Source organism: Pelodiscus sinensis, chromosome 2 (assembly GCF_049634645.1).
Source record: "Pelodiscus sinensis isolate JC-2024 chromosome 2, ASM4963464v1, whole genome shotgun sequence".
In the NCBI taxonomy this organism is placed as follows: domain Eukaryota; kingdom Metazoa; phylum Chordata; order Testudines; family Trionychidae; genus Pelodiscus; species Pelodiscus sinensis.
This window is the reverse complement of record NC_134712.1, coordinates 29,280,670-29,569,027: the sequence shown is the minus strand read 5'-3', so window position 1 is coordinate 29,569,027 and position 288,358 is coordinate 29,280,670. Positions and strand designations below refer to the sequence as shown.

The following is a 288,358-nucleotide window of genomic DNA, read 5'->3' as shown; positions in this document are numbered from 1 at the left end:
CAAACGCTTACAGTGCTTTAAGTGATAAGAGGAAGTAGCATACCGAATTTGGTGGTCCTAGCTCTTATCCTTTAGGAGGAGTTCTTGTACAAATAGACTTGCTCACTCACAAACAGACACTTTCAAATATATAGTAGATAAAAGGAACCAGATTCACAAAAATTCCTCATGTGGTATAAATCGGCACAACATCATTTACTTCGATGAGAGTACATTAATTTATACTAGCTGTGGCCATGTGAAATTCTGTGAAGTTGTATAAAAAGAATCACAAACCTATTAGTACCTGAATATAGCAGAAAAAATAGAATACTTTACTACAATCCTTTACCTTTCAGAACTATTTTGAATGCTCTTTTTGAAGACTTAACAAAAATTCACATTAAAAGTTGTGAAACATGCAAGTATTTTGTAGTCCAAAATTGTGTGACTGTATCATTAATAGCTTCCTCAACTGCTCTCTCATTTTTTGAGGTCTTTTTCATGAATTTTTCAGCTGTTTGATGCATTTCACAAATTTGTTTTCAGATATGATGAAATATCCTCTTCTTTAGTTATCTGATGAAAATTGCCTGTGCTAAGAGTTGGAATTTTTTTGGTTTTGGTGCTATTTTCCACAAAAACAAAAACTGTCAAGTTGTCACAACACAGTTTAGATGCAAATTTTGGACAGTTCTGCTGCAATTGCCAATTATGTACAAAATATCTGCAAGTGAATAGACACTGTCTTTATACCTTTGACACCTGTCGAGTCTCTTTAAAAAATGGAAATCAGACTGGTGTGCAAATAAAAGGGAAGTGTTTCTTGTTCTCAGAAGCATAAGGTGCTGTGCTTTCAAAGTGCTGGACTTACCCGAATGACAGCATTGGGTAAGTGGGAATCAAATCACCTTCTCCCTACCAAATGAACTGGAGTGAAATTGTGCTGCTCGGTCAGTAGAAGAGCCTAGTCATGTAGGCTACTGAGCTACCTCAGTTCTCATGATAGAATGCAGGTATCAGAGTTCAAGGCACTCAGCTTCTCATAGGAAGTGCTCACCATCTTTTGGGATCCATCTCCCCCCTCCTTCCCCCGCGGCTGCTGCTTCTGGCCCCACAGAAGGCTGCCAATTCCCAGCCTGCACAGCTTGAGTGGATCTGCTCCTGGGGAATGGGTAACCATTATCATTAACTGGCAGCTCAGCATGAGGCTGGAAGCAACTAGGCTAGAGTAGCCCCTGCCAGTGACATGTGTGCGGCTCTAGCCCAGAGGGCTGAAGCAACCCTCCACTTCTCCCATTTAACCAGTTAATTCATTAAACAGGATTTTACATCCCTAGTTCAGCTCTCCTGCTTGAAAGCGGTGTGGCACTCTCTTGTGTGCCCACTATGCGACCACCTACACACCATCTCAACACACACCTGTGACTAAATACCACAATCTAGAGGTAAACTATTTTTTTCTCATCTATTATACCTAGCACAACTCAGGAGTTGCAAATTTCCCAGATGTCCATATAAAATTGAGCTGTATGAATAATTGATTTGGTTCACTGACAATTCTGAACCATACAGTTAAGTATCCTTTTGGTACAACCCAAAAACAACATTTTTCAAAATTTTCAGTGAATCAAAGTTAAAAAAAAGTTTTGAGTCAAATGAAACATTGACCCAACTGAAACATTTCAATTTGATTTCAAGTTGTCTTTTACTTAAAAAAAAATAAAATGGAAGGACATTTCTAAATTAAAAGTAATTTTGAATTAAAATAACTATCAGAACATTTCATTTAAAAAATGTCAAAAGAAACATTTTGGTTTATTTGGATTTTTGTTTGCCTTCTTTCAATATAAGATTTGGAGAATTCAACTTAAATTAGAGAAACATTTTGGTGTCACTTAAGTTACATTGTTTGCTGACAAGACGTTTTGGCCAAAAATTTGCTTGACTCTAATGATGAGTAATGTTTCTGGTTTTCTGATGATTTTTCATGCAGTATAACTGAAATATTGCCGTGTACCTGTTTACTCCTCTGAGCTCAAAAAAGAGTTGATCAGCTTAGTATAACTATTTTTATGTCCTTTTACAGGTGATGGGAGAATGAAGATAGATACTTCTATTTCCATTCTACTTCAGCTCTCTTCATTTCAGACCTAAGGCTTACATCATTCTGGATCACTCTAGTCTTTATTAACATTTAGATGCAATATTTATGACAGCCTACATTAAACCAAGAGTTGTTCTGCTCACAGAATCCAGGAACGACTATACATCTCTGCCCATCTGTACTCCTACTTTAAGCAAAAGCAGACTCCCAGGATGGGAGTAAACATGCTAAGCAAAATATCTAAGTGTGTGTGTGTATATATAGATATATAACTCGAGCATAAGAGTTGACTTCGGTGGGATGACACAAATATTTAGTGTTATATATATGATGAATTGTGGCTTAAGTTCTTATACTCTTAAGGCTAGACATACTTCATCGCTGATCCTGCAATCATTACTTGGGCAAATCTCCCATCTGACATCATGAATCATTGATTTAAACTTCAGTGGAGGTTTTGCCTGAGCAAAGAGTTAAGAATCAGGTTCTGTTTGTGCTGGTCTATCCAATACAGTAGGCAGTTTGCAAACTAGTCAAACTAAACATGATATCCTTCTGATAAGACAAGGCTGATCTGCCTAACACTTTTAAAAGTGCAATGTCTCCCTGCTCAAACCTGCAAGGTAATGAATGCCTCATGAAAGGTCCTGCAATGAGAACACTCATCACATTTCCTAAAGTGCACAATCAGAATATTACAGGCTATTAGAATAATACTGAAAAAGAAATGTAATTATTTTATACAGGAACAACCTCACGTCAAAAGTGAGAGAATAGCCAAAACCATTTCTTGTTGCAGTTATTATCTAGCATAAACTCCCTAATTTCAGATTAGAGTGTATCTAATTGTAAGCATTATGACACACTATAATGAATAGATTTCTGATGATAAAGAGCATGAAATCCATTTTCTTACTTTCCAGAGCATGAAATAGGAAAAACATTCAATAAGTTGACAGGTGGGAATAAACAAAATCTGTTCACAGCCTTTCAAAGTCTTATATTTTAAGAAGGCAGTATTAGACACACTACTTGACAAATAAGTGTCTACTCATAGCAAATATACATTGTATTGAGCATGTGCTGAAAAGAACCAGAGCAGACTTACACATTTAGTAACTTGGCTCAACAGCAAGCCTCCCTCAGACAGTTACAAGTGGATTCAAGCTTCGATATTGATAATGCCAGGTATTGGTTGGGGAAAAGGAGGAAAAAATGATTTGTTCTCAAAATTTAAAGTTTGAAATTTCAAAATATTTCATGATTTCCCCCAAATAATGTTTTAAAAGATCTGCAGTATTGTGGTTCTTCTTAGGCTTAGAAGAACTGATTTTTTCAAATCAGTAAATATTCTAAACATTGATTTCACAAGAGACTGCAAACAGAAGAGCTTGAGCAAGAGTTTGTGGGAGGGATACTAGATATAATTGCTATGGTTAGGAAGGATTACACCAACAGTGACAATACTTCTCCTTTCTCTCTCACCTGCGCCTATATCCAGACAGAGAACCTAACTATGGATGCCTCTACCCAGGTCCTGGGATGGATTTGCAGAGACTGTGACCTGCAATTCCCACTCATAGAAAACCAGGGTGTGGTGCTCATCTAGTATGAAAGGTGTCTACTGGTGGAATCTCTCAGGAAGAAGGTAGAGAGCTACAGGAGGAGGTGGCTAGGCTGAGGAGCATCTGAGCCCATGCAGAAGTCCTTGAAAATATTGACATGGACACATCCAAAGCTGAGGAAGCCATCCAGTTACAGAGGGATTCTGTCACATCCCTGGGGGAGGTGGATATGGCTCTGTCACAGGAAGACACTGATGGCTTCTGGGAGCAAGTAGTGTTCCATCCCTGGTCCCAACCCACCCACTATTGGGATGGAGAACCATTATGCTGCCATTGCAATGAGAAATCACTCCCAAAGGCGGAGGAAGAAAAGCCATGAAAACCTACCCACAAGGCTGGCAGAATCACAGCCACCACTCCCAGAAGGAAATGTAAAGTAGTGGTGGTTGGTGACTCTAGTCTGAAGAGGATGGAGGTACCCATCTGTTGCCCTAATATGGCATCCCAGGAAGTATGTTGCCTACCAAGAAGTTATGGAAGGATTGTCAAGGATCATGCAGTCCTCTGAGTACTACTCCATGCTACTTAGCCATGTGGGCACTAATGATACCGTAAGGTATGACCCTTAGCAAATGAGAAGTGACTACTGGGCTATAGGTGAAGGGTGAGGGATATGGGAGTGCAGATGGTATCAAGGGTAGGGGTCCAAGCAGAAACAGATGCATCCCTGGAAGTAAATGCCTGTTTGTGAGGACAGTGTCACCAGGAGGGCTTCGGCTGTTCCAGAAGAAGGATTGCTAAGCAGAGATGGAATCCACCTACTTATGAAGGGAAAGAGCATATTTGGATACAGACTGGGCTAATCTTGTTAGGAGAGCTTTAATGGTCCATCAAAGCCAATATCTTGTCTTCCAAATGTTAGCTTTTTTTTAAGTACAATTTTAGATTGCTTACAGTAATTAGAAGTGTTATGGGGCAGATCTTTCTCTCTCATTCTTCAACAATTATGGAAATCCCTGAAGTCTATAAGAATTATCACAATAGTAGCTTCTCTGCATAGTAGAAAATATGTGCAGGATCAGCCCTAAAGTCTTGCTGTCTTTGCTCGAAACATGTAGCAATTTACTGAGCTATTAAAAATAAATTATATGATTTTGACAGTAATAAACATGAATTCCCACCTGTTTATAGACTTTTAAGTGGTTCTATAAAGATCCAACAATTAAATGTTGACTTTGAACCTTATTAGCCTTATTGTATTTCTAACAATATCTTTAAAAGACTTCCTTATACAATGCCTTCCCTATTAGATGGGAAATTATATTACAGGTCATAGTGATACAAGCATTGGCATGACTGATCAGTGTTATAGACCAGTCAGTCTAATTGATATCTGGAAAGACACTAGGACAAATTATTAAACAATCAATTTATAAGCATCTACAGGATAATAGGGTTATAGAAATAATCAGCACAGATTTGTCAGGAGGAAATCATGCCCAACAGCCCTAATTTCCTTCTATAGCTATATATCTTCATGTTAGTAAGGCTTTTGATAATATCCCACATGACATTCTTATAAGCAAACTACGGAAATCTAGTCAAGATTAAGTTATCATAAGGTGGGTATACAACTGGTTGAAAAACCATACTCAGAGTTGTTATCAATGGTTCACAGTCAAACTGAGAGGGCATTTCTAGTGGGATCCTGCAGAGGTCAATCCTGGGTTTGGTACCATTCAAATTTTGATTTATGACCTGGATAATGGAGTGGAGATTATGCTTATCAATTGATTGGTGATCCAAGCCAGAAGGGGTTGCAAGCTCTTTAGAGGATGGGTTTAGAATTCAAAATTACTTTAATCTTTCAAAGACCTGGTCTGAAATCAACACGAATTAAGAAGTTAAAATTAAAGGCATAGCTGCAAACATAACCCTCAGATCCTTATCAGCAGTATTATCCCCTAATTGGCTAGCATCTGGGGGCTATAGTGGATCACAAATTGAATATTAGCCAACAATGTGATGTAGTTGGTAAAAAGGCTAATGTTATTCTGAGGTGTATTAACAGGAGTGCTACATGTAAGACTTAGGCAGTAACTGTCCCGATCCACTCAGCACTGGTGAGGCCTATGCTGGAATACTGTGTCCAGTTCTGGGCACCTTTCTTTAGGAAAGATCTGGATAAATTGGAAAGTCCTGAGGAGAGCAAGAAAAATTATAAGACTTCAATAAACCTGTCCTATGAGGGAAAGTTGAAAAAATTAGGCATGTTTCATCTTGGCAAAAGAAGACTGAGTAAGGACATGATCATTGTGTATAAATATGTTAAGGGCTGTAATGAAGAGGACTGTGATCAATTGTTGAACAGGTCCCATAAAGGTAGAACAAGAAGTAAAGGGCTTAATCTGCAGCAAGAGAGATTTAGGTTAGAGATTAGAAAGAGTTTCCTATCTATAAGGTTAGTTAAACTCTGGAACAGACTTCCAAGGGAGGTTGTGGAATCCCCCTCAGTGGAGGTTTCTAAGAACAAGTTAGACAAACGCCCATCAAAAATGAACTCTCAGGGCAGGGGGCTGAATTTGAAGCTCTTCCAAGGTCATTCCAGTGGTACATTTCCATTGTTTTGTGATTATGCTGAACAAGGATGGTGCAGAAGTCACAGGGACAGAGAAATTGAATGAATGGATAATTAAGACAAGGAACAAAGAGGAAGATTTGTATTCTTTCAACATGGTGTTGGGGGGGGGGTCAAAGTAAATATATTAGAAATCTGCTAACTCTGTGGAACACTCAGCATTTGAGGATATAGGGATAGATTTGATTTATTTTTCCCTGATTTAAACACTAGTGAAACCAATGTTACACCTGTGATGAATTTAACTATTAGTATTGGCCATACTGCATCAGGCATTTGGCATATCAACTTCCAATACCCTGCCACTGGTCTTGATCAATACATTACTTTATTTAGAGGAAACTGGGATGGGAGGAGACAAACAAACCTGCAGTACAGATAGATATTTGTGCAGTGCTTTCCACTGGGAGACATTTTCCTTTGTGACCCACGCAATTACAAGGTTATGGTCTTCTGAAGCAGAATATTTTACTTCTTATTGCAATATGTATACCTGAAAATACTGTTGTTAGTCTGAAATATATCCAGTTCCTTAAGTCCTCCCTGCCAGGAGTTACAATGAGAGCTAGAACTGGGTACATTTCCACATTTCTGTTTTACATAATTTTTGTTGTAATTACATATAGATATGTATGCATTTTTCATGAACGGTATTTTAATGGAATATGCATCACAATTAATGTATTAATTCTGTCCCATCTTGTTCTAAATATTGTGACAATTTATTTCTTTGCAATTTTGTTTATAACACTGATCTGCTTTTTTCATTCTTGTATAGATTATACAGAAGAACAGATTAGAGCCAACATACTACAGGCTGCAGATTTCAAAACCAGCACTCTCTGGTCCAACATCCGTGGTCTGGCAGGACCACAGATACTCCTGGACCAGACAGCCTGCAAGCCTAAGGGCAGAAGAGTCAGCAGCCCCACAGCAGTGTTGAGTCGGGGGCTGGGGAACCCCAGGCGCCTATGGCAGCATGAGGGCTGGGGACCATTGAAGCCCAGATGCCCATGAAAGCATGGGGCCATAGAAGCTTGGCTGCCCATGGCAGCACAGAGCCAAAGAACCCCGACAGCACGTGGCAGTGCAGGGCTAGGGGCTGGAGAAGCCTAGTCACCCGCAGCAGCAAGGGGCTGGGGAAATTTGGCCACATGAAGCAGCTTGGGCCAGGACTGGAGAACCCCTGATGCCCATTTCTGCTGCTGGCTCCAGCCCCAGGCTGCCAAGTATGCAGCCCAGCTGGGGAGGAGATAAAAGGGGCCAGAGGCAGGGGTCTCGCAGTCTCGGGCCTTGGCAGGGTACACCTCCCCTGGTCCAGCAAATTGTCGTTTGAGACCAGTCAGGTCTCCACGGTGCCGGACCAGGGAGGTCCAACCTGTATCTATTTCATTTATACAGTTGTTTGAAAAAATACTACCACATCAAAACTTGTCAGCTTGAACGGAACGAGACAGGATGTTGTAAACAAATGGAATAGTTAACTATTTATGTTCAAATATTACTGCTCAGCAAGTTACTTACCTTATGTTTACAAGACTCAGTGTGGAGATGTCATTTTAAATGATAGTTTATGTTGCAATATCTCTCTCAGTGAATGAAATTCATATAAAAAAGATGCAAAGTGAAAGTCTTATAAAAGTTCCTGTACAGATTTTAGTGAAGAGCAAATATAATACCTTGCAATTTAGCACATGTTTTTAAACACACACACACACACACACACACACACACACATACAAACACACATACACACACACGCACACTCCTACCAGCGCTTTCAGATAAGACTTAAGATTAGCGCAAAGCAATTCCAATTTATTCTAAGAGGGGCCAATCAAGCTCTTATTAAAATAAATAGCATAACTTCCATTGACTTCAGCCATGCAGATTCAAAACTTAATACAACAACTGAGAGACTGGTTCTGAGAGGCACCAAGCACCAGTAATTCCTATTGCACAGCAATTTTTAGGATCAGTCCTTTAGCCTTACAAGCATAAAAGAGATCCTGTTTGTTTAAAAACAACAGCCAACACCACTCTCTCTCTCTCTCTCTCTCTCTCTCTCTCACTCATACAAACAGGCCTGAATCATAGAATACTAGACTTGAAGGGACCTTAAGAGATCACCAAGTCCAGTCCCCTGCCCTCACGGCAAGACCAAGCACCATCTAGACCATCCCTGATAGATGTCGGTCTAATGTTAATACAGGTTGAACCTCCCTGGTTCGGTACCCTCAGGACCTGACTGATCCTGGATAAGGGATATTGCCAGACGAGGGGAGGTCATTTGTGGACCCTGCCCAGTCCCCTGGCCTCCCAAACATCTCCTCACCTCCTGCTGGCCCCAGTAGGCAGCCATCGCTGCCCTGACTCTGGGACCCACTGGGCAGCCATGTGCACTGTGCTGGGGCTCCGGGGACCCCCCGGAAAGTGCAGCCATATGCCATACTGTGGCTCCAGAGACCTGCTGGACACGGCAGCTGCAGATCCCTGCCCCACCGAACTACCACATCTCCCAGCCCCACAGGGATCCTTGCCACTGGCCCTCCACTAGGACTCTCAGGTCCTGCAACATCCGTGCCAGACCATGGATGTTGCCAGACCAGAGAATCCCAGTTAGGAGAGCTTCAACCTGTATCATGGAACAAACTAATTATTTCAACAGCACAAATAGAGCTGAAGTAAATGTTGCTGTGAATTTTAACAATACTGTGTGTGCTTCAGTTTCTGAAAAATGTATCAATCCTATTATGTATTTGTATTTGTTATAAATTGTGATGAAACTGCAAAATGAGCGTCAATTGTTTTGTCATGTCCTCAAAAAACAAAAATGTTGTGTTATATTCTTTTTTCATAGCTTACCATTTCCTAGGGTGGCCTTGAACTAGCTCTGGTAATTCTAATGCATCAAACTAAGCTGATCTGAGAGAGCCAGTTTGCATGGTCTGAGACTGGATTTTTGGAAACCTACATATTTATTTGGACGATTCAAGGACTTGCGCTGTGGAAAGACTCTGATTTCATCTCCCACACAGCTTAGTATTGATTTCATTCTATTACTACAAGAGGGTCATAAGGAAGTTATTAAAAAAAATCCAGAAATTCTTCAGTGCTGATGTGGAAAAAATGTTCTGCTCATTTGTGTTGTCATTCTAATGAATTTGTTCAAAAGAAATCTTCTATTCTTCAGAATGTGCCATTGTAATGATTCCTTGTGACAGGAATTTTTTGTTGGGACTCTAATAAAGTGTCAAAATAACTAATTACTCTGCAGTTTTAATTTGTAAAATATAAATGAAATCATATGTTTTGTTTATTTACTCTTCGATAGCATAGAATGATAGTTCATCTACACTCATCACATATGAGAATTGTGAAGAAAAGAAAGGTGATTCCCAGCTTGCTACAGGGGTACCAGGTGATTTTAAACAGATGCAAGATTTAGAAGCAGTGATATCTGTGATACGAAACCCTGGAAAAGTTCAATGCAGAAAACAAGCCACACATTGATATGCATATATAAATTTTATATTTTTAGAATCATTCATTACAACTGATTAAATACCAGAAAAAATGGATCAGTAGAATATACGATTCCATAAAATGCTAAATGTGTCTAGTAACATGTTCAATTAATAGTTTTCAACCAGCTTTACTGATTATGCAGCACAGCTGGGGTGCCTGGAACTGTACAGACATATAGAAAAGTCAGCTGCCTATCAAAAGAAGTTAAGACTACTAGCAGCACAGAAAGCTATGCACACATTCTAAACCTTAACATAACAGGGGCCTATTGGTGCCAATGATACAAATAGTCATGTGAATAGTCCCATTCAACTGACTACAGTAAAGTTACTCTTGTTCATTAATGTTTCCTGGGTCAAACCCTGAATTAGAAATAATATTATTCTTTGTGTTGAGTATTGATGATGGATTTGTGCTAAGTATAGAGCAAGACACAACTTCTGCCTTCAGATGTATTTTGCTAGAACAGAAGAACAGCCACACTATATCAGCTTACCTCCTTCATAGGGTTCCTGCCCATCATCTCTTCTGTGCCCACTATCTTGCTTACTAGATGGATCCATTTTGTTTTCCTTGGCCACCTCTTTATATTTGTCTGCCGGTACCAGATTCATCTTCTCAAGGTCTGCTGTTCCTTGCTTGATCTGTCCCACATTTTCAGCCAGTTCTTTCACCCCCTGCAAACATGCCTTTTTTATTCCCTGGAACTCAGAAGCCTTCAGTCTGTTATTTATCCCATGCCAACACTCATCTGATTCTGCAGGTTGTAGGGTTGCCTGATGTCCTGGCCAATGGCTGTTCTCTGAGCTCCCAAGTCCTTTCAATCAAGTTTCTCTCCATCTCAAATACTTCCCATCAAGGAACCCCACAGTCCCTCACCAGGATCTTCTTCACTGAAGTCCTGACTCAGTTCCTGAAGCATCTGAGATGCAACCCCCATGTTCTCTTCCCTCAGGACAGAGACTGGAGGTTGAATTTGAGGGATTTAAAGCCCTATGATTGCCTTCTCATTGATATTTCATGGGTCTCAGTTCTACTTTCTTATCTAGTCTAGGTTTGCCAATGACTAGGAAATCTGGGTCTATAATAGTACCTGTACTGCCTTCCCGAGTTTAAAGTTTTTTTATCAGGGCAATACCATATTATGTGGCCCATTTTCCCACAATGGAAACAAATGATCTTTGGGGTAGCCTTCCAGGCCCTAAACTGAGTCCCAGCAGTTCTCTGTTCTGCGATCTCTATAGCCTGGACCTCAGCCACTCATGGCCAGGTGTCTCAGTCAGCTTGGCCTTTTACTGGTCTTGGTGAGGCCCAAAGCAACAGGTCTGGCCTTACAGCCCTGGCTTGTCTCAGAGTAAATTCATCTCACCTGCCCCACTTGCTTGCAGCTCCACAGTAGGGTCTTCACACTCTTTCCTTTGCGCCATTTGGGTGGATGCTGTCACGATTAATTTTTTTAAGTATTCAACAGCTCTATTTTTAGACAATCTTTCTATTAAGCGGCCACTGTTCTTGTCTGTCTGTCATGGGATTTTCAACTTGCCACTCCTGAAAGCGCACCAAAAGACTCAAAAATAATTTTAAAACTGCACCAAAACGTCAAAAATAAAGTTTAAAGCTAGCAATTTAGGAGAAAGATTGAATGGCTAAGTATGATTCAAGCTAGTTGCTAACTGTTAGCCATCCAATTTTTCTCCTAAATTGCTAGCTTTACACTTTATTTTTGAATTTTTAGTCTTTTGGTGTGCTTTTAGAAAGATTGTTTTTAAAAAGTTTTAAAATTTGTTATTATTTATTTATTAAAATGCAGTTTTAAAAAGTATCGATACCAACCATGCTATCACAAAATAGTGGCCATATGTGGTACAGGGAAAAGGATAAAGCTTTCAGTTCTCATATTCCTTTCAAGCCTCTCAAATGGACTGGGACACCCTGTAGTTTAACAAGCTAACATCTTAACTTGCATGTTTCAAGACATGCTGCATCAAGACATGATAATGAAGCAACTAGCTGTTACAGAGCAATGCCATTGCTGGACTTCGAGAGAAATTTCCAACTGGAATGACCTTTTGGGTTTCCTCAGTCAACTTACAGCCCTGTGTCACACTTCTGTGAGATTCTTGCTGGGGTGAAGTGAAACTGGTGAAAATATATCCAGAGATAACCAGCCTGATTTTTTGTCTAGTTCACTGTGCGTACCTGCAGAGCCCATAAAATTCAAATTTTTCATTTGACACTGAAGGAGATTGAAATTTTGCAGTGAAGATGCTTTGAAGTTTTTTTTTCTTGTTGCTCTGTGAAAAATTTCAGTGAGGAAGAGAAGGTGAATTTTCATGGAGGATTGCTAAAATTTAAGGATGGAAGAAGATGCTTCCCAAAAACCACATGGATGGTGAACAAAGTCCAGTTTTTGTTGACTGGAGAGAAGAAATGTATCTTCATCTATTGCTTTATAATTTTAGGAGGTGCTCACGTAATACAGCCAGAAGCACAATAAGAACCTAAAGATCCTACAGACTTAAAGATGGGGCTGGAAATCAGGAAACCGGAAAATCTTAATCCCATCCTGCCACTGACTAGTACCATTTCATTTATCAAGCACTTAACAAACAATTTTTTAATGAGCCCTCATACCCCAGTATGAAATATATCAGTTATTTGCCTGCTTCAGGCGTGTCCAAAACAAGGTTTGGAGAGGTTATAGGCCTCATCCTGCTCTGTCTGAGGTCAATAGCAAAACTCTGACCAATTTAATTTGTTAGTTCCAGGTTGAGTCATTGTCAGACCTAGGTTTATACCCAGATCTCTTGATAGGTGGATCCAAAAAAGTACTGTACCTGACTGAAACTGCCAAAGGGATCTAGGGAAGCTAAACAAAGTTACCAAAACTGGAATTTTACTGGACTTGATTTGCCACTCCATTATCCTGGTTTTATGCTAGAGTAATTTCATTTGCCAGACCAGATCTAGGTGATCTAATGGTCCCTTCTGGCCTTACAATCAATGCATTTATGAAAAAAGCACAGGTCCAGGTTGTAGGACTGCAAGCATTTTAAAATGATGGGAAATATCTGCCTAATGTCATTTGAAATATGCATTTATTGTTTTACAGATTATTTTACAAATACAAAGTAACTAATGAACTGTAATTAACCAGACTTGAATATATGTTCACTAATCATTACAGATAGCAGGTTGAACAATTATGCTGCACTTCACTTATGGAAAAAATGGATATGTCGAACTGTCATATTGCCTTGGGAAAACTTATGCAATATATAGTTTTGTTGTAGAAATACTTCTGCAAGAATTTACAATAAATGCAAGCATGATAAAAATAACAAAAGTGGCAATAATGATTGAGAACTGATATAAGCAGATAATACTATCTAGTTAATCACATTTTTCACTTCATATTTTGTATTCTGCATCTCAGGCTAGTCCTTTCTTTACATCTCTCTGCTACAATAGTTGAGATAGTTGACTATCCTCTCAACTCTTAAAGCATACTGGAATCTGGGGGAGGGGAGGAGGAATCACAAAAAGGAATTAATAGTCACTACTAAGTCTATACCGGCCCATTTGGGAACAACAATCAGCCTTTGGGATATCCAAAAGAGAAGACTAATAGCTACAGCCATATCCTAAAGCTGCCTATGTGGTAGCAATACCTAGGTAGGATAGGTATGACATTGCTAATGGAATTTCATCTGCTGTTATGTCCAAAATTACAGGGGAACTATTCAGGGGAAAAAAAGCCATCTGGAAAAAGAAAATCTCAGCACGGAGTTATTACAGAGTGTTATTACTAAGCCCCCAGTGATTACTAGCCAATAAGGAACAAATGTATTTCTTGTTGGCCTGAAATTAGGTTTTGTATTTTTTTAACTCAACTAACAACTCATAAACAACTCACAGCTAGAAGAAATAATAGGAAAAAAATTGGCTTATTCATTTAGCATCTTTGAAAAAGATCTGTTTCAAAGGGAAAGATCACTTTGAGGATTTTCAATTGCATGGGATTTTAAAGGTGGCTATTTAAAGAGCTGAAAGTTGATATGTTAATGGGAAATATGGTCTAGTGGTGAGAGCAAGAGTTTTCTATTGCATGCTTTGCAACTAACTCATTGTGTTACTTTGGGCAAGTGAGTTCATTATGCTGCGCTTCATTTAACTACCACCTAGGGATGGTGAGGAGTTTAATTAATACATGAAAAGTGTTTTGAGGGATGCAGACATTTACCAGTATTTCGTGGCAATGTAAATTATTTCATGTAATGGAAAAATTTGCAAACAATCATGAAAGAAAAATGCTCATCACTTTTCTCCTACTTCTGACAACAGAAATAGTTTTCATTCATCAGTCAGACTGATCATATCTGTTAACAAATCTGAAACAAAAAACAGGACTGTGTAGCACTTTAAAGACTAACAAGATGGTTTAATACCACTGACAGAGACCAGAAATTTCAGGATCTCTACCAAGCAGTTATAAACCTCAACTACCCACCCAGAGAAATAAGAAAGCAAATTGAAAGAGCCACGAATACCTAGAAACCAACTACTTCAAGACAGACCCAAGAAAACCAACAATAGAACACCACTTGTCATCACCTACAGCCCCCAACTTAAACCTGTCCAACACATTATCAATAAACTACAGCCTATACTGGAACAGGATACTAAACTCCGAGAGGCTCTGAGAGACAGACCCATAGTCTCCTATAGACAACCACCTAACCTCAAGATGATTCTTACCAACAACCACAGGACATACCACACTAATACCAACCCTGGTACCTTCCCTTGCAACAAACCCCGTTGCTAGCTTTGTCCACATATTCACTCTGCTGATACCATTATTGGACGCAACCAAGTGAGTTATAAGATCAAGAACACATATTCCTGTTCATCCAGAAATATAATTTACGCAATCATGTGCCGAAAGTGTCCGTCCGCTATGTACATTGGACAAACGTCTCAGACACTTCACCAAAGGATCAATGCCCACAAAACAGATATTAGACAGGACCACAAAGAAAAAACAGTTTCTTGCCATTTCAACCAGAAAGGACATTGTCTCAACAACTTGATTACCTGCATCCTGCTTCAAAGACCTTTTAAGACTTTCCTTCAAAGACAATCCTCTGAACTGTCATTCATGCTTAAATTTGACACTTTACACTCAAATTTGAATAAAGACGCTAATTATCTTACCCATTACAAAGATAGCTTCCCCAATTATCACCTCTAATATCATTAGCTCACAGACATTTGCCTCCTCTCCTTCCCCCCCCCTCTTTCATCCCCCTTCTGTTCTGAAATTTGATTTGTCCTTTTTATATGTGTTCATTTTTTTAAATTGTATCCTTTGGTATATATGGTTGTGACAATTTTCTTCCACTATTTGATCTGAGGAAGTGGGTCTGGCCCACGATAGCTCATCACCTATTAAACCATCTTGTTAGTCTTTAAAGTGTTGCACAGTCCTGTTTTTTGTTTCAGCTGCACCAGACTAACACGGCTACATTTCTACCACTATGTTAACAAATCTGTGATTGAAAAGCAGCAGTGCACCATAATGTTGTGCCAAAGTGTCATTGCAAATTTTACTCTGAATGAAGGTACAGGTGTATTCAACAACACAAGGCAGCTCTGCACACTATTTATATCCCACAGTGCAGCTGTGAATGGAATGGTTTCATAGATGCAGAAATGAGCACATCTGTGCGCCATGCCAGAACCCAGGCAGTTAGTGCAGAGGAAATTAATGGAGTTGGCTCAGGCCTAAATAAAGAGGGTAGAAGGGCCACCAATTCTGTAGGCTAGAATAAGAAATGAAAATAAGAGGTCAGGAATAAAAAGGAAAACAAAAGAAAAATTGTCACATTTTTTACATTCTCAGAGCTGCCTCTGAATGGCTCACACCTAAAAGAGGAGTAAAAACATTTTGTACCTAACAATTTAAGTATTTACATTTAAAATACTTAAAAATTTAACTTGACTATAAGGAGGTATGCATAAGTGCATGAAGAATCTAGGCTTATTAATGGACTATTTAATCGTAGCCTGCGCCTTTGTTGATCTATATACAATTATCAATGTACATTTAATATGGTAAATACTAACACATGTTTAAATAGTATAGCTACTTTTTCCACTAAAGATTTCAAAGCACTTTACAAATTCTTTCTTCATAATGAGCATTAAGTAAAATACCTAGCTAATTATGACATGACATATATACACTGAGGTCAGGTTAAATAATCTGATGAAACCTGTAGACTTAGACTGTATTAATAAAATAAACATATGAATATCTGCATATTACTTCCATACATTATGAAAAGTCTGACCAATTATCAGGAGCTTTTAAAGATAATAACAATGTTTGAAAAAATAAGATGGGTTAAAACAATAAAAATGAAATTGCTTATTTAATAAATATCTCCCAAGTCTGACATAACTAAAAACTCCTTCCTAAAGTAAGGTGTTGTTTCCAGGCACTGCCATGCTCCCCATTTCAAAATGCCCTGTGTCGCCTAAGTCCACCTTCCCATCCAACAGCACAACGCACCTCCCATATGGCACCTGGGACTCTTTGTGATTGTACACCTGTACCAGCACCACAGATTGTAAGAAAGCACACAAAGGGCAGAGGCAGCTGGTCACTGCTTTTCAGAAAGGACATGAAAGCAGCTTTTTGCAGTCTGTGCTCGAGTGTTGCAAAAAAGGGTTGAGACACAGAAGAGGGACAGTTTATATATACACAGACCCCAGATGCATTTGTCTGAAATAAAGAGAGCCTACAAACTTCTGACACATCTGAGCCTGCAGGGTGCCAGGACTGGCATCTCCAGAAACCCAAGTAAATTGTTATTCCTTCTCGATCTTGAATCTTGGTAAGGGAAAGGAATGCATATAGAGGCTGGTGTGCAAAGCTGAGACAGCCAGAGACCTATCCTGGTGAGCAACAGGAAATCTCATAAGCAAATCAGACTCTTGAATTTTCAAGAGTCCCCCCCAGGAGAACCTCGGCTGAATGTCTACCTCAGTTGTGAGACTTACCCTGGAGACATTGAAAAGAATAATTCCTGATGATATCAAGGGTCAGTTTAAAGCCATTCAGACAGTGACAGCAACTGAATGCACTTTGGAAAGAGATGTAATAGGAAGTGATGCCGCAGATCCACTAGGTTGTGCTTAAATGCAAGGCCTAAGCGCCCCCCTCTAATGGCCTGCTTCTTTTGGCTTTTGTGTTTGAAAGGGTCTGAGCCAGGAATTGATGTCTCGAGAAAGGAAGGCCACAACATAGGGAATGAAAATGCCCAATGCCGGGTGGTATAATTCCCCATGCGTGTTCATTTTTACAATATAGAACAGGCCTGGGATTTGAGGTTTGAATGGCCTCATAACAAATTTATGGAATCTTTTTGTTTTCATGTTTTCAGATTGTCATTTGGGAAAAATCAAATGGCCAAGCTGGACTGGCTTTGTAAAAACTGGGAGTGCAAACCTTTCCTCTCAGCAACCTGTCACTAGTCTGACTGTGTGTGGTAGCACAGCCCAGAACCTCCACAGGGCTACGTGCTAGACTGCTGCACCTGACAAACTCCTAGGGTACGTCTAGACTACATGGCTCCGTCGATGGAGCCATGTAGATTTGTTTGTTCGACAAAGGGAAATGAAGCTGCGATTTAAATAATCGCGGCTTCATTTAAATTTACATGGCTGCCCCGCTGACCCGACGAACAGCTGATCAGCTGTTTGTTGGCTCAGTGTGCTAGTCTGGACGCTCCCCTGTTGACACGAAAGCCCTTTATCGACCTCCCCGGTAAACCTCATCCTACGAGGCATAACGGGGAGGTCGATAAAGGGCTTTCAGGTCGGCACGGGAGCATCCAGACTAGCACGCTGAGCCGACAAACAGCTGATCAGCTGTTTGTTGGCTCAGCGCGGCAGCCATTTAAATTTAAATGAAGCCGCGATTATTTAAATCACGGCTTCATTTCCCTCTGCCAATCAGATTTTAGTGAACTCAGAGATCTAGTAGGTAAGGTCCCATGAGAAGCAAGACTCAGAGAAAAACAACTGAAGAGAGTTGGCAGTTTTTCAAAGGGACATTATTAAGGGCTCAAAGCAAACTATTCCATTGCATAGGAAAGAGAGAAAATATGGCAAAATATCACCTTGGCTTAACCAGGAGATCTTGCATGATCTACGAATCAAAAAAAGAGTAAAAAAAAGTGGAAGCTAGTTCAAATTACAAAGGATTAATATAAGCAAACAAGACAGGTATGCAGGAATAAGATTAGAAAGGCAAAAGGCACAAAACAAGCTCAGTCTAGCTAGAGACAGAAAGGGTAACAAGACAACATTCTATAAATACATTAGAAGCAAGAGGAAGACCAAAGACATGGGAGGCCCATTGCTCAGTGAAAAGGGAGAAACAACAACAGGAAACTTGGAAATGGCAGAAATGCCTAATGACTTCTTTGTTTCAGTCTTCACCAAAAAGTTTCATGTAAAGAGATGCCTAACACAGTGAATGCTAATGGAAATGGGGTAGGTTTAGAAGGTAAAATAATTTTAAAAAAACAAGGTTAAAAATTACTTAGAAAAGTTAGATGTCTTCAAGTCTTCAGGGCCTGATGAAATGCATGCTAGATTACTCAAGGAGCTGATAGAGGAGGTATCTGAGCCTTTAGCTATCATCTTTGAAAAATCATGGAAGTCGGGAGAGATCCCAGAAGACTGGAAAAGGGCAAAAAAGTGCCCATCTATAAAAAGGGAAATAAGAACAGCCCAAGAAACTACAGACCAATCAGTTTAACTTCTGTGCCAGGGAAGATAATGGAGCAGGTAATTAAGGAATTAATCTGCAAAAATATGAAAGAAAATAAGATGATAGGTAACTGTTAGCATGGATTTGTAAAGAACAAATCTTGTCAAAACAATCTGATAGTTTTCTTTGGGTATGTCTACACTTGCAGCTTAATTCGAACTAGGGCTGCAAACGTAGGCATTCGGAATTGCAAATCAAGCACGGGATTTAAATATCCCGTGCTTGATATGCATGTTCCCGGCTGGGCACCATTTTTGAAATTCACAAGCCCGGACTAACTGCCTGCATCTACACACACAGCAGGGAAATGGGTGTGCAAAATAAAGCCCTATTTCGAACACCCGTTTCCCTGCCGCGTATAGACGTGGGTAGTTAGTCCAGGCTTGTAAATTTAAAAAATGGCGCCTGGCCGGGAACATGCAAATCAAGCACGGGATATTTAAATCCCAGGCTTGATTTGCAATTCTGAATGCCTACATTTGCAGCCCTAGTTCGAATTAGGCTGCAAGTGTAGACATACCCTTTGATAGGATAACAAGTCTTGTGGATAAGGGAGAAGTGATGGACGTGGTTTACTTAGACCTTAGTAAGGTATTTGATACGGGCTCGCATGACCTTTTTATTAATAAACTAGTGAACATAACTTAGATGGGGCTACTATAAAGTGGGTGCTTAACTGGCTGGATAACCGGTCTCAGAGAGTAGTTATTAATGGTTCACAGTCATGCTGGAAGGCATAACAAGTGGGGTTATGTTTTGGGACTGGTACTGTTCAATATCTTCATCAACAATTTACACATTGGTATAGAGAGTACAATTATTAGGTTTGCAGATGATACCAAGCTGGGAGAGGTTGCAACTGTTTTGGAGGATAGGGTCAAAATTCAAAATGATTTGGACAAACTGGAAAAATGTTCTAAGGTAAATAGCATGAAATTTAATAAGGACAAATGCAACTTACTCCACTTAGGAAGGAACAATCCATTTCACACACACAGAATAGGAAGTGACTGTCTAGGAAGGAGTTCTGCAGAAAGAGATCTAGAGGTCGTAGTGGACTACAAGCTAAATAGGAGTTAACAGTGTGATGGCTGTTGCAAAAAAACCAAATATGATTCTGTGATGCATTAACAGGAGTGTTGTAAGCAAGACACAAGCAGTCATTCTTCCACTCTACTCTGGGATGATTAGGCCTCAGTTGGAGTATTGTGTTCAGTTAGGGACACCACATTTCAAGAAAGATGTGGAGAAATTGGAGAAGGTCCAGGGAAGAGCAACAAGAATGATTAAAGGTCTAGAAAACATGAGGTATGAGGGAAGGCAGAAGGAAGTGGGCTTGTTTAGTTTGGAAAAGAGAAGACCGAGCGGGACATGATTGCAGTTTTCAGGTATCTGAAAAGGAGGATGGAGAAAATTGTTCTCCTTGGCCTCTGATGATAGGATAAGAAGCAGTGGGCTTAAACTGTAGCAAAGGAAGTTTAGCTTGGAGATTTCTGTCAGAGTAGTTAAAACACTGGAATAAATTGCCTAGGGAGGTTGTAGAATCTCCATCACTGGAGATATTTAAGAGCAGGTTAGAGAGACATCTGTCAGGAATCATCTGGACGGTGCTTGATCCTGCCATGAGGGCAGGGGACTGGACTTGATGATCTCGCAAGGTCCCTTCCAATTCTAGTGTTCTCTGATTTAATCACTTTCGATTTGGTTCAGTTTTCTGGGACAGAAAATGGGACAAAGGAAAGTCTGTCAATTTATGTTTATGATCAGGGCTCGACAAATAATAAAATCTACTCACCACGGGCAAGTAGATTGTAACCCGGAAGAGCCAGGTTTGGGCGATCTGCCGTGGTTTGGTGAGCCCTGTTTATGATCATGGCTGCAAAATATATTGTCTCTAGTTCCTGTTCTTTTTGCCTTTTTAAATAGTGATACCAGCCTAATCTGGAAACCTGAGAAGGGATCTTTTTTATTCATTATGTTTTTTAAGAGTCACAGTGGAGAACACTCATGTTGGGAAGCCCACATAATGGCCTTGGAGCCTGAGTACAGGTCTGCCTTGTACTTTTCCTCATTGTCGTTTATGTCTAACTGCTTAGCTGATTCCCTTGGTTATTTTCCCCTCTCAATGAAAGTAAAAATATTTTTGCCTTCTGTTCTCCAGGGTTCCTTGGAGAGTATGGAATCTAGGTCAGACACCCCAGAAGCATAAATTGGAAATTATTCACTGGCACTTTATCAAGCCAGCTCTGTGGCAGACCCACAAGCTAGGCGAATGTAGATTTTCTCTTCCAGTTATTTCTGTGTGAACATTAGGAGCCATGGAGTCAGATTGTGCCTACACTACATAAAAAGGTTGAAGTAAGATTCACAACTCCACCTATGTAAATTACATAGCTGGAGTCAACTTAACTTAAATCCCCATCTACACAGTGGGAGGTTGACAGAAGCAAACACTCCAGTTGCCTTCCCTTACTCTTCATGAGGAGTAAGAGTACCGGCACCGATCAGGGAGCCCTTTGAGTTCAACCTCCTTGATCTATACTACAGCAACGAAACTGAACCCTGGAAAATTGACCACAGCAGTGTCGATTTTCCATGTAGTGTGAACATACCTCTACACATATTTATAAAGAATGTTTTTCCTCTAAAAGGATTTTATTTTTCTTACTGAATTACTAACCTTTTATCATTTTATAAAAGGCCTGAAACTCCTTGTAGTCTTTTATGTAACATCCAGATCTATTTTTTAAAAAATCCAGAAATAATTTTTTAACTCACCCATGTGCTTGCATTTCTTTTCCCTCTGCTATTCCAAACTAGACCTTTTCAGTGCCGTGATTGTCCCAAATTGGGTTCAGAATAAGAGCATCAAAGTTGCAAACCTGTCTTGCTTTTAGTTCTGATCTTTAATGGTATGTCTACACTGCGGGATAAGGCTGAATTAAGATACACAACTTCAGCTACATTAATTGCCTCGCTGAAGTCAAAGTACCTTAACTCGAATTTGGGAGCTATCTATCCTGCAGGAAGTTGAAGGGAGAACATTCTCCCTTCAACTTCCCTTATTCTTTGTGGAAGCAGGACTACCAGCATTGACCCGAGCGCTCCTTTCAATTCAAATTAGCATGTCTTCACTAGAGCTGCTAATTCGAACCCTGGAAGATCAACAGTGACAGCTTCAATCTTCTCTGTAGTGTAGACATACCCCAACAGACAAAAAAGTCTGCCCTGTTTACCCCCTGTGCAGCTCTATTTTGGTAAAGTGCCAGTATTTCATTTTAACGAGTGATTGTGTTAACATCCCATTGACTTAATGCGGCTGTCTGGTCTAGCTTCAGAACTGAGCACAACCATGATGATCAGAGAAATATCTAAACATTGCCTTGGATCTGCTCAAGATAGGAGTTCTTTGGGTTTCTCCATGCTGGACATCATTAAACCCAAAAGAAGGAGACACTCATACCAGATAATTCAAGAAAAATCCCTCCTTTTCCATCACTGCATGAGCTGGGTTTTTTTTTTTTTTCCTTTTCAACTGAGACTGTGTCATGTTAAATTATTTATTTTGAACTAAGATTAAATTGATAGCTGCATTCCACAAAGTGTCTCTTTACTGCTCAAAATGTATCCTCACAAGTTTGATCTTTGCTCCTATCAATCATGGCTTTCCCTCCATCATTGCTTATAAAATATACTGGGCTTGCTTTATCTGAGCTTTTCCCCTCCCCACACAGAAACTTTGAAAACTATTCCATTTAATACTATGAAAGCAAAATCTAAAGGAAAAGTAGATGGGTTTCCCTCCTGACAGACTAGTCATTCAGTTCTGGTATGTGCCAGATTTCCCTGGGGAATAGAAGTGAATTCATTAGCATAGGAGCTTGACGTCACACACATACTGGATTAAAAACTAAATGCCTATGTTCAAGAAGTAGAGTACTTATACTGTAAAGGAAATGTCTACGGTATGATCACAAGACTGGGACCTGGATATTTCTAACTCTATTTTTGACACAGTTTGTTTTACTCACACTTGTGGAATCCACTGTCAGCAAAAAGAAAGGACTCAGAAAGCTGCAGACTAATTCTTTTGGTTAATATTTGGACAATACTTTACAAACATGAAACATTAGGTGCTAATTTAGTATCTCAATATAAGTGGCCCTTTTCTTTGCACTTTCCTTTTTATCAGTGAAGTATTTTAATGTTGAATGTTTCATTAATTCATTCTTTTAAAATACAAATAGCTTATTAAGACCTTTTATAGTGAGTCACAAGACAGAGAGAGAACTCTACACCCATTTAGCACTAGCTCTTACACAGAGGGGAAAAAACATATGATGTATGCGACTGAAATTAAAGCTGGGAATTATTATTGTTGAAGTTGAGATTCAGGCATAGGCCTGGTCTATACTACAACCCACCCTTTCGATCTGAGATATAAAAGTTCAGCTATACAAATAGCATAGCTGAAGTTGATGGACTTAGGACCTACTTACTGCAGTGCCTTCTATGCAAAAAGGTCAGCAGTTGATGCTTTCCTGTTGATTCCACCTACGCTTTTCACCTGCGTCAAGCACTGACGTTGATGGGAGAGCTCTTGGGGGTTGATTTATCACATCAAAGCAGATGCCATAAACTGATCACTGGTGAATCGATTGCTGCAACATCGATCAACCATGTCATGGAGACAAGCCCACAGTTAAGACGACATTGTCTAATCATGTCACTTTGGCATTAAGCTCAAAGTCCTTGTGGGATTCCCAGGCTTGCATATATCAAATAGAAGGTCAATACATATTCTTCCTGAAGAATATTAAGGTTCTTCTAATCTGATGGTTAAATCTGGAACAAGAAATATTCACCAAATCCCTGGTTTCCTAAAGGGATTATCTTCTCATCCAGGTGGAGTAACGGAGTTGATAGGAGAGCATTTGGAGGTTTATTTATTGAGTAGAAGCAGACATATAAAATGAACTGCCAGTGGACTGATTATCTTTGATTCAATCTGAAATTTGATTATAGCGCAACAGCAATTGCAAACCATAAGAAACAGAAACAAAGACAATCACTGTTGCTAGCACTGGACTAGACTCTACCACCATATTTATGCTGATTAGACATTTATTATATTCTTAGGTTCCTTTGAATTATAGCTGGTTGAAATGGCCATATTTTCCCCAACAAAAATGTAACACAAAGACAGATTTGACACACTCAGAAAAGTCCAATGGGAAGGCTTCTGGGCTCCTGCATGAAATTTGAGAGACAACCTCAGTGGGCTGAGACACTGAGTCTGGAACAAGGGAGATTCACAATCAGTGACCTGAACCTGGATCTCCTTGATGGCTTAACCACCAAGCAAAGTGTCAGTCTCTCTGTTTAGCTTCTGTTTTAGCTGTTCTACTTTGGTTAACTCAATAAATATTCATTGGGCCAGCAAATACAAAACTGGTTCTATAGCCTGATGATCAGGGCACTGGCTTAGGACATGAAAGACCCGTGTTTAAGTCCCTGTTCCCAATCAGCCAAAGAACGGACTTGAATCCAGGATGGTCCTAGGGCTTTAAAAAAAAACACCCTGAAAATTCTCATTTTCATTCTACATTGAAACCAGATTTCAAAACCTCCAAATTTTTCATGAAAGAAAATTTTCTCACCAGCCATACTTTGATTACACCAGAATTAAACTCTGAAATAAAAGGGGCTGATTTTCAGAACTGCTGAGAACCTACAAAAATAAGACCTTCCTCAATAAATTACTTTATGTTGTGCAGATAAGTACATAAAAATGGCCATACTGTGTTGGATCAAAGGCCTATCTACCCCAGTATCCTGTCTTCCAACATTGGCCATTGCCAGGTCCCTCTGGGGATGGAACAGAACAGTTAACCAACAAGTGATCCATTTGATGGATCCCATATTGCCCATTCCCAGATTCTAGCAACCAAGGGCTAGAGGCACCAACCCTGCCCATCCTTACTAATAGCCAGTGAGGGACCTACATATTAATTATTATTAGATTTTATGTTCTTTTCCTAGCTCTGTGAATGACTTTCTCTGTTCCTTTGGGCTAATCAGTTCACTTCTCTCTGCTTACGCCCTTAATATGTGCCTGTGTCACAACACACCTTTTAGGATTAATTGATATTTATAAAGGGCTTTCAAGTGCTCAGATGAAAGACTCTAAAGAAGAATAAATTGTTACTATCATTCCATTGGCAGCTCAATCAACATTTTCCCCTGCTTTGTCTTGATACTTCAGATTTCTCTCACCCAATCAAGGGAAACAAAAATCACATTTGGAACTAACTCACCATCAAGTTTTCTAGATCACTGCAGGTTTAATCATCTATAAGGATCCCATCCAACAGGCATATCCAACAGGATCAGTTTATGGAGGAACTAAGAGGAAAGAGTTGGTATTGTTGTCCTTTCTGTCTCCCTTTTTTTTTTTAAGAGGCAAACAGGCATGAGATTGGAGGGGCTTGCCTGCCAGAGTTAGAATCCCTTGCAAACAGCTTGCTACAACTTTCATAATGAACACAATCTTTTTCTCTTACAAGAAATCCACTTTAAAGGCAGAAAGAAAAGCTGCAGGGAAATTATTCATAGTCACTGTGATCAGAGAACATTACAAAGAAAATTAACACTGCAGGAAACAGCAAAATTGGTTAACTTTGTCATGCATATAATACTTTGCTTTCTTCTTTTGAATCCCTCTGATGAAAAATTCATTATAAATTGGCATAATTTTTGTATATTTGTAGTAGTGATAGACATATAATAAACTGTAGAACTGTGTAGTTAGTGAATTGTTGTGCATTTTGACCACATCATTGCTTTCTGCACACTAATTTATCTTCACACAACTTATTCTAACATTCAGGCCCTAAAGGACGTTCAAACAATCACTATTTTTAAAAAAAAACATCCTGCCAGCACTTTTTTCTCCAAATGCAGCATTTCTCTCTGAATATTACACTTGTTTGAGGTCCAGGCCACGCATTACAGAACCTGAAGACTATTCCATATGCAGCAGAGGAAGAATGGTCTTATGGTTAAGATCTTGAACTAGAACTCAGATTATGTGGATTGAATTTCCAGGTCTCCCACAGATTTCCTGTGTGATCTTGTCTGACTTACTTGGGCTCTCTGGATACGTCTAAACTTGCTCCTTAATTCATACTCGGGATGCAAATGAATAATTATTATTATTTTCCTGTAGCCAGGAGGCTTTCAAACCAATGAAATCCTTTCCATTACTTATAAATATCTAAGAAATTACTCCTAGTCTGCCAGGAGTCAATGTCAGCAACAAAGACCAGGTTCAAAGCTAAACAAGATGTATAGCTCAGTCTCACACACAAAGCTGTACTCCCAGTTTCTGTTCTAGGAAACCAAAGCATAAACCTCCCTGTTTTTCAGATATTTATTTTCCAATCATAAGTACTTCAGAGTCCTTGGGAATACAGAACCACAAAAACCTTTTAGAGATGGGAAAACAACTGCTCTATATTCACATAAAATAAAATGAACAAAACCTAGCTGATGGGTATGGAGAACTCCACAGTCTTCGTTTGCCTTTTTACTTGGAAGCTCAATCCCCCTCCAGTTACAGATCACATATGAACTTGATTAAAACCCATGGTGCACCAATGCATTCACAACAAACATTACTGCAATGATCTTTGTACAGGTTGGATTTCTCTGGTCTGGCATCATCGGAACCTGACTGGTCCCCGACAAGAGAGTTTGCTAGACCAGGGAAGGTCTGTGGGGGGTGGGCACCAGCATCTCTGATGGGCTCCTCTCCCCAGCCACCTGGCACCGCTGCTCCCAGCCCCTTGAGCTCTGGCATTCCTCCAGCCCTATAAGCGCTGAAAAAGTGGCAGCCATTTTTATGCTAATGAAGCGGGGGAGATTTAAATCCCCGCTTCATTAGCAATTGCGATATGTCTAATTTGCATCCCTTTTACGAAAAAAGGATGCAATCTAGATGTAGCCACAGAGCCTACAATCAATATCCTAATCCCTGTGTATTCAACCAGGTAGGCTCCTGTTTCTCTCTGCCATGGCCATTTAGAGAGAGAAAATTAGAACATTAGGCAATAGCCTTCATTGTCTGTATAAATTTTTAACTGGAAAATGAGGTTCTTGTGTTGAGCCTAAATACATTGCTAGGCACATCCACTTACTTTAATGACAACTATCATTCTCTTTGGAGCCAAGTCATTCCTTCTCCCCTGCCACAGAATACAAGAATCTGGGAAATCAGTTGTATCTTTTATAACAGCTTTGCATGCCTTGGAAAAAAATTGTGACTTGGGGGAGTAAAATATGAGAATGTCAGAAACAGACTGGTTATTGGGCTTACTAACCAAAGCCTCTCCTAGCAGCTGCAATTAAAGACAGATTTAACTTTCCACTGCCATCCAAAGCAGATTGAACTAGTGGAGTCATAAAACAAAAGGCTGGAGCAACTTGAAAAACCTGAGGAATCTGAAAGTAGCTTAGAAGGTACAGAGTCACTGCATGACTGCTAAAAGTAAGGATCATAAAATACCTAAGGGAGAAGTACTACTGCCATTCTGACTACCCATACAAGAAATGTTCATAGCCAAGAGATATGTTTCCAGCTAGCAGTGCAAGATGTAATAAATGCACAAAACATGAAGGCATTCAGGCAACAGGCTACTACCGACAGCAGCCTTTGTTTCAGGGCTCCATCACATGTGATGACACAGAGCTTGCCCGGAAAGCGAACTGAATATTCACAGATATACTGTTGACATTAAAATTTGACTTCAAAACAGATCTGAATCATTTGAGAAGGGATATATACTCACTGGGGGGAAACGAGGAGTAACGGTAGTTCAGAATAGGAAGCGTAGTCCGAACTACCTAGTCCGTGCCGTGTGTAGCCGCGCGGCACGGAGTCCGCACTAGCGGACATTTAAAAATGGCGGAGCCTGGCAAGATGCAAATGAAGCCCGGGAAATTCAAATCCCGGGCTTCATTTGCAACTCCGGTTGCCTACATTACCACCCTAGTTCGAACTAGTGTGGTAGTGTAGACATACCCTAACAGACAGAAACTGGAAGAGATGAGTTGAAGCTTTTATGCAAATTTAGAAGACAACATTAACTGGTTATAGTGCACTATTTTCATATATCAGTGTTATCAAGCAATGAAGTGCATTTTATCTCACTTTGGTATTCCATATCAGCTAGCAATAGACAATGGATCACAATTCATCATAACAGAATTTAAGTCATTTCAAACAAGCATTTGATCATATAATTAGCAATCCTCATGTTCCACCTGTGAATGGAAAGCCTGAAAGAGCTGTATAGGCAGCCAAGAAATCCTGCAGCAGGACAATCCATTCCTTGCTCTTCTGAGCTAAAGATCAACAACAATAACAGTTACTAGATATAATCCACCAAACTGCTGATAGGAAGACAACTCAGAACTATTGTTCTGACTTTGCAAATAGATTCATTCCCAAAGTGGCCAGACATGAAGAGAGTAGTTAAATCAATTAAAATAGCAAAAGAAACTTATAAAAGTATTTGTAACTGATATCACCCAGTTAGCGAACAGCCAGACCTAGAGCCTTGTGTCAAACTGGAGGGACAAAAAGGTGTAGAACTTCAGATGTTGTAAACAAAACAGTTCATCAACCAGATCATAAGTGCTCAAGACCAGCAGTAAAAAGCTCAACAGAATCCATTGACATCTTTGAGTTTTTCGTCAGAGAAAATTGTACAGCTGGCAGATGCAGGAAAAAAAAAAGAAGATGACTCAAAGTTTCCACACCAACCACAGTCATAGCAAGGACAAGTAAAGACCACATTATTATGCACTGGAGTCACATAATTACAAAACCAGTTTGATTCAGAGATGCTTAACAGACTGATGCACAATGAACTTTACAAATTTTACACTAGCATGCAATTTTTAAATGGTGGGATAGTATAATTAATAGGGAGAGGATAGAATGCTAATATTGCATTACATTATTCAGCCACTAGGTGGAACCAGATGTGGTATAGTTTGCCTGAGCTGATAATAGCCATAGTAGCAGTGCTTTGAAATGTTTTAAACACAGCTGTTGTCTTTCTCTCCATTAAGGAAGCGCTGCAGACAGTACATATCTGATGCAGAAGCCTGGCCTGCTAGTGGCAGCCCTGAAACCTACCATGTACAAGGAGCACAAAACACTCTGATCACCTTCACTACCCTTTTGCCTCTTACAGTTTGTTCCATCTTGGGTTTTTTTCAAGCCAGTCAAGTAAAACTTTTACAGTGGAGTGGAATTTTTCAGTGGGTTCAAACTCTTGGTTTCTGGTCAAACTTGCTTCTTTATCCAGTATATTAGCTGAGTGATTTTCAATATCTACCTGAAAATATTCTCTCAGTGACTTGTTACTCTTTATCTATGGTCAATTTTTGCTCCGTGTTAACCTGTAGATAACACAAATCAAGAATTTCAAGTTGTATTTTTTTATTCAATTGGCTTTCCCAATAAGCGTATAGGTAAGCAAATTATGTTCAGCTTAGACTATAAACTAGTATATTGCCAGTTTACTACCAGTTGCAGCTTTCCTAGCTGCTAGCAAAGTTACAATTTTAAGAATTTCACTGGACTTTATACAAGTCTTTCCTTATGCAAGGCACAGCATCAACAGACAGAAGCAGGATTCATGCCGCCTAGTGGATCGGATGCAATCTCCGTTTTCTAGAGAGATGCCTGGACCAAAACCCCAGCTCCAACCCTGCTACACTTTTGAGAAATTTGGATCAAGATTTCGGGTCTGATCTCCAAGGCCCATGTCTCCTTAATAAAGTTGAAACAAAAAGCTACAGTTCCCCACAACACTTTGGGAAAGCACATCATAGAATCATAGGACAGGAAAAGACCTCAGGAGATCATTGAGTCCAACCCTCTGCCCAAAGCAGGACCAATCCCAACTAAATCATCCCATTCCGGACTTTGTCAAGCTGGGACTTAAAAACCTGTAGGGAGGGAGATTCTACCTCCTCCCTAGGTAACCCATTAGAGGGCCTCACCACCCTCCTAGTAAAATAGTTTTTCCTAATATCCAACCTAGACCTCCCGCACTGCAACGTAAGACCATTGCTCCTTGTTCTGCCATCTGTCACTATTGAGAACAGCCTCTCTCCATCCTCTGTGGTACCTCCCTTCAGGTAGTTAAGAGTTGCTATCAAATCCCCCCTCACTTTTCTCCTCTGAAAACTAAACAAGCCCAAATCTCTCAGTCTCTCCTCATAGGTCATGTGCCCCAGCTCCCTAATAATTTTGGTTGCCTTCCAATGAACCCTCTCTAGTGCGTCCACATCCTTTCTGTAGTGGGCGGCCCAGAATGGGACACAATACTTCTGATGTGGCCTCACCAGTGCTGAATAAAGGGGAATAATCCCTTCTCTAGATCTGCTGGCAATGCCCCTCCTAATGCACCCTAATATACCATTAGCCTTCTTGGCTACAAGGCCACACTGTTGACTCATATCCAGGTTCTCATGCACTGTAATCCCTAGGGGTATGTCTACACTACCCTCCTAGTTCGAACTAGGAGGGTAATGTAGGCATACCGCACTTGCAAATGAAGCCCGGGATTTGAATTTCCCGGGCTTCATTTGCAAGTGCGGTATGCCTACATTACCCCACTAGTTCGAACTAGCGGGGTAGTGTAGACATACCCCAGGTCTTTTTCTGCCAAACTGTTGCTTAGCCAGTCAGTCCCCAGCCTGTAACAATGCTTGGGATTCTTCCATCCCAAGTGCAGGCACTTGTCCTTGTTGAACCTCATCAGATTTCTTTTAGCCCAGTCCTCCAATTTTTCTACACCAGTTTTTCCCAACCATGGTTCTGGGGAACCCTGGGGTCCTGCAGACCATCATCAAGGGTTCCGCCAGAAATCATGGAATACATAAATAAAATTTTTGAAATACTGCAAACAATTACAAATATCCCTCAAAATATCACGGGAATTTTTGTCCTGCAATTGGCAATACAGGCAGTCCCCGGGTTACATGGATCTGATTTACATCGGATCCCTACTTACAAATGGGGTGAGGCAACCCCTCACTAGCTGCCTTCCCCCAGCAGACCAGAGAGACGCGAAGCTAGCGCCCCCGCCCCCCCAGCAGACCAGGGAGATGCGGAGCGGCTTTTCTCAGCAGACACCTCAGCTTGAGAATAAAGGACTGAGGGAAGTGAGGTGTGGGAGAATAAAACTGGGCTCTGGAGAAATGTTTGGCTAGAGTTTCCCCTACAATATGTACCAGTTCCGACTTACATACAAATTCAACTTAAGAACAAACCTACAGTCCCTATCTTGTACGTAACCCGGGGACTGCCTGTACTGGAGTAATCTTCGTACGCTACCAACTGCCTCTTTGTTTTATTTTAGTCAGTTCGTATCTAAGGTTATATTTAGTTGTATTGTGTCTGCCCTTCTTCTTCCCAGAATTCTCCGCGTTCCTAGTCTTTTCTAGTGCACCTTACGGTTGTTCGCTATTTTGTAGATATGTAGTCTTTGCTCAGTTTTGTAATTTACGTTTTTACGGAAACTGTGGTTGTTTTCGTGTATCTAAAATCTTATTTGGAATCCTGTGATTTGTCAAGGAGCCAGTGTATTGGAATTTGCACTGATAGTGCCCCCTCAATGATCGGCTCAATAAAAGGCTTTGTTACACTCGTCAAAGAAAAAAACTGATGTCATAACAACCCACTGCTTCCTCCACCGGGAAGTTCTTGTTTCAAAAACTATTGGGGAGGATTTAAAACAAGTCCTTGATGTAACTGTAAACATGGTCAATTTTATAAACAGTGCCCTCTTAAGTCACACATGCTCGCAAAGCTGTGTGAAAATATGCAAAAAGACCATGTGACTCTCCTCCTACACACCAATGTTAGATGGCTTTCAAGAGGGAAAGTTTTAAGGAGGGTATTTGAACTGCAAGAGGAACTACTGCTTTTCTTCACAGATAATAAAGCCAGTTTTTCAGAATGTCTGCTGAAACTAGCCTACTTAGCAGATATTTATCAGCACTTAAACAGCTCGAACACCACCATGTAGGGCCCAAAAGAAAACATTCTAATTTCCACAGTCAATCTTCTTGCATTCCAGAATAAACTCAAGGTTTGGAAAAGACACCTTTCAAGTGGAAATATTGAAGTGTTTCCACTCCTACTTCAGTTTCAGAGTTAGATTATAAAGAAGTCATCCCATTAATTACCAGTCATTTGGAATCACTGACAGAAAAGCTTGACCAATACTTTCCTTCTTTGACATCAGAAATGTATGACTGGGTTAGGAACCCTTCTGTTGAATTCTCACAAAATTTACTCAGTCTGCAAGAAGAAGAAGAACTGACTGAACTACAGTGTGATAGAACTTTGAAGATAAAATTCAATGAAGTGCCTCTTGATGTGTTTTGGATTTCAATGAGAAGAGTGTATCCTGTGATCTCAGCAAAAGCAGTGAGCATCTTACTCCAGTTTTTAATTTCTTACCTCTGCGAACAAGCTCTCTCAAATCTTACAAACATTAAAAGCAAAGAAAGAAATCGTCTGCTGCCTGTCGAGGAAGAACTGTGAGTGTGTTTGTCAAAAATTCGGCCAAGAATTCAACATTTGTGCAAAAAGAAACAAGTCCAAGTGTCACACTGAAAGTAAACTTTATATTGACTTTGTATGTGAACTTTATTTTGATTTGATATTTTGATATTTGAAAAAAAAAGATTAGATAATACAAAAAAAGACAGGAAAAATGTTCCAATTTTTTTTCTTACAATGTAAGCTGACATATATATAAAACAGCTCTTTACAAATACATTTTCTTGACAATAATTTAGCAGTAATTGAATTGCGCTCCCTGCTGTCAAATTTCCTGGCCAAGCAAAAGTTTTCATAAGTAAGGGTTCCTTGGGATATGAAAAATTATTTTAGGGGTTCCTCCATGGGAGAAAGGTTGGCAATCACTGGTCTACACCATCCTCCACATCAGTGCTATTGTTATTCAACATGACCCTCAAATATGGAGCACATTAATTTCCTAAGGGATTTCTTGAAGTCAGAAAATTTGGCGTGTGTATTGTTAGCAGAGAAATGTCTCCTTTGCCTCTCCTCCCCCCTTCCTAGGGTGACACTATTTCCCTATGCTGAATACGAGACGCCTGGTAAAATTACTCGTTCACAAGTGAGTTCAATGGCAATCAATCAATCAAAACTATGAAGTAGAAACCTTCAAATTAAGTTGTCTGAGCCCCTGTTAAAAAGAAATACTGTTTAGCTGGAATCTTTTTAAGGTTTGCATGTGGAGAATTGACACACACACACTCCCATTCACCTCTCACATGTGGGTGGGGGGTGGCTGATCAACCTGACCCAACTTTCCCTGCCCAGTGCTCCCACCCTCCATGCCTGGCTGGACCCCTGGGACAAACCTGCCTCTCCTGGTACCTGGTGCTGCATCTTCTCAGGACAATATGTGGTGTCAGGCAAGGCAAACAGGCTGAAAATAGCTTCCTGCCCACCACTCCTGAGCTTAGCTAAGGGGCAGAGAAGCTTTCCCATGCCAGGGGTGTGTGGGACTTTGGCACATGCAGGGCTTGGCTCCTCCTGGCCCGTGCCCTGGGCAGAGGGCTTGAGGGGCCAGCCCAGCCAAAGTCAGTGGGGGATGGAAAGAGCCTGCCAGTCAGGGTGCTGGTGAGCTGAACGAGCCAACCAGGGGCTGGTTCTCTGCACAGCGCTGGGAGTGGGATGCACCCTGCCGGGGAGAATTTGGAGGAGCAGTGGAGCTGGTGGGGAAGGTCTATAGGCAAAGCAGGGAGAGGACAGTGAGAGGGGAAGCATGTAATGAGCTGATGAGTGGGCAGCAGATATGACATATAACCAGCTGTCGCCTGTCCACACTCAACAGCCACCACAGCGAAACGGGGTGGGGTGGGGGCCGAGTGTGGGCACACAGCAGGGACTGCACTGATAGATCAGCAGAGGGAGCCGCTGGTCCTGAATACACAGCTTTGCCCGACCAACAGCTTTGTATACTCACTCCCATTGTCAGTCACTGAATGCCCCCTCCATTCACCACTGCTGGGTGGACAGCTGGTGAGCAAGGATCCAGCCTGCAGTAGGAGCCATCAGTACTGATGGAAGGGAAGAGACAGAAAATATGGCCAAAGGAATTCACTCACTAACATGGTCTGCCTTCAGGAGAGCCCCTGATGGTTTAAGTCCTTTGGACGGTTTCCTTGCTGAGTGGAGAGAACCACAGAGCATCATACCAGTCATAGGGAGCATAAGCCCGACCAAATAGGTCCCATAATTGTCCTGCCCCATGTAAGGACCGTAGCCTCTCCCAAGCACACCTTCCTCACAGCTCTGCCCCAGCTGTGAGCAGCACATTTCAGACAAGCTGAGGGCTGGCGCCGAGTGCCAGGTGCAATAAGCCAAGGTAGAAAATGCTGTGCACAATGGGGAGAGCAGAGGAATCCAGTCCTGACTTCACCCTCCTAGTAAAATAGTTTTCCCTAATATCCAACCTAGACCTCCCCCACGGTAACGTGAGAAGCCTGCAGGTCACTCCTACCTAGCATGGAGCTAGCATACTCATTAGTACCAGGAGGCCCATGCTTAAACCCCAGCCATGTCAGACACACCCATTTGCCCTTCCCACCCTGCTCATGTTTTACCCCACCTTCCCATGAGTGAAGTGGAGGGCTTGACAGGAGGCTGCACCTAGCGATTACCATCTTCACACACACACATGCAGCCTGAGCATGCAGGCTCTGCCAGCACAAAGCAGCTGCAGCCCCCGTTTGACTGGCTGGTTGAACTGGGTTTTTGGTGTATCTTTTAGTTAAAAAGAAACCAGCACATCAAGGAAGTGACACAAAGCAAAGATACCTCTTCCAGCCACAGCCTGCGACACAACCCAGCTCTTTCCAAACTAAACTCGCCAGGGTAGGACCAGGCTGTCACAGGTCCCCTCTCCTCAGTGTCCCAAACAGAGCCCAAGTTGTTCTCCCACAGCAGTTGCCCTCTTCCCTCATCATTCTCAGCAAACAGTCACCCCTGTTGTTACTTGCCTGTCTGATAGGCCCCACCTGGCCTCTGGCAGGCAATTGTGCTGCAGCTGACTGTTCTCCCCATCCATGAGCCTTTGCCTAATAATCCAGGGCCCTACCGCCATGAGCTTCTTGCCCCAGCCTCCTCCTGGACTATCTCAGGGCCCCAGAAGGTTGCAGGGCCAGTCACAGGCTGCTGTGCAGGGCTGGAGCAGTACAAAGCAACCACAGCAAAAGGGTGAATCCAGTCCATCACTTCAGTCTTCAAAAAGAAACCCATTAATCTCCTGTGGCTCTAAAGCAGCCAACTTGCCTCCATCTCTCCTCTCCTGCCATCCCTGCCTGCTGCATCCCTGGCTGTCTCTTCCTTACTTCTTTGCATGCAGCTATACCCTCTTCTGCCTCACCAGGGTGGCATGTCAGCTACCAGAGTGACTGTGAAGTGAGGCAGTTCTCCAATAACACAGGCTGGAGCACTCAGGGAGGGTTGGAGTGTCAGCCACTGGTGAAATTGAAACTCCACTTCCAGAGAAACAAAACTCCCCTTCAGTCACTGAATTGTTGGTGTGAAAGCGTCCTTCTTAAATGATCCATCTGTTCACAGCCTGGATGGCATCCAAACTGCATGTGAGGGATATGAGGGGTGTAGTTCAAGTGAGAGATATTCCTTAATTAGCTGAAGTCACGCCCCATCCAGCCTGGGCCAGAACAGCTCATCTGCTACCCACTGCACTTCACCTACTGCTGAGGCTGCTTAATAGGGACACGTATAGCATCTCCCAGGATCCTCCATGGCTGGTCAGGACCTTGGATTTCATAACTCTTCTGGGAGAGAGCACCTACTGCCCCTCTCCCTCTGCCACCCTGCTACTGCATTGCCTGAACACACTAGCTCAGAGAAAGTCATGCCATTAGAACCATCAGCACCTTGGTTTTCCCTCCTCCAGGAGAAAGTACTGCTCAGCTTGTGGGAAATGACCAGATCACCAACCCCATGCCATAAGGCTTGGGCACAGTGTAGTGCTGTCTATGCCTTGTCGGTGAATTTCTCCCCTGAAAGAACAGGAAATGGACCTTTCCCCAGGGGACAGCACGGCCAAGGAGACCTGCTATGTCTAAAGCAGACTGTGAAGAGCTACAAAGGGATCTAACAAACCAGGGTGGCTGGACTATTAAATGGCAGATGAAATTCAACTTGAGAAATGCAAAGTAATGCTCATTGAGGAAGATCTTCCCATCTACACATAATATAATGTTGAGTTCTAAATTAGCTGTTACCAAGCCAGTATGGGTATGTCTACACTACCCTCCTAATTCGAAATAGGAGGGTAATGTAGTCATACCGCAATTGCAAATGAAGCCCGGGATTTGAATTTCCCAGGCTTCATTTGCATAAAGCCGGCCGGCGCCATTTTTAAATGCCGGCAGTTCGAACCCCGTGCCGCGCGGCTACACGCGGCACGGAGTAGCTAGTTCGGATTAGGCTTCCTAATCCGAACTAGCTGTACTCCTCATTCCACGAGGAGTACAGCTAGTTCGGATTAGGAAGCCTAATCCAAACTAGCTACTCCGTGCCGCGTGTAGCCACGCGGCACGGGGTTCGAACTGCCGGCATTTAAAAATGGCTCCGGCCGGCTTTATGCAAATGAAGCCCGGGAAATTCAAATCCCGGGCTTCATTTGCAATTGCGGTATGACTACATTACCCTCCTATTTCGAATTAGGAGGGTAGTGTAGACATACCCTATGAGATCTTGGCATCGCCATGGGTAATTCGCTGAACACTCCGACTCCTTGTGCAGCAGCAGTCACAAAGGCTATAGGTATGTTATGGATTGTTGGGAAAGGGATAGAAAATAAGACAGAAAATCCCATCATGCCACTATATAAGTACACGCAACGCCTGCCCCTTGAATACTCTCAAAAAGCAGACAGTGGAACTGGAAAGATTCAGAGAAGGGCAGGTATCGGTACTAGGGCTCTGAAGAGGCTCGCATGAATTAACTGTTTAAATAAATGTTATCAGTGAACTGGAAGGAAATATGAAATCCCTGTTGATAATGTGTGGGTGACAAAGTATGAGCAGAGTGGTAAATAAGGCCGAGGCCTGTCAATGATATAGAACAATCTGGATCCCTTGGGAAGCTGAAGCCATGTGAGCAAAACAGGATTTCACAGAGCCAAATGCAAGGTCCAAAGCATTCAGGCCACACCCCTGGAATGGGGAAGGGTGCCCAGACAAGTAGTGACTCAAGGATTTGGGGGTGATGCTGGGCAAGGAGCTCCCAGGGCGATGCTGCGGTGAATATGGCCAAAGCCATTATTGACACATGAGCAAAGGAGCAAGGCAGGGTGGTGACACAGCATCAGTGGGACTGAGATTGTATAGTGCAGCCTGGTTTAGGGAGCACATTTTAAAAGTGTTGGAACATTGGGGATGGGGCAGCATGGAGCCCAGTGTTTTGAGGGCTGAAGAAAAACACCTTCTTGTGAGCTATTAAAAGAAGCCTGATCTGTTTAGCTTCTGCAAAGGAAGGCTGAGAGGGGACTTCACTGACGTGTCTAAGTGCCATCCTGGAGAGAAATGTCAGGTATCAGTGGGCTGTTTAATGTTGCAGAAAAAGGTAGAACAAGACCACTGGTTGGAAGGTGAAAACAGACAAATTCCGATTAGAAACAAGGCATAAATATTTCATGGTGAAGATGATTCAGCATTGGACTAAACTGCAAAAACAAGTGATGGAGTCTGCATTTCTAATGAAGACTAGATGCCTTTCTAATGCGGTTGGGTCAAAACTTAGCTATTGTGATATACAGGACAGCTGGGATGTGCATGGGTCAGGTTTAATGTTCTAATTATCCCTTCTGGCCTTAAAGTCTACTAATTAATGTGCAGCAGAGTTAGCAACGTCTGGGGCTTTACTGAGCAGCCAGTTTGATCCCCAGACTCAGTTGTCATTAAATGGGATGATCTAACTGAAGTCCTCAAATGATGACTTAAAGACGTCGAGTTATGAAGAATCCATCATTTGCACTGGTTGAAACCAGCAAGTGACCCATGCCCCATGCTACAGAGGAAGGCACATTGCCCACCCAACCCCAAAAGTCTCTGCACATTTGGTCTATTTAAAATTCCTCCCCAACCCCAAACATGGGGTCAGTCTTCCCAAGAGAATTTGGGCAAAACCCACCAGCCAAACACCTTGGAAAGAATTGTCTGTAGTAACTCAGATTTAGGGTGACCATATTTCCCTATGCTGAATACGGCACCTGGCAAAATTTCTCATATTCAAGCAAGTTCAATGGCAGTCAGTCAGAACTATGCAGTAACATGTTCAAATTAGCCTCAAGTTGACTGAGCCCCTGTTAAAAAGAAATATTGTGTATCCGGAGTCTTTTTATTTACCTTCTTAAAGTTTACACAGGGAGAAGTGACACACACACTCCCGTACACCCCCTCTCTAACATGGGGGTGAAGGTGACTGACTGACCTGACCCAACTTTCTCTGCCCAATGCTCTCCACCCTCCATGCTAAGCTGGACCCCTGGGACAAACCCGCCTCTCCTGATACCCAGTGCTGCATCTTCTTGAGACAATATGTGGGAGACATACAGGGTCTTAGGCCCCATCTACAGATTTCTGTCAGGGTTCACACCAGAGCATGGCCAGCAGCAACCTTTCAGCCCTGCATAAGAGGGAAGGGGTAGGGGCTGCTTGCAGCCGCAGGGAGGTGGGGGTGAGAGGTAGAGATGACCTGGCCTGTATATTAGAGAGGTCGTCTCTTCCCTCCTGCCCTCCCTTCCTGCTCCCTTGTGGCTGGAAGCAGCTTGTCCCTTCCTGCCTACACAGTGTAGAAAGGCAATTGACATCTCCAGACTGCTGCTGCCACCGACCTAATCCAGCCACCTCCTGTTCCCTGGCTAACACATGGGCTAGAAGGGGTTACAGTCGAAGGACACATTGTGCTCCAGGGGCTTCAGCGCAGCGGCGGATTTAGGGCAGGGCGAGTGGGGCGGCTGCCCTGGGCCCTGCGCTTCCCGAGGTCCCGCACATGTGCCATGGCGCCACAGTGCATGCGTCGTGTCAAAGGAGGGGCCCCGTGGCACTCTCATCTGCCTCTGCTTCAGTGGACCTGGCCAGAGAAGTGGCTCAACAGGGCAGGGTTTCTAGAGAATGGAGCAGTCCCGCATGCCCTGGGACAGGACCTAGGGTGCCTTGGCGGCAGAGTGGAAAGGGGGTGCTATGTTCTTGCCTGGGGGGGCTGTTGTGGAACCTGCAGGATCAGGGTGCAAACAGGCTGGAAATAGCTTCCTCCCTGTCACTGCAGAGATTAGCAGAGGGGCAGAGAAGCTTCCCCAGGCCAGCGCTGTGTGAGACTTTGGCACATACAGGGATTGGCTCCTCCTGGCCTGTGCCCTGGGCCAGGGGGCCTTGCGGTTTCCCTGGGTTCCAGCCCAGCCAGAGGCAGTGAGAGGAGGAAGGAAGCAGCCAGCCAGGCTGTGAGTGAGCTGAATGATGCAACCAGGGGCTGGTTCTCCGCCAGTGCCAGGAGAGGGATGCCCCTGCTGGGAGGGGTGTTATATGGAGGAGCAGCAGGGCTGGGGCGGAGGTGAACATGAACAGCAGCGATAGGACAGTGAGAGGGGAAGCATGTAAGGAGCTGGTGGGTGGGCAACAGGTGACATTACCAGCCACTGCCAGCCCACACTCACCAGCCACTGCAGCAAGCAGCCTTTGCTGGCTGGATACAGGACAGGGAGTGAAGGGAGCCTGCTGGCTAAGGGGAGGCACCACAGCAGGGACTGCACTAATGGACCAGCAGGGGAATGGCTGGTCCTGCACAGTACAGCTGTGCCCAACCACCAGCCTTGCACGCCCAAGCTCATCATCAGCTGCTAGATCCCCCCATCCCACAACACTTACCACTGGTGGATGGGCAGCTGGTGAGCAAGGATCTGGCTAGCAGCAGGACTCACCAGTACTGATGGGATGGGAGAGACAGACAATACAGGACAATTGGCTCATTCTTTTAAAAAGTAGGGACACCTGCAGAAGGGCTTAAATTTGGGACTGTCTCCTTAAAAATGGGACAGCTGGTCACCCTACCTTCCATATCCAACACAAGAGGTGAAAGTCTGCTCCTTCAGCCCCCAACCCAGGCCTGAGGAAGGGGTGAAGACGAAGAAGCCCAGCAGCAGCAAGAGGAGCAGAGGTTAGGCTGGCAGAAGCAGAATCAGGGGTGCCTGCAACCCTACACATTTTGGCTGTGTCTACACTGGGCCACTTATTCCGGAAAATCAGCTGCTTTTCCGGAATAAGCTGCGAGCTGTCTACACTGGCCCTTGAATTTCCGGAAAAGCAACGATGCTCTACTATACAAAATCAGCCGCTATTCTGGAAAAACTATTCTGCTCCCGCTCGGGCATAAGTCCTTATTCCGGAACACTGTTCTGGAAAAGGGCCAGTGTGGACAGCCCAGTAGTCTTTTCCGGAAAAATGCCCCGATCGTGAAAATGGTGATTGGGGCTCTTTTCCGGAAAAGCGCATCTACATTGGCCACAGACGCTTTTCCAGAAAAAGGGATTTTCTGGAAAAGCAGCCTGCCAATGTAGACGCTCCTTTTCCGGAAAAACTGAAAACGGAATAATATTCCGTTTTAACCATTTCCGGAAATTCATGCCAGTGTAGACACAGCCCTTATGTATGGAGTGTGTCTCTGGCTGCACCAAGGAGCAGCCATGGTGGCTACCCTGCTGCCTGCTCAGGTTTGGACCCACCAGGCCTCTGTGAGTTGGCAACAAGGCCAAACTTAATGAGAGTAACTGCAACATGATGCATAGGGGTGGCAGCGCCACTCACGTTTGCCTGCATGGATTCCCATTTGCTGCTCACAGGGCAGAACCCACTTCACAGTGGGTCATTGTATTCCCTGGGACAGCAGGGGGTTCTCTCTTCTGGGATGTAGTGGTCAAAGGATATTACATGAGGGGTCTTTCCATTTGTAGAGCAATGGATCATTTTGGAGTCAAATTATGATAAGTAGCTGGGTATCTGGTGTATATATATATATATATATAATCTTGTTTCCAACAATTTTCTTATGCTTGACCTGAGATCATAATATGAACTAAATGAAGGTTTTTGTTATTTCAAGGTCACAAAATAGATTTGGTGTAGCTTTGCCATGGCTCCTTCCCCACTCTGGCATGATAAGTGCAGAAGTGGGGGCCTGCAAAAGTACCCCAAAACCATCTTTCCAAGTTTAGAAAAACTTCCCCCAAAATCTTACCAACCTAGATTTTGGGGATAAAAACTCCACTGCCACCACCCAAGTAATGATAAGAAAATCAGGGGAGAACTCACTTGGGAAATCTCACCCCTAAAGTAAAAACCAGGACACAAAAATTAACCAATATCAGGTTAAGAAAAAGAAAAGAGAAAGAACTTTTATTATCACCACAATATTCCTGTTGCAAGCATCGTGACTAGATGGAAAAGTCACAAAGTAATACTCGTGGTGGGGGAACCCCACTATGGGCCTAAAACTTAGTTACAAAAGAGAGCAAAGCCCATTTTTAAATGCACAGACATCAGATCCCATTCCCAAACCATAAAAAAATAAAACCTAACAGATTTATCTAAACTTTACCCTTCTTACAGAAGAGTGAAGAGTCTATTCTTGGAGGGACACATTCTCTCTGACTCCCTCAGTAGCTGGAAAGAAACTGCTCAGGACAAAGGGGAGAAAAACCGAAAATTCCTTTGTCCCGGTTTGAAATTTCTACCTACATTCCTATTGGCTGAATCTACCTGACTTAGTTCCCAGGCTGCTGGCTAACCCTCATGATCATGACAAGCTCTTTGCTGAGGGTTTGGAGGCAGAGCAGGAAAAGGGTGAAGTGACACATGGTTAGCAGAAGCTAAATACCATAATCATATATAACAAAAAAGGAAATTTAAAAAATTCTAAAACATCAAAAGCACAAACCCCATCCTCTAGTTTTTACCCCAGTAAAGTAGTGCCAAAGATACCATGAAGTCAGATAGGGACTTTGCTAGTGCTATCACTGTATGTGGAAGGCACTCTGATGCTGTAGTGATGGATAGTGGAAGGAAGGAAGGAAGGAAGGAAGGAAGGAAGGAAGGAAGGAAGTTTTAAAAATTTTCAGAGAGAGAGAATCCACTATGACCATTGGCAAATTGTTCCAATGGTTAATTGCTCACACCATTTAAAATATACACCTTATTTCTGCTCTGAATTTTTCTAGATTCAAGTTCTACCAATTGGATCATGTTATCTCTAAGGGTACGTCTACACTGCATCCCTAGTTCAGACTAGGGATGCAGTGTAGATGTATCCTAATATACTGAAAAGCCCACAATTAAATATTTGTTCTTCATATAGACCCTTATAGACTGTGATCAAGTTACCCCTTAACCTTTGTTAAGCTACATTGTTCGAGCTCTTTGAGTCCATCATTAAAAGGCAGGTTTTCTAATCCTTTAATCATTCTCCAACTTATCATCACTCTTCTTCAATTGCAGGCACCAAAACTGGGCATGGGATTCCAGCAGCAGTCACAGCAGTGCCAAATATGGAGGCAAAATAACCTCTCTGCTCTTATACAAGACTCTCCTGTTTATGCATCTCGGGCTCACATTGGCACTAACACTTTCAGTATCGCAATACTCTCCACCCTCATCTTCCTTAGATTTCCACAGTGTCTAAAGATGCCTGCTCAGACTCCTAGCAGTGTACATGCATCATTCCTTTTGAAAATCAGTCTGCTCACCTGTCTGGGTTCTGTCCTGGCCATCTGCAAAATAGGATGATGAGAGCTAAGCCTTGTTGTTCTGACTCCTGTGAAATTCCCTTTGAAATCACTGTAATCAACAGGGTCATGTCTACACTGGCGGGTTCTTGCACCAGAAATATGCAAATGAGGCTAAGCATGGAATATCGCCGAGCCTCATTTGCATACCTAATGAGCCATCATTTTTTGCAGAAGAGGCTCTTGCACCAGAAGGAGCGTCTACACTGCCCCTTCTTGTGCAAGAAAAACCCTCTTGAGCATTGCTGTAATTCCTGAAAATAATCAGCGTAATGGCATTGCGCAAGAGGGTTTTTCTTGCACAAGAAGGGGCAGTGTAGACAGCTCCTTCTGGTGCAAGAGCCTCTTCTGCAAAAAATGGCGGCTCATTAAGTATGCAAATGAGGCTCAGCAATATTCCACGCTTCGCCTCATTTGCATATTTAGGGCGCAAGAACTTGCCAGTGTAGACATAGCCCAGGAGTTTTGCCTGAGCAGGAACTATATAATTATGCTGTTATGTGGCTTCAGAAATAAAGTTTATAGAAGCCTTTGAGAAAGGGGCTATATAAGTGCTTCCTTCTCATCAATTAGTGATAGAGAGGTAGCCGTGTTAGTCTGAACTTCATTTAAAAAAAGGAAAGAATATGTAGCTTTAAAGTGCTACTTTTTTTCCTTTTGTTTTATCAATTAGTGAGTCTGTAAAGAGGAACAAGGAGGGGGCTGGGGATAATTTTCTCTGTAATTAAACTGTAAAACATTGTAAAGATCAAAGCACTGTCTTTTGCAGAATGATTAGGGAATTTAAAACCTAATTTTTGTGACAAAGATAGTAATAAGAAGAGAAAATGTCACATGAATCATTCCCTGCCATGATGACTAGGAACTGTGCAAACCTAATCAGCATTATTACAATCCACACGTGTAACTCTGCACAGTCGCGCTCTTCAGGCTGAGGTCATGTCTACAGTGACACATTTTATTGCTTCATGGTGACAAAACCACAGTAGTGTTCATGCTGCAAGGCAACAAGAGTCATGAGAAATGCTCAATTTTGGCAACAAAAAACCGTACTTTCACAAGGAACTTATTTCTCCCCCTCCCCTTACTGCCAACAATCATGCAGTGTGTACCTCAGGAGGCTTTTTTTTTTTTTTTTTTTTGCCATTATTGAAATCCAAGATGTTTCCCACAATGCCAAAGTAGCCCTTCTGGGCAGCACTTTGAACTCCACTGCTCTACAGCCAGGTCAACAGCAATTCGCTCCTCCCACTTAAAAGCCCCTGGTACTTTAAATTGCATTTCTTGGTGGCTGGCTGGCATCTTCTCAGCTGATCATGGCTATATCACTACAAACACTCTCCTGCTTGGACTACCATGAAGATACTGGATCTTATCAGTATGCAGGGAGAAGAGTCAATTCAGTCACAGCTGTGAGTGACCCATAGGTATTGGGACATGTATGCCCATATTTCTTGATCGTTGGGTGAGAAGAGGTATGATTGGGACATGCTGCAGTGCAGAGCAAAGATAAAGGAACTTCCATACCATAAGTGAGGAAGGCAAATCGACGTTCTGGTGCTGCACCCAAGATATGCCATTTTTCTAAAACATTGGATGCAGTCCTGGGATGGGGAGCGGGGATCCCACTCCACCACTAAGAACCTTGCGGATACTTCTGAAAGTACTGAGTCAGCAGAAAGAGGACTTAACCAGGGGGGTTAAATTATAAATGAAGAGGCAGAGCTAGACGAGGACATGGGGCTCACAGAGGGGACACCGGGTGCGGCAGGCAGCCAGGAACTGCTCTCACGTTCCAAAGCTAAAGGTGAGTCTCAGCAGCAGCTCGATGTGGAGCAGGAAGCAAGGGAAGAAATGTTGGCTAAGTAGTCCTGCCTTCAGGAGTGCAGCAGAGGGTGAGGGGTAAGTCACAGAAACAAAGGAGGATGTCTATGCTTCTGTGAGCTGGCTTAGCCCCACATAGCTAGAAGTTATGTCCAAGCAGGTTATTGATGCACGCTGACACGTCAATAATATCCTGCAGAGAGATGCTCTGGGAACTTTGTCTGAGGTTCTTGAAGTGCCCGGGGGGCTGGGAACATTTCTCACCTTTCCAAGATGTGATGCACTCCATTCCATATTCCTGCAGTGCCTACCAAAAGAAAGTGGGTTGCATACCCACAATGCATTGCTCAGTCTGTCCAGGAAGAGCTAAAAATGTGGCCATAATCTGTCAATTGACGGAGGCCGTGTAAACATGCTTTGGCGGCTTTTGTGTGTGTGTGTGACTTCTGCATGTTAACATTAATTTCAGTGTTAAAACTTTGCAGTATAGGTATACTCTATGTCAGAGCCCTTTGCCAAAAATCAGAGAAAGGTTTTAAGCAGGGGGAAAGCAAAACATACTTCTACTCAGAAGGGACCAAATTCTGCCATCAAAGTTACATGGGCATAGCCAGGGAAAAATCACTGGCTCAAGGTTTTCTGGAGATACAAAGACAAATTTAGGGTCAAATGGCAATGTCACAACTCTCATATTCACATGCATAATCCTAGTGAAGTCAATAGGATTATTCATGTGGGCAAGTTCTCATCACTCTGAGTGGTTGCACTGGCCATAAGAAAACAGCTGAGACTCAGCAGCACCAAGGACGGCGATGTAAGAATAGGACCTCCTCTTTCACAGAACTGTGCTTCATGAAAAATGTCTGTGCAGCTACGGCCTTTCTTCACATCAATCTTTTTCATGTATCTCAATAACATCAGTGAAATCAATATACAGGCAGTCCCCGGGTTACGTACAAGATAGGGACTGTAGGTTTGTTCTTAAGTTGAATTTGTATGTAAGTCGGAATTGGTATATATCGTAGGGGAAACTCTAGCCAAACATTTCTCCAGAGCTCAGTTTTATTCTCCCACACCTCACTTCCCTCAGTCCTTTATTCTCAAGCTGAGGTGTCTGCTGAGAAAAGCCGCTCCGCGTCTCCCTGGTCTGCTGGGGGGGGGGGGGGGCGGCGCTAGCTTCGTGTCTCCCTGATCTGCTGGGGGGAAGCAGCTAGTGCAGGATTGCCTCACCCCGTTTGTAAGTAGGGATCCGATGTAAGTCGGATCCATGTAACCCGGGGACTGCCTGTACATTGGAATTATATAGTAATAATTCCTATTTGGAAGGCCAAGTCTTGCAAACAACTTACTACCCAAGTTCAGTGGCATCTGTGGTGAGCACACCCATAGAAATCAGTGAATATACTCTAAAAGAAAGCGTTAGGTCCCATAATATTTGTTTCAGGGTATGGCCCTAAAAGCACTATCCAAAGTTAGGAAACTGTTGCTATAGAATAAAGATAATATTTCATTAGCAGTTGAAGCCATGGCATAGTATTATGTGATATCACTGTATATTGTGTAATACTGAAGCCTACTGTAGCTCCCCATATTTTTCCTCTTATACAAATTATTGTATCTCATAAAACCTCCCACTTGGTTGAAAATAAGGCATATTGAGTCAGACTGCTTGTCTGATCCTTTGAAATGCTCCTAATACCCACTGAAGCTTATGGATGTTGAAGGCGCTGAACACTTCACTGAGTGTTTATTTCTTATAGGGAAGAAAGAATGTGGGTCATACTTACAGGATGGGAGAAACCTTGGCCTGGGAAGCAGTGATTCTGGAAATCATTTGTGGATTGTGGTTGAGAATCAATTCAGCATGAGCTCCCAGCTTGACTCTGTGGCCAAAAGAGCTAATGAGTTCTGGCCTATATGAATAGCAAAATCCTGAGGAGGAACAGAAAAGCTATTTTACCTCCGTATTTATCACTGCTCTGCTGCCTACAATTCAAGAAGGATGTTGATATATTGGAGAAGGTGTTACCTGAGGTTTTCTCAGCCCAAAGCTCTTGGTAACTTTACTCTGTGCAAAGGGGTATCGTCCACCAATAGATGGGAGGCACAAACAGTACAAGAGTGCTCTCAATTAAAGCTAATACTTTATTTACTCTCAAGCATTTACACATGTCCACAACATGTTCATAAAACACCCTCAGTCCTGGATAATTACCAGTGTTTGGTGTGACTCTCAAGTGGTACAAGTGGCAGCTATCGATGGCCATTTTTCTGTCTGTCAGTAGGGGCCTTAAGATTTGTCCATGAAGAGACCTAGCTAGTTTGAACTTTTCCCTCTGTATTTAGCCTTCTTAGTAGACAATGACATGCCAATCAAAAATGTGTTAAATGTACTAATCAAGCAATTTCAAAAGCTAAACAAGAGATCTCTGCAGATGACTAATGAGCCTGATGTGTTCTTGCAGAGTCTGCATGCTTTGAGGCCCAGACAAACAGGTTCCAGAAGGAAAATATAGACAAGCTTCTTGGTTTTCTCTGAAAACAGAATCTAGCACCTTCAACAGAGACGTCATCAGGGAGGGACACAGGGTCAGGCAAAGTGTGAGCAAGAGGCTCCCTTCCTTTTGTCACCCAAACTACCTCCCCTCCTGGCTTTGTCATGCTAAGACAAAGGCCGCTGCACAGGCCTGCAGAAAGGTCCAGCAGTTTGACTACTGTTAGCAACAAGTATGATAATCCATATGGGTATGTCTACACTACCCCGCTAGTTCGAACTAGCGGGGTAATGTATGCATACCGCACTTGCTAATGAAGCCCGGGATTTGAATTTCCCGGGCTTCATTAGCATAAGCGGGGAGCCGCCATTTTTAAATCCCCGCTGCTTCGAACCCCGTGTAGCGCGGCTACACGGGGCTCGAACTAGGTAGTTCGGACTAGGGTCCTATTCCGAACTACCGGTACTCCTCGTGAAACGAGGTGTACCGGTAGTTCGGAATAGGCACCCTAGTCCGAACTACCTAGTTCGAGCCCCGTGTAGCCGCGCTACACGGGGTTCGAAGCAGCGGGGATTTAAAAATGGCGGCTCCCCGCTTATGCTAATGAAGCCCGGGAAATTCAAATCCCGGGCTTCATTAGCAAGTGCGGTATGCATACATTACCCTCCTAGTTCGAACTAGGAGGGTAGTGTAGACATACCCTATTATATTATTGGAAGTCATCCCTGACGTGGCACTGGTCCATCAAAATCTCCCCATGCAAGGGTTCAGAAAAGAGCCATGAGAATCATTAAATGATGAGAAAACATGTCTTAGGGCACGTCTTAACTACATTCCTCTTTCAAAAGAGGAATGTAAATTAGGCAAATCGAAAGTGCAAAGGAAGCGCAGATTTAAATATCCTGCGCTTCATTTGCATATTTGCATCTGAGCGCTTTTCCAAAAAAGGATTTTTCAAACGTGAAAGCACAGTCTGGACACAGTTCTTTCCAAAAAAACACCTTTTTTGAAAGAACCTGTACTCCTCATTTTTTCAGGAGTACGGGTTCTTTCAAAAAAGGTTTTTTTTTAAAAAAGAACTGTGTCTCGGCTGCACTTTCACTTTCGAAAAACCCTTTTTCAAAAAAGCACTCAGACGTGAATATGCAAATGAAGCAAGGGATATTTAAATCCACGCTTCATTTGCACTTTTGATTTGCCTAATTTACATTCCTCTTTCGAAAGAGGAATGTAGTCTAGACATAGCCTTAGAGTGATAGAGTCAAGGAGTCCAGCCTATTCATCTTAACAAAGAATAGATTAAAGGGTAACTTAACTGCAGTTTATAAATACCAGCATGGGGAACAAATACTCAATAAAGGACTCTTCAGTTCAGCAGAGAGAGGTATAATGTGATCCAATGACTGGAAATTGAAGCAAGTCAAATTCAGACTGGAAATAAAGTGTACATTTTTAATGGGGAGAATAATTCACCACTGCCAAGGATTGTGGTGGATCGTCCATCACTGACAATTTTTCAGTCAAGATTGGATGTTTCTTCTAAAAGATCTACTTTGGGGGAAGTTCTATGGTTTAACATACCCAGGAGTTTAGATCTGAAAATCACAGTGATACCTTCTGGCCTTAGAATCTGTGGATTATGTTGTGGGTAAAAAGCAAAAGAAAGGAGGTGAAATCAAACTACAGACCTTCCCTTGTGGTGTGTATTACTCAACCCAAGAAAACCTCGTTGTATAATTATGTCTGAAGGCACTGAGGATACAATGCAATGGCAAACAAAATGCCTCCCAAACTTCTGGCTATTAAAAGCTGTAAAGAATGTTTTAATTTTATTAACTTGCTAGGAACCCTCAAGGAGGTTCTCACATCAGCATTTTCCAAGGTGTAGGTGTGGGAGGGTGCCTGACCGCTGGTGAGAGAGACTAGCAAAAAGGCATGGACAGGCTTCCATTGCTCTCCAGCACGTCAACTTTTGTTTTTTAAAAATATCACCAGCTGTTGTGGTTGTGAAGAAACTACTCAAACGGCCTCTTGAGTGTAATTACCAGCTGCAAGGATGGGCTGAAGACCTTGAAGCCACAGTTCTGAGGTGAAATGGCCTCATGCATTTCAATTGGTACTAACTCAGATACCACTGACAACACTTTAAATGTAACTCTTGTTAACTATTTCGTTGCCCATCCCAGTTCGTGAGAAAAGCAACAAGGTTGTTTTGTCATGGAAAATTAGACAACCGGCCATAAGTGACAGCTGACTCTGAGTAGGCTTTGAACAATACATGGTGAGATTGAAGGGGGATGGAATTTAATTCCTTTTTCCTGAAAGGGGACTTGGCATTTTAAGCTTGGAGACATGCTACTAGCAACCATCAGCAATTCACAGGTTGTGTATAGCAGAGGGGTCCTTATCAAGTGAAGTTTCTACTCTCAGCAAAACTGTTGTACCTTTTTTTTACCACGGCTTTAATACATTTAATTCTCTGTGACAATGGCTGACAGATCATAGCACATTAGCTCCCCTGTTCGTGAGATACAATTCACAGTCACTCTAATTCTTAAATCAGAATGGAATCCTAACTTTGCAGCAAAATATAGGTTTTTTTGCAGGGGGTGGGAGCATTGTTACTTTTGTTTTTATTAGAGCCAAAAGCTCTTTCCCCTACTGCATGAACAATCAAAGCTGCAGGATGCTTATGCTTGGGCGGCTAATCAGTGCTGCAGACTGTCTGGTTGCTTAGAGCTAGGCACGCTTTCATGTTTGGCTAAATAATTAGAAGTGAATGTTTTCCTGTGAAACATGAGATACTTGGGGGCTAATTTAACAAAACATAGAAAGATTGGAAGCTTGAAGGTACTGTCAATCTCTGGAGGAAGCAGAACTAAACAGCCCCATCAGTACCTCGGCTTTGAATTCCCCCTACTCCGCCATTGCTGAAGTTTAACCTTTTAAATTAATCAATCTTGTGGGACGATGTTTCTTACATGCTGTCTGTGTTCCACAGAGAGCCCATCTGTTTCAGCCAGGAAGATTAAAAACAAAGCCATAAGCTCAGGTGCACCTGCTTCAATCATAATAGCTAGAGGAAGGAAGGACATTAGCTGCTCAAAGAAATCCAGCCTTATCATGACAATGTAGGACTTGTGTAATGTATTGTATCTTCAAAGCACTTAGAAAGTAGTAGCTAATTTGTCCTTACTCCTCTGAAGAGGAAGGGAATAGCAGCACATTCTAGGTGGACCTCAAAAAATAGCACGTATGTCATCTAAACCCTGCCTCAGTTTCTCTAAAGCAGGCAGAGTTTGATCTAGGCCAAGGAAAGAATCCATTGGAGAGTTATGATTAAAAGACAGATATGCCAGACTTTTGGCCTGCACAGGCCACGCCTCTTGTTTTACGGATGGGGTCGGTATAACTTTTTTGATGATCGCGCTCTCTGTAGGAGGTACATTTTTGGTAATCTAATCTATCCGCCCACCAACCATATGTACCAGTGGGGCTTTTATGACTCTGCTATCTAGGCTTCCAATTAAATAATACAAACGTTGCAGGTTTCAGAGACTAAGACAACCTTGTGATGTAAACAACAGAAGCTGCCACCAGAGTGCTAGCACATGGACTTGCATACTTTCCCCAGGCTGAATTCCTTACAGCCATGTTGCAACTCTGGCATGCTGTGAGTCTCAGAATTTTCAAGTCATGTTCTGGAGGCAGTTGAAGCCAAATCTATAATCACCCCCTGAGGAATTCGCATCCGAGACAGAAGGGCCATGCGATCAAAGAGTGCTTGTGAAAGCCAGACAGACCTGACTTGGGACTTAAGTCCCATCACGTCTAAGTGAGAAGTTTAAAAAACCGGGATGTATTTAGATACTGAATGTGTCTTTATAAAACAGAAGGGGGCACAATCCTAGCTGCACTGAAGTAAATGGAAATACTCCCCTGGATGTCAGTAGGGCTGGGATTTCACACATGGGCTACGTCTACACTGGCCCCTTTTCCGGAAGGGGCATGTAAATTTCACTAGTCGTCGTAGGGAAATGCGCGGGGGATTTAAATATCCCCCGCGGCATTTAAATAAAAATGTCCGCCGCTTTTTTCCGGCTTTTAAAAAAGCCGGAAAAGAGCGTCTAGACTGGCCCCGATCCTCCGGAAAAAGTGCCCTTTTCCGGAGGCTCTTATTCTTACTTCAAAGGGCACTTTTTCCGGAGGATCGGGGCCAGTCTAGACGCTCTTTTCCGGCTTTTTTAAAAGCCGGAAAAAAGCGGCGGACATTTTTATTTAAATGCCGCGGGGGATATTTAAATCCCCCGCGCATTTCCCTACGACGACTAGTGAAATTTACATGCCCCTTCCGGAAAAGGGGCCAGTGTAGACGTAGCCATGATGTTTAATTCTGCTCTCAGTGAAGTCACTGCAGGGTAACAGAGTGCAGCATTTGATGCATGGGCTCTATATATGAACATGAAGGTAATGGATTTGTGATGATGGATGAAAATTTGCACTGCTGACACTGTTTGAGAGTCCTGTATCATCAACCGTGACATAGTTTTTAAAGAAGTTCAACCTTTAAATTACAAAAAATATCTTTACTACTCTCTTTACGTTTTTACTTGCAGCATCCCCGTCTATTCCAATCCTGGGCCCCTTGTCATTGGGAATGATGTGTTCCAATTAGTGTGATGTATTTGTGTTATAGAAAAACATATGCTTCAGATTAATTTAAAAGCAAAGTAATTAACCCTATTGTACGTTACATTTTGATCAAGGTCTCTAAGGGTCTGTCTACACTACAGAGAAGATCAAAGCTGATGCTGTCCATCTTCCAGGGTTTGAATTAGCGGGTCTAGTGAAGACATACTAATTCAAACTCAGAGGGGCAATCCAGTCAATTCCAGTAGTCCTGCTTCCACAAGGAGTAAGGGAAGTCAAAAGGAGAATATTCTCCCTTCAACTTCCTGCAGTGTGGACAACACCAAACGTTGAGTTAAGGTACTTTAACTTCAGCTACGCAATTAACATAGCTGAAGTTGCGTATCTTAATTCGATCTTATCCCATAATATAGACTTACCCTTAGGGTGCAAGGCTAGTACTTGTAACTCATTTCAGGTGTGTTTTTCCAAGGGATCCGCTCTACTTCCTTTCCTCTCATTAGTTAATGACATGACTACTGTAATTTCAAGGAGAAAATTCAAGTGATATCCAAACTACCAACAGGAATCTAAACTATCTGTAAGTAAACAGGTGATCACTCAAGGGAACTTTATTCCTCCCTTATTTCTTCAGTATCAAAATTCCAGTGGCAAAAAAAAAATATTTGATCACCTCAGACAGAAAATAAGTTTAACATGAAAGCTTTTATTGTGGATAAATATGGTTCTGAATCAAACAATTTCTACCCATTACTCACACTGGAAAGAGATAAAGAAAAGCACAAATGCCAGGCTCTTTAAATTTAGGTACCAAATCAGGTATCTTAATCCACAGGTAAGTATCTAACCTCAAAATCTGATTTTCATAAGTGCTGACAGCATCCTCAGTTCTGGGTGAAAGTTGGATTATTCATCACTTCTGAAAATAAGGCTACTAATTTAGATTTGGTTGCCTAAAGTTTGCAAATTTTGGCCAGAGTCTACAGAGAACATCTCAATTTCATGATATGACAAGCAAACACTGATACAGTAAATGACATTTGATTTTATTATTTCCTATGCAGGACTTTTCAATACAATTGATAGCTGATAGTTGATGCTCTAAGCAAAATGTACATCAGGCTACCTGTTAATATGCAGATTAGATCAGACCCGTATGAAGTACAGCAAATTAATTTGAAACTGCATTTGAAAAAGTATGAGTTTTCAGCTCTCTGCTGTTTCACTAAGGTTTCAATATACTGCAGTGGCAAAAGATTGGAAGAATACTGTATGGCAGGGGTTCTCAAACTTGTGATACTGCAACCCCCCTCTCAGTTGCTCGCAACCCCCCTCTAATTTGTTTGCGATCCCCCTCTAAGTTGCTTGCGACGCCCTGGGGGGTCGGAACCCACAGTTTGAGAAACACTGCTGTATGGCATTGAATGTCAGATCAGCCAACATCCAGTGGCATATAGTATTATCACAAAATGCTACATTATTGCAATATACTATAGCTCTGAGCTTCGGGAATGGTGCCTTCATTTTGTAGCAATCCTTTTCTTGCTTTAAGGAATCATTCAAGGTTAGCAGTGAAGCAATATTAGCTGTTAGACCAGAACAAGCCTCTGGCTTCTATATACATACCAAACAAAATGTCTATCTATTCTGCTCTGCCAACAATACCAAATAAGAAATTTCTTGTTTAGACTTTTATTTCTGTGGTGTCAAAACTAACATGTGTGTAACTTTTACCCATGAGTACTTGTTTTCTGGGTTGATCCTCTTAAAGTGATCTTCCCTGCTATTATGGCAGCTGCCATTTTCTGTTAGATTCAACCAGAGCTCACACAGGCATTGCTTGTACATGCACACACACAATATCTTGAGAAAGAAATAACCCCAACAGTGTGTATGCACATCAAATAATTGCATCATCCTTTGTGTCATGAGCAGGCTGTGAATTGTCAGACCCAGAGTCTGCACTCATGACGAGGCAGGAGTGACAGTCCACTGGGCCAGAATACCTGGACGTCAGAGGCAGGTGACAAACCGGAGATCAGATGAGTCAGATGTCAGGATAGCAAGTCACAGGACCACGAAGCAGAGTGGAGCCCAGTCATTCAGCAAGCTTCCCATTCCTGTTGCTGGCTTCAATAGGGCCTGTGGACTGACATGCCACACTTAGACTTTGCCACTTGGACCTGATGGGTTCTAGGTAAGCAATTGTCAGCAGGTTGTCAGATGGAAGACTGGAGTATGGCTGTGCCCTTGAACCTTGCAGCTGAGGGTCATGATACTTTGCTTTATAAACCTTGTGCTAAGGCAGCCCCATTGAGTTTTAGTCCCACTATGCAAAATTATTATCTCTCTAGCAGATTCCACACAAACTACACCAGTTTTATTCAGACTTGGCCTGTAAAATTGGTTGTACTTCAGTAGAATACAAGGGGTCTCATATTCCTGCATCCGTCCTTGCTTCAGAGTTGGCAAGTATATTTTAGCAATGGATTAATTTCTCCTTGGGAGTGAAATAACTGAAGAATGATAGGCTGTGTCTACAACAGAGGCTATGCCAGCTTAATTCATGGTAGATTCAGCCTGTCCCAATGGAAGGGATTTTCCATTGGTGCAGAAACATTACCTCCCCAAACAAAGTTATCTGCATTATGGAAGCATTCTTATATCAACATAGTTATGTCTGCACTGGGGTTTAGGATGGCAATGTGGTGTCCATCAGGGGAGTGGTTTTTCAGAGCCCATGGCCTGGTGTGGAGAATGGGGGACAACAGTATGAGGTGCATGAGGACATGGGGGACACAGATCCCCTGACATGGTGGAGAAGGTGGAAATGGGGTCCTTGAACAGGGAGAAGTGAGGCACACAGAGGCCCTTGCAGGACATGGAGAATGGGGGACATTGGTATGGGTGGAAGGAAGAAACGTGGAGAGCCTCCCTGGTCATGTCCCTCCACCCCGTTTGCTGCTCCAGTCCCTTCTGGTTCCGCTGAGCTGAGAGTTGTCAACCCTCCTTTTGGTCGCCCTAACAATCACCCGAGCGGGGAGGCGAGGGGGGTCCGGGCCTTCCCTCTCTCCAGACCCCAGCCCAGGGCCCTAAGGCAGGGGAGAATAACCTCTCTCCCCTCACCTGGCTGATGGGGCTAGGTGCCTCAACGCATCAGGCCGCGGGCTCCTGTCTGCACCCGCCCTGGGCTGCTTCCTCACCCCCCGCTCACCCGCGGGCTTGTCCCGGTGCTTCTTCGAGGCTCTCAGCCCCTTCATCCGCCTTCTCCCTCCTTCTTCCCCAGCCCTAATGCCCCTGCCGGCTTTATCCCGGGGAGGGTGCTGCCCCTCCCCTCCAGGATGCCTGGCCTGATGTCACACAAGCAGCTCCTCTCCCTCTCCTCCGACTGCCCCCGCCCCCTCTTAGTGTCCTCCTCCCACCGACGTTGCTGGACACCGGGGCTGCCCGTGGGGTATCGGCAGGGGCACCAGCCCCGAGGCTTCCGGGGTGGCACGTCTCCGCCGCTGCCACTGTCTCCCCCAACGCGGGAGAAGCTCCCCCCGTGGCATCCAGGGAAACGCCGATTAAGCTGCCTGCTGGGTGACGCGTCTCTGCTGCCCCCCCCCCAGCCACTTCCCTCGCGGTGGGGAAAGCCGCTCCGCGTCCCCCTGGCCCTCTGGGTGGGGCGCGGTTAGTGCGGGTTGCGCCACCCTGTCACACCCTGCTTGTGCTATTTATTTGGCCTACAGAAGCAACAAGATGTAGGACCTTCTAGGCTTTTTTTCCAACATGCCCCTACCAATCTCCATGGAAGCTGTGGATGCTGAACTCTCTATAGCAGAAGTCCATAATTCCAATTAACGCTTTGAAAAAGAAATAGCACTTTCAGCACTCCAGCAAGAAACACCTCTTTCTAAATTCCAGACTGCTTCTTGTATCTGTTGTGAATTGAACAGAAAAATCAATACATGCAATACAAACAAGAATACTAGAGGGAGCTTGGGAAGTGTTCTAGGGAGAGAAAGGAGAATGACAAGATGGTGGATAATCTCTATCCTGAGTTAAATGAAATGAATCCAGCATGATCCTACTGACTCTTGACTTGCTCACTTCAGCAAATTCTGCTTCCACACAAAATCTGACCCCAACTGCTGTGCAAAACGTTTCTCTCCCAAGAGCATGCTTTGGCCCTATTGTTTGGGGTGTGGTTCTGTGTTTCCTTTATTTCTCTGCTCTGCAATGCACAAAAACAAAACTCTCTTAAAGTTAATGAGCACAAGAACTGACATGTCATCTCATAAGCTACTCATTACAATTGCTCTTAAGAGGACACAGAGGTTCTTTGAGAGTTATTAAACCTACTCTCAGAAAGACAAGGGTATTTCAAATCAAGTGGGCTGCAATTCATTTATTCTTTTCACATTGTTTTTGCCTTTGTTTCTCTTATAACATGTTTCAAAATAAAGCCCTTCTTCATGTACACATATATATATATATGCACAGATGTGTGTGTGTGTGTGTGTGTGTGTGTGTGTGTATAGAGACAGACAGAAATCAATTTTCAATTTGGACGCCCTGTGTGGTACTTTCACTAGCTTTTCACTATTCATTTACATATCCAGGTGCCAACTAGATTGTCTGAGGATGGGATTCGGAGATCCTTTAAGGCATCCTTTTGAAAGTAGGGCCATCGTAAGAGTCAAATTGTCATAGTGGACAAAAATTCATTTCTGGCATGGGGGAAGCAGCTCCTCCTGGCGTAGGAGGAAGGAGCAAAAAGTTGCTCTATTTCAAAACTAACTGTGCATTTGAATCTGTACCACTAAATGTTTGCAATAGTGTTGTTATGTGGAAAAAGGAAATATCTCTCTAGAGTTCTAAATACTCTCTAATGTTTTGTATTTGAAAATAAATGATTTAGCCTAGTTGAGGTATTCGGAGAACTAGAACATTTCCTTTCTTGAAACAGTCAAACATTGTGGTGAATCTGCTTATTTTGTTTTAAGATAGATTACTAACTTTGCAGAATTTCAGACACCTGCAGTTATAAACACAATTTTCATTTCTCTCTTGGATAAGATATACTTTACTGTCTGCTTGCTCTAGTGTTAATTCTCTCTCTCTCTCAGCCTCTCTAAAGTATTAGCACTCCCTTCACATTGTTACTTTGCCTGATAAAACTCTCTCTGATAAATTTGCGATCAAGCCATTTTACTTTCTCTGAGATAGGCAATATTATGACATGACATTAGAAGAGATAGCATTCACTTAAAATAAATGTGTATTATTAAAATACATTTTGTTATGAAGACTGTTTTTTAGGAAATGTTTTTCATTGTAGCTTTCCTTTTTACGATTATATTTCTGTTATTAGAAATTGTCTTCTCTCTGCCTTCTCCTTGAAGACCTTACATTTTTATTGTACTTTGGCTTTTATCCCACTATTTAAAAAAAATGGAAAAGTAGAAACATAAGCTGGGAAAACAAAATTAATTTTAAGAGTTCACAGTGTTAATGACTTTACGCCATACAAATGGAAAGTTCTGCTTAAAAACTGACACTACACTTTAGCTCTTTGACCTTAAGCCAAATAGTGCCTTCACTTGGACAGACCCCAAATGTGATATAATGCACTTGTTACAGTATATATGAATCAGTTCACCTACCAGCGAAACGTAGCCACCCTTGGGGAGGACAATAGAAAACATTCAACAGTGTACAGCAATACTGTTCATCAGTGTGGGACAAGTGAAGACTATTGTTTTCAAATTAAACTAAAGAGGATATTGTACATCAATTAGGCAAACAGGAATCTGTCCAGAACAACAAAATAACATCTTCAGTCTTGCTAAAAGTGCAGCGAGATGTTTATAAGAACCACAAGTCATCAAGACTAAAGTTTTACATTACCTTCAAAAGACAGCCCTTTTAGTGGTACAGGCTTCCTAGCACAATTCTGAGATGCTAATTCACTGATTCAGAAAGAAGAGAGTACTCTGCTTTGACCTCTTTCTACAGCATCCATTATTTCCCACGAGGTTAACCCCTTAAAAAACAGACCCAAGCCAATCCTCTGTAGTTTATGAGTCCAAAGGGGATCAAATCTTTCAGTAATATGGCTGTGTTCTGCCTAATCATATCATTCAGGCCATCAATTATGAGGTTGGTGAGTTTATTATTCCTTCTGGTAATAATGTTGCTGAAACTGTATCCAGTTTCTGATACCAATCTTAGAGTTCCTCTGGAAAGCCATGCTCTTAGTGCTTCAAATAAAACTGTCTATAGGGAAATACTTAAAAAGCATCACACACTCTATCTTTATGTTCAGAGCCACATTCTCCTACTATTGCCACTTAAGACACTACATTACCTGTGAATACTCCAGTTTAATAAAATGTAAGAATTGTATAACTGAATGCATCAAGGCTGTATTTTGTGGTACAATATCTGTGTTGATTTCATTACTGGATTTCTCCAGGAGGTCAGAATCAGTAAGAATAAAACGTAGAGTATTGATGTTCTCCAGACATCCAAAATGTTGACTTTCTCCTAATCTTTATGAGCATGAGGCTCTGTGAAGCAAGAAGGTACTTGCATTGCCTACATGGCAATGAGACACCACTTTTGTGAGAAACTTTGGATGTGGATGCATAGAAACTTTAGCCTTAAAGAAGACTACATACAGAGGTCCAGACATTAGACCACATAGTTAACCTTCTCTCTTTGCTGAAGTAGTTGCTATTGAAAGCTACTCTATAAGATATAGCAAGGAATGGTAGCTAGAGGTTCAAAGGGAGGCCCCCTTGGTTTTGACAACTCTAGGTTAAAGTCCCATGGAAGAATAGGATCCTCTTTGTGGAGCCATCCCTTCTATGGGATGGTTTGGAGCAGCTGCCATAGGCCCTGCTCTTTAGTGGACCCCACAGGGGCCACCTCAACCATCCTCTGGATGGGATCCACAGGGCCCAGGGAATTACCTCAGGGGCCTGGCTCTGGGTGGCAGCAGGGGTCAGTGGCCCTGCACTCACCATGGCAACAAGAGCCAAAGCAACTCAGCAGGCTGCTCTGTTCCACCACCATCTCCCAGTCCACTGCGCTCTGCTTCATCATTTGTTTACATTTGCAAAAGATAATGCTACCTGCTTCTTGCTCACAATATCACTTGAAAGTGAGAACAGGTATTTGCATATCTATTGTAGCCAGTCTCACTGCATATTTACATGCCAGATGCACTAAAGATTCATGTCTCTTCATGCTTCAATCTCCTTTCCTCCTTTCCAGAGGACATGCATCCATGCTCATGATTGGTTTAGCATATCTGACTCATAAATATCTTGCAATGTCACCTACAAAAGTCCCATGCAAAGACCTGATCTCCTTTTCTAGGGGCATTTTAAATAAGAAGTGGTCAGCATTATCTCCAGTAAATGTATATAAACTTGAGTTAGCAATTGGCTGAACCAGAAGCAGGACTGAGTGGACTTGTAGGCTATAACACTTTACATTGTTTCGTTTTTGAATGCAGTTATGTAGCAAAAAAAATCTACATTTGTAAGTTGCACTTTCATGATAAAGAGGTTGCACTATAGTACTTGTATGAGGCGAATTGAAAAATATTAGTTCTTTTGTTTATCATTTTTACAGAAAAAATATGTAATTAAAAATAATGTTAAGTGAGAAGTATACACTACGGCTACATCTACACTGGCATGATTTTCCGGAAATGCTTTTAACGGAAAAGTTTTCCGTTAAAAGCATTTGCGGAAAAGCGCGTCTAGATTAGCAGGACGCTTTTCTGCAAAAGCACTTTTTGAGGAAAAGCGTCCATGGCCAATCTAGACGCTCTTTTCCACAAAAAAAGCCCCGATTGCCATTTTTGCGATCGGGGCTTTTTTGCGGAAAACAAATCTCTGCTGTCTACACTGGCCCTTTTGCGCAAATGTTTTTCAGAAAAAGACTTTTGCCAGAACGGGAGCAGCATAGTATTTCCGCAAAAGCACTGACAATCTTACATGAGATCACCAGTGCTTTTACGGAAATTCAAGTGGCCAGTGTAGACAGCTGGCAAGTTTTTCCACAAAAGCAGATGATTTTTGGAAAAACTTGCCAGTTTAGACACAGCCTATATATTCTGTGTTGTAATGGAAATCAATCTATTTGAAAATGTAGAATATCATCCAAAATATTTAATACATTTTAACTGGCACACTATTGTTTAATAATGCAATTAAAATTCCAATTAATTAGAATTACTGTTTTTAATCTCAAAAACTTTGAGTAAATTGCATGAGTTATCTGTGATTAATTGCCAGCCCTACTTTCTACTTTTTAAAATTACATTTTGAACTCCCCTTGAACAAAACTCTTCCTGAGTGTTAGTCTCAGAGCATCAAAGCTGTGAGGTGGAGAGTCTGCAGCCTGGGGTGGAGGAGATGACTTGTGGTCCTGAGCGATTTGCCCTGGTTCTAGTAGCAGTGGTCGGGGAGCTCTATCCAAGAGGGATAGCACAGTGGAAACCCAATGTTGTTGATACTAGGCTAAGGCTATGTGTATAACTCAAACATAATTCTGCCTGATTTTCAACAGCACTCTAGATAGGGAAGCAGAACTGGAGGAATTCAGTACTGGCGCTTTTCTGGCCCAGGAAACAGAAAAGAACCCATGAGAGACCATGGCTGTGACCTGCTTGAGAACAAAACTAATCATAGAATCATAGAATCATAGGACTGGAAGGGACCTCGAGAGGTCATCGAGTCCAGCCCCCCGCCCTCAAGGCAGGATCAAGCTCCGTCTACACCATCCCTGACAGATGTCTATCTAACCTGTTCTTAAATATCTCCAGAGAGGGAGATTCCACCACCTCCCTTGGCAATTTATTCCAATATTTGACCACCCTGACAGTTAGGAATTTTTTCCTAATGTCCAATCTAAACCTCCCCTGCTGCACTTTAAGCCCATTACTCCTTGTCCTGTCCTCAGAAACCAAGAGGAACAAATTTTCGCCTTCCTCCTTGTGACACCCTTTTAGATATTTGAAAACCGCTATCATGTCCCCCCTTAATCTTCTTTTTTCCAAACTAAACAAGCCCAGTTCATGAAGCCTGGCTTCATAGGTCATGTTCTCTAGACCTTTAATCATTCTTGTCGCTCTTCTCTGTACCCTTTCCAATTTCTCCACATCTTTCTTGAAATGTGGCGCCCAGAACTGGACACAGTACTCCAGCTGAGGCCTAACTAGTGCAGAGTAGAGCGGCAGAATGACTTCACGAGTTTTGCTTACAACACACCTGTTGATACAACCTAGAATCATAACAACACATAATAATCATAATAACACATCCTGTTGTATTTTATTGCCTATAGGTCTACATGGGGAGGCCTCCTAGTCGGAAACTGAATCTGCCAAAGAGACCACTCACATAACCAGTGAACAATCTGCTTAACTAGTCTTCCAGATTGTTCTGCATGCGTGGAAGACAAAAGACTTTGATGCTGACTGAATTTACAAAATAAATGCCCCCTAGTCCGACTGCCTCTTGACAAAGACAACAGAGCTGGTCCTTGCCAGTTTACATAAAATATGGCTGCTATGTTATAAGCACAAGTAGATTTCTTCCTTTGACATGGGAAAGAAAGGCTTGACAAGCCAGTCAAATGACCCTCATACCATTGCCATTTCTATGCACAGTTAATGCTGTAGGGAAAAGAGAGAGCCTGGAGCACTGAGGCTAGGGCAAAATCTAAGGCATGAGCTAGAGATGGAAAACCCAAATTAGGCCGTGTATGAAAGCAGATGTTTACAAACTCACTATATGGCCTTGGGAAAACTATTGCCAATATGGCTAAAGCACAGGCACTAAGAAGCAACAGATACTAGGAATGTGTGAGAAAGATCAGACCAAGAATATCTTGGCCTAACCCTAGATAAGAGGGCCTGCTAAATGTAATGAATAGGGATGTTGTGCCCAAGACACCTGGCTTATGACACAAGGAAAAGTAAGAAGCAGATGTCATGAAACTCATAAAATGGTCTGAGAATTCTTTGTCAGTCTATAAATATTGGGTTTAACTTTAACTCTTTGTGCAGCTTTGTGGACAGCAGAAATTCCCACTGACTCAGCCTCACTCATGTGTTAGCCTACCTGTAGCACCTATGGGGAGCTAGGACTGTGTCCTGAAGGCAATGAACCTGGCTGAGTGCCTTTGTCACCAAGTCATGGTGATGGTTCTTCTTTCTGAGTAATAATATTGACATCTGCTGACCCAACTATCTGCCCAGGGCTGGGTCAATATAGGCTCTTACCAGACAAATGCCAGTGTAGACCATAAACCTTGCATCTGTAGAGAATCCAGATGAGTTCCCCAACTTAAGGCAGAAGCATCTGTACCTAAGCTTAGAGCTGGCTGAGAAGAAGAAAATGAACCTCCATCCCCACATTGGTTCCCCCACACACATTTGAAGGGTTTTGCCCATCAGTCTAGGGAAGCCAAGATCTGAAAGTACACTGAAGCTAGCCATTCTTGCAACTTCCTCAGATGGAGCCTCATGTACCAGACTGTAAAAGTACATGAGTCCATGGAAGTACATGCCATGGAAGCTGAAGGCAATTTTAACTACCATGGTAGCAGGCCCACTGATGGGTGAAGCAAAAGGAGCAGTTGTCCTGGAGCCCAGCAATTCATAAGGGCCTGGAGCTCGCACCCACAGCTACTGCAGGAGAAGCTGGAGCCTTTTAAATTGCTGCTGGAGCACTTCATAGCATGCTCTAAGCAGTGCTAACGGTTGGCCAGAGGGGAGGGGAGGGGTGCACCGAGCACTCCAGGTGGCACTGAAGGCTGGCTGCCGTCCCTTCTTCAAAAGGCCCCGTCCCTTCCAGGTGCATGGAACCTGCTCACCAACCTTGCTCAGGGGCCCAGCAACTCTGTCGGCCCCCCGGCACGGCAGGGTAATCCTTGAGATCTAAAGCAGTGTCGAGCATCATCCATCCTTGACTGGAGAAGAAAAGTGTTGGCTTCCATAATGTCCAGGACCACACCTATAAATTCCATCTTTGGCACAGGAGGCAGGATAGACTTTGCTGGTGGATGGTAGATTTAGGAGAGGCATGCTGGGTAGCACTTCTGTAGAGAAGCTTTTTAACAGCCAGTTGTCCAGGTAGGGAAAGACTTGTACTCCTGACTTCCTCAGCAAAGCTGCCACCATTGTCATGCTCTTTGTGAAAAGCTGTGGAATGGAAGATGAGCCAGATGGCAGCACTCTGAACTGACAGTGGGCTTGGGTGGCCAGGAACGTGAAGAATTTCCTGTGGCATTGATGAATTGCCACATGGAAATGCACAGCTTTCAGCACACCAGTCTCCATGATCAGAGAGATATAGTGGAAGACAACATTTCCATATGAGACTTTATTTTCTTCAGATGTGTGTTGAGCTGTTGCAAGTCTATATAGGTCGGAGACCTTCCTTTGTTTTGGGTATTAAGAAATAGTGGAAGTAAAATCTCCTTCCCTTTGTATAACTGAGGAACCCCCTCTATGGGTCACAACAAAAGGAAAGATTGTACCTGTTGAAGAATCTCCTTGTGAAAGTGGTCCCCAAAGAGGGATGGAAAAGGGATCTGGGAAGGCGGATAGAAATAAATTGAAGGGTGCATGCCAATACCACGGTGCTTAGGACCCACTGGTGTGAAGATAATAGGATAACTGGTCAGCAAAGAGAGGAGCTAGAGAGGCTGGCATTGCAAAAGCTGGCATGCTGTCACTGACACACATGTTAAAGGATTTGCTTAGCACTACCAGATCGTTGAGATGAACTAGGAGCTAAAGCGAAGGAGGATGATTTCTTTTATAATCTTTTCCTCACTAGGCCCTGGTGGCAAGACATGAAAACGGGACAGCAGTCTGGCTTGCAGAGAACAAAACTGTTTTTCCTTTGAGCCAAGTGTTACATGCCATTCTGGATTCCTTCTGGCTGTGCCATTTGTCACCAGTCTGCGCAGAGACCTCTCAAAGGGCAGGCCTCATATGGGCTGTTTGATCTCTGGAGGGAGATCTAATGAGTGGAGCCATGAACATCTGTGTAGTATAATGGCTGATGCTATGGCTCTAGCTGCAGAACTGACAACATTCAAACCCACTTGAAAAGAGATTCTTACTACTAATTTACTTTCATTCACCACCATGAGAAACTGATTTCTTGTATCATCTGGCAGTGTCTTTAAATGTTAATGCACTGTCCCAAAGGCTAAAGTCATAGTGGCCAGCAATGCCTGCTGGTTAGCAATCCTGAGCTCCAGGCCAGCATCTGAAAAAGTTTTTAGCATCCTTTAGTTTCAGGTTAAATGCCTGCTACCACTGGCATCCGCTTTCTCTGGCAGCTTAGACCATCAGTATCCCCAGAGGAGAGTGGGTGTAAAAATGCTTGAACCCCTGAGATCACACATAGTACCTACTCTCAGACTGCTTTGGTGTGAGAGGAAGGGAGGACAGAGCCTACCACAATAATTGGTGGGTTCCAGGATAGCTTTATTAATTGAATGCACTACTGAGAAGGTCTTATAGCAGCTGAAATGTCAAGAAACCAATGGGATGACTCCTGAACCTCTTCCACCTGGATATCCAAGGCAGAAGCAACACTTTTTGAAAGGTCCCGATGGGCTTGTCTTCATCAGTCAGTAGCAAGTAATCTTCTGACATCAGTGCCTCATCAGGTGAAGAAGAGGATGAAGCCAAAATCAGCTGTGGTGGTGCCTCCTCTGCTACTTCAAAGAGGAGATTTACTGGAGCAATATCCTTTTGTTTGGTACTTATCCTAGTATCAGACCTGGTCTCCTACTGCACTTGGCCAGGTGGGAATTAATGCCTCCTCAGTGAATTAGATGTGGAAGATGCAGAGACAACCTGGAGGCGGACAGTAAGCCCTAAAGACTCCAAAATGGCCACTGGTAAGGTTCCAGAGTCAGCGACAGCTGATGTAAGCAAAGCAGGCTTGGTCTATTCTACAGAGTTAGGACTACGTAAATCAACTTATATCACTCTAACTCTGTATACTTTCAAATATAGCTCCCACCAAAGTTACTCACCCACTGTACTGAATTAATAACTTCACCGCCACAAGAGGTGTAGTGCTTAGAGCAGTGTAGTTAGGTTCCTGCAACATGAATGTAGAAACTGCATTGTTTCTTACATCGATAGTTGCTGACTTTCAGAAGCTGTCTCACAGTGCTGCACACTGACAGTTAAGTCAATACAAACATTCCTGGTGAAGCACACCATGGAAAAGCGTTCTGTCAACATAAATCTACTTGCAATATAAACTTACCTGCAGTGTTTACGCTGACACTGCATCAATCAGTCTATGCTTCTTGCAGAGGTGGAATTATTAAATCTGTCAAACTGGTGAGTTATATCAATGGAATGACATTTTAATGAAGATACTTACATAGTTATGTTGACACAACACAGCTTGCATCCACCTAACTCTGTAATGTAGACGAGCGCTTACTGGAAAAGACGGGAGCAATTCCAGTATAAGCAATTTGTACTGACATAACTGAGTGCACACAAGGACTTATAGGGTATGTCTACACTACAAAGTTAGTTCGAACTAACGGACGTTAGTTCGAACTAACTTTCATAGGCGCTACACTAGCGCTCCGTTAGTTCGAATTTAATTCGAACTAATGGAGCACTTAGTTCGAACTAGGTAATCCTCATTCCACGAGGATAAAGCCTAGCTCGAACTTACTAGTTCGAATTAAGGGCTGTGTAGACCCTTAATTCGAACTAGTGGGAGGCTAGCCCTCCCCAGGTTTCCCTGGTGGCCACTCTGGCCAGCACCAGGGAAACTCGTCTGCCCCCCTCCCGGCCCCGGACGCCTTAAAGGGGCACGGGCTGGCTACGGTGCCCGTGCCAGGTGCAAGCCTGCCAGCACCCAGCCAGCAGACCCTGCACCTGGCACAGATCGAGCCACCCACCCGATGCCCCCCAGCGCTCCCCCTCTTCCCGGGACCAGGCTGGCAGCTCCCAGAGCTTGCCCGGGACCGCAAGAGGTGGGCACCCGCCTGGGCTAGTGCGGACATCGTGGACCCCGTCCACGATCTCCGCACTAGGCACAAGAAAGTGGCCGGCTAGGGCAGGAGAGCTGCCAGCCTGGCCACCCAGGAGCAAGTGTGCAAGAGAATCAAGGGGGTCCACTGAGACCCCCGACCCTGAGCCCTGAGCTTACAATGGCCGTCTTGGGTCAGACAAAAGGTCCATCTAGCCCAGTAGCCTGTCTGCCGACAGTGGCCAACCCTAGGGACCCTGGAGGTGATGGACCGAAGACAGTGACCAAGCCATTTGTCTCGTGCCATCCCTCTCCAGCCTTCCACAAACCTTGGCCAGGGACACCACTCCTACCCCCTGGCTAATACCACTCCATGGACCCAACCTCCATGACTTGATCTCACTTCCCTTTAAACTCTGTTCTAGTTCTAGCCTTCACAGCCTCCTGCAGCAAGGAGTTCCACAGGTTGACTCTTTGCTTTGTGAAGAACAACTTTCTGTTACTAGTTTGAAGCCTGCTACCCATTCCTTTCCTTTGGTGTCCTCTAGTCCTTCTTTATGGGAACTAATGAAGAACTTTTCTGTATGCACCCTCCCCACCCCACTCCTGCTTTTAGAGACCTCTATCCTGTCCCCCCTCAGTCTCCTCTTTTCTAAGCTGAAAAGTCCCAGTCTCTTTAGCTTCTCTTCATATGGGACCTGTTCCAAACGCCTGATCATTTTAGTTGCCCTCCCCTCTCCCAGCCTCTCTCTTCCCCTCTCCCACCTCCTTTTGCCAGTCTCCCCCAGTTTTGTTCAATAAAGACAGATTCCATTTTGGAAGACACGTTATCTTTATTTTGTACATCATGAAGAGGGGCTAGGGAAGGATAAGTGGAAGGAGGTGAGGGAGGAATGGGGTACGAGCCCCCGATGGGGAGGACTGGGCTGGCTCTGCGGGCTTTTGGGGTGGAAGCTTTCCTGCAGCCCCCCAATTACCCCCTCTCCCCAGATGGCAGCCTGCGGCAAGTGCAGCCGGGCTGATGGCCAAGTGGTGTGATGTGCCCAGTGTGGGTACTCCGGGCACTCCAAGCCAGGACTGCTTTGCAAGCGGGGACCCCTGAGAACTGTCTGTCCGGGGTGGGGGTCGGGTCCCTTTAAGCGCAGCCCTCGGCTAGCCTGAGACAGCATCTCCACGCTCTAAGTCCTCCTCTGATGCCCTGCTGGCACTGCTTCCGGCCATCCTTAACCTCTGTTCAGGGTCCACTCAATGTGGACATGCTAGTTCGAATTAGCAAAACGCTAATTCGAACTAGTTTTTTAGTCTAGATCCGTTAGTTTGAATTAGCTTAGTTCGAATTAACTAATTCGAACTAAGTTAGTTCGAATTAACGTTGTAGTGTAGACGTACCCATACAGATATAATTATATTGGTTGAAAAAAATCTCCTAACTGACATAATTACACTGCTATAACTACAGCGTATACAAAAGATCTCAGATGACATTTTAAAAATTTTAAGTAATTGTTAATTTTAAAATGTGTCACATTTTATACACATTGAATCGCCTTATAGCTGGATTATATTTCTGTGTTTCTAACATCCTCATTATAAAATTTCCTCCCAAATCCTAATGGTCCTCATTCACTAGCTCAACATCTTTTCTACTTTCTTATATCTTCAAACGTCTTCTGCCATTTACTCATGCTTGAGATGCTGGAAACAAATACCATATTCCTTCCCTTTTCAAATCCCAATCACCATTCAATCCCTCCAAAAAAATGTATTTGTTCTGTCACGATCAATATGTGTTAATTTTAGCTTAAGAGGTCATCACGTTACCACTATACATTTTGAAAAACATTTGCTAAGAATTGAATTTAGAGTAATATCAATTCTTCTCTAAAGCTATTTTGTACTGGAAAACAAAAGGTTTATTTCACAAAAATGAAGGGCTAAAGTAGAACACTCCTGCTATAGCCTTTGGATCAGAACACATACCATAGAAATCAATTTTCTTTTCCTTTCATTGCTACAGAACACAAAAGCTAAGGCTCAATTTCCCCTTTTCTTTTTTAACAAATGGAAAAGAGTCAACAAGGACCTTTATTAGAGCTACAAAAAGATGATTAGTATATTCTGTTCCTACAGATTTGATGCTCCTAGGAGATGAAAGATTTTTGCTCACAAAGCTCTCTCCTTTGTGCTTCCACTCGAGTCTAGAATGGATCTTCTTCTGCCTATGCCCTTATGTTTTTTTGGCATGCCATACCAGGAACAAAAAGTTTCCCAAAGCAAATGAAATAATTTATGATCAGAAAGAGAAGACGCCTTCAGCCTTACAAAAGAAAATCATAGTTTGGTTTACTGCCAGTAAATGGACAAAAAAGATATCCTCCAATGTAGATCTTCCTTAAACTTGTTGTGATATAATAGGAGAAAGGCAAAATTTTGTCTTAACTCTGAGATTTTGTTCTAGAACTCTCCATCTCAAACAGGCTTCACAATGGGCTCCTCATTTCTGTGGCAACGGGGGACAAGCCAGTTCTTTTTTCTGTGGCTAGAGGAAGAGCTCTCCACAATAACAGTTTCCAAAGAGGAAAAATGCCAATTATTTAAATGAGTCTCAGTTTTAGTCAACTCAGATCATTTGCTTTAGAACTTAGGTCTAATATTTAGAGATTTCCTGAAGGATTACCCTTTTCCCTTCCAAATTATTTAACAAGTCAAGAATAAACCCCCTGAAAAACTGGGCATAATGCAATCCTCTGAGGAAGGATTGACTCTTTGATATGGAGAGTCCTAGAATGAAAATTCAGAGGACATATAGTCCTCTCCATCTCAGAAAGTCTTCAGAGTGGGGTGTTGAAAGCAGTAAAACCTGCCTGGAGGAAGGATTCCAAACATCCTAATTTTTTCAGGAAGAACAGCTCTTGCGCGAGAGAGGGTTTTTGTGCAAAAAGGAGCCGTCTACATAGCTCCTTTTTGCACAAAAGCCTCTTGCGCAAAAATGGCTGCTAATTAATTATGCAAATGAAGTGTGGCAATATTGTACTCATTTGCATAACCTTATGTGGAAGAAGGCAGCAGTATAGATGTAGCCTGAGGGAGGGTTGACTCTTTGATGTGGAGAATCCTAGAATGAAAATTCAGATGACGGACAGTCCTATACATCTCAGTTTTTAGACTGGGATGTGCTGGATAAGGGTGTATTAGCCCCGCAGGGACTACTGTTAGGGTTGCCAGACGGTCTCCCAAAAAATACCAGACACCCGGTATTTTTTGGTTGAGCAAAAAAAAAAAACCAGGAAAGAACACAGGATAAGCGGCGATCGCGGCCCCGCCTCCCAGCTGGAACTCACAGGCTCGGAGTTGTGGGAGCCTGTGATTGTGCAGAAGCCTGGTAGGGGCGGGGGGAGTGGCTGGGACTCGCCCCAGCCAGGCTTCTGCGCAAACACAGGCTTCTAGCATCGATCATGGCCCCGCCTTTCAGCCCCCCCCCCCCCCCCGCCCATGCCAGGATTCCGTCTGGTGTGCAGCCCGAAAAATCAGAGAATACCAGACATTGCACATGTCCGGTATTCTCTGATTTTTTTTTTTACCGGACAAAGAGTGCAAATACCAGAGTGTCCGATAGAATACCGGACACCTGGCCACCCTAGCTACTGTCCTGTTGAGTGGTGGATTTGGCCAAGCATTCCTTTTTTTGCCCAGGTCCCATGTCATGGTCCATTCTATAAGGGGTGCTTAATAATTCTCCCACAGGCACTAGGAGGTTTCTATGCACCTTCTCTATTTTCCCTGATTCCGTCTCAGATTTAATCTTGTAGACCAGCAGATCTCCTAGCTTTTCCAGCACCAGGTAAGGTATGGATTTCCAGGGCTTGCCGAACCGCAGCGAGCCCCACTCGCCAGCTGCGCTGACCGGTGATCTGCGCATGCACAGATCACCCGAACCCAGCTCTTCCGGGTTACAATCTACTCGCCATGGGCAAGTAGGTTGTATTATTTGTCGAGCCCTGTGGATTTCCATCTGGCAGCAATCTTGTGCTTGACAACAACACCAAAACTTCATAGCAGCATTCTGTCCCCTGACTGGAGCTGCTACAGATGTATCCTTGCATCATACCAGTGCTTATTACTATCTGTGTTCTTGAGGGTGTCAGCTATAGCCAAGTGATAGGCATGTTGCAGCTTTTCTCTTAGGCAGTTATTCCGAAATAACTTTGATATGTAGACACACCCTAAGAGATGAACAAATATGGATTTATATTATCATGAGCTTTCGTGGGCTATATATACATACATAGTAGCAGTAGCAGAAGAATTGTCCTTTGCACCTTTACCTGGGTGAGATGGTGACTTGTCCATTGCCACAGCCTGAGGCTCCATATTCCTGGGAGTTTTAGCGCAGTGCGTGGTACTTTCCAGCTCAGCTATCTGTTCTGTCAAGGCCTGCACTGATTGGGCAAGTTCCTCTCTGTTGCTCACTATCAGTACACTTGCTAATTACAGGAGTGCTGTGCTGGCTGGCTCAGATGCTTGGACTTCCCAAAACTCACTGGCAGCCTGCCTTTCTTCCCCCTCTCTGACCTCTTTTATCAGCTGGGAGTAAGTTGGGGAATGTTCCTCATTCTCTTATCCGGAGATGAAGTAGAACTGAATTCTTATATGGACTTCCTCTCACAATTTGAACCGGTCTGGTCTGATCCATCTGCTTAGCAGTCACTGTTCCCCTCATGACAGCTCTCTGAAGCAGTCTCTTCAGCCTCTGTATATAGGCTGAAACCTTCTCACCCCTTTGCAATTGGGAATTAAGGGACTTCAGGGCCCTATACGCACTAAAGATGTTACTATGCAGTCCTTCACACTCACCTCAGCACTAGTGAACTTCAGGATACAAATCATTGGTACAGTGTGTACAATATTTCTCAGATTACAGGTTATAGTTAATTAATTGTTGATTTTTAAATGTATCACATTTTACACACACTGAATCCACTTATAGCTGGATATATATCTGTGTTCCTAGCATCCTCACTATAAAATCTCTTCCCAAATCCTGATGGTCCTTATTCACTAGCTCAACATCCTTTCTACTTTCTCATATCTTCAAACATCTTCTGCCATTTACTCATGCTTGAGATGCTGGAAAGAAATACCATATTCCTTCCCTTTTTGGATCCCAACAACTATTCAACCCCACCTAAAAAGTGTCTCTCTTCTGTCACTATCTATCTGTGTTAACGTTAGCTTAGGGGATCATCACATTACCACTATTCATTTTGAAAAAAACTCCCTAAAATTGAATTCACAGTAATATTAGTTTGCTCTAAAGCCATCTAGTATCTAAATACAAAAGGTTTCTTTCACATAATTGAAGGGTTGCAGTACAACACTCCAGCTATAGCCTTTGGATCAGAACATGTATAATAGAAATCATTTCTGTTTTCCTTTCATTGCTACAGAACACAAAAGCTAAGGCTCAGTTTCCCCTTTTCCTTTTCAACAAAGGGAAAACAGTCAACAAGGACCTTTGTTAGAGCTACACAAGGATGATTTGTATATTCTGTTCCGACAGATTTGATGCTCCTAGGAGATGAAAGACTTTCGCTGAAAAAGCTCTCTCCTTTGAGCTTCCTCTCGAGTCTAGAATGATCTCCTTCTGCCTATGCCTTTAGGGTTTTTTGGCACTCCATACCAGGAACAAAAAGTCTCCCAAGGCAAATTAAATGATTTATTACCAAAAAGAGAAGACTCTCTTCCAAAAAAAAAAAAAAAAAAAAAAAAATCTACAAATGTTTCCGTAGTTTGGTTTATTGCCAGTAAAAGGACAAAAAAATATATTCTCCAATTTTGACCTTCCTTAAACTTTTTGTTTAACTGTGAGATTTTGATCTAGAACTCTCCATCTCAAACAGGCTTCCCAATGGGCTCCTTATCTCTGTGACAATGGGGAACGGGCCAGTTCTTTTTATTGTGCCTAAACTTAGGACTGTCCCTTTAGGAAGAGCTATTCAGAATCATATTTCCAAATAGGAAAAGTAGCAATTATATAAATGTTTTTAAGTGCTATTCAACTCAGACCATTTGCACTAAACTCTGAGTCTGATATTTAAATATTTCCTGAAGGACTACCTTCTTCCCTTCCAAATTATTTAACAAGTAAGCAACAGTCAAGAAAAACCCTCCTGAAAAACTGGGCATAATGCAATCCTCTGAGGAAGGATTGACTCTTTGATATGGAGAGTCCTAGAATGAAAATTCAGAGGACAGATAGTCCTCTCCATCTCAGAAAGTCTTCAGAGTGGGGTGTTGAAAGCAGTAAAACCTTGCTGGAGGAAGGATTCCAAACATCCATGTAGGACTGAAATTGAACTAACGAGTTATTTGGGCACTGTGTTTCATAACATATTTCTTTCAAATGCAGATCAGCAAAGATGAAGATATTGGTACTCATCAGTAGTTTGAGAATGTGTGCATGGAAGGCTCTATGTAATCGCCACCTCATCAAAGGTGAGCAATCTCTCAACACAAAAAATGCTACTCTTTTCATGGGGTGTGTACTAATGAGAAGAGCTGTACTTGAGGTTTTGAATGTCTCTGCTATATTCACCTGCATTCTTCTGAATGTTCTGCTTCTATTTCCTTAGGATGTTTGGATCCAGTGAAGAACTGGTTGTAAATCCGAAAGTTGAAGGCAACTTCTGTAAAAGCAATCATGAAATAATAGATTTCATGATTCTAAGGAAAATAAGGTGTTAGAGCAGCAGAATCAGGACAATGGACTTCAAAAAAATCAAATGCTAACAAAGTCAGAAAGCTGGTTGCTAAGTTTCTGCTAGGGGAAGAAAATCCAAGGGATTTGGATCAGAACAGCTGGCAGTTTCTCTAGGGGACAATATTAAAGGCACAACAGCATGTTATCCCAATGTGAAGGATAAATAAAACAAACAGTAGCAGGGCAATATTATTCCATCAGGAGCTCTTTAATAACCTAAAAATAAAAAAGAAATTTACAGACAATGGAAACATGGACAAATGGCTATGGATAACTACAAAGAATAGCTCAAGCACATAGGGACAACAAAAGAAAGGCTAAGACACAAGGTTCCTTCCAGCCCTACTTTTTATGATTTTATCATATTATGCTCCTTCCTGCTGGGTCCAGGCTAAGCAGGGATCAACTGCTCAGAATGAATAGGCTGGAGCCATTCAACACATGTGATTCATTGATATCAGAGATGTCATGGGACCTGCCACCTTCCATGTCTGCTGAAATCTTATAGGGAAAAAAGCCTGGGATAAGAAGGTGGTTTGGGGCCTCCTCCAACCATCTCGGCACATGCCTTGCTTCCTTAGTGACAGGCTATAGCTAAACCACAATTCTTTTTCAGAAAAAGGTACGCAAATTGAGAACTGCAATTTGCGTACCTTTTTCCGATTCTTTTTTTGGAAGAGGCTTTTCCAAATTTGGCCTGTCTACACGGGGCCAAAGTGGGAAAAAACGTCCTCTTTCAGAAGAGCCCTCATTCCTCATAAAATAAGGAATACAGGGCTTCTGAAAGAAAGCGCCCACTTTTTTGGAAAAGGATCCAAAAAAGCACACATTCCCTGGACGCAGCAGAGTTTTTCCAGGATACCTCCAGTATGCCAGAAAAACTCTGTAGTGTAGACATAGCCACAGAGAGCAAAACAGCCTAATTTCTTCTTCCCCAATGCTTTGGGGGACAATGCACTGCCCAGAAATTCGAAAGGCTCCACTAAAACTTTCCTGTTTGCTCTGGAAGCTGTTGGAACAAGGATCTAATGCTTAGGAGATGGCTAGGAGGGGGAGTTTACAAACTTGCTCCTTGCATCTGTTCTGTGCTGCTCTCAGGGAAAGGAGCTTCTGTGTTGGGTGTACAGGTATAATGGGGCAGGGGAACAATGAGGCAATATTATGCATAAGTGTTACATTCTTCTTCTTCTTTAATAGTTTGCTGAAGCGCATGCCAGAGTTCTATCTTTTCAGAGCTTTTTAGAAGCATTACACAGAGTTAAACTTCAGAGTTATTACATGTGAAGCCCTGGTAAATAGATATCAATAGCTCCAAATTAATTTCAAAGAGAGAGAGAGCCATACACTTTCTTAGCAAAACAAACATTTAATGCATACAGAAAATATTCCAAGTTGTAACAAATATTGTAAATTGTATTTAGAATATTATGAATCACTTTTAAATAAGAGTTATTAGACAGTAAATCTGCTAGTGTTTGTCATACAGATTTCCCCATTTTATTGCTATCCACTACATATTTGAGTCAGTTTGTCTGTGAACAAGCGAGTGAGTTTGTCCATTCCTTTGTTTATTCATGAATTCCTTCTAAATAGTAAGAGCTAGAACCACGAAATTTAGAATTATAGAATCATAAGGTTGGAAGAGACCTCAGGAGGTCATCCAGTCCAACCCCCTATCCAAAGCAGGACCAATCCCAACTAAATCATCCCAGCCACGGCTTTGTCAAGCTGGGACTTAAAAGCCTCTAAGGATGGAGATTCCACCAACTCTGTACGTAACCCATTCCAGTGTTTCACCACCCTCCTAGTAAAACGGTTTTTCCTAATATCCAACCTAGACCTCCCCCACTGCAACTGGAGACCATTGCTTCTCATTGTCACCTGTCACCACTGAGAACAGCCTTTCTCCATCCTCTTTGGAATCCCCTTTCAGGTAATTAAAGGCTGCTATTAAATCCCTCCTCACTTTTCTCTTCTGTAAACTAAATAAGCCCAAATCCTTCAGCCTCTCTTTGTAAGTCATATGCTTCAGCCCCCTAATAATTGTGTTGCCCTCCGCTGGACTTTCTCCAATGCATCCACATTCTGTAAAGGGGGGGTGGGATGGGCAGAACTGGATGCAATACTCCAGATGTGGCCTCACCAGTGCAGAATTTGGTATACAGCTTCCTCTTATCATAACTTAAAGCAAGGTAAGGGTTTGGTTGTGGAGGAAAAGGGGACTGAAGCTCCTCCTGTTCCCAATTCATACAGGGACACATAAAAAGAACTCCTCCTAAAAAGTAAAAGCTAGGACAATCACATTTGGAAGGCAGCTTGCTCTTATCAGAACTTAGAACAAGGTAAAAGTTTAGTTCTGCAGGGGGGTTAATGCCCCCACATGCATACAGGCATGCATAGAACCATACAGAAAAAAAGATAGAATCATCAGGCAGTGAAAGGGGCTGGCTGGGGGATATATCTCCCTTGCCATCTGGGACTGCCCCAGTCCTGCGTCTTCCATCCTCCAACTGCACATTAGAGAAGGCAGAGGGGCTGCAGCCCCCCTTCCCCTCCCCATTCATAACATTGCTGGCTATTCCCCTTTGTCAGTGAGCAAGGGGAAAGTTCACAGTTTGCTGCACTCCTCACTCTGGCTGGGGTACATGGGGGCAGATGAACCTGGACCTACTTGGATGAACCTTAAACTGCAGTGGCTATGGACAGGCACTTCTCACCAGGCGCCAAGCTGCTGCAGTGAGAAAGGGCTGGAGTAGTCCTCTCTCAATGGGGAACCCTGCATACTGAACCCCTCATCCTCAGTCCTACCCCAGAGCAATGATTTAAATGAAGAAAAATAAAAACTAATTGAGTTAAGGACCTGAGCAACACCAGGTAAATCTTCTAGTTATAAATATGCACACGTAAGTGTTCAACATAGCACACGCATGTAGACATATTCCTTTCTGATCTCCTTTCCAAAATGATTTCTCAGGGCCTATATGCACAAATAGGTTAGTCCACAACAAGCTGGAATGTGAAATTAACCCCACACTAGCTTGCTGTGAGCTAACTGTCCACATGGACCCTCTGATGTGCATTAACAGTTATTGAGAATTAGATCAAAGCACATTAATGAATTGTTACTGTGCATCAGTAGGCTCTCTTTGCAGACACTTTGCAGCAGGCGAGTACAGGGTAGATTGACACCCCAGTTTGCCCCAAACTAGACTTTTGTGTAGAGAATCTTTGTAGCGTGGTTATGATATGTAGCCTGTATCACATGGACTCTTCAGAGCCTGAGGAGAATGGCAGCATCTCAGGCCTTTCAAACACTTCAGAACCCTGTCCACAAACAGTCTGGGGATCTCCCCAGGCAGCTAGCCACATACCAGCCACACTGACCAACATTTTCCAGTTAATCTACAGGAGATTTATGGTAGTGCTTAAATTGCCAATAAGGAAGGAAAGTCCCGGCTGCATCCTGGACTTCCTTATGGAGTTGGAAAATTAGATAGGAACCTCTTTAATAATCTGAAGAAGAAAACACACACACATACACACTCGGGCTGTGTCTAGACTGGCATGATTTTCCGGAAATGCTTTTAATGGAAAAGTTTTCCATTAAAAGCATTTTCGGAACAGAGCGTCTAGATTGGCACGGACGCTTTTCCACAAAAGCACTTCCACAAAAGGATTTTTGCCCGAACGGGAGCAGCATAGTATTTCCGCAAGAACACTGACAATCTTACATAAGATAGTCAGTGCTTTTGTGGAAATTCAAGCAGCCAGTGTAGACAGCTAGCAAGTTTTTCCGGAAAAGCGGCTGATTTTCCGGAAAAACTGGCCAGTCTAGACACAGCCACACAGTGTTGTAATAGCTGGGGAAAACAACCTACAGGGTTTATATCAAAATTTTGAATAGGGTGGCAGCCCTCTCTCCCTCTCCATATGTGTCTGGCTCAGAGACCACATGGCTGTTCCACCCTAGGATTCATAGAATCATAGAATACTAGGACTGGAAGGGACCTCAAGAGGTCAAATCCAGTCTCCTGCCCTCATGGCAGGACCAAATACTGTCTAGACCATCCCTGATAGACATTTATCTAACATTCTTAAATATCTCCAGAGATGGGGATTCCACAACCTCCCTGGGCAATTTATTCCAGTGTTTGACCACCCTGACAGTTAGGAACTTATTCCTAATGTCCAACCTAAACCTCCCTTGCTGCACTTTAAGCCCATTGCTTCTTGTTCTATCCTCAGAGGCCAAGATGAACAAGTTTTCACCCTCCTCCTTTTGACACCCTTTTAGATATCTGAAAACTGCTATCATGTCCCCCCTCAATCTTCTTTTTTCTAAACTAAACAAACCCAATTCCTTCAGCCTTCCTTCATAGGTCATGTTCTCTAGACCTTTAAACATTCTCGTTACACTTCTCTGGACCCTCTCCAATTTTTCCACATCTTTCTTGAAATGCAGTACCCAGAACTGGACACAATACTCCAATTGAGGCCTAACCAGTGCAGAATAGAGTGGAAGAATGACTTCTCGTGTCTTGCTCACAACACACCTGTTGTTACATCCCAGAATCATGTTTGCTGTCTTTGCAACAGCATCACACTGCTGACTCATATTCATATTGTGGTCCACTATAACCCCTAGATCCTTTTCTGTAATACTCCTTCCCAAACCGTCGCTTCCCAGTCTGTATGTGTGAAACTGATTGTTCCTTCCTAAGTAGAGCACTTTGCATTTGTCTTTATTAAACTTCATCCTATTTATCTCAGACCATTTCTCCAATTTGTCCAGGTCATTTTGAATTATGACCCTATCCTCCAGATTAGTCGCAACCCCTCCCAGCTTGGTATCATCTGCAAACTTAACAAGCGTACTTTCTATACCAATATCTAAATCGTTGATGAAGATATTGAACAGAGCCGGTCCCAAAACAGACCCTTGCAGAACCCCACTTGTTATGCTTTTCTAGCAGGATTGTGAACCATTAATAACTACTCTCTGAGTACGGTTATCCAGCCAGTTATGCACCCATCTTATAGTAGCCCCATCTAAGTTGTATTTACCTAGTTTATTGATAAGAATATCATGCAAGACCGTATCAAATGCCTTACTAAAGTCTAGGTAAACCACATCCACCACTTCTCCCTTATCCACAAGACTCGTTATCCTATTAAAGAAAGCTATTGTATTGGTTTGACAAGATTTGTTATTTAAATCCCCGCTTCATTTGCACTTTCAAAGTGCTTCATTTACATCTCTCTGCCGACAAAGGGGGGGAGTTTAGACGTAGCCTTTAAGTTGGTAGATTTTGCTCATAAACCAGAATCTCCCTGACATAGTGGAAGACTGAGTCAGTCTGATTCCAGCCCTTTGGCTAACAGCTAACCTTGCTCTGCAGTTTCACCAAGAACTGAGTTATGTAATCAGAACCCTAGGTAGTGTAGAACTGGGACTCAGCACTTTCTGCTGCATAGATTAACTGCTGAGTCCACAGGGTTGTCTAATGCCTATATTTATTACCCTCTTCCCCCACCACCATGCTCTGATTGGCTCAGCTCTTAGAGCAACTGGGAGTGATCACCCCTTCTGAAAACTTTCTCTACAGCTTCAGAAACAGCTATTGGGCATGTCCAGTAACTACTACAGCCTTGTTCTGGATGCTTCTAGGCCATCCTAACTAAATTGCCTATCTTGAGCATGGGCAGAGAGAGTATTCCAGCTAAAATCCATGTCCACTCTTCTTTTTCTTTCTCTGAGTTAGACAAAGTCAGATGCTGCAGTACAGTCTACACTAGAGCACATGGTTACATCTACTCAACCATCTCAGCATGGAGTTTGATTGGTTGAGAGCTGAGCTCCTGTAATTTGCTGCCCCGTGTGCCATTTCTGAAAGGTATGGAGAGAAGTTGCTTTCCTTCACATGCACCTCAAAAAGTCTATTTTTCAAAGCTATTGAACTATACAACTATAGATCTATAGTTCAATAGCTTTGAAAAATCTCAAAGCGAATGAAGAAACAGTTAAAAATATTTAGTGAAAAATCTTTTTAGAACTCAGTGAAAACTCTGCTGACTTGTAAGTAGGATGTGTAGCAGCAGAATTTGAGGTGTTTCACAAAAGAGGTTACTGTCATTATCAAAGGGAAACTGCCAGGATTCTGTCATGGGAGTCATGCAGAAGCTGAGAATTCTGGGCAGTCCTAAGTCCAGGCTTACAGCAAAGATGTGTGCACTTCCAGTTGCCATGGAGATGGGAAATGCCCCACTGTGAAGACAGTCAGACATGGAGGAGACAGAGAAATGCTTGAGATTCTAAGTACCTTTTTCTTTTTAAATCAATCACTCAGAAGGCAGTCCTGTTGCTACTTTCTGTGGGATCTGCAAAGTAATGCTTTCTGCTCTTTCACCTACAGAGGCAATGATTAATTCTACAGTTTTAATGACATCAATTAATGCTGCTTGTGTACCACGTTAATGAGCTGAACTGTTAGTTCCAATTCTGTCCCTTTTGTTTCCTCTGAGCAGTGCAAAGAGGGCAGAGTCTGAATGCAACTGAATAGTTCAGAATTTTCCCACAGAAGGGGATTCTCAACAGGTGCAAAGTTGCATAGCTGGATCTTAGGCCAAGTTTGCTCCCATAGGTGACATGGCGGCGAAGAAAGAAGCATGGCAGAACTTCACAACACTATACCAATTTTCATCTAACATATTGTCCCATAGTGACTGAAACTTGTAGCACTAAGACAGGGATGGTCATCCCATGTCTTGCAAGCCGCATGCAGTTCTTCTCCCCCAAAAGTGTGGCTTGCAAAGCTGCTCCTGCATCCCTCCAAACGGCTCCCTCCCCCAACTCCTTCCCAGTCCCTGGCTCCCCTGTACTCACCGGGGCAGTGATTCAAAATGGTGCCCAAGATGGCAGCCATGGATGGGAGTCTGATATGGCCAAAAAGCCCAATCTTATTTCTTAAAGGGGCAGCCTCCTTTTTTTTTGGTTCAACAATTCTGGTGCGGCGCTTCGCATTGTTTCTGCTGCTGTTTCGGCTCTCTTTGTTAAATGGGTTGGCCACCCCTGCACTAGGAGGATGGTGAAGCACTGGAATGGGTTCCCTAGGGAGGTGATGGAATCTCCATCCCTAGAGGTTTTAAGTCTCGGCTGGACAAAACCCTGGCTGGGATGATTTAGTTGGGATTGACCCTGCTTTTAGCTGGGGGGGTTAGACTCGATGACCTCCTGAGGTCTCGTCCAGCCCTATGATTCTAAGCTGTCAGAAATCAGAACAGCCTAAAGAAAGCTCTAACCGAAATCATGCAGGAAGCAGTTTGAGAATCTGTGAACCATCATTTGCTATCTGAAGACTATTCCCCATTTTACATCAAAGATATTTTTGGCAGAGGAGAGAATATGGTCAAATTTGAGGTAGCAAGAAATGTGTGTCCAAATTGTTACACAAAATACACCATATCAAAGTCACCATTATTCAGAACCTAACACAAATTTATACACTTGCCATGTGTCTTTTTTATTTGTAAAATAGCACACACTTGTGGATGAAATTACAGTAATAAGAAACTAGTAAAAATTCAAATTCCTATAATGTATAAGTTGGTGAAGCTAGTATACAGTTACATTCCTATATCTTATTTCTCATATATCAATTTGCTATTACTCAATATTTACATTTAGCGCCATAGCCAAACATAGCTCTTTACAAAGAAAATGAAGACATAAGCCCTGCTCCAAGAATCTTAGGATCTGACCCTGCAAACACTCGTGTCTGGGTGTGGAGTTTTGTACCACTGAAGTTAGTAGTTAGTTACCATTTTGTAAGTCTTGAAGTTAGTAGTGGCTCTTTGAGGCACGGGCTAACTCAGTTCTATCTGAGTAGCACCAATAATGGAGTCGTGATTCACGACCTAGGTGCAAGCATAATACCAATAAATAATAGGTATTTTCAGGATCAAGCTGTGGGTCAGATATGACTAGAGCTCATCATTTCAATCAAACTTGTTTTCATTGGAAAATACCAGTTCATTAAAACCAGGCATTTTAATGGAAATGTATCAGTTTCAATAAAACATTTGTGAGGAAAGTTTGCTCGGATGCAAGATAAAACATCTGGGGACAGTGCACAAGACCCACCAATGGTGCACTCACATGGAACAGAGACCCAGGTTTGAGTCTCTGCTTTACTTTTCTCTGTGTGTTGCTATCTTTTCCATAAAACAATTGTAACATCTCAGTTTCATTCTGATACGGAATGAAGCCAAATTTCAAAAGCAAAATAGTTTTCTTAGTAGGGAATTTTCATCTCACTGGCTGCTCAGCTTCTACTCACCTCTAGGAATTGAGTCTGGTTGTTTTGCTCTATTTGTGTTCAGCCCTTCTGGACACTCCTAGGCTATGTCTACACTGCAGAGTTTTTGCGCAAAAACTTGCAGAGCGTCCACACTACAAGCACGTTTTTGCGCAAGAAAAAGTACAGTAGATTGTCAGAAGACAGGACTTTTTGCACAAGAGTTATTCCTCTTTCTACAAGGAAAGTGCCTTTTTGCACAAGAGCTATTGTGCAAAAAGGTGTGTGTAGATGGACAACAGGGGTTTATTGCACAAGAAACCCCTATGGGAAAAAGCACAGGTGCTCTAATAGCCATTCTGTGAATGGCCATCAGAGCTTTCTTGCACAAGAGCATCCATGGCAGTGTGGACACTCTCTTGCGCAAAAGTACATGGCAGTGTGGACGTGCTCTTGCACAAGAACTTTTTGCGGAAGATCTCTTCCATAAAAAGTTCTTGTGCAAGAAGCTTGCAGTGTAGACGTAGCCCCAGATATGACTTTATGTGATGCAGGGAGAGATGGCATTAGGAAAAGTGGAGAGAAGGATAACTATTGTGTTGAAGTGCAGCATAACCTTCTCTTTGTATCCTGCTGCTTGTGTGCCGTCTTGTATAGGCCAGCACTGAGATGCAAGCTCTGCATGTAGGGCAGAGTTGGGTTCTACACATAGGTCAGATATGGAGTTGGATTCTTCAGCTATGTGTTATTTATATTACAAAAGAACCCAACAGGCTGATGCCTGTTACAAAAGACTCCTTTTGTTCAGAAGCTAAGATCAAGTAGTCGTGCTCTTTGAGCAGACAGCCAAACTTCCTGCTGCCAGGTAAGGGCATGAGGGAAGGCACTGAGCAAGCCAAGAGCCAGCAAGCCCAGGAACACTGAGCCCCACTCAGAAAGGAGAGTGACCAGAAAGGCTGAACGTAAATAGAGCAAAAGGACCCATGTCAGTTCCTAGGGGTGAGTAGAGTCTGAGCAGCCAGGTGAGACCTGAGTTGCTCTGCCAATTGGACGACCCCATAGGAGGAAGACTGAACAATAGCCCAGCACAGACAGTTAAGCACCAGGCTGATGTTAGGTGGGAGAATGACATGGGAACAGAAAAAACAGGTATTGCTGAATATGCCCAAGATTGGGCCCCTATTTCAGTGTATTATTCTGAGTACTATGAGCAGAGGTCTCGAGTTATTTGGAATCAGGGGAGCCAAAAAGCTTTGCCAAGCCCCTGGGCAAGGTGTGTATGTGTGTGTGTGTGTTGGGGGGAAGGCAGTTTCTGTGATCCCAGAAGGGGAGGGGCCTCAGGCAAAAGGGGTGGGGGCAGGTAAGCCAATCCTCAGCACTGCTGGGACCATGGTACACACTTCTCATTGCTGCTTGGAGTACGCCACCTGGTGCCTTCTAAGAGCTGCCCAGAGCACACCATGTGGTGCTCCAGCAGTGATTTAAAGGGTTTGGGGCTTCAGGCACTGCCACAATAGCAGTGGTAGCAGCCAGGAGTTCTGGGCCCTTTTGAATAACCAGGCCCCAAGGCAACTGCCCCCATTGCCACCATCTTGTTGTTCAGAGTCACGTTGGGCAAAGCTTTAAACCGCCAGGCCATCTGCCTTCCAGGATATATTGCTCATGGTGGAAATATTGTTCTTATTGTCCTATAGCAGTAAAGGGGTAAGGCACGTTTTCTATAATAACAACCAAAAGAAATCCATGCACGCAAATGTACAGTAAAGCACAAGGAGGGATGAGGGGGCTTGGTGTGTGTATGAATGAATATCCCAAGGTCAAGTGCTCTCTCTAACCCATTAGGTTATTCCATCCTGGTCTGAAAGGAGGACCAGGAACATTACATAATAATGAACACACTCTCAATCTGAGCTCAGTGGCAACAGCCCATAGGACTAGCAGGGCCCAGTACTGATCTATATGAGCTGAACTGGATTTCAGACCAAATGGTGATTACCCACAATACCACTGAGGCAATGGAGTTCTTATTTTTAAATGGAAATCTCAGTTGTAATTCACAATCAGACTAGTAATGCCCATGGCACTTTAATTAATTTTAAAACAAGACTCTTACACATATAAGAGAAATGGAAAGTCTGACACTCAAGGCAAGAGAATACAAATGAGAATACACATAGAAAAGCTGAGACATTCCTGTAGACAACCACAGCAGCAATTACTTGAGAGGAAAGACCAGAGTACCAAACATGGGACAAGCACATTTGCTTGTCAGACAGGAACATTTTGTCTTATCTGCACTAGTCGGACCTAGGAAACACACAAAGGGAACAATTTTGACCCATTTGAAGGTGGGGATTGTTCTAAATCTGTAGTTGCCTCAGTTTATTTCCCATTATGATTTTACTGATTTCCCTTTGCCTAGCAACAAGTATTTCAAGTCACTAAAATATCCATTAACACAGAGAGCAATTGTTTGCCTCAATTCCTGTCACAATCTCTGAAGAATGGTAAATATAATTATAGATTTTCCCCCACTGTCTTCTCATTTTTTTTCCCTGTTTTTCTTCTTTGTATTTTTTCCCCTGTGTGATTGTACTGTGATAGGCACTTTCTAACTTCATGCTTGGGTTATTTCTGTTCTCTCTATGCTGTCTTACAAAAGAGAACATCAGCTATAAAAGAATGTATATTTTTTTAAAATCTACTACTTCTAACACTTACTTGTATCATCTTACTGAAACTAAAACTAATTTAAAAATCTAGATTATTTTAACTGTTGATGCTGGTTTTTACCTTTTACATTTTTCTCAGTTTGGACTAAGAAACTAAACTAGTCGATTTTGCTTTTGTTTACAGTGACTTTTTTGAATGGTTGATTTTTGTTATTACAAACAATCATGCAATATTTGGGGTACAAACACGGTAGTCAGGTTGGTAATGTTTATTTGTATTAACATTTTAAAAATGGTCAAAGGGTTTGCATTTAATTATTTGAGAAGATTTTACCAAATAAAAAAGCATAATAGAAGGTGGTTGTTAAAGCCTCCTTTTGTAATACCTGAGCAAGGAATTGGGAACAGGCATTCTGAAGATGGTTGAGCAAAACCATTAGGCCCACCTGTTCAAACATAGTTCTCTTGTGGCATAGAGTCTGTATCTCACTGATGTCCAAGTCCCATATGAGTGCCCTGGGGCACTGCAATTATTTCCCCCTGCAGGTGGTGTATGTTGCTGGGTAATGCTGCATTTGAACTATTGCCTCCTGAGTGGCAGCAGCTGGGTTAGTTATGTAAAATAATTGCCAACCGTGTTTTTTGCTTTAATTTCTAATCTGTACGTAGTTAACTTAATTTTAATTTTCCAGCCTACACACTCTGACATGAGCCCTGTTACTTACATTATTGGTAGGTGTCCTGTTTCACTTAACTAGGTTTCTTGAATGGAAGTGAATACACTGACTCACAACTCTATAGAATCAGAGAAAAAGGAAATAATTATTTTATAATTGCATAGCGTCCAAGTTCAACAGGACAGAGGAAGGTTAGTGAATGAATGTGCCTTGGTGCAACAACTTTTGATACAGTACTAAGGGAGGGAAAAAAGTATACAGATTTTTGCATAGGAGATGAAAGATTAAGTAACCTGAACAAAACAGGAAGAGGAAAGAAAAAAAAAATCAATACAGGATTATTATTAATTATTATTATTATTAAGATCAGAGGTTTTAAAATGCCCAGGACCTTTCAAAAGAGATACATTTTAGCTGTACATTATTTTTCATCATGGACACAGGTGTTCAGACGCTTTTCCTGCTGCCTTGCTCCTGCCAAAGCCATTTCCTGCAGTGGGGAAAGGCTCCAGCTGTGGGACACTACACAGAGTGAAACAAGGAAGCATGGCTTGGGTAAGTAAAATGCTGGGTAGGGCATGTACCCTTCAAGTCTAGGCAGCTACTTATATCCATGCTAGGGGGGCTACCTATGAATATACTCTACATGCTGCCCAAAAAACTATGCAGCGCAGACATACCCTAATTCACACCAGTTCAGGATTTGTGCTGAACATTTTGCACAAAAACCTATTTGCTGTTTATTCACTGGGCACCATGAAAAACTGGATGCCCATCTCTCACAGAAGTTCAAGTCACAGCAGTGTGTGTGTGTGTGTGGGGGGGGGGTCATTCTCAGAACAGGGTAAGAACCACAGTGGCAGTAAACACCACAATATGCAAATGCCCACATTTTAGTGTGAACTCATCCTCATGCTTCAGAGTCAAACTCCAGGGCATCTTCACTATTTGGGGCAGCGTTTATTCTTATTTTCACAGTATCCATACACCTGTTGGATGATTTATGGTGGAAATAGAACAAAATCCCTACCCCAACGTCTTATACATTTATATACCATGAAGTGAGCAAAATTGAAACATAGGGGGAAAAGCTGTGGTGAGGTAAAACAAGTGTTAGAGCACCAAGATCACAGTTACTAATGTATAGCATATCAGTGTTAGAGTGCTGCTGCCCAACTGTAGTATGCATCATGATGATTCAATTACAAGTGATATATTTATATTTATATATAAAATCTGGTATTTTAATTGACTCATCAGAATTAAATATGTAAGCTTTAAGAAGGATTAGAATAAAAAGATAGGAGAGGATCAGAAGAATCTGGGGAGGGGGGGGGCGGCATTCTGAGAGAAATCATAAGCCCTCAGAATAGCAAGTTTCTGGTAGGTTTAGGGGTTTTACTGGACTTTTTTCATTGAAGCCAACATAAAGACTCCCATTGATTTCAATGGGATTTAAATCAGGCTGTTAAAAGTTACACTGCACAGACAATTGAAACAAGGAAAGTTGTAGGCAAAAAGCTGGTCCTTTTGCAAAAAATTCTATAACAAGCAGAACACCATGTTTTTCATTTCTTTTACTGTGAGATATTTACAGTCCTAATGATGGATGTCAAAAAGGAAAAGCACAGATTACAATTTCCAAGTGTAATTTCACTTTCAGAACTGCAGCACCTGCTGCAGCATTTGAACCTTTCCAACCAACCAGCAGCAGCAACTCTCCACTTTTTGTGGCTTTTCCCAGTACTGCTGTGTCATGTGTGTTTGCCTTTTAACACTGCAGACAGCATCAGTCTAGTAACATGGCCTAGGGCCAGCTGAAATCAACTCAGTCTCAGAGTCTGTTTGTGGCTACCTGTACATCCATACTCACTACACCTAAAAAGAAATTTAGGTGGTAGCACCCACTACTAATACTTGCTTGGGCATAGCTGCTAGAGATCTCGATGCCTGCTAATCCCAGTGTAGTTATTTTATCTTGTTATAGCAGGGGGTTTTAACCTTTTTTCATTTGTGAACTCCTAAAAAATGTCACATGACGGTACAGATCTCTTTGAAAATCTTAGGAATAACTTGTGTATCCTTCATGGTCTGTGGACCACAAGATGAAACCCACCTTTCTATGGCAAAGAAAACTTTTTGAAGAGCTCAATCTACTGTTTTCTCTCATAACGACAAGTAACAAAGGGAAGGGAGGAATCTTGTCTAAATATTCATTGTGCTTTTTTGAAGAGAAATCATTTCTTTAGAAATCACTGTGATGGAGATGCTAGTTTCAAAGTGATCTTTTGATGTTGCTGCCTAGAAAATTAAAGAATGAAATTCTAAGAGAGAAGGGCAATTAAAAAAATATGTAGTAGTTAACATTACATTTAACACATTTGAGAAAGGCTGTAGCTATTTGACAATGAACACTGATTACTGAACAAAAATTCAGAAAAAAACAAAAAACAAAAATTCAGAAACAAACAAGCTGCATGAGGTCCTATTTGAACTTCCAACAAGGAGTCCGTATATAGAGATTTGTGTGTGTGTGTGTGATCGAATCGCTTTCATACTGGTGATTAAGGACTTATTTTCCATGTTCCTACGCTGGACAGGGAACACAATTTTGTTTCTATATGCTTACTTTGTGATATGTCTAGTTGCTTGAGGCACAAGCAAATGAACATCTGAATGCCAGCAGACTTGCATATATTAGTAATCTGGGCTGTGATTTTCTTTAAACTACACAGCCATTTGTAGCTACTTAGCCATGGCTTGCTTTTTTCTGTTCTTGCTCTGTACACATTTATGTCATCAGACATGGTACTTAATTAAAAATAAAACAACTTGCCACATTCTTTGCTTTTGATAAAAAAAATTGCAGTAAAACAGAACCCTGCCAATATGCAGCTATCCACTTCATATCCACAGGTATCCACATCAGTGGATGCAGATATCCGCAGCTCATTTTTGAAGATACAGAGGTGGCTACAGATTGTGCATCTAAATTCTTACAAATTTGCAGAGCTTTTTATCTGTGGTATCTGCATGCACGGATGTGGATGCAGATGCCCACATATTATTTTTCAGATGTAGATGTGGATCCAGATACCAATTTTGAATCCAGGCAGGACTCTAGTAATGTTTATCCTACAATTATCTCATTCATTTTCTGGAGAAATATAAGATAACTCATATTTAAGATTTTACACACACACACACACACACACACACACACACACACACACACACACCCACCCACCCACCCACCCACCCACCCACCAAGATATCTTCCATTATTTGACACTGGCCTACAGCTCCGGATTGCTAACCTGTAGGCATTGGTGGGCACTATGACTTTAGCCTCTGCAATACTATATTACAATTTTAAAGAGAGACTGCCAGATAACATGAAAGATGAATTTCTCATGAGAGTAGGCCAGTGATGAGAATCTCTCTTCAGGTCAGTTTGGATGCCTCTGCAGCTAGAGCCATGGCATCGGCCATTAGATATTCAGGGCTCCACTCAATAGGTCTCCTTCCAGAGCTCCAAAAGGCCATACAGAATCTGCCCCTTGAGAGGTCATCAATTGTCTTTGAACAGACTGATGACAGACTGCACAGCTTGAGAGAATCTGGAGCAACACAGAATTCTTGGGGCATGTATACACAGCTCCCCCCAAAAAGCAGTTTTGTCCTCTGCAACCACACTGCTATCTTGCTTTCGTGACTTGCCAGCATGATCTACTAAGAAAAAAAGAGGAAGTGTTATAGAGTCCCCCTTTTTCTGTGGTAGTTCTTAGTTAATCTAGACTAAGGATTTGCAAATATCACCTATACCACGATCCTCCACCTCACCTTCTGACAATATTAATGCATGAACCTGGGGAGGAGGCCTGCCACACTGTTTGTGAGGAAAGGGGACCAGCCCAAGGCCCTGTTGTCCCAAAGTGGGGGGTGAAGAAGCTTCAGTCGGAGCCTCACTGCCCCAGGGGCTTGACACACAGTTTGAGAACTGCTCTAGACAATCTGGAAGTGCTATGCAAATTTGATGCATGTCAGTGACAGCATGCCATCTTGTAATTACATTTCTTGTAATTAGCACAGGGCCCAAAGATGGCATATCTAGTAAGTGCAGACAGCTTTATGTGGATGAAAACGCACATAGGTGATGTTTTCTAGTTGTCATGACTGGCATTATAATGCACCTATTTCCATGTCACTAAGAGCACAGAAGCATATCTAATTTTGTTAAAAAAAATTAAAAGTAGCAAAGATTTTTTTTCATTTTGAAAGACTACAAAGGACAATTATGAGGTACAAACAAGTAAAAGGAAAAAGAGAACCGAAAACCAAAGCAGTAAAATGTGTACATTCGTAGAAGTCACTGAGCTAATAGTCTCAAGTCTTTTTCATATCTAGGTACTCACTTCTACGTCCAAGTCCAGATTTTCACCTACAGTGAAAGATTTTCATTCAAAAATTGGGTAGACTCTTGGCTCCATAACTTGTGTTCTCCAGTGGTTTAAAGTCCTTTAGACACATTGGCAGTCCCTGAATGCTTAGAGAATCGTCCAGTTAATAGGGGTTTGATGCATTGCCATCAGCAATGTTAAATGAAGATGCTTCTTTTTATAAATCCATTGTGACATTCTACATAATCCATGACAAACACAATTAACATCGAGATGAAATTTCTATGTGTAATAAATTGTGTACCTTTCTGTTTATGACTATGTCTCCAACTGAGACATGTCAAGAATGCAAGTAAAAGCACCAACAGGAGTGGACAGCTCATGGTCTCTATGGAGAACATCTTCTATATGACACTAAACTATGCATGGAAATTTATACCTTGTGTAGCAAAGATGACACTTATGTAACATTTACTTATTTTGCTACATCAAGTATTTTCCATTGCTCCTGATCATTCCCCAGAACCATTAATTTCAATATTTTTACTATCTGTTTGAAAGGGTTATACAGTGTGTTACCTCTCCTCTCTATATAAAAACAAGTTTCCTGTGGAACGACAGAATGACATCATCATGTCATCAGCATGCCACTGCCCGCCTCCATCTCCATCCTCATCCACCTGCTGTGGCCAGCCTTGGCACCATCCCCTCTGGGCATGGACCACTCTAGCTCCCGCTTCATGCCACTGGGGAGGAGCTGCTGGGGCCAGGTCCCTTCCACCATACGAGCCCGTTCCCGATTCCACGAGGCTGTGCCGAGTCCACTCCACCATCTGAGCCCAAACCCCCCTTGGGCTGCCCCATGTCCCCTCTGCCAATCAAGTGTGCCTCCCCCCCCGGCTGCCCCATATCCCCGCCACCATCCGAGCCCAACCCCCCCAGCCTTTTCACCCCTTCTGTCAAGACCCCACTCTTCCAGCCAGACATCTGCTCCCAGCCTACTCCTGCCCCCTCCCCTGCTCCTGCCCTCTGCCCCCTGGCCAGATTCCTACCTTCAGCCCACTCCTACTCCCTCCCCCTGGCCAAACTCCTACCCTCACAGAGACAGAGAGAGACAGAGACAGAGACAGAGACAGAGACAGAGACAGAGAGAGAGGTTGACAAGCATAGCAAGCAGCGCCCCTCATACCAATAAAGATTGGGAAAAGTCTTTTCCAGGTTTCACTATCACATTTCTAACCCCATTATGAAAGACATCACATTAATAGTAAAGATATTCAATATTTGCAAAGAGAGTCAGATTGTTTTGAAATTGTTTAGATTGATTAAAAGCACCCCATCAAATAAATCATTAATCAGAGTACCATTTAGCTTTGATTTTGAAATAGTACACAAAACATGACTGAACTGGAAAATCTTTGTTTATACATAGTTCTTTATATTTAAGATTTTTCAAATGTTAAATATACATACAGAATTTGACCTTTTCTACCTCTTACACATACAAGGTACATTGTATGTATTTATTTGTATGTAAAAAATAACAGGTTTCAGAAAGCAGTTACCAATTACAAAGGCAAAACACCTGCACATACTTCAAAAATATTAGAACAGTTTGTAACACAGAAATACCATTTACCTAAAGTGCAGTTGTTAGTGTCTAAAAGTACAGATGTAGTTATTTATACTCCCCAATAGATATATAATTATAAAAAGGCTGGTTTCAAAAAAATCAGACTCCAAAATTCAAATTTGAATTTAACTGCAAGTCTGCTTGATTTAACAGGTTGGAGTACATTAGAGTTCCTGAAAAAATGAACGGTAAATTGTAGTTGGGCCACAATATAATAAAAAAATGGAAATGCTAGGTAGACATTCTATAGGTAAATGTTTCTACCTATATCTATACTATCAATTAGATTGCCCACAGAAGTAAGGCAAGATAAATGAGAACTAAGAAGAAGGAATTTGATTAGTTTCATTGTATTGTAATTACATTAATCTAGCACACAAATGAGGCAATCTGCTCCTGATTCTCTAAATATTAGACTTTGGGATAATAAAAATTCATGGTTTTACTTAAAAAGCTGTTCAAAATCTTTACTTATATGATGGAATCAGAAAACAAATGTTTGTATATAAATGTTAATATATACTAATGCACAATTGACTGCAGCCTTTATTTCCTCCTAATACAAACTTTAGATCTTCATAATGTGAAGAGCAAGACACAAATTTACAAAGCCAGAAAAATTCAAAGTTATAGCTCTAATTATGTCCCTTATTTGCACCAGGCACAGGAGGAGTCAAAAAAAGTTTTTGCTTCAACTATTTATCTTTTTGCATTTGTCATTTTACAAACCAAAATCCATATTCTGGCTGGTACAGTGTATACATACAGGCTAGAAAAACAAACACAAACATCCATTCCCCCCGCCCCTCCCCAAAAAACAAACCAAAAAACCCAGCCAGCAGCACTGTCCGGTGGGACAATGCTGATCACTCCAGTTCTTCTTCCCAGAAAAAGTGAGAAACTGCTCTGCAGGTCCTCTGTGCCTAATAGAGCAGAGAGCTGAGAAATATTTGACCCCCTGACTATACAATGACCACTTTATTAATTGCACTCCTGCAAATTATTCCCATTGCTTCCTGAAAGAGGCTATCCAAGGGGAAGTGCATGCATGGAGTATTATAACAAGGAACTGGGAGCCTTCCTTTAGCTAAAACCATAATAAACCATTCAATTTTTTTCTGAAGGTTATAAAACAAATATCAAACAATATTCAATATTTGGGCCAAATTCTGGTTGATGTTCCACTGTAGCATAATGACTTCTGACAAAAGGTACTGTGGCGTGGATTTGAAATGATAAACTGAAGGGATTAAAAAGTCACTTTGAACACAGGTTTTTTTTTAAAGTTTTATTTATGAATTTAATATTTTAATTATTTTAACTTGCAGAATAATACATGTTGCAGTCACACAGCAAGGCAGAGAGAATTTAACAAAAAAGCATTTGAAATAGATTATTTGCACCTGTAACAGCCAGTTGGTTCCCTAACATTTTGTAAATAGCATCCATCACATCTGCTTGCAAGCTGGGTCATTCATGAAGATCTCTACCTTACAAAGTCAGAGCACTCAAGGGGAGGGGCAGGTTGAGTATGTCTGAATCTGGTAACATATGACAGATAGAAGCCTTAAAATAAATGGGAATGCAAGAGTAACAAATACGACTCTGCAACTTGTAATCATTTAATTATGAATTCTTAAGCAGGGAAGTGGGTTGATTTATATCAGCATGTATGGCTCAAACAAACAAACATATACAATTATTTCATATTCTTGACTCTTACAAACGGATATGGAAACATATTAAACAAGTGTTCTGAGCAGAATACATTTCAGACTCCATTCCCATTATTAACAAGCGAGCAGATATTAAGAAAAAGGAGGAAGACTTTTTCCACTTTAGTTAGTTTTGCTGCTGATGAAATATGATCTTGTTAAAACTCAGAACATTCTAACAGCATTATTTTCCTTACTATTTGTTATCACTAAGGCTATGATCAAGGTAACAACTGTACTTGCTTTTGTTTAATCTAACCTAAAGATAATGAAAATTAGTTTTTAGCTGTTTATGCCTTAGTAAATGTAACTTTATATGGAAGAGTTGAATTATGATTCATCTACCCTGGAGCTTCCCTCCATTGAAGAAATCCAGTTTCACAGTTGAGCAGATACATTTTTCTGCACAAGCTGACTCTTTCTGCATTATATATTCCAGCTGGCTATATTCTGGGAGATCTGAACTCAGATGTGTGCAAATCTCAATTTAATTTAGGCTAAGAAGAAACAAATTCAACTATTCTTTGCATCATGCACTTGGAATTAGTATAAAGCAAAGCAAGTTAAAAGATTACAGTATGTATCCTACTATATTATTTTGGACATTGCTTATTTACTCAGTGAAAATTCAGAAGTAGAACATGCATGAAACTACATTAAACTAAATTACAGATGTATTTTTTCTGTTTTCCAGATAGTAAAAATAAACAGACATTGTGAGGGCCCAATTCTGTTCTCTTTTCCACAGGGAGAATAACTCCTGAAAGTAATAGACTTATAGTGGTGTAAAACTGATGTAAGCTAAATAAGAATCAGTTCCCCCTCCAAATCCTCATCAGAAGAGTAGGCTTTCACACTGCAATCTGTGATCATGTTTGCTTTTTAATTTACCATTTTATACGTTATTTCACTGACATAAGACGTTGTAAATCAAAACTTTCATGAGTTCATGTGTGCAATCAAGATGGTCATGCCTAGAAGAGTCTATGTTATATCCTACTGAGCTGACATTTCCGTCTAATATTTGCTACAGTATGAAATATAGAAAAGGATATGCAATGATATGGAGGAGGACAAGACAAATTCACTATTCAGTTAACAGAAGTCACATTTTTACTCTGTCTTTCATGAAATTTAAAAGTATCAGCGGGAAAAGATACTCTGCTTAGTAATCTTAAGTAAAAATACAAAACAGGGAGTTCAAGACTAGTCAATTTTTCATCTTAAGTATGTTGGCAATGTCTTTTTAAAGAAGTTTAAAAATTCTGTGGAGTCAACTTTTCATAAATTAGGGTGCGTTGCTGTGTTATTTATTAAACATAACCAAAAACCCTTGTTAGGGTCAGCAAGGCCACTATGTAAAAGCAGTATCTCCCTCTCAAACCTTAGTCCAGCACAGTTATCAAAATGGGAGGAGATAATGGTTAATTAAACTCTATATTGCAGAATCTTCATTCTCAGTGATGAAGTATAAGGTAGAAGTAGCACAGCTTGAGTCCCATAGCTCAGGTTAAGTTTGACTGGCGGTCGTATGCCTATTATTTTGTGGTTAAGGATGAGATTTCATGTGGAAGTAACTGATATACAAACTTGGAATTTCACAACTGTACTTGAACTTATACCATTTTTCAATTTCATCAACAGGGAGATGTTTTCTTCTCTCTTCCACTGCCCCACAAGAGCAAGCTACCAAAACCATTTTTGTTTTTAAGTTTTTAAAATGCTTGACGATTTAACAGGAAGCACAAATGTATCTAAATCAAATTATTATAACTGCAAGTATAAAGTGATGTTATTCAGCCTAAATGAAAAATATCTCTGAGAAAAGCAGATACACCAAGACACCATTATTTGGCCAATAAGTCATGATTTGCTAAAACTAAGTGAAGATATTTAAACATAAATTGAGAATACCATTTTCAAAAATAATTTAAATGGATCTGTAAATGATCTGTGATTTAGGTAATGTGTGATCCTTGTGTTTGTGTTTATATAAGCTTATATTAAAAAAAAGTCTTGTTTTATTTATCTGATTAATAACAATAGAAAGAAACAGTGGCAATTATACTAAATAGAAAAAAGTGAATATTCAAGATCTTTTTGAGTGGTAGAAGTGTGATAGAAAAACCCATACAAAAAACACCCAATGCATGGAGGGATAATTTCACACATGCCTCCAGTAACTGATTAAAATGCTGCTAGCCATTTTCTTGACCTTTTCCATAGAATTGGAAGTCTGCAAAAAATTCAGTGACAATGGAATTGAAAAGTTTTACCCAGCTGGCACAGAGACAAGTTCTAGTGAACATATTTTGGTTGTCCTTTTAAAAATTAAACAGAATACATATGATATTTTACTTCAACTTCTTAGCTAATCTCATCATTTCTCACACCAATTGTGAATACATCCAAGTCAACATGACATATTGGATAACTAATTTTCAGTGTTTACCTTTATTAAAAACAAGGATTTTGTTGTGAGAACAAATAATCTCTCATTTGTAGCTTGAAAGCCCAAGATAGGATCACTGGCTTCCAGGGTTGCTACCAGCTGCTTAGCAACCTGCCCTACTTGTCTTCCCTCCTTCCTGTTGTACAGAACAGTAGATAGAGGAGTGGGCTGTCGATAGATGAACACTCGACGTAGGCACTCACAAAGAGCAGCATAGGAGTAATTTGGGGGACAAGCAGTGAATTTCTTGTCTTGCTTTGATGCTTGGACATAACCTGCAAAACATGCAGACATACAGAGGCAAGAAGGAAAGTCAATATATGTTTCAACTGTGCTTTATTCTTGCCATTTCAGAATCCTATGCTCATATTTTAAAACTAATAAACAAAAGGTCACGAAAAAAGAAGAAAACATGAATAAAGGGCAGTTTAGTACTAATGGTTCCCCCCTTTTTCCTCTTACTATCTCTATGCATGCCCCTCTATGTCTGAAGACCCTTAATTAACAGTCATTTTTCCACGGTCTCCTCCTCAGAACATATTTCTACAGTGAGAACTGTAAGGCCTGGTACCACTTCCCAAAGAAGCAAGGACAAAACAGCCATTAGAAAAACACAACACACTATATTCTTGAAATGTACAGTGAACCCTCGTTTATCGCGGTAGATAGGTTCCAAACCCGACCGCGATAGTTGAAAATCCGCGAAGTAGGGACACCATATTTAACATGTATACAGCGAGCCCTCGCTACTTCGCGGTTCGACCATCGCGGATTCACGTATATACATAATGTAATGAAAAAAGTCCGCGAAGTCGTGAATCCGCGATGGTCGAACCGCGAAGTAGCGAGGGCTCACTGTATAGCACTTAACCTTGGGATTCTGAATACTCACTGAAATATGTAAAAGCTACATTTGAAGACTTTTTATTGTTCAAAACCACGAGTTAAATGAAGTCAAAATGGGTTCTTTAAGAAATCCTGTGTCACTTAGTTTTTGTCCCAACTCATTCTAACAGCAAAACATGGAATCCTTCAAATTATTCATAGTTACAACAAGCTGAATTATCATGCACAGGTTACTTCAAAGGCTAAACAATAAACATTTTCCATTACAGAATTGCACAGACAACCACCCTCTTTCAAACTGATGGCTATCAAACACTGTTTTGAATAGGAATGAGGCTATAAAGGCCAGTCTTAGCAAAATTAGCCACCATCTTCCACAGGCACCTGACTTCACTGTTTTCAATGGGAATGAGAGACAGTGAGCATTTTGAAAGCCATTTTTGTTAGTAGCAGAGACACATTCTATTTCTTCCTGTTCCTCTAGTCTAGGGTGTCATTACAGGGTGTCATTATAGTTTAGGCTGTTTGGGTACTTTAGATATTCGTTCCATCCACATGTTTAGAATTATTTCATGTTTAACCCTCTCTCTAAGCTTTCTGGATTTATAAATGCTTGTTTTTGTAATAAATACAACTTTCCCACATTGGGTGTATCATTAAGTTACTGATATTTGCTCAACCTTACCCCAGTTTAACACAATTTTTATCTGGAAATAACTTGTTAGTTATTTATCTGGAAATAACTTGCTAGACAACCGACATCCAAGGCTTCTCCAAAGCGTTGTCTAGCGCAGCCCAAGAAAAAAAGTTTTTATATAGAGTTTAATACATTTAATTCACATATTTTTTAAATCCTAGTGTATTCAAGGCAAGTCTGGTTTAAAAAGAACCGTGAGGCTGTGAAGTCTAGAGCCAATCACTACTATATGACATGTGGAAATACTTCTTGACCCATCTTCATTGCATCTTAAAAGTAAATGAACGTGTTTTACTTAATTTTTAAATGCTTTAGTTTTCTACTCTTGACATAGCCATGGCAGCAGCATGGAGTTGGCAGCAGAATATAGTCTGCTGAGAAGTCAGGAGAGAAGGAGGACAGGCCATTCAAGTCAGCCATAGATTTAGAAGGGGCAAGACCACACACTCCAAACTCTTCCAATCAGCTGCAGTAATGAGCAGGGCTCGCTGAACAGATCGTTCTGCACATGCACAGATCGCCCGAACCTGGCTCTTCCAGGTTGTAATCTACTCGCCACGGGTGAGTAGATTACGTAGTCTGTCGAGCCCTGGTAATGAGAGGGTATTAAAATCACTGTAGAGTTCCTTGTAAGAGGTGGTTAGGAAAGCTCAAAAACCAGCTTTTCTTTCACTGTTTCATAGAGCTCCAGGACAGAATGGACCATTGAATCATCTGGTTTGAGCTTCTGTATATATCATGAGCTATTAAATTTCACCCAGTTACCTGTATATTGTGCCCAATAACTGGTATTTGGCTAAAAGAGAGAGTTACTCACCCTGTGCAGTAACGTCTGTTCTTCGAGATGTGTGTCCCCGTGGGTGCTCCACTCGAGGTGCTGGGTCCGTCCCGGCGCCGCAAAACAGAGAAACTTCCACAGCAGTAGCCCTGCCGGCCCGTGCATGCGCTCCTGTTGCCTCGCACCGTTACAGCTGAGCGCGGGCCAGCTCATCAGTTTCCTCCCAACCGGAAGCATCTGAAAGAGATAAACAGAAACTCCGAAGCAGGGAGGAGGGTGGGTCGTGGAGCACCCACGGGGACACACATCTCGAAGAACAGACGTTACTGCACAGGGTGAGTAACTCTCTCTTCTTCGTCGAGTAGTGTCTCCGAGGGTGCTCCACTCGAGGTGAGTACAGAGCAGTGGTCAAGCACTATCGGCGTGCTTCGGACTTATGGTCTCTGTGCTGTGGCCAAGACTGCTTGCGCCACCGCTGAATCATTCCTCAATATGTTCGCAAGAGCATAATGCTTGGCAAAGGTGAGAGAGGATGACCAGGTTGTTGCACGGCATATGTCCTGTACAGGTACCCCTCTAAGGTACGCAGTAGATGCGGCCATGCCTCTGGTGGAATGAGCGCGAGGTCGTCCTGGTAAGGGTTTGTGTCGTAGGGCATAACAACGTGAGATACAGGAGGTGATCAAATTGGAAATACGTTGTGTGGAGAGCTGTTGACCCTTGGAGCGCTCCGCCGTAGCTATAAAAAGGTGCCAAGACTTTCTGAAGGCGCGTGTTCTATGCAGGTAGAAGGCCAGTGCTCGTCTAACATCGAGGGTATGTAGACGTGAGTCTTCTGGCGAGGAATGAGGTTTCGGATAGAATGTTGGCAGAATTATGGGCTCGTTTACATGGAAGGGAGAATTTATCTTTGGAAGGAAGGGAGGATGAACGCGAAGCAGAACCCCTTGTTCAGAAAATAAAGTGTATGGTGGATTGGCTGAAAGGGCTGCCAACTCACTAACCCGACGTGCTGACGTGATTGCCAGAAGGAATGACACTTTCATTGTGAGCATGCGCAGGTCACAAGTTGCTAATGGTTCAAAGGGGGGACGAGTTAATGCGTCCAGTACCAAAGATAAGTCCCACGGCTCCGGAGGGATTGTGAAGGCCGGATATAGGTTATCAAGTCCCTTTAGGAACCTTTTAACTAACGGGTGAGCAAATAGCAAATGTCCATCGATGTGCGGGTGGAAGGCCGAGATTGCTGCCAAGTGCACTTTCAACAAAGCATTTGCTAAGCCCTCCATCTTCAGATGGAAGATGTAGTCCAAAGTATGCTGCACCAGTAAAGAAAGAGGGTCAAAGTCCCTTTCCAGAACCGGTGCCATTTGTAGATGTAGGCCTTGCGAGTGCTATGGCGTCTGCTATTCATAAGTACATGTTTCACTTCCTGAGAGCAAGTCATTTCCGGTGGCTGAAACCAGTTAGGAGCCATGCCGTAAGATGCATGCGATCGATGCTCGGATGCAGCATCGACCCGTGCCGCTGAGACAGTAAGTTGGGCATCAGTGGAAGTCGTTGTGGCTGAGCGACCGACATTCTGGACAATTGTGTCAGCCAAGTCTGCCGAGGCCAAAAGGGTGCTATGAAAATCACTGTTGCACCCTCCGTCGCTATCTTCTCCAGTGCCCTCGGAATGAGAGGAAGAGGCGGAAACGCATAGAGAAGTTGGTGAGATCCCCAATTGAGCAGAAGAGCGTCCCCCAGGGAATTCTTGCCGGTACCTGCCCGTGAGCAGTAATGATGACACTTCTTGTTGTGACGAGTGGCAAAGAGGTCTATACTCGGGAACCCCCAGAGACGGAAGAGACCGTGAGCCACCTTGTTGTGTAACTCCCACTCGTGCTGAGGAAGGAAGTGTCTGCTCAGGGCATCGGCGATGATATTGTCTTTGCCTGGGAGGTACGATGCGGTAAGGATTATATTGTGGTGGATCGCCCAGTTCCACAGTCGTATCGCCTCCGCGCACACGGATCGTGAATGGGCCCCGCCTTGTCTGTTGATATAGTACACCGTGCATATATTGTCGGTGAGGATGTGGACTGCACGACCTCGGATCCTCTGAAGGAAGTGCCTGCATGCATTGGATACAGCTCGGAGCTTGAGGAGATTTATGTGTAGAAGTGACTCCTGTGCTGACCAGAGTCCCTGAACTCGATGTTGCTGCAGATGTGCGCCCCCAACCGATCACAGAAGCATCTGTTGTGATCTGCACTGTGGGTCTTCGTGCGTGGAAAGGGACCTCTGATCACTAATATGGTGGGACAACCCGCAAAATTTGTTAAGTCCTGACATGTCCGGGAATGGACACTGTCTTGCTCACAGCGTGTACCCCCGGTGTGTAGACTTTGAACAGCCAATGCTGGAGACTGCGTAGATGAAGTCTCGCATGCACCACCACATATGTGGTGGCAGCCATATGTCCGAGCAGTTTCAGGTAAGTCAGTATGCTGGATCTGGGAGCAATTGAAACCGTATGTACCAAGTCCCGAATCATCTGGAATCTTGTTGCAGGCAAGTATACTCTCGCACTCAGTGCATCAAGTCTCGTGCCGATAAACTCCAAGTCCTGACCTGGTGCCAAGGACGATTTGCCGAAATTGATTATGAGGCCCAGAGCCTCGAATACGGCTGTGGTGGTGGTCACTGCCCACGTAGCCTCCTCGCGAGTCGGGGCCTTTACTAGGCAATCGTCGAGATACGGGAAAATCGCAATATTGAGGCGTCGGAGGTAGGCAGCTACCACTGCCAGGGTTTTGGAAAACACCCATGGTGCTGCTGACAGACCGAAGGGTAACACTCAATATTGGTAGTGTTCCGCACCCACTACGAAACGAAGGAATCGCCTGTGGGCCGGGTGAATGGCTATGTGGAAATAGGCGTCCTGTAAGTCGAGGGACGTAAACCAATCCCCTTTGTGGAGAGCCGGGATGATAGAAGCTAAAGTGACCATTTTGAATTTTTGTTTTCTCAGGTAGCGGTTGAGTCGACGCAGGTCCAGGTTAGGCCTCCAACCCCCTGACTTCTTCTGGGTGAGGAAGTACGTGGAACAGAAACCTCTCCCCCGAAATTGAATGGGTACCCTCTCCACGGCTCCTATAGTAAGTAGTCGGGACACCTCTTGCTATAGCAGAGACTCGTGAGAGGGGTCCCTGAAAAGGGACGGGGAGGGTGGGAAGTGGGGGGGAATGGAGTTGAAAGGGATGGCATATCCTGAAACAACTATGTCGTTGACCCATCGATCGGTGGAAATCAGAGACCAGTGATGTTGATAAGGCCTCAGCCAATGATGGAATAAGGCTACCTGATTGTGTGACGCTCCCGACAAAGGAGTTGCACGCAGTCCCTCGACTGACCCATCAAACCTGTTGCCGGCCCTGCTGTTGACCGGAAGTCTTGCCAGGTTGTTGTCTTTGCTTTTGCTGGCGTTGTCTTGGTCTCTGTTGTTCATATGGCTTGGGGCGGAATGTTGCGTAAGAGAAGGATCTCTGTTTGTTGTAAACCTCTTACGTTTATACGGAGGCGTATACATGCCAAGCGTTCTAAGAGTCGTACGGGAGTCCTTGCCCGAGTGGAACACCTGATCAGTGGACTGGGCGAAGAGAGACTGACGATCGAAAGGTAAGTCTTCCACTTTGCTTAATAACTCCCTCGGGGCAGCTGCTTGGTGCAGCCACGACCCGTGACGCATAACTACCGCAGTAGCTGTGGCTCTAGCTGCGGCATCAGCCGTGTCTAGAGCGATCTGAAGCGCTGTTCTGGCTGCTGTGTAGCCCTCTTGTATTACCGCCCTCAAGATCTGGCGTTTTGAGTCTGGTAGGTGCTCTAGAAGAGGGACTAATTTGGAGTAGTTATCGAAGTCGTGATTGGCAAGAGGGGCCGCGTAATTGCACATCCGGAGAACTGAAGTGGCAGAAGAATACACTTTTCTACCTAAAATGTCCAGGTGTTTAGCCTCTTTATCACTTGCCGTATTTTTATTTTGGGCCGTCTTTGAACTTTGCTGGGCGGCGTCCATAACAAGGGAATTGGGTTGGGGATGGGTAAACAAAAAGTCCATCCCTTTTTGATTTATAAAGTATTTCTTGTCCGCCCTCTTGTTAGTCGGTAAAGAAGTGGCGGGGGTCTGCCATATATCATTTGCGATTTCCAGGATAGCCTCATCGAAGGGCAGAGCCAGTTTTGATTTTTGTGAGGACTGCAAGTTCTTCAGCAAGGGATGTTGCTTTTGCTGTACGTCCGTAATCTGGATACCCTGAGATTGTGCCACTCTGGCAAAAAGCTCCTGAAACTGTTTGTGATCTTCCGTGGGGGATTGTTCACCAGGAAAGACAGCCTCGTCCGGAGATGACTGGTTGGCCGGAGAGTCAGGGGTCTGTGGTTCCCTATTTGGAGTGTAGTTGTTTTCATACGTGTCCTGACTAGTAACTGGCATCGTGCCCTCCACAGGCACTGATGGAATCGCCGGCGAAGGCGCACAAGGTGGAGACGCTGGGCGTGTGGTTTGCGGAGATCGTGATCGTGGATATCGCGTGTTATGAGGACACCGAGGGTCATCATAATGACGGTCACATCTCCGACCGTGAGTCAGGGATCGTCTAGGAGTGTAGGCTCTAGACTCCTCGCATCGACGTGAATATCTCGAATGTCTCGAAGACCTCGGTGATATAGATCTGTCAGAAAAACGAGATGGTGAACGAGAATAATAGGAGTAGCGTCGTTGATCGTGGTAGTGATAGTGATGGTACGACGGTGATCGCTGCGGTGATCTATGATATCGGTCTCTAGTGGAGACGTAACGAGAAGCACGATGATTTCCAGAGCAGATTGAAGCTGGTGACCAAGGTCCCGGAGAGAACCGTGCTCTTTCAGGCGGGAGTGAAGGGGTCCGCACGCGCCTTGACTTGAAGGGCACCTCATTCAGCATCGAACAATCTGCGGGAGAAGACGGTGCCGTTTGAAGTGGTGTAGTCCCGGTCGCATGGCTGCCCTGGGGTTGAATCAGCGGTGCCGTGGGAGTTAACAGCTGTGCCGGAGGAGGCTGCGGTGCAGAGTGCTGCACGGTGCCGCTGGCTACCTGCTGTGCCTGAGTCGGTGCCGTTGCTTGCGGCACCGCAGGGAGCAAGGCCTCGTCAGCTGGCTCCGTGGGCACGGGTGCCGGCGGAATTGTCATTGACTGCGCATGCGCAGTATCAGCCGGTGCCGGGGCCGCCATTGCTGCTTGTGGCCCGACCGTTGGAGCCTTTGTCGGTGCCGAGTCTAGTCCCTTACAGGGAGCCCGCATCGGGTCTTTTGATCCGACCAAAGTCGGAGCTGAGGCACTGCGGCTCTTGCCCGGCTTCTCTGTCGGGTGCCTCGGCTGTGGCTCGGCATTGCGGAGGTCCTTTTTAGGTGAACGGGACAAGTGAACTCCCGAGGTAGTGGGAGAAGACGTGGTCGCATCAGACTGGAGGGCTTTATTGAATAAAATCACCCTCAGCCTCATTTCTCTATCGCGCCGAGCGCGGGCTGTCAGTTTCATGCAGTGAGGGCACTTCATAGGGATGTGCCCGTCCCCTAGGCATTTAACGCAGCGCAAATGCCCATCGGAGTCTGGCATGGCCTCCTGGCACTGGGAACATTTCTTGAAACCAGGCATTTTGTCTATTCTTTCCTTTTCTCTCTCTCTTTTTTTTTTAAAGGCTACTACAAAAAAATAAACTAGGACGGAAACAAGGAACTTGAGACTAATTAACTAACTAAGTAAAAACTACTAAGAACTATTAATACTATCCTTACTATAAACTGCCAAGTGGCAAACAAATTTCTAAATGAAATTCCCTTTTCTCCTCAGGCCGGAGAGGGAGCGCGTCCTAGGTCCATCTGCGGCCGCGGACGGTTGAAGGAAACTGACGAGCCGGCCCGCGCTCAGCTGTAACTGTGCGAGGCAACAGGAGCGCATGCGCGGGCCGGCAGGGCTACTGCTGTGGAAGTTTCTCCGTTTTGCGGCGCCGACGGACCCAGCACCTCGAGTGGAGCACCCTTGGGGACACTACTCGACGAAGAATGTAACTTCCAGAGAGAAAGGCATCCACAGCTGAAGAATCCACCTCTTCCCTTGGTAGTTTGTTCCAATGTTTAATTGCCTTCCCTTCAAAATTTGTTCTTTATTAGTGATGTAGGACATGAACCAGCTTTATCCCACCTCTCATGCACACACAACTGTGATTACAACAAGGAAAGTGGGTGAAGGCATTGTTCTTTTGTCTCCAGTTGGCACAAAAGAGGAAGATCTTGACCCAAATGATCACAATTCTCCAATCACACTATGATCTATGGGACTGATTTTAGACTAGCAATGAAAATAGGGGGGAAAAAAAAGAACAGGACTACAGATATTGTGTTGATGAATAAAATGAGCACTGTGGATTCTTTAAAACTACCTTCTTTGTCCCACAAGATGCTCACTTTCTATCACTGGTGCTAGCATGATATTTCTGATGTTTGGTTATAGATAAACAGGGTGGTGACGTATGTCTTTATGGCAAATAAAAGGTAAACTAGATTAGCACAGAAGTGTAAACTTCAACATGGCACTGTAAAATGATAGTACAGTAAGGAGGAAAATGTGGAGGAAAAACAATAATGTTTTTATCCTCATAAGCACAGAAAGCTTGAAAAGGAATTTTCATTTCCATCAATTTTTCCACAAAATTATAGAAATAAAGCTTAAACCTAAAGCCTCATAATAATATTAATTACTACTACAGGTACCTTAGAAAAGAATTTTCTAAACAATATAAAACCAGTTAGCATACAAAAATAATGACAAATATACAGACTCAGTGACATCCAATCTGTATCATGACTGCTATAGTAATGACGGCAGATTTTAAAGGTGCTTGAATCCTATGTGTCATTAGACCAATGTAAGAGCCCGATAAGAGATAATCCAAGCACAAACTAAATAAAAACAAAAGGGACAAGAAAATCAGGTAGGGGAGTTGAAATCCCAAAGCAGACAACAAACGCAGTCTGGTTTGATTAGCTAAGCCAATATCTAGAACAAGTGTGTACTCAGGAGGGCTGTAAAAGTTTAAGGCCATGTCTATACTAGGGAGATTACAGCAGTAAAACTGTACTGATGCAGCCACTCGATACCAATGGGAGAAGCTCTCTCACGGAGAGACTGCTGTCCATACAGGCACTTTATCAGTGTCTTTTTCACACCCTCGAGTGACCTAAGTTATACTGGCAAAAGTGGTAGCATAGACATGACCTCAGCAGTTAACCGGTTACCTAGTAAGCATAAGCCTTACTGGCATGCTTACCCAGTAACCAGTTAACCAGAAGGCTGGGCCGGTGGGAGCAGTTTCCTGCCTGCAGTGTGGTGGGCAAGCTCTGGCTGGAGTAGCCTCCTACTCCCTGGGGCTGTGGGGCCTGGCTGGCAGAACCCTGCTGTGGACAGTTGGCCAGGAGCAGTCCTGCCTATGGAGGGCTGGGCTGGAGAAGTCCCCTGCCTGTGGCAGGCTGGCCAGCAGGACCCTGGTGGCTGTACCCCCAGCTAGGAGTAGACCCCATTGTGAGACCACAGCACCTGAAACTCTGCCCCAGACTTTTTGATTGGTTAAATGATATACAGGTTGTACCTCCCTTGTCTGGCACCCTCGGGACCTGACTGGCCCCAAACCAGGGCATTTGCCAGACCGGAGGAGGTCGATGTGGTTTTCCCCAGGAAGGGGAACTCTACTTTCCCCCCTTTGGCTTTGCTGCAGCCTGGGGCTCCCTTCTCCTTGCAGTGACCGGGAACTCCACTGCAGTCCAAAGCTTCATTCTCCCCGTAGTAGTTTTGCTGCTGCCCGGGGCTCTGTGCTCCTGCTGGTAGCATCATTTTCTCCCCCGCAACTCTGCTAGTGCCCAGGGCTCAGCTCCTGTCCCGTGTCTCTGCTCTTCCCCTAGCACCCTGCTGTCATCTGGGGCTTCGCGTTGCACTAAGCAGCTTTGCTGCTGCGTGGCAGGCTCCATCAAGCAGTCCCACTGCCGCCCAGGGAGCTCCATGCTTCACTGAATGGCTCTGTTGCCACATGCTCCTCTCAGTGGCCCTGTGCTCTCCTCCCCAGCACCTCTTCTAGGCACGGGGTGTTCCACGCTCCCCTCTGGCAGCTGTGCTGCTTCCCTTCCACTGCTGACAAAGAGCTCTGTTCCAATCCCCCTTATCCCCAGAGACTGAGAGCTCTGCATTCCTCTTAGTGACTCTGTTGCCTCCCATGCTCTGTCTTGGGCCCTTAATTTGGCAACCCTCCTGGCTCCAGCCCAATGGCTTATCCAGGAGTATACTTGCATAGATGATGCTGGACCAGGGATAAGAACATAAGAACGGCCGTACTGGGTCAGACCAAAGGTCCTTCTAGCCCAGTATCCTGTCTGCCGACAGTGGCCGGCACCAGGTGCCACAGAGAGGGTGGACTCAAGACAACGATCAAGCGATTTGTCTCCTGCCATCTCTCCAGCCTCTGACAAACAGAGGTCAAGGACACCATTTTATCCCCTGGCTAATGGCCTTTTATGGACCTAACCTCCATGAAATTATCTAGCTTCTCTTTAAACTCTATTATAGTCCTAGCCTTCACAGCCTCCTCTGGCAAGGAGTTCCACAGGTTGACTACACGCTGTGTGAAGAAGAACTTTCTTTTATTAGTTTTAAACCTGCTACCCATTAATTTCATTTGGTGTCCTCTAGTTCTCCTATTTAGGGAACTAATAAATAACTTTTCTTTGGCCCTCTCCACACGACTAATGATTTTATAGACCTCTATCATATCCCCCCTCGGGGACAACAGAAGCCCAGATTAGGAAGTTTCCTCCTGTAGTTTTAATAATTTAACTAGTTAACTGTTTCAAGGGGTACTCAAATTTTGCTAAAGCTATAATGGAAGCTAAGGACTTTTTAGCTTCTCACACTGATTTAAAAAAAAGCAGCTTCCAGGGTGCGCCACAGGGTTATTATACAGTCAGACCAATTTTCTATACCTTTTACATCTTCAGTGACAAATGATGTTGACAATGACCTCCCTGAAGCACTACAAGATCCTGTAGTGCCTTCTGAATCAAAGAAATATTAAATCATGTTCAGTATAGTCTTAGTGTATAGAAAACTTCACCTGTATATCTCTACGTGCTTAAAGAAACCAACCACCCTCCTGTGCAGTACTACTACAGGATAAACACCTGTATAGCGTTTTATGCTTAATTCATTGTATTGTATTCTAATTGTTTGAAAATTAGTATTCCATTGGTAAGTACAGGCAGTCCCCGACTTACGCGGATCCAACTTACGTCGGATCCGCACTGACGAACGGGGCTTTCTCGCCCCGGAGGTTGGGGCGAGAAAGCCCCGTTCGTAAGCTGCTCCGGTGCCCCTGGTCTGCTGGAGACCGTCTCCAGCAGACCAGGGGCACCGGGCGGGTACCCATGCTTCTGAGGCTTTGCCAGAGCAAAGCCTCAGAGGCGCGGGGAACCGCCGCTGCTGCCGCTTCAGTCTGGGTTCCTGTGGTCTGCTGGGGACGGTCCCCAGCAGACCACAGGCACCCAGACTGAAGCCGCAGCCGTGGCGGGGTCCCTCGCCTCTGAGGCTTTGCCAGAGCAAAGCCTCAGAGGCGTGGCACCCCGCTGCCGCTGCGGCTCTGCTCCCCGTGTCCCTGGTCTGCTGGGGGAGGGAGGGGCGCAGCTAGTGTGCTCCCCCCCCCCCCCAGCAGACCAGGCTTTTGTTTTGGACTCTGGGGCAGAGCAGCTGGGGCGCTGCCGATTGGTCCTGCAGCGCCCGCTCTGGGCACTACTGGACCAACCCGGCAGCACCCCAGCTGCTCTGCCCCAGGTCCTGATTCAGCCGCTGCTGGTCAGTTTCAGCAGCGGCTGAATCAGGACGCCTGGGGCAGAGCAGATGGGGTGCTGCTGGGTTGGTCCAGTAGCACCCCAGCTGCTCTGCCCCAGGCGTCCCCAAGTCAGCTTCTGCTGAAACTGACCAGCGCTGACTACAGGAAGCCCCAGGCAGAGTTGCTCTGCCCCGGGCTTCCTGGAATCAGCTGCTGATCAGTTTCAGCAGCAGCTGACTTGGGGACGCCTGGGGTTCTTAAGTTGATTCTGTATGTAAGTCAGAACTGGCGGTCAGTTTCAGCAGTGTCTGAATCTGGACGCCAGTTCCGACTTACATACAGATTCAACTTAAGAACAAACCTACAGTCCCTATCTTGTACGTAACCCGGGGACTGCCTGTATAAGTCTTAGTTAACTGGAATTTTTGACAAACTACGACCCCCATGAGCATATTACACTTGTACCCTATGCACTGCACTAGATGCTTTCTGGTTGCTGGTAGACTTTAAGGTGCTGGTTTTGAGCTAAAAGTTTGAAATTGCTCAAGAGACTGCCTTCTTTTCTCCTGGGCCATATGGGCCTAGTCCTGGACCACAGCTGAAGTCAAACTGAACCCCCTCATTATAAAAGAGGGCTGCCTGTGACCACTAAGCTCCCCTGGGTGGTCTAAAATAACTAAAATCTGTTGACATTTAAGGCCCATCTCTTGTCATTCTGTCAAGTATTCTTAAACTTCTTATTCACATACTTATGAACATTTAGTTAGGAAGAATAATGCATGGACCTCAACTTTTTACTAAATAATCCTTTGACTTCTAAGCATCTTCAGTCAAGGTACAAGCATCACCTAAACCTTTTTTAAATTGGTTCAACATTCAATTTAATTAGGGTAACTCATATATGAGCAAAACATAGATCTAATGGAAATGAGATGGCAAAATCTGGAATATCATTTATTAGAAAGATATGGGCCACAGAGCAGTTCATTCCATACCTAAAGCATTAAAAGTTGCAATATGTTCCCACATACTGTCTGGTTGGTTAGAACGTGGCTGCCAGAGAAGAGCATCAATGTCGTGCCGCAAACAGAAACAAGGCATTTCTTTGGGATCCACCACTGCTGAGAAGAGATACTGGTTGCTTCCAAGATTCACCTAAAAAAGATAAATTAAATAAATCTTGAAAATGTATTCAAAATTTGCAATAAAAATAAATAATAAATATAGTTGCAGATTTTAAATCACAATAAAAATAGCAGACTTTCTGTCATATATACAGTTTAGAGACTGGGTATAATTTTAGGACTAGGGATGTTAAATATCGGTTAATTGAATAGTCGAGTAACCTAATGAATTCTTATTGGTTACTCGACTATTCTATAGTCCCCAAGGGAGGGGCCAGCAGCCAGTGTGCTTCAGCCTTACTCCTGAGGAGCCCCCTGCCACTCCATGCTGCTGCCTCTCATACAGAGGCAGCAGTGTAGCGTGCCAGGCAGGAGCTGGCCTGGGAGTGGAGCCAGTTTAAAAAACAGCTCTCTCTGTGGACTGGCTGCCTGTAACCCTGTGCTGCTACCTCTGATAAAGGTAGGGTCATCTAAGGCTCCTGGACCTGGTACAAGCCAGAATTGAGCCAGGCTGCCTATCTCCTAATACACTTTATATGCAAAGCCGCCGCAGGGGTAGATCCTGGACCCATTTCAAGCCAGGACTGAGCCAGACTGCTGCCCAGCCTGCTAAAAAATTTACTGCCAAGGGGAGAGAGGGGGTAATGTGTATAGTCTATAGCATTAACTTATAAGCTTTTGCTTATCAGTTAATCAACTATACTATTACATCCCTATTTAGGGTCTGGTAAGATTTGCTTATAATACTCTTGTATTATTGAAATATATCATTTGTATCACTTATTTGCAATGTTATTGTAGCCATGTTGGGCTCAGACTCTGAGAAAGACAAGGTAGGTGAAATAATATAATTTAATGGACCAACTTCTGTTGGTGGAAGAGACGCTTACAAGCTACATGGAGCTCTACAGTTTGATGTCCTCTAGGCAGGCCCACTGTCAGTGGGGGAGGAGGCGGCAAATGGGGCAACTGGCCTGGGGCCAGCTGATTCTACAGGGCCCAGGGCTTCTGGTTGCCACCACTGCCCTGGGCCCTTTAAATCACCACCAGAGCACTGCACCCTCCATGCAGTTCTGAGGGCCAGGGGCTGGGGAGGCAGTGGTGCTGAGAGCTGGCTGCCTTGGCCTCGCCCCTTCCGCCTGAGTTCCTGATCCTCCAGGAGCATGGAGCTGGCTCCTCAACCTTTCCCAGAGACCTGGTGTGTCTGTCAGCTCCCCTCCCTCTAGGGTTATCAATTGGGGTATTGGGGTCATAAACAGGTTTCAACAAATCATTTCTATATATTTAATGGGGAAGAACTGTTGCCCAGTATAGAACAGGTTTGAAAGCACTGAGGGTATGTCTACACTACCACCCTAGTTCGAACTAGGGTGGTTAATGTAGGCAACCGGAGTTGCAAATGAAGCCCGGGATTTGAATTTCCCGGGCTTCATTTGCATGTTGCCAGGCGTCGCCATTTTTAAATGTCCGCTAGTTCGGACTCCGTGCCCGCGGCTACACGCGGCACGAACTAGGTAGTTTGCATTAGGCTTCCTATTCCAAACTATCTGTACACCTCGTTCCACAGGTGTACAGATAGTTCGGAATAGGAAGCCTAATCCAAACTACCTAGTTCGTGCTGCATGTAGCCGCGGGCACGGAGTCCGAACTAGCGGATATTTAAAAATGGCGACGCCCGGCAACATGCAAATGAAGCCCGGGAAATTCAAATCCCGGGCTTCATTTGCAACTCCGGTTGCCTACATTAATCACCCTAGTTCGAACTAAGGTGGTAGTGTAGACATACCCTGATATAATTTGTTTATTCCCCAAACATAAGAGATTCAAGCCATGACATTTTACTGACTCAGCTTGATCTCAATTACTAGATTTCTGAGGACAACCTTAATTACTACCAGGACAAATCCTATTCACTTTCCATATGCGAGTGGTCTCCACTGACTGCTATAAGATGGTTTATATGAGAGAAGAATAGTTACCCATAAGCAGGTAAACAAATCATTAGTGACAGTCCCTAAAACCTTAACTGTTCGAACTGGTCATACAGTGAAATTTGATAGATTTTTTCAATTGGAAGTTGAGTACATTCAATTTTTCTCCAAGCAAACATGACCTCTACATCAGTTTTTCTATGGATAAGGGGTATCCATGCATATCTGATAATCAGTAGCATGCAAGAAAAACAGCTATGCTTAATAACACAGTCATACCTCAAATCTGATGCCTAAAGTTAAGCTTCTAAATCCATATTTAGCCTGCGAACCAGCAGAAGAAGAGAGAGGAAGTGTTGACCTTAAGCTAAAGTGTACAGTCATATATAAATTACTTGGATAACCCATATGTGTTATCATGCAACATTTGACTTTGTTTCTCCAGGGGAAGGGAAGCAGAAGGGAAAGATACAAATCTTAGCTGGTGACAACTTTCAGAGGAGTAGGCATGTTAGTCTGTATCTATAAAAACAAGGAGTCATCCTTTAGCATGTTAAAGACTAACAGATTTATTTGGGCATAAGCTTTTGTGAGCCAAAACCACTTTGTCATGCATCTGAAAAAGTGGATTTTACCCATGAAAACTTATGCCCAAATAAATCTGTTAGCCTTTAAGGTGCTGCAGGACAACTCCTTGTTTTTTACAAATCTTAGCTGGACATTGTTTTAATGTGTTTGCTAAAGCAGGGGCTCTCAAACTTCTTGTGGAGGTTCCCCACATTATGCTGTAAAATCTCCAGGACTCAGAGGGCACGAGGGAACTTGGGGGTCCGGGCTTGGGGGTCCCTTGGACATAGGCATAGTTTTACTTCTATTTTGGGTGTAGGGGAAGTCAAGGACTGGCAGGGCTTGTGCCATCTCTGCACAGGTGGTCCAGGGAGGGAATGCTACCTCCACTCCTAACTCACCTCAGTAAGCCACTCAGTCAGTCTGTTGTGTGGGAGGATGCAGCCAAAATATATAACTAAAGGGGGGACTCAGCAAAAAATTTGAAAAACATTCAGGATGCAGGGAGAAGGTGGTTGGGGGCTGCGTGTGGGTAGTGGATAGCTAGGTGTGCAGGCAGGAGGAAAGTTAGGGGATGTGTGGCTACGTCTAGATTGTAGTTATTTTGGAATAAACTACTCAGGAATAGTTATTCTGAAATAGCTTATTTCAAAATAGCACATTTATACTGCAGGGAAGCCTCAAAATTAATCCAAAGCAGGCTTCCCTAATGTGGATGTGCTATCTTTATTTAGAGCCCCCGAAGGAATAACTTAGAATGGCCCTGGTGAGGGGCTGTTTTGAAATAGCAAAAATGGAGCAAAAATGGTGTTATTCTTCATATAATGAGGTTTACCGAAGTTGGAATAAGCCGTCTGTTATTCAGAATATAACAGAATTGCTGTGTAGATGCTCGCATAATTATTTTGGAATACTAGCTCTTATTTCGATATAACTAAGCCTTTTCCTGACCCTCAGCTGTGAGCAGCACTGACAGAACGTACACTTATAAACCTAGTTCATCCCAATGTTCGCAGTCAACCCGGGACAGACCAAACAGGAGTCTCACTCCATTGACAAGGTGGTGCTTGTCCAGTCAGGGTCCAACCCTACCGAATGGCTCCTCCAGCCAAAGCGGCTATAGAGAGGGAAATCAAGGACATGTTAGACATGGGCATAATTTGCCCTTCGGAGAGCACATGGCCTTCTCCAATGGTCCTAGTTCCCAAGCCGGACGGGGAAATCTGTTTTTGTGTGGACTACCATATGCTAAATGCTGTAACTCACCCAGACAACTACTCCATGCCATGCACAGATGAGCTATTGAAGAAACTGGGGCATGCTCAGTTCATCTCCAACCTAGACTTAACCAAAGGGTACTGGCAGATACCTCTGGAGGTAGCAGCGAAGGAAAAATCAGCCTTTGTTACACACATCAGCCTCTAAGAGTTTAATGTTCTTCCTTTCGGGCTGTGCAATGCACCTGCAATCTTCCAAAGGTTTGTGTATACTCTATTAGCTGGATTTGGAGAATTTGCAGTGGCCTATCTAGACAACGTGGCCGTATTCTCTGATTCATGGGCAGAGCACCTACAACACCTCCAAGATGTCTTCCAACATGTAAGGGAGGCAGGGCTAACAGTTAAAGCAAAAAAAAATGTCAAATTGGCTTGAACAAGGTGACCTACCTTGGACACCAGGTGGGTCAAGGAAGTATGAACCCTCTACAGGCTAAGGTAGAGGCTGTAATAAACTGGCCTGCCCCCAAGTCAAAACAATAGGTTCAATCCTTCTTGGGCTAGGTATTACAGGCAATTTGTACCACACTACAGTGAGGTTGTCACACCTCTAACCGATCTAACCTAATGGGGTCAAGTGGACTGATCAGTGCCAGGAAGATTTTAACCAGCTCAAGGCAGCTCTTATCATTATCACCACAGATGCGTCTGAGAGGGGTGTGGGGGCAGTTTTGATGCAGGAAGGACCAGATCAACAACTCCACCCTGTCATGTTTCTCAGCAAAAAATTGTCTGAAAGAGAAAGCCATGGTCTGTCTTGGAGAAGGAGTGCCATGTGATTGTGTATGCTCTAGAGAAGCTAAGACTATATGTGTGGGGGCAACGCTTTCATCTGCAGACTGACCACTCTGCTCTTCAGTAGCTTCATTCAGTCAAAACGACCATCAAGAAACTCCTTCAGTGGAGTTTGGCACTCCAAAACTTTGACTTTGATATACAGCACATTTCAGGAGCGTCTAACAAGGTGGCTGAAAGCCCTCTCCTGAGAGGCATTTCTGGACTCAATTACTTAGGACACTCTGAGTACATCTGTCATGGTACTCCACGGATGTGGAAGGATCTTGTTTAATTTTCATGTATTCTATAGTCTAATAAAGTGAGCATGTACTTATTTACTATGCTTTATCCCAGACCTCCAAAAAGAAATCTCAGTCAGTGTGGCCAGAAGCTGTTCAGCACTGTCTGCTATTTGGGGGGCGTGTCGTGATCAAGAGGGATGGCCAGCAGCCTGGAGACTTAGGGGTTAACTGTACCTAGACAGGTAGCAGTCAGCCAATAGAAATGCAGATAGGAATTTCAAACTAGGACAAAGGAATTTTTGTTTTTTCTCTCCTTTATCCCCGGGCAGTTGACTCTCCAGAGACTGAGGGAGACAGACAACATGTTTCTCTCCAAGAAAAGACTCTTCACCATCTGTAAGTAGGGTAAAGTTTTATTGTTTTATGGTTTGGGAATGGGAATCTGATGTCTGTGCATTTAAAAATGGCATTTCCTCTCCTTTGTAATTAAGTTTTTGGCCCATGGGAGTCCCCCTTAAGTATATTAATTGGTGACTTTTCCTTCTCGTCATTATGCTTGTAACAGGAGTATTGTGGTGATAATAAAAGTTCTTTCTTTTTTCTTAACCTGGTATTGCTTAATTTGTGTGTCCTGGTTTTACTTTAGGGCTGAGGTTTCCCAAGTGATCTCTTCCCTGGTTTTCTTACCATTACTTGGGTGGTGAAAGCAGATTTTTATCCTCAAAATGTAGGTTTTTTAAGATTTTGGGTGGAAGCTTTATACCAAAGCCTGGAAAGATAAGATTTTGGGGTACTTTTGTAGGCCCCCACTTCTGCATTCATCGTGCCAGAGTGGAGAACTAGCCATAACACACACTTATAGTTATTTCGGAATAACAGCTGTTATTTCGATATAACTTTGCTGTGTAGACACACCCTGTATGTGTAATGCCAGCAGACCCTGGTCGTCTGCAAACAGAATCGAACTTGAGAGCACTGGACTTTAGTGAATGAGTCACTACTGCATGAGCTAAAAGTCAGCTGGCTATTAGCTAAGGCTTTAGCGCAGAGTCATTATTCTCTCTAAGTGGTCTCAGTGCCACTAAATGGGATAGTACACCACACCCAGAAGGTGTGTGGGTTACATGTGCAGGCAGGGGAGTATCTTAGGGTGCAGACAGGAGGAAGCCATGCTGTGTGCAGGTAAAGGAGTATCCTGAAATAGCACTTTATTTTTAAATACATTTGAAATAAGTATGCAATTTGTATAGCACAAATTGCGTATCTTATTTCAAGTTTAGAGTGCAGCGTAGATATAGCCTTGGTAGTGTTCCCATTCTCGACTACCACATGGGTAGAGCTAGTAATCCCAGGTAGTATCGGGACCCCTTGACTTTCTGGCTACTGTAGTTGAATTGGTCGACATACTCTGGGTAGTGCCAGATGTAAGGGAGGGATAGGACAAACATCATCTCCCTTTGTGGAAAAGGAGAGGGTGGATGGATGGAAAGAGAAGAAGGAACAGGAATGGGGTGCCATGAGTTGTATTTCACCCTTTCTGACATGGCTGCAGATTTTAGGTCTGGAGTCTTAGGGTGATCTTGCGAAAGGACATGATTTCAGACTTGGAGAATAACGATGAAAACTACCTGGTCTTTATATAAACTCGGTAAGAAGGGACAGACAGCTGCAGCAGCATGGTTTCTGTGGCAGACTTCTTGGGCTTGGTAAGTGTCACTGGAGGACCAACAGGCATGGAAAAGCTGGATTCCTGAGGTTTGGGCTGCAGACAAATATGACTGTGGCCATTACCTGGGGGACCCTTTTCAAATTGGTGACTCTCCAGTCCACCCCAAAAGCAGTACTACCATCCTTCTAAGACAGTGGTTCTCAAACTATTTGGCCCATGGACCACGTGGCTCAACATAAACCTTTCCAGGGACCATCAGTTGCTAATGGAAACTCACCCTTAATTACATAATTATGCCTGAGCCATTTTGCTAGTGCTGCAGCTAGGGAGAATGGTTTAATTTAAATTGTTAAACAGATAAAGCACTTTAACTCTCATTTTAGCTTATCAAACTTCATTGTAAATAAAGTAAAATATTAATTTATGTCTAACAAAAGTTTTCAATGTTTTCTTATGGCAGGTGTGAGGAACCCTTTTTGCGTTAGGGGACACCGATGCACAGAAAAGTTTGCTGTGAACCACGCAAGCGAGATGAGCCAAGTAAGAAAAGCAAATATGGTAGGCGACTATATTGGCTTACCAGGGAAATCCTTGGTGAGCTTTAACACAAAAAGGAAGCTCATAAGCAGGGCTCGCCAAACTGCAGCGAGCCCCGCTCGCCAGCTGCACTGTCCGGCGATCTGCACATGCGCAGATCACCCAAACCCGGCTCTTCCGGGTTACAATCCACTCGCGATGGGCAAGTAGATTGTATTATTTGTCGAGCCCTGCTTATAAGAAGCGGAAACTTGGATAGATGACTAGGGAGGAGTATAAATATATTGCTTGAGAATGCAGGGGAGTAATCAGGAAGGCAAAAGCACAACTGAAATTGCAGCTAGCAAGGGACGTGAAGGATAACAAGAAATGTTTCTACAAGGCATGTTAGCAATAAGAGGGTGATCAGAGAGGGTGTGGGACCCTTACTAGATGGGGGAGGTAACCTAGTGACAGATAATGTTGGAAAAGCGGAAGTACTCAATGCTTTTTTTGCCTCTGTCTTCACAGATAAAGTCAGTTCCCAGACTACTGCACTAGGCAACACAGTATGGGAAGGAGGTAGGCAGACCTCAGTGGAGAAAGCCAGACATACACAAATCCATGGGTCCAGATTTAATGCATTTGAGGGTACTGAGGGAGTTGGCAAATGTCACTGCAGAGCCGTTAGACATTATCTTTGAAAACTCGTGGAGATCTGGAGAGATCCCAGATGATCAGAAAAAGGCAAATGCAGTGCCCATCTTTAAAAAAGGGAAGCATGACAATCCAGAGAACTACAGACCAGTCAGCTCAGCCCCAGAAAAATCATGGAAGGGATCCTCAAGGAATCCATTTTGAAACACTTGGAAGAGGGCAATGTGATCAGGAATAGTCAACATGGATTCATCAAGGGCAAGTTGTGCCTGACCAATCTGATTAGCTTCTATGATGAGGGACATGGGGAAGTCAGTGGATGTGATATACTTTGACTTTAGCAAAGATTTTGATATGGTCTCCCACAATATTCTTGCCAGCAAGTTCAGGAAATATGGATTGGATAAATGGAGTGTAAGGTGGATAGAAAGCTGGCTAGGTTATCAGGCCCAACAGGTAGTGATCAATGGCTCAATGTCTGGTTGGTGGTCAGTTTCAAGTGGAGTACCCCAAGGATCGGTTCTAGGACCAGTTTTATTCAACATCTACATTAATCATCTGGATGAGGGGATGGATTGCAGCCTCGGCAAGTTTGTGGATGACACTAAGCTGGGGGGAGAGGTAGATATGTTGTAGGGTTGGGATAGGGTCCAGAGTGACCTAGAGAGATTAAAGGATTGGGCCAAAAGAAATCTGATGAGGTTCAACAAGGACAAGTGCAGAGTCCTGCAATTGGGATGGAAGAATCTCAAGCATTGTTACAAGTTGAAGACTGACTGGCTAGGTAGCAGTTCAGCAGAAAAGGACCTGGGGACTACTGTGGATGAGAAGCTGGACGTGAGTCAACAGTGTGACCTTATAGCCAAGAAGGCTAATGGCATTAGGAGGCATTGCCAGCATATCTAGAGAATTAATTATTCCCCTTTATTCGGCACTAGTGAGGCCACATCTGGAGTATTCATCCCATTCTGGGCCCCCACTACAAAAAAGATGTGGACGCACTGGAGAGGGTCCAGTGGATGGCAACCAAAATGATTAGGGGCTGGAGCACTTGACCTACGAGTAGAGGCTGAGGGATTTGGGCTTATTTAGTCTGCAGAAGAGAAGAGTGAGGGGGATTTGATAGCAGCCTTCACCTTCCAAAGAGGATGGAAAGACGCTGTTCTCTGTAGTGATGTATGGCAGAACAAGGGGCAATGGTCTCAAGTTACAGTGTGGGGAGGTCTAGGTTGGATATTAGGAAAAACTATTTCACTAGCAGGGTGGTGAAGAAGTGGAATGAGTTACCTAGGGAGGTGGTGGAATCTCCATCCCTAGAGTTTTTTAAGTCTCGGCTTGACAAAGCCCTGGCTGGGATTATTCAGTTGAGGTTGGTCCTGCTTTGGGCAAGGGGCTGGACTCAACCTCCTCAGCCCTATGATTCTATGATACACCAGTGACATTTTCCTTTATTATAGGGACAAAGGAAGGGCTGCTTCATAACTTCAAGCATTATTCAAATGGCAGAACAATTTCCTGTGTTCTCTGCATTAGAGTGACCATAATGTACAGGGCTGTCAGATATCTTTGCAAATGGAGACAGGAATGGCGGCTTGAAGTCCCTTCATTAGGATGATTGTGGAGACTACTATAAATCTAGCAGTTTGCTGGTACTTGGCACCAAAGCAATCAGCACTGGCACTACATACATAAGCATAATCCCAGCTCCCTTCTGGCAATCCCATTAGAACAGCGTTATTATTTAGGCACCTCATGCTATTAATCTTTGAAGCCAAACTTTCCACTAAGAATTGCCTCTGATGTGTGAGTGTCATAGTACTGGTTCACTGGATAAGACATGATCATAATACAATAGGCTAAGGCAGGCAGCACAAAATGAAAGGCCAGTAGTTCTCAGATTTTCTGCTAATCCTTAGCTTTAAACAGTTTTTTTTATTGACGTGTCTCGATTTTTCCCTCCTGCATTCATATACCAGAAACAGAGAAAGTAATGTAGACACTATGTATCAGTATACACTCACCCAGATGGCCCAGCTGCTTTTGGTTTTCTGAAAGGCTACAATCAAAGCTGCCAAAATACAGCAAGGTATTTCCAATCCGAAATCAAATTTGTATTGAGGCACCAAATCTGATACTTTGTACACTCATTTTAATAGAGGCAAATAAAAATAAATAAAATATGCTTATTTTCTCTAACTTTTTCTCTGAGTTACTGCCATTATCTATTCAATTTTAGTCAGCTGTTTTTCATTCAATTTAAAAACTTTTACTTTTATTCTTTTATTAAGAAGGGAAATTTATTTGTCTAATTATTTTGGCATTCATGTTTACCAATCACAATCATGGATTTTATTCACTAACATTTCACTCCATCATTACTATTAGTATTGGACTTGGAAGTGTATTTATTTTTGTATGAATTTTAACTTATTTGACAGATAGCATTAGAAATACAATTTGAAAATAAGCTACCTTCAACTGCACATGTATATAATACAATTTTGGAGCTGGCACTGCCTAAAGGGAGTAAAAGCTAAATTTACATTCTAAAAGAACACTATTATTGAATTGTACCACTTCAAATAAAGAATGACAAAGCACATTATGGCAATAAAAGTAATAATGATAATTACTCAAGCTAGGGCAGGTTAGGCATTTTAAAACTCACTACTCAAAACACTAAATTTAAGCAGAAGAGAATAAATCTAAAAACAATATTGTAATATCTAAAAAACTTTTAAAGAATAAAATTATAGAGAATATAAGTACATTGTGCATTTCAACAGGAAATACCAAGAAGTAACAAAAACATTACCACAAATGTGTAAGGAAAGTGTGTTTGTGTGTGTTGGGGACGGAGGAGGAGCAGCAGCCACAGCTTCCACTTCTGAGCAGAGGCACCGGCATAGATAGGCTCCCTGTCCCCCCCAGCTCAGTTGAGACTGACTGTCTGGGCACAGCTACCTCCCACATCGGGCAAGCTTCCCCAGGCTGTGTCTACATTGGCGTGATCTTGTGCAAAAGCGCTTTTGCGCAAAAACTTGCTGCCTGTCTACACTGGCCGCAAGTTCTTGAGCAAGTACACTGACGTTCTAATGTATGAAATCAGTGCTTCTTGCGCAAGAACTACGATGCTCCCGCTCAGGAAGAAGCCCTCTTGCACAAGTGTTCTTGCGCAAGAGGCCAGTGTAGACAGGCAACATGAATTTCTTGCGCAAGAAAGCCCTATGGTTAAAATGGCCATCAGAGCTTTTTGTGCAAGAGAGCGTCTACACTGGCAAGGATGCTCTTGCGCAAAAGCACATCTCTTACGCAAAAGCACTTGCCAGTGTAGATACTCTCTTCTGGAAGAGTTTTTGCACAAGAACTCTTCCGCAAAAGAATTCTTGCGCAAGACCATGCCAATGTAGACGTAACACATGGTCAGCCCCTGATCCTTTGTCCAATAGCCAAAATTTGGTGAAATTTTCCTGTTATTGAGCACAAAGACTCATTTGAAGACCCTCTTAACATTTTAATTACTTTTGTTTGATATTAGTCTCCTTTTATTTGCGTGAGGAAGGAGGAATAGAATTGTAAAACTTACTGCCAGTGTAACAGGTTAGTGAGAAAAAGACAGAATGTTACATTAAAATGATTCACTGGAGGGCATAGTATCCGCCATAATAATGAAATCACAGTTCCATCCCATTCATTTAATTAAATGTGGTAGTATTGTTGCCTTTCTTCAGTATCTTAATTTTCTTTAGGCATGTTTAAATTATCTGAATTATTACTGACTGACTTTTTATGTAAGACTATTCTAAGATTCTTCGAAGCAGTTAAAAGGCAGACCTCTTAACTATTTTATTAGTCATATCACAATTCAATTCTGACTCCATATTCTTTCCTCACCTCTTATCCACGTAGGCTATTCTTCCTATGTTAATTAATTAAAAACAGAAATTATTCACTAATGGTGACAAAGAGATGGGTTAATAGCGTACTTCAATCAGTATAGTCCCACGTTCTTGGGAATTGCATGTATTCTTAGAGTTGAAACCAAAACCTTCCTGAAACGTGACAGGGATATATGCATGTTCTCTTGTGGCACTGGAATGTTAAAGAGTGGTTATAGGAAGAGATGCAGATGCAAATCTGCCAGCACTTGACATGGTAAAGTAAAATTGAAACCTAGTCCATTTTTAAAAAAGTGTCCTTACAACTAGCTTTAGGTATCACATCTGCCAGTAGAACCTCAAGTCAATGTTCTTATTTTCTTAAAATGCTTCTCTCCTCTCTGTTGCTGTATTAAGGTACCACACACAAAAATGAAAAGTATAGAGGAAAAATGAAAGTGAGCCTATGAAAAGGATCTACTGAAATTATTAGACCCCAATGTTTTGATGAAGTCATGTTGAAATTTGTTATTGAGTGTGGTTTTTTTTTAAGTTTTTATCATTTCTAGAACTAGTAATTTTTCCAATTAAAACTTTCATTGACATTTTTCCAAAACTATTTCAAAATTTTAAAAATATTTTCTGAAATAATTATTTAATCAGTCCTAACAAAAGGTGTCATTATATGCTCTCTTACAAGTATTGTCAATGATTGCTCACTTTTCAGACACTTATTACTTTTGGGATTATCACGTCAAGAGATGTCTAAATGAAAGGCAATAAAAAATGACCATATAAGTGCTCTTCTAAACTGGACATCAGGCATGGAAGCCAAACCAAGAGAGTGATGCGTAACATTACAGAATATGCTCCAGATACTGAAAGTATATGCAGATGCTCTTTAGATATGATTGTTTCCAAGACTTTCTAGTGCTCATATCACTGCAACGCCATAATACATTTGTATACAACACTGTACTATCTAACAATTTCTGAGTAGAGATAATCTTTCCAGTGGACTCAATTCAATTTGACAAAAATAATCCAAGGGCCATGCTAAACTGGATATTCCTTCTAATAGGTGGGATTTGCAGTGGAGGGTACAGAAGGGGAAGGGAAATAGACTGAATTAAACGTAATTCAGCACTTCCATATTAAAAAATGTGGATCATGGCCATAAAACCATCTGGTTATTGAACACTGACTAAAGAAAGTCAATTATTGGAAAGTAAATGGCTCAACCAAGAATGAAGATTTCAGAGAGAATATTATTACGTTCATTCTCATGGTGATTGCAGAAGCTTTCTAATAATCTCATTTAAATTCCAAGGAAGTTACAGTTTGTGAACAAATGTAAGGTACCGCACGTATCGGTTCTTTTAACTGTAGGATGTCCAAATACAGAAAACCTTTATATATATGGGAGCAAAGCTATCTTTGCAATAAAACAAAAAAAAATCCTTTCATGCATGCCATAATACATCTAAATGTTGTTTTATAACATGGCAGGGTATGCCAGCTTTTCAGAATGGGAGGCATTTGAGCATACCTCTTTAAATATTACCATCACTGGTTTCCATACGCACAGATAAGATCTTAATTTACCCTTGTGCCTTTCCTACTTACCAATATGTAGTATAGAGAGTATTCACAGTTGCAATGTCCTATTGAAAAGTAGAGGGATCACTCCTTGTAATTGAGCACATCTCTGGATTGCTCAAATCTTAGACTTCCCTTGACTTCCAGTACAACCGAGAACTTATAGGAAAGACTAATATTCAGGCCCAGAAGAGCTGACAGCCAGTGTGGGCTCCTGGGCAAGGGAGGGGGCTCCTTGCTCCTGGAAGGGGCAGGGCCTCGGGAGGACAGGGTTGGGCTATGGGCAGCCAGCCCTCAGAGCCTCACAGAGCACACTACACCAGTCCCCCCACCCTAGCCCTCAGAGTCACATGGAGCAGATCGCACCAGCTCCCCCACCCCAGCCCTCAGTGGCGCATGGAGTGGGCAGCACTCTGGTGGCGATTTAAAGGGACTGGGGTTCCACCCACCCTCCTGTGTTGCAGGGCTGGGAGTAACCTGAATATTGATGTGATCTGTTGTGTAAAGGATCATCTATTTTATCACAAAGGCATGTTAATTTGTTTCTTTCACATTTTGTTATGTACACCGAGACATGTATGCATGTGTACCACCACACATGCTGCCAGCTGTGGGTGCTCTGTTAATCAGATGGGTGGCAACTGAATCTCTCCTGGGTGGCAGCCTAGGTGTCATCTTCCAGGGAACACTGCCTTCCATCTAGGGCTCTGATATTGGACCCACCCTGTGGAAAGATCTCTGGACAGGATGTGGTGGGCATAGATTTAGGGGAGGGTGCAGTATTTCTCAACTTGTAGCCTGCATAACACACTGTAGATCACATATTTTGTCCACAAATGATAAAGAATTTAAGAACCACTGTGCTGAACTATCTGTTTAATCTTCTATTTAGCTCTGACACTATTTCCCAGAGCTGAATTGAGAGGTCTGTGTAGCTCAAAAGCTTGTCTCTCACCAGCAGAAGTCGATTACCTCACCCACCTGATCTCAACTGTGACAGTTGGGCACAGAGAAAAAGTTGTTCACTCAAGTAAGCATGCCCCAAGGCGTTTAGAGATTGTAGATCATAAACAACATCTTTAACTCCACCTAGAAGAACTAGTAACATATCCTAGCTGTGAGAGAAACAGAATAACAAATGGACTACTGTATACTGTACTGACTTCAGGTGTTTTTTATACAGATTAGAGGGCACCCTTATGAAGGACACATTGCAGATCCAAAGCCAACAACAGCAAAAAGTGAAGGCTTCAGAATGTTTTATTTGTATTCTAGGGTCCCAATTCTCTGACAATACAGTAAAGCTGAATACACTTGAACCTCAGTATACTGGGTGTCCCTAATCCAGGAACACCTGTGCTACAGAGGACAAAATGGCTCTCCACACAGTTGTCCCACTCCCTGGAGAAAGGCAGGCAGTAATAAGCTTCTCCTGAGGCTTTTCCTCACTGATTCCTATCAGCGGGGGGTGATACCTGGGAAAGGTGGGGGATGTGCAGTTATGCGTGTCCCTGGGAATGGGACACCAGACAAGCGCCTCACCGCATCGCCCTCATGCCCACACCCCACAACACCCTGCCTGGCCTAGCAAAATCTTTAATTCAGCATACCTGTTTCCCAGGGTTGCCGGATTAAAGAAGTTCAAGTGTATCCTCAAAATCTGAAACCGCTCATTCTTTTTCCTAAATATGTTCCAGATAATCCTTCTACTTCAGACAAAAGTTACTCTACACATCCCAAACTATTGACTTACCTGGGCAGAGGTCTGAATAAAGCTACTTGCCTTCCTACACCTAAGACAATTTAAGATGTAGCCATATAGCTTGCTCCCTACGCCTTACCTTTTTAGGAAATGGTACAGCAGGTTTGTTCTCTCCTTATCCCCCCAGAATGCTAACCCAGGACCTTAGTCCTGGTCTCAATGCACTTCTTTGGGTGCCATTTTTCTTTTAGACCATTTAGGAATTTAGAAAGTCAGAGATTTGTACTGGAAAATCTCTCAGATGAGTACCTTAATATCAATATTCCAAATATCAAACAAAAAGATTCATTTAGTTAAATGCAGCTGAGCATTTAATATGCTAAATATTAAATACTGTTTCACCTATTCCTAGCCAGCATACAATTTTAGTTAGTGGCTAAAATGACTTAAGATAGCTTCAGATCATGTTACTTTCCATGAAGGCAAGTTCTTAATGAAGTTGTTATGATCTTCCTGACTAATTTTAACATTACAATTTTAAACACTAACCAAAAGCTACTCATTAAAACATTATTACTGCCAGCACTTAATAAACAACAACAAAAAGATCCCCACAGATCAAGTGAAAAATCTTCCTCTGTAGCTGATCTGTTAAAAAAGGATAAGTTGGATTCAGAATTAGTTTTAGGCAAGTCTAATCATCTCAACATTACCATGAAAATTCGATTTCAGACCAATTTAATAACACTGTTGTAATCAAGCAGAAAAAGCCAAATGTCTGAAAGTTCATTTAATTAAATTTTACAACTAATTAAAATAAAGCCACCATGTCTGTTGTTAAAATAATTATGAGAGTTCTGACTACAATTACATTAATGAGGATCATGTTATCCCATTTGATTTACATGATAGTATCCAACTACATGAGATAAATGATCAGCTATCCTTTCTTTAGTCTGAAAAAGACAGTCAAACAAAACGATATGCCAATAACTGCTATTGATTCTAAAGATACATTGTTTCTCTCAAAGAAAAAGGAAGAACAATCTTGATAATGACTGGACATCCGTGTGTGTGTACACACACACACACACACACAGTATTGTTATTAATAATACAATACAGCTGCTCCCCGAGTTACGACCACCTTCACGTACGATCATCCACACTTACGACCAAAGCGGTTGTAAATGCAGATCCAAGTTACAAATGGCTATCTGCACTTACGAACAGCGTGGTCGCCATGTAACTCTATGGGACCTGAGTTACGAACACTTCGAGTTACGGACCAAGTGTTGGTCCATAACTTGTTTATAACTCGGGGAGCGGCTGTACAGTGTACACACACACACACACACACACGTTTTCCTTACAGTGCCTCAGTAATCGATGTCCAGTCATTATCAAGATTGTTCTTCTTCTTTAATTTCAGTTGTTTTCTTTCATAAATGTTCGCCTGTTTAATCAATGGCTAAGTTTTCCCTGTCCCAGGCATACTGATTCTTGTAACAACTAGATCTTGCTTAAAAAAAGAGATATATCTTAAAATTATGACTCAGGAACAGTTATGGATAAGTTTCTTTGCAAGTCAGGGAAGGAAAAGAGTCAGTGAAAAATAAAGGTAACACAGTTTTTCTGATTGCAAAAGCTAGTCCAAAGAAGTTGCACACTGGACACTAATATGCATGTACTGTGCAGGCTAAAATAATTTGCATTGCCACTTATTCCGTAACATTTTAATTGATTTATATTAGCTTTATTACCAACAACAATCATCTACTGAAAAATAGATAATGAAGTGTAACTAAGCTAGAAAGAATATAAATGAAGTTTATTAACAGAATTTGTTTTAGAATCTTTCTAGACAGTAAGAGGCAGCTTACTAACTGTTCTTGCCCTTAGATGCTATTTGGCCACAAACGTGAAACACAACGTCATTTATATTAAAAGCTCTTTGGTCCAGGGGTGGCGGGGTGGGTCTGAGTGTTTGTCTCTCTCTCAAGTGGCTGGCCAGACAAATACATAGCATGCCCCCTACTTCAAGACAATAAGTACTACCATCACCTGAAATAAAACCCGTACTTGCTTTCATCACAACAATTTTCTTCACGCTTATGTTGAGAGAGAACAGTTTACTAACTCTGGACAGAGAATCCAATAGTGCCTGTAGCATGTCTTCATTATGTGCAACAAGCGCTGCATCATCTGCGAATAGGAGTTCTCTAATGAGAACTTTCTTGACCTTAGTTTTAGCCTTGAGTCATGTTAGGTTATAAAGAGAACCACCTAACCTTGTGTGGAGAAATACATCACTGTGTGAGTTTATAAATGCCCAATTTAATAGGACCGAGAAGAATATACCAAAGAGGGTAGGAGCAAGGACACATCCCTGTTTGACTCCATTCTTCACCACAAAGGGTTCAGATGTAGATCCATCAGAGTACACTGTTACTTTCATATCTTCATGAAAAGATATTATGAGCCTGAGTAGAGTTTGTGGACAGCCAATCTTAATTAACACTTTATACAGTCCTGATCTACTGACTGTATTGAACGCTTTTGCTAAGTCCACAAATGCTATAAACAGCGGCTTTCCTTGCTCTCTGCATTTTTCTTGTAGTTGTCGAAGAGAAAAAATCATGTCCATTATAGACCTGCCAGCCCTGAAGCCACACTGTGTTTCTGTTGTGTTTGCTCAAGGTGTATCTCAACCACCCAAGGTCATTGTGAATGACAGTCCATTAGAGGCGGTTCAACAATTCTGTTACTTTGGGTCTACTATCACCACAAATCTCTCCATGGACGAAGAACTGAACATCAGGATTGGGAAGGCAGCCACAACATTTGGCAGATTTACGAAATACGCATGGAACAATCCCAAACTGACATTGAAAACAAAGATACTGATATACCAAGCGTGCGTATTAAGTGTCTTGCTTTATGGATCTGAGACCTGGACTACCTACTCGTGCCAAGAGAAGAAATTGAGAAGTTTCCACCTTCATAAATATTAAGTGGCAAGACAAAGTTTCAAATGTAAATGTCCTATCAAGAGCTGGCATATCCAGTCCCATAAGGAGCCTTAACAACAGAAGACTCCGGTGGCTTGGCCATGTGAGGAGAATGAGTGATAAACCCCTTCCCAAAGAAATCTTTGGTGACTAAGAAGTGGTGTGAGGGCAAGAGGAAGGCCAAAGTTAAGATTCAAGGATATATGTAAAAACACTATGAAAAGGTTTAATATCAATCCAAGCTCTTGGGAATCTATGTCAGCAGATAGCAACACCTGGCGACAATTATTGCAACAGGGCACGTCATTTTTTCGATGGGATCTGTGCAAGTCATGCAAAAGAACTCAGAGGAAAACTTCTGAGATTCATGAAAATGGAAGTAGACTGGCATATGTAGCTATTGTAATTGACTGTGGAAATCCAATATTGGATGCATAAGCCACGAAAGAAGTTGCAGATCTAGGCACAACTCATAGATTGTCACTGCCGCTGCTTACCACCGTCTCTCGGGACGAATGGGCCATATAAATATTCCCTTTCATCTGCTGAAACGACTCTATGCCAATGGTTATTCCAGTGATGTTCATCACATGTTAAGGGTTAATTTGTAGGATTATAAGAGTTAATTTGTAGGATTATAAAAGTATAAGACTTGTCAATATTTAGAGGACTCAAATATTAGACATGAGTAAGACAAGCTGAAACACAAGAACCTGTAGATTGAAGCTTATAAGACTTTAGCTTAGCTATTTTAGGCCTTGAAAACAGGAAATAGTGATCTGAAAATAAACTGATGCCTTAACATTATGGGAAAAGAGACACCAAGTGGCAATGTTGCACAAAATTACAGAGAAGACTACTAGTAATGCTAGATCATAAAGATATACTAAAACTCCATTGGTCCGGCATCCAATACTCCGGCACTCCTGATGGTCCGGCACCATCGGGAACCCGGAAGTGCTCTAGGCAGCCAGACAATTGGAGCTGCTCTGCGCCCGGCTTTCCCAATTCAGCCGCTGTTGAAACTGACCAGCAGCTGAATCGGAGAGGCTGGGGGGCAGAGCAGCTGGGGTGCTACTGGGTTGGTCCCATACCGCTGCCCGTCGGGGCTGCAGAACCAATCCGGCAGCATCCCAGCTGCTTTTGGGGATGCATGGGGCAGAGCAGCTGGAGTGCTGCCGAGTTGGTTCCACAGCGCCGAGGAGCGGCGCTACGGGACCAACCCGGCAGCACCCCAGCTGCTCTGCCCCAGGCATCCTGGAGTCAGCTGCTGATCAGTTTCAGCAGCGGCTGACTTGGGGACACCTGGGGCAGAGCAGCTGGGGTGCTGCCGGGTTGGTCCCATAGTGCCGCCCCTCGGTGCTGCAGGACCAACCCGGCAGCACCCCAGCTGCTCTGTCCCAGGCGTCCCCAAGAGCAGCTGGGGTGCTGCTGGGTTGGTCTCGCAGCGCCGAGGGGCAGCGCTATGGGACCAACCCGGTAGCACCCCAGCTGCTCTGCCACAGGCGTCCCCGATTCAGCCGCTGCTGAAACTGACCAGCAGCAGCTGAATCGGGGATGCCTGGGGCAGAGCCGGACTATCGGAAGGGAGGGCTATGAGAGGTCTGGGAGGGCATTCCCCCCCACCCCACCCCAAATCCCTCATAGCCCCCCCTTCCGATAGTCCGGCATATCTGATAATCCGACACCCCCTGGGTCCTAAAGGTGCTGGATTATTGGAAGTTTACTGTACTGTAAAGGAGCATCTGTCTCAGAGTAAGGGATACAAGTTGTACACTAAAGCTAATGGAAAAAAGGGAATTTGCACACTATAGAAAACTGGGGCCCATTAAGAATACAGTCCAATAAGAAAAAAAAGAATTGACACCTGTGTATGTGCAGAATGCAGGTACAGGCAGAATCACATGATAAAAAGGGAATGGGCAGAAAGGAAAATTGAATGCCTTTTGAGAGACTTCATCATGCACTGTTGCTCTACTGATGTCAAGCCCATCAAACCCTAACATTATTATTAAGGATATGAATATAACTATATTTATAACTTGTGCACAGTGGGGCTGACAGTCTCGCTGGGCCCCTGAGCAAGGTGGGAGAAGAGAGCCTGTTTCACACCCCCAAAAGGGCCAAGGCTGTGGATGGAAGGGGTGGGGCTGCTGCTAGGCAACCCTTAGCAGTGATCCTGGCTCTAGAGGTGATCCTGGCAATTATAGACCAGTAAGTCTAATGCCAGTACTGGGCAAATTAGTTGAAACTATAGTAAAGAATAAAATTGTCAGACACATAGATGAACATAAATTCGTTGATGAAAAGTCAACATGGTTTCCTTACTAATCTTCTAGAGTTTTTTCAGAGGATCAACAAACATGTGGAAAATGGGGATTCAGTGGATACAGTATACTTAGATTACCAGAAAGCCTTTGACAAAATCCCTCACCAAAGACTCTTAAGCTAAGTTAAGTTATCATGGAATAAGAGAGAAGGTCCTTTCATGGATTGGTAACTGGTTAAAAGACAGGAAACACAGGGTATGAATAAATAATCAGTTTTCTGAATGAAGAAAGATCATTAGTGGGGTCCTCCAAGGGTCTGTCCTGGGACCAATCCTATTCAATTTATTTATAAATGATCTAGAGAAAGGGGTAAACAGTGAGGTGGCAAAATTAGCAGTTGATACCAAACTGCTCAAAAAAGTTAAGACAAAAGCAGACTCTGAAGAACTTCAAAAAGATCTCACAAAACTCAGTGATTGGGCAACAAAATGGCAAATGAAATGCAATGTTGATAAATGTAAAGTAATGCACATTGGAAAAAATAATCCCAACTCTACATACAATATGATTGGAAGTAATTTGGCTACAACTACTCAAGAGAGAGATCTTGGAGTCACTGTGGATAGTTCTTTGGAAACATCCACTCAGTGTGCAGTGGCAGTCAGAAAAGCAAATAGAATGTTAGGAATAATTAAAAAAGGGATAGAAAATAAGACAGAGATATCTTATTGCCTCTATATAAAAACATTGTATGCCCACATCTTGAATATCGCATACAGATGTGGTTGCCTCATCTCAAGAAAAGTATATTGGCATTGGAAAAGGTTCCGAAAAGGGCAACAAAAATGATAAGGGGTTTGGAACAGATCCCAGATGAAGAGAGTGTAAAAAGGCTTGGACTTTTCAACTTAGAAAAGAGAAGACTAAGGGGGGATATGATAAAGGTCTATAAAATCATGACTGGTCTGGAAAAAGTGAATAAGGAAAAGTTAATTACTTATTTCCACAATACAAGAACTAAGGGTCACCAAATTATATTAATAGGTAGCATGTTTAAAACAAACAAAACGAAGATTTTCTTTACTCAGCAGATAGTCAACCTGTGGAACTCCTTGCCAGATGATGTGGTGAAGGCTAGAACTTTAACAGGGTTCAAAAAAGAGCTAGGTCAATCAACGCCTATTAGCCAGGATGGGTAGGAATACAGATGTTAAGGACTAGTCGACTATCCAATAAGAAAATGCTTATTAGATAGATGAGTTGATTAGTCAATTCCCTCCCCCCTTGCTGCCTCAATCAGGTAGAGACTTCCCTATCAGATATGGGACTTCCCAGATGACCCTGGGTTCTGCGAAAATGCCTTATGGAACCCAAGGTCAGCTCGGGAGTCCCCAGTCGATCCTCGGTTCCAGGGAATGCCACACAGAGCCCAGGGTGAGCTGGGGAATCCCCAGCTGACCATGGGCTCCACATGGCATTTCAAAGCGGCAGTGCAGCATGGAGCCCAGGTCAGCGGGGGACTCTGAGTTGCCCCCTGATCCCAGGCTCCATGAGGGCGCTTCTGGACTGAAATGCACAAGAGCCCCCGCAAAGGACTCTTGTACATTTCAAAGCTGACACACTGAGTGCAGCCTAGGGCCAGCGGGAAGGCCCGTTGATTCTGGGCTCCACGTGGGTGCTTCTGATTTGAAATACACAAGAGCCCCCTTTGGGCTCTTTCAAAGCACAAGCGTCCTCATGGAGCCCAGAATCAACGGGACTTCCCGCTGGCCCCAGGCTGAATGCGCAGTTCCACATTTCTCCTTTGAAATATATGAGCGCCTCACTGGTGGCTCTTGTACATTTCAAAGGAGGAATGCAGAAGTGCCTATCAACTAGTCAATGGAAATTCCATTGACTACTTGACTAGTAAATTACTCATTAGTTAACAATCTTAGGTAGGAATGGTGTCCCTAGTCTCTGTCTGGAAATGGGTGACAGGGGAGGGATCATATGAGGATTACCTGTCGTGTTCCCTCCCTCTGGGGCATCTGGCAATGGCCACGGTCGGCAGACAAAATACTGGGCTAGATGGATTGTTGGTCTGATTATGTTCTTAGCACCACCAGGAGAGAGCCAAGCTTTCCCCAGGCAGTCCTCAGTACTGCCCAGAGTGCACAGCGCTATGCTTCAGCAGTGAAATAAAAGGGCTCAGGCCGCAGGAGCTCTGCCTTCTTTTGTATCGCTGGGCACCAGGGCAATTGCACCCTCTGCCTCAGCCCCATTAGGGACTGCCTGTGTGCAGGTCTGTGTAGAATTTCTTCATGCTTTGATAATTGTGATTTTTATTGTAACTTTAATAAAATGTATAAATCAGACTAGACCTTATACCAGTGAATATATATGTGTCACTCACTACCTTTGGTCTTTATAAGTTCCTAGAGAATCTAACTTTAAAACAAGTAGCAGAGGTGACTTTCATTATGTTAAGCTTGAAACTGCAGCTACCAGAACCAAATCCATGATTGTGTAATACCACATTACAAAATTCACTTTAAATTAAACAAAAGGCTGCACCTTCTTTTCAGGACCAAAGAATTGTCTGTTACCTCCAGATCTGATCTAACACCTTCCCCTCCACCCATCATACCCCTACGTTGGGATGAAGGGAATTTAATAAAGTATTTTGAAAACAAATCAGTGAGCCTGTTTTTTCCTAGTAGCTAGCTGTCAATTATTTGATCCTCAAATGTAAATAGGAGCTCTCTCCTCTCAAGCATCTGTTTGCTTGCTATATATAGAGTCTCTTTAATGATCTTCCTCACAATGATTGTAATTAATATGTTAGCCTTTTGGCTTTGAACACAAAAAAGATGCATTATTATTCTCACATACAGTACTTTGCACTAAATACTTTGTTGATTAATCTTTGAAGATTATTTTTCAGCAAACAAAAATCCTTTCTTATTAAACCATAAAAAGATTTGAGGAGTACTGGACATTTTTTTTTACTAGTTCAAAAAAGAGTCAACTAGTATGAAAGATGATATCATGCACTGTTTGACCTTCACAAACATAGCAGTTAGCATTCACTCCTATGATACACAAGACTTCTACTGTGCAGAATCTATTTTCACATATAATATAGTTTACAAGTGAAATTAGTTTGTTAGAGTTCTTAATCTACAAGGTGCATTTTCTCAGATGAGGGCACCATATAAATTTAGTAAACATAATGCAAATCAGAAACACAGATATATTATAAAGCATGCATCACACTTGCGTGCTAATACTCTCAACAATACCAAAACTTTGCTTTAATAGGAATAAACAAAATAATTCAAACCCACTTAGATTTTTGCAAATGACTACATTTGCCTAATACAAGTTGGATCTCCCTGATCTGGCACCCTTGAGACCTGACAGGTCTCAAATGAGGGAATTTGCCAGACCAGGGGAGGTTCCCTGCTACTGACTCTCAGCCCACAGCCAGACACTTGTCTGGCTCAGATACTGCTAGCCACAGCAGGGGCTGCTGCAGATTCTGGGCCCTGCTGCTGTGGGCAGATTCCTGGTCCCCTAGTCAGGGCTGCTGAGGATGCCTGGCCCCACTGCACATGGGCTTGGTCTCAGGTTCTCTGCTCCTAGGGTTGCCAGATGGTTTCAACAAAAATACTGGACACACTTGACATTACAACACAATCTACATTACATCTTATTTAGAAAATACCAGACATTTATATTTTCTCAATTTATTTCCCAAACAGAAAGCTCAAATACTGGACTATCCAGTTCAAAACCAGACACCTGGCAACCCTATCTGCTCTAGGAACATCCGTTGTCCTACTGAACCATGGAGTTTTGCTAGACCAGAGTGTCTCGGTTTAGGAAGGTAGAACCTATTCTTCTTTACAGAAAGATACTAGAGATCCAAAATAATTACTAGTCAAGGAAATAGAATCCTACATAAAAGTGGCACGACACAGACCGCTCACCAGGCAGCATGCTACTTATGAATATTGCGTAGATATCATTTTTGGTTTTGAATATTGAAATTTGTTCTAGCTACAGTTTGCAAAGATAAACTAAACTCCTCTGAATCCCATCTACTCAACTCCCCAAAATAAATAGATACAACTGGGAGAGCCCATAGGAAGGGGAAAAAACTGTTAGCAAAACTTTGTGAAGCAGGGAAAACCAGAAAATGTATACTTCTCTTTTGCACAGAACATTAGATAAAAGGGATATAATTTAGGCTCAAAATCAATTAATCTAGGAAAAAACTTTCAAAGGATAAAACTTTTATAAAAGCATACTAACACATTTAAATTAAAGTCAAAGTTAATCTAATTTTTTCGTGGACACATCTGATTTTTTAAAATTGAATAGTTTATTAAATAGTATGATAAGATTAACATTGTTCTCATATAATTAAAATTACCAGTAAGAACAAACCAATGGTTATTCTTTAAACCTCAATCACATGGCAACTTCCAATTTTCTAATAACATTTTACTGATTTTTTAAGAGGTTTTATAGCTATTAATTCTAAGGAGGAAAATCACCCTAATGTGGTGTGCATATACAAGGCCCTATATGCACTGCTTAGGTATATAGAGGTGACCAGAAATCAAGGTAAATACTAAGATTTAGACAAAGAAATAACAGTCACATGAATTTCCAGTGAATTTACTGAACGCTGAACCACTCAAACTAAGATGAACTTATCTTTCAATAGCACCCAATAACAGGGTCACTGACAGCACATCCTGTTTTCCTGGCCAAACCCTTACCTTCCTTTAAGTTATAAAAAGAAGCTGTCTACCAAATGTTGTGGTCCTACCAATTGTGTGTCTCACACTAAGGCCAGAGACTGCTTATGGTGACTGGTTAGGTACTTTGCACTTTACAACATTTAATTGGGGAAATAACTGGGTGTTCTACATCAGATATTTTAAGACAGGCCAAGAAAAGAAAACAACAGGACACCACTTGTTATCACCTACAGCGCACAACTTAAACCCCTCCAACGCATTATTAACAATCTACAACCTATCCTGGAAAATGACCCATCACTCTCACAGGCCTTGGGCGACAGGCCAATCCTCACCTACAGACAACCCCATAGCCTCAAACAAATTATTTCCAATAACCACACAGCACACCTCCATCATACTCATACAGTAACCCACCCTTGCAATCAACCCCAGTGCCAACTCTATCCACAAATCTATACAAGTGATATCACAGGACCTAACCACATAAACCACCACATTAGAGGCTCATTTAACTGCCCATCAACTAACGTGATCTATGCCATCAAAGCCCCTCTGCCATATATTTGCCAAACTGAACAGTCTGAGAGAAAGAATTAATGGACACAAATCTGATATCCGAAAAGGCAACACACGAAAACCTCTTGGGGAACATTTTAACTTTCCCAGACACTCATTAATGGATCTCAGAGTCACTGTATTGTTTCAGGCCCATTCCACAAGCCAACTCCACAGGGAAGCCTTAGAACTTAACTTCATTTATAAGTTCGATTTCTATCACAGAGGTATGCATAAAGACATTGGCTGGATGGCCCACTACATTCCACATCCTAATGACATAAAAAAACCAAAACACTGTGTACTTAAGAACAATTAGTACCTTCTCTATCAGTTTCAAGTGGCATGTACACTCTAATTTACTATTCCCCCCCCTTCTTTTTCCTTCTCCTCCCTTCATCCCATATTTATTTAGAAACTTGACCTTTCATAACTCCATTCATCTGAAGAAGTGGGTTGGGCCCATGAAAGCTCATGATAACAACAACACGTTTTGTTATTCTCAAAGGTGCTGCAAGACCTTGTTGTTTTTAAAGTTTTTCCAGTTACAGACTAACTTGGCTACCCCTATGAATCTTCTAAATTTAGTTAGAGATGTAATACAGACAAGGACTTAGAATGTGTGACACATGATAAGGTGAACATTGTAAGCCTCAAATACTGTTGATATATCTTCAGTAGGTTTGGCAAGTATGTTGAAACTGCCCGATATCTATACTGTCTGATGCTGAATTTAGTGTCCATAAACAAAACAAAGCCAAAAAATAAAATCAATCTGGAATAACTCTTATTATTTAAAAATGTCTAAGTGATTTAGAATCAGGCCCACCGACATGGGGAGGTACAAATCAGTGATTTATAGGGGACCGGGCCTCCCTGGATTCATTGACACATTACCCCACCACCACCACCACCACCACCATTCAGGCAGGGTTGGAGGAGGAAGTCATAAGATCTGAACACAGAAGGGAAAAACCCAAACTAGCAGGAGGAAAGGAAATAGATTGGGAATCTGGAAAGTCTGGGGTGGGAAGAGAAACCATTACTAGGATTAGCTGTGTGGAAAAGGAGACATGGATGTTGTGCAGAGAAGACAATGAAAAAAATGTTGGGGGAGGACCAAAAGCCAACAGGTTGATAGGGGGAGAACACATAGCTCAATTGAACAATAGGGGGATGGTAGAAGAGAGGGACTAGGAAAAGCTGGAATAGAAAGAAGGGAGACAGATCTCATTAGAAGCTGGGTACTGGCCACAAAAGATGTTCGGACAAAAACCCAGGGAGGAGGGAGATTAGGGCAAGGCGCAGAGGAGACTAGGAATGGGAGCTACCACAGGGGAAAGTAGGAGAGGAGTAATAGGATGAGAAGCCTGGAGTTGGGAAGAGATGGGAATGACAGAAGTTGGAAAGGCCAAGCCAGAACAAGGTCAACATAGGTAACAATGGGCAGAATCTTGTGTCCATGAGGCACAGGTGAATAGATTCTCTTGAGGTCCCTTCCAGTCCTAGTATTCTATGATTCTATTATTCTTATTGTCAGAAAACATCTATGAAACCCATTTGCCACTAGTGTTGATCCTCTTAGAGAATAATAACTTACTACCACAATCAGTTAGTTTGTTAACTGAAGACAAGTCTGGCTCAAGAGAATTCTGCCAATGCAGGTACTGTAGGAGAGCCTTAAAGTTACCTTTTGAAGATCCCTTACAAATCCTGGCTTAGGAGGTATACCAAGATAGAGTCACAGCATCGTGGCCTATTTACAGCCCTGACAAGTTGCTTGTAACTTAGACAAACACCAGAGTCACCTAATTCATGTACTCCAACCCCCAAAGCAGCCCAGGATTAGGAGGGCATGTATTTTGCATAAAAATCATCTTAGCCCCGCCACATCTGCTTGGGCTGCAATTCTGGGTTGCAACTTATAGAAGTGCAGCATAGATCTTGCCTAAGATGTTTCAATTATGGTTAAGTGAGAGATGGAAAAGTTCTATAACTCTACGTTACCTAGTTCAGCCCCTGAACTACTGTGGTGGATACTGCCACTGAGTTTGCCATGATGCCACTGCGACCTTGACCTTCTACTCTGGCTCCTATGGGAATGGTGGGACTCCAAGGACTCCAAGAAGGAAGACGATGGAGGAGCCAAACTGTGGGGTACCAGACATTGGGAGCTTGGAAAGCCACTGGGCTTTTTGTCCAAATGGGCTGGCGCCAAAGGGAGGTGTGGAGTAAGGGAACATTGGGACATCATTGTCCCTCCTGACTGCACCTGGAGTGGGGTGGAGCTGACCATGCTGGAGAGACTTCTCTCAGTGAGCAAGAATAGCACTGGAAGACACAGCAAGTCCTAGGTCACTTCAAAAGCTTTTAGTCGAGGGAAGTGGCAGGTGCTGGCCACTAGGAACTGAGAAGCACAGGGAGCCCAGACTAAACTGCTCACCTGGGCAGAAGTTGACACAGCCTTACCAGGATTGGGAGCTGTGTCCTGACAGGGTTCTCACAGTTGTTTGCCTCTTGGATTTGGCTGCAGGAAAACAATCCTTCTCCGTCTTCTTTTCCTTCTGAGGCACTGCCAGCTGAGACTCATGCCTGCTCACTGACTGTGGGAGGTGCTATCTTGGCACTGAGAGTCTCAGGATGACTCCTTTCTCAGCACCAGATTTCTTGACAACAGTACCAGGGCGCTCTGCACCCATGAAAAGGTGCTAGAAGCAGGGTCCACTTTTTATGAGGGATGGAGGAGAGCTGCCTCCAAGAGTACAACTTAAAGCTGCTGCTCCCTTTTGTAAGAGTTCTGAAGCAGAATTTGAGGCAGATCTTACAGAAGTCTTTTTAGTGACCTTCCCCTAGGCACCATAAGCAGGAGAAGAGAGTATCACTTCATGCAGACCAAACAGTTTTTAAACCCTGGGAACAATGACATGCCATGGCTCCAGGGAGTCGAGATGGGAGTAGAGACCCCCAACAACTCTAACTACTGACTAACTGAGCGAAAGATAACAAGAACTCTGAGGTTGAAGGTGTTTGCTGATGATAAAATGGAACTGAGGGGGTGGCAGGTCAGCAAGGCTCTATATTGAGCACCCTGGATATGAGACTCCAGTGGGTGTCCTGGCTGACCTGACAGATCCTGCTACAGGCAAATCTTCCAGCCCCCATGCACATGTGCATGCATACACATGATTGGAATGGACATGATCAAGCACTCGATCTATTACTGAGGTTTCTCATTAAAGAAACTGTTGTAAGATTTCAGTGAAACTACACCAGTTTATATCAGCTGAGTGTGTGCCTTTGTTTTTTAGACTTCTCACCATGGAAAAACTATATTTCTATACTGAAAAATCTTGAATGGGAGACACTTGGGCCATTGGGACACAATGAATAGTTGGATTTAATATTTCACTTACCACATGTGTGATTTTCAATGTATTACCATCAAATCTGCATAAACTTGTGCTGTCTTCAAGAAAAATGTCACATTCCTCCAATTCCTGTGCATTACAAGGAGGGTTTTCTTTCTCAGGGTGTGGATTCTGAAACCAAAAAACAGTGAAATGTACTGAATACTTGGTGTCATGATTATGAGGGTTAGCCAGCAGCCTGGGGATTAAGGGGTTAACTACACCTAGCCAGGTGGAGTGACCAATAGGAATGTAGGTGGGACTTTTCAAACTGGGACAAAGGAATTTGGGTTTTTTTCTTTTCTCCCTTTTGTCTCTCTGGGAGAGTTCTCTGCAGCGACAGAGAGGGACAAGCATGTCTCTCTCTCTCCAAGACACCATTCTTCATTTTCTGTAAGTAGGGTAAAGTTTAGGTAGTTTCGTTAGGTTTTATTGTGTTATGGATTGGGTATGGGATCTGAGATCTGGCACTGCTTAAAAGATGTTTTGGCTTTTCTTTGTAACTAAGTTCTAGGCCCATGGAGTTTCTCCATGAGTATAGTTTGTTACCTTCCTCTCTAGTCATTATACTTGCAACCAGAATATTGTTGTAATAATAAAAGTTCTTTCTTTTCTTTTCTTAACCTGGCAGTGGTTAATGGTGTGCCCTGATTTTTGTTTTAGGGGGAAGATTTCCCAAATGATCTTTCCCCTGGTTTCTTTAGCAACATTTGGGTGGTGGCAGCGGAAGTTTTATTCCCAAGATCTAGGTTTTAAGATCTTGGGGGGAAGTTTTATACCAAAGCCTGGTAGATAAGGCTTTGGGGTACACTTGCTGGCCCCCACTTCTGCATTTATCATGCCAGAGTGGGGAAGGAGCCATGACACCTGGTACACAATATTATACATTTAAGTCGATGTGATGACATCAAGGATGAATATGGTTCTAGGTATTTCAGACTAAAGTCATCCCTTCAGTTAATGATTACGTTACTTGCCATAACATGTCTGTACTCCCAGATTCACATGTGTATGTTAATTTTGCATTCATCAGGTTTAATGTTATATAGCCTTGTCATTTGCTTAGGATATTGACAAAAGAATGCTCACAAAGGAATGTTTCTATTTTGACTTGGTTCATTTGTGGATGTAATGAATAACAGGAGGCCCTTTCGGTTGTCTATATCTTTTACTAGTTGCTATGCTTTCCCCACATTTATTAGATTGACTGCAGAGTAAAGTGTCATCTCACCAACGCAGGTATTTTTAACTTCAGCTTTAACCATAGCAGAAACGTCAGAAAACAATGGAGTGACTCACTGTGTAGCAGCTCCTGTTTATTTTTCAAATGCAAACTTCCTCTCAGCACTTCTAGTGGCCACTTAAAATTGACACAAGATTTATAGCTCTTTTATCCATCTGGTAATGGGAAAGCATACACATTTGGCCTTTGGCTGATATTTCTCAAGGCAAAAAGAACAAATATTAAGAGCACAGTAGAAATGGATATTTGCTGTGGGGGAAAGCAGGTAACCATGCACTTTTTAAAAATCACTTGAATAAGCTAGAGTTCACAAAGTAATAGAATTTCTCTCTTACTTTCTAGCGAGGCAGTTGTAACTTTCTAGCTACAGTTGTAAGTTAAGTACTCAACCTACACTGAAAAGGGATTTATTACTGTTGATAAGCTATAGTATTTTCCATTTCTATTTTCTAGGAATCAAAAGAGTGAGACTTTGGCCAAAGATTTGAAATCATAGTCACAGTACAGACAATTTAAAAAAATATCTGGATGGAGCAAACAGAGTGCAGTGTGACTTTTGGTGGGGGATGTTGTTTGTTACTAGAAAAAGTTTCATCTGAGGGAAGTTGAACTTCTTAGTGGAAAAGGCACTTAATTAAAATTCACTTTCTAAGAAAAGTCTGCACATTTATTAGGTATAAGCACATATGGGTAAATGTATTTTTTAAAGCTTGATCCGAGAGAATTTGTTTGTACTTTGTATTTATTGCTTTCTTCTTGCACTTTACCTATACATTGGAATTTTTAAATCTCAACAACAGAAAAGCAATTTGTGTTAGAAATCTGTGCTGGGGGGAGGGCAAGAACAGGAAGGCCAATGCGTGACCCAGCTAGGCTGTGAGGAGGTCAGAAGGAAGGACAGGAAGCTTGGCACATGACCCAGCTGGGCTGCCGTGGGAGCCCAGAAGCCTGGTGGGGTGGCAACGCAAGAATTTGGACTAGCAGCAAGGGAGTCACAAATGACCTCCCTAGTCTGGCAAAATCCCCCATCTGAGATCAGTCAGGTCCTCAGGGTGCCAGACTAGAGAGGTCCAACCTATAGAACTTTCCCATTCAAGTTTTTGGATGATGAATGTTATGTTTTTTGATGCCTCAATTAAAGTTATTGCCTTTTAGGATGAGTTGGGGAAGACTGCAGTGCAAGTAATCAGCACCTTCCTCCCTCTTTGCTCTTCATAATGGATATCTACTTTGCTTAGGAGATGGAGCGCTCACAGCCAAGGTGCAGAATTAGAGTAACTGATGTTTTGCTCTGAAAGACAATTACATCTAGTTTTCAACCATCTACTCCAGGACAGTCATTTTTAAGAGTCATACTTTAAATTACTATGCTTGCATATGGATGCTACCAACCATAGAATTGTTCAAACTGAGAGATGAAAGAAAACATTTGCTTAGCCAGGCTATGGATCTATTTCTGTCAAGGTTGTTCTCCATTCTGGCACTTCAAAGTGCAGAATGTGGGGGCTCACAGGGGACCTTAACAGCAACAGCAATGGCTTCTGTTTAAAAACTCCAAAAGGTCACAGGATCTCTGATCTCGGGTGGTACCCTACCGCTATTCAAATACAAAAACCCCTTGAAGCCGGGAAGAAGCACTTGGGAACTTCTCCCTGCGAGGTATCCCTAAGCTCTTATCCCTCCATTAAAAGGGAGCTTGAAAACAATTGCAATTTCTTAATAGGTGACCTTCAATCTCAAGCACATGCACATCCTCCTGCTTTTTCTTAGGACACAGGAATTAGATCATAGTCTTAAAAAAGGTAATTTTATTAATAAAACAAGGAAAGACATACTTGGTAAAGCATACTTGTTGTTGTTGCTCTGTAGCATCTAGCAACCAACATCAAAAAGAATTAAAGCACAGAGAATTGCTTCCCTGGGATTCAGTTTCAGTGTACAAGGGGATTTAGCACAAAGGAGTTGAAAAGAAAAGAGAAAAGAACAGAACCTGACTGCATCTAAATAAACATCTCCTGTTCCACTTACATCTGTTGATTCTTTTCTTAGACATGAATACTGTTAGAAAATCTATGCCTTATTACTGCTTAGTCCATTTCGCTCCCAGCTCCTGCTCTGGCTCACACATGAAGGGAAAAATGAAGCAGGCAAAAAATTATTATTTCATCTCAACCTTCTTCTACTCTTTCTTAATTGGCTCTCCTGGCTCCCTGCATATCCACTCTTCTGGGTTTAACCCTTTAAAAGCAATTTTTTTACTGAATGCTGGGATGTCTGGAAAAGGGTAGCACTCCTGCCGTCCATCGGAATTTCATAGGTGGCTGGGTGAGGTTCTGTGGCCTGCAATGTGCGGGAGATCTGACTGGATGATAATGATGCTCCTTTCTGGCTTTAAAGTCTATAGGCAGTTTAAAGATACCTATTGTAACCAGAGATCTGTTGCTGCTCAAAATCTGAGAGATAAATATCTATTTTTCTTTTATTTCATAGAAAAAATGAAAGCTTAAAACTAGAAGTTTAAATGCATCTTGATCCAGCATTTATTTATATGTATGGAATGGATAACTCAGAATTAGAACCAAATGACTGTGCCATAAAATGAAAAAATATTTTACAGGTAATTGACTGAATACTAAAGAGGGTCTCTGTACTGCAATAGCATTGTAAATGTACATTGTTTCAAAGTTCAGAGATAGAATTATGTTCTTCTGAAGAGCATGCTATAAAAGGGGCAATTAATTGTTAATAGATTCCATTATGTCAAGTCTTGTAACTATTATAATTTATATCAATTTTTAATAATTGCTTTCACTGATAAAATAACTTTTAATCCTGTCCTTATGGTAAGAAATATCTGATGTTTTACTGCTGTAGAATTTATATCTATTAGCTTACTTCCTCTTTATGCAAGTCAAGAACGTATACAAATGTTTCAAGGATATTAACTATTAGAAGTAGAAAAGCCCTATCAAAGTCATCTAGCTAATCCCATGCCAGCAAACCATGGTCCCCTACTTCTTATTTTCCAGTAATCAGCTTATTGTGGTGTTAAAATGAAACAATTTCCACCACTTTTCTTGGGAGGCTTTTTACAGTTTAATAGACTCCATTGTCAGCAAGCTCTCTTAATATTCAATATAAGCTTTGCATTGCTTTATTTTATTGATTTTGCCTATTACAATCCTCAGCTGCTCCTCCACATCCTATTGTCTATATCCTTCAAATACCTATGGGCAATGGGGAACCATGAACACTGTCTCTGGTCAAGGCTGATCAGAGACTGGAAGTAGAAGAACTTTATTCCATCTCTGAACTCAGACTGTGCCAGCTCTAAATTGACATAGCAACACTCCATGTTCACTGCCAATCCACTGTCCAACAAACTAAGTCAGAATGGACTTTCTACTGCCTGCCCTAAAGTAATAGTTTATGGAGCTGGGCAAAATATTCTGGACAAATAAATTATTTCCAAAATTGCCATTTCAGCTCAATCAAAACTTGCAAATTTGACATAAATCTGTCAGTTTTGGACAAATGCAATTTTTAGGGCTAGTTTCAGTTGGGGGCTTACGAACCACACACAAAGCAATTAGAGAAGGAGAAAAGAAATCTTAATTCTGACTACCTACCAACAAAACTAACTAAACTGTAACTGTAACAATGTGAACTAGTAAACGAATAAGGAGAGCAACTGCGGTTCCGACCGACGCTGACGGCAGTAGACAAGGAATGTAAGGGACAGTTGCTGCGCATGCGTGGTAACGGCACCATACATGCTGCTGGCCTCGTCTGCATGGCACACTGGAGCTTCTCATTTTTGAATACCTCTAGTATTAAAAAGATACTCTAGCTTTGCTGGGAGACATGACTGTTTCTAACACCAATGGATTTCAGGGCTAAAGAAGATTTAATATAGAAGCTTTAGGGCTATCTTATCAGACTCTCCTTAGACTCAGACAGTCAAAAAGTAGACCTGGATGACTGCACTCCAGCTTTCCCCACCTGTTCTGAGTATCTTGTGGTCACTGGGGGACTAGTGGAATGGGGCGGGGAGAAGGGGAAAATCAGGACTGCATTCTATTAATCTTAAAAAAATTCTTTAAAAGACTGGATTAAGATCATGCAAAGTCTACCAAGCACAATATTGCTGTATGTCCTATTTTGAAAATTCATAAAAACCACAACCCCTGCCCCCCTTTTAAAACCTTTATCAGAAAACTCTCCTGCAACACTTCAAATTTATTCTACCACAACATTTATTCTTTGGCAAACAGAAGCAAATGAGTAATAAGCAGCCTTCATTTCAGGCTGAAGAATTAAAATCAAAGTACTGTAAATGTTAGAAAAATATATTTTATTGGATTTTCTAAAATGTTTATCATTTTAAAATATTATCTTAAAAATCTGACAACTGCAGTTGGATTTTTGCTGAATTGTTACTTTGCTGTTAAGCATTATTTGAACACACTAGTTGTAAAATTAAAAAAAATCAGATTATAGTTAAAGCCAGTTTATGCCTTTTTTTCTTAAAATTAACTAGCATTTTATTTATCTCAATGACCAAATCCAATGTTTGTAAATATAAATTTTAACAAGAGGTGTATACTTTAAGATTACTTGCAAACATTCCCAAATATTGAATCATATCACCTCAATCACAGAATTTGACTTTGCAAAATTAAATAATTATTTTAATAAAATATCCTCTGGTCACTTTACACTACCTACTAGGTGGTCAGCACAGACATGAACAAAAATTGAGAACGCAGAGCAGGATCAAGTCTTATATAATGCATTTATCACTATAAAACTTCAAACTCAAAAAATATTTTATCTTGTGTTAAAGAGATTTGTAAAGATGGATTACTTAGCAAATTTAAGCTACAGATTAAACACCCCCACCCAAACCATCACAAAGACTTAAAAAAACAAACAAACATAAAAATAACATCACAAGATGCCAATTATGACCCTAATGACAAAAAGACCTATGATTTTCTCTTTAAACCTTTCTGGAGGGGGGGGAAAAACTCCCAAACTTGAGCATAATAATGTCAGCACATTTTGAACACGCTGAACACCAAAAAAGGTATATTGGCATTGGAAGAGGTTCAAGAAAGGGCAACAAAATTGATTAGGGGTTTGGAACAGATTCCATATGAAGAGAGATTAAAAAGACTAGGACTTTTCAGCTTAGAAAAGAGGAGACTAAGGGGGGATATGACAGAGGTCTATAAAATCATGACTGGTCTGGAAAAAGTGAATAAGGAAGAGTTATTTACTTATTCCCACAATATAAGAACTAGGGGTCACCAAATGAATTAATAGGCAGTAGTTTTAAAACAAACAAAAGGAGGTTTTTCTTCACTCAGTGCACATTCAACTTGTAGAACTCCTTGCCAGATGATGTGGTGAAGACTATGACTTCAACAGGATTCAAAAAAAGAGCTAGATAGATTCATGAACGTTAGATCCATCAATAGCTATTAGCCAGGATGGGTAGAAAGATGTCTCTAGTCTCGGGTTTTTTTCTGGAAATGGGTGACAGGAGAGGGATCACATGAGGATTACCTGTTGTGTTCCCTCCTTCTGGGGTATCTGGTATTGGCCACTGTCAGCAGACAGGATACTGGGCTAGATGGACCTTTGGTGTAATCTAGTATAGCCATTCTTATGTTCTTAATATTTGAATTGTTCCAAATTTTCAACTGTGCAGTGAATTTATATTGCCTCTTAGTTAGTCTGGCCACCTCAATTGTGAGGTACATCCCACCTACTTCGAAAATGTGAGTTTCTCTTGGAGTCTGAAATAAGAGTACAACAAAAACCCTGAACAGTACCTACCACATCAAAATGGACTCCACTCCCTGAAGATGGGATTATTAAAAGGCACCCAAAAGTCTGTGCCTTTAGTTGAGATCCGCATAAAAATGTCTTTTACGATAAGCAGCTCACATTTCAAATCTGGATACTCATGGCATCCAATTTATAAAAGGTGACTTCACAAAACGGCATTTTGTCTCTCTCTATCAGTGGTGGACAACCTGCCACCCAAGGGTTGCATGTAGACCAGAGTTATATGGGTGCTCATGAGATTTTTGGTTTACTGTTCCCCATGATTCTGCTGGTTTCCAGGTGCATAGTTTTTTTCCTACTAGTATTATTATAGTGACATGCACTTAAAGCAAGGGCACATGAAGTGAGGTGCATGCTGACTTCACACAAAACACTGACAGTCGTACATTCCCTCTGCATTCAAAGTACTGCTATGGTTCTGTCAGCACATGCTGCAAATTTTAGATACACAAGTCATCATCATCATCGCCTTTCATGCCCACTGGCATATAGGGCAGCAACAAAGGTCCTCCACTTCTGTCTGTCTCTGGCCAGCCTCTCAATAGTGCCCCAAATGTCATTCATGCTCTTCATTTCTATTTCAACTGTCTGGCGCCATGTTATCTGGGGTCGTCCTCATTTGCACTTCCCTTCAGGGGTCCAGTGCACAGCAATCTTTGTGATGGAGCTTCCATCTTTCCTGAGCACATGCCCAATCCTTCTCCAGCATCTTTCATAACGATGGTAGCCATGTTATCTTGTTCACACCGCGCAAGCAGGTCCAGATTTGAAATTATTCTTGGCCAAAAAATATGGAGGATCCTCCAAAGACTTCTGGTGTGAAAAGTCGACAAGAACTCAAGTGCAGTTAGCAAAACTACCCTATCCCCGGAGACCATCTTGGTTACGCAAATCTTACAGCATACTGAGAGGAAGGAGGGCAACTCACATGGAACAATTGCTAGCCTAGGTTGCCCATCTCTATTGTATAAGCTTCTTTTTGTGCTCATATGAGGAAATGAATACCCTTGCTTACCAAACCTCCTCCAAAAGTTACTTTAAATCAGTACAGCCTGGAACAGACATTTCACAAGCAGTAGGTGTAGAAGAAAGGGAGCCTGAAACATCAGGCCTGGTATAAGTGGCCTGGACTCAAAATAAAGTAGTGTTCAAGCCTTGGTGATATAAAGCAAAATTAGCAAAAATCCAGTTGAGAGCAGAAGTCACAAAATATACCGGTTTTCAAGTTCACAAAACCTGGTAAGAACATGGTTAGCACTACACACTTCTACACAGTAGTAGGAACAGGACACTCACACAAACACATTCCAGAAAGATGGTACAGTAGACTTCCGATAATCCGGCACCTTTGGGACCTAGGTAGTGCTGGATTATTGGATATGCCAGAGTGTCAGGAGGTACTCCGGCGGGGGGCTGTGATGGGTCTGCCGGGACCTGCACTGCGTCCGGGGAGTGGGAGGGGAACAGCACAGCGAGGGGCGAACCCTCCGCCATTTTGCAGGAAGGCAGGGGAAATCCCGCTCCTGCCAGCCGGACAATTGGAGCTGCTGTGAGCCCCATGGGCACTCGCAGCTGGGAAAGGAAAGGGGAGAAGAGGGCAAGAGGATTATACCCCTGTGACGGGTCTGCCGGGACCCGCACTGCAACCGGTTGGGGGTGGGCGGGGAACGGCGCGGAAAGGGGTGAACCCTCCGCCATTTTGCAGGAAGGCGGGGGAAACCCCGCGCCGCCGCTGAGAGTTTCCGGGAGGGGAGCGGGCTCCCCACCCCCTAGACTTCAGTAGTTATCGCCAAGCAGGGGGGTAAGGGGTGGCGCTGCGGGACCAACCCGGCAACACCCTAGCTGCTATGCTCCGCGCTGCATCCCCAAATCCGCCGCTGCTGAAACTGATGAACAGCGGACTTGGGGAAGCTGCAGAGCAGAGCAGCTGGGGTGCTGCCAGGTTGGTCACGCAGCGTCGCCCCTCACACCCCCCTGCTCGGCGATAACTACTGCAGTCTGGGGGGTGGAAAGCCCGCTCCCCTCCCGGAAACTCTCGGCGGCGGTGCGGGGCTTCCCCCGCCTTCCTGCAAAATGGCGGAGGGTTCACCCCTTTCCGCGCCGTTCCCCGCCCACCCCCAACCGGTTGCAGTGCGGGTCCCGGCAGACCCGTCATAGGGGTATAGTCCTCTTGCCCTCTTCTCCCCTTTCCTTTCCCAGCTGCGAGTGCCCATGGGGCTCACAGCAGCTCCAATTGTCCGGCTGGCAGGAGAATTTCTGGGTTCCAGTTGGTGCTGGACTATCAGGAGTGCCGGACCACTGGATGCTGGACAATTGGAGTTTTACTGTATTAAAATACCTCAAAACAGCGTTATGGTATAAACAAACTCCCTGAAGATGCTATGACAATACAATGATCCTCTCAAAGATAGGAATAGGATGATAAGGCAATGAATATAGATGTTTTGATGGAACTAACATGTGCAAAGTAAATAATAGTAAAAACCATGTCAGAAGGACAAAGTATAACTTGTTTGTATCAGTATATAAAAGAAAGGTCATACATAAATGGTATATCTTTGTGCAGTGAGTGGGGGAAGGGTGGAAAGTGCCATCATTCACTGAGTGGGTCCACAAGGCGTATACGTGTTAATGGTCCTGTAAATTGTATGAGGTGCTAGGACTGTGTTTTATCAGCAATAATCCTGGCCAGATGCCTTGGCTAGTAAAATAGGTTTGTAGTTTTATTGGGAAGTTTGATTGAGATATACAGTGTCTGCTATCAGAACAGAGCTGGGACAGTATTGAAAGAACTCATCTAACAAACGACTAACTACAGCAGGAAAACAAATACACAACACACCATACTCAGTCATTCTTTTAGTGTTTGCTCAACAAAACATATGCCAACTGAATTCAGTATGTGTGGATTATGTTACCATTTAAATTTTGTACTCTATATATAGATTATGAAAAATGATAAAAACTACTTAGTGTCATTATAGTTTAATAACTGTAACTGAACAAAAAAGAATGTTAATAGTTAGATTCCTAAATGACCTGACTGATTACATAATGTCAAAAAAGGGAGAGCCTGGTTCTCAAGACTATAAACCTTGAGCACATCTATAAGGATTTTCTAATGTTATTTTTCATTTTAATTTCTTACCATTTCTTCAGAGGTAAGATGCATCAGGCGTTCAGCTACTGCAGAACACTGGGAAGAGTCCATGATGAATTCTCCTCGTGAATCATCCACTATCAGCTCTGGCCACATGGGTCCTTCATCTTTCTTAATTATAGAAATCTCCAAACTAAAGGACAAATATGGGGTTGGAAGGTAAGAAGATATATGTAACATTAAAAATAGCATCACTATATTTGCAAACTGACTACTTCTAAACATAGATTTTAAGGGAAGTTTAGGATTAATAATCCAAAAATTTTATCCTAATTTCTGCCATTCACAGAATTTGCAATAAAAAGTCTCCTTTTCTAGTTACACCAAAGTAAGAATATCCATCAGAAAATTAAAACAAAAACAGATGCAGGCAATATCAAATTCCTAGACCAGAAAGAACCATTTTAGTCTGATCTCCTGAATAACTTCTCCAAAATAATTCCTAGAACATATTTATTTATTTAAAAATTGTAAATGAAGGAGAATAGGCAAAGACTCTTGGTAAGTTATTCTAATAATTAATTACTCTTAGTGTTAAGAATTTACAACTTTTTTCCAGTGAGAATTTGTCTAGGCGAAAATTGTTATATAGACATTCAAGCTTCAGGTTGGAGCCTGGGATCTGAGACCCTTTGTGGTGGGAGTGTCTAACAATCTGGGATCCAGCACAAAGTGAACATCTACACAGCAATTCTAGTGCTCCACAACCTGAGCCCGCAGTCAGCTGTGGGTGTTTAGTTACTGTGTAGACATACCATTTCTGTCTACAAACAAATCACACTAACCACCCAGGCTCTCCAGACCTTGTGGGGGTGGCTGGGCCAAACCCTGAGTCAAGCTGGTACCCACGGTTCAAGCTCTATTACTTTGCAGCCCTACTGAACTTGTGCTCTAGGAGTCTGCCAACAATATCCCACAATCTCACTTTCATCTTTATGTCTTCAGTCCTGCAATCACTGACATGCAAGTTTAACAGTAAGCATGAATATTCCTTTTGACATCAGTGAAACAATATGTGCTTATGTACGTTGGCCAAATTGGAAACAGGTTTGGGCTTGAAATACTTATGAGAGTTGGTATATTTCCTAAAATCTACAGAGATGTTTTTGAGTTGGAAAAATGCCTGTTAAACATTCTTTAGTGAATTAATGGAAGATAAAAAGCAAAGCATCTACTGGCTGACTGCATCATTGCTATTATATATTTTATTCAAAATCACTGACATTTAAAAAAAGAAAAAGGAAAAAAACAGTAATCAAGCAATAGTAAAGACAAAATAAAATGTGAGTATTCCCAATGAAACAAAGGGTACTAATTCTATAATGAAAGTTAAGAAGATAGCTCAAAAGTGGTTTTGCAAAATTCACTCTTATCAAACACAAAACTATTAGATATAATACAGTAATCACAAGCAAAGTGTCCTGGAAATAGACCCTTTCAAGAAGATATGGTTAATAAAAAGCTCTGTTAACAGAAGTTGGTCAACTGCTTACAAGTGAACTAGACTAATAACACACAAAGTATCATTAAAAGAATAACTAAATGCTCTATGGAGGCCGGCGTTCTTGGAAACTACATTCCTGGGAGGCGGGGGGGGGGGGGGGGGGGAGGAAGGGGAGTAGTACCTGACAGATTTTAAATTTTGTAAGTACATTTCTATTAACATTTAATAGTGATTTTTACTTCTATGTACTTTATGTGTTTTACAACTAATAATAGGTTTTTGCATTAATCTTGGGAGAGCGAGCGCGGTGGCTTTAAGCAATTTTCACGGACAAATTTGTTTAGCAAAGAGCAAAGGGATTATATCTATGGAACAAAAAAAGGGATTCATGTCTACTGTTCAGTTATTTCTCATTTATTAATATGTGCTTCACAACCTTCTCTGCGGCTGAATCAGGACCTGGGGCAGAGCAGCTGGGGTGCTGCCGGGTTGGTCCAGTAGTGCCCAGGCGGCGCTGCAGGACCAATCGGCAGCGCCCCACCTGCTCTGCCCCAGGGTCCAAAACAAAAGCCTGGTCTGCTGGGGGGGGTGGGGGGGCACACTAGCTGTGCCCCCCCCAGCAGACCAGGGACACGGGGAGCAGAGCCGCAGCGGCAGCGGGGTGCCGCGCCTCTGAGGCTTTGCTCTGGCAAAGTCTCAGAGGCGCGGGACTCCGCCGCGGCTGCGGCTTCAGTCCCGGTGCCTGTGGTCTGCTGGGGACGGTCCCCAGCAGACCACAGGCACCGGGACTGAAGCCGCAGCCGCGGCGGGTTCCCGCGCTTGTGAGGCTTTGCTCTGGCAAAGCCTCAGAAGCGCGGGAACCTGCCCGGTGCCTCTGGTCTGCTGGAGATGGTCTCCAGCAGACCAGAGGCACCGGAGCAGCTTACGAACGGGGCTTTCTCGCCCCGGAGCTCGCAGGTAGCAATCCGCCACCTCGACCTCCGGGGCGAGAAAGCCCCGTTCGTAAGTGCGGATCCGACATAAGTCGGATCCGCGTAAGTCGGGGACTGCCTGTATAGCATATCAAAGACAACATACAAGATTAATTCCATTGTGAACCACATCTGAACAACAAGACTTGTAGCACAAATATATAAACTTATTCTAGGTACAGCCTCCCCAAACTGGTCTTGCAGCTAAAAAGCATCATTAAAATCTGGATAAGGACATCTGGATTTTATTCATATATTCATAGCTGTCACAGTCTTGATACCTGGCAAATTGCTCAGTGTTTGTATTCCCACCTTTCCCACCTTTCCCTATTTGCACAATGGGAACAATTATACATACTTGTCTCACAGGAATATTTGGCATCTGAGGAAGTGCTACGGAAGTGTAACATACCAAATCCCTCATAGTGTGAGGGCATGGGACTGGACTCAATGACCTCTCAAGGTCCCTTCTAGTTCTAGTGTTCCATGATTCTATGAAATATTACGGGCAATTTTGCTAATGCTTATTTAAGAGAGATTCTCCTCCTTAAAACCCTGTAGTTTAGTACAATGTCTTTGTCCTTTTGTGGTCTTCCTCCTACCTTTAGTCTCTTATTGGATATCATTCTCTTATATTATCCATTTTACAATGAAATAGTGGTGAATGCAGTTCCTTGTACCAGTTAAGTTTCACTCTTCTCCCATACAAGGCAGAGAATTAGCACAATTCACATGGGTAAATGGAGATAGCCCATCTCCTAGAACTGGAAGGGACCTTGAAGGTCATGGAATCCAGTCCCCTGCCTTCACAGTAGGACCAAGTACCATCCCTGACAAATTTTTGCCCCAAATCCCTAAATGGCCTCCTCAAGGATTGAACTCACAACCCTGGGTTTAGCAAGCCAATGCTCAAACCACTGAGCTATCCCTCTCTCCATGTACTTTGCTTAACTGGGGGAACCTAACTGTACTATGTCCCACTCCTACCAGTCATAAAACAAGCTCAAGGCTACATCTTTGATATATATGACGGTAATCTTACAGTGCACTAAACTGGATTCAAATATCTCAAGAAATTATACTTTAATTTAGATTTTACAATTTTTAACAAGTGAGAAGAGGAAAAAGGAGAGAAATCTATATCAATTGAAAATAAATATTACAATCCTGCACTGTATTTGTCTGATGTACATAATGATAAACATTCATTTAAAAGTGTAAAGGTAGAAGATAATTTTCAAAACTTAAGACAAATACTTCTTTTCCATTAAATCATTATTTTTAATATGGATTTTGGACTAACTTGTTTGGCTGAACAAAAAGTAAGACTCGGTGGACCTGTAGGTTCCAAAATTGTACATTGTTTTGTTTTTCAGTGCAGTTATGTAAAAAAATCCTCTGCACTTGTAACTTGCACTTTCAGAATACAAAACTTGCATTACAATGTATAAAGTAAATTGAAAAATACTCTTCTCTTGTATAGTGTAAATATGTATAATACAAATAATATAAAGTGAGAAATGTATATTTAGTATACTGTGTTTTAATTGAAATCAATGTATTTGGAATTTTGTAAAAAGCTGAAATTATGTAAATAAACGTTATCCTATTATTGTTCAATGATGTGATTAAAACTGTGATTGATTGCAATTTTTTAATGGATTGACAGGCCTACATCTATTATATATCACCAACTAGCAGATGGATCTGGCTTTGCTCACATCTTTAAATGAAGTAATAGGTTTTTGGGTTTGTGTGGAAAATAAAATATACATGTTTTAATTAAATGATTTTTCAAAATTGAAGGAAAAAGAAGTTTGCATTAATAAAAGGAAAGTGATTCAAACAATAGATAGGCTTGTTGGTAGACAGTATTTGCAGTTTAGTTTTTTGCTAGAGTAAAAAAGGAGTGGGGGTGCAGGAGTGAGGGAGGGAGTGGAGGATTGTGGGTGCAGGGTTTGTGAAGGGGGCTCAGGGCAGGGAGTGGGGGGGTTGGAGTTAGGGAAGGGGTGGGGGCTCAGGGTAGGGGATGGAGGTGCAAGAATGAAGGCAGGGGGATGGAAGAGTAAAGAGCAGGGGCAGGGAAGTGGGGTGGCTCAGGTCAAGAGGTGGGGATGCAAAACTCAGGGCAGGCACGGGGGGTGCAGGGCTCAGGACAGAGGACTGAGAGGCAGGGGAAAGGCTTACTGGAGATGGCGCTGCTTTGGTGGTGACTCCTTCAGTGGCACCAGGGTTGCAGGCAACAGTCCCAGACTCTGTGGGTGAGGAGCCTCCAGGGGTCCTGGCCTGCAGCAGCACCATCACCCCATGATATGCAGGCTGTCTATAGGGAAGGAGCAGGGATACCGGGCCGGCCTGAGGCCTGCAGGCTCTCAAGGGGAGTGGTCAAGGCTCCAGACTGGCCCCTCCGTGGCCAAAACATTGTCCAAGGAGAGACAGACTTTGGGGGACTGCCCCCAGAAGCCACCCTATGGTCAGCAAGCTCTACACATAGGGGAGGAGCAGAGCTCTCGGGGCTGGCCCTTTCCCCCCAGCCTGCAGTGCTCCCTCCCACTGTCTGCAGTCTTTTCAGAAGTGGGCAAAGCTCCAGGGGCCAGTCCTGACTTCCATTGCTGCACCCCACTCTCACCCCGGCAACCTGAATGTTGCCTGGGTGGCGACCACAGGTTCCAAGGACAGCTCCTGGCCTCCAGAGGAACCCCCCCTCTATGGCCTGCAAGTTCTTCACAGAGGTATGGGGGAAGGAGATAGGTTCTGGGGGGCTTCCCCCAGCCTTCAGCATCCTCCTACATAGCCTGCAAGCTGTGCAGGGAGGAGGGTGTAGGCTCTGGGATCGGCCCTGGTCTCCAACAGCCCCCCACAGTCCACAGGCTCTCTGGGGGGAGGCAGAGGTCTGGGGACTGTTCTCAGCTTGCAGAACCTCCCCTCCCCCCATGGCCTGTGGGTTCTATGCAGGGGTTGGGGGCAGCCACCAGCACCCTCCCATATGGCCTGCAGGCTGTGGCAGGAGTGAGGTTCAGTCTGGTGGGGGGGAGGGAGAGAGGAGGGCAGGCTCCAAGGGCTGTCTCTGGCCTGAGCACCACCCCCTGCAGTCTACAGACCTGCAGTCTGTCCTGGTACCAGGATATGGTACCCAACCCCAGCCTCACTTGGAGGGGGCAGTTCTTCTGGCTGGGGATGGAGGGTCCTGGATAAGGATGTTAAGTACTGAGTAAATGACTAATCATGTACTCAATACAATTTTTACTGAGTACATGATTAGTCAATAAGTGGCCACTACAACTCTGCAGTAGAAATATAGCGGGAACTGGGTACGCAAGCAGCCTGGCTCCTACTACATTTAAATTTCAGATTCACAGTGAGGGTAGGTCCAGCAACCAGAGTGAACCAGGACTTCTTCAGTCACAGCTTGTGCCGGGTCCAGACCGCTGGAGCTCTACTACATTCCAATGGCAGACCTGCAGCGCTGTTGCCCCTTTGTCCCACCTGCCCTTCCCCGCAGAGAGATACAAAGGCAGCAAGGGGGGGAGAGAGAGATGCAAGTAGTTGACTCAACTATCCTATAAGCCTAGGCTTATCAGATAGTCGACTAATCAACTACTCTTTTACATCCCTAGTCCTGGGCGTGGGGTGTTGCAGATAGGGAGGCTACTTACCTGGTGTGCTGCTGGCCACTCCCTTAGTGGTATAGCTGCCCCCAGCGTTCTCTTTGCATACAGTTCTCCCCTGCAAGCTTGCTTCCCACAATGGGCACAGCCAACAGCCCATCCCACCCCTTTCCATGTTATGGAAAACAGTCCCTTTCCCAGAATTTCCTATTTGTCTGGCACTACCATAGCTTGACCTTGTTTTAATTTAGGGTAAGAGGAAGCTGCATACCAAATTATGTGGTCCCAGCTCTTACATTTAGGAGATGTTCTTGAACAAAATGGATTCACAGACGCACAAAATCTCTAATATATCTATAGGGAGAGAGATTGTTTTAACTTCTCTGTCTGATTTTGGAAGCCTAGAATAATCCTTGAAACAATTTCTGGATGTTAGGAAATGAGTATGTAGGAAAAGGTGCCTTGTTTTGTTTTTCTGAATAGGCAATTTCTCAAGATTTACACTTCACAATGGAAGTGCAAACCAGTAATCCATACATTATTTATCTGAAAGCGGGATGCTGTTGATACTTAATTGTTTATTTTTCACTCTGTAATTACTATTCTAACTCTGCCTCTGTATGAAAATAGAAATTTAATACTATGACAAGCATAATTAAAAACATTGGTCTATGCTCATTCCTATTAAACTCCTATGCAATTAGCATAAGGTCCAGCTGCCACCCTGTACATGTAACCACAAGTCACACAGTGGAGGAAGCTATAAATGCTATTATTTTATGAGGCTAACTTGAGTTAAGATATCGTATAAACTACGAGTGGCTCATAAAAAATATCGGCAATTGTTAGAAGTCACAGATATTCTGAGAAAAATACCAGTTTCTAAAAAGTTTTTCAGGGAGTTAAACTGGATGATTCCAGTTCACAGTAAGAGTGTTTTACAATACCTGTTTCGTTAATAACATTTTGAATCCTAATATGACAAAAAACCTCCTAAAATATTCAAATGAAGTTATACATTTGGCCTAAAAGTCAAAGTTCAAATATATATCTTAACTTTCCCAAAAGTTCTGGAAGTGTGAGGTGGTTTTAGATGCTGGGCTTGGGTTTTGACAAAATAGAAAGAAAAAAGACAGACTATGCACTAGTAAGCCTCTATTGTTTTGGTTCCCAAGGAGAATCAAATACTAATTTAAATACCAAACAAATTCTAAAATATGCTTATATAACACTGACATCCTTGGATAAAAGATGCAACAGAAGATTGATTAACATGGAATAATTTACTATATTGTATTTTCTATATGATTATTTATATAGCTGTTTTAGCTCCCTTATAACCATGATAATCATATTGTGAAAGATCAATATTGTTCTTCACGGCTAAACTCTAAGGCTATGTTTACATTGCAGGCTTTTTGCGCAACAACAGCTGTTCTTGCGCAAAAACTTGCAGCGTGTCTACACTGCACGTGCGTTATTGTGCAAATAAGTTTACAGTAAAGTGTCAGAACAGAAGGCCTCTTGCACAAGAGTTATTCCTCTCCCCACGAGGAATAAGCCCACTTGCACAAGAGCTCTTGCGCAAGGAGGATGTGTGGACAGGTAACAGGGATTTCTTGCTCAAGAAACCTCTATGGCTAAAATGGCCATCAGAGCTTTTGTGCACAAGAGCGCGTCCACAATACCAAGGACTCTCTTACATAAAAGCACATGGCAGTGTGAACGCACTGTTACGCAAGATCTTTTGCACAAAACAGTTCTTGCACAAGAAGCTTGCAGAGTAGACGTAGCCTAATAGTTCTTAGCCAAGAATGATGCAGTGAGAAAAATCACTGTAGCAGCTCAGCAGAAATTTCCCCAAAGCCATCTTGCTTGTGGAGAGGTTGTGGGCAGTACATTCAGCAGTAATACTTACAAATGTTAAAAAAAAAACCTGACTTGCACTATTGTCCTGTGCCTGCTTCTGGGTACCTGACAACATGTATGAAAGTAGATGTCTGACACACCCTAAGCCATTTGGCCATGCTTCTTCAGGGAGGCAGAGTACAGTTGGATGCATGAACGAAGCCAACTCCTTTCCTCTTTCCCTCCCCCCCGCTTTAAAAAGAGTTCTACATAGCCATTCAGTATGATTCCTGGATATATAACCTGATGGCTGAGGAAGGAAAGACTCCCAGTGCACTCTTCCTTCACAGTGCTTCTGTATAAGACATTAACTCAAATATTAAAGCAACCTGCATATTTCCTACATAAAAACTTTACATGTAATAAACCATTCAAAAAGGTGAGAAAAATGCAACCCAAAAATCAATTTAGGAGGAAATACAATTTACAGCTATGCAACAAAGGAACATTTGCAAGTCTTTATATTGAGTTTTCAATCAGTAGGTAAGAACACTAGGAAAGAATGCTTGAATTAGTACTACTACGGTCTGCAATCATTTTTTGCATAAAGCAATCATCATAGATTCAAGGCCAGAAGGGTCCACTAGATCTAGTCTGATCTGTTATGTTACAGGCCATCACCACCACTCCACTAATCCTAACAAATTAAATTAAAAGTATTACAGCTCTTAGGAGTTACACTACTATGTGCCACAAGCAGAGAATAGGAGGAATAAAAGTGCACCAATGATTGAGATTTCTGTTATGACAGGGAACTGAGAGATATACTTTGATAATCATAACAAGTTACCCAAAGGAAGGCACAAAATCCTCAGCATCACTGCTAAACTGACCTGGAGAAAAACTCCTTTTTGACCCTAGGCATAAGGGGTGGGCTATAACATAGCAGCAGTTCACCAGGATTAGCCACAGGCAGGCTGCTGCCACTATATTTACCAGCACAGCTGCAGGTACTGGCGATTGCAGCTCCCTCTGGCTGAGTATCACTGTTCTCAGGCAATGAGAGCAGCACAGATGGGAATTTCCCTCAGATCCCATTGGGTGGGAACAGTGATCCATGGCCAAAGGGAACTGCGATCACCCATACCTGTGGCTGTGCAGGTAATTATAGAGGTGGGGACATGCCAGGAGCTAACCAACCCATGGGCCAGACTATTTGCCCACTCCTGCTATTTATGGTGATTAGTTATAGCCTGAGAACAAGAACAAGAAAGTGAGATAGAATGCCAAAGCCATCTCAGAACCCTGGCCCTCATCGTCTTATGTCCCATTTTCAACTGTGTTCATAGAATTCTAGAACTGGAAGGGAACTCGAGAGATCTTCAAGTCCAGTCCCCTGCCCTCATGGCAGGACCAACTACTGTCTAGATCATCCCTGATAGATGTCTATCTAACCTGTTCTTAAATCTCTCTAATGACGGAGATTCCACAACTTCCCAGGTAATTTATTCCAGGGTTTAACCACCCTGACAGGAAGTTTTTACTAATGTCCAACCTAAACCTCTCTTGTTGCAATTTAAGCCCATTGCTTATTGTCCTATCATCAAAGGCCAAGGAGAACAGTTTTTCTCCCTCCTCCTCATAACACCATTTTAGATCCTTGAAAACCGCTATCATGTCCCCTCTCAATCTTCTCTGTTCTAAACTAAACAAGCCCATTCTTTCAGTCTTCCCTCATAAGTCATGTTTTCTAGACCTTTAATCATTTTTGTTGCTCTTCTCTGGACCTCCTCCAATTTTTCCACATCTTCTTGAAATGTGGTGCCCAGAACTGGACACAATATTCCAACTGAGGCCTAATCAGTGCAGAGTAGAGTGGAAGAATGACTTCTCGTGTCTTGCTCTCAACAATCCAGTTAATGCACCCCAGAATCAAGTTTGCTTCTTTGCAACAGTGCCATACTATTGACACATGTTTAGCTTGTGGTCCACTATGACCCTTAGATCCCTTTCTGCAGTTCTCCTTCCTAGATAGTCACTTCCCATTCTGTATATGTGAAACTGATTGTTCCTTCCTAAGTGGAGCACTTTGCATTTGTCCTTATTAAGCTTCATCCTATTTACCTCAGACCATTTCTCCAGTTTGTCCAGATCATTTTGAATTTTGACCCTATCCACCAAAACAGTTGCAATCCCTCCTAGCTTAGTATCTTCTGAAAACTTAATAAGCATGCTCTCTATGCCAATATCTAAATTTCTGATAAAGATATTTAACAGAACTGTTCCCAAAACAGACCCCTGTGGAACCCTGCTTGTTATGCCTTTTCAGTATCCCAGGTGCTTCAGAGGAAAGTTAACCTCCTTTCTCCTCCTCTCCCCTCAGACTACACGGGGCTGACATCTACAGGTGCCCAGCTGAAACCCTGAAAAATGAGCTTTCAGGAATATAAGACAAACACGAACCCCAGGGCTACTAAGCCCGCCCTCTACCATGCACATCATACAACTGCATTCATACATTTCTCCAGCTTGCTCTTTCCTTCTTTATATAGAGATTTACAGAGGGGCAACTCCATTTTTATTAGTCAAAATTAGTTTTTGAAGTACAGTTTGAAATACAAGAAATGGTTACTTACTATAATCTTTGAGACATGATAGAGGTATATGTGTACCAGTGCTCCCTAAAAGCTGTGCACTTGTGCAGCCACTCAGGAGAGATTCAAATGCTGATTAGAAGAATGACCACAGCTAGGTATTTTGTTTTGACTGGTGGTGTATATTTGCACATGCCTCGGTACATATAAACAAATTTATTCCGCAAATGGATGAAAAAATCCCTACACGGATGGAAAAGATTACAGGGAACATTGATGGGCACCCAGCACACTGGAACCAAGGAATTTTGCTCCAATGGTACTCACAGAGTGGCAGCACTCTCTTTCTCTCTCTCTCTGTGGCCATAGTACCTGTCTTGGCTACCTGAGGTGGCACCACCCTGACTCCTCTCATTCCTTCACAATGAATGCCCAGAGACTAGACTCAGATGCAGAGAAGATGGACATAGGGTTGTGGAATACATTTCTGCATTACATCTCGAAGAATCAGTGTTACAGTAAGTAACACTTTAGTCTTCAAGCAGATGCAGCCATGTATTCCACTCAGGTGACTCGTAAGCAAAACCTGCCCCTGGAAGCCAGGCTGAGTCTACTTACACAAGGAGGGAGAGACTGCCCTACTAAAACTTGCATCTTCCCCAGAAAATGCAATAATGACATAACGGCGCAGATTTAGAAATGTATGTATGGACAACTGCACAACTGCCATGCAAATGCCTAATTCTGAGATGTCACTGAAAAACACTACTGATATTGCTATCATTCTATAGAATGAGCTCACACCTAACGATGAGGCAAAGCCACGACTATTTAATATGCCATCTTGACACAATGTTATCCATTAGAGATTCTGTGAAGACAGCACTTGCCCCTTCATACAATCTGTACATGACACAAACAGGAAAGGTGAAGCACAGAACAATTGAGTCTTATACAAAGAGAAGGCTTAGTATTACCTGACATCTAATTTATAGCGACATTGCTCCTCTAGAAATGTATACTTTCCTAGGCTGCATTCAAGTAAATATATTCTATGGTTCAAATGAAATTGAGATGTTACCTTACACAAAAATCGCGTGTGCTCGTAAAGTCTCTTGGTCCTTGGAGAACTGTGTATTAGGAGGTTCAAACTTTAGAACTTGGAACTTACACACACTTCTTGCGGATCTTATTGCTATCAGGAATATAGGCCACCCACACCACTTCCCCTGAACCCTCTCGCCCCCACCCCACCGCCCAATCCCCAGCTCTGACTCCTGCACCCTTTCGCCCTGCCCCGAGCTCCCCCACACCTCCCAATGTCCTGTCCTGAGCTCTCCATCCCCTGACTTCTGCAACACCACCTCCTGCCCTGAACCTCTCCTTTCTCCCCAACCCTAACTTCTGCACACCCCACAACACCAGTTCCCTGCCTTGAGTTCCCCACAGACCGTCCCCCCACACCCTCAACTCCCTGCCCTGAAGGACCCAAGCATCGCTAAGTAAATCTTTTAGCATATTACAAATGTATTTGGGTATTTTTCTATATTTTCAAATATAAATGGGCTTCAATTACAACAGAATACAAAATGTATAGTGCTCATTTTATATTATTTTTATTAGAAATATTTATACTGTAAAAAACAAACAAAGGTTGAATCTCTATAATCTGGACTGGTCTAGCAATGCTCTGGGGTCCTGCCCAACATTTTTTTTTACGAGTGCACTACCGCCCTGAAATATCCTCAAGGTCACCAGTGATGCTGGATCAGGGTGTTGCCAGACTAGGGAAGTCAGGATTACAGAGGTTCAACCTGTACTAATTAGTTATATACAACTAGAAAAGTCAGTAAAAAGTTGAGAAGTTGTGAGAACAGAAACCACTCAGAGCTGCCACTCCAGCGATAGGCAGTATGAAGAAATTGGGGAGAAGCCAGTCAAGCAGTGGTATCTCAAATAGCCAACAGAAGGGCTATGATCACCAGGTATGAACACTGATCATCTATGGGAGCTGGTAGGCAGTTATCTGGCTCCAATACTAGACATGTGCACACACCTAAGTGGAATACATGACTGTCCTTTTCCTTATAAAAACAATTTTGAAAATAAAAGGGACCATGTTTTTGTACACTAAGGAAAATAATTTCATACCCAGCTAGAACAGAATACACACCTTAATACAAATCGCATTCAAATTAGAAAATTTACCTGGCTGAGAACTGTATCTGCTTCTCAGGCTGCCAAACATATTCAGTCCGTCAGAGCTACCTACCCAACATTAAGTGGGCTCTTATTGGAAAAAAAAAAAAAAAAAAAAAACAACCAAAGCCCTGTTTGTTGAATTGTGAATACTGAGAACCAGATTCTGATCTCAACTGACATTTGGCTTTGAATCAGTATGAACTGCACTTGATTTAAACCAGCAGAAATGAAAGCATAATCAGGCAATAGTTGCTTTCACAAGAACACTACCAATGTTCTTGGCTGACCACTTTTGCTCATTGAATAAAACCTAAAGCTAACGATTTTAGTTATTTGGTACCCCACTGACTTCCAATTCCTGTTGGAAAATGTGTTAAATTAAAATGTGTCTCAATAATTCCCTGAAATAGACTGCTGCCTGATACTTAATGCAGTATAATTTTATATTTCAACAAAATTAATTTCCATGCACATTATATTCTTGAACATATGTTAAAAAAAATTGAAAGAACACTGTGATATAAAATACTCAAAGGGTCAGGGAACAGGGCAGAACAATGTGGTAAATTCAATCACCAAGGCTCAATCATTTAATAAAAGCAGCAGCACCACCACCGTCAAATGTAAAAACAAATTATTTTTGAAGATTTATCATCCCTTAATTTAAGGTCAGAATAGAGAATTATAATGGTCCCTTTCGGCCTCAGTGTCTGTGTAGATATGAATATTAAAAAGGTTGAAAAATGTTTGAATGTTTTTGCTTAGTTTGCTGCAAGTAGAACAAATATCTGGCTTCTAGATTTGTCTTTCTTTAGCTGTCTAACTGAACAGCCTCTTTCCAAACTAAGAGGCTACTAGAGAACATTTCCCACTAAGATGTCACAAACCTCCTCCAGGAAAAAAAAACATTAAGGAATTTTCCATCTCATAGGTAGCCCTCTGTTGTATACCTATCTAAATACACCAAATTAAACCATTCTGAATAGTGATTGCTTGAAAGTACAGTAATTTAGTTCAACAAAAATTCATAAGGCGTTCCTAAAATCTTGACATTAATGTGTATACATAGCAGTTTTACTGTACCATTTAAGTGTAACAGAAAAATTAGCTTATAAACTGAGCCAAATTCTCAGAGGATTAATCTGTATCTGTAAAAACAACAGAGTCCTGTTGCACCTTAGAGACAAACAGATTTATTAGGGCATAAGCTTTTGTGAGTAAAACCCACTTCATCAGAAGAATTGAAGTGGAAGTTACAAAAGCAGGAGTATATATAAAGAAGATGTTTGTGTTAACTAGACCAATTGCTTGAAGCTGTATAAGCAAAAATTGTGAAGAGGCATTTTTAAGAGGACAGACATCTCAACCTCCCTTTTAGCACATAATATTTAGCTCACACCATTTGCAGCTGCAGAAATTAATTGTGGGTGGCAGCCTGAGTACTTATGCCTCTAACTTCCTAATCTGCACCAACAATTGATCTTTGTACATGCAAATTCTGCAGACAATTTGCTTTCACAAAAACAAAAAACGCAAAGACGCAGTTCTTTAACTGCTGAAACTCTTAAGCTGCCACTGAAATCTTTGCTCAACCGTTTTCCTGACGGCAATATGTTGCCAGTGAGGGAAGATGGAATGAGCCTTTTATTTCAAAGCCTTTCTTCATCCAAACCACCTTATGAATTAGTGTTCTACAGGTGTGTCAATTTGAAAACAGCAATGACTAGAAAGACAAGAGACACTTACACATGTTTACCCATGCATGAGTCGTTTTCAAAAGTGTTTACTCAAAAAGAGCCTGCTCCTGGCAAAGGCTTGATCCTTCTCTAGTTGAAATCAACCATCAAGTTGACATCAACTTCAACAGATTTTGTCTGATTCCTGAAGCACGGACTGGAGTGGAAAGAAACAAACTTAAAAACATATGATCACTTAATAGATGAAGACAAAAAGTAAAATCAATATATAGATTATTAATACCTATTATCTCTAATTATCCATGTGCAGCTTTCATGGTCAATAGATGAATAGAGCTTTCCTTCCAACAAAGGAGACTGATTTTTCAATGCTACAATGATACCCTCAGGAGGAAACTGTATTTGTATGTCATCTTTAGTGATGTCTTGTGGAAGGTGAATGGTTACTGTCAAATCATCTTCAGTCTGTTGCCAGTAATAGACAGGGTCTACAAATGGAAACATGCAGAAATGCAAAGTCAGTTACAAAATGTAAAGTATATGGCTGATGGGAGAGAAAACAAATGTGGTAAAGTGTGTGTAGTCACTTTCCACTCTAAAAACTCTGTATGAAAGCTATTCTGATCACTTATTTAAAAAAATATAAACACTATTTGCTAGCTACCAGGAGGAATTTAACCACAGTTTACTTGTGCCTCAGTTATGGAAACATGCTTACCTTCATGTTAATACGCAGATGCACACTCAGGAGCACAATACAAATATGACTTGTAGTTTTTAATATTTTTCACTAGTCATAACTTTATTAACACAATACACAAATTTATTCAAATAAGCACCTCTCAGTGAGCACTAATCCCATTATGTAGATTCAGCACCTTTTGAATTATCTTCATAATGCCATAATAATAGTGGTTCTTTGAAATGTGTCATTCAAATATAATCCACATGAGGTCTGAATCCTGTTACATAAGCATTCATTGGAGCCATACCTACACCAAGATTGCCCTGGGGCATACCATAGGCAAAAGAATAAAAGGCAGGGTAGCAATAACTAGTCCTCAATCTCCAAACTACAGAATCCAGCTCAGAAGGAGGGTGGGTTGTGGAAATGCATGTGTCCATTTAGGTACGAGGAAAAACCTAACTATGAGAGTAGTTTTCCAAGAGAAATTCTGGAATCCCCAACATCGTTAAGTCTCTTACTAAAAGCTGTAAAGCACTTTTCAGATATGGTCTTTTTACATGACCTGCATCAGCACCAGAGGCTGGACTTGATTTCTTGAGTTCCATTCTACCGCTACATTTCTATGACTCTTAGTCAACACAGCACAAAAACCAATTACTGTACTGTAAATAATGGTCCAGTTTTGGAGTGGCTGTCCATATGGACTCCATATTAGATGACTATAAGAAGCAGCAGCAGTAGGAATCTCATGTCCTGGAAATGAGTGCTCAGAGTCTAGTGCAGTGATTTTCAAACTAAGAGTTTGATCAGCTGTGCAGCAGCTGACCCTTTAAAATGCTGCCTCTGGCATTTCAAAGGAGCAGCTGCCGTGGAGCCCGGGTTCTGGGGAAATGCTGCGTAGAGCCCAGGATCAGCTGGGAAGTCCCCACCTAACCCTGGGCTTCATAGATACCCCTTTGAAATGCACGGAGGATCAGAAGTGTGGCGGCCGCCCCTTTGAAATGCCACCTCCGCGCGGTTCAAAAGGGCAGCCGTGGAGCCGGGGGAGAGGGGGTCAGCTGGGGACTCCGTGCGGTATGAAGCGTAGCATGGAGCTTGGGGCCAACAGGAGACACTGAGTCCCCTGCTGATCCCAAGCTCCATGTCTTTGAAATGCACAAGAGCCCCTGCTGGGGACTCTTGTACATTTCAAAGCAGGCAACGGCATGCAGCCCAGAGTCAGGGGGCCTTCCCAACGGCCCCAAGCTATACAAGAGTTCCACATTCCTCCTTTGAAATGTACAAGAGCCCCTACACCTGCTGGGGCTCTTGTACTTTTCAAAGGAGGAATGTGGAAGTGTCTATCAACTAGTCAATGGAAATTCCATCGACTAGTCAATTAACCGCATTTTAACATCCCTAGTTCAGAACCGTCTCTTACACTTCAAACACCTCATCTCTGTCCCACCCTAGATGGGGAATGCACTCCCAGATGGGGACTGCACCCACTCTGAACCACTCCTTCCCACCAGGCCAGACCTTCTTCTCCCATGCTGAACCCTCTGCAACTACCTCCTCCAGCCTGCAACACTCTGTTATACTCTAAAACCTCATCTTACCTCACCACAGAGCCTGCACACCCAGATGGAGCCTTCTCCTCCCCACAAAAAACCCACACACCATCCCCATCTTAGCCCTACCCCATAGCCGTCACTCTAGTCAAAAGACATACTTATGTTGGGTTGTGGTGTCAACAATTTTCTTCAGCTGGGTCACAAGGAAAAAAGTTTGAAAACCACTGTTCTAGTGAATCCATGGCTAAGACAGCTCTGACAAAGTGGCCATTAGATCTGGAACCCTCTACTAAGGAGTAGTCCTGGGTGAACTTGTGAATTGAACTCTGGTTAGCTGCATTACAAATGCCCAAGATTGGAATGTCGATTAGGGAAGCGGCAGAGGCTGCTTGAGCTCTAGTGGAATACATTCTAACTTGTGCAGAAGGCCAAGTCAAGGTGCTGCACAGCAAAAACTAATACAGTTTATCACCCATTTAGATAACTTTTGGGTGGTTATTCATAGACTCATAGGACTGGAAGGGACCTCGAGAGGTCATCGAGTGCAGCCCCCCCGCCCTCAAGGCAGGACCAAGCTCCGTCTACACCATCCCTGACAGATGTCTATCTAACCTGTTCTTAAATATCTCCAGAGAGGGAGATTCCACCACCTCCCTTGGCAATTTATTCCAATATTTGACCACCCTGACAGTTAGGAATTTTTTCCTAATGTCCAATCTAAACCTCCCTTGCTGCACTTTAAGCCCATTACTCCTTGTCCTGTCCTCAGTAACCAAGAGGAACAAATTTTCTCCTTCCTCCTTGTGACACCCTTTTAGATATTTGAAAACCGCTATCATGTCCCCCCTTAATCTTCTTTTTTCCAAACTAAACAAGCCCAGTTCATGAAGCCTGGCTTCATAGGTCATGTTCTCTAGACCTTTAATCATTCTTGTCGCTCTTCTCTGTACCCTTTCTAATTTCTCCACATCTTTCTTCAAATGTGGCGCCCAGAACTGGACACAGTACTCCAGCTGAGGCCTAAATAGTGCAGAGTAGAGTGGCAGAATGACTTCACGAGTTTTGCTTACAACACACCTGTTGATACAACCTAGAATCATATTTGCTTTTTTTGCAACAGCATCACACTGTTGACTCATATTCAACTTGTGGTCCACTATGACCCCTAGATCCCTTTCCGCCATGCTCCTTCCTAGACAGTCGCTTCCCATCTTGTATGTATGGAACTGATTGTTCCTTTCTAAGTGGAGCACTTTGCATTTCTCTTTATTAAACTTCATCCTGTTTACCTCTGACCATTTCTCTAACTTGCTAAGGTCATTTTGAATTATGTCCCTATCCTCCAAAGAAGTTGCAACCCCACCCAGTTTGGTATCATCTGCAAACTTAATAAGCGTACTCTCTATCCCAATATCTACATCATTGATGAAGATATTGAACAGTACAGGTCCCAAAACAGACCCTTGCGGAACTCCACTTGTTATCCCTTTTGAGTAGGATTTAGCACCGTTAACAACAACTCTCTGACTACGGTTATCCAGCCAATTATGCACCCACCTTATCGTGGCCCTATCTAAGTTATTTGCTGATCCTCCAATCAGCAGGGCTCACCAAGATGCAGCGAGCCCTGCTCGCCAGCCGCACTGTCCGGCATTCTGCGCATGCGCAGATCGCCCAAACCCAGCTCTTGCAGGATGTAATCAGGATGTAATCAATTACATAGATTGTTGAGCCCTGACAATCAGTATAGATATGTCAAGAACAAGTTTTGTTAAACCAAATCAATAGCTTTCTTTGATAGGGTAACAAACCTCGTGAATGGCGGAAAGGCTGTAGATGTGGTGTATCTTGACTTTAGTAAGGCTTTGATGTTCCTTGCATGACCTCCTCATAAACAAAATAGGGAAATACAACCTAAATGGAGCTACTATAAAAGGTGAGTGCCTGACTGGTTGAAAAACAATTCCCAGAAAGTAATTTTCAGTGGTTCACAGTCACACTACAAAAGCATATAAAGTGAGGTACCACAGGGATCGGTTCTGGGTCTGGTTCTGTTTAATATCTTCATCAATGATTTAGATAATCGCATAGAGTACACACCTAAAGTTTGCAGACAATACCAAGTATGTAAAAGGCCATTGCATGGAGCAGAGAGACAAATTGTTCTCTTTAACCTCGGAGGAGCAAGGACAGTTTAGACTGGACATTAGGGAAAAATTTTGTCAGGGTGGTTAGTCATTGGACTAAATTGCCTAGGGAGTTTATGGACACTCTGCCATTTAAGAGGTTAGATAAACACCTGTCAGAATAGATAATACTTTGCCTTTGCAGGAGTGCAAGGGACTGGACTAGACAACTATTTTCTTTTCAGCCCTATGATCTTATAAAAACAAAACCCAAGCACACCTATTAGCAGGGCTCGACAAACTACAGAATCTACTCACTCATGGTGAGTACATTTCAGCCGTGTGCCCCATTTACCACACAATGCAATTCTTGCGCATGTGCAGTGTGGGGCTAGAGAGCAGCTTTCGCCGTCGTTTGTCAAGCCCTGCCTATTAGAATTATCCTGTGTATGTTTCTGGCTTCCTTTAGCTACCACTTTATGGAAAGTATGAAATATACATCAGTGAACCTCAGCAAACATTTTCATGTGAAAATAAACCCTAAGCAGTGTTTTCCGTAAAATAGTCCACTAATGTTCCTGTTTAGAATATACCAAACAGGCAAACCGATATAACCACCTGTAGAGAGAAGAACTTTTATTTTTAAAAGAAAGGATTTGAAAATGACTTTTAGAGGTTATTTAGGATGGAAACAGTCACTGGTGCACAGTTCAGAAAAACAAGAGTCAATCTAATGAACATGGCTCTGATTCAAACAACTGACGAAGTCAGTGAGAAGACTCCAATGGACATTATCGAGCTTTTGATCAGGCCCTCTGCTAACCGATAAAATCATTCACAGCATAGTGATGATTAAAACATTTGGAAGATTTTGTCTTCCTGACGAGCTAATAGTTGCCCATCATACTACAGACCTGCACATGATAAGGTTCGAATTCAGTGAATGACTTCCTTTCACAGATACTACTGCAATTACTATCTTTCTTACTACATGTGTAATACTCATTTTTCATGCAAAGGCAAGGAAAGCATAAACTTTACATGCCTTCTGCAGAGCAAAACTTCACACAGCTTTATGCTCAAAGCCTCTTCTAAAGTAAAAAGGCAAATACTGTATACAAAGAGAAAATACAGACATAAAATAATATATCTAAATCTCTGTTTGAGAAGTAAACATTTACAATAAAATTTAAGATATTGAAAAAAATATTGACCTAATAGATATATGGAAATTTATTAACCTATCTAGCATTTTATTATTGTGTATAATAAAGGATGATCAGAATAAATATTACCTTTCTTTTCATCTGCTATTTTCCCATCTTCATTTTCTTCAAGCTGGTTCTCCTCATCCTTCATAAATCTGAAGGGCTTGTAGGAGACAATCATTAGAGCATCTCCACCTGGTTCTATAGCTGCATAATGAGGGACTGATTTTCCTTGGAGAACTCTGCGCTTGAAGATTTCATATATTTTATTATCTGTAAAAGGAATACAAAACCCAGAAAAGTAATATTTTCTAGTAGAAAACAATTCAATTATAAATGTGACAAATGGAGTGTACTTAAAATTATACAATCACATCAGTCAGTTCATAATATCACAAACCTGAAAACAACAGTTTAACTCTATCCTGAATACCAGAAATCTGCTACACAAACCAATATCCAGCAGCCGTAGCAGACTGACATTGATCAGGACTGAAATTAAAGCCCCGTAATTAGGTACATTATACATCGTGTTCCCAAATATTTTTTTTAACCTCCCACATTAGTCACTACTAGAGACATGATAAATAAAAGAATTAGACTTTCATTCCAATACGATAATTATTTCTCATTTGTACTTCTGTAGCAACTGGAGTACTAGGCAGGATAGGTTTGCACTGTCCTTGTTTTGTAAATTTGCTGCCAGCTAGTCTGCCAATCGGGTTTTTAACATTGTGAGTTTCTGGTACATGCTTATTTACAAGTAAGTGTTTAACATGCACACAAGGTGTTATTATCATGGTTTATTACATTTACAGTGGAGGAATTTACTCACAGTAATCCATAAGCTCTGCTCTGAGTTTAAACATGCATTAAAAATGTCATATTTCAAAGTATCAATCACACAATTAAGCTGTGTGTTTAAGTTATGGCCAGTTTTTATAGAGTAGTATGAAAATGTTAACATATTATGACAGTCAAACTGTGTGATGAATCATATAACCTGAGTATTCAAAATGCATAATACAATTTCAGAAAGAAAAAAAAACCAACCACCTTCCAGATCTGGCCTACATCCAGGGGATGACTGTGGCACAGTTACAAATACTACTTCATTTCCGATTTACACATATTACTGTTCACATATATATATTATGTGAAATTATCCTAGTCCCCTGGACAATGAAAATTCATTATGGGAGTGCACAAAACATCTCTTTCTCTTGAACATGTGGATTCTGTCTTAGTAATGACATGAGCTTTTGGGCTATGTATACCCATCCAGAAGTCCAGTTATGCCTTGTCCATTTCCTGGCAAAATGATTCACCTTTGTCCTTGGAGACATTGCTGTGCTCTGCACAGACAACAACAATGTGGTCGGCACTTGTGATCCTGGAATCCTTATGATTCTATGAGCACACACTTATATTTCAGAATAATATTAGGGGAAATCTGCACTGTGGAAGTGAGTTCTTTCCCAGGAGAAAGGTGGTGAATGAAGATTTGATGGCATATCTTGCAACAGAAAAAGTATTAACTCTGCTGTCCTAGTCAAATTTTTGTAGTGTGCATAGGATAATGGAGCCTCAATTCTGACTATGGCATGTGGGTTTCAATAATCTCTCTCTATACACATAAAACATTTTTCCTATGGGACAACAGAGTGTTGTCATCATGTCACTGCATCCCACAGGAACAAGTCCCATCCACCCCCAGTCTGGCCCTTCCCTATGTGGAGGGCTAGGGATCCTATGGCTGAGCCTTCCTCTCCCCTCCCCTTCGCAGTGGCCCGGGGTGGGGGGAAAACCAGGCCTGGTGCGGCTCCGGGAGAGGGGGGAATAGACCCAGCCCCTCCTGGCGGGCTGGGGGGGAAATCGGGCCCAACACAGCCAATCTAAATCCCCACCAAAAACAGCCTGCTCTATTCCAAACTTCAGAGGGGTAGCTGAGTTAGTCTGTAATGGGAAAAACTTAAATGACAAATAGTCTAGCAGCACCTTAAAGACTAACAAAATATGTAGATGGTATCATGAGCTTTCGTGGGTACAACCCACTTCTTCAGATGAAAAACTAAACTGTTCTGGAGTGTTGTTGAATGCTAATAGCCAGCACATTGCTTACTCTGAAGATGTAGGTATGTGTGTAAAGAAAAGTGATTCCTGCCAATGTAAAGTTTATACAATGATTTAGGATCTGCAAGATATCTTGCAACTAACTCATTAAGAATCTCTTATTGTAGTCTCAATTTCAAGACTGCTTTATTACCCTTGAATTTATTCACCAAAGAAAATGTATGAAGATCTCATAGACTCATAGACTTTAAGGTCAGAAGGGACCATTATGATCATCTAGTCTGACCCCCTGCACAGTGCAGGCCACAGAATCTCACCCACCCCTCCCAGAATAATCCTCTCACTTATATCTCAGATAATGAAGCCTTCAAATACTTTGAAGACCCCAAGATGCAGAGAATCCTCTAGCTGTGATCTGTACCCCATGCTACAGAGGAAGGCGAAAAACCTCCAGGGCTTCTGCCAATCTACCCTGGAGCAAAATTCCTTCCCGACCCCAAATATGGCGATCAGCTAAACCCTGAGCATGTGGGCAAGACTCATCAGCCAGACACCCAGAAAGTTCTCTATAGTAACTCCTATCATCCCTCCATTGACCTATTCCCACTGATAATGAATGGACAATTAGTTACCAAGATCATGTTATCTCATCAAACCATCCCCTTCATAAACCCATCTAGTTTAATCTTGAAACCAGATAGATCTTTTGCCGCCACTACTTCCCTTGGAAGGCCGTTCCAGAACCTCACTCCTCTAATGGTTAGAAACCTTCGTCTAATCTCAAGTCTAAACTTCCTACTAGCCACCTTATAATCCATTTGTTCTTGTGTCCATATTGGTATTAAGCTTAAATAATTCCTCTCCCTCCCTGGTATTTATCCCTCTAAGGGTATGTCTACACTACCCTCCTAGTTCGAACTAGGAGGGTAATGTAGGCATACCGCACTTGCAAATGAAGCCCGGGATTTGAATTTCCCGGGCTTCATTTGCGTAAGCGGGGAGCCGCCATTTTTAAAACCCCGCTGGTTCGAACCCCGTGCAGCGCGGCTACACGGGGCTCGAACTAGGTAGTTTGGACTAGGAATCCTAGTCCGAACTACCTAGATCGAGCCCCATGTAGCCGCGCTGCACGGGGTTCGAACCAGCGGGGTTTTAAAAATGGCGGCTCCCCGCTTACGCAAATGAAGCCCGGGAAATTCAAATCCCGGGCTTCATTTGCAAGTGCGGTATGCCTACATTACCCTCCTAGTTCGAACTAGGAGGGTAGTGTAGACATACCCTCATATATTTAAAAAGTGCAATCATGTCCCCCCTCAGCCTTCTTTTGGTTAAGGTAAACAAGCCAAGCTCCTTGAGTCTCCTTTTATAAGACAGGTTTTCCATTCCTCGGATCATCCTAGTGGCCCTTCTTTGTACCTATTCTAGTCTGAATTCATCCTTCTTAAACATGGGAGACCAGAACTGCACACAGTACAGGCAGTTCCCGGGTTACACGGATCCGACTTACATCGGATCCCTACTTACAAACGGGGTGAGGCAACCCCACACTAGCTGCTTCCCCCCAGCAGACCAGGGAGACGCGAAGCTAGCGCCCCTCCCAGCAGACAAGGGAGACTCGGAGCGGCTTTTCTCAGCAGACACTTCAGCTTGAGAATAAAGGACTGAGGGAAGTGAGGTGTGGGAGAATAAAACTGAGCTCTGGAGAAATGTTTGGCTAGAGTTTCCCCTACAATATGTACCAGTTCCGACTTGCATACAAATTCAACTTAAGAACAAACCTACAGTCCCTATCTTGTACGTAACCCGGGGACTGCCTGTATTCCAAATGGGGTCTCACCAGTGCCTTGTATAATGGCACTAACACCTCCTTATCCCTACTGGAAATACCTCGCCTAATACATCCCAAGATCGTATTAGCCTTTTTCACAGCCATGTCACAATGGCGGCCATAGTCATTTTATAATCAACCAGGACTCCGAGGTCCTTCTCTTCCTCCATTACTTCCAACTGATGTGTCCCCAGCTTATAACTAAAATTCTTGTTATTAATCCCTAAACGCATAACCTTACACTTCTCACTATTAAATTTCATCCTATTGCTATCACTCCAATTTACAAGATCATCTAGATCTTCCTGTATGATATCCCGATCCTTTTCTGAATTGGCAATAGCTCCCAACTTTGTGTCAACCGCAAATTTTATTAGGACACTTCCACTTTTGGTGCCAAGATCAGCAATAAAAAGATTAAATAAAATTGGCCCCAAAACTGATCCCTGAGGAACTCCGCTAGTAACCTTCCTCCAACCCGACAGTTCACCTTTCAATATGACCCGCTGTAGTCTCCCCTTTAACCAGTTGCTTATCCACCTCTCAACTTTCATATTAATCCCTATCTTTTACAATTTAACCAATAATTCCCCATGTGGTACTGTATCAAATGCCTTACTAAAGTCGAGGTAGATTAGATCCACTTCATTTCCTTTATCTAAAAAATCTGTTACCAAAATCTCCTTTGCCAATGCAAGCTTTCCCTTGTCAAAACTCTTCCATTTCATGTGAACGCAATCTCTGTGTGCATTAAGGCAGCAGGACAGTCTGTCCTTTTCGTAGCTTCTGGGGTAGCCGAGTTAGATCATCTGAAGAAGTGGGTTGTGCCCACAAAAGCTCATGATACAGTCTACATGTTTTGTTAGTCTATAAAGTGCTACCAGACCAGTTTTTGTTTTTTAAGTTTGTCCTTTTTGTAAACTTCAAATTCATAAAGGCATGAAGAAATATTCATCAAATCAATGGGACATTCATTTAAATCCCAGGAGTTCAGAGTCCAGAGCTGCTGCTGTGGTTTTCATTTTATAAAAAAAAAGAGAACAACTGGGCCATGCATTCCCAGAGCTCAGAACACAATGGTACTGAGCATTTTGACAGGTATTGGTTTCATGTAGGGTGAAACAATAAGAGCAGAATGCCTACTGTTGGGAATCAGCTAAGTAAAGTCTACAGCTCTGTGTGTGTAAGCATTCAATTATTTGTACAACTAGCTAGTGACACAGAATACTATTCATTTAAATAATGTTATGACTAACATTAAAATATTTTGTACCAGATTTTTAAAATTAATGTGTGTAAAGCACTAGGAAGACATAAAGCATTATACAAAAGCTAAGTTATTCAAGAAGATTACAGAGGGGGCTCTTGTACATTTCAAAAGCAAAACACACGAGGGGAGCACAGGGCCAGCAGGGTGCTTGAGCAGGCCCCCACTGGCCCCGTGCTCTAGATGGCGCTTCCACCTTGGAAATGCAGCAAGATCCGGCGGGGCTCTTGCTACATTTCAAAGGCAGAGGTGCCCTTATCTACTAATCAAATAGTTTATTCGATTAGTTGATTAATCGAAATTTAACATCCTTAGTCTAATCACTGAATACAGAAATGTTTCCTTGAAAAAATGTAATCAAAGTAATAATAATTGTGCAATGACTAATCGTATAATAGGGATATGATGGTTAACCCGTTACCCTGTAAGCCCCACCCCTAATGCTCCCCGCCTGCCATGGTCAAGGGCCTACTCCAACCACGTGGAGCCAGTTTGGACTGTTCCTCCCCCCACTCTTCAGTCAGTTAACTGGTTAAACATTTTTGTTTTTTTAAAAGTGAGGTTTCAGCCTTCCAAAATATCTGCCAGAACATAAACAAAATACTCACCCTCTTTGTCTACTTCTGTCATAGTAACCCACTCCAAGGACACATAGAAGCCACTTCCCTTTGCATCAAGTTCATCTTTTTCTACTCGAAGCAAAAGCCCAGCTACTGAGTGCACATCTGACTTTATAAAGGAAACACTGTGGGCAATAACAAAGGGACTCCCAAGTTCTTCATTAAACATTATCTGTAAAGCACAAAGAAGAAAAAAAGAAAAAGCAGTGAGTGGGAGTGACAGGGGAAGGAGCCCATAGTAGCTACTCTGTTATCCACGAAAAAAGGAATGAGAAAAGTTGACTGAAGCTATGGCAAAGGTTTCTGGATTTCTCTCCCAAATTGAATTACTCATTGGTTTCCACCTCTGATTTATCTGTCCTGCCTCTCCTGACCAGATAGTTTTGAAATTCTTTTTATTATTAAATTTGTATATTAATTAAAGTAGCAGCTAACAGGCCCACTATGCTCAGTACTATGCAAACACAGTAAGATAATGGATACATGATGTGGTTATTTTGATAATAAATCAATCGTGGAAAACAAAATCAGATTTTTAAAATAGCTATCTTAAAATCCAAAGGGTTCCATTACTAGAAAGCTGTAAAAAACTGCATGATAAATGCCAGTTGTTAAATAAAGGAAAGGGATGAAAATAATTATTTTTAAATGGCTGAGATGAGATTATCTTAATCTGTCAATGTAGTTTGAAACTGCCCAATCTGCTCCCATATTTTGATGAAAGATTATCAGAACTGTCTGACGTAGTTTAAATCTTGAATGATACATTTTAATATAGCAGTTACCAAATGAATATGAGATTGTTGCAAAAGAAGTCTGAGCAATTTAAAATGAGCCAGAGATGGGAGCTACAGTAATAGAAACTGTAGTTCTGGAGACTGTCTTTTTTATTCGGTCTGAGGTCAAACACACACTTAAGTTGCACAGTACCAAGATGTTGAAAAAGCTGATCAAGACAAAAAAAAGGGCATAAATATTATAATTCTTTAACGGTGTATATATCTATAACCAGGATTCTGTGAAATCAAACAAAAGAAATTAGAATTGCTTTTTATGAACAAAAATTCAACCTAGTTGGTCCTGAAATCTGATGAGAAGTATGGCATTACTGTAATGCCAAAGTCAATTGTTATAACCTGTTAAAGAAGAATGGTGCACAGAAGGGGAAAGAGAATGGCAAACTGTCAAAACTGTGATTACCAATTTCCAATTCACCCTGATAACTCAAAAGAAAATTCTCTCACATGCTGATAGATCAATGTCATAACAGACAAAACATAAGATGAGGTATTAATTAGCATTTATTACGAACCACTAAATCCCACCACAGGTTGGATCTCTCTGGTTTGGTACCCTTGGGACCTGACTGGTCCCAGATGAGGGATTAGCCCAACAAGAGGAGGTAATTTCTGGCCTCCCTACTGCCACCTCCCTCATACACACCCTCCCGCCCCATCGGTCCCAGGCAGCCCACTTGGGTCATGCATCAGATTTCCTAGTTCCCACCCCACCCATGGCAGTGCAGCAACTTCCCAGTTCCTGCTCTCGCCTCCCCCCATACTGCAGTGTATGGACAGAAAAGCAAAGTCCCTTCAATATTACACACATGGCTTCAGCAGATATATAAATACAGCTTCTTTAACTATATGAATCAAATCATTCTGATCTGGTCCAAATTTGCTTCTTGAACATCTTCTAAAAGAGTAAATTCTGTTTGTTCTTCATTCTGAATTTTTTGTTCTACTTTTTCCAGTCTCCTCATCCTCAATCATTATTCTTCACCTCTTTCACTTATTTCCCTTATTTATAGTAATACATAGGTACACATATACACTAGGGATGTAAGGGAATAATTGAGTAGTCAAGTCAGAGGCAGGGAGGGGTCGGAGGAGCAGGAGCCGATGCTGGGGAGAGCCAGTTTACAGGCCAGTTCTCCGCAGCTCTGTCTCTACTGTGCCACCCATCCACACCACCCTCACTGCTGCCTCTATCAGAGGCAGCGGGGTGGGGGGGGGGGGGGGAGAAGGTGAGGGGGGAAAGGGGAGAGCTGCTGCCATAAAACAGACCCTATCCGTGGGGTAGCAGCCTGTGTGCAGAAGGTCCCAACACCTTGCTGGAACCCCCGCACACAGGGGCTGCTGCTGGCTGGGCAGGCAGCTGGGCTCAGTCCCGGCTCATGCTGGGTGCGGGACCAATTCCCGCTGTGGCTCTGCAATTTAAGAGGCAGTAGGAGCTGGGCAACCTGCCCCTCGCTCCCTACTGTGTTTTAAATTACAGAGGCGCAGCGGGGTTTGGTCCCAGACCGACATGGGCTGGGACTGAGCCCGGCTGCCTACCTGCCCAGCTCCTATTACATTTTAAATGCAGAGCCCATGGCTGCCTATCGACTAATCGAGTAGTCGATAAAAATTCTATCAACTACTCGATTAAATACCCACCTCTTAACATCCCTAATATTCACACACATACACCACCATAGAATAATTTCATATATACCAGCAACTTTAACAATTATACATTTTTAAATATTCAGGTGTGTCTTTGATCTATTTCAGTGCTAGAACCCAAAGAACAAATGGTCTTGCAATAATATATTGAATATTAATCCCTAAAAGGAATCAGCAAAATTGTGTGGCACAATCCACTTTCAATGAAATTAGACATCCCTTGATTTCCTTTTAGATCCCTTCCTGAATGGCAGATGCTATAGTGGCAATTAATTGTCTTATATACTTCCAGCATTCTGTTTAACTTTCATTCCTAGGCCTTTGAGTAATCAGTCAACAATTTTACAAAATCTTTAATCTTCCATTAGCTTAAATGGTCTTCCATCTACAGTAATTAATTCTAGGCAATAATCCAGTAAAGTAGGTTCATCAATAGTTATTCTAGTTGCCTTAGTTGTGAACATAAGACTCCAAAAATACCTTCTGTTATAGGAGACTTTTTTTATGTGGGTTCACCATAGTTGCATGCATATTGTCATAATGTATTATTTTTAGTCTGTATTTGTTTTTACTAAAGCAAACATATTACACTTCCCTGGGCATGGTTTTTTAGAATTTGCCTTTCCAGGTAGCAGCATATTCCCAATTTAACAGGTACATTTTTTAAAGACTGTCATATTTGAAGAACCTTCTTACAGGATTCTTGGTTGCTGTAGTAAATTATATTTTTATGAATAAGCCAAAGGAAAAAGTGCAGCCAAGCTGCATGTTTCCAGAATCTAATCAAGTATGATTGTGTTTTAGTAAAGTAGCAGCAAGAAGTCTGAAAACTAATAAAGAGAGGGATGATCGTGTGTCACTGAAAATCCACGAGAGAGCATTTAACTTGCAAACTTTTACAGAGCTTATTCTGACTCTAGACTTCTAGAAGAAGGGCTGGCGGGAGGGCGGGGGGGGAAGAAGGGCAATCGGCCGGCGTGGAGAGGGACTTAGCAACACCGCATAACTCTAGCTCATGTGTGCATGTGCAAAACTCATCTGAGGAAGCCGGTTTTGCCCAAGAAAGCTCATAATACGAGAACGAGAGAGTGTTTTCTCTAAGGTGCCACAGGACTACTCGTTCTTGTTCAAGTCACAGGCTAATGCAGATAGCCCACTGAAACTTTTACATTTGTAATGTTTCTTTTACAATGAAGCAGAGATATTTAAAGTAATATACAGGTATTATTATTCCCACAAAAGATGTATAAACCCAAATTGGCCTCCTTTAAGTGGGGGACAGAATCCAAACCTTCTGGAAGTTAAATAATGGCTAACTAATGGCTAAATAATTTTCTGTGGTATTCTTTAAAGGGATATAAAATCCTGTTTAATCCATTAACTGGTTAAACATTATGTTAGATGAAAACATGGTGGCAGGGCAGGGGACTGTGGTGCCCATGTGTTTGGCACCATCCATATGCCAAAAGAGTGCAACTTTCCCTTCCCAGAGGAGCATGTGAGTGGGAGAAGGGGATGGGGTCCGGGCATAGTGACAGGGCAGAGGCTCAAGCCATGCATCATTGGGGATGAGCAAATGGAGGTTTGCTGCAGAGGCATCAGTTAATAGCTTCCCCTAATTCATCGAGGTTGCCATGCACAATATCAGTCTTCTCTTGAATCACTCAGAGTGATAGGGAGCAGATGTTGACTGAACGTCGCCAGAAACCTGAATTTTAGGTTGCAATGACACCAGATCACTTACTGCTGGCTTAGGGTGGAAAGGTATCCTGCCATGGAGGATGGATTAAGGTAGGCCTCCCTTGTGAGAAGGTTTACAGAGTACCTCTATGAAAGCTTTATGGAGATGTGTAAGGTGGATCCTGTCTTCACACATGTTAAACTGTTCCAGGAAACCTCCTTTGTGAAGGCACAGTGACCGCCACAAATCCCACCCAATTGCTTTAACCCACTTGTAGCATGATAAAAAAAATTCAACTCAACTGAAGTGCCCTTCCCAGCATCAGGGTAGAGATGTTAAATTTAGTTTAATCAACTAATTGACTAGTCGATGGATGTCTTGTTAAGAATTGCATCTGAGATAAGAATTTGGGTGAGAAATACAATTTATAACAACTTTTGTTAGTGTATTAGGCTTAGATGGCATGTTTTCTTTTATTTTTGCTTAGTAACTTACTTTGATCTGCCTATCTTCACTTACAATCACGTAAATCCTATTTTTTATAAGGAATAAAACCACTTTTGTTTATTATCAAACACGGTGTGAATAATTGTTACCTGGGGAGGGATCAACAGCTGTGCATCCCTCTCTCTCTTTCTCTCTCTCTCTTACAGTGATAAAAGGGAGGGGGGACATCTTTATGAACTTATGCTGTGGTATAACTTTTACACAGAGTAAGACAGACTGCTTTACTTGGGGTTTTGGTCCTACCTGGGGCTGTAATCCTGGGTACTGACAAGATCCTGTAGTTTTATTGGACTACAAAAGGAAGGGGAAAAACCCCTTAGTTATGGATTCCTTAGGGTCAAGAGAGACCAGCACTCCTGGCATCTGTGAAAGGTGGATTACTCAGCCATCTGGGTTGAAGATGTTGAGAACTAACCATAAGTGAGAAATTGTCAGAATCCAGGACTGTAAACTTCCGTTTCAAACTCTGGAAAGCATATTTTTAAGTTTCTTTTGTTTTCTCTTGGGACTGCAGCTCCATTTGCTGTAAGGATCGGGCCTTTTACTATGCAGGAGGTAGAATGAAGCAGTCTGCCTGAGTTAACTGATCTCATTCTCTGAGCAACAAAATGTAATAACCTGAATAAAGTTGTTAGAGTTGCTGTTGACGGCTAATTCATCTCATCTTCAGGCATATCTATTGCTAGTTAACTGTTCCCATTCTCAGTCAATTTCCCTAATTGCATAAATTCCGTGAAAGTTTGAAGGCCCCGACATTAGCAGAGTGATGCAAAGGAGTTTTATTATAAATGAATGTAAGGTAATATTTCCCAATTTTATTTGGCCATGGAATGCTTTTAAACTTGAAAGAATTTTGCAGAAACCCTATTAATAGTCTTTATATGGAGCTGAAAAAGTAGACCACTGAGAGTGAGTATGGGGATTTATGGTGGTATATAACAGGTGATCGCACCACTGACTGTCTGCGTGCACAACACTGAATAGTGACATCATCGTCCCCACTCTCTGGCTAAGCTGGCATTACACAAGGACCACTTATCATGGTAAACACAAATAAAAATTGTTTTAAATAAAATTCATAAATGCTTAAATACTAATTATTATTATTATTTACATCATAAAATGTTACTGTAATGGAATTTTCTCACAGAACCCTTATTTTCACTTCACGAAATCGCGGGGCTCCACGGAACACCATTTGGGAATACTGCTGTAAGGGAATGCTCAGGTAGGAACGTATAGGTACATATAGGTAGCCATTCTGCTAGTGCTGCCGCTAGGAAGAACGGTGGGGGTAGATGTCTGGCTAGAGGAGGGTGCAGGAGCAGACTTGGGGTAAGGTGTCTGGCCAGGAGGGTTCAGAATCTGGCCAGTAGGAAAGGTGCAGGAGCAGACTGAGGGCAGAGTGTCTGACCAGGAAGGGACTTGGGGTAGGATGTCTGAGCAGGGTGTGCCAGGGGATAAAGCTAGGGGGCAGAGTAGCTGAAGGGGTGTAGGGAGATGGAGGGCAGAGTGTCTCTGGGAATAGGGCTGGGTTCAGAGTGGCTTGGGGAGAAGGGGGTGTTCAGGGAAATGAAGGGGCAGGGAGGCTGGGCATGGTGCAGTGAGATGGGAGTGGGCAGGTGGGTGACAATGGGGTGTCCAGCCCTGCTAGGGGGAGGGTCCCAACCCTGGCACCCCCGTGGGGAAGGTGCTAACGCAGCGTGGTTCCTCTCCCCCGACTGAGTCCCCAGCCCTAACACTGCCTCCTACCACTACCACAGGGCATGGCATACAGCCTAACCTGTTGCCAGGGAAAGGGGAAGGCACCAGTTGCTCTTGCACTGCAAAAGCCTGCCCTGCCAAGCTAGGCCCTGCACAGGCCAACCTGCAGCCTGCCCCATGAGAGCAACCAAGGAACACACCACTCATCATGGTGACTGCTAACTTGGCAAGGCTTAGCCAATGTGGATGCCCAGTGGCAGGTGGGACTTTTCCATGGGGGGGGGGGGGGGGAGTGGAGGTGCTCCTCGACACGGTGCCCTCAGCTGGCCCTTTAAATGAGCAGAGTGCCCCAGCTGGCCTGTTTCATACATTTTAAAAATTTTCAATTTTTCATTTTAATTTAAAAAATAGTACGTATTTTCGGAATGACAAAAGAGCAGGGGTTCTCAGGCTTTTTGGCCCGTGGCCCACCCGACTTTATGAGAACCTTTCCATAGACCACCAGCTCCTCACAGAAACCTGCCATTAATTATATCATTAGGCCCATTTTGTCAGGGCTGCAGCGAGAGAGAATGATTTAATTTAACCAGTAAGAAATGATGTATTAATCAAAATTATTAAGCAGATTAAACACTTTAACTTTCTGATGTTAGTTTACCAAACGTCATTTTAAACGTAGTAAAATATTATGTTCAACACAAAAGATGTCAACATTGCCTGTCTTTATGGCAGGGTTAGGGAACGTATTTTGGGTCGGGCCACAGACCTACAGAAAAATCAGTTGGGGACCACACAAGTGAGAAACAAAAAAAAAAAAACCTTCCAAAACTTCCCAACACTCACTGATGTGGCCCCCAATTGAGACACTTCACTCCCCTAGTGCTCTAGCCCCATGGGGAAGGGAGGGACAGGGAAGACTGAGGTTCAAGGCCTCAGACCATATTAACTCTTCTGGAGATCCAGAGTTAGTGGATTTTGGGGGCCCCTCTAGGCTTGGGGGTGGGGCTAAAATGAGAGGTTCAGTGTTTGGGACAGGGTTGCTCATGAGTGGGACAGGGGTGGGGGGAGGGATGCAGAATTTAGACAGAAGGTTGGGAGACAAGGGGGTAAGGTTGCAAGGTCTGGGTGGGAAGTAGGGTGCAGGAGCAGGCTGGGGGAGGGGGCAGGAACAAGGGAGGGGGCAGGTTGGGAGTAGGGTGTCTGGCCGGGGGAAGGGTGCAGCAACAGGGTGTTTGTAGGGTGTGTGGCCAAGGGGGAAGGTGCAGGAGGAGGCTAGGGACAGAGTCTCTGACCAGGGAGGAGAATGCAGGAGCAGGGTGTTAGTAGGATCTCTCACTAGGTGTGGGGTCTCTCTGGCTGGGCAGGGGGCGGAGAGAAGGCATGCATTTGTTTTCGCATTGCATGCCAGTCTAAGGCTCCCTGCCCAGGCATGGCCTCCCGCTGCCCCAACTGGCTGGATTCCAGCCAATGGCAGGGAAAGCTTCCAGGCAGTCTGTCCATGCACAGCTACTTCCCCAACTGGGTGAGGGTGTGGGGGAGAGGAAAGGGAAGCACATGGAGCTGCTTCTGGCTCTGCTTCTTCCCTAATTGCTTAGCGTGGCTCAGGGTTTTCACCCCCCCCCCCCCGCCCCTGCACAAAAGTGGCACTGGCGCGCCAATCTTGGGGGGGGAGGGGTGCAAGGCTGGAGCGCCATTTGGACTCCCTATTGTGGGAGGTGCAAGGGGAAGCTGAGCTTTAACTGCGAGCCACATTTGGCTCCGTACTGAGCCATATTTGGCTTGTGAACCATAGGTTGCCAACACCTGCTTTTTCCTTAAACATCTTATTTCCTTCGCTTTAAAAATGAAAGATAAGGTCTTAACAAAAAGGGGAGAATCACTGCACACAACATCAGGTCTAATCAACTTTGGAAGCCCCAGGGGCCACAATGATACTCATAGCACATGCTGAGGGCTGCAACTTAAGTGTGGTTGCATATGCATGCAAATACATGCCAAGAGCTTTTCACACTGACAGACATGAATACAAAGCATTTCCCACAATGCCCCAGTGCTCTGGGCATCAACTCTGTGGGGGCCAGAAATGCTGACACCCTGTACCCAGCTGTTCCAGCCAGCCTGTCTGCTTGCGTCTTTCAATGCTCACCCCGCCTGGGAGACACCTTGCCATTGTGGAGCGTGTACCCAGTAGAGGCCATGTTCAAAGGACCCTACCTGTGGACCATGTGTTGAGCTCTGCATAAACTCAAACCGCACAACGGGCCGCAAACAAACGGGCTGTGGGCCACATATGGCCCATGTGCCATGTGTTGAGTAATCCTGCACTACACTGTGTGAGACAAGATCATTAATGTAATTGTTTAACTAGCCTATAAAGTTACTTGCCTATCATGCTAATAATATGGTTGTGTTCATTTAGATTAATTCATTAATATATTAATGCGTAGATTTAGTAGAGAGGTAATAGTTAAGAACTGTAATGCAAAAAAACTGCTAAAGGCTTTTCACACAAAATACCAGGCCTCAGCGTGGCTGCTGGGAGGGAAGCGGGGTAGGGCAGGTTGGGAGGAGGTGGGGGGGGAGGGGGGGAAGCCGGCCACCGGGAAGCAAGGTTGGGGGCAACGGGGATGTCCAGCGGAAATCGGAGGTGGCTGGCTGGCGGAAGCAGGATTGGGGGCAGCAGGGCTGCCCGGCGGGGATCGGGGTGGGCGGGTGGCGGGGGGGCTGGCCGGGGGAGATCAGGAGGAGGAGGACTGGAGAACCAGCCTCCAGAAGCAGCGCTGGATGGGGGCAACGGGGCCGGCCAGGGGAGATTGGGAGGAGAAGCGGGGGATGGGGGAACGAGACTGACCCGGGCATATGCAGACCCAGGCACATTAGTGAGTCTGGCCCCGAGGATTCCATTTCTACTCCCCACCCCCTCCTTCGAGTAGTTGCAAACAGCCTGGCTGGTAGACACACTCACACAGAGTGAGCACATCTACCAGCCAGGCAGTTCGCAGCTACGGACTGATACACCTAATAATAATAATAAAACTTACCTAATTAGAAAATACCGGACATTTAATATGTCCAGTATTTTCTCAATTTGTTTCCAGGACAGAACCCTCAAATATTGGACTGTCCAGTACAAAACTGGACACCTGGCAACCCTACCCCTGCTTGCACCCTCCCTCCTAGCCAGATACCCTACCCCTAATCTGCTCCTGCTCCTGGAGTGACCATGTGGCGCCAGGTCCCCCAAGCCCCGGCCCAGGCTGGGCGGAGGATGCAGCCGGGTGAAATACTGAAAATTTATTAATTTTAATTCTTTTTTTTAATATGTGTTTATATTTTTGGGCTGCAAAAAACAGTACTGAAAAAAATCCGGGTTCCAACTAAAGTAAAAAGTTTGGGAAACACTGGTCTAGCCAGCTTTCTATCCATCTTACAGTCCATTTATCCAATCCATATTCCCTTAACTTGCTTAATGAATATGCAAATGAATGTTACCAGTCCTCCAAAAGCTTGTGAATGGATTTACTGGTCCCTGTGTCAAAAAGTTTGGGAACCCCTGCTCTAAGGTATAACAAAATGGTTCAACCTCTGAATGCACTTTGCAATGAGTGCCATGTCTGCATTATAGCCAATTTGAGGGCGAGGTTGCACTTGAATGAAAAAACACATATAAACTCACAGTCCTGGTCAAGTAATATGGGGCTATATTTTATCTTTGATCCAGGCTGTAACAGCCCGTTTGCAAGATCAGCAGAAGCTAAGGTTAGCAGATTTCCATGGTTCAGACATGGTCTCACCCAGATACAGGTCATAGCTTATTTATGGTTTCCTGGGATGAAAAGGGGAACTTATGTCTGGGACCTTTCACCCACATAGGATGGTAGGAAAAATGCCCTCAGACTCAGCAGATGCATCATTATATAAAGTCCCAAAATAATTGGTTCAGGCTGAATTAAGTGATCAGGACACAGGGTGTGACAGAGGACCACAAAGGCACATGGGAACAAACTGATATATATGTTGAGAGCAATGATACATAGATCTATAGGAAAAGGACACTTCAACATTATAAACATCCCCTACTGAATATGCATCAAACATGTCAGCATCAGATAATATAAAAGTGGGACCCCAGCCAAGGGGTGTTAGTGAGAAGTAGATGCAGTTCTTGGAAGGGCCAGAATGATGGCCCCTGGTGATGGGGAAGGTGAAGATAACGAGAAAGATGATGGGCTAACACCTAAGATTGTTCTGGAAGGAATGATGTACGTATATGGTATGGAAATATGGATGTACATTCCCTATCTTATGAAATTGGGGTGTTTGTGACTGTGCTAACTGTATTAATAAACTATATTTGTAAATATACAAGAGTTTCTATAGCGTGAATGTTGCAACAGTGCACATCGGGATTCCTAATCATAGAATAATTGAATACTGGGGCTCATCCTGGGACAAAGAACCTGTCAACCCTAAATGTGGGCAATTAGAAATTTAAATGTAATCTTAGATCAGGCAACAACTTGGACACAAACTTATTTCAACCCAGAGCTCCTCCAGATGTTGGGGGGCTTAAGGCTCGAGTTACAAGGAATAGAGCCTCAAGCAAATGGGGCAGGGCCGAAGGGCTAACCTCCAAGAGGAGAGGTCCCTGCTGTCTTTGAAAGAAAATTAAAGGTATAATTTGATCACAGCTTATAAGTACCTCCACTGGGAACAAAATCTCTTACTGCACAAATAAAAAGATCCAATGGCTAGATACTGAAGGGAGGCAAATTCAGAATGGAAGCAATGCACACATTTTTAATGGCAATTATAATTCACTACTGAAACTATTTACTGAGAGTTTTGGTGAAGTCTCCATTATGGCAATTTGGATTTGGATTTTTTTCCCCCCTAAATACAAGTTCCAGTTTAATCAAGAACTAATTCACGGAACTTCTGTAGTCTGTGTTATGCAAGTAGTCAGACTTAAGTGGTCCCATCTACCTTTATAAACGACTCTGAAAAGTGTATGAACTACTCTGAAAAGTGTGGAACTACTCTGAAAAGCCCTTGGCAAGACTGAACTCTGAAACAGGAATATTATGAGAACTATACTTATAAAACTAGTATTTTAGCAAAAAACTTACCTCCCATTTTTCAGATGCAGCATCTCCACGTTTGCCTGTTTTAATAAGATATAATCTTCCTGTTCCATCTGAAATGGTAACCCAGGTAGATGATGAAAAGTGTATTGATGCACAAAGGCGATTATCACAAGCTGTCATGTCTGTAGGTAGCCTGAATACTTCTCTTGGCTTCCGAAGAGCAGTATCCTATAAGCAAAACAACGAGAGATGTTGGCAGAATTAGATATGAATAAACTCTTCATGAATAGTAGTTTTATTACGCCAATTTTGATTAAGAAATCTGTTCGCCAGTTTCTCTGCCAAATCAGCCAAAATGACTGCATGATACAGAACAAATTAATTCTATATTATAGCCAGCTATCATCACCAAAACACTAAATATTGTATTTTAAGTTATCATCTTTCATCTTAAAGCATTTTAAAAACTGAAATAGATATAGAGAACAAACACAGGAACACTTCACCCACTACTAAGATGAAGCCACTTTCGTGTTGTAGGTCTCAGCAACATTAAACCATTTAGGATGGGAATGGACCACCACTATATTTAACTAAAGCTGCAGAAACATTTTAGTTAGAACATAATATCCCAAGTTGGAATTTAACCAGGAATCTTTATTCTCATTATACATGCCAAGGGGTAGAATTACAGATATACAGAAGTCATCAAGTCCAGCCCTCTGTGCTGGTAACGACCAAGAAGGGATCAGACTTCAAATGAGTCCCAAAGTCTCCCTTACATGCAGATCTAATTAACAGAGTGGACACAGTTGTTTCAAATGTTATATAGTACAGGTTGGAGCTCCTTGCTCTAGCACCCTTGGCACAAGACCTGTCCCAAATGACACTGCCCTTCCCTTCAGCTGGGTCCGCTCCAGCACTGCTGCTACAGGGCTTGGGCTTGGCTCTGGCTTCCTGGGGACGGGGCTCCTCCCGACAGCAGTCCCACTTCTTGGGAACCCCTAGTCAAGCAGGAGAGTATAGAGCTCCCCACTGCAGCCACACCGGGTTAAGGCTCCACAGTTGCCCGCTGCTGTTGCACTTGGCTGGGAGTCCCTAGAGACGGGGCTCACTGATCGTGTTTGCTGCCCCACTTGACTGGGGTTCCCCGGGGACAGGGCTTGCCTTCCAAAAGGCTCGCACTCCCTGCTGGATCACGGATGGTGCCAGAACAGAGTGTTCCAGATTTAGGAGGTTCAACCTGTACTATCAAGCTAGCCAGCTGAAAGCACAGCAGTGAACGGAGATATTCTACTTGACACAGACCGTATGTCTTTATTAAAGAAAAATAATTAGTACTGTAAATACTCAAAGGTTACTCTGGATTAATTTAAAAAAACTCAACTCCAGAAGATTATACATATCCTTTGACAAAGGCTCATATACTTTAAGGCCAAAAGAGACAAGATGGGCTTGGAATAAAAGAAGGAATTCATAAAGGAATCAACTATTAGAAACAGTCAAGATTTTAACCCAAATAAAGAATCTGAGAGTTTTAAAAGACTGAACATACCATGGGAAAGTTAGTTAGTCAGATGTTCAAATATTGTTTTAATTGATTTAGAAATTAAAACCAACTTTAACCAGTCTACTGAAAAATGCATTCTGTTTCTCAGATTTCTAGAAAGCTCTTTTATACAGAAAGCAAATTTCCTAATAAAGCAGGGTCCATATTTGACATGGTGGGGAAAGGATTTGGACAGGACTATGCAACCTTAATTCAGCTTCCTGTGTGTGTGTGCATTTTGACATAGTTTTTAATGTCAAGATGACCCAGCCTATAGAAACTCAGGTCATCCTGTTTACTCCTTTTAAATAGTGGCACTATATTTATTACCTTTCTTCCAGACCTCTGGAATTTTTAAATATTCTGAAACTTAGTGAAAAAAAAATCAACATCAACACACTAGAGATTTTTTTGGCTAACCTTTAAAACTCAGATACAAGATGCCTGGAGGGACCTGATGTTTTGAAAGAATATAAACACTAGCAGATTTACCCAGCATTGCCTGGGTCCTTTTGGGCATGGGACTGGTGGTATGGGAGGTACAGGACTCAGTGCAGGAGCTTGGGGATGTAGGGTGAGTTAGGGCTGGGGGTGCAAGAGTGAGAGAGGTGAGGAGGGGCTCATGGCGGGGGGTCCCATTTGGTACTGGCCTTTTCTCTCTCCTTCCCCTCCCCAATCCACAAGGGGCCTTTTCTCTCCGCCCAACCCACTCTCACTGCCAAGGAGCATTTTCTCTCCACCCCCAGGGGCTTTTTTTTTATCCTAACCCCTCCGGTGTTGCAGCCAAGGGCTGGGACAGAGAGAAGGATTTGGGATAGCTATTTATTTGGAGTGCTGGCAGGAAAGATGGGGGATCCCCAGCCTGCTGGTCACTCCCTTGGTGGTACAGCTGACCCCAGTGGACACTCTCATATCGAGTTCCTCTGAACACCAGCCTTTCCCTTTGCATGTTATAGAAAACTGTCCTTTTCCAGGGGCTTCCAGTTGTCCTAGCACAATCAAACCCTGACTTTGCTTTTAGTTAAGAGAAGAGGAAGCTGCATACCAAATTTGGTGGCTCTAGCTCAGGGTGGGCAATAATTTTTTACTGGGGGCCACTTGAGAAATTTTTGAAGTGGCCCCAGCCCACAGTGAAAGGGACAGGGCCTCAAGTGGAAGGGGTCGGGACAGGATACTTCCCTGTTTCCCCACCCACAAACCATGACTGGTCTGGGGATGGGGGAGTGCGTGAAGTCTTTGCCCCTCCATAAAAAAAGAAGGGGGATGGGAAACAGGGAACACAGGGTATAGAAAATCAAAGGGAAAAACAGGAAGGCAGACCTGAAGATTGGGTAGTTAAAACGAAGCAGATAAGAATCAAAGTCAATAGAGAGTACCCTTCCTAACACAGAAATCTACACAAAGAGCTGTTTGCACCTTCACTGAATGTTAGAGGGTGTTACTGAGTGCAATATATCCTTAGTTCATGTTGGTTTTCGGTGACCTCCTGGAGGGGAATGTTTAATTCATCAGCCACATGTTTAACAAATCTTGACAATGTGCAAGGTCATCTGAGGTAGTTGAAGGTGGCACACAGCCACTTCCTCTGCTGGGGTAGGTTAATTTGATTCCAAGATTATGTCTGCAATTTGGTTGGGTGAGTCCTCTTGCTTTGCAGGTGGGGTTGTCATCTCCAGTTATGGTGGTGTTTTTGGCAAGGTTGCCAATTGTTCCAATATTGCCACTGAGCGTGTAGTATAGGTGGAGGTACCCAGGGATTGCTATACCATGGAGGCATAGTCCCATAATTAGAGCATTATCTGGAATCATAAATAGACTGACCTATGTGGGGGGAAATTTCTGGAGAGAACCCCACATAAAGGTCATAGTAAGATTCAGATGAAAGTCTGTCATGAGATACTGTCATTTGTGATATTAACAAAGAAGCAGAATGATCAGGACCGAGAAATAATGAATTGAACGTAGAGGAGACTAATAAGTCTCTATTTTGCTTATATTGTTAAGCCGGTGTTGACCACGCCATTAGTAGGAAGCACTGGTGTTATTTGAGGCGCTGCATTATGCCTTGGTGCTGAGCAGGCTACAGACGTGCTAGATGCCTCTGTTGTGTTAGCGTCGGTGCTGGGCGATATGGTCGGCGCCACATTCTTATCCTGCGTTGGCAAGGTAGATTCAGTGCCGGATGTTGTCACAGCTGATGAGGCAGGCAACTTCAAAACCCTGCTCTGAAGCATCAGGCTTTAATGTCCCACTTTTCTGGCTTTGCTAGTGGCTCCGGAGGCACCCGGAGCATCATAAGTGCTTAGGTGCGGTGCCACTGTCGCTCTCAGCACTGTCTGCATGGGAAACTGCCACTTAGGTGCCAGCATCTCCTGAGACGGGAATGAGGCTCTCTTTTTTGGTGGGCTTTTTGCCTCTATCTGGCCTTTGCTCCTCGGGATGTTGACCCGGGTCTGAGGCAGGTCTGGAGGATTTTTCAAGCAGCATTAACGTGAGGCGCAGATCTGTTTTATTACGCCCGCAACTTCAGTTTTGCGCAATGAGGGCACTTTTGAGAACTATACGCTTCTCCGAGGCAGCGGATGCATTGTGCATGCCTGCCTGAGACGGGGATAGGATTTCTGCAAGTAGAGCAGCGCTTAAAACCTGGTGAGCCAGGCATGTTGCTAAACAACTACCTACCTATCGGAAAGGGTAAACTAGGATTAAAAACTATGGTATTCTTGGTTTTGGGTTTTTTTTTTTTTTTTTTTAAGACTAAATTTAAGCTAACAGCCACTAATCTAATATGGAGAGAATCTTGGTTTTAAAAGGGGTTAGTATCTAAAAATGCTAATGAGATAGAGATCAGCAGCGCTCCCTGTTTTTGGCCAGAGGAAATAGAGAAGGAACTGAGGAGAGGGAGGTGGGGGCTACTGCACGTGCAATGCAGTACCTAGGAACCTGCCACCTAGGAACACTTCGCTGCAGATGTCCCTGGTGTTGCGCATATGCACACTGCTCTAAAATCTCTAATTGATGGCTAGGCGGTAGTTCACCAATCTAATGTGGAGCACCCATAGGGACATCTCTCAAAAAAGAATATATGTGCCTTTTTTTTTAAATGATATTATGCTTATGCCCTAGCATCAAGACATGGGGAAGAGTGCAGTGTAGCAATTAGACAAAATAGATAGGATTGGTGAGATCATACTAAACTATTCAATTTTATAGTCAGGCTAGTAGTAATTCAGGACAGCAATACGGTAAATTCAGGATTCGCTGGTGTGGCGTCCTGAAAGGTCTACTGCTCCATCAGTGATGATAAATATTCGTCTGCGTGAGTTTTTGTATGGTCTCTCAGTATATCATGCCAGCTCTATACAGCAAGCACAATAGACTTCATGAGAGCCCCCCTAAGACCAGACAGACAGACTCAGATAAGATACGAAGGCACCCAAGTCAGGTTTACTGTCGAACGAAGTACATTAACAGGTGTCAGTAGCCAGAGGGCCTGTGAGCCCCTATGTATATGTACCCAGGACAATGGATATGGCTTAACTGATAGTGAAATCCATACTATCACCCTCTACGCCAGCCAAAGAATTAAGTGGAGATACCCCAATATTTATAGACAGAAATGACAATCTATGACACACCATACATATCATCTTACACACTAATGACATGTTTGGTACCTTCCCTTGTACTTTCTTCCAAAGCATTACCTATCATTACTTTCACTCTTGTTGTTTCAAAGTATTTTATCATGTACTCAGCTAGGTGACCTTATACTGTCCTGATGGAATATATTTACATACTTCATGTGCTTTCATCAGTGCTAGCAGTTCTAGTGCCGAAAGACACAGACTTACAGGCAAACATTTGCTTTTGACACAACCTGTCTGGTTCAACCACTAGGCCCATGCTTCAAGCTTGCTTTCTTTCTTTCTTTCTCCTACAAGGTTTTCATATACAATTCAATCAGTATATCAATTAGCTAATATAAAATATCAAAGGATGTTCTCTTCGAAGGTGGCAGGCATCAAAAGGTGTTCTTGTGCCCAGGGGATTGCTCTTTTCCCTTAAAAATCAATTCTATCATCATATCCGCTTTTATTTAGCTAAAACGGTCTGTTCCATAACCAAGATCTCCAAGGTAACCATGCCTGAATGGTTAGCATTTACTATGGGTAAACCAACAAACACACTGAATACCTTCCTGAATCAGTTTGCAGTTAGATCAGGATGTCACTCTAACCTTTCAGCTACGTGTGGTATTAATGAATAGGGGAGCCACAGCTACACTAAAGCAGCACATCCAACTACAATTTAAAAACATCTTCTTTAGAGTACTGCCAATTTCACAAAAGTAACACATATTATACTATATTCTAAGAAGGATTATTTTTAAGACAATTGTGAAATCTCCATAGCACAACTACTGATTGTTTCTCTCTCAATGTATGAGTTAATACCTTGTTTACACAGATTAACATCTTTTCAACACCTATACTTGCTAACTTACAATAAACTGTCCCACATTCCTCCCACCCTTCCAAATATTAAATCAGCAATTATTTTTTTCTTGGGATTTTCCCACTTGTGTATCATTTTAACAATCAGTGGTTATACCATGTAACAATTTTAAGATGTTGTTCTGTAAGGCTAAAAATATAGCAACTGGTTATTTTGAATATTTTTTACCTGCCAACTTATCAATATTAACACTTTAGAAAAGGCCCAATGATACATCAATAGTGATATGTGTCACCACATGGGGTGAAGACTGAAAGGGCCTTTTATTCCTAGGAGTGAAAGCCAGGTTATTCTGCGAGATAACCTGGCCCAATACTTCTTCACCAGTCTGCGAGGGTCCCAATTTGCTGGTACCACATGCTTCCAAGGCCAAGTGGATCTGGATAGCAATTTTTAGTCATTGTTCCTAGTTCTGGAACTGAGCAGGAGGACATACTCTTGGATTTAACCCTGTGATCTGATAACCCTTCCTCACCCCAGTGTAGAGTAGAAGATCACCTCTCATTTTAAATTTTAATCTGACAGCCCGACACTAGAACAGCACACAAGACATAAAAGAGTGCAAAGAAGTTGGGAAAGATTTGCAAGGAGAACAGACGTGATCACTTTGCAAAAGGGGCAGGCACATCTCTAGGAAGTTACTGGAAGGGTTGATTTGGAAGCAAAAGGGCTGCAAAGAAGAAAGAGTTACAGTAGGTGAGAGTGAGACGGAACCTTTCATTAATTTCAGCTCATATCATATACACAGCAAGCTTCAAGGATAAACTTCTCAGATCCATACTTCAGATGTTGCCTCCAAAATGTTCTCGTATCAGTAGCTGGAGATCTGTGACTTTAAGAACACAGAGTCTGGATCTGCCATGAATCTTTGAAGGAAGATTTTTTTTTCCATTGAATTAGCAGTGATGCTTAAGGCATGGATTATCTGTAGCATAGGTCTGAATGAGCTACAATGCTGAGGCAAAATAAAAGCTTGCACTGGGGCTACTTCACTCTCATGAGCATTACAGTGTTCACAACAAACTATACAAATATTATACAGGACTATGTAGCACTTTAAAGACTAACAAGATGGTTTATTAGATGATGAGCTTTCGTGGGCCAGACCCACTTCCTCAGATCAAATATTTGATACAGAGGCAGCAGCGCAGTGTGATAGCAGCTCCCCTCCAGGGATGGTCTGAGCTCCCAGACCTGCCGTGAGTCAGAACTGAGCCTTGCTGCCAGCCCACCTGACTCCTAATACACTTTAAAAACAGAGCCACAGCAGGGGTAGGTCCCAAACCCTGCGCAAGACACAACTGAGCCAGGCTGCTGGCCAGCCTGCTAAAAAAATTACTGGCGGGGGGAGAGAGGTAGAAATGTGTGTAGTTTATAACATTAACCCAGTGGTCCCCAACCAGTAGATCGTGGCGCCCCTAGGAGTCAATCACACAGCCAGCTGGCTATGTGGCTGCCCCTCTTTGCTCCAGCCCAGTTGGTGTGGTGTGCAGCGCAGCCTCATCAGGCTGACATGGCCATCTGGCCAGGTGGCTGCTTCTCTTTGATCCAGCCCAGCTGGAGCGTGGCGCAACCTCAGTGGGCTGAATGCCAGGGCCAGCTGGGCTAGAGCAAAGACGGGCAGCTGCCTAGACAGCTAGCCGCAGCGTTCAACCTGCCGACGTTGTACCACACTCTAGCTGGGCTGGATCAAAGAGGGGCAGACTGCTGTTGGAGGAAAAAACCCAGCATTCTGGGATGTATTAGCAGGAGTGTTGTAACGAAGATATGAGACGTAATTCTTCTGCTGTACTCCAAGCTGATTAAGCCTCAACTGGAGTACTGTGCCCAGTTCTGGGCATGACATTTCAGGAAAAATGTGGACAAGTTGGAAAAATTCCAGAGAAGAGCAACAAAAACTATTAAAACTCTAGGAAACATGACCTACAAGGGAAGATTGAAAAGCTTGGGTTTGTTTAGTGTGAAGAAGAAAAGACTGAAGCAAAACATGATAAAAACAGTTTTCAACTTCTTAAAAGGTTGTCAGAAGGAAGAGGGAAAAAAATTTAGGGTAGGATAAGAGGCAAAAGGGCCTAAATTGCAGCAAGGACAGTTTAGACAGGACATTAGGGAAAACTTAACTGTCAGGGTGGTAATCACTGAAATAAATTATCTAGGGAGATTGTGGAACCTCTGTCGTTGGAGATTTTTAAGAGTAGGTTAGACAAAACCTGTTCGGGATGGCCTAGATAATATTTAGTCCTGCCATTTGTACAAGGGACTGGTCTCAACAAACCTCTTGAGGTCACCTACAATTCTTTTATTTTTTTTAAATAAGTTTCTAGTCCCTGTAGCTGTGGAGCAAAGCTTGGAAAAAGAAAAGCCTGGTGGCAAGAGAGCCCCCCCAGGAACACTCTGCTGGTACATAAGCCCAGGTGGGAACACCACTCCTAGCGCCTGTCTCTGGGCTGCTGTCCTGAGAACCGTACACTCCCCACCACAGCCCTGAGCTCTCACGGCTGCGATGTAGGGTCTGCCAGCTACTGTGCCATGTTTCCTGGCATTGAAAGCCCTGTGAGGTGGGGGTAGAGAAAGGGGAATAGGGACTTGGTTTAAAATAGCAATTCTAAGTGGCAAGGGGATGCAGCGGGGTCAAGCTTGAGCTGGGAAGAGGCAGGCAGGATGCAGAGTAACGTGATGACATCATTCTGTCATTTACACAGGAAAAGTTTGTTAATATATAGAGAGAAAAATAAAAAAAAAACAACAACCTTAAACCCTTCCCCCTTCATTCACTTTGAGAATATCATAAAGAATACTCAACCAATCTTTTTTTTAAAACATTTTGCAAATCAGCTTTGACTCGTTTATTTAATCACCTATTTTGTGTGTTTTAAATAAAACTGGTTTGTCTTCGGAGACTGTCCATATACATTATTCGGGAATGACAAGGATCTTTTTTTCTCCTTTCCAAATCCAGCTTCCTTACTGACTTTAAGGTTATTATTTATGCTCCAGATCTTATTTCTCCTATATTATCTCCTTGCCTTACGTATCTGAAAAAGAAAATGCAAGACTAATGAGCTTCTCAAAGTGCCCAATTGCATGACAGCCATTATTCAGTTGCCATTAAAAATGCAACACTCTGTGAAGTGCCAGACAATTACTGGTGTTTTATCACAGCAGCTTCACTTCACTTCAAAATGAGGCACTACATGCTATACTGCTGGTAGAAAGGAGGAAAAAAGACAAAGAAAAGGAAGAAGTACAATACAGATTAAATCAAAGAGGAATATGAAAAAAATAAAGACTACAAGACCAAACTAAGAGCACGGCTACACTATTGCTTACGTCAATATAAGTTATGTCACTCAGGAGTGTGAAGAAGCATACACCCCTAGTAAAGAAAGTTACAATGACTGTCCACAGAAGTGGTAGAACAGTGGGAGATCCTCTCCAGCAGACCTCTCATAGAAATAGAGTAATTGTGCCAGTGGAAAAGCTCTCCCGTCAGCACACAGCATTTTCAGGAGTTCCCCTGATATAACACTTCTTGTGTGTACTAGGGATGTTAGATATAGAGTAACTGAATAGTCATGTAACCGCATACAATTTTAGCAGTTACACAACTATTTGATAGTCCCCAGGAGTGGGGTCAGCAGCCAGAGAGTGCACTCCCAGCCTGACTCCTGGGGAGCCCCCTCCACCCCACACCCACTCTGGAGCAGGCAGATCTGGTACTCATAGGGAGCCTACTTAAAGCTAGCTCCTCACAGGCATTGGCTCCCACTCCTCCTCCCTCTCACCCCCATCTTGCTGCCTCTGACACAGAAGCAGCAAGTGGGGGGAGTGTGTGTAGTCAATAAGATTAACCCATAAGCCAAAGCGTATCGGTTAATTGTATAGTAGGCTACACGTTGACATCCCTAGCTTGTATGAGCACTAAAATAAAGCAAATAGAATCAAATGAACCAAGAATTAAGGAAGAAGGGGCAAATATAATACGGAGACAAATTAAAATAAAAAATTGAGGGGGAAAAAAAGAGCAGGAAAAATAATACTTGAAGAATGAACAGGACAGGGACAAAACCAGAGGTAGTCTGCTAGTTGACATACATTTTATATTTTCATGTAGTTTAAGGAGTACTGTCAATTAAGTACCAACATATTTTTATAATGTAGTGGTGGGGGGAGCTAAATTTCAAAATGAGAAACCCTGATACTACTAAAATCTTTTCTAACGCTACAATGGAATCTACATCTGTTTTTAATAAAATCTTGAGGAAATATGGTATATATAAAAAGCATGGTCAACTGGGTGTTTCCACTCCAACTAGTAAAAATAAAATCCACACACCTATTCCCTAACCTTCCTAAAGCAAAACCACAAAATATAAAATATGCAGAATGGTCTTTAAAATGGGTCTAATTCTTTTGCCAATGTCCTGGCCTTGTCTGCTTTTGACACCCTGTATTCTTGAAGGGACCTGAAACTCCTCCTATCTTCCAGATGTTATTAAAGATTAGCGCTGTATTTACCATGTATTCATGAGTAAACAAACCAAATTGGATTTAAGGTAAGTACCATTTTAATAAGCAATAGCAAAATGGATGGCTGATGAGCAGATGTAAGAACATACTATCCAATTACCTTTTGGGCCTACTTGAATTCTGATTAGAAATGACAGAGTATTACACAAAGCTGTGAGGACAATTAGAAAACCTGTTACAGAGAAATTGCAAATTAATTCTTTAACAGTGAAATATACTGAGTTGCCATCAGGGCATCTCTACACTGCTTGAACTATGCAATTCATTTAAAAAGCTGGTGGAAGGACAGGGTAAAAGAGCAAGCAAAAGCAGATGTAAGTCTTTTTCAGTGCCCTTATTTTGAACTGATTTTCAAGCTTCTATTGAAACGTATGATTTTCTGTACGGAGAAGGCAGAAAATAATGCATCTTAACTCTAACCATGCAAATAGTCTCAAATTCAGGTTTCAGAACTGTGTGACAACGCTAATATGGTCCTTCAAAAAATCACAATTCATTCCTCCAATCAGAACAGAGAAATGATTTCTTGATTAGATAGATCTAATAAGTGATAAATGAAATTTAAAAATCTGGAAAATAATCTACACTGGGAAGAGACCAACTTAAAAGGAGCATTTAATTGAAATAAACTGCCTCACACCTCATTTGTTAACAAAATTGGAGTCTCAGATTTTAACCCCAAATGTCACTGTTGGAAGGAAAGAAAAATGGATTTCAGCATTATGTTCCATCAAATACTTTTCAATCACTGCCAGTACTGCCAACCCCAAGTGTTCAAATACCACGAGTTAGAGCCCACCCCATCCCACAAACCACGACTGACTTAATCATGACTTTTCTGAAAAATAATAAATTGGAATCTTTCTTCTGGTTTTTGAGCCTTTAGGCTAAGCATGAGTCACATTTTTCAAGCTTTTCTCCACATCCACAGAGACCAGAAACTTATTTTAAAAAAAAATAAAAGAATTGTAGGTGACCTCAAGAGGTTTTCTGAGACCAGTCCCCTGAACACATAGCAGGACTAAGTATTATCTAGGCCGTCCCGAACAGGTTTTGTCTAACCTACTCTTAAAAATCTCCAATGACAGAGGTTCCACAATCTCCCTAGGTAATTTATTTCAGTGATTACCACCCTGACAGTTAAGTTTTCCCTAATGTCATGTCTAAACTGCTCTTGCTGCAATTTAGGCCCTTTTGCCTCTTATCCTACCCTAAATTTTTTTCCCCCTCCTCCTTCTGACAACCTTTTAAAAAGTTGAAAACTTTTTTTATTATGTCTTGCTTCAGTCTTCTTCACACTAAACAAACACAAGCTTTTCAATCTTCCCTTGTAGGTCATGTTTTCTAGCACTTTAATCATTTTTGTTGCTCTTCTCTGGAATTTCTCCAGTTTGTCCACAGCTTTCCTGAAATGTAGTGCCCAGAACTGGGCACAGTACTCCAGTTGAGGCCTAATCAGCATGGATTGCACCAGAAGAATTACATCTCATGTCTTCGTTACAACACTCCTGCTAATACATCCCAGAATGGATGGAGTCCTGTGGCACCTTAGAGACTACCATTTATTAGATCATAAGCTTTCATTAGTAAAATCCACTTCATCAAGAGATTTGGAGTGGAAATTATAGAAGCAGGAGTATATATAAGGAAGAAGTTGCTTGTATTAATGAAGCTAATCAAGTCGGTGGGAAGTGAATCATTCATAGCATTTGACCTGGGGAGGTGACTATTCAGAGAAGAGAAAACAATGTATTAACCAATTGAGATCCTTATACAATCCTAAATTGATAGTGTTGAATTTCCAAATGAATTTCAAGTTCAGATGTCTCCCTTTGTAACTGGTTTTTGAAATTCTTTTGTAGAAGGATGGCTACTTTCAAATCCATTACTTAATGTCCAGGGAGGTTATAAGTATTCCCTACAAGTTTATGAGTTTGGATTACATGGCGTAGGGGGGGGGGAACACTGTAGGAGGGAAGGGTTGAGATGCCAGAGGCCGGCTCTGGCTGGGAGGTGCCTACCTGGACAGTTCCTAGCCAGCAGCTGAAGCATGTTCCTCAGCCGGGCTTCCTGCCTGTCCCGCCCCCACATGTGCTCAGAGCAGCTGACTGCAGCGGCCATGTGTACTGCTCTGAATGCTGCAAGCCCAGAGGGATGGAGAAGGAGTGCTTTGCATGCTGCCTATCCCACAAACAGGTAGCTCCCATCAGCCAGAAACCAGCCAATGGAAACCGTGAGATTTCGTGCTGGGTATGGGAGCAGCATGAGGATCCTTTTCCCCCTCCTCAGGGCTCACAGCATTCAGAGCAGCACACATGGTCCCCACAGCGCTGTGTGGGGCAGGACACCTCCCATTAGGCCATGAATCAAATCTGGCAGCTTGGTGGACCATATCCTGCCTGTGAGCTGTATTCTGCCCACCCCTGGTTTGTGCACACTAATGTACCATGCAGACAAGCCTTAAGTGATTATAAAGCTTTTACAGCATCTCAGATTGTTTTTAGATTTTGTCCTCATCCTCATGCTGTTATTAATTAGATTAAATCAGATTTCCACTGAGACTGCAACAGTAGTGTATGTTTATATTCTGTTAAGTGCCTCCCAAGCCTCTTTCAATTGCTTCTGTAAAAGCTTGTCTACATGGGGACACACAGGAAAATTAAAACAAATTAACCAGGATGTGACATGAAAGCACATTAGTTATAGTGCACTACATCTCCCTAGAGACACTCTCATTCAAAAATAGTAGGATCTTAGTTCTCTGTAGCTGAAGGAGGATAAAGGTCCTATGAAAGATACTTATCTGTTCTGTGACTGTTGTTTTTGGAGATGCAGATTTGTATTGCACCCAATGTGTGCAAAAAGGTAGTATAACAACAGCTAGAGACATTCCCCCTCACCAACAGAGCAGCATCCATTAGGGTGGCATATATGCCCTACACCTCATTGTAACATCTTGGTGTAACAGCACCTACGGGCAGTGCTGCCCCAACACCACTTAGTTCCTTCGCACCAGAGATGTTCAATGCTCTGATGAAGAGACATTCACATCTTAAAGAACAAGTTATAGAACAGGTAAGTAACTTTTTTCTTCTTCAGATAGTTGCAGATGTGTATTGTCAAGTGACTCCCCAAGCATTGCCATTTGAAGGTATATTCAGTCTAAACAAGATCAGCAACATTGCTATGTCAGAGTTCACACCAGGTCTGGAAGTGGCAATACAGGTTGGACCTCCCTGATCCGGCACCCTCAGGACATGACCAGTCCTGGATGAGGGATTTTCCTGGACCAGGGGAAGTCATTTATGCAAGGCTCCTATATTCCGCTTCAGAGGTCCCAGGTTCAAATCCGCCTGGTGGTGGTTACACTGACATTGCCTGGCTCTTCAAGATTTCATGATCTGCCTAAAGGGCTTCTTAGTCCCATCAAGGTAAAAGGTTAGTACTCTCCCAACACCTAAGTTACGTCGACTTTCCTCTTCTTTCAGGATCTTGGTTTCAGAATAGTGGAAAATAAGTTTCCTAGTTCAAATACAAATTTTTAGTTAAATCTTAGGGTGAGGATGTAGGTCTGTCCCACCTTTCAAGAATACTATACAAGGAGGACTTGCCATCAAAGTTTGTAGCTTAGACACTTTTCTGGACGCTTTTTTGGCTGTGAGGAAAGCAATATTTTGACTTAGGTGAAGCCAAGAGCTTAAACAGCTGATTCATAAGTGCCACAAATACAATGTTGAGATCCCAAAGCGATACAGTCTCTCCCTCTATTAAAGAGAAGTGTGCAAATCTTTTGAGAAACCAGTAGCCATTCTAGGACTGGAGAATACCAAGCTCTCTTGTACTTAGAAATGGAAAGCAAAGATCACAGCAAGGTGCATCCTCAGAGAACTCGATACAGGCCTGAGGATTTCAGGTGTACAAGCTGCTCTTGCTTCTGCTGGTTGTTTCCCAGGAGAAGTGGGAAATTTTTTCTACTTGGCCAGGTAAGCCAAGTGGAAAATTGCCATTGTTAATTGCCTTCTGATGCTGAGTACAACCTTTTGAACCATAAAGGAACAAGCCCACTTCTGCTGATCTAGCCATTCAAAAACCATGTCATGAAGGGAACACTGCATAGATCTGATTTGACTATGTGGGGCCAACCAGCTCAATAACGAAAAGAGAGCATGCAGACCAAGGGTCGTACAATCAGCTTGCCGGCCCAGATTGGTGACTGCAAGCAGACACACTGGACCCACCACGCTTGGCCTCTTCTGCCCTCTCTGCGCAACTCTTCACATGCGTAAGTGTGAGAGTGTCTAAGTGTACAAACGTGTGTGCATGAATTAAGGAGTTCCATTCCCTTCTGGCTTGATCCAATAGCGGCATTAAATAAATCACTATATGTGTTACCCTGGGTTGGTCTCCAGTGAAATTAGGTAACTCATGAATGCTCCTAGACCAGAGAACCCAGGAGCCTAACGGTAAGGGGGCTAGCAGCCAGGCTGGGGGCAGCGGAGTCAGAGTTCCACAAAAGTGCTGGGGCTGGCCCAGAGAACCCCAGCAACTCGCAGCAGCATGGGGCCGGGGAAGCCTGGCCACCCATGGCAGTGCAGGACCAGAGAACTGCAGCAATGCTAGGCTGGGGGCTGGAGAACCCTGGATACTCATGGCAGCCCAGGGTCAAGGAGCTGTCAGCAGCAGGGTGGACAGCCCAGCTAGGGAAGAGGTAGAGGGGGCCAAAGGCAGGAGGCTGGCTGGCTTGGGCCAGTAGCAGGGAACACTTCCCCAGTCCAGAAAATTATCCCATTCAGGACTGCTCAAGTCCCCACATTGCTGGGCCAGGGAAGTTCAACCTGTACTGAGTTGGCCAGGCCAGGCCTATCAGGATTAATCTGGTATGGTCTCACCTCAATTTGTGAATGACATGTGAGACCTGAGGGATGGGAGAGAACATACATTAAAACTTCAATCCAGTCCAACATACAGGCATTGGTGAGCAAGCCTAGACTGAAACTGTCCCAAGAACAAAAGCAGCGACATTTGTAGTTTTCTTTTGTAACACACAAACTGACTTTAAGGATCTTTGGTAAGCTAGTTATAATAGTCACTTATATCAAAGGTGTGCTTGGACATTTGCTAATCTATGTAAAGTACGTTGTGATCCTCAAAGGAAAGTTACTATGGAAGTAAATATCACCTTGTCCACCCTAGGGATGTTAAAATGAGGTTATTTACTAACTGAAGACTTGATAGACTTTTTATCAACTAATTGACTAGTTGATAGGCAGCCTACCTCTATTTTTGACCTGTGCTGGGTCCAGGACCAAACCCCACTGCATTCTAAATTGCAGAGCTGCAGTGGGACTGCGTGGACCCAGCATGAGTTGGGCTGCCTGCCTGGATGAAACAGCCTGCCGCCACAGCAGCCTCTACCCACAAACAGACCAGGTTGCTATGGTCAGAGGCTGCTCCAGCAGTAACCTCTGTCCGCAGTGGCCTGGACTGTCCACAGGAAGAGACTTCTTCATAGCAGCCTCTCATACCCCGCCCCGTCCCGTCCCCTCTCCCCCAATGCTGGTGCCTCTGATAGAAGCAGCAGTGCAGAGGTGGGGAACAAGCAGCATCGCTAAGCCAGTGCTAGGAGGAACTGGCTTTTAAGCTGGCTCACTGCACCACTGGCTCCTGCTTCCCCCCCACCCTTTGCTGCCTCTGATACAGAGGCAATGGGAGTAGTCGACTTGACTAACCGATAAGCTTAGGCTTGTCAGTTAGTTAACTGCTTGCTTACATCCCTAGTTCATCTTCACAGTACAGAAGGTATTTACTTGCTTCTTTTATCTAATAAATAATGATGGAAGGACACAAGCCCTATTCCACTGAAAATTTAATTTGGAACTTAGAATCTATTATTTCTTTATTTCATTTTTTTATTTTGACAGATATTACCACAAACATCAATGGTGACCGTATTTAACTACATGATATCAATAAGTATCTCTGACTGGAAGCTATATCATATCTCTATCAAATGTACGTCTGTCTGAGTGGTGAAGCATGCTCACATGACTGATCTTACTGAATAACCTTTTGATATCTTTTAAAAAGGTGTCTCTCCATCTCAAATAAAACAGTTGTGAAACGTGATTTCTCTTCTTGCAATATGAGGATATGACAAGTAATCACAGACTTCAGTAGAACAAAAAACCCATGGGAGGATATTAATGAGTCTTTGTGATATTTCCATAATGGTTGCCAAGGGATTTCTGTAGAATGAATTGTACTATGAAAGAATATCCATTTGATTTCAATTAACTGCATGTGACATATGCCAACTACTGTCTCTTGTAAAGTAGGTCAATTATGCTCTTGATTAAACACTTAAATATTATAGATGAATAGAGTATTTCACTATATTTAACAAAGGAAAGTTAAACTTCAGTGTGATAGAAAGGATTTATGGATTCTGTCTCAGCTCTGTTGTACAGTAAAACTACAAATAACCGCCCCTGTTGCAAGCCCACTTTTCACAAAGACTTCCCTTGGACAGGTTTCTCTCTCTCAAGCATTTCTGCTGGGAATACTGACTCTCCCCTATGATTTGGCAACCTCCAAAACACACCAGTAACGTTCCTGTATTTCTAGGAAAGATTCAACTCCTTCTATAGCCTCTCCTTATGAAGGGAAAACAACGTATAGTGTGTCACCCTTCCCATGGAGGGATATCATGCCCAGTAACTTTGGGGCACTTTCAACTCAAGGAAGAGAGAAGCTTCAAACCATCCACACACTTGAATGCTCCAGTTCCAAGTCCTAAACTGAAAGAGTAACCCTGGCTCCCACTTAAACCATGAATTGCCACTGCAGACCCACTTATCTCAGTGGTTGTTTCTTTCAGCCCAAAGATTTGTTTTTACAGTCCAATTCCTGAAATGTATCAGAATAGCTATGGAGACTCACATTCTCAGTCTTGAAAAGAGCGAGCTCTCTTATTACTGCTACTGAAGTGTAATTGCTTAAATTCAAGACAGCAGGGTTAAACCAAGTTCTGTAGAGTTCTCTGTAGTGTTTCATAATGTTATGAAAAAATGTGTAGTGCTGAAAGCAGCTATATGGAGGACTGTATATCTAAAGGTGAGGATGACAAAACAATATACAAGCTGTCTAAGCCATCTGAAAGAAGGCAAATGAAAAAGGGTATCTGGATAATCTTCTGGTCAGAGCATCTCCTTCATCCCTTTTTTAAATCACCTGAGAATTACCCTCCATTTTCATCTCTAACAATGCCACCCTTCAACCTCAACTTGCTTTCAGTCAAGGTAAATTGGAAAATGCATGTAATCACCACTGATTTTAAACATCTACAGATAATTTTAATTATCTTTAAGTGATTACACATACCTTCTCCCATGTCCTAAAATCTCACCGAGTAAATAAATAAGGACTGGTCTCTTTTCTAACTTCTCTCAAGCCAAACTACACTGGAAAGTTACTGCACACTAAATCAGCTCCCAACGCTGTAACTCCTGAGGTGTCTATATTGCAAGTCACTTAGTGCACACTAATTCTGCAGTTGCTGCACTCTAGATAAACCACCTCAACAAGAAGCACAGATCTTGTTGCGCTCTGGATACAGGACTTGGGAGCTACTGTGGACACTTGAATTGATTGCAACATCCTGAACTGGCCTCTGAAAATGGCCCATAATCTTTTCCTAACTTGTGGATAGGAATGAAGTGTGACAGGGAGGAGAAGGAAACCACACTGAATCACTGAAATGAAACCACATCACAGAAACACTAACCCAGGAACCTAATCCTGCAACAAACCCCAGCATGTATTTTGGCCAAACTGAACACTCTCTGCACCAGAGAATAAATGGACATAAATCAGGTATCAAGAAAGATAACATACAAAAACCAGTAGAACACTTTTAGAGTGTCCAGCGAAGTTAAAGTAGCCATCCTTTTATATATAAAAAAAAAAACTTCAAAATAAGACTACAAAGAGAAACAGCAGATCTGCAATTTATTTGTAAATTCACCATGATCAAATTAGGACTGAATAAGGACTTAGACCATTTCTCTTGCTGCAGAGATAATTTTTCCTCTCTTGATATTCACACCTCCCCATCAACTGCTGGGAGTGAGTCATATCCACTCTCACTGAGTTGGCCTTGTTAACACTGGTCCTATACTTGATAAGTGACTCCCTTCTTTTAATATGCTTTTATTTTATATTACACACACACACACACACACACACACCCACCCCTACCTATAATCTTCCTATATCTGTGATTTCCACTCCATGCATCTGAAGAAGTTATTTTTACCCATAAAAGCTATGCCTAACTAAACGTACTAGTCTCCTTGTAGTTTTTGTAGAGTCATTAACTTACTTCACCTGATAGGCATATCCAAAGCTAAAAACACTTGAATGGCATTTACAAAGTTAATATCACCAGGAACTTGTTACCATATTCCTCATGAACACCAATGTCTGCTTGTTTATTACAATCACTGTTAGGTGCAACACACCAAAACCACTGAGTACTACTTTCCCTCACAGAATAACCTTATAATGGAAACTGTTGAATCCAAATCAAACAGCCTCAAAGTATAACGCAGATTCTACCACAGGAGAAAGTGAATATAAAACAACAGAAGTGCTATCTTTTCTAGTTTAGTATAATTTACTCAGATTCCACTGAGTAAAACTATGGGTCCTTCACCCATTTGCTTCACCCAAATTAAGATTCTGGTCTGTACCTGCCAGAGGTGCTCTCAACACTAACTCCCACCCTCACAACTTCTCTTTCATTACACTTATAGGGTACGTCTAGATTACATGGCTCCGTCGACGGAGCCATGTAGAATTGTTTGTTCGGCAAAGGGAAATGAAGCCGCGATTTAAATAATCGTGGCTTCATTTAAATTTAAATGGCTGCCCCGCTCTGCCGATCAGCTTTTTGTCAGCAGATCGGGGCAGTCTGGACACTCCCCTGTTGACATGAAAGCCCTTTATCGACCTCCCCGGTAAACTTCATCCTACGAGGCATAACGGGGAGGTCGATAAAGGGCTTTCAGGTCGGCGTGGGAGCGTCCAGACTAGCGTGCTCAGCTGACAAACAGCTGATCAGCTGTTTGTCGGCTCAGCGCAGGCAGCCATTTAAATTTAAATGAAGCTGTGATATAAATTCATTTCCCTCTGCTGATCAGCCTAATCTATATGGCTCCATCGACAGAGCCATGTAGTTTAGACACACCCATACAGTGAAGACATTTTCAATTTAAAGGAAGAACATGTGTCAAGGAGAGTTAAGGAGGACCATTTTGACAACTAGAAAAAGGTACCCAACTCTTTTCTTCACTTCATCTAGTCACTGGGCACCCTTCTCTTCTCCTTTCAGAATGAAAATAAACAAGGACACTTTTTTGTAAAGGAATGGCTGGGAGGAAACAGTATTGAAATCCCATACTTCCCGCACCTCTCTCTTTCTCTGCAAGTCAGAGATTCATAGGCATTAAAGTTAGGAGACAGTGGTGGCTATCTAGTCCAATGTCTTGTATAACAAAAGGCCATAGAAATTTCTCTCAACTTCCCTTTTAGTTTTTTCCTTTCTTCTAGGTTCCTCCAACTTTATTTTTTGGGCTTGCATTTTTTGTTTGTTGTCCCACACCTCATATTTTTAAAGAAATCTTATGCTTACCAGAGTCACTGATAAATTCATAACCCTTCCAAGTTGATCAACATAGTATACGTTGTCCTGGTACCAAGAATCAAGGTGTAGGTAATTATACATGCCAAAGGCACGCATGTGGTCCAAAGTATACTGATCATCTCGAAGTTTCACTTCTGCTACAGCTGAAAAATAAAGCCAGAAAGACTATTTTAACAACTAGAAAATGCAGTTTAAAATAATTCTTTCAATTCTCAGTCTCCTTAAGCCAGTCTGCATGCAAAAAAACTTCACAATTCTTAATCTTTCAGCCTAAATTTGGAAGGCAAGCCAGTAAAATACAAGGATCAAAAGCATAATAGTGCAATATGATCATGTGATTACCGCTACCATTGATACCTTGGCTCTACACTGACCCCCTTTTCCCTCCCCCAAATGCTGAGGAAATCACTGTGCAACTTCAGCAGATAAAGTACACGGGCACCAAGTGACAACATTGTGAAAAAAATCACTTCAAATCCATTCATCAAGATCACAAAGATTTCTGACAGAAGTACACCATCATAATAAGGAAAATTATCTACCTCAATCACAATTGCAAAAATTCAGCCATCAAGATTATTCTGACTATTCATCTGGACTTCCAGTCCAGCCACTGAGACAAATCACTAGCATCTCAAAGGCAGAAAACTGAGCCAGAGTTGACCACATTAGCCACCATGCCATTATTTGATGGTATATGGCCCCAACACATTAACTGACGCAGAAGGAGTCTTGAGAATGTCCTTCCTGACTAATGTACATCAAACTACTCATGGCTAATGGAAATTACCCAGGGCCCCAGACCCTGTACTTTGGGAATCCCCTTGGCAGCTGCCTTAACCATGCTATGGACAGGATCCACAGGGCCCAGGGTGGCAGAAGAGGTCAGGTCCCCTGCACTCACCACAGCAGCAGAAACTGAGTAACCTAGTACAGTAAAACTCCGATGGTCCGGCATCTGATGGTCCAGCACCATCAGGAACCCGGAAGTGCTCCAGGCAGCTGGACCATTGGACCTGCTCTGCCCCCAGCTTCCCCGATTCAGCCGCTGCTAAAACTGACCAGCAGCTGAATCGGGGAAGCCGGGGGCAGAGCAGCTGGGGTGCTGTCGGGTAGGTCCCATAGCGCTGCCCCTCGGGGCTGCGGGACCAACCTGGCAGCACCCCAGCTGTCCCCGATTCAGCCGCTGCTGAAACTGACCAGCGGCTGACTCCAGGAAGCCCGGGGCAGAGCTGTTCTTCCCTGGCTTCCTGAAGTCAGCCGCTGATCAGCATCAGCAGCGGCTGACTTGGGGACACCTGGGGCAGAGAAGCTGGGGTGCTGCTGGGTTGGTCCAGTAGCGCCGAGGAGCGGCGCTGCGGGACCAACCCGGCAGCACCCCAGCTGCTCTGCCCCAGGCGTCCCGAAGAGCAGCTGGGGTGCTGCCGGGTTGGTCTCGCGGCGCCAAGGGTCGGCGCTACAGGACCAACTAGGCAGCACTCCAGCTGCTCTGCTGCAGGCGTCCCCGATTCAGCCGCTGCTGAAACTGACCAGCAACAGCTGAATCGGGGATGCCTGGGGCAGAGCCAGACTATCGAAAGGGGGGGCTATGAGAGGTCTGGGGTGGCATCCCCCCCACCTCACTGCTGCTTTTAGCCCCCCCCCCCCCTTCCGATAGTCTGGCATATTTGATAATCCGGCACCCCCTGGGTCCTAAAGGTGCCGGATTATCAGAAGTTTACCATAACTTGCTTCACTCCATCTCCTCTCTCAGCCCACTGTGCTCTGTAGTTGGGACCTTGACTATACAAAATAATTGATTGCCCCTACCCAAAAGTAGGGATATGAATAATAGGTTTCAGGGGGTTTTTTAAGTAAGCGCAAAAGAAATTTCATCTCTGAAAAAAAAAATTCTCTTGATAAAATACTTGTGTTTCTACAATGCTTTAAATTCCAGAAGTATGTCAATCAATCTATAAAGAACAGTTTAGGTATTAAAATGGAACAAGATCATCACCCTAGAAAAGGTCCAGCTACTTAAATGGTCAAAGTTTTACATTCTTGGGAGGTGGTACTCACAAAAAGCTTTAGAATGGACACTAATGGAAGTGGCAAAGGAAAGGATAGGTATGAACTGAATGGGGAGAAAAAAAATGAATCAATGTTAGGATCAAATCCATATTAATGGCCTAATGGTTAGTAATAAACAATTTTGTGTCCTTTTATTACATATTCACTCAGTATGGAAGAAATTAAACATGAGATGAACCAATATTTCAGTCCTCTTGTTTACCAGGAAATGGATTATAAATCACAATTTTAAAAAAAGTGTCAACATAAACTTCTATTATATAGCAGCCTATCTAATTAGCACAAACAAGCTTTCTCTCCCACAAGCTATATTTATTTATATAGATTAAATACACCAATATATCTATATTTATATAGATTAAATACACCAATATTATCTTGTAAGTATAGCTGGGCAATAAAGAAAACACACAGGACTACTAGGAAAGCTGCAATAACTCAGAGAGATGTACATAATAGTTCATTTCAGTGCATTGCTTAACATTTGTGGTGGTTCACGTGCTGCTTGTGCCATTTTCCAGCTTTTGTTTCCTAAATCAAGTTTCATCAAACATATCACATGCTTTTATTCTGATGAGGATCCTGAACGCTCAAGGGAGGAGACTATATATTTTTTGGTTTAAACAGCATTTAACAAAACAGGGGCTTGATCCTCACTCAACACTTTGGGTACTACTGTGAAACAAGTATCAAGCTACTACTTAGACCACTGTTTTTCACACATGGGACCCAGTGTTTTTCACACACGGTTTTCTTGGGACCCAGTTGGGAAAAATTGTTCATGCCCATGACCAAATAATTATATCTTTTTAGAGTCCTCCCCCATCTTCACAGAGCTCCCCAGTGGCTGCTGAGGAGCTCCCATCCCCACGGAGCTCCAGCTGCCAACTCAGTGCTGGATCTGTCCATGTCATTGATCATGTTCGTCATCAATACTCATGCTGCATCTCAGAGACAAAGTAGGGATGAGCAAAACACTCAGATGACTCCTCCATTCCTTCATTTCAGACTGAATTCAAAGGGTTGATGAGCAATTATTCCTCCACTTCTGGAACCTTCACTTGTGGAGTCCTGCAAGGCTCAATCCTTTCCTTCTACTCTATTCAACGCCTACATGACAGCTGAAGCAGAAAAGCCAATAGTACACAGAGAACACTTAGCTCTACATCAAATGCTAACATTAACTTTTACTATCTTGATGCTTAAGAGTCATGAGTATGCCAAATCATCAATATTTAGGCATGGAATGATTGAATTTTTAATTGAAGAACGTCAATTTCACCATACACAAACCAATGAAAAAATATTCCCACTGATAATTAACATATACAGTTATATAAAGAATGATTATTGAAAGCAGATTTAAGCAGGGATGGGCAATAATTTTTGATGGAGGACTACTCCAAAAATTCAGTATGTGATCACTTTTTTATTATTTTAATGGGTGGGGCATGTTCTGGGATGGAGCTTGGGATAGAAGATTGGAGGGGGGTGCAGAAAGGAGTTTGGGATAGAAGATTGGGATGCAGGAAAGGGTGCGGGGCAATGTTCCCTCTAATCTTTTTCATCCACGTGAGGAATTTTCCCATCCATGTGTGGAATGTATTTTTATATACATCAAGACATGTAGCAATGTGCACCACCAGTACAAACAACAAACTTAGGTGTGGGTGCTCTGCTATCTGCATCTGAATCTCACCTGCATGTCAGCACAAGCACAATTTTCTGGGATCACTAGTGTGGGGTCTGGAAGGGAATTTGGGTGATGGAAGGAGTTGTGACCTGGGTCAGAGGATCGGGGTGCATGACAGGTTGTGAAGTATGAGAAGACATTTGGGTGCAGGACAGGATTTTGACCAGAGGCAGGGATGCAGAGGATTTGGGTTATGACCTGGAGCAGGGGTGCAGAGGCTTTGAGCTGTGACTATGGATGTGAATCGTTTACTGGTAAGCATTGCTTACTGGTTATGGTTAACCGACGGGGGCTCGAGCAGCTCCCCCCCACACTCACTGGGGGTGAACAAGGTGATCTTTACTTCTATAGCAACTGTCCTCTGGGGGATATGGAGATGGGAGGACGAAAAGGCTGACAGAGCAAAGCACATGAGGCTGCTGGGGGTCACACAGACTGGGGTTCAGAAGGGCTAGTGGGGGTGAGACTTGGGCAGGGACCGAATGGAAGTGGCAGTGCAGGGGTACATGGGGACAAGGCAGATGTGTCTGATAAACTAAGAAAGGCTAAGATTCAGCCAGAGTCTGCAAGGGGAAGGCTAACCCTTTAATAATTTCTCCCCCAAAAAACCTGTTCCATACTTCTCCCAACAACACTTCTAATTTACTACCAAACTCATTTCCAGCACTTACTTCTCTCTCCCTCAGCTTCTCCATTACCCTGACTCCACAAAGCCTTTGCACTACTTCTAAAGTGTGCAGGAACTAGGTCTCTGTATTATAGTTAAAATGAATTACTCAAAGTTCTGTATTAGTATTCCTGGTAACATTCTATCTGTCAAAAAACCTTCCCTGAATATTTTTGTTGTCTTTATTGTTAAATACTTAATGGTGGTGATGTTCAAATAAATTACCAAAAATAATTGAAACTGGCATGATTATACTGGGTTCTTTTTGACAAATATGCAGAATTTTGCAGATTAGGGAACAGACTTCCTCAAGGAATAGTAATAAGTGTCCTTCAGATTATACCAAAAAGTTTTGCTTAAGAAACTCTTTGGCTTTATGTAAATGAAATGAAGCACGTTCTACAAATAAAAAGCAGCACATGCACAAATGCTATCTGCTGTCATTTTACAAAATGCTTTGGTAGTGTGGAAAGTTTTAGTATTTGTTTTTTGTTGTTGGTCGTAACATACTGCTATTTTTCTGTATTGATAGGGCATTGTGCTACAGGCAACATTTTTTTAAATGAAATCAGATAAAGGGCTGTCATTGTAAGCATTATTCAATAAATCAACAGGAAAAAAAGTCACAATCTTTTTCTAGTATCAGAGGGGTAGCCGTGTTAGTCTGAATCTGCAAAAGCGACGAGGAGTCCTGTGGCACCTTATAGACTAACTGAAGTGTAGGAGCATAAGCTTTCATGGGCAAAGACCCACTTCGTCAGATACAATCTTTTTCTAGATATTGTATTTTCCTTCATTCACCTAGGTTGAGAAAACTACTACAAGTTGCACCTCCCTTAATGGGGACTTTAGTGCAGCAACATTCGTGGTCCGTATGGACCCAGATGTTCCTGAACCACTGAGCCCAGGTATAGGGAGGTCTGGAGCAAGGCATGAGCACAGTGGGAGGGCTGGCAACTCAGCCAGGAGCCCCATGTCAGGAGATGGAAGGAGCAGGTGGCACAGCGGGGAGTTCTGGCCCTGAGGCTGGGCAGTAGCGTGGGCACAGCTCCAGCCCTGGCAGCCAGGGAGTTCAGGCCCCAGCAGCAGCCCCGGCCCCAGCAGTGGCCAGGGAGCTCCGGCCAGCAGTAGAGCTGGACTGGAGCCCTAGCCGAGGGGGCAGAATTTAGCATGGGTCATAAAGGAGGCACCTCCTCTGGTCCGGAAATCCCCTCATTTGGGACCAGTCAGGTCTTGAGGGTGCCAGACCAGAGAGGTCCAACCTGTAACTAAACCTTTTTAGAACTGTTTAACAACTTAATTTTGGACACAAAGTACTATGCACCCACATATTGCTATTCTTTGATTTGCAATGCCACCTAGTGGATAAAATCTGGTTCGTGTATGCTTATCAAAGCATTGGGGAAAAGACACACTAGAGAATTTATCTGCATAGCTCTCATCTGCTGTCCCAAGATATTAGGTGTGTCCTGGTTTTGTGGCCCTTCCTTCCGCTGAGGGAGTTTGAGACCTCTAAATTTCAGGAAGGCTTAAGACCACTCTTCTAGAATCTAAGTAGGCTAAATAATTACTATTTACTGACCCTACATATTTTCTAGGGACGTTAGCTATCAGTTATTTTAGTAATTGTATAGTCACAACAATTTTTAGTGGTTACACAGTTGCAGTGGGTCCCAGACCCACTTCTGGGGACCCCCATGCCACTCCATACTGTTCCCTCTGTATCAGAGGTAGCAGCACGGGAGGCGGCAGGCAGAGGTGGTCCGTGAAGGTAGCCAGTTTAAAAATCAACATAGGGCAGCAACCGTCCCTGTTCATAGGGGGCCCAAGCCGATATAGAGGCAGCAAGGGGTGTATGGGTGTGCACGCGCATGTAATCAGTGCATGTAATTATTTGGATTAACCAGTAAGTCCAGGTTAACCATTTAAAAAACTATACACTAACATCCCTAGTATTTTCCTGGACAATTATTTTTGTATTAAAACCTGCTTTAAAGAAACTAAACATAAATATTAAATTACAGTAAAACTCCGATGATCCAGCATCTGACGGTCCGGCACCATCAGGATCCTGGAAGTGCTCCGGGTAGCTGGACCATTGGAGCTGCTCTGCCCCCAGCTTCCCCTATTCAGCCACTGCTAAAACTGACCAGAGGCTGAATCGGGGAAGCCAGAGGCAGAGCAGCTGGGGCGCTGCCAGGTAGGTCCCCTGGTGCTGCCCCTCGGGGCTGCGGGACCAACCGGACAGCACCCCAGATGTCCCCGAGTCAGCCGCTGCTGAAACTGACCAACAGCTGACTACAGGAAGCCCGAGGCAAAGCTGCTCTGTCCCGGGCTTCCTGGAGTCAGCCGCTGGTCAGTATCAGCAGCAGCTGACTTGGGGACACCTTGGGTAGAGCAGCTGCGGTGCTGCTGGGTTGGTCCAGTAGTGCCGAGGAGCGGCGCTGTGGGACCAACCCAGCAGCACCCCAGCTGCTCTGCCCCAGGCGTCCCCAAGAGCAGTTGGGGTGCTGCCGGGTTGGTCTCGCCACGCCAAGGGTCAGTGCTACCGGACCAACCCGGCAGCACTCCAGCTGCTCTGTCCCAGGCGTCACCGATTCAGCCGCTGCTGGTCAGTTTCAGCAGCGGCTGAATCAGGGACGCCTAGGGCAGTGCCGGACTATCGGAAGGGGGGGCTATGAAGGGTCTGGGGTGGCATCCCCCCCCACCCCAGACTCCTCATAGCCCCCCCTTCCGATAGTCCAGAATATTTGATAATCCGGCACCCCCTGGGTCCCAAAGGTGCTGGATTATCAGAAGTTTACTGTAATAACCATACCACTGGACTGTGGCAGCATGGAAAGACTACAAAGATTAAATTGCTACAATGAAAATGCCATTAAGGGAAATAGGCTTCTGTATACTTTTATTCATAAGTCACATATAAAACATTTAGTTGAAAACAAAATGTCATTTGAAAAATACATACTGACTGGTGAAGTATTTTTATTGGATTCAGTTATTTAAAAAAAGATATCAAACAAATGGGCTCTATTGTATAGTGCAGTAGTTCCTGACGTATTTTATACGTCCAGCAAACCCATTCAAAAACTTTTGGGGGACTGGTAATATTATATTTGCATATCTGCATATTCATTATTCATATAGCAAATTATTCATTATTCAAAATATTATTCAAATACTTGACTCTCACATTTACACTCACAGGGTAAATAAATGATGACTGGTCTCTTTTCCAACTTCTCTCAGGCCAACGTACACTGGCAAGTTACTGTGCAGTAAATCAGCTCCCAGTGCTGTAACTTCTGAGGCGTACATACTGGCAAGGCACTTAGTGTGCACTAACTCTGCAGTTGCTGCACGCTAGGTAAACCATCTCAACGAGAAGCGTAGAGCTTGCTGGGGAGCTAGTATGGACACTTGAATTGATTGCGGTGTCTTGACTGGCCTCCGGAAATGGCCCATAATCCATCCCTGAGTCGTGGAAAAGATGAAAGAGAACAGCCAGTAATGTTCCCGTATGAATCAGGGGTGGGAGGAAGTAGCTTCAGCCCCCACTCCACCCTCCCTAAAGCATGCCTAGGTGGTTGGAGATTCAGGGCTGGGACAATCCCAGAGGGAAGGAGTGCCCCCAACCAGCCCCTTTCATCTGCCTGTGTAGCCATGTAGTTAATGTAGCTTTATGCAAAGTAATGTGCCTCAGTGTGCTCTGCAGGGAGGAGGAGAAGGAAAGTGAAGCCAGGTATAGACACTAGAACTGGAAGCTAGGGTGGGAATCAGAGGTTAGGAGCATGTGAATCAGTAAAGTGGAAGGAGGGAAGGCTGAGATACACAGGGGCTACATCTAGACTGCCCCCTCTTGAGCAAGAAAATATGCAAATGAGGCAAAGCGATTAATATTGCCATGCCTCTTTTGCATACTTAATGAGCCGCCATTTTGCACAAGGGGATTTTGTGCAAAAAGGAGACGTCTACACGGCTCCTTTTTTCGCAAAAACACCCTCTTGCGCAAAAGCCATTCTGCCGCTTTTTTCCCAAGAAAAACAGCTCTTGCGCAAGAAGGGGGTTTTGCACAAAAATTGAGGCTCATTAAGTATGCAAATGAGGCACAGCAATATTCACCACTTTGCCTCATTTGCATACTTTCTTACACAAGATGGGGCGGTCTAGACGTAGCCAGGCAGGGTTTGAGAATAGTATAAGAAGCCCAAGGAGTGGAGACTGGGGCTAGCTAGGTGAAGAGAATGGGACATGGATGAGAAGCCTGAGGTAGAGAGAGAGAACTAGGGCAGGACAGTCTGTGCCCACTAGAAAACACTTCCTACCAGAACAATGCTCCCTGTAAGCTATGTGTTTGTGCACCCACTCAGGAGAGATTAAAATGCTGCCCAGATGATTAGCAGAGTGCTCATAACTAGGTTTTTGTGTTTCTATTGGTAGGGCACATTCCTGCATACAAAAAGTTATTCCACACACGCATGGAAAAGATTAGAGGAAACATGGCTCCAAAGCCTGGATTTGAATCCAAGATTTGAGTATTGCAATTCTCTACTGACAGAAATTATCTATAAAACTAACTGGCAAAGCAGCCTATCGCACCTCTAGTGCTAGTCCACACTAAGAATGTTAAGGACTAATCGACCATGTGATAAGCAAATGCTTATCAGATAGTCAGTTGACTAGTCGATTCCCCCCCTTGCTGCCTCTATAAACAAGGGGTACTTCAAAGTGGCAGAGCCACACAGTTGAGCCCGTGATCAGCTGTGAGGCACTTCCGCTTTGAAATGCCAAGGCGGCGTTTTAAAGTGGCAGTGTTGCGTGGAGCACGGGATCAGCTGGGGACACCACGTGGCATTTCCACAGCGCAAATTGGCAGCACAACATAGAGCATGGGGTCAGCGGGAGGACTTTGAGTCCCTCGTTGACTCCGGGCTCCACGAGGGCGCTTCAGCTTTGAAACGCACTAGAGCCCCCGCTGGAGACTCTTTTACATTTCAAAGCTGGCATGCCCGTATGCAGCCCAGTGTCAGTGGGACTTCCCTCTGGCCCTGGGCTGCACGTGGAGTTCCACATTCCTTCTTTGAAATGTACAAGGCCCCAGCAAGGGCTCTGTACATTTCAATGGAGGAATGCGGAGTGCCTATTGACTAGTCGAGTAGTCAATGGAAATTCCGACAACTACTCGACTAGTAAATTAACCGATATTTAACATCCTTAGTCCGCAAAGAGAATGACAACCTACTTATGCTATTAGTTACTACGTTAGTTCAAATAGCAGCCTTCTCTGCAGCACATCTGAAGATTCCAAAAATGCTAACAAACCACATGTCAACCCATGTGATGGACTTTGTGCTTTCAGTTTACTTTAACTAGCTTACAAATTATGCACACAAAAAGATGTTAAAAGGACATCATTAGGGAATCCTTTGGGGGAAAAATTGTTTGTGACCATCAGAACGCACGCACGCACACGCACACCCTAAATAGAAGTTTTAACAGTTGTTGCAAGTTCATAATACGTCTAAAGACTTACATTCATGTGCCTATAAAAGAGATTACTTTCTTTGTCTTATCAAACTCCATTATTAAAGAAAAGCCCTGATGAACTTAAACAGTACTAACGTAACTGCTGAATAACTTCACAGCAATGTAAACTGATACTGCATTATAAGTATCTAATAAAAAATTAACATGAATATTACGATGGCACAGCCTCTACCAAATAAATTACCCTAAGGTTCAGTCTGCATGCTAAATGGGTCTTTAACTCAATTAAATTTCTGTTTTTCTTGCTTTAAATCATTGCTCTGGGGTGGGGCTGCAGATAAAGGGTTCAGTATGCAGGCTACCCCAGAGAGAGAGAGGACTACCGCATCCCATTCTCACTGCAGTAGCTGGGGGCAAGGTGAGAAACACCTCTCCAAGGCTGCTGCAGCTCCAACGGGCACAGCCAGAAGGGTGCGTGTTCCCTAGCAGGGGCAGGTACAGGTTTGTTTACCCCCTGTGCTCCCCAGCCAGAGTGAGGAATGAAGCAAACTGTGCAATTTTCCCTGGCCCTTTGACGAAAGGGAACAGCCAGTAATGTTCCCTTATGAGTCAGGGGAGGGAGGGAGAAACTTCAGCCCTCTACCCTCCATAAAGGGCGCCTAGTGGATGGGAGGCTCAGGGCGGGGATAATTCCAGAGGGAGGGAGTGCCCCCATCCAGTCCCTTTGACCTGCCTATGTAGCCATGTAGTTAAAATGTAGCTTTATGCAAAGTAATGTGCCTCAGTGTGCTCTGCCAGCCACCCTTTCTGAAAGCAGAAAGGATCTTTACTTTATCATTGGTAAAGGTGCACCAGCCAGAACATCATGTCTAATGCTGATTCCAAGGCAGGAATAGACCGTATGGTCACCATCCTGTTTCAGGCTTACAACAAACATCCTTCTTGAAACTGTAATTTGATGTCCTTGTTCAAATGAGCATATTGCTTCTCTACAACAAAGGTTACTTCTCTAAAAAAGAAATCAACTTTATTTTGTGTAAATGAGGAATGCGCATGTAAGAGGTAAGTGAGAAAGCCATCACCAAACCAGATGTTTTAGGGCAGTGGTCACCAACCAGTAGATCAGGATCTACTGGTAGATCTTGGAACCTTTGACAGGTGATCCTGAAAGGTTTGGCCAAGAGGTTATCAAGTGCCAGCACTTCAGCTGCCCTCTCACCACTGCCATGCTGCTCCTGCCTTTTGCCAACGTTTCAAAGCTGGCATGCCTGTATGCAGACCGGTGTCAGTGGGACTTCCCGCTGGCCCTGGGCTGCACGTGGAGTTCCACATTCCTTCTTTGAAATGTACAAGAGCCCCAGCAAGGGCTCTGTACATTTCAATGGAGGAATGCGGAGTGCCTATTGACTAGTCGAGTAGTCAATGGAAATTCCGACAACTACTTGACTAGTAAATTAACCGATATTTAACATCCTTAGTCCGCAAACAGAATGACAACCTACTTATGCTATTAGTTACTACGTTAGTTCAAATAGCAGCCTTCTCTGCAGCACATCTGAAGATTCCAAAAATGCTAACAAACCACATGTCAACCCATGTGATGGACTTTGTGCTTTCAGTTTACTTTAACTAGCTTACAAATTATGCACACAAAAAGATGTTAAAAGGACATCATTAGGGAATCCTTTGGGGGAAAAATTGTTTGTGACCGTGGGAGCCTCCTGCTTGCTGTGCAGGGGAAGAAGAGAAGGGGGGTACTGATATCAGGGTGCCCCTCCCTCTCTCCACCTGTACCCCATCTCCACAGAGCAGAGGGGGGCAGGGATGGGAAGAGTTTGCTGGCTGCTTTTGGGAGTGGTGCAGGGTCAGGGCAGGGGTGAGCCTGCCTTAGTCCCCTGCACCACCACTCAGAAGCCATCTGTGGTAAGCGGTGCCCAGCTGGAGCCTGCATTCCGAACCCAGGCCCTAATCCTGAATCCCTTCTGCACCCCAAATTCCTGCTCCCTGCCTGATAAAAGAGAGTGTTGGGGGAGGGAGGATGGAGTGAGCAGGGGCAGGGCCTTAGAGAAGGGGCGGGGAAGAGGCAGGGCTGAGGTATTTGGGTTTGAGGTAGATCCTGGATTGCACTTACATTCAAAAAGTGATCTCATGTTTAAAAAGGTTGGAGACCACTGTTTTAGGGAGAAGCCCGGGACAAACATAAAGGCACCGAAGATTGCTGTATATCCCCATCAAGATGTAAGCAGTGGGCTGATTGATGGTTTTGAAAAGATATTTGTGATCAAAACCAGCATAGCATGGCAGAACAAAGAGGATAAGGAGCAAGAGAAACAACTGGAGATGATAAACATCCATAAGAAAAACAGCATGACAATACAAAACTTACTGATCCCAATGACGGAAAACTGCTATAAAAAGGAGCTGCTTTGCCATAATTTTGGGGGTACGTCCTTCCAAAGACTGGAACATTGGTCCAGATCGATTAAGCCCCCATTTCTCTTTTCGCGATCTATCTGGTTGGCCTTAGACCACGGACTGTTAAATATAACACTGATTGATGGGACAACGTGTGTGTGTGTGTACATGTCTGTCTGCCTGCGTAAGCATGTCAACTGCTTTGCCACTGTATTCTCAATAAACAAGGTGTATTGCTTTCCCCCCCATAAAGATCCCATGTGCTTCTTATAAGCATAACACCTGGTGATTCTGTCTCTTTTCTGTATAGTTTTACCAGAATAAGTCCCATTTTAGGCACATCCCCATTTTCCTGGCAAAACCAAACCTTACCTTGCTTTACGCGATAAGAGAAAGCTGGCTACCAAATTTGGTGGTCCTAGCTCTTACCATTTAGGACCATGGTCACCAACTAGTCAATTGTGATCGACTGGTTGATTGTGAGGGCATGGCCAGTCAATCAGGAGGTGTTCCCAGCCCCCTCTTGTTCCCCCCCCCCCCACTGAGGAGCCCACACTGGCGCTACAGCCTCCTGCGAAAATGGAGCTAGCTCCGGCTTCCTGTGGCATGGGGGGGCGGGGGGAAGGAAGTCCTGCAGCTACGTACCAGATCCAACTTCTCAGGAAGCATGCGCGCTGCTCCTCCCCTCCCCACAACAGGCGTGCTTCCTGAGAAGTTGGATCTGGCGTGCAGCTGCAGGACTTCCCCACCTCCATGCAGGCAGAAGGAAGGAAGGCAGGCAGCAGGGGAAGAAAGGGAAGACAAGAAAGCATGTACTCCTTCTCTGCCCACAACAGTGCGAGCGCTTTCTTGTCTTCCCTTCATTCCCTGTGCTCGAGGAAGGCAGAGGGAAGTGAGGTAGTTAAGATGGTGGCGCAGGATCCAGAGTGACTGGATTGTTAAAGGAGCTGCACATGCTCTTCATCCAGCGCTACCCACAGATCCTGCCTCAGAGATCTTCGTCCCTAGAGACCCACAGGTATCAGCTGAGCTGCCCCTATCCCCTCTTTCCTGGCCAGACCCCCACCAGCACCCTGTCCCCTAGCCAGACTCTATCCAGCACCCTGCTCCTGTCCCCACCCTCATAGGCAGACACCTACCCCCATCTTGCTCCTGTAACCTATTTTCCACTCAGATTCTGCACCCCCATCCCTATCCCACTCACTGGTAGACCTGATTTTTGGTCCCACCTCAGAGCGTAGAGGGGCCCACAAAATCCACTAACCCAAGATTAACCCAGAAGAGTTAATCTGGCCTGAGGCCCTGAACCTCAGTCCTACCTAGCCACCACTCCCCCCATGGGGCTAGAGTGCCAGAGGAGTGAGGGGTCTCAGTTGGGGCCATATCAGTGGGGCTTGGGGTGTTTTGGAGGGGGGTTTTTTTGCATGTCACTTGTGTGGTCTCGGACTGATTTTTCTGTGGATCAGTGGCCCCTTCCATAAATAAAGACAATGCTGAAACATTTTGTGTTGGTGTTGTGTGGTTCAGTTTTTAGATATGAGAGGAGCCAGTAAAATAGATAATATTGAAATCAGTGCTTGTGTATTTATTATGTCCAACAGGCATCTTTTTTATTTAAAAATGAAGCCTGGCCAACAAGCCCCAATTGGGGCCAAGCCCCCATCTGGCTGCAGTATCATAACACTCCTGCACCCCCCACAGAGCCCAACCCTGAGCCTATCATACACCTGAACCACCTACCCTGAGCCCCTCACATACCTAAACTCCTGCACCCCCACATTCCCAGTCTTCTGCCACAACACTCCTGCACCATCCACACACCACAAATCTGTGTCCTGAGCCCATCATATACCCAGCCTCCCTGCCCTGAGTCCCTCATACACTCCAATACAAACTCATGCACCCCACCTCCAAAAGCCTGTGGCTTGCTCAGCATTCAAAGCCTTCACCTCACCCTAACACTCTCCAGCCTGGAGCCCCCTCCCTGAGCCAGCATCCCCTTCTCCACCTCCTCCTGCACCCAAATTCCCTCCCAGAACTTGCACCTCTCACCCCTTCCCACACCCAAATCCCTCATTCCCACCCCAGAGCCCGCACCTGCTGTCTCAACCCAGTGAGAATGAGAAAGGGCTGGGGACAGCAAATGATAGAGAAAGGGGGAATGGAGAGGGCAGGGCCTCAAGGAAGGGGTGGAATCTTGGGGAAGGGATGGCGTAGATCTTGGCTTGCCCTGACATTTAAAAAGTGATCTTGGGTGTAAAAAGGTGGAGACCACTGATTTAGGAGTTCTTCAGACAGACACTCTTAAATATATAGTAGATAAGAGTAAGAATTCCAGATCAGACCACTGGTCTATGTAGTTCATTCTCCTGCTTTTGATTTGGGACAGCACACAGGCTTTAATGTATTTACATGAAAAAAAGTTCCCCACCTTTAAGGTTCTTTCTTTGATCTTATTACTGCCACCTTCCAAAAGTGCTGGAATGATAGAACAATGCAAATATCTCTGCATCCATCATCAGGAAGCCTTAACTATTACTACACTCCTAGGCTCCTCTAATACAGCATGTTAAACTCCATGAATCCACCTTGTGACTTCAGGAGAACTCCACATGTGCACAGGATTCATTCTCATAGTTCTTAGTGATGGATCAAAGCCACAGACTACAACTTCAAGACAGGATCTCTGACTTCCTACTGTACAGCACCCAGCATATCATTACTATACTATACTATACAGAAACCACTACGTAAGGCCATAGATTTCAGCTACTCCAAAACCATCAACTAAAAACTACTATACCTAATGTGCTTAATGGGCTGAATTCTAAATTTGCTTTCAAAATTAAAGCACTTAATGGTCCCAAGACATCTTATTTATGAAAAATTTACAAAACATTGAATCAATTATTTATTATTTAACTTACAAAGCTGATCAATAAGATGTCTTGCGCATGACATGATTAATTTTATATTACAAAGCATACCTTGAAACATGAAACAATACAGTGCATTATAACAATGCATATCAATTTTAATTAGAAAATAGAACTATCAGTCGAGTAAGCCATTTTTTCTGACCACACAACATTCAAATATTGAATTTCAGTGATAAAAGTTATACCTTGCTATATACAGGACTCAAGAGTATGTCTACACTGGAAAGATTTGGTGACGAAAGTGCTGTCAACATGCAAAAATCGCCAAAAGTGAAAAACGGTCAAACCTGTTTTTCTGCCACCCACTGTCAACATTTTATGGCCACATTGTTAGCACCTTGTCAACAGGCAAAGCAATGAAGGTAAGCATACCACAGTGCTTGGTGGAATCTTGAATCACTAAGTACTGTAGAATAGTGATAGAAATGTAGCCGTGTTAGTCTGGGGTAGCTGAAGCAAAATGCAGGACAATGTAGCACTTTAAAGACTAACAAGATGGTTTATTAGATGATGAGCTTTCGTGGGCCAGACCCACTTCATTTGATCTGAGGAAGTGGGTCTGGCCCACGAAAGCTCATCATCTAATTAACCATCTTGTTAGTCTTTAAAGTGCTACATTGTTCTAAGTACTGTAGGAATGTGCAACACAGCATTATGCATTTTGGAAAATGTCCCACCGCTTTGCTTTCCAGCCCTCCCTGAACTTTTGGTTTAATCTCGCAGCTTTTGAATGAGTCCTTGTTGCAAACTAGCATCCGTTGTAATAAGTCATGGAACTCACAATTCTCTCCTATGTTGTGTTCAATGTGCTCAGGACCTCACACATTGTAGCAGAACTATTTACATAATTAATAGCAGAGGAGGAAGATTTGGATGCAGATGACAATGACAGCACCAAACTGGCATTGCATTGGACTGTCACAATCAGCTGTGCACCAGAGACCATTGCTTTTGGAATAGGGAAGTTAGCACTAAGTGGTGGTATCACATTCTCATACAGGTGCAGGATGAAGATCAGTTACTACAGAACTTTTGGATGCATAAAGCAATCTTCCGGGAGCTGCGTGCTGAGCTGACCTCTGCACTAAGGTGCAAGGACAATGCATGAGAGCTGCTGTCCTAGTAGAGAAGCATATTGCTATTGTTTTGTAGGCGCTAGTGACCCCCAATTACTACCATTCAATTGCAAATCAGTTTGGAATAGGGGAAGTACTTATGCAAGCGTGCAGGACAATAAATCACATTTTGCTGTGTAGGACTCAGACTCTGGGAAACATGGATGACAGAGTGGATAGCTTTGCTGACTTGGGTTTTCCAAACAGCGGTGGGACAATAAACAGGATATATACCCCATTATAGCACCACCCTATTTTGCCTTAGTACATCAATTGTAAGGGGTACTTCTCCATGGTGCTTCAAATGCAAGTGGATCACCGTGGGTATTTCACAGACATAAATGTGGTAGTGATGTTAAAATGCATGTAACCCAGGCTCAGTGGTTAACCGTGTACACGTATACAGTCACATCCCTAAAATGTGGAGTGGTCTGGAAAGGTGTATGATAGATGCATTTTCACCTACAGTGGCCTGTTCAGAAAGCTGCACACTGGCATTTTTTTCCAGAACAGAAAATTACAACGGAGGGAAGTGGAAATGCCCATAGCGATCCTAAGTGATGCCACTTACCCCTTACAGCCCTGGCTCATGAAACTTTTCATGGGACTTCTGGACTGCAGTAAGCACCAGTTTAACAATAGGCTAAGCTGATGCTGCAATCTTGTTGAATTTGCCATTGGCAGATTGAGAGGGAAAGGGAGGTGTCTTTGTGGCAGGCTGGACCTTTTGGAGGATCATATCCCCAAAGTGGTGGCCACAAACTGTTGCTTACATAATTTATGTGAGAGTAAGGGTGAAGCATTTGGCTTAGGGCGGAACAACAACAGACAGTGCCTGGATGCACTGTTTGAAAAAAGACACTTTTTCAAAGTCTTTTTCAAAAAGACTCTGAGCAGAGTCCATAGAGTGGCCATTAATATCAGGGAAGTTCTGGGGAACTGTTTTGACAATGAGGGGCATTGACATTTGTGTGTGTTGGGATAACTTCCCTGCTTCATCCCCCAATTTTCCTGAGCAAGGCATTCCCATGAAACCCAAGGGATATTTCAGGATTCCACAGGGGCCAGAGTGATTGGTGTTGATTGTGTCACTCAAAATAAATTCATGGAAACCTGCATCAGGTTTGTTTTTATTGATGTCTTTCCAGGAGGATGTTTGGTGTTAAGGAATGTAAAGGTTATTGGAAAACCTCACAATGGTGTTAACATCCAGCTGAGGCCCATCTGCTTTCACAGGAAAGGGAGTGTGCTAGGAAAAAAAAATTACTTGATCGTGAACATGAATGTGTGGGCATAGAGGAAGGGTTGCTGGATAAGGAATTTTGCATGTGTGGCCATGAAGACTGATAAGTCATGAAGGTACTGTTGCTGTGAAAAGAGTTCTACATGTGTTGCCTCTAGTTGTGTTCATGCTGCATCTTGCTTGATGAGACACTTCAGCATCTCATTTTGGTCTTCACGAGCTTTATCATATGCTCAATGGTTTGTGTTCTCATGTCAATCTATGAGACTCTTCTTTGCTCCCTTTTTTTCTGTTTGTATTGCCGAGGGACGCAACATATCGTTAACCAGATCCTCCCTCATCTTCCGTATTTTTTTCCTTAGTTGATGGACTTCTGCAGATGAGCATGCCGACTTCAAGGTCTGGTCTGAAGAAGTAACCATTAATAATGGAGTGACTGTACTATTCAAGATTGTAACATTTCACCAACATGCTGAACAAAATGTACCACTTTTCTTGTTACCCTAGAGGCTAAAACGGATCTCTCCAGACCCTTTGACTATGGTCAATTTTAAAGGTGGGAGTAAAAGGAGTGTTGTGTATGGGTCCCCAAGAAAATATAGTCTGGACTTATGCAGCAGCTGCACATGGACACAATTTGTAATAATCCTACACTTCTTCACAGGCTGAGATAACCGTTAGCAACGATATGTCAGCCAAAGTAAACAGGTAAACTCGGGCTCAGCTTCTGCATGCAAACTTCTTATGCAGCTGCCTAGGGAGGAGCGGACACCATGTGATCTGTGTAGCATCAAAGATCAAGCTGCCCTCAACCCCCCTGTTTCTACCTTAGTTATGGCAGCACAGTATGAGGAATGGTTTGGGAGAGTGCCGTACCACGGCAGTGGTGAAACGGCAGCCGTCCCATAGAATTCCATGACAAAACTGGTAATTATACCAAGCAAAGCTTCGACAACACCTCCCAACAACATTCTACTGATATCTATGTGTACATCAATTCTGTTTGAACATAATGCAGACGTAGGTACGGCTTAGCTGTTTGCCCTGTGCTTCTCCCCCCCCACCTCAGCTGCAAAGACAATTTCCCAAGCTGCCCCCCATCCTACCCCTGCTGCAATACACAGCAATTTACTGTCCCTTGCTGCTGCCCCCCACTCCACTCCCACCCACCACAGTACACAGCAACTTGTCAGTCCACATTGCTACCATCCACCCTAACCTGCTGCAATACATAGAAACTAATTGCCCCTACCTGGCCCTCCCCACTAGAACTTACCATCCCGCATAACCTCTCGTTCTCCTCCCCAGGCTATACTAGAGCAACTTCCCGCTAGGGATGTAAAATCCTTTTTAATCAGTTAACTGGTTAAATGTTAGATTTAATAGGTTAATCAATTAAGTGGGAGACCATTCCAGCCCAGCTGGAGCAGCCCCCCCAGCCAGCAGGGCCAGGAGGCAGCCTCCTAGCCCAATGGTACAGTGACCTGGCCAGGCTGCAGCAGCTGCCGCCGCAGGATGATCCAGGCACCATTTAATTGTAACCCAGTAAGTATCACCCGGTAAGGGTGATGTTACCAGATAAGTGGTTATCCATTCACATCTCTACTTATCACGTCATGCTGCCAGCCCTCCACCTCCAGCCACACTAGAGCAACTTAACACCCCACATGGCCACCAACCAGACTACCCTCCCTCCCACCCCTGCCCGCACAGCAATGTAGCCTGCCTCTCTTCCTCTGCTTCGTGGCTCTGTCTCTCTTCTGTTACTCCACGTACAGCTGCTGAGAATCCTCACAAATATCGGGACTTGAGAACAATTCCTCGTTGCCTGGCGCACTGGTTGTCAGTGGACTAATCCTAACCCCTTCATCCACTTCCAGCTGTTCATCAATAATTTCTGTCTCTGGGACAAGTGTTTTTGTTTCTGGTCTATGGAAGGTATCCACACTCTCCTTGGGTGTGGTTATGGGGTCCCCATCCAGGATTGCACCTAGTTCTTCATAAAAACACCATGTTGCACATGCAGCACCAGACCGGCTATTTGCCTCCTTTGCCTTCTGGTATGCCTGCCAGAGTACCTTTATCTTGGCTCCGCAGTGTAGTATGTCTCACTCAAACCTCTTCTCATATATGGTTCAAGAAATATGACTGTGTATGTCCCAGTTCCTACAAGTCACTCATAGCTGTGCCTGCACTGATTCTTCACCTCACACACTGATAAGATCCAAAAGCTCTGCATTGCTCCAAGCAGGGGAATGTTTGAGTGACACCCACCCCTACCTCTAATATCATCAATTCACAGACACTTACCTTCCTTCCTTCCCCCCCCCCCCCGCATCCCCCTCCTGTTCTGCAATGTGATTTGTCCTTTTCATATTTGTTCATTTTTTTTAATTGTATCCTTTGGTATATATGGTTGTGACTACTTTCTTCCACTATTTGATCTGAGGAAGTGGGTCTGGCCCACGAAAGCTCATCATCTAATAAACCATCTTGTTAGTCTTTAAAGTGCTACATTGTCCTGCATTTTGCTTCAACTACCCCAGACTAACACGGCTACATTTCTATCACTACCCACCACTGGCTCACTGAGAAGATGCCATGAGGACCACTATACAACGAGCCAGACACCAGGAAATAGATTTTTTTTTAATTCCCAGGATTTGCAGTTGGGAGGGATGCATCTGTTTATCTGGCTGCAGAGCAGCAGAGTTCAAAGTACTGGCCACAGTGGCTAATTGGTCACTGAGGAAAACATGCTAGAGGTCAATAAACTCAACAAAAAACCTATTGTAGCATACACTACATGACTGGTTGACAATAAAGGGAAGGGAAGATAAAAACTTCCACCTCCACAGAAGAAGTTTGTGTCATCAAAACTGGGTGTAGTCACCTCTTGGAGAGTGCAGGGATGCTAATTTTTATGATTTGATCCCAACTCCCATAACATCCAATGTTTTTCTTAAAGCTCCATCTTATATCAACTTTACATGAAAATCTCAGTTTTCATTTTGAAAAAGGAGAAAGGATATCTCTAACAGCTGCAAAGACAAAGCTTTAAAATGTGCACTCTAAAGGCACAAAAAACTAAAAGGCTAATCAAAAGAACCCCCATTGTTTTACATCTCATGAATTTTTAAGCTAACCTTGTTACTTTGAGCTGTAGCTTATGAGTTATAAACACTTATGGTTAGCAATACTATGGTCTGCATACAGGCAATTCCCGTATCTCTGCTGTTTCTTGTAATTTTCCCAAGAAGCAAGAGTGAAAAGGCCCCAAAGCCAGTTTCAGAGCTTCTGTTCCCTGAGCAGCTTTGAAACTAATAAAGAACATGTAAATTTCACCTATGGCTGTTCATACATTTTTCAGGATTTGTCTACACTAAAAGGAAGATTGTCACTGCCACGATCCATCTTCCGGAGTTCGATTTAGCAAGTCTTAACTAAAGTGCCCCACTGGCACTCCTCCTTTTGCAAGGCGCAAGAGAAGCTAATGGGAGCATATTCTATGTAGCTAGAGTTGCGTACCTTAAGTTGAGTTGCCGGGTTTAGAGTAGACCTGGCCTTAGGCTACAACGACAGACACTAGAGTAAAACTTCTACCCACGAGAGTTTGGGAAAAGTCTCAGAATGGGAAGGAAGAAAATGGGCTGCTCTGCCTTTCCAAAAACCAGAAAAATCTGCAGGCTTGAAATTCATCAGGACACCTATTAAAAAGAGGTCGACATAAAAGATGGAATTGAAGGCTCACCTACAAGGACATCACTATATTACTGATGAAGGTGTATGAGGAGAGTGAGGCGTGTTAAAACGACAACTATGCGTTAATTAAATATTTTAAAGATCCAATGCTAAAATATAAAACCCTCAAAACCACTCAAAAGTTTTTCTTGAAGACTTACAGGGACTCTGGAGAAAGCGCAGGCCTACACTAGAGTCTGCTGCTCACATATATCAGTCAAGGATCCCAGCCCAGACTGACAAAGGCAACCTCTGTCTGTATTAGAAATGTTAAAATGCATTTAATTAACTATGTAACTGCTAAAAAAATGGTTACACGGTTACATGTGGGGTGACAGTCAGCTCCCTGGCAGGTGGTGTGTGCTGGGAGTCAGCTTAAGACGCCTCCCAAGGCACACCAGCTCCCACCTGCAGCCCCACTCCTGCGGAGCCAGCTACCACAGGAGTCTGCATGCACGTGTGAATATTAACTGATAAATCCAGAGTTACTGGTTAACTGTTTACATGGTTAAATTTACACATTCTTAGCCCATACTGCACACATGGCTCCAGGGCCTTGTCTATACTTACCCATTAATTAAGGCTCAGGAGAGTGATCTTCTGGCATTCGATTTAGCAAACCTAGTAAAGACTGGCTAACTTGAACGCTAAGGGTGCTCCTGTGAGGAGTAAGGCAAGTCGAGAGAAGCATTTCTCTCGGTGACCTCCCACTATGTGGACAGAGCCAAAGCTCGTATTAAGATAAGTCAACTCCTGCGAAGCAATTGACCTAGCGCGAGTTGCAAATCTTAATCTGAACTTATCCCTAGTGTAGACCAGAATGCACCAAAACCTGGAACAGTTACCAGTCAGGCTTGGCCTTGCACGGCAGGGGAGGGAATGTTGTTTCCCAATGATCCGGAGAATATTTACCCAGCCCTGTAGGGGAGCACAACCACAGCCTGCCAGGCACCTGGGGCTTGAATAATTTTACCCCACTGGGATGGGCAGCCGCCTCTGCCCGGAGGCCAGCAGCCGGGACATAGCAAAGCAACCCGCGGCGGAGAGGCTTCAGCCAAGCAAACACTAGCGACCTGGCCCTGGCAGCACCCACAAACCTGCCGCCCCGGGGCTCCCCGGCCACAAGCAGCCTCCCCCCCCCCCCCCAGGAGCCCGAACAAACCCTTCCCGCGCGCCCCCCAAACGCTGCTGCCCCGCCGCCACGTTTCCGCAGCGCCCCTCACCCGAGTCCAGCCCCAGTTGGTAGCAGGCCAGCGGCTCCAGGGACAGCTTGTAGCCCTCGAACTTGGGATCCAAGAGCTGCCGGTTCACCCGCAGGGAGCAGTTGGCCGCCGCTTCCATCGCCGTCGCTCGCGCCGGGAGTTGCCGCCTAACGGCGAAAAGTTTGGAAGGAGGCTGTGAGGAAGCAGGGAGAAGCCACTGGAGAAGGTAACTAGCGTGCAGTCCGCGGAGCACCATGGGAATGGTAGTTTTAGGGCTCTGGCCGCGAGGGGCTGCTCGGGCCAGTCGCCGAGCATGTTGGGAGTTGTATGCCGCACGGAGAGCGAGCCGCCTAGCGCCCCGATCGTGAAGCATGCTGGGCGTTGTAGTTTTTAAACCGAGCGAGGGAAAGCGCGTCGTGCACTCCATTTCCCAGGGTTCCCTGCGCGAAGAGGCGGGCAGGGGCTTGGCCGTGCTGGATTCTCCCTGGGAGACTGCGTCGCTTTCTTCTCCTACAGAGCTGAGCGCGCCGCCGCGGGGGTGAGTCCGGGGGTCCGGAGTTGCTCTCTCCAGGAGGGGTCAGGGGCGGGCGGGGAGCCGCGGGACTCGGCTTGAAATCCCCGCCCCCATTCCCGGCTCTGGGCCCAGGCCCGAGCTCCCCCGTGGTGTGGCCCCATGCTGCCCTGGCGGGCCGGGCGCTCCTCAGGCCGGTCTCCCAGGCCGGGGAAGGGGGCGTGGTCACTAGGCTGGCGGAGCGGGGCTGGTTATTGCCCGGTGGGGGGGGGGGGCTGAGAGCAGGCCGGGGTGGGCTCGCTGGCTGAGGAGTTCCATTCGGGCGGGCGGGCTGCGGTGGAATTGCGCCCTTGCTCCGGCAGAGGCTCGACGGGTTGCGGGGGCCTCTGGTTAAAAACGTTTCCTGAAATGCAGCGCCTGCGACGTTATCGTATCAGCCCCGCTTTGCCGGGCTGTGGCTCCATTACACGGGGAGGAGAGAGGCAGCCGCTCGGTGTGACTGACGCAAGCGTGGCCGGATTTGTTTGCCCCCCCCCAGTCTCTTATCTGAGCCTGGACTTGCACCACTCTGTAGTTCAGGGCAGTGAGCAGCCGTTCCTCAATCAAGTCTGGGCTGAAGTACCAGATCTCCAGGTTAGGTGATAGATGTGAAGTGGCTCGAGTCAGTTGTGTTGATCCTTTTATCAACATTAAACTACTAAATTAACACAGGCAGCAAAAACTTCTACATAGCTTCATCAAAATATCTGGCGTAATCTAATTACAGCCATGAATTTAAGAACTGTAGGGAGACAAGGTGGATGAGATAGTATCTTTTACATTAGAACCACAGTTATGGACTGACGTGTCAGGCAGCAACAGATTACCGCCCCCCCCCCCAAAAAAAAAAAAAAGGAAATGCAGTACAGTGTTAAATCAGGTGTGGGGAACCTTTTTTAGGTCGGGGCCAATGACCCACAGAAAAATCAGTTTTCTGTTGGGGGGGATACCCAAGTGAGAAGTGTGTGGGGGGGAACCTTCACTGTGGCCCCCAACTGAGGAGAAGACACTCCCCACATTCCATTCACACACCAGAGCCTGGTGGGGGCCTAGCCTAGTAGATTTTGTGGAGTACCAGTGGGGGCTGGAGTACCAGTATGGGTTCCCCAATGCTGGGCGGGGGTGGGGGAATGATCCTCAGGGGCTGGATCTAGGCACGCTGAGGGCTGCATCCAGCCCTGAGGTTCCCCACCCCTGGTGTTAAACTACTAAAACAGGCAGTTTTAAAAACTGAAAATGTAAGAGTACTTTTTCTGTTCTTGTTTGATTTAAATTAAGATGGCTAAAAGCAGCATTTGTCTTCTGAATAGTGACGTTTCAAAGCTGTGTTAAGTCAATGTTCAGTTGTAAACTTTCGAAAGAACAAATATAATGTTCAAAATTACAAATAGCTCTATTCCTGAGGTGTTCATAACTCTGAGATTGTACTTGTACTAGGCCGTCTTCTGTTGGTGATGGAGACAAGCTTTTCATAGAATCATAGAACCATAGAGCTGGAAGAGACCTTAGAAGGCCATCAAGTACAGCCCCCTGCCCAAGTCAGGACCAATCCCAATTACATCAACCCAGCCGAGACTTAAAAAACTCTAGGGCTATGTCTACGCTCGTGGCTTTGGCTTCTTGCGCAAGTACGGCCGTTGTTGCGCAAGAATCTGCAGAGCGTCCACACTGCCCGCCCGCTCTTGAGCAAGGAAATTTACAGTATGGCATGGTAAGAGAGGGCTCCTTGCACAAGAGTTATGCTCTTTTTTATCAGGTGTAAGCCCTCTTGCGCAGGAGCTCTTGCACAAGAGGGCAGTGTGGACGCTTGGCAGGGATTTCTTGCGCAAGAAATCCCTATGGCTAAAATGGCCATCAGAGCTTTCTTGCGCAAGAGAGCGTCCACACTGCCATGGGAGCTCTTGCGCAAAAGCACAGCACGCACGTGGAAGTGTGGATGATGTTCTTGCACAAGAACCCGCCAGTGTACACATAGCCAAAGAATGGAGACTCCACTATTTCCCTAGGTAACCTATTCCAGTGCTTCGCCACCCTCCTAGTGAAATAGTTTTTCCTAATATCCAACTTGGACCTCTCCCACTGCAACTTCAGACCATTGTTCCTTGTTCTGCCATCCATCACTACTGTGAACATCCTTTCTCCAGCCTCTTTGGAACCTCCCTTCAGGAAGTTGAAGGATGCTATCAAATCCTCCCTCACTCTTCTCTTCTGCAGACTAAATAGACCCAACTCCCTCAACCTCTCCTCATAGGTCATATGCTCCAGCCACCTAATCATTTTGGTTGCCCTCCACTGGAACCTCCAGTGCATCCACATCCTTCCTGCAATTGGGGGCCCAGAACTGGATACTCCAGATGTGATACAATACTCCAGACGTGACCTCACCAGAGCCAAGTAAAGAGGAATAATCACATCTCTGGATCGACTGGCAATGCTCCTCTTAATGCAATCTACTATGCCATTAGCCTTCTTGGCTATAAGGGTACACTGTTGATTCATGTCCAGCTTCTCATCCTCTGTAATCCCCAGGTCCTTTTCTACAGAACTGCGACTTAGCCAGTTGATCCCCAGCTTGTAACAGTGCTGGAATTCTTCCGTCCCAAGTGCAGGACTCTACACTTGTCCTTGTTGAACCTCATCAGATTTCTTGTGGCCCAATCCTCCAATTTGTCTAAGTCACTCTGGACTCTATCTCTGTCCTCAAGTGTATCTACCTCTCCCCCTAGCTTAGTGTAATCCTCAAACTTGCCTAGGGTGCAATCCATCCCCTCATCCAGGTTATTAATAAAGATGTTGAACAAAACTGGTCCCAGAACCGAACCTTAGGGCACTCCACTAGAAACTGACCGCCATCCTGACATCGAGCCATTGATCACTACCCGCTGGGCCCAACCTTCCAGCCAGCTTTCTATCCATCTTACTGTCCATTTAGCCAATCCACATTCTCTTAACTTGCTGGCAAGAATATTGTGGGAGAGCGTATCAAAAGCCTTGCTAAAGTCAAGGTATATCACATCCACTGACTTCCCCATCTCCCCAGAGCCAGTTATCTCATCATAGAAGCCATTCTGGTTGGTCAGGCACAACTTGCCCTTCATGAATCCACACTGACCATTTTTGATCACCTTCCCCTCTTCCAAGTGCCTCAAAATGGATTCCTTGAGGATCCCCTCCATGATTTTTCCAGGGACTTTTGAGCTTACTTTGAGCTTTTCTGGTCTGCCAACAGAGGGATGTACTCTAGATGTGCCTTAGGAGAATGCTCCTTCTGTGGCCACACTTTTAGTTCAAAACGCTGGTGTGGCTGCACTTTGAAAAGTGTAGACACAGCCTAAGTTCAGTAGATTTTTCTCACCAACAGAAGTAGATCCAACAAAAGATAGTATCTTGCCCACCCATAGACTAAAATATCTTGAGACTAACATGGCTACAATACTACTGCACACAACTTTAAGAGCTGTGAGTTTTTCTCTTTTTACCAGTTTTCTGAAATGAAGATGAAAGTGCAGAAAACACTAGTTATTCAGGAAGCAAAGATTATTGTATACAGTTTGACTGAGTCATCAGCAGTGAATACAGTAAACTTCCGATAATACGGCACCTTTAGGACCCAGAGGGTGCCGGATTATTAGTTTTGCCGGACTATCGGAAGGGGGGACTATAAGGGTTCTGGGGTGGGGGGAATGCCACCTCAAACCCCTCATAGCCCCCCCTTCCAATAGTCTGGCTCTGCCCCAGGCGTCCCTGATTCAGCCGCTGCTGGTCAGTTTCAGCAGCAGCTGAATTGGGGACGCCTGGGGCAGAGCAGCTGGGGTGCTGCTGGGTTGGTCCCGCAGCGCCACTCCTCGGCGCTACTGGACCAACCCGGCAGCACCCCAGCTTCTCTGCCCCAGGTGTCCCCAAGTCAGCCGCTGCTGATACTGATCAGCGGCTGACTCCAGGAAGCCTGAGGCAGAGCTGCTCTGCCCATGGCTTCCTGGAGTCAGCTGCTGGTCCGTTTCAACAGCGGCTGGTAGCGCCAACCCGTGGCGCTGCGAGACCAACCAGGCAGCACCCCAGCTGCTCTGTCCCAGGTGTACCCAAGTCAGCCGCCGCTGAAACTGATCGGGGCTGATTCCAGGAAGCCTGGGGCAGAGCAGCTCTGCCTCGGGCTTCCTGGAGTCAGCCGCTGGTCAGTTTTAGCAGCAGCTGAATCGGGGAAGCTGGGGGCATAGCAGCTCCAATGGTCCGGCTGCCTGGAGCACTTCCGGGTTCCTGATGGTGCCAGACCATCAGGAGTGCCGGACCAACAGATCCCAGACCATCAGAGTTTTACTGTACAGGCAGTCCCTGGGTTACGTACAACATAGGGACTATAGGTTTGTTCTTAAGTTGAATTTGTATGTAAGTCGGAACTGGCTCCAGATTCAGCTGCTGCTGAAACTGATCAGCGGCTGACTACAGGAAGCCCTAGGCAGAGTTGCTCTGCCCCCGGATTCCTGGAATCAGCCGCTGATCAGTTTCAACAGCGGCTGAATCTGGACTCCTGGGACAGAACAGCTGGGGCGCTGCAGGATAGGTCCCCGTAGGACCAACCCGGCAGCACCCCAGCTGCTCTACCCCAGGCGTCCTGCAACAAAAGCCTGGTCTGCTGGAGGGGGGAGGGCGCACTACCTGCGTTCCCTCCCCCCCCCCCCCCCCCCAGCAGACCAGGGAGACCCGAGCAAAGCCGCGGAGGCGCAGAGGTCCTGCTGCCTCTGCGGCTTTGCTCCTGTCTCCCTGCTGTGCTGGGGGAGTCCCCCCCAGCACAGCAGGGAGGCCCGAGCAAAGCCGCACAGGCGGCGGGACCCCGCTGCCCGTGCGGCTTTGCTCCTTTGCCCCGGAGCAAAGCCGCACAGGCGGCGGGGTTCCCCACCTCTGCGGCTTTGCTCCTGTCTCACTGCTGTGCTGGGGGGGACTCTCTCCCTGGAGACAGGAGCAAAGCCACAGAGGCGGGGGACCCCGCCGCCTGTGCAGCTTTGTTCCGGGGCAAAGGAGCAAAGCCGCACGGGCAGCGGGGTCCCGCCGCCTGTGCGGCTTTGCTCGGGCCTCCCTGCTGTGCTGGGGAGTCCCCCCCAGCACACTAGGGAGACCCGGAGCAGCTTTTCTCGCCCCGGAGGACGCGGTGGCGGGACTGGTGTGCTCTGGGCGGTCCTGCCGCCCGCGAGCTCCGGGGCGAGAAAAGCCCCGTTCGTAAGTGCGGATCCGACGTAAGTCGGGGACTGCCTGTAGTAGTTTCTGAATTTGTGAGGACAATTAGGTTCACTAATGTAATCACCTTGCCACGTTCTTCTAATTAGTGTTTCTGATATAAACAGTGTATGATGGATTACTTGTGACTGTCTTAGTAAGTTGAGTTAGTGTCTGTCTTCTAATTGTGTAAATTAAACTGTCAGACCCAGAGGAGTCTCTGCACAAAATGCTGCACTATAGCACTTTAATGTAGGTGCTGCCTATCCTGACAGGAAGGGTTCTCTTATTGGTATAACTAATCCAGTTTCCTGATGTGGTTGCCAGATTGCCAGAAGAATTCTTCTATTAGTCTTGCACTGTCTACAGAGGGACTTTGGTCTGTTTAATAATTCTACTCGGGGTGAGTGGATGCTCTGACTGACCTAGTTAAACCTACCTACTTTTCTGATTTTGCCCATGAAAGCTCATGATGCCATCTACATGTTTTGTTAGTCTTTAAGGTGCGACTAGACTATTTGTTGTTTTTAAAGTTTTTCCTGTTACAGATTAATTCAGCTGCCCCTCTGAAGCTTTTAATTTTCTAATGTAGACCAGGTCTTACATTTCCATTATGCTCTCTGCAGTCTGTAATTGTTTACTAATCATTTGCAACATAAGAAAACATGTATGGAATTAAACAGTGCTGTTAAAATCTTTTTTATAATTTTATAGACTTGCTGTCGAAATCTAGGTTTGCAAAATGAACAAAGATGCACAGATGAGAGCAACTATTAACCAAAAACTAATAGAAACAGGAGAGCGAGAACGGTAAGTCCCCTCCCCCCCCCTATACAGTTTGCATGCTCATGAGGTGTCATAAAGTAACATAGCATGATTGAGTCTCTGAAAAGTGTAAAAAAAAAAAAAAAAAAAAAAAGGGACATCCCTTCTATAATTCTAAGTGCTGTGAAGCAGTTGGGAAACTCTTGTGTATTAAACCAGTAAAGAAGAATTAATTTAAATATTCAAAAGTAAAGAAAAATAAAACTTCTCCATCAGGTTAACTAAAACAAAAAGCTGGTAAAATAATAACAGGTGGAAAAATTGGCTTATAAATCCCAAGTGAACATTTTATACACTCTTGTTAATGAAGAAAACGTTGTATGAATCTAAAATTAAATAATTAAACAACAAGTTTGCAACTTATTCTTTTTTTTTTCAGGGCAAGAGGGAGAGGTACAGTTTCCTTTTCCTGTGCTTGAATTTCTTCCTTCATGCTTCTGAATGGGAGAAGAATATTAGTTTCTCTCATTTAGAATTTTAGCTATCTATTTAACAGTAAATTGGTAGGCAGAAGAAACTGGGTAATTGCATTTCCTGGCTACAACTTACATTTTCTCAAAACTTCTTCCTCCATTGCTTTCACCTTTCATTCCATATGCACTTTTTTCCCTTTTATCAAAGTATTCTAATTTTTTAAGATCCCTTGCATCAGTGGATCTCAAATCCTTCATTTTCTTTGATTCTTTAAAAAGAGAGGTCCTTTCTTATAGACGTTATCTTTCCCATTGTTATATTTTGTGGATTACTGCCATATTATTTTTTAATTTATTCCCCTTCTAGTTGTGATTATTTATTTTGAAATACTGTTTTGAAAGAATGCACGCTTGCTGCTAGAATGCTTGAAAGGATTTTGAGGTGGTTTTACTCTTAAATCAGAATAAAACAAATGTCATCAACTTTTTTTTGGCAGAAATTGTGGAGTGAAATTGTTTCCCTATAATATTGGGGATGTGCCTGTTGCTATATGTCCTCCTCTTAGTACAACCTCCTCAAACATGCTGGTCAAAGAGGACAAGACTTCACATGTCAGGCTGTGGCTGTAATTCCTTCAGTCAAAAATGAAGGATTGCTTGAGCAAGCAGATTGGTCGAAGGCTGTGTGCGCTGCCAGCCCATGGAATAAAGCAGTGGTTCCCAATTGCTGGTCTGCGGACTAGTGCCAGTCCGTGAACCGCTGGCTGCTGGTCTACATCAGCTGTCATAGCTGAACCCAGCTATTGGCAGCAGTTCAGCTCCAGCAGCTGTGGTGGCTGGTTTTGCCTGGCAGCAGTTCTGGGACTCAGGTGGTGGCAAGAGGAGGTGGAGCAGGTGGCACCTCCCTCCATCCTGCTCCCTCTAACCTAGGTAAGATGGTGGCCCAGCCAGGACTCCATCCCCTCCCCCTCCACCTTTACCCATGGGGGTGAGAGACATGCTAGGGGAGGCAGAGGGCATGCTTCCAATGGCTGCTCCCCCTGCCCGCTTGGCAGTAACAGCCATGCTTCCTGGAGGGGGCAGCTTCACTCTGGGGAGTGCAGGGGGTGGAGTGGAGTCAAAGGGATGTTGGGTGAGAGTGTAGTGGAGTCATGGAGGAAGAGTGTGTTGGCATGGGCTGTACAGGTCAGAGGTTAAAGGGTCAAAGGGCATGGGGCATAGGGGTGGGAGTTCAAGGGTGTTAGGCACCGGGGAGCAAAGCGCTGGGTTTGCTAGATGCACAGGTAACATTTTATTTGCATATTCATTATTTGCATAATCAGGGCTCGACAAACTATGTAATCTACTTGCCTGTGGCGAGTAGATTACAACCTGGAAGAGCCGGGTTCGGGGACAGCGGTGCTGATGAGCAGGGCTTGCAAATAAAGATGTTACCACTCTGCCAAAAGTTTGTGAATGGATTTGCTGGTCCATGGCATAAAAAAGGTTGGGAACCACTGGAATAAAGAACTGAAATCTCTGTTACTAAGCCACTATACTAACTTACTAAATTTTTTTTTTTTTTTTTGTAATTGGTTTCTCCTTTGCCTCTTAATTATTAGCCCTCTGCTTTCCCATATCCAGTGTACCCCCTCACAGTAAAGGAGGGTTGCTCCTGTGCTCCTTCGCTAATAGCTGAAGGAATAGAATAGAGTGGAACCGTCTTGAATCTTTGTCAGTTTTGCTCTTAATTATACTAAGAGGAGGTTATATGGTGCCAGGCATATTCTGCCTTTCCCAGACTTCTCTGATAATAAAAATAAGATAGGTTTTTCAATACCCGGTTTAAACCGCCAGCGAAAACATAGTTTGGATAATTCAAATTCAGAGTTATAGGTGTTTCGTTGAAATCACATCATTTACGCTGAAAGTCGCTTCTCCTGTCCATCTTGGATCCCTTTGATTATAGTAGCTTATTTTATTTCCAGCATGAAGTAGCGTGCAGTTATGCACACAAAGGCTTACTGAGATGTATTTTTTATAACCTGCTTTGAAGTGAAATATTTTTTCTTTGATGTTAAAACCACTTTTTTCTTCTAGTAAGTTTCATCTTGTCATTGTTACAGCCTTAAAGAGCTGCTGAGAGCAAAATTAATTGAATGTGGCTGGAAGGATCAGTTAAAGGCACACTGCAAAGGTAATTAAGGTTAACTATACTCAGTACCTTAAATTATTGCCTAAGGCCGGGTCTGCATTAGACCTGAAAGGTCAGCTTAAAGTGGGGGGACCACAAGCCTAGGAGCAGGATGTGGTCCCTGGTTTGCCTGGATCTGGCCCCGGCCCCCAAGGCTCAGGGACGCTCCCCACCACCGCCATTGGGGAGCTTGCACTGGTGCACCAGCCCCCTACTTTCCCACTGCTGGGCTGGCGCACACAAAATCTACTAGGCTGGGCACCCTTTAGGCTCTGCTGTGCAAGGGAAATGTGGGCAGTGTCTTTCTCCTTCTCAATCAAGTGCCACATCAGTGAGGGGTTTTTTTGGAGGGGAAGGTTGCTTCTCACTTGTGTACAGCCCCCGACTGTACACTGATTGCTTTTTATGTTCCTGAGCAATTGACAATATAGTATTAGTGTGTTTTTCTTTAATTACCTTCAAATCTTTACACTTGTGCTCTATGCTTCTGGTTAAAGTTACATATAATATTTAACTAAAATTAGTCATGTTCTGGCTGCAATTCAAAGATTTGTAAATAATTGCTGCAATGCCAGCTGCCCAGAGAATGGCGGCTGTTAGCATATGCAGGATAGATATGTCAAATGGTGGTTACGTGAACTTATTGGTCGGCGCACTTGTCTTTTCATATTCTTATATCATACCCACCGATACTGTAATCTGAACATCGTAATATGAACTAAACTAAATCCAAAGTAGGCATATGTATGATTAATAGTACGACATATATATGCAGGTTTTGTATATTAATCTTTTAATAGACCTGTTTGAATCCATTCATTAGAAAAAGTATTGAAGTGGCTTTCTTGATCTTCCCTAGATGTAATCAAAGAAAAAGGGTTAGAGCATGTTACTGTTGATGACTTGGTGGCAGAAATCACTCCCAAAGGAAGAGGTAAGAAAAGTAATGTCACTTAAAGCAAAAAAACTATTAATGCCACATTACATTTATGCATGGAAATACTCTCCAAACATTGTCTAAGCACCAATAACTTCCCACATTATTGGTGGAAGCAAATATGTAATGATCTAAACCCGTGGTCACAGTTGATTGCGAGGCCTTGACCAGTCGATCGCGAGGCATCTGTGGGCCTCCCCATTCTCCCCTCACCCCCGAGAAGCCCCACTACCTACCTCCAGCGAAAATGGAGATAGTGCCGGCTTCCCGCAGGTGGATGGAAGTCCTGCAGCTTAGCGCCACTTCCGGGGGTTCCAGAAGTGTGCTGGCTGCTCTGCCGGGCGTGCTGCGGGAGGGGGCGTCAGCCCCGGAGAAAGAGCACAGCGACTTCCCTGCACCGGCGCATGAGGGGTGAGTCAGCCCCCAGGCAGGCGCGTGCAGGGGTTTCATCCCCAGGGCAGGTATGTGCGGGGTTTCCCTTCAGCCCCGGAGAAAGAGCACAGCAACTTCCCTGCACCGGCGCATGAGGGGTGAGTCAGCCCCCAGGCAGGCGCGTGCAGGGGTTTCATCCCCAGGGCAGGTATGTGCGGGGTTTCCCTGCAGGGCGGGGGGGAGGAAGAGCGGGGGCAATGTTTCCACGCCGGGGCAGGCACGTGCAGAGTTTCCCTGTGCCGGCGGGGGTGGGAGTCGGGCCTGGAGGACGCATGCGCTGGCTTCCCTCCGGGGAGGGGTGGGGGAGAATCCTGGGAGGAGGCAGATGCAGGGGACTCTCTGCCTCCACTAGTACCCTCTCCCCAGTTCTCTCTCCCCAGCCACAGAACTCTGTCCCCACTGCCCTGTCCCCAACTACAGAACTTTGTCCCAATTCCCGTCCCCACTTCCAGAACTCTGTTCCCACTCCCTTGTCCCGAGCCACAGAACTCTGTCCCCACTGGCACCCTGTCCCCTGTTGCAGAACCCTGTCCTCTGCCTTCCCAGCACCCTGTTCTCTCTCCCCTGCCCCCAGCGGCAGAACTCTGTCCCCATTGGCACCCTGTCCCCTGCCAAAGCACCCACTAGCACCCTTCCCCAGTACTATGTCCCCTGTTCCCACCAACACATTTGGGGCCACGTTAGTGGAGCGTTGGAGGAGGGTTTTTTTTTTTTTAATTTCACTTGTGTGGCCCCAACTGATTTTTCTTGGGTCAGTGACCCCTGACTCAAAACAGGTTCCCTGACCTTCTCAGAAATAAAAACAATGCAGAAACTTTTTGTTTGACATAGTATTTTATTTAAAAATGAAGCCTGGCCAACAAGCCCCAAATTGGGGCCAAGTCCCCATCTGGCCACAGCATCCTAACACTCCTGCACTCCCCTTTCCCCCAGGCCCTACATCTGAGCCTATCATACACTGGAACCCCCTTCCCTGAGATCTTGGCTTGTTCTGTCATTTAAAAAGTGATCTTGGGTGTAAAAAGGTTGGAGACCACTGCCCTAGAGCATGAATCACTGCACTGCAGGGAAACCCGATTTACCAGACTGCCCTTGGGCTGGGCTGTACTGTACCCATGCTGCTCCTACACCTAATAGCATCTGGACTGTCTCACAGCCCAGTCAGTGCAGGGCTTTTTACCAGCCATGGGCACCATATTAAGCAGCATATACACACAGACAGGTACAAGCAGCAGAACCACTAATTTGAGGTTTTGGGTGTAAAAAGGTTGGAGACTACTAGCCTAAACAGTAATCACAAATGGACTACATACGTAATTCACGTTGCTATGAAAGTCTTCTCACTTCTGTGCTGACTCCTGTATGTTTAAAAAACCTTTTATACCTCCAGCTGGGTTACTGGCCTCATTGCCCCTAGCTTCAGCTGGGCACTGACTCCTGCTCCAGCCTGGATACCAAAGACCCCAGCCTGATCTGCTGCTGGTCATTGGGCCTCCTGCCTGTAGGTTCTTGGGGCTTTCTGTTGCAGGAACATCTGTGGTCCTGCCGGACCAGACATTGTAGATTTTTGGGAGGTGGAACCTATATAAAACTTTCACTTAAGACACAAAGATATGCTTAACAATTAAATGTCTCCAGTGGTCTCATTGATGTTGATAGGGTTGTGTGTGTGTGTAGTGTATGGGAAAGATGTGTTCATACCTCTGTTTTTGCTGAAAATCTCTGCAAGGCTGGGTTAGTAAGGCATTGGCATATCAGGGATGGGGGAGGAGGCAGCAGCAAAAGACACAATTTGCACCTTATAGAGAAAAGTGATTTGTGTTTGGCCTCCTTTTTGCAGTACTTTCAGTTTTCCCACAGTCAGGCATGCCATCTGGAAAACCGTTAGTGTTAAAGATGGTAAAGCTGTTTTAAAATAAAAAAGCCTATTTAGTGTAGTCAGCAATGAACTTCCGAAATCCTGTTCCTGGATGCTATTCACCATGATAGAATTCCCCTAGCTCATCAATTCTCAAACTGAGGGACAGGAGGATCCCAGAGTAGGTCACAACCATGTTTTAATGGGGTTGCCAGGACTAGCATTAGCCTTGCCGGGGCCCAGGGTTGAAAACTGAGGTCTTCAGTCCTGGGTGGGTAGGCTCAGGTCACAGGCACCCCTGCCAGGGCTGAAGCTCTTGGGCATCAGCTTTGGCCAGATGACCCACTTGGGGCAGTACGGCTTAGGCTGTGTGCCCCCATCTCCCTCTCTTGGTGAGCTCAGGCTTCAGAACTTCCTGGTGGCATCTTGTAGTAATTTCTGTTATCAAAAGGGGTCATAGTGCAGTGAAGTCTGAAAACTACTCTCCTAGCTCTGCGGGTGGAGAACAAAATTTATGGTGTAGAAAATTAGTCAGATCCTTCACTGCTGGTAGCATCCCCCCTACTGCTGAATATAAGTCCTTCTTTCTTCTTCCTTGGACTGCTCTTCAACTTCAGCAGGAGACTGCCTCATTGGCTATGGCTCCAAGTTTATCATCTGTGTTAGCTGAATTGGCTTGGTGGTAGTCGAGGAAATTCTATCATGCATCAACAGAATTGTAGGGGCAACTTACAATATACTGTACTGCATATATCTTTGATCTTTTTTCCCATATTTCTTACCTATTTTTTTATTTGTATTACAGCCTTGGTACCAGACAGTGTAAAGAAAGAACTCTTACAAAGAATAAGAACCTTTCTTGCCCAACATGCCAGTCTTTAAAATTGACATTAATTCTTAGTACAATATTTTTGTTTCAATCTTATGTAAGTCATACAGAAATTGGAATACATTTTTCATGTTTTAAAGTTCATTTTTTTGTATTAGTTAATGTTTCATTGCACAGCATTAATTTCTTAAGCTTGCTGTTTTAATAAAAAATTGTGGATATATATGTTTTGAAGGCTCTTATCTTCTGTTATATTGAGTGCTTTTTAAGTAGTGACTTATTAATTTACAAGCATATTTTACTACTTTGCACGAGGTCAGTACATTGAAGCCATACTTTTTTTTTTTAATATATCAACTTGGCAAGTACAAACACAGCAACTCTTCCAAAAATTGTCTAAATATAAAAAATGCAGATATGAAAAAATTAAATACTTGGAGACTAGAACACAGGGTTCTATAAGGTTGCTAGTTGTCCATTATTGGACTGGACAGTCCGGTATTTGGGCTTTTTTTTCCTTGACAAATCTGTAATCACATTTTTTCTGGTACTTTTTTAAACCATCTGGCAACCATAGTGTTCTATTGTATAAATCCTGTTCAGTTTAGTATGATCAGTAGTTGGATAGCACCAAGGAAAGTAAGAACTCTGTGCAAAATTATGTTGGTGACATTCTTCCCACAAAGTAATTTAACCACCATCCCCTTATGGTACTAGAAAGTTATAAAAGGCACTTTCTTCTGAGGTTTTCAGGTAAATAATTTATAGGATTTCTGAATAATGGCTGAACATGTCTCCACATTCTAACCCCACCAAAAGATGCATTAACTTCTTTAATTAAAAAGAAACGCTGCAAGTGCTGCATAACAACTGCAGTGTTCCACCCTTATATCATTCCCGTGGTGTATGAGTTCCAATGTATTAATTCCAAGTATACTTTGATATCCTGTGTGTGTGGGTGGGTGGATAGAGAGTGCATCTATTTGTCTGCAAGTCCGTTTGTTCAAGAAGTCCTCCAAGAAGTGACCTAGGGCCACCAAATTTGGTATGCAGCTTCCGCTTCTAACTTAAAGCAAGAGAGTAGTTTGGTTGTGCCAAGAGAACCAGAAGCCCTGGGAAAAGGACTGTGTTCCATAACACGCTGCTTTCAGAGGGATGTGATCTGAGTGTCCACTGGTGGCAGCGAGCCCGTAGAGGCAAGGTATACTGCAGTGTCCACGGGGGGGGCAGCAATACTACCAAGGGAGTGGCCAGTAGGGCTAAGGCTTCGCCATCTTGCCTGCCAACACACTGAGTAAGTAGACTTCCTGCCCTAAACCCTTTTTCCTTCTGGACAAAGCTTGTTTGGTGGGGCAAATTAAGCACCTGTGAATGACAAAAGCTTTGTTGCTCAATTGCCAGTGTAGACAAAGCCATAATACATTGTAAAAGCTTCAGAGGGGTAGCTGAGTTAGTCTGTAACAGGAAAAACTTAAACAATGAATAGTCTAGTACAGTGTTTCTTAAACTGTGTTCTGGGGCACATTGGTGTGCCGTTGAGAACTACAGAATTCAAAATGGCCGCCCTTAAAGGGATGACTTTTTCCCCCCTCAATAACTTTCCCCCCGACCCCTCTTTTTTTTTTTTTTCCCCCCCTCAACAAAAAATCCTTGGTGTTCCTCATACAAAAATTGTTTGCTGTTCCTCGGTCTTAAAAAGTTTAAGAAACACTGGTCTAGTAGCACCTTAAAGACCAACACAACACCTACCACTTCCCCAAAAGCTTGTCCTGTTCACTCCATCTGCTCTCTCTCCCTCACATACTTTCAGTGGGCTAGAGCAGGGGGCTGGTTCTAAGAGTGGGTTCAGAGTTAGGGCAAGGAGTTGGGGTGCAGGAGGAGGTATTTCTGCTAGCTTTGGGAGAGAGCTCAAAGCTAGGGTTTGGGGTGCAGGAGGTGGTATAGAGTGCTGTCTATGGGAAAGGCCTTGGGGTTGGCATGTGTACTCCCACTGGGTGGCACTAACTACTGGTAGCTAAGAGTTGGGAGCACAGCAAGGCAAAGGCGGGTTCCTAGCCTGCCCCGGCACTGTGTTGCTCCTGAAAGGGGGAAGTGTGCCCCTCTAGCCCCAGGGGTGGAAGGTGAGGGGGACACGTCTTCTGTGTGCAGCCTCTTTCTGCTGGCACTACTTCCTCAACTCCCATTGGTCACAGTTCCCCTTTCCTGGCCAATAGGAGCCGCAAGGAGCGGTGCTTACTGGAAGTAGCAATATGTTGAGACTCCTGTCCCCCAGCCCATCTTCTCCCACATGTGCAGGGCCATGGGGCCACATTGGCTACTTCCAGGAATGGGCCAGAGGTGAGGGGCTGTAGCAGGCATGGGAGCCTGCCAATGGACTGGAAGTCTACCCAGGATTGACTGACTGACTTGCCCCTTCTGCTTGGCCCCACCCCTTCCCTGCCCCCTGGGAGGTAGGGCAGCATGCTATGTGCATGATCCCCTTTTCCAACCATGGGGTGGGCTGGGGTGGGAGTGGGCACACACTTTCTACCTCCTTCCTACCCCCAGTGGAAGCTCCCCAGCCTCTCAAGCACTGAAGAAGGGAGGAGGCAGCCTAGCCTCTCCAGAGTGCCAGGGGAGGAGGGCGCACCACATAGCCAGGCCTGGCCTCCCCAGCTCCAGAGCACCGGGAGTGTGGTGCTGGGGGCAGCATCACTAAGCACCCAGAACACCTATAGCAGGCATTCTGGGGGCAGTGTGAGAGCAGGGCTATGCTTGACTGTTTGGGAACGCACAGCCTTCCCCCACCTTACACACCTGACACCCATGAACATTTGTATCTATGAATTTGTTTGAATTTGTCTTGTTTTAACATACAGCTATTGATTCTTGTTAGCCTAGCAGAGAAAGACATGGAGCCCCTTAGTACCTGGTATTTTCTTCATTTGAAGGTACTTATACATGCTAATTAAATCACCCCTTAATCTCTGGGGTAAACTAGATAGGCAGAGCTCTTTAAACCTCTCATGTAAAACATGTTCTGTGGCCTTCAAAGAATTTTTGTGGCTCTTCTCTGCAAGTTTTCAACATCTTTAAAAGTGTAGACAATATCTATCTCACCAATGCTATACATAGGTAAAATCACTTTGCTACCCTTATACACTGCTCCTCTGTTTATACATTTGTGATTAGCGGCCATATAGGTGGCAGTCCTGCCTAGGAGTCTCAGCTCAAGAATGGTAGTCCCCCTTAGTAGCCTCAAGTAGGGAAGGGCAGGGAAATCCAGGCCCTCCCACTTCACCAGATTCTGACCAGAACTGGCCTTACCATGAGGCCAACTGAGGTGGCCGCCTCAGGTGCCAGACTGGGGGTGGGGTGGGGAGAGCGCCATTAGGAACCAGAGTGTAGAAAATTGTCTCTTGCTGGTGCATATGTATTCTTTCTGCTCTAGATGCACAGAGATGGTGGAGTGCCATAAGAGGAGTAGAACAGGAAGAAGGCAGAATTGAGATGTTTCAAAGTTTTGGCCTAAGGGAGAAGGAATGGGGGCATCATTTGAGCCCCCCACCTCAGGTGCCAAAATGTTGTGGGCTGGCCCTGGTTCTGTCTCAAGTTGCTTTGTGACCAGTTTGGCTGCTCACCCCTCTACCTATGGCATCAGCCCTCAGTCAGCATCCCTGGATTTCTTCTTTCCTCTCTTTACCTCATCTGGTTGCACTCATCTCAAGGGGACGTCTCCATCTGAGGTTCCAGTCCTCATCCCAATCTCTGGGTGTTGTAGCTTCCTCAGTCATTGGCTCAATGCAGAATCTGTTCTGGTCTTCCCCTAGAACTCCAAGAGCATGTGTTCCTCCCTGGCTTGCCAGCTCCAAATTGAGCTGCCACTCTGGCTCTTAAACCTTACCTCCAACCTGAGCATGCTTAGCAAGGGAATAGGGGTGGGGCTTGTCAGGGCTGGATTAACTCTTCTGGGGGCTGGGGCTATTAGATTGTCAGGCCTGCTGTGCTCTAGGGTGGGCCCTAAAATGAGGCATTCAGAATGTGATAGAGGGCTGCAGGCTAGGTAGAGGGCTCTGGAGCATGGGAGGGACTCAGGGCAGGTGGTTGAGGTTTGGAGGTGCAGGGTCTGTGCAGGAGAGAGTGTGGGAGGGTGCCCTGAGCTGTAGGCTTGCCAGGTGTCCGGTTTTTAACCGGATAGTCCAGTATTTGAACTTTCTGTTTGGGAAACAAATTGAGAATATATAAATGTCTGGTATTTTCTTAATAAGATGTTATGTAGATTGTGATGTGTTGAAACCATCTGGCAACCCTAGTGAGTTGGGGCAGGTGGTTGGGATGCAGGGCGTGGGATGCTTACTTGGGGCAGCCAGGATTGCCAGATGGTCTCCCAAAACATACCAAACACACGGGCTAAAAATTTGTAGAGCAAGCTGGGAACAAAGGGGGAGGCAGCAGAGCCTGCTCTGCAAAACAGCCGCCTCCTACCCAAAGCAGAGAGAGGCAGAACCAGGGGCAACACAGTGGCGGGGGGAGGAGCAGGGGCGACCATGGGTAGGAAGGTGAACATAGCCAGGTCTTTGGGTGTCCCAGTGGGAAAAAGCAGAAATTCCACCCCAGTCAGTTTTGGCTGATATCCCATGGAAGGTGCCTAAACACAACTACAAAGCACCTGCGGGCTTCTCTCCTGGACTACGGTGCCACAACACGCTTGAACAGCACTCAGCAGCAGCGACAGGGCTTCTCCTCCTCCCATCCACTCCCCCCTTCCCCTGCCAGGCTTCCATCCGGTGCCCAGCCGGAAAAACAGAAAATACCGGACATTGCACATGTCCGGTATTTTCTGAATTTTTTTTACCGGACAGAGGGCGCAAAAACCAGACTGTCTGGTAGAATACCAGACACCTGGCAACTCTAGGAGCAGCTCCCCTTTGTTGGCACAGGCCCTGCAGAGAGAATTAGAGGCAGGTGGTCTGCACGCTACAGCTCCCTGAAGATCCCATTAGCTGCAATTCCCAGACAATGGGAACCGCAGGGGTGGAGTCTGCAGGCAAGGGGCAGTGCAGGGACAAAACTTCCCTCAGCCCATGAGATGAAGTTCCAACCCAGCCAGGGGGGATGGCAACATGCAGGGCAAGGCCATATAACACACAGCGGGCTTCAGTGCCTGTGGGCTAGTGGGAGCCCATAAAAAGATCTGCACTTTTGGTGGCACAGAGATTTTTTTCAGGGCTCCGCTTAGCCCTTTTCTTAATCTGGCCTTGGGGCCTGCTTAGCCCAGAACTGTTCCTTGATCATCTTCAACCCAGTGAGAGGTTTATACAGCCTCTCGCAACATCTGAGGAGATTGTTCATCATTTTTGTCAGGGCATTGCTCTGGGATTTCATGTTTAAGTCCACTGTCACCCCTAAATTCTTTTCAGAGTGACTGCTTTCCGGAATAGGGTCCTCCATCCTATAGACACAGTCTCCATTTCTTGTGCCTAGGTATGTAATTAGACCTTTGGCTATATTAAAACTCACTGTGCTGAATGGACCTAGGTTAGCATGCAATTCAGACTGCTTTGTATGATAGTCCTGTTATCTTTACAAGCCACTCAAAGTTTTTCATTGACAAATAGCATTCCAAGTACTGGTCACTGTGGAACCCTCCATGAAACCTCCCAATATTCAGTAATATTTCCCATGCTGAGCTACTCTGAGATCTGGCAGTTAGCCAGTTCTTAATCCATTTAATGTGTGCTTTATAGAAAATATAACACTGTTTGTATGGGAAGTACTAATGTATACTTTAAATACGCAAATATAAGATAGACTATATAAACCTATGTGGTGAGTAACAGAGCTCCAAGCAGAAATTTGGATTAACCTACCGTAAAATCTCGAATATAATGTGCACCTGCCTTTTAAATGTCAGAATTCTTGAATAAATTAAACTCTTACCTTTAATGCACATCCCCATTATACTCGAGATTTTACGATATGCATAGGAAGGAAGGAAGGGGCTCGCGCCTGCCGCAGGGGTCCCTGGGTGCAGCCTGAAGGAGCACTGGGCAGGCAGCGAGCCAGGGCGCTGCAGCCTGGCGGTGCAGCCAGCTCCTCGCCTTGTCCGGGAGCCTGGCGGGGCTGCGGCCCCTGCGCCATGCTGCAGCAGCAGGGGCAGATGACCATTTTGTGGTTCCCAGGGCAGCCCAATTTTGCAGGGCTCCCCTTTGCCACGGCGCATGCGCGGTGGCACCATGTGCGGGGCTTCTTGAAGCGCGGGGCCCGGGGCGGCCGCCTCACTAGCCCTGCCCTATATCCGCCCCTGTGCAGCAGGAAAGTTTCTGTGCAGAGGGGAGGGGGAGTTTAAAACTTTAAAAAAATAGCTCTTATGTATAATGCGCACCCCGGCTTTGATGCTAAAAAAAACGGGAAGGGGGAAGTGCGCATTATACTTGCGATTTTACGGTATCCATTTTATTGCCACACTCAAGTACAAATTATTTATGAGGAAAGGAATTAAATCAACTTTCAGGTCTATGACTTTGTGTCCAGGGAGGTTAACGTTTTCTTCCACTGGTTTTTCTATGTTACTATTCTTCTGTCTGTTTTGTGTCCATGTATTCTGTTCTGTAGAGATAGTCGTTTGTCCAGTGTACATGGCAGAGGGGCATTGCTGGCACATATCACATTAATAGACATAATAGTGGACTCTGAATCTTCTCTCTTGCTGAACTGTTTTAAACCCTACATCCAGCAAGGGATATTTATATGATTTGCAGAAACAGATGGGATGGAATTGGATCGTTAACACTGAGACAGCTTTAGGCTGTGATGCTGGAAAAGCTGAAACCCGGTTAAAGGCATCCACTGCAGAAATGTAAGGTTCTGCGGAGTGCAATTTTTAGTGACTTCATATTTATTCCGAACTATTGCTGGGAGAGGAGTAGCAGGCAGCACGGGAACATGCCTGAGGTTTTGTGTAAGTGTGCCTACCAGGCTCGCTCTCTTACAGACTAAAGAATCTGACGCGGGGTGTAAACCCTCAAGTTGTTCAAGTCCCAGACGGGGGCAGCTGCATCACCGCAAAGGGGCCGGCCCTGCCAGTTTCCGCAAGCAGCTGCCCCCGGCCCAGTTCCACTAGGGCTGCGCTGCTCTCTTACGGCAGGTTCACGCAGGCAGCTCAGCGACTGGCTGCACCAACCAGACCGGCGCGTCCTGACACTGAGCTCGCCCCACCTCCCGCATCGCCCCGCGCGAGGCGCGTCGCCGGCGGCACGCACGAGCTGTCCTCAAGCGGGGCGCGTCAGGCCCGCGAGCTGCCCAGGGCGTCCAATGCCATCTCCTGCCGCGCCGGGTCCCCGTCTGCAGCTCGCGCCGGTTGGGGGAGACTGGGGAAGGGGCGTGACCGGAAGAGGCGGGACAGTCTCCCAGGTGACAGGGGCCGAGGTGACGGGCACTAGGGGCCATGGCGGCGGCGCAGCAGCGCGCGCCTAGCTTTGAATGAGGGGCGCTCGGCGAGGGAAGCGGCTCTGGGTGCGGCAGCGCGCGGCCCTCTCGGCTCGAGCCGCCCTGCGCCCTCCAGAGCCCCCTTCCCTTCTGGGCAGGTAAGTTATCGCGTTGCGCGCGCAGCTCCCTCCCCCCCCCCCTTCCCTCGCTCGCTGCCTCGGGCTCTGCTTCCGGGTCTGGTGGCCTGGGCGCAGGGCTCGCGTGCCCCGTTCAGCCCCGAGGCCTGTCTCTTCCGGCAGGGGGTCCGGGTCCGGGGCCTCTAGCTCCTCCCCTTAACGGCTGCTCGTGGTTGCCTCGGGCAGCTCGGAGTAGCGGTGATTTTGCCATGTGCTGGGATGGGGCTGCAGGGCCGAGACCCCCCCCCCCCCCAGCTGCTCAGCTTCCCTAGTGACGGGGCCTGGCCCGGGGAGCAGCCTGAGGCCAAGCACAGCCCATGGGGGCTAGTTGGTGCGCTTCGATCACGGACCAGAGCAGGGCTCCAGCTGGTGTGACCAGGAGTCTTGTGCGGAGAGACCCAGGGGAGCCTGTGGCTTCCAGGTGTTTTGTTTACCAGCACCGTTTGTTGTTGTTTCTGCCTGTTGTGGTTCGTTTGTGTCTCCTTTCCTGTGCCATCCACAGACGCTGGCTGTGGTTGCATAGCAAACGTTGGCTTGTAAACTATGGTAAGGACGTAGACTTTACACCATAGTTAACAAAGGAGGTAGCAGGGGCCACCCCTCTTGCAGCATTTATGTCAGGCATAATAATCTTTGCAGATCTAGGAAGACAGACATTCTTCCATGTACTGTACATTCATGTCCTTTTTCACAGGTTTCCTTTACAGCCATGTCAACTGGGGAGCTTAATACCTTTGTCAGTTTAAAGGGGGTTTCAATTTCGGAAGGTCAGGATGTGGGTCCAGAGACCTCAAGTGATACAATCTGGCATCTGGGTCAGTTCTTTGATGATATAATTCTGTAGAATCATAGAAATGTGGGGCTGGGACGATCTTGAGAGGTTATTTACTCCAAATGCCCTTGTTGTAGCATAACCAAAGGTAGACCACCATCCCTAATATGTTTGTCCAAACAATGCACAGACATCTTCAATGGGGAGAATTCCACAATCCCCCTTGAAAGCCTATTCCAATGCTTAACTATATTTATAGTTGGGAAGATTTTCTTAATAGTTAACCCAGGTTTTCCTTGCTGCAGATTATGATAATTCTTGTGCTACTTTTAGTGGACATGGAGCACAATTGATTGCTATCCTTTTTCTAAGAGGCCTTAAGTGGTGCTCAATACCGGAGTCTATACTCCATCTAATGTTTCACCAACACTGAACAGAGCTGAATAATTACTTCCCATGTCTTAGTACTGTACTCCTATTAATCCATGTATGGAATATTAACTTCTTTTTGCATCTGCATCAAATTGTTGAAGTTTGTTTAATTTGTCATCCATTATCAGCTCTCTTTTTCTGCTAAGTAGTGGAACTACTTTTTCATTTTTTTCTCTTGTTCCTAATACATTCTTGGCACCTCTTCTTGTTGCCTTTCATGTCCCTGGACAGATATAACTCATTTTGTACCTTTAGCCTTTCTGATTTTGTGCTTACATCTTTGTGCTGTTCTTCTGTAGTTATTTTAAGCAATTTGTCTGTTTCCACTTTTTTAGGGTTCCTTTTTTATTTTTCAGGTCACTAAATAGCTCCAAGTGGAGTCTTATTGGTCTTGTACAGTACTATTCTTCCTTTGCATTGGGATAGTGCACTGTTGTGCCTTCTATAGTGTCTCTTTGAGAAATTTCCAGCTCTCCTGAACTCCTTTTCCCCACAAGACCTTTAGTACTAGTTGTTAAAGTTTGATCATTTTTAAAGACCTCCGTTGCTGCACTTATTCCTTCCTGTCCTTTGTATCATGAAACATATTTCGTGATCACTTTCACCCAAGTTTATTTCCTTGTTAGTCAGACTTAAGTCTAAAATAGTGTCCCCCTGGTTTCTTCCTCCACTGCGTGAAACAAAAATTTGTCCAAGTATATTCCAAGAACATCTTGAAGATTTTGTGTTTTGCTGTAATTTTCAGTGAGATTTCTGAAGTCCCCCATTTCTAAAACAATGGGGTGGTAATTCCTCATTCTTATTTGGAGTTTGAGTAAACTCCCACTATGACACTTTTTCCCCCTTCTGATTTAGAAATGATATGCATTTTCTATCCAAAGAATTTTGTGTGTTTAAAGTCAATACATTCATCCTACCACATTTTTTTAATCTAAGGTTGCTACTGCTATTTGTATATGTTCCAGTGACTTACCACTTTAAAAAAAATTGCCTTCTAGATTGTAAATACTCTTGCACTATATAAGATAACCATTCCTGTCATAATTATATTGACAGTGTTCAACAATCAAAACTAGCAGGCAAAAGGGAAAGTGTGACAGATTAGGACACTTTCATATAGGTAAAACGTTGTTCCTACTTGCTGTGTAATGTTGGGTGGTTCTGTGCTGAATAGTTTTGGTTCAGACTCCTGGCACCAGCAAGCATGCTCACAGCACAGTGTTCTTACCCTGCCTTCTTCCAGCCTGTTTATTCTTTGCTGAGTGAAACTATGTTCATTCAAATCCTAAATCCTCCCTCCTTTCCCTGCTTCAGTGTCCAATCCTTCTCTTCACTGGACCTTCACAGAAGTTATCAAGTTCATTGTCTCCAAAGACACACAATATATCCCGCCATGTTAGTTTGGTTGGAGATCCAAACTTCAGCTTAATACACCATGGCTTTGTAAGAAGAAAAACTGCAGTCTGCGGACCACTAGTAGTCTGTGGTCACCTTCCTGGTGGTCCATAGCTTGAACTTAGCCCACCCTTCATCCCTTCCTCCCCCTGCAGCAGGGAGCCTGTGCTGGCACTCCAGCCTCACCTCCACCTCGCCCTGTGAGGTTAAAGTGCCAGTGCTGACTTCCCTTGGGTGGCAGTGGGGAGGGAAGCTCCAAGTCTCCCCACCAGATCTGACTCTTGGGAAAGAGGCAGAGCCAGAAGTAGCTCCATGTGCTGCCGCTCCCCCTCCCCCTGCTAGGGAAACAGGAGCACATGGATGTGTTGTCTGAAGGCTTTCCCTGCTGCTTCCATTGGCCGCAACTCCAGACAGTGGAAGGCCATGCCTGGACACAATGGTTGGTAGGGGCATGCCCTACTCCTGCACTGCCCCCTGCTGAGACCCCACACTCTCTGCCTGCTCCTGCACCCTTCCCTCTGGCCTGCTGGCCAGACACCCTACCCCTAGCCTGTTCTTGCACCCTCCACCCTGGCTGACACCTTGCCCCTCCATTAGGGATGTAAGGAACTAGTCAGCTACCTGATAAGCATATGCTCTTATCAGGTAGTCAAGCAGTGACTTGACTAGTCGCTCTCCCTCCACCTCCCCCTTTCCTCCTCCCCGCGCCTTGCTGCCTCTATCAGAGTGAGGCAGCAAGGCAGGAGAGCAGGAGCCCATGCTGGGTGGAGTCAGCTTAAAAGCTGGCTTCCCTGGAACCCCTGAAGAGTAAATCTGACCTATTGGAAGCCCTGGACTTCAGTCCTCCCTATCCTTCCCCTTTGCCCTGTGGGGCTGGAGTGCCACAGGAGTGACGCATCTCAGTTGGGAGCCACATCAGTGAGGGTTGTGGGTTTTGGAGGGGTTTTTTGCTTCTCACCTGTGTGGTCCCTGATTTCTCCTGTGGCTGGGGTGTAATTATGAAATTAATGACAAGTTTTCATTAGCAGCTGGTAGTCCCCTGAAATGTTTGCATTGAGTCAGGGCCAAAAAAGTTTGAGAGCAACTGGTCTATAGCTTTTTTTATTTATTTTTTTATTTTTTTTATTTTTTTAAAGGACTCTTTAGAGTTCTGTCAAGTTTCATCATGTGTATGTTCTTAGAATGGCCAAGGCAGTTTCAAAGGCCAGCTGAAGACAAAAACCTGATTGCATTCCATTCCTTAAATAGATTCCCTCCTCCCTACCTCCTCTTCCTCTAAAATGTGTTACATAATGCATTTTACATAAAGTCTTAAATTATTCATAGTCCTTCATAAGCCAATTTTCATAAAGCATTGAAGGGGGCCAAGTGAAATTTGCAATGTGAAGTTATTTCCTTGTTTTCACATGTGTAAAATTTTACACTTAAGTAGAGATGCTGGTTAGGTGACTATCTAAAGCATGATTAATTATGCTGTGATGGGCTGTATCAACTAGGGATGTAAGCAACTTGTTGACTATCCCATAAGCAAAAGCTTATCAGATAATCGACTAGCATTTGCTGGTCAGATAGTCGATTAGTCGCTTACAACTCCTACCCTGAATAGAGGCACATGTGCATAGGTTGAGGCTGCTAGGCTGTAATACCCTGAATAGAGGGACTTGGATATAGTTTGGGGCCATTGGGCCATAATACCCTGAAGAGAGGGACATATGTGTTGACCGAGGCTGCTAGGCCATCATACCCTGTATAGAGGGAGTTGGGTGTAGACTGGGCCTTTTGAGCCATCCTGAAACTCTGTGGCTGTTAGGTCACTCAAGCAAGGGGAATAAGCTTGAGGGGCCTCCAAGGGCCTGCCACCCCTTGACATATGCAAAAGGCATCCAATTTGTACTTGCCTCTAATAGGGACGTAAAAAGTAATTTAAAAATGTAATCACTGAAAATCCTAGCGGTTACATATGGAGCTGCATTGTAAAGCTTAAATAAGCTTAGAGAACTGCCATAACATATTTTGGTTGGTCTTTCAAAAAACCCTGAACATTAACTTAATACAGCTGTGAAACTTTGCAGAAGACAAATGCTGCTTTTGACGACCTTAATTTAAACAAAAGCACAGAAATAGTTTCCTTACCTGGTCAAGTCTTTTATTTTTTCAGTAGTTCATGTTGAACACAGCACTGTAGTGTATTCGCACTTGTGTGTCAGTTGCTGCCTGGTTGCTTACTTTCAGTTCCAAATGCAGAGTATGGTTGAACAGTCTATTGATAACACTCGTATTTGTAACTGAAATTCTGCTGTAGTAGAATAATATCTATGAATTCTAAAGTGCTTGACAAACATTAAGTCTCTGTCAAGGCAGATGTGTCCCATACCTACTTATAACATCTAGCATACTAAACCTACTTGCCCATTAGCTTCCAAAGTTCTGTCTAGAGAGAGCTGGTTGGTCATGTACTTCTGGCTCTGTTGTTTCTAGGTAATAATTCAGAGTAGAAGAAGTGTAGTACATCACATGTTTCCTACTACTACTTTGCTATATGGGCAATTGATGTAGTTACCTCAGTGCTATTGTTTCATGAGTAGTGGGGGGAGAGGTGGCCCTAGAGATCATGAATGGATATAGATTCTTATATATCACCTATTAAGATATGCACCACACTGAATAAATTTGAGAATTCCTGTATTAAATATTGTGACGTAGAGTGGGTACCTTGCTAGTTGCTAGGCTTGGGCTGTGGGTGACCCCCACTGGCTGCTGTCTGTACCACGGCCCAGCTGAGTAGCTGATGAGACAGGGAGGTAACCTGTTCTACTGGTTACCTCCCAGGAAGAGGAACAAAGAAAGGTGGAATGCTTCCTCTGGCTGAGGGGCAGGGTGGAAGGGATAGCTAGTTAGTGTCTGTCTGGGATCATGGAGGAGACATCCTAGGGAAGAGGCTGGAATTTAGGGACCCAGTCTCCCCCATCTCAGGGGAGGCTGAGGCATCCTAGGCCTGCCCTGTAACCAGATTACATCTGTGCTGTGCTGTATCCTGGAGAAGAAATAAACTCCCTCCATTCTACTGGCTGGTGGAATCTATTTGTGCCACTACGGGGGTGCAGGAGACGGGGAAACCCCAACGCACCATCACAAATATTGACCAATATAAAATATATGAGAGTCAGTGTCCAGTGAGAGAGATTATTTGTATTACGGCAATACAGCTGAGACTGGGGGCTTCAATGTGCGTAGTGCCAAACATACACATAATAAGGAGACCGTCCCTGTATTAAAAAAAATGTAATCTAAATAGATAAGACAAAGAGTGGGGAAATAGTATCTCCCATTTTACGGATGAGGAACCCAGGTACAGAGATCAATTGACTTGCCTTGCCCAAGGTTACGCAAGAAAACTAACAAAGATGGAACTATTAAGAGTCCCAGTCTAGTCTAAGTTCAGTATTCTAACCACATGATCAATTCTCTTTACTCCTCTTGCTGGTATGAGGCAATGGTAAAGTACTAGGATTCCTCCTACCATAATGGTGTCCCATGATATTCCTTTGTTTGTGCCATCCCCTTTCTAGTAGGTATCTAATAAACTGGAAGTCTCTACTCTCATTTGAATCCATAGAAAAGTTTCAAAAGGGAAGAATTTCCATTGTTACACTGCAAGAAAATGCATCAAACAGTTAGTCGAAAGGAAATTCTATAAATAATCCTTGGCTTTTAATACCTGCTGTCTTTCCATCTACACAACCTGATTGACAAGCAGACACCCCACCAAGAGCAACAAAGCAAGTGTTTCCCTGTTATGTGGTTCTGCAGACTGACTTTACCTGAACTGGTTCCCTATTCAGGAGCTAGCACTTACAAATCAAATGCAACCCAGGAGTCAGCTTTGTTATAAAAATGTACTACAGTGCATAGTGATACTGAGGGAGTTGTTTGATGTTATCTAATCGGCAGTGTAAAGTCACCATCAGCAATAGCATATTTTAATATTTCTTAACATGTTAGCATTCACTTTCCTGCAATAATAATAGCTTTCAGTAGTTTCTGTTGCTAGAGAACTCTTTTTGTAGGTTTGGCTCATACAGCTACTGAGGGACGGGGATTGGAGTGAAGAATGAATGGACAAAAGAGGAAGAAAAAAAAATTAAGGTCTTCTGTTTTCAGAGATTTAGAATACGATCAGCTTGGTCACAATTACTGTCTTTGTACCATGGAAGAGCTTGCAGCCTCTAAATTTCAAGCAGGAAGCGATGTGAAGGTTGTATACGATCAGGAGTGTCTGAGGGTTGACATGGGGAACCACCTCTCCCCCATGCAATGCGGCCCATAGTATTAGCAAGGCAGGAGGCTCAACATCGACTGTGGGGGTCTGACCCTCAGGCATTCACTGGCAGTGATGAAGGAAGCAGAGCAATGCGGTTCCAGTTCACTCTTTCTCAGTCGCATCTCTCTGCTTCCTGACAGGGAGTGTTGGGGGAGTTCCGTCCCATCCCCTGAGCAATGTGCCGGGAGAGCAGAATGAGCGGGGCTGCATTGCTCTGCTTCTCCTACCATCGCTAGTCAGTGCGGGGTGGCTGGACCCCTGCTGTGGGCATCAGGCCACACCGTGTTAGTCCCCTGATGCCCAGAAATAATGGCCCCGTCATTGTCTCTCTCGCCCATGGCATAGAGGGAATGTGTCCCCTCCCGTGTGTCATCACTGTATATGGCTATTCAAAAAGCCCCCACTACAGTTCTGAAATGTTAATGTTAGCCTTTTGGGAAGGAAATAGAACAAGCCAGTTGGTCTTTGGCTTGAGTGTGTGCATGAAAAGAGATGGAGGTGCCCATCATCTCACTTGATTGTGGAAAAGAGACATGTTCCAGGCCACCATTGAAGCAAAAGGCTCCCCCCCCCCCCCCCCCCCCGTTTTCCCTGTAGGCCTTTTGAGCTCGTGTTGGGTCCTATGTACCACCTAGTGTTGTGGTAACCCCTGCTATAGGGAATCAGACAAGCTCAATATAGGAAGTAGAGATAAATCGCATACATGAAGTCTGACGTTCTTCCCTATGCACTACTTCTCCTGTATTGCACCTCACCAGGCTCCCTATCTTTTGTTTGCACTTCATCTTCCCAGGTCTGCCCTTTGCATGGGAGAGGCCTTTCCCCAGGGAAGATTTGTCCACTGCTGAGCCAACATATAAGCCCCAGAAGGCCATGTAAGTTTCAAAAGGCCATGTATTATTTTTTTTAGATTAGATCCGAAATCATACGGTAAGTACCTCCCGTTGTTCATGCAACACTTTAAGAACAATTTGTCGTGTGAATCATGCCATACGTTTGGTAACCAAACATGGATTCCTAAGGGATTCGATGTTTCTGAATGCCTTTGTCTCACTGGGTATCTTTGTTACTGTAGGTTTCAGTCATTGTAAATAGAGTATTCCTTCATTTTAGGTAGTGCTGTCAGTCTAACAGACTTTCGTTGCTTTCAAAGCTTTCATCTAGGGAAAGAGGCATAAGTTCTAGAGCATAATTGACTTTCGACAGTCCTTTATTCTTTTCAATGGTTTGAAGAAAGCCTCACATGCAGTTTCTTTCTTCCTCTTACTGATCAAAAGTTGTTACAGTTAGACTATCTAAATGTTTTAGAAACAATTCATTTAGCTCAAATTTCCTGGCGCCCTCTTGACCACTCACCAGATTGGGTCCTATGTATTTAAACCCCTGGAATTTGAATTGAATCCAGGCATGACCCCTGTTTTTAGGTCCCTGGGAAAAAAACTTTCAAAGTGCAGATGGTCTGTAGGGATGTTAGATAATGTGTAGTTGAATAATCAGGTAACAGCACCAAATATTATCAGTTACATGATTTGTTGATAGTCCCCGGTGGCGGGGAAGTGCGCTCCAGGCTCACTTGCATGTTTAAAAACCAGCTCTCTGTGCAGACTGGCTCCAGCAACAGCAACCCCTGTCCACAGGGGACTTAAGTTCCCTGCACACACAGCTGGCATCCCATGGAGCAGCCTCTGCTGCCCTCCCCCATCTCTGCGCTGCTGCTTCTGATGGAGGCAGCAAGGTGGGGGCAGGTGGCTCCGTGGAGCTGGCAGACATAGAAAGCCAGCTTAAAAACCAGCTCCTTATGGGTATTGGCTCCCACCTACCCATCCCTGTGCTGGTGCCTCTGATGGGGGGGGGGGGGGGGCAGCGGCTTCACGTAAGCCAATGTGCATGGGCAGCCACCTTGAAAGTCGGCTTCCCGCGTGTACTGGATCCTGCCTGCCCCCATCGCTCTTCTCGCTGTTGCCTCTGTCGCCTCCCCCCATCCAATTTGCTGCCTCTGATACGGAGGCAGCAAAGGGGGTGGGGTGTTGCATGTGGTCAATGGGATTAATCGATAAACCCAGGTTAGTCATTTAGTTGACGACAAATTAACACTCCTAATCATCTGTCTACTACTGCTTCCTGAGAGTTGAGACCTCATAGCTCAACTGTTTAGCTGACCTTTCAGACTCTCTTGTAGCTTCAATACACTTCCCCCCAGAAATCCATGTATGTGGGTGTTATAGGCCTATCCATTAACTTTTCAAGGGCTCGTGGTAGGTGTTGAATACATACACACCAGGATTCTAAATCACAATTTCTTTTACTTAGTTGTATGAGAAATATATACATCTGTACAAAAATAGTAAACCACATGCTATTTCCCTGACTTTTGTCACTATTTCTGTACATTCTTTTGGCTGGAGGTCCATCTTCTGGGGCCATCCAGGATCCTTTAAATGCAGCACATGACTCATTATTTCCATTATTCCAACTCTTGTCCCATCTCTCATGCTTGGTCGGCTTGCTTTGATCTTGGTTAGTCCCACAGCTAAATCAAACCTTTCCTGCTACAAAAAGATGCCTGTCTGTTTGCATCTTTCTGTCCCAAGCTACTTGTGTGGCTCCAAGCATAGTTCCCTCTAAGCTGTGTGCCTGCGCAGCCGTGCACAAAAATTTTTAGGCCCGCCACCTTATTTGCAGAGTTGTGCAGCAGTGCTCAACACTCACTTTCCTGCTGGATGATGAGTGGTGGCGGGAGGCACAGGAGACTGTCCCTGTTTGCTGCAGCTGGCAAATAAAGCCAGTGGAACTTTGGACTACTCAGTTTCCCCTTCTGAGTGCAATGATTTCTATTTATGCAACACAGGTGAGTAGGCAATGGGAAATACAGTACATAGTGCTATATTGGGGACATTTGGAGAAGAGAATAAAAATGATGCACTGGTTGAGGAATTGATTTAGGATGAAAGACTAAATCCCCCGTCTCTTGTGTACATTCAGTAACTTTTGCTTTGCTATTTATGCTGGGTATTTTGCCTTTCAGTTTGAACAATGAAAACAAGCTTCTTGTTTTTCCTGATCAATTTCACTCTTAGGTGTTAATGCACTAAGATGTGATTGTATAATTGGGGATCACAGTACTTTACGGGCTTCAGGGGGTAGCCGAGTTAGTCTGTACAGGATAAACTTAAACAGTAAATGGTCTGGTAGCACTTTATAGACTAACAAAATATGTAGATGGTATCATGAGCTTTTGTGGGCACAGCCCACTTCTTCAGATGACCTGAATATTCCAGTCAGGTCATCTGAAGAAGTGGGCTGTGATAGAGAGTGATGAAGTTGTGTGAGTGGCTGTGCATGGAGGCAGTCAGATGTATGAGACAGTTAACAAACGCATATTAACAAACGCATATCAAGCAATGCGCTGCTCAGGAGAGCAATAGCTGGAGTATGTCTCTTTACTCATAATTACAGCTTCTTTGATATTGACAGCAAAGAAGCCCAATTAGTTTTTTCAGTTGTAGGATTTTGAGTTACATTATCAGGAAACTTGTTATAACTGATACTCCAAACGAACAGATTTGCAATTCCCATTGTTTGACAGTTGCCTTGGCTGTGGAGAACTTGGTGATTATTCTTTTGGGGAGACAGGAGGCGGGAAGACTACAGACAAGAGATGGCAGTTGGAGAGGCTGGGCATTTAGCCTCCTCTAATAGCACAAATAATGTTTTGCCCCTTCCTCCCTTGCATGTCTATGCCCATTTCCAACTTGGTTGATCCTGGTAGGCTTGATTTACTTCCCATTGCAGTCCTTGAAAGTCTTTCCACTGCCTTTCATGGAACATGATTGGACCTAACATTTGTCCTGTATTATCTGGTTTAAAACTCACACAAAGGGCAGCAGGCAGATATGAATTGGAAGTTTATCTCAACACCTTCTCCCATGGGTACTCCTGGCTCCCTGCCAACATCTTCTAAGCTACCTAACTTTAACTCTTTAGTCACTAAATGCTGGGTGTTCAGAAAAGGGCAGCATTCCTCCTATCCGTCACAATCATGCTCGCCAAGGGTCAGATTCTGTTGTTAGAATTCCTGTTCAAGGTCATAGGAACTGTGTGAGCAACCAGTTACATGTTTTGGCTGCAGCTACCTCTAGCAACAATGATAGAACCTAAAATATATTGGCTGTAGAGAGTCATATTACAGTCATTTTTACATGGAGAGAAAACTGAGAAATATGTTCTGATAAGGGGCTTTTTTAAGTTTGCTTGAGTACCCTAGATCCACCTTTTTTCCTGATTTTTATATTTGAAGGACTTGTTATGAGTATTATAACATCAACAAAATGTCATGATGGGATGAGAAATTGTACATACATAATGGCTGTGTCTAGACTGGCAAGTTTTTTCCGCAAAAGCAGTTGCTTTTGCGGGAAAAACTTGCCAGCTGTCTACACTGGCTGCTTGATTTTGCACAAAAGCACTGACATTCTACTGTCCGAAATCAGTGCTTCTTGCGCAGATGCTTTGACATTCTCGTTCGGGCAAAAGCCCTTTTCCGGAAATGCTTTTGCGCAAAAGGGCCAGTGTAGACAGCTGAAAACTGTTTTGTGCAAAAAAGCCCAGATGGAAAAAATGGCAAAGTGCTTTTGCGGAAAAGTGTCCGTGCCAGTCTAGACGCTCTTTTCCGCAAATGCTTTTAACGGAAAAGTTTTTCTGTTAAAAGCATTTGCAGAAAATCATGCTAGTCTAGACGTAGCCAATGTGCATAGTGCATTGACTCCCCTCACTGGAGTATATTCCCTGACTTTAGTGGCATTAGGCTTGATTTACTCATGGGTAAGTGAGAAGCTAATTAGGCCTAAAAGCTATGTAAAGATTTATTTAATTTTTTTACAGGCAAAGTTTCTTGCCATGGCCATCACGCAGTTCCGGCTCTTTAAAATTTGTACTTGCCTAGCAGCAGTGCTGTCCTTCATTAAGAGGCTAATATGCAGGTAAATAACATGGTTTCATGTATTAAACTGTCTATTCTTCTTTTGTTTAAATAGAAGTTGCTTTTAATCTTTCCCCCTCCTTACTCCTTTGCATAGTTCTTAACTGCAGAATGAAGCCTAGGTGGATGATAGTTAAACTGTACTCAAACCTTTAATCTTTATGTCCATTTGACATTTAAAATTATGTAGTGTTGTGATTTAAGTAATTGTGCTACGTTGTACAACGAAGTGTACACAGTATGGGTTATAACTCGACAGTACTGATTTTTCTCTTGTGCCTATCTAACTTTTTTTAAAGAATGTTTTGAAAGTTGTCTTCTAAAAAAATCTGTAAAATCTGTTTTCTGAATTTCTGGAAGAAAACCCCCACTCTGTAATGACATGGTTTTCAGCTACAACAGGGTATATACTTAACAACTTTCAGTAGGCTTTTTAAATTACAGTATCAAGTTGACAATTGTCACTAGCTTTCCATTGTGACCATTCCAACCTTTATTTTCCAAAGCCAAACCAGTCCTATCTGAAGCTTTTCAAATGACCTTTTGCTCATAAAGTGCTTTTTTAAAGCTTGGGGGTGAATTGTGCAAGACTGTAAGAGATGAGACTAAGAAAAAACCTCAATGTAGTTGAAGAAAATTTTAAAATGTTATTTCTATGTGAAATGCCATATGTGAAAAGTATGGTCTAGAATGATGCTTAAAATTTGGCTTATTCTTGTGTTATCATGACACCTAGGTTTTCTCTGTCCCATTGTGAACAGTTCAGTTCTTGAACAAATGGACTCTGAGACCAACAGACTGACACAGATGCACATTTCTAAAATATATAGTAAGATTAAGATTATTGAACATGAAACCCCTGTTGCTTTCTTCACCGGTTCCTGTGCTTTCACCATTGTGCTGGATTATTTTTCCAATAGACTAAGAAAGCTATATGGGTTTTCCCATATAATAGGTACCCAACTGCTGTGAATGGTAGGGAGCAGCTACTTGTATGAGCTACAGTAAACATATTTTAAATTCTTAAAGTCTTGATTCTGCAAAAAGAAACATCTATGTGGAACCCTGAATCTGGCCAGTGTCCCTTTGGCATTGATGAGGGCTCTGCATGAGGACAGGTGTCATCGCCCCCATTCACTTGCCTTGCAGTATTGGGGTCTCATAGTTTTACTATTCAAAAAGGAAAATGGGATGTATTTCCAAGTGTGTCTAGAAGGAAATTTTAAATTAGGCTGCATTGTTGTTGGGTGCCTGCTAAACAGGGAAGCACTGAGCAAGACTTATTTTTCTTTGAAATGCATATTTATTTTCCCAAAATAAAGGTTGTGGAACTGAAGAAGGAAAATTTTTTTTGCGAGTATGTGGTACCTTGTGCATTTCATGGAGTTGCTCTTTGACCTTAACTGTAAAGGCTGAGAGCTCAAAACTTATTCCAAATATGCTAATACTTACATTTAAAAGGATACTGCTGATTTTTTTTTTTAAAGTCCGCTAACTTAATTCTAAACTTTTCTTGTAGAGGTTTTTTTTAAGGAGGGTGCTTAAAAGAAATTAAACAGGATCTTTCTGCTTTCTTGCTGTGTCCACAAAGGTCGTTTGGGCAGACCAAAGAGCAACAATATTAACCATAGTAGCCCACCCTGAAACAGTCTGTTTGACTGTTCCCTAATATGTCCTCTGCCAAATGATAAATTAATCAGTTCATGGTCATTGTTACGAATGATGGATTCTAAGCTTGTGTCCAGTTTTCCTGTCATGTATTACAGTCAGAGCCTTCAGACTGATACGTGTATTCATTGAGTCCTTCAGTTTCTTTCCCAGTTACTTATATATCTCCTAGTAGGTAAGAATTTCTTAAGGAGCAATGGCCTGAAGCTTTCAGGCTCTATATGGCTGACTTCAGAAACTGATCTCTCAGTTGGAAAAAGGAAGAAAAGACTGTACAGCTCGAAGATGTACTCTGCACCATCCCATGTTGTACTGTCAATGTGAGGGAAATTTGGACCTCTAATTCTTCACTTATGTGCAACAGTAGGGGCTGTAGTGGTAAATATGAAGGTTTCTTTGTATTTCAATTTAGTGCATGATAAGCTTGGATGTGAATCTACAACATGCCAGTTTGGTGTGCACTAAGAAGCCACCTGGATGCTGCTGCCATGCACTAGAACAATGGCTCTCAACCAGGAATCCATGTACCTTTGGGGGTAACTCAAAGGTCTCTCACAGAGTACATCAATTCATCAGGATATCTGCCTAATTTTACAACAAGCAACATAAAAGTATTAGCAAAATCAGTTCAAACTAAAACTTTATAGACAGTGTTTTGTTTTATACTGCTCTGTATACTATACACTGAAATATAAGTACAATATTTGTATTTCATTTGACATACTTTATAATTATGGTAAAAAATGAGACCGTAAGCAGTTTTTCAGTAATAGTGTGCTGTGATACTTTTGCATTTTTATGTCTGATTTTGTAAGTTTTTAAGTGAGGTGAAACTTGAGGTACATAAGACACATCAGATTCTTGAAAGGGGGACAGTGATCTGGAAAGGTTGAAAACTACTGCATTAAAAGTTTCAGACAACAATGGATCAGAGCACACTGTGGAACTTCTCATGCTTGGCGGTAGGGTCTACCAGACCAGTTAGTGCACTCCAGCTGCTGTGCTGTAGATTGACATCCCAGCTTGTTGTATGCTAAATATATAGACAATCAGAGACGAGTTAAATGACACAGTATTGAAAAAAGCTGGAACTTGATCTAATCTGTAGTTTTCACTGCTGAAACTATAGTTGTGGTAATACTGTAGTATAGACAGGACCTACTGATTGATGATTGTACAGTAAACTTCTGATAATCCGGCACCTTTAGGACCCAGGGGGTGCCGGACTATCAGCTATGCTGGACTATCAGAAGGGAGGGCTATGAGGGGTCTGAGGTGGGGTACGGGGGATGCCACCCCAGACCCCTCATAGCCCCCCCTTCCGATAGTCCAGCTCTGTCCCAGGCGTCCCCGATTCAGCCGCTGCTGGTCAGTTTCGGCAGCAGCTGAATCGGGGACGCCTGCAGCAGAGGAGCTGGGGTGCTGCTGGGTTGGTCCCGTAGCGCCGCCCCTCGGTGCTGCGAGACCAACCCGACAGCACCCCAGCTGCTCTGCCCCCAGCTTCCTCGATTCAGCTGCTGGTCAGTTTCAGCAACGGCTGAATCGGGGAAGCTAGGCGCAGAGCAGCTCCAATTGTCCGGCTGCCCCGAGCACTTCTGGGTTCCTGATGGTGCTGGACCATCAGGAGTGCCGGAGCATTGGATGCCGGAGTTTTACTGTACTGTTGAAGATCATGCTGTTGGAAGATATGAGGTTCATACTCATCTAGCAAGTAGTCATTTTATTAAAAAAAAACAACAAAACCAAATAACGTATCACATATTGTATCAGCAACAGTACATTTATTCTAACTTGATTTAATAGCATTGTTAAAGAAAATTATGTAGAGACATCCATTTTGAAATGTTAATTTACCACGAAGTTCTTATAAGACTGTAATTCCTGTGAAATAGCAGGACATTGGTGGTTCATTACAGTGTCAGCAGCTCTGGCCAGACTTGTATTTACTACACCTCACACTTTGATGTAGTGATATTTATTTAAGATGCCATGTAATGTCATTTGAAATCTAGTAACACAGAGATCATTAATATCACTTTGAAATGTTCATACTAGTGTGTAAGTAAAATAGTGGATACTCTCAAATAATTGCATCTTGGAGACTGTGATCAGACAATGGAGAGAAAATAGACCTTTTTTTCCCCTATATGGGTGGGACTAGAAAAGGTGGCAGGTTCCCTGTCCAGGAAAGAAGGTTCTGATCTGCTTCCTCTGGGTCTAACCCTCCTGTAGCTTTGTAAGGGGGGAAGGTGTGACCCTATGAGAACCCCAGAACCAGATGGCAAAATATTCCTTGTTATGTAGCAGTGAGTTTCAATTGACCTGACTGTATCCAAGCCCAGTTATTATCTGTATCTAAACTGGATCTTTCAAAAAGATCATACACAAACTGGTGACAAAGATGACTGTGATAACTATATGAGGAATTATGGATACTCAGCTAATATTATGCTTGAAAATCTGTGCCCAGAAAAAGGGAGAGAACTCTTTTTTTCCACAGACAGGAGACAAGGCAGCTATCTTCCTTTTTATTTAAATAAAGAATGGTGGAATCAAAACAATGGACACTTTGTTTACATAGAAATCAGCAGGGGGATAGGAAGAACAAGATGAGGTCTTCATACTTCTTGAAACATGATCAGTGAATTTTGAAAGTGATCAGCAAAGACAAAGCCATCTTGGCATCTTTCACCTAGGAAGACAAGGGAAACCAGGACCTTGTATTTCTGTGGAAGCTCCTGACTGAAAGAAAGCCTTGGCTGGAAGGCAGAAAGATTGGTAAGAACGTAGCTTGTTGAGTTAGATTTTAGCCACTGGAAAGTCTGTTTTATTTGCTTGTAACCATATTTGACTTGTATTTGAACTCATATAAAACCAGTTTTCGAGTAATAAACTTTGAATTTAAACCATTCCAGTGCTGTGTTTGAAGTGATTGTTAATGTCAGTTAAAATAACAAACTGTGCATCTGTCTCTCTGAGGCAACAAATCTTTACTTCTCAGTATTCTATTCTGGGGTTGCCATTGAAGTAGTAACCAATGCTGCTGGAGACCAAGGTAGGGCTATTGTGTGGAAGGCGGGCTGCTGGAGTCAGTTTGCTTATTTAGGACTGCACCAGCATGCACACCTCAAGGAACTGCTTGTTTTCTGCTGACTGTTGGTATCTGGGTAGTGAAGTACAGCAACTGAGCATGTAAGGCATCCAGGGTTACAGGCCAGGTACAGGGCAGTCTCCCCTGATCATTAGGGATTCAATCCAGGTCATACTTTCTTCTTCTTCTTCTTCTTCTAAGGAAATTTCCTGGTTGGATGGATAAAACTGCAACTTTAAAATGGTGTTATAGGTTGAATAGCAGCTGTGAATTTTGTATTTTGTTTAACCCTTTCCTGCCTGTCTCTACCAATAGAATTGTAGCAATAATCTCTATTTTGTTACCCCATTATAGGAAAACTTATTTCAAAATATAAATGTGTAAAATTCACACCTTTTTATAAAACCTAAAAGCTTATAGAGGTGTTCCCAAGGAATTAAAAATTCTAAGGGAAAAGTTGTCTTTGAACAAACATCATCTGCAGTGTTTGCTACCCAAATATTGAAGCACAGAATTTTGAAAGTGAAATTGATTATAAAATCCATTGCCCAAGCTGAGAGACGTGCAAAATGTATAAAGCAAGTATATAAACGGGAAGTAAATTGGACTTCTAAAACTCTTATTAACATCACCTTAAATTATGAAAGCAAACATATTGTTTTCAGCTTAGATATTAATTTTAGTGATTCCCTTTTTAATCCTATTATCAGCATTGCATTAGAACCATGTCTTGAGTTTCCTTATTTCTGTTAACTGTTGATTTAGCCGTGATTTTTACCAAGTTCCTTTCTTCCAGTAGATCATTTAGCCTTCAGCAACTCTTTATTTTTAATGTAGTGCTCATGTTCTCAGACGTTGGAGGAATCCTACATTTCTCTTTCAGGTCTGGAAGAGGACGAAAGTTAAGTGGAGACCAAATAACTTTGCCAACTACAGTGGATTATTCATCTGTTCCTAAACAGGTAATGTCTTTAAAGGGTTGGGTGATATGGAGTAAACAGCAAATCCACCAATCCTGTTGAATCAATAAAATGTTATAGCCCTCCACTTAAAAGTCAAATGCTAAAATGAACTTGTTCAATTCTGTTTAGTCTGAAGTAGAAGATTGGACATCATGGGATGAAGATGCACCAACCTGTGTGAAGATTGAAGGTGGTAATGGGAACGTGGCCACACAACAGAATGCTTCAGAACAACTGGAGCCTGATTATTTTAAGGACATGACGCCAACTATAAGAAAAACACAGAAAGTAGGTTTCTGGCTTTCAAATACACTTATTAAATCAGTTTATGAAACTTTTGAAATCGTTTATAGGTCAGTTATAAATGTGGGGGCTTTTTGACACAAATTCAGCAGCCCTATTTCTGGTATCTAATTTGGATGCGCTAACTCAGGGATGTGCAAAGGGGCCGCTATGGGCCAGATCCGGCCTGTCTAGCAGGTTGACCTGGCCTGCAGATGCCCTGCCACTCCCCTATCCCCAGGCCAATCAGGACCTGGGGATCCTGGGGATGGGGGAGCGCACAAAGTCTTCTCTCCTGGCCAGGGCCATGCAACACCAGAGGGAACTGTGTACCCCTGGCCGGGGGGAGGACACTTTTCATGATCCCCTGCTTTCAGGCCCAGATTGGTCTGCGGGGGAGGGAAGCATGCAAAGTGTCTTGCTATCTGTCCCACCCTGCCACAGAGAACTGGGCACCCCTGGCGGGGTGGGTAGCGAGAGACTTTGCCTGCGCTCTCCTCCCCCATCCCCCAGGCCCTGATTGGCCTGGAGGCAGGGGGAGTATGTGAAGTCTCCCCTCACCAGGGGCGCACAACACCAGGGGAACTGTGTGCCCCTGGCAGAGTAGGGAGGAGGACCCAGAAACTGTCTACTCCACCACCCCCAGGCCCTTCCCAGTGTCTGGGAGGCACAGGGAGGGAGGCGAGGCACCTCCAAAAACTAAGGAGAATGCTTCCCTTCATCCCCCCCTCCTGATGCTGCTGTGCTCTTCCTTCCTTGCTAGGGGGGCCCTAATGGGCCTGGGGATGGAGGGAGCACAAGAAGTCTCCCCACACCCGCAGGGGCATGCAGCACCTACAGGGAACCGCTAGCTGTTCAAAACAGCTGGCAGTTCCCTGTAGGCTCCTGGTGCCCCTGGCAGGCCGGGGGCAAAGACTTCATACACTCCCCCACCTCTAGGCTAATCAGGGTCTGGGGGTAGGGAGCACTCAACGTCTCTTGGTCCTGCCTCTTCTGGGGGGTTGCATGGGGTTACACTGAAACCAAATTGTGAAATTACATTTTTCACTATGGAAATTGAGAGATTTATGTATAAATATTTTAGTTGAGAGACTTGTGTCTGATGAAAACATGGAGTTCCAGACATGCCTGTCTAATACAAAAATTGTATTATCTGTAAAAAATCTTGTCTTGCTATTTTATGTAATTAGCCATGTTCATAATTGCTGTTCTGTTCCAGTGTTTTGGTTTGTTAGCTAATAAGATAAAACTGCATATCAAAAGCAGAAAAACCGCTGATCCTTTCTTACGTTAATATAACATAAATGGGAGGCTTTTTGATAAACTAACATGAGATAGTTAAAATGGTTAATCTGTTTCGTAAATTATATTAAACTGTTCTTGCTAGCTGCAGCTGGTTCAGAAAATAAGGTCACTGAACCCAGCAGGGCCATTCTCAGCCCCACCTCTTCTGCTCAAGGCCCCACCCTTTTTGGTTTGGCCGGCAACCACTTCCAAAATTTGTGAAGTGCCCCTCCCCCTTCCAAAATTATTACCTACCCCTGGATTATTAGAACTCATTTACAAAACTTTTCTTAAATATTACATGAATATATTTTCTTATACTATAAAATTTATAATCCCTATTCCATGATGAAATATATTTGAGCTATGTTTCTTAATTAAAGCTGTCATTAGATGGGTTTTTTCCTCAAAGTATTTTATCAAAAAATCTGATTTTAAGTTAAAAAATCAATTTTTTTTAAAATTGTTGAATTTTTAACCACCCTACCTACTCCTGTGTGTCTGTCTGTCTACTGGTAGAAATGGAGCACTCAAATTATCAAGTGGAAAAAATGTAAATTACTTGGTGCCCTTCTTTTAAAGGATTTGGTTTGGCATTTTGCCTAGTAAAACATATAGGTGTATCATGTTACTCTTTCTTCAGCATTGCATCATATTCTTATCAATAATGGTATAAACTGACATCCCCCCCCCTTTTCAATGTTATCTTTCAGATTGTTATTAAAAAAAGAGATCCTTTAAATTTTGGGATCCCAGATGGAAATGCAGGATTTTCTAGTAGATTAGCAGCTACACAAGATATTCCTTTTATTCACCAGTCTGTAAGTATGCTATTTGTTTTGATTCTTTTCTTGCTATGTAATAGTTTGCTCCTCAGCAGAGAGGAATGTCTGGTGGGGAGGAAGGGATACTAAGTGGCTATAAATTACCTGAATTCTTGATAAAGAATAAAAGCTATTTGAGTAGACCATGCTGAATTTGAATTGGAGAATTAGTTGAATTAGTACTGTCACTATGTGGTGTTGTTTGCCTAGCTCTTGAAAAGAGGAGATGAGCAGAAAGGAATACAAGTCAGCCATCTGGAAATTAGTATGAGAGACCCTGAATATTACCATATCTCCTAAACCAGAGAGCTTTAGGTTTTATGGAGATAACCTATTAATCCCACAGTGAAAAAGTGGAAGAACAATTTGTATTGCTCTTCATGTGCTTATGTGCTGGCAATCGTTTTTCTTGACAACAAACAAGGTATATGTAGGATAAAAAATGTGGGGTATGCATCATATATAAAATCAAGTGAAACTTGTATAACTCGGAGTATTGGTAGGATGTCACTTTTTTGCCAAGTACTCTGATGATATATTGTACTCTGTAAATGAGTGATACCTTTTAGAATGTCAGAATGGGCTTTTTATAAATATTCAAATTTTATTTCTTGCATCACCTCTGCTTCTAATAACTTGTCACTGAACTGTAAAAGTATGTACAGACAATAGACCTGTGGTAGAGTTTTTGCATTAAAAATACCGAGTTCTAATTTGTCTGCGTGAAAACTGTTGTTCACTTGAAAAGAGAAGTGTTGAAAGCATCGAGGTTTTTATGTCTATTGAGGATCAATAAGAAAATCCTAGAAACTCTCTCATCTTAGGCTATGTCTAGACTAGAGGGTTTTTCCAGGATACCGGAAAAACTCCGCTGTATCCAGGGAATGCGTCTGCTCTTACACTTTTATTTGTTGAAGAGAAAACATGCTCTTTCGGGAGCCCTGTATTCTTCCTTCCACGAGGAAGAAAGGCTCTTCTGAAAGAGGTGTGTTTTTTCTGAAATTAGGCCCAGTGTAGACCGGCCAAATTTTGGAAAAACCTCTTCTGAAAAAACTATTGGAAAAAGGTACGCAAATTACAGAGCACAATTTGCGTACCTTTTTCCGATAAAGACCTGTAGTGTATACGTAGCCTTAGATAGGGAGGGGAAAAAGATGGCATCGTGAAGGTTTGAGGAAAGGACACTAGTGGATCTCAAGACATGTGAGTTCAGTTCCCTGCGCGCCCACAGGCTTCCTATGTAACCTTCAACAGGTCACTTAAGCTGTGTCTATAGTGGCAGCATTTTCTCAGTACAGGAATACTATTATATTCCTGTATGCTCTCCTAGAGTGGACACAGCTGTATCAGCAAAGCTGCACTTTACAGCAGTAGAGTAAAACCACCCCCAATGGATAAAACAAATTGTACTGGTAGAAAGTGCAGCTTTACTGGTATAACTGCATCTACGCTAGGGGCTTCTTCAGGGATCACATCACTTCACATTACTGTAACTGAGGCCAGATGAATACCTAAAATAGATAATACAGTAGATTAGAATGTGGGGAAGCATTGCATGAGTAGCAGCGGGTGGGGACTTTTGTAGAATCTAGAAAATTCAGGAAGGTAGGCAGATGCTAGGGATCTGGTTCTAAATAAAGCAGACTGGCTCCTTTCAGTATTTGTTTTCGCTTCATTCAGATCAATGGGTACTTTTTTCTAAGTTCTTCAGTGTGGCTTGTTGATTTTGTGGTGTTTTTTGCGGGGGATGGAGGAGATGGTTGGGGAAAATCAAAACTACCAGTATTAACATGGAAAAGATCCTCTCCTATCATAAAGCAGCTGTATAAAACCATTAACACTAACTAGTCTTGCTATCTCAATTTCAACATAATTTATATGGAAATGAGATGGGGAGATGGTCTGAGTATGTTTATTATATTCTTGGTCTTTTGTTTGCAGCCTGAATTGGGAGACTTGGATACCTGGCAGGAAAATACTAATGCCTGGGAAGAAGAGGAAGATGCTGCCTGGCAGGCAGAAGAAGTTCTTAGGTAATTTAAACAATTCTGTAGCTAACCCAGGTTGAATACATTTTAGCACAATCGTATTTCAGCCAACTTTACAATCTAACAATCCTACTTAATTTTCAGAATATGCATTATATACGATTTCACTCTCCCCCTCCCCCCCCCCCCAGCCTTCAGTATATACTAAGGATGTCATCACATAGACGACTGCACAATTAACCAGTAAACCTGGGCTTTTCACTTAATCTTGTCAACTACATGCTCCCTGCCCCCCAACCTTGCTGCCTCTGTATCAGAGGCAGCAGCGGGTGAGAGAAGCTGGCTTAAAAGCCCCAAGAGCACTGGATCCGCCCGCTCACCCCCAGTGCTGCAGGGGCAGCAGCGCGGAGGGTGAGGCAGGCAGGCTTTCAAGCCAGCTCCCCACACATACCAGCTCCAGTGAACCTGCGTGCCTCATCTCCCACCCTCCCTCTTGCTGCCTTCTACAGAGGTTGGGGGAGGGAGTAGGCAGGAGCCAGTGCTAGGTGGAACCGGTGTCTCCTCCCCTCGCACCAACTCCCCAGTGCCGCCTCCCTCCCCATTAGAGGCAGCAGCATGGAGGCGGGGGACAGGATAATGGAGGCAGCTGTGAAGGAGCCTCTATCTACATCACATCTGAGCTCTCCACATGCCGAGGCTGCTCAGCATCCCATGGAACATGGGGTGGCAGGTAGCTGGTCTGTGTGGGAAGCCAGTTTTAAACTGGCTCCCCTTGTGGACTGGCCCCCCCAGGCGCGGTGCTGGGATCCAGCTGGCTGCTGGCCTCACCTCTGGGGACTATAAAATGGTCATGTAACTGCTAAGATTTCATATGGCTACATGACTATTCAGTTACTCAGTCTAACCTCCCTAATATGTACAAATGTTATATTATATGCTCTCCTTCCATTACAACCCTATTCACACATGCCAAGAATTTGACATATTAAAAACTTGTTTATATAAGAATAGGATTTAGTGTAATAAGAAGCAGCATTAATTGCTTTACATTTTAGAAATAAGATGAAGTATACTCTGCACAGTTCCACATTACAACTAAAATTATTAGCAGTGTACATAAGTGGAAAAAAATATTCACTAGAAAATACAAATAGTAAAATCACAATTAAAAACCTTGTACCAGAAACATCTTTCAATGTGGTGGTTCTGGAAGCACTTGTGGAATACATACCTTGCAGTAAATTCAAAGCTGAGAAATGATGTTCAGCAGTTTAAGACAGCATGTAAAGAAAGAAAGTTTTTTTTTTTAAGTTGAAAATGCAGCAGAAATATTAAGTAAATTCTTGAATCACACAGACTCAACCATGTTCTTACTTGTTCCGTTAAATTAACAAATAGGACTTTTTGTAAACATCACTAGTTTATTACAGTGTCAGCATGAATATTTATTTAAAAATTCTTTACCGGTATTAAAATGAAGAGGAAAGGGGATACAATGTTACAGCTCTAGAATGTCAAGGGATCTAGTGCAATATTACACAATCTTAGAATATTTTATATCCTTTCCCAGTCTAATGCTGAAGGCTGTCCATATGCTATTATGCTTAAAGACTGTTCTGTTTAGATTCGTATAGTGAGTTCAGCACCACAGTATCTGTTTTTAGAACATTTTTTCATTTATTTAATGACTGTGAGAATGGGTTAAACACATTTTTGAACAATACCAGTTTCCGAATTTGGAAATTTATATTTTGTCCATACTGAATTAGGATTAAAAAATTTAGCACTCCCTTCATGTGTTAATTTGTGTGCTGAAGTATAATGTAAATACATGTGTAACATACATCTTGAATACACTTTTAGCACTGCACAATTCATATTCTACTAAGGAATGTAAAGGTTTATATTGGCAGTGTTAATGTGGATCTGTTTTCTGTCTCTTTCTATTAAGCTATGCATTTTAACTGGAAAATAAAAACATTATCTGTATATGCAGCATGGCTGAGTTAACATTGCTTTTGGTAATCTTTAATTGTTCCCGACGTTTTTAATTGGGAAAATTTATCAGTACACTGACGTTATGCTCTCCTTTGCTTTTAAAAAATAAAAGTGGAGAAAGGCAAAAGCTAACTGTCCAAGTTAGGCTGAATGTCACGCATTGTACTTGTGCGGTAAGGGGGGGTAGAGATCTCCGCTCTCCTGCTGCTGCATAGATCTTATGCAGTGATGTTTCTTCCAAATGCATTTTTACACTTACCAGTCCTTTGACCATCCTTAATACACAGGTACAGCTGAAATTATGGAGGGTAAATAGTTATACAAATAAGCTACTTTGAAAAAATCTGTCAGCCTTGGGTTAGAATCAGACCATTCAAAACAAGGGCCTGAAGTTTCTGGTCGGAAGAGTTTGCTTTCTTCAAATTCCTATTTTTTTTTCTGTGCTTTAACAGGAGCTTCATTTGCCTGCCCACTCCCTTAATGCAATTACTGGAAAATTATTTTCCTCTCAACACCTCCTTGAGACACACACAAGACTGGCACATCTGTCTCCCTTCCCACGCCCTCTCCATTATCATTAACCATCTTTACCAACAAGACAAAGAACTAAGGGCTAATCTACCTTTTGAGATTTGTTGTCAGAGTTAAGATGACTCTAAAGTATGCACACAGTAACTCCAAGGTGACACCCCCTGTGTGTGTGTGTTGGGGGGGCCTGGGCCCATCGTGGACAGAGGCCGTGCTGGTATCCCACCTGTCTTCTTCCCCCCCTTCCATTTCCCCAACACACACTGCTGCTGGCTCCCCCGCCTCCTCCCCCCCCCGAGCACAAGCCTGCTCCCGGCACCCTCCACACTGCTGCCTCTCTATCAGAGGGAGCCTGCAGCAGCAAGGCTGGGGTGAGTGCGTGTAGCTGTTTGGATTAATCCATAAGACCAGGTGTATTGGTAAATCATTTACCGACTATGCGCTAACATTCCTAGTTAATTTGCTTAATAGTTTTTAGTAATCTTTTTGAACCTCAAACCCATAACTTGTTCTGCCCCTTGATTAGTAGAATTAATGGATTCCTGACTTTTTTTATAACCATATTTTACATATATGCAGATGATTTTCATGCCTCTTTCAGTCTTTCCCCAGCTTAGCTCTTGACCACTTAGCCAGCCCACACAGGACAGAATAGCGCACAGAAACATGTAAGGCAGCTATTCCTATATCTAGACACAAGAAATGCAGCGCATACTTAGTGTGGGGAACTGCCTCATGGAAAGCAGAGGCTCTGAATAGGCTTTAGGGGGTTATAAAGGACAAGCAAGTTAGCATTAGCTCACAGTGTGATGCTGTGTCCAAAAGGATTAGTGTGCTCCTGCGGGGGTATAAATGGGAGTAAGAAGAGGGAGTTGATTTTACCTTCCTATGAGACATTGGTGAGACGAATGCTGCAAACAGATCTGGTGTTCATTTTTAAAAAGGATGTTGAAAAATTGGAGAGGACACAGAACACATTAAAAAATGGTTTCGAGATTGAAGAAAATGCATTACAGTGAGAGACTAAAAGAGCTTGACTTGTTTATCAAAAAGAAGATTGAGAAGTGACTATTGCTATGTACAAGAACAAAAGAACAGCCTTTCTGGGGCAGACCATGGTCCATCTGACCCTCTATCTTTTCTTCTGACTATCCACTGAACAAAACAGGTAGTCCTCAAGATATCAGACAAGATCACAAAGCGAAAACAGTTTCTTGCCACTTTAACCAGAAAGGACACTCTCTAAATGACTTAGCCACCTGCATTCTGCTACAAAGACCTTTTACATCTGCACTTGAAAGGGAATCCTCTGAACTGTCATTTATGTTAAAATTCGATACTTGCCAACAAGGACTTAACAAGACTTTGAACTTTCTCACCCATTACCAAGACAGTTTCCCCAATTATCACCTGTAATACCATTAACTCACAAACATCCCACTCTCCCTACCTTTAATATCAGCAATTCAGACACTTACCTTCCTTCCTCCCCCTTCCCACCCCCCCGCATCCCCCTTCTGTTCTGCAATGTGATTTGTCCTTTTCATATTTGTTCATTTTTTTAATTGTATCCTTTGGTATATATGGTTGTGACTACTTTCTTCCACTATTTGATCTGAGGAAGTGGGTCTGGCCCACGAAAGCTCATCATCTAATAAACCATCTTGTTAGTCTTTAAAGTGCTACATTGTCCTGCATTTTGCTTCAGGTAGTCCTCAAGTAATCCATCCACTGTTGCCCATTCACAGCTTCTCACAGAGGCTAGAGACCCTACAAGAACCTTCCCAGGGAGAAATACCAGGTACTCATGGGCTCTTTAGTCTGCCATAGAAAGGCACAAGAAGAAACTATGGCTAGGGTCTGAAGCCAGACCAAATTACAAATTATGTACAGTTTAACAGCAAGAGTGATTTAACTATTTTAACAGACAAGGGAAAGGGTACATTTGCCGCCATCTGATCTTTTCAGATCAAGACTGATTGCCTTTCTGGAAGTTATGTTTTAGCCAAAGACTCACATTGGGTCCACTATAGGGTAACTGGGTAAAATGGAATGGCCTGTGTTATATAAGAGGTCAGACCAAATGATCTAGTCTTCTCTTAACTTTTTCTCTCGTATTCTGTCTATGCAATTGATATAGCATTGGACTTGTGCAATTGATATAACATTGGACTTGTGTAAAAACGCATTTTTTATGAGCTGGATTTATTTTTCATTCTCTCTTCCAGTTCATCAAAACTCTCATATTTTAATCCCGCCCTTTAGGAAGTTTGCAAGAGAGCTGGCAGATTTATTGCCTACATATTTAAATTGCATAATCCATGCCCACCCTCCTTAACAAAACCATGGAATAATTTTGGATCCTCTTTACCTCCCTATCTGTTATTGCTCATCAAATACAGAAGATGGCGTCAGTCCCTCACTCTGGATTGTGGAATCAGCCACACATCTCCCACTCCTGAGAAAATGTAACCAACAGGAAAAATAAAATGAACAAATGGTATCTTGTTAACTCTAGCAAATTCCATGATAGTTGCTATGAGCACACAAAAAGAGAGCTGACCCTTTGAACAAATCCTTTATTTGGTAAAGATCTGGGCTCAGAGAGCAATAGCAGGAAGAAGGTGTCTCAGGGATACACTGGAATAGGTTGATGTTTCTTTTGCTTTTTAATTTCTGTCCTGGTGGTAACCTGTTGAGAGGCTATTCTGCTTTAAATTAAAGCTGGCTTGAGCAGTGATATTCTAATCCAACGTTTGAGGGTTCTCTGATCTGATGTGTGTGGTTCTGATCAGTGTCTGTCTGCCTGTTTTAATGTGACATAATATTTTAAGGGAATAAAGGCTTGCTTATTAATGTCAGTGGAAGTTAAGTGTTCAGCACTTGGTAGAATCAAGCCCAAAATGTAGCAGAAATCTGGGCTATTGAATGATATTCTATGGTGTGACCTAACAGCTAATTTAAAACACAATCTAGGTAATGGTAAACAGCCTAATCCCAGTGTTTTTTCTAGCCAATTATATTTGAGAAGTAGACTCTACTGCAGGGGGCTGAGAAGAATATGGTCCATAGGCCAGATACAGCCCAGTGGGAGCCTCAGCCAGACTCCCTGCCTGCCCCGCACCCACGCGCTACTTAGAAACTGCTGGGATGGCCATGTGTTTCTTTGAATGCTGCGAGCCCGGGGGGTGGGGAGGAAAGAGGAAGCTTCGCACGCTGCCCCAGCACAATTTCACAGCTCTCATTGGTCAAATAGGCAGTGCATGAAACACCTCTTTCCCCCTCTCCTAAGCTCCCAGTGTTCAGAGCAGCACATGGACCCTGCAGCTGCTTTGAGCAGCATGTGGGGGCATGTAAGGCAGGGAGCCTGGCTGAGGACCCAGCTGCCCATAACCACTCAGGTAAGGGCCCGCCTCTGGCACCCCAATCCTCTGTCCCTTTATACCTGTTCTCCACATAAGCCAAACCCCCTGCATTCCCACTACTGCATCCAGACCTCTTTCCAGACCCTGCACCCCAATTCCCTACTCCTGTCACAACCCAAATATCTGCACCCCTGCCTCAGGTCACAACCCCCTCCCAAACCCTTCACCCCCCATCCACATCAGAATCCTCTTCTGCACCCATAGACCCTCCCAGATTTTCACCCCCATTCTCTGCACCAGATCACAACCCAAATCGCTTATATCCATTCCTGCCCCCGGTCACAATCCCCTCCTACATCCTTCTTCCAGATTAGAATCCTCTCTTGCACCCACACCCTCTTCCAGATTTTGCACTCCATTGTGCATCCCAGTCCCCTCCTTCACCCAAACTCCCTCTGAGATCCCACCCCCCCATGTGCCCCAATCCCTTACTTCAAGCTCCCTTCTGCACCCAGCCTCCATCCCAGATCCCACACCTCATCAATTTCATGGAAGAGTGCGGCTCTTGACCACTTACCAAATTCTTGGAATAGCCCCCACCCGCCATCAAAAATTATTGCCCAACCCTGCTCTACAGACCGTATCCTTAACTTACAGTTTCTGTGAATCTAAAGGTACACAGCCTTCATGGATTTTCCATCCATATTTCCCAGTGTACTTGTCCTTACACTGTCTCCAAAAAACACTGAAGGAGACGTGAAAGCATCCAGTTTGGAAATTACATCCTCAGAATAGTTTGGAGTTCTGTTAACTCTGAAAACAAATCTCAAGAGGTAGATTAGCTCTTGGTTCTCTGGCTTATTAGCCAAGATGGTTAATGACAATGAAAAGGTCATGGGAAGGGAGGCAGACATTCCAGTCTATCTCAGGCAGATGTTGAGAGGAAAATCATTTTCCAGTAATTGCATTAAGGGAGTGGGCAGGCAAATGAAGCTCCTGTTAAGACACAGAAGAAAAGAGGAATTTGAAGCAAGCAAACTCTTCGGTCCAGAAACCTCAGGCCCTTGTTTTGAATGGTCTGATTCTAACTTAAAGCTGACAGATTTTTTTAAGTAACTTGTTTGTATAACTATTTACCCTAGTTAATTCCTGCTTTACCTATGTATTAAGGATGTTCATAGGACTAGTAGGCTTAAAAATGCATTTGGAAGAACCATCATTGCTTAAACAAAATACAGGACTAACAAGATGGTTTATTAGATGATGAGCTCATCATCTAATAAACCATCTTGTTAGTCTTTAAAGTGCTACATAGTCCTGTATTTTGTTTCAGCTACACCAAACTAACACGGCTACATTTCTATCATGATTGCTTAAGATCTATGAAATGTCACTAGATCTATATACAAAATCTTGATTCTTTATAAGCATGATACAAAACTATGTAAAAATGGAAAAGTAACAACAAAAAACAAAACCAACCAGCATTTTAACAAGTAGTCTACTACCCCCAACTTATTCCAAATATATCTCCCTGGTGATCTTGTGGGTCTTACACAGATGGATAAGTGAATCAGTTACATTCTTCCTGTAGATCACAAAATTCTTTGTTTTCTTGATGTTAGTACTGGGCCTGATTCAAAGCCCTTGAAATCAGTGGGAATCCTTCCATTAAGTTGAGTAGGCTTTTTGGATCAAATCCATGATGCAATTTCTGCAGTGTAAAAGTATGTCTTTTAAATGTGGAACACAAGTGCTGAGCCAGAGCAATTGATAAAAATATCAACAGCTTAAGAATAAAATACAAAAATTACTGGTTTCTGATATGGAGATGCCAATAGTCTTATTTGTGGAAAATGCAGTGTGGGAGATTTAACAGAAGCGGTGTTTGACATCAGCAATTCACTTGAAAAAGGGCAGAATGTGCCCTCTTTCAACTAATCGACTAGTAACTAAGCAACTAGTCGACTATCCAATAAGCTTTTGCTTATCAGATAGTCATTGGAGAGTCGACACACTAGTCGCTTCTCCCGCCTTGTTGCCTCTATCATAGATGCAGCAAGGAGGGGATGCTGGAGGAAGCCAGTTTAAAGCCCATTTCCTCCAACTCCATTGGAGGAGGCAGGGGCACAGCAGCAGCCAACTTTGAAATGTACAAGAGTCCCCACTGGGGCTATTGTGCTTTTCAGAGCTGGCACACTAGGTGGAGCCCGGGGCCAGTGGGGAGTCTCTCCTGACCCCAGGCTCCATGGGGCGCTTCCACTTTGAAATACACAAGACCCACACCCACCCCGCTGGGACTCTTGTACATTTCAAAGGCAGAATGTGGAAGTTCTTATCAACCAGTCGAATAGTCAATGGAAATCCCATCGACTATTTGATTAGTTAATTAATCGAAATTTAACATCCCTACTTTCAACTAACGCTTAACCTGAGCATGAGCATAGGGCCCATTAACTGATAGCTGCCTAATTAGGAGCACAGCAATAACAGAATTCCAGGCATCATCACTGATGGGGCTTGCTGGCTCAATATACTTTAAAGCATAGTTGCAAGGGTCTGTATTTTCTTGAAGTAAGAAGTTGAGTATTTATTCAGCCATCATAAAAGGGATCTTGCTAGAACTCGTACTATGTTCTGAATGTGTGACCTTGATGTTTTCTCTTCAAATTGCAGACAGCAGAAGATAGCAGAAAGGGAAAAGAGAGCAGCAGAACAACAAAGGAAGAAAATGGAGAAAGAGGCACAAAGGCTAATGAAAAAAGAGCAGAATAAAATTGGTGTAAAACTGTCCTAACACAAGCAGTTCTAAGATGACTCAACCGGCAGGAAGGAGAATCCCCATCTTATGACATAAAGCATCATTTGTATTGATTCCAGTATTTTTAGAACTCAACTCACTGCTTGATTTTAATGCATTCTTCAGGCCATCTTGGAAGCCAGAAATCTCCCATAAAGTATCTTGAACTACTAGTAACCGGATCTTAAAAAATAAAACACCAACCCTACAAATCATACTTTGATGGAACAATATTTCTTGCAATAGCCCTGTCCCAGTACCCTCCTTATACAAGAACAGTGATTGCTGCAAGACAGTCTGATAATGGGGACATAAACTCTAGCAGATGGTTCAAACTTAAAGAAAAAAAGAGTGTAAATAATTCAGTGGTGGGAAAGCTACTGTATTATCTATTATGCTTACCTGGACTGTGTAATTAAATAATTTTAAAGAATTCTTTGTTTTTGTGCTTAATTTCAGAAAATGCACCTTTGTTCTTCTACTCTTAATTGCCTTATTTATAAATGTTGGGAATGTTTAAAAATTCATTCTCCTGTCTCTCTGTGTGGGGAGGGGGAGAAGAGAGTGAAGAAAGAATAATGTAATACCTCTGTTTCTCTGGCGCTGATGATCATGTTTCCTTTTTTATAACCGCAACGAGCAGGTTTGTTGTGGTTGGGGACCAGAAGGGATGGAAACAACGTGGATTTTATTTTTTGCTGATACCATTTTGTTTAAAAAAAAAAAAATGGTCCTGCAGCATCTTAGAGACTAACAAAAATGTAGATGGTATCATTTTTGAGCTTTCGTGGGCACAATCCACTTCTTCAGATGAATGGAGCAAGGGGTCCAGAAGTACAAATAAATAGCAGAAAAAGAGGGGATAAAGAGAGGGGGGGAGAAACAATCTTGTCAGTTAACGTCCGTGCTAAATGAGGCCAATAGAATGGGCTGCAAGTGCCTGATCCTAATGACTTCAAAAGTTGTGTGTCGAATGTAGCGGCTATTCCATTTGTGACTTTGTTCAAACCTTGGTTAAAGGGGTCAGATTTGCAAATGAAGGCAAATTCTGCAGCTTTGCTTTCCAGCTGGTTTTTTAAATTGCTTTGTAATAGTATAGTCACTTTTAGATCCATTGAGTGCCTGGGCATGTTAATATGTTCCCCAACAGGTTTCTGTGTTACCATTTCAAATATCTGATTTGTGTCAATTAATCCTTTGTCGCAGAGACTGTCCAGTTTGGACAATATACAGAGGGGCATTGCTGGCACTTGATGGCATAGATCACATTAATGGATGTGCAGTTGTATGTGGTTAGGTCCTGTGATGTCACTTGTGTAGATGTGTGGACAGAGTTGGCACCGGAATTTATTGCAGGGCTGAGTTCCTGGGTGAGTGTGTTTGAGATGTGCTGTGTGGTTGTTGGAAAGCATTTGTATCAAGTTAGGGGGTTGTCTGTAGGTGCAGATTGGCCTGTTCCCAAGGTCTGTGAGTGAGGGGTCATTTTCCAGGATAGGTTGTAGATTGTTAATGATGCACCAGAGGGGTTTAAGCTGGGGGCTGTAGGTGATGACTAGTGGTGTTCTGTTGTTTTGTTTGTTAGTCCTATCTTGAAGCTGATGCCTGGGTACTCGTCTGTCAATCTGTTTAACTTCCTCAGGGGTGGGAGTGATATTTAAGTTTCAAGAATGCCTGAGAGATTCTGTAGGTCTTTGTCTTTGGGATTGGAGAAAATCTGGTTGTATCTTAGAGCCTAACTGTAAACAATTGATTGGGAAATGCAGCTTGGATGGAAGCTAGAGACATGTAGGAAAGTATAACGGTTGGTAGGCTTCCGGTATAAGGAGGTGGAAATTTGGCCATCATTTAATTGTACTGTAGTGTCAAGGAAGTGGATCTATTGTGTGGACTGATCCAGGTTAAGATTAATGATGGGGTGGAAGTTGTTGAAATCCCTGTGAAATTCTTAAGTCTCCTTCTCATGGGTCCATAGGATGATGTCATCAGTGTAGCATAAGTAGAGTAAAGGCACTAGTGGGCAAGAGCTGAGGAAATGTTGTTCAAGGTCATCCATAAAGATGTTGGCATATTGTGGAGCCATGCAAGTGCCCATAGCTGTGCTGCTGACTTGAAGGTATAAATTGTCCCCAAATTGGAAATAGTTGTAGGTGAGGACAAAGTCACAGAGCTCAGTCACCAGGTGTGCATGGCATCATCAGGGAGCGTTCCTGGCAGCTAGTAATCCATCATTGTGTGCCATATTGGTGTAAAGAGCTTCTATATCCATGGTGGCCAGAATGGTGTGTTCAGGGAGATTACTGATGCTCTGTAGTTCCCTCAGGAAGTCAGCGGAGTCTTGAAGATAGCTAGGTGTACTGGTAGCATAGAGTCTGAGGAGAGAGTCAACATAACTGGATAATCCTGCTGTAAGTGTGCCAATGCCTGAGATGATGGGACGTCCAGGATTTCCAGGTTTGTGGATCTTGGGTAGCAGGCAGAAAACACCTGGTCAAAGATTTTGGGTGGGTGGAGTTGTAAAGTTTTATTCTTGAGTTGTAGCAGAGTTTCATAAGCAGTTGTTTTAAGGTGGTGTGTGGTTTGTTTGTTCGTTTGTTCTGGCATTCTTTAGTGGGATCAGAGGAGAGAGGTCTGTACAATCTGTTGGTCGTGAGTTGTCTGGCAGCCTCCTATTCATAATCGGTTCTGTTCATGATGACAACAGCCCCCCCCCCTTTGTCATCCTCTTTGTTTATAATGTTAGAATTGTTTTTGAGGCTGTATATAGCATTGTGTTCTGCATGGTTGAGGTTATATGCCATATGGTTGATGAGTGCTGACTATCAGCCCATAGAAGTCAAGACTCTTGTTACGGCCATTGGAAGGGGGGGTTCATATAAAGGCCTTCCTCTTGTGGAGCTGGCGGGGAACTTGAGGGTCAGGGTCTTGTTCAGAGGTTTGTTGGAAATAACTGTTGCCACCTCTGCCTAAAGGAATATCTGGAAGCACATATGTTGTTTTTTCAGTTAGACTAACATGGCTACCCCTCTGAGACCATTTCCAAGAGTGCAATGCACTCTGATTGTAGGCAGAGATGTCTCCAGTGGATGAGGTTGGCACAGTTGCATTTTGATTTGTCTGACTTGTATACTTCTCTCACTTTAGATTTGATGTCTCATGCTATTATGAGAGCAAATTTATTATGTAATACAATTCAGAGAGAATAATTGGTTCCTTAATCACATTTCTGTTTTGGCGGGTACTTCAGACCATTCTGACTTTATCTGGTTATTAAATTCCTGACTTTCCTCATATGATCTCTGGGGGTATGTCTACACTACCACCCTAGTTCGAACTAGGGTGGTAATGTAGTCAATCGAAGTTGCAAATGAAGCCCGGGATTTAAATATCCCGGGCTTCATTTGCATCTTGCCGGGCGCCGCCATTTTTAAATCCCCGGTAGTTTGGACTCCGTGCCCGCGGCTACACGCGGCACGGAGTCCAAACTACCAGGGATTTAAAAATGGCGGCGCCCGGCAAGATGCAAATGAAGCCTGGGATATTTAAATCCCAGGCTTCATTTGCAACTTCGATTGACTACATTACCACCCTAGTTCGAACTAGGGTGGTAGAGTAGACATACCCTAGGATATTAACCCTGTTGTCTGTGATGTAGTGGGGGTACTTGCTGGGCTGTGGTGACCCCTGCTGTCTGGAGCAAGACCCAGCAGGGAAAACCTCACTATGCAAAGGTAGTGCCAAACTTGTTGAACCAGTGGCCAGACACCCCCCATGGAGAGGAACAAAGGAAGGTGGAATGCTACCCTGACTGGGGGGCAGGGCTGGAAGGGAATTTAGTTAGTTACTGTCTGGGAGATGGAGGAGAGCCTAGGGAAAGAGGCTGGAGTTTAGGGGCCCAGTCTCCCCCATCTCAAGGGGGCCTGAGGCATCCTAGCCCAGCTCTGTGACCAGACTACATCTGTGCTGTGCTGTATCCTGGAGAGGCAATAAACTTCCTCTAGCCCACCGGCTGGTGCAGTCTGTTTGTGCCATTTCGGGGTGCAGGAGACGGGGGACCCCAACGCGCCGTCACACCCTAGTTCGAACTAGGGTGGTAGAGTAGACATACCCTAGGATATTAACCCTGTTGTCCTAAGCAGTTTCCAACATGGTTAACTTTATTCAGTCTTCCTAACCATTTCCTCAATAAATTTGTTGTGTGGAGAAGTTTTCTCCTCCTGAAAACTTTAATTCTTGCAACACAATGACCATCTTCCAGCCCACACATGACTACATTTCAGTGGTAGGTGAATGTAAATGTCACATACATTCTGGACTACACTTAGGAGACTTCTGAAAAGGATTTGTATATAGGGTAAGTATCTAGAACATTTAAGACCATAAGAACGGCCATACTGGGTTACACCAAAGATCCAGCTAGCCCAATATTCTGTCTGCCAACAGCAGCCAATACCAGATGCCCCAGAGGGAGGGAACGCAACAGATAATCATGATGTGATCCCCCTCCTGTCATGCATTTCCAGACAAACAGAGGCTAAGGACACCATTCCTACCTATCCTGGTTAATAGCTATTGATGGACTTAACCTCCATGAATCTATCTAGCTCTTTTTGTACCCTTTTTTGTACTGTTTGTACCGTGCAAGGAGTTCCACAGGCTGACTGTGCATTAAGTGAAGAAAAACTTCCTTTTGTTTGTTTTAAACCTGCTGCCTATTGATTTCATTTGGTGACCTCTTTCTTATATTGTGGCAATAAGTAAATAACTTTTCCTTATTTACTCTTTCCACACCAGTCATGATTTTATAGATGTCTATTCCCACTTCGTCTCCTCTTTCCTAAACTGAAAATTCCAAGTCTTTTTAATCTCTCTTCATATGGGATCCATTCCAAACCCCTAATCATTTTTGTTGCTCTTTTCTGAACCTTTTCCAATGCCAATATACCTTTTTTGAGATGAGGTGACCACATCTGTACACAGTATTCAAGATGTGGGTATACCATAGTTTTATATAGTGGCAATAGGATATTTTCTTATTCTCAATCCCTTTTTTAATGATTCCTAACTTCTATTTGCTTTTTTGACTGCCGCTGCACACTAAGTGGATGTTTGCAGAGAACTATCCACAATCACTCTGCAATCTCTCTTTAGTAGTTTTAGCTAAGTTAGTCCCCATCATATTGTATGTATAGTTGGGATTATTTTTTCCAGTGTGCATTACTTTACATTTATCAACATTAAATTTCATTTGCCATTTTGTTGCCCAGCCACTTAGTTTGGTGAGATCTTTTTTTGAAGCTCTTCAGTTTGCTTTGGTCTTAACTATCTTGAGCAGTTTGGTATCGTCTGCCAATTTTGCACCTCACTGTTTACCCCTTTTCTCTAGATCATTTATAAATAAGCTTAATAGGCTTGGTCCCAGGACAGACCCTTGGGAGACCCCACTAGTTACCTCTCTCCACTTACCATTGGAAAACTTACCATTTACTCCTACCCTTTGGGTACGTCTAGACTACATGCCTCTGTCGCCAGAGGCATGTAGATTAGGCTACCAGACATAGGAAAATGAAGTGGCGATTTAAATAATTGCCGCTTCATTTAAATTTACATGGCTGCCGCGCTGAGCCGACAAACAGCTAATCAGCTGTTTGTCGGCTCAGTGCGATAGTCTGGACGTGCGGGTGTCGACATCCAACGTATTTGTTGACCACCCAGGTATACCTCATCCCAGGAGGCATACCTGGGTGGTCGACAAATACCTTTGATGTCGACACCCACACGTCCAGACTATTGCGCTGAGCCGACAAACAGCTGATCAGCTGTTTGTCGGCTCAGCACGGCAGCCATGTAAATTTAAATGAAGCGGCGATTATTTAAATCGCCACTTCATTTTCCTATGTCTGGTAGCCTAATCTACATGCCTCTGTCGCCAGAGGCATGTAGTCTAGACGTACCCTTTGTTTCCTGTCATTTATTCAGTTATCAATCCATGAAAGGACCTTCCCTCTTATTCCATGACAACTTACTTAGCTTTGGCCATATCTATACAAAAAAGTAAAGGCCCTGTTCTCTACAACCTACTGACTAGCTACAACACTTGCCCATATCTCTCCTGCCACTCTCTACCCCTTCAAAAAACCCTCCCATTGGACAATTTTTGCTGATGGCAGGAGGAAGTTCTTAAGAATGATCATCTTCCTAATGAACATAACTTCTAATTTTGGGTCCATTTTCTCAGCCACCTGTCATCTGATAACCTGTTAGATTATCTTCAAACTTGAAGGGGGGGGTGGGGAGAGAGGGAGAGATGCCCCAAACTGATAGATATCATGTAGCCACAATTGGAAGACAAGTCGCAGATGCCAGGAATGGTTAAAATGCCCCCACAGTAGGGAAGCTCTCACCTGATGTCAAGTTCGTATACTCTGTCAATGACAATTGCCCTCAGCTCCAATCGTAAGGTTGGAGAGGCAGAAAGACTATGGGACAGGAGTGGCCCTTCATTGCCTTAGATTTAATGGGTTTGCAGTTTGTTGGAGACTGTTGTCAACTGGCACAAATTTAGAACAGCTTTAAAGGTGGGTCTAACCCCTTCCTGGGACAAAGGCAGAAGTGCCATGAGAATAGAGAAGTGGGAGCCATCTGGTGTAATTGTTGAACTGATTTTAGCACAGGGGAGAATCTAGGTTCTTATCAATGCTCCATCTCTCTTAGTAGCCTCAATGATGGAGATGCTAGGGAACAGCATAAGAAAGTTGTGGCCAGTGTTCCCTGTAAGCTGTGTGCCACCCCGGGAGAGATTCAGATGCTTCCAGCTGATTAGCAGAACGCCCATAGCTAGGTTTTTGTTTGTACCGGTGGTATACTTTTGCACATGCCTTAGTGCACATAAAAATTATTCTGTACATGGATGGGAAAAGAGTAGGGGGGAACATTGGCTGTGGCCTTATGAAAATTATTCCCAGACCAATTGTCTGGCTTTTGTGCTCAGTACCACAGAGCATATATAGCTTTGGCTTGGGCTCAGTTTGTCTGGTACAAGCTGTAAATGCTTTTCAAGATGAAAACAAATATTTGGTCTTGTCATTACACCTCTGTTTAACGTTTGTCACTACTCAGGCTTAACAGAGAATCTGTGATTCTTTCTGACCTATAGCAAAAGGAAAACTTGACTAAAAACTATAGAGCTGTATTATGTTGCAGAGTTCCCTCCAAAAATGTCGGTTAAGAATGGAATCTTTCCAGGCCTTGAACATACTTTCTGGGAAACAAAAATGTTTACTAAGAATTAATTTGTTGGACAGAATTACAAGGTGAGTAGGAAGTTTTGCTTTGTGAATGAGATTACATAAAGGCAAGTATTCTGAATCATGGTCCAACTTAAATTCCTGTCAATCTAGATGCCTAGTATGGGGAAAATGTTTAAAATCGAGAGAGATTTTTGCACATCCTATTTACAGTGAAGATAATGAAATATTATTCATGAGGTATTGGCTTTTTATAAAATGCTTAGCAATGCCCTTTTCTCATCAAAGATCAAACAAAACTGGCAACCACTTGAAATATCCACACTTTATAAAATATAAACAAAGGAACCAAGATATAGGTGGGTTTTAGTCCACTTTTGAGATGTAGACTTGCAGTACAATATACCCAACAATGCAATTTTTTTTTTATTTTTAAGGCTGGAAAATCCTGTATAGATAGTTCTTAAGCGGCCATCTGGATCTAGTGATCTTTAACCAACCGTCGTCTTTTTTTTTTAATGGTACTCCCATGTCTATCTCTTCCTAAAAGTTGGGTGAGAGCCAACTATCGTTACTCATTTAATCCAAGATGGCTCAGCCCTTAAATTACTTGTTTTTTCTATGTCCGAGACTGCAAATGCTTTTTATTAACAGTGCAGAAGATAAAAGAAAGCTGTGTGTGTTGTTCCTACCTTGAAGATGAAATTATTAAGATGCTGCTATAAAGGAGCTATCTGACTAGATATGCGATCTAGTGCTGCACATTGGTATGATCTTGCATGGTAAATTGGTGCACTAACTTTCCTCCTTTATGCGTTAGGGTTAAAAACAAAAATGAACCACTTGAGTCCCATCTCTGCAGTTGCACAAAACCCTATGGCTGAATTTGTCATATTCATGTCAGCTATGCAACCAGTATTTGCTGGGGCTGTCTGTGCTGAATGCAAGATAAATTCAGGTTACCAAAACAGGAAAGAATATTTGTGGGAATATTTATGAATTCTAAAACACTAACTTACTGTAACTCTTCATTGCTTCAGCTGGGCAGTCCCATAACTGTTGGTATGCCTCATATTTCTGTATTCCTCATCGGCAGATTCAAACCCTACTACCCCCAACCTTCATCTCTCTGTCCAGCCACTCATTCCAATCCATTCTGTCTTCAAAACATCATCTTCTCTTGCTTCTTCACCTACCTTCTCTATCACCATTGGGTACATCTACATGACAGCTCAACTTCTCTCATCTTCCCCAGCATCCTTCCCTTTAAATTTTGGCCTTTTTTATGCTGTCAGTCTTGCCATGCATCAGTTTTACTACAGTGTACAATATGATTACTTCTTTCAGTTCTACTTTTCTATAGTCCTTATGCTGGACTTTGCCACAGGCGACTGCTCTCAACCAGTCTAGCCAAAATGCCTCTGCCAAACCCACAGTCCCCTATTGCCAAACATCCTCTGACTTCCTCCTTGGGACTGCTGCATATGATGTTTTGAGCTTCTTGATTTTACCTATAATGTCCTGACTTCACCCCAGATTCTTTTATCAGAACCAGGGTGGATAAAATCAATGACTTAAAATAAAAATCTGATTTTATTAATCTTTTTTAATCTATACTTTGTTTTTTCAAAAAACAAAAATGCCTGAGAATTCAATGGGGCTTAAAATTAAGTGCACTCTAAGCACAGTCAGTCTTGGTTTTTTTGGTAACTTGATTTAAATCGTGATGTAAATCAATCTACCCGAATACGGAACTTTTGCCTGGTGTTTGGTTTTCTTGTCTGTTACACCACATTCTTTGGAGCAGGAAGTTTGGCTTAATACTCTTATATCACTATGTGAATAAAGCAGAATTTTCCTTTTTAGTACATTCTTATATCTTAAGGATTAAGGAATTATTTTTCTGCTTATTTAGACTCTTGCGGTTAAGAAATCAGTGTTTGAGCAGCTGTACAGGTGCTTAAGTCTGCCTTTACTAAGTTGCCTCTGAAATTTCCCATGCAGTTACTGAACCATATAGTGAAATTTTTGGCTGAATAAAATGCTGCTTGACCTCTGCCTGGCAGTTTGTATTTCAATAGGTATGCAGGGGTTGGTGCGTTAACTAAAACTGGGGGCTTTGTAGAGGAGGGTAAATGATGAGTATAAAACAGACCAGTGAGGTGGCTGCTGTGGATGGGAGGATGGAGGGTTGATGACAAGTTGGGGGTAACACAGTAAGTATTAAAGCTGGAGTGAATGGATATGAAAAGGCTTTGTCATCTTATAGCCTCTTGATGCATCAATTATACCAAAGCTGACTTCCTCATATACACTTACACCCCCTCTTAGACTACAATGAGCACTAAAGTATCAGGAAGGATGGAGGAGGGTTTAAGAATGCAGTATTACAAGGACAGCATAAGATGCAGTCATAAAATATCTAATAAGGTCAGAGAGGTGTTACAGTCCAGACAAACTGTCCTAAGTACCTGTAAATCCATTACTTGTCAGAGACTGCTGCTTGCATTTTGGCTAGGTTCTGCCCATTGCCAATGCTTATGAATGGCTCCGGAAGGGACTATCAACACTCACCTTACAATACTCCTCTGAAGCAGGTGGCATAGGGAAGTGCTGATACACTAACCTTACAAAAGGAGAAACTGGAGAACAGTGCAGTTAAATTTCTTGCAGTGAGAGACCTTAAGACAAGCCAGAGTGTTACGCATTGACTTTGATTGTCTCATTCCATTTGTTTATCCACCAGATAGTACTACCTCGCTAGGATCTGCACATGCACGTTTAGTTGTGCACAAAGGAACAGTGCATTTGCATTTACATACACACATGCAAATGTTAGAGCACGTTTGACAGTCCAGTATACATGTTCAAGTCCACCAGCTTTTTTTTAAAAAAAAGCTACGGAAACAGTGCAAAGAGCTACAGGAATCCAAAATTAAGGATGAGATTTTTACACTTCTCAGAGTGCAGAAATTCAAAGAGATGGG

At 43.3% G+C, this 288,358-nt stretch overlaps 3 protein-coding genes and 1 long non-coding RNA gene across 9 annotated transcripts; 3 read left to right on the top strand and 1 right to left on the bottom strand.

Annotated features, from left to right (window-relative positions):
- Positions 1 to 68,163: 68,163 nt before the first annotated feature.
- LOC142826702 (uncharacterized) lies at positions 68,164 to 72,502 on the top strand. Its single transcript, XR_012900905.1, has 3 exons — positions 68,164 to 68,295; positions 72,001 to 72,086; positions 72,224 to 72,502. It is a non-coding gene; the product is annotated as an uncharacterized LOC142826702 (long non-coding RNA).
- Positions 72,503 to 91,300: 18,798 nt separating this feature from the next.
- Positions 91,301 to 226,976, bottom strand: NUDCD1 (NudC domain containing 1). Its single transcript, XM_075920212.1, has 10 exons — positions 226,653 to 226,976; positions 204,048 to 204,202; positions 183,802 to 183,987; positions 172,322 to 172,505; positions 166,633 to 166,818; positions 161,254 to 161,458; positions 146,595 to 146,739; positions 136,354 to 136,479; positions 107,404 to 107,563; positions 91,301 to 94,469 (listed from the first exon to the last, which is right to left on the bottom strand). Exons 1-10 carry the CDS (start codon positions 226,885 to 226,887, stop codon positions 94,177 to 94,179), a joined length of 1,875 nt encoding a protein of 624 aa, XP_075776327.1. The 5' UTR covers positions 226,888 to 226,976; the 3' UTR covers positions 91,301 to 94,176.
- A 62-nt stretch (positions 226,977 to 227,038) lies between these two features.
- On the top strand, positions 227,039 to 240,079 carry ENY2 (ENY2 transcription and export complex 2 subunit). Of its 2 annotated transcripts, none has more exons than XM_075920214.1 (5): positions 227,039 to 227,169; positions 233,104 to 233,199; positions 235,733 to 235,803; positions 236,660 to 236,734; positions 239,833 to 240,079. In XM_075920214.1, exons 2-5 carry the CDS (start codon positions 233,132 to 233,134, stop codon positions 239,907 to 239,909), a joined length of 291 nt encoding a protein of 96 aa, XP_075776329.1. In that variant the 5' UTR covers positions 227,039 to 227,169; positions 233,104 to 233,131; the 3' UTR covers positions 239,910 to 240,079. The 2 variants fall into 2 exon arrangements, with proteins under 2 accessions (XP_075776329.1, XP_075776330.1); XM_075920215.1 differs by having other exon boundaries at positions 227,041 to 227,169; positions 233,123 to 233,199.
- On the top strand, positions 236,658 to 278,560 carry EBAG9 (estrogen receptor binding site associated antigen 9). 5 transcript variants are annotated; one of them, XM_014573537.3, is made up of 8 exons: positions 246,906 to 247,421; positions 255,153 to 255,234; positions 259,241 to 259,338; positions 264,980 to 265,058; positions 265,188 to 265,346; positions 267,338 to 267,445; positions 269,390 to 269,481; positions 278,004 to 278,560. In XM_014573537.3, exons 3-8 carry the CDS (start codon positions 259,256 to 259,258, stop codon positions 278,122 to 278,124), a joined length of 642 nt encoding a protein of 213 aa, XP_014429023.1. In that variant the 5' UTR covers positions 246,906 to 247,421; positions 255,153 to 255,234; positions 259,241 to 259,255; the 3' UTR covers positions 278,125 to 278,560. The 5 variants fall into 5 exon arrangements, with proteins under 5 accessions (XP_075776328.1, XP_014429022.1, XP_014429023.1 ...); XM_075920213.1 differs by lacking the exons at positions 246,906 to 247,421; positions 255,153 to 255,234 and adding an exon at positions 236,658 to 236,734; XM_006122899.4 differs by lacking the exon at positions 255,153 to 255,234 and having other exon boundaries at positions 246,915 to 247,421.
- Positions 278,561 to 288,358: the final 9,798 nt, after the last annotated feature.

Coding starts and splice junctions, on each gene's coding strand:
- NUDCD1 (XM_075920212.1), bottom strand. CDS start 226,887: ATGGTGCTCCGCGGACTGCACGCTAGTTACCTTCTCCAGTGGCTTCTC. Junction 204,203..226,652: donor CCAACTGGGGCTGGACTCGG/GTGAGGGGCGCT, acceptor TTTATTTTTCAG/CTGTAGCAGAAGTGAAACTT. Junction 183,988..204,047: donor TGAATTTATCAGTGACTCTG/GTAAGCATAAGA, acceptor TTTTGCTTATAG/GATACTGCTCTTCGGAAGCC.
- ENY2 (XM_075920214.1), top strand. CDS start 233,132: ATGAACAAAGATGCACAGATGAGAGCAACTATTAACCAAAAACTAATA. Junction 233,200..235,732: donor GAAACAGGAGAGCGAGAACG/GTAAGTCCCCTC, acceptor TCATTGTTACAG/CCTTAAAGAGCTGCTGAGAG. Junction 235,804..236,659: donor GTTAAAGGCACACTGCAAAG/GTAATTAAGGTT, acceptor GATCTTCCCTAG/ATGTAATCAAAGAAAAAGGG.
- EBAG9 (XM_075920213.1), top strand. CDS start 236,687: ATGTTACTGTTGATGACTTGGTGGCAGAAATCACTCCCAAAGGAAGAG. Junction 236,735..259,240: donor AATCACTCCCAAAGGAAGAG/GTAAGAAAAGTA, acceptor ATTTTTTTACAG/GCAAAGTTTCTTGCCATGGC. Junction 265,059..265,187: donor ATTCATCTGTTCCTAAACAG/GTAATGTCTTTA, acceptor AATTCTGTTTAG/TCTGAAGTAGAAGATTGGAC.